This window comes from Anguilla rostrata, chromosome 2, assembly GCF_018555375.3.
Source record: "Anguilla rostrata isolate EN2019 chromosome 2, ASM1855537v3, whole genome shotgun sequence".
In the NCBI taxonomy this organism is placed as follows: domain Eukaryota; kingdom Metazoa; phylum Chordata; class Actinopteri; order Anguilliformes; family Anguillidae; genus Anguilla; species Anguilla rostrata.
In genome coordinates, this window is record NC_057934.1 from 37,129,299 (window position 1) to 37,365,189 (window position 235,891).

General features: G+C 42.1%; 4 protein-coding genes and 1 long non-coding RNA gene across 15 annotated transcripts in view; 3 read left to right on the forward strand and 2 right to left on the reverse strand.

The window, feature by feature from the left end:
* The window catches only part of svild (supervillin d), a 68,060-nt gene extending 27,157 nt beyond the window's left edge, over positions 1 to 40,903 (forward strand). For 4 of the 7 annotated variants that reach the window (XM_064321943.1, XM_064321942.1, XM_064321944.1 and 1 more), the window contains 26 exons: positions 934 to 995; positions 4,485 to 4,594; positions 11,285 to 11,456; positions 14,305 to 14,888; positions 15,191 to 15,326; positions 23,661 to 23,808; positions 24,395 to 24,484; positions 24,611 to 24,697; positions 24,781 to 24,961; positions 25,717 to 25,889; positions 27,384 to 27,539; positions 28,981 to 29,117; positions 29,574 to 29,721; positions 32,890 to 33,035; positions 33,537 to 33,712; positions 34,964 to 35,102; positions 35,481 to 35,781; positions 36,011 to 36,165; positions 36,442 to 36,544; positions 37,080 to 37,287; positions 38,014 to 38,147; positions 38,280 to 38,435; positions 38,827 to 38,970; positions 39,268 to 39,380; positions 39,598 to 39,753; positions 40,172 to 40,903. In XM_064321943.1, the coding sequence (XP_064178013.1) occupies positions 934 to 995; positions 4,485 to 4,594; positions 11,285 to 11,456; positions 14,305 to 14,888; positions 15,191 to 15,326; positions 23,661 to 23,808; positions 24,395 to 24,484; positions 24,611 to 24,697; positions 24,781 to 24,961; positions 25,717 to 25,889; positions 27,384 to 27,539; positions 28,981 to 29,117; positions 29,574 to 29,721; positions 32,890 to 33,035; positions 33,537 to 33,712; positions 34,964 to 35,102; positions 35,481 to 35,781; positions 36,011 to 36,165; positions 36,442 to 36,544; positions 37,080 to 37,287; positions 38,014 to 38,147; positions 38,280 to 38,435; positions 38,827 to 38,970; positions 39,268 to 39,380; positions 39,598 to 39,753; positions 40,172 to 40,258 (4,202 nt within the window). In that variant the 3' untranslated portion in view covers positions 40,259 to 40,903. The remainder of the gene's footprint in view (positions 1 to 933; positions 996 to 4,484; positions 4,595 to 11,284; positions 11,457 to 14,304; positions 14,889 to 15,190; positions 15,327 to 23,660; positions 23,809 to 24,394; positions 24,485 to 24,610; positions 24,698 to 24,780; positions 24,962 to 25,716; positions 25,890 to 27,383; positions 27,540 to 28,980; positions 29,118 to 29,573; positions 29,722 to 32,889; positions 33,036 to 33,536; positions 33,713 to 34,963; positions 35,103 to 35,480; positions 35,782 to 36,010; positions 36,166 to 36,441; positions 36,545 to 37,079; positions 37,288 to 38,013; positions 38,148 to 38,279; positions 38,436 to 38,826; positions 38,971 to 39,267; positions 39,381 to 39,597; positions 39,754 to 40,171) is intronic. The other 3 variants (XM_064321947.1, XM_064321948.1, XM_064321945.1) reach the window with 2 other exon arrangements.
* A 182-nt stretch (positions 40,904 to 41,085) lies between these two features.
* On the reverse strand, positions 41,086 to 50,482 carry tmem98 (transmembrane protein 98). Of its 2 annotated transcripts, XM_064321953.1 has the most exons (10): positions 50,171 to 50,482; positions 49,382 to 49,443; positions 47,662 to 47,774; positions 46,590 to 46,808; positions 45,097 to 45,228; positions 44,710 to 44,743; positions 44,488 to 44,603; positions 44,321 to 44,380; positions 43,728 to 43,822; positions 42,995 to 43,190 (listed from the first exon to the last, which is right to left on the reverse strand). In XM_064321953.1, the coding sequence occupies exons 4-10, from the start codon at positions 46,718 to 46,720 to the stop codon at positions 43,147 to 43,149; spliced, it is 612 nt and encodes a 203-aa protein (XP_064178023.1). In that variant the 5' UTR covers positions 46,721 to 46,808; positions 47,662 to 47,774; positions 49,382 to 49,443; positions 50,171 to 50,482; the 3' UTR covers positions 42,995 to 43,146. The 2 variants fall into 2 exon arrangements, with proteins under 2 accessions (XP_064178022.1, XP_064178023.1); XM_064321952.1 differs by lacking the exon at positions 43,728 to 43,822 and having other exon boundaries at positions 41,086 to 43,190; positions 50,171 to 50,463.
* An 8,246-nt stretch (positions 50,483 to 58,728) lies between these two features.
* On the forward strand, positions 58,729 to 189,890 carry LOC135247944 (uncharacterized). Of its 3 annotated transcripts, XR_010328332.1 has the most exons (6): positions 58,729 to 58,864; positions 84,485 to 84,632; positions 116,709 to 116,819; positions 174,953 to 175,158; positions 182,520 to 182,563; positions 188,709 to 189,890. It is a non-coding gene; the product is annotated as an uncharacterized LOC135247944 (long non-coding RNA). The 3 variants fall into 3 exon arrangements; XR_010328334.1 differs by lacking the exons at positions 84,485 to 84,632; positions 174,953 to 175,158 and having other exon boundaries at positions 58,731 to 58,864; XR_010328333.1 differs by lacking the exons at positions 84,485 to 84,632; positions 174,953 to 175,158; positions 188,709 to 189,890 and adding an exon at positions 185,635 to 185,904 and having other exon boundaries at positions 58,731 to 58,864.
* LOC135247943 (G protein-activated inward rectifier potassium channel 1-like) lies at positions 165,007 to 201,095 on the reverse strand. The gene is made up of 3 exons (XM_064321954.1): positions 199,997 to 201,095; positions 174,928 to 175,144; positions 165,007 to 166,495 (listed from the first exon to the last, which is right to left on the reverse strand). Exons 1-3 carry the CDS (start codon positions 200,660 to 200,662, stop codon positions 165,834 to 165,836), a joined length of 1,545 nt encoding a protein of 514 aa, XP_064178024.1. The 5' UTR covers positions 200,663 to 201,095; the 3' UTR covers positions 165,007 to 165,833.
* Positions 201,096 to 209,829: 8,734 nt separating this feature from the next.
* znf281b (zinc finger protein 281b) lies at positions 209,830 to 222,654 on the forward strand. 2 transcript variants are annotated; one of them, XM_064321957.1, is made up of 7 exons: positions 209,830 to 210,072; positions 213,864 to 214,275; positions 215,855 to 215,968; positions 216,129 to 216,252; positions 217,890 to 217,973; positions 218,222 to 218,340; positions 218,507 to 222,654. In XM_064321957.1, the coding sequence occupies exons 2-7, from the start codon at positions 213,910 to 213,912 to the stop codon at positions 220,097 to 220,099; spliced, it is 2,400 nt and encodes a 799-aa protein (XP_064178027.1). In that variant the 5' UTR covers positions 209,830 to 210,072; positions 213,864 to 213,909; the 3' UTR covers positions 220,100 to 222,654. The 2 variants fall into 2 exon arrangements, with proteins under 2 accessions (XP_064178027.1, XP_064178026.1); XM_064321956.1 differs by having other exon boundaries at positions 216,129 to 216,251; positions 217,880 to 217,973.
* Positions 222,655 to 235,891: the final 13,237 nt, after the last annotated feature.

Here is a 235,891-nt window from a genome sequence, read left to right on the forward strand (position 1 = left end):
GGATTTTAGCCCCTGCGTGAGGGGTTGTATGAGGCACTCTGATGACAGAATGACTTACTGTTAGCCTTACAGGAAATTCCCGCAAAACTCATATAAGCCCCAATATGTCATCGTGCTAAATTGTGAGCCTCTGAAACACCTCGAGATTACATTCAGACGCCTCAGATCTCCCAGGAGGATGGTTACCGGGAAAAGTGGGGGTTTTGGACATTTTTTGCTCCACAGCACGTGAAAACATTGAGCTGGCTCAGCATTATTTTGACTGTATGGATACAGGGGGCTCTCTCCCCTGTACAAATATATGCGAGCCTTACAAAAAAACTAAGCAGTGAGCCTTAACAAAAAAATGTCATCATTTTCAGACCTGCGCATACATAAATGTTGTTTGTTATGGTTTTGCATGGGGTTACAGTGGTCTGTTTCTCCGTTGTGGCCCTAACCTATTTAGGTTTGTGTGGAAGGCTGAGGTTGTTAAAAGGCAGCCAGTGCTCTTAATGGAAAGGATTAGACAAGGATCTGTTTGCTTCAGAATTACTGGCTTTACTGTCTGAAAGTCTCATTCTTGTAGTTTCATCACCCTGCTCTGTGCATTTTCCTCCCTGTCCTGGCTTGAGAATGTACTGATTGTAATTTCAGCTGCTCGAAAGTGCGCATTTTATTGAGTGGAAAGTCTGACATTCAGTAAAGTAAACTCGGCGAAAGGAGAAAATGGAATATGTCATCTCAACAGTGTGGCTGTAGATGGGTGTGACCTACATTTTGATGGACGTACTGCTAAGAAACCAGCTGCACTTGGCTTGCGCTGTTTCCAGATGGCATTAGAAACCCTCAAAGGACCGTTTTAGCCGTCTTTGACATGCCTTCCCGTGTTTGTGTGTGCTTAAGGCTTTGCTGCGTCTGTTTGTGTATGTGATGTGGTCGGGTGTTTTGCAGCCGATGTCAAGACGGGTGACAGAGCCATGTTCGGCACTGCAGCCAAGACGTCTCTGCTTGAAGTAAGTAAATGCTGCTGGCCCTGGGGTCACGAAACAGGATCCCGAGCTCCTGCTTCGGACCTGTTCTCTGTCCTGCGCCTGCACAGTCCACCTCTTCCCCTTGCACAGTCAACCTCCTGCCCTTGCACAGTCAACCTCCTCCCCTTGCACAGTCACTCCCCTGCGTCACTCTACCCTGCACAGTCCACCTCTTCCCTGCACTCACCTCCTCCCTTGCAGTCACCTCCCCTTGCACAGTCCACTTCCTGCGCCTGCACAGTCCACCTCTACCCCTTGCACAGTCCACCTCTTCCCCTTGCACAGTCCACCTCCTCCCCTTGCATAGTCCACCTCTCCCTTGCTAGTCCACCTCTCCTGTCATCCCTCCTCAGTCCACCTCTACCCCTTGCACAGTCCACCTCTTCCCCTTGCACAGTCCACCTCCTCCCCTTGCATAGTCCACCTCCTCCCCTTGAACAGTCCACCTCCTCCCCTTGCACAGTCTACCTCCTGCCCTTCCCTACACTCACAGAAAAAAAGGTATGAAAAAGTGTTTTAAAATGTACAAATGCTTGTCACTGGACTGGTACCCTATAGGTACATAAAATTGTACCCCTAGCCAACAATACGTAATTCATTTGCGTCTTTTCCTGCCTGTAAAAGGTACTTATTAGGACCCAAATGGGACATTACTGTACTTTCATTTCAGGGGACGTTTTGGAAATTTGTTCACTTACTGAACAAAAATGTCTCTCCACTGTACCTTTATTTCTGAGAGTGTAAAGGTTGAGATCCAAAATGTGCAACACCTATGCTTGGCTGATTTCAAACCAGGACATACCCTTTTCTGAAAGTGCTTGTGAAAGACCTTCTCCCAACACAACATTGTTTATACAGGTTGCAGTTTTTGTGTCTTGTACTTTGACATTTTTTTGGAGCGTCGGCTTGTTTTTCTGTTTTTCTTTTATCAAGCTAAAGCTTTATCGCCCGCTAATTTTGTTTTCATATCCCTGCGGTTACCTGAGAAAGTATAGAGACCGACAAGCTGAAGCAGGCTACGAGATTAGGAATGAATCGGTCTTTGGGAGAAATCCAGCCCAAAAATCCCTATGGGACTATGAAGTCATTACTTTGTCTGCACTTCTGTCAGCTGCAGTATTGTTCTATGGATACAGAAAAAATGTCCCGTGTGGTTTAATGTATTCTTCTGCTAGATTAAGTTTTTCTACTGCCCCCATGTCAGGCGCAAGGGCACGAATGAGATGCTGGGTGAAGCGCGTACAAATTAAATTTAAGTCTTTGGTACCTTTCCAGAATCTGGCGTGAGCGAAAGACTGCGACGAGTGTGTGTGTGTGTGTATGTGTGTGTGTGTGTGTGTGTGTGTGAGAAGAGTGTGCATGTGTGCATGTGTGCGTGTGTGAGAGAGAGTGTGTGTGGTGTGCGTGTGTGTGTGTGTGTGTGTGCGTGTGTGTGTGTGTGTGTGCGTGTGTGTGTGCATGTGTGTGCGTGGTGTGTGTGTGTGTGTGGTGTGCGGGTGTATGGTGTGCGTGTGTGTATGCACATGCGTGTGTGTCTGTGTGTGCGCATGTGTGTGTGTGTGTGTGTGTGCGTGTGCGTGTGCATGTGTGTGTGTGTACCTGAATGCTGGGAACCCCGTATTCCTAATTCCCCTGGGCCCTCTCCCCCCGAGCTCCGCGAGCCTATCGATCTGACGCGAATTACGCTGACGAGGTGTCGGGCCGGGAGACGAACGAGGGCCCTCACGGCCTCGTCCTGGACGGCGGCCAGGCACTCCTGGCGCGGGAGCGCCGCCGTTAATCCTGCCAGAGCGGTCCCCAGAAATGAAGTTTTGCTCTCCCGATACGAGAGCCGGACGGGCTTTGAGGCTTACCGGCAACATTGGGCTCTAGCAGCAACGGCTCCCTGGGTGTCCTCTAGTCTGGCCCGAAAGCCCCCCGAAGGTATGATGTCATTACTGCAGGAAATGAGGTGGGCGGAGCATGGGGGATCCCGTTTCGCACACTCTTTATGACCCTTCTGACGAGCGCCGTGGGGATGTCATCACACAGTGCGAACGGTTTGTCATAATTAATCTCACGCAGGCAGACGTCTCCAACATTTTAGAGCTCGTATTACAATACTTGTACATGTGCTGAACATTCATACCTGCTGTGAGTAATGGGTAATTTGTTAAACATTGAAGATGAATTGTCAGGATTGTAGAGAGTGATGAGAATTTCTCCCTTTCACTCTTGCATTAACCGTTTAAAGTGTTAGGTTTTTGGAACGTTTTTTCAATATTCTAAGTCAGTGTTCTAGAACTCTGTCGCTTTCAATTACCAGTAGTGGTTGTTACATCAGCATTAGAATGTTGCGGTAAGAACATTCTAATAACATATTTGTAATCTTGCTCCTTAAAGAGTTAATATGCTTGTTTACGTGTTGCTCTCTTGAAGTACATATAAGGTCAGTTCTGTTTAGTCACGCTTTGTCTGTACATAAGCATCTGTACATAGCTCCCAGGTTGCTTCTGGCTGGCAGGCAGAGTTACAGAGGTCCCGGCAGATTGTGTCTTGAGTGAACTGCGGATGAGGCGTCGTTGCCCCCTCCGCCCTCGCGCTAAGCCGTCCTCCCCATCCCACAGCAGAGCGGCGTGACGAACTCGGTGCACCGGCGATTCATGGAAACGATTTGCACTTGTTGATTTCCACTGCGCGGGTCTGCACACTTTGTACGCTGCGTTTTACGAGGCTCGGAGAGCGTGGAAACTCTCTGGCCTCGTTAGCGTAGCACGGGGCTCCCCCACGTGTGCCTGTGAAGAGCGCTCCGGTGCTGGGCAGGCCTGGGAGCCGGAGAGAGGGCCTCCTGGCACGCCCGCGTTTCCTGCGCTGGGGGTTGGCGGCCGGGGATCGCCGTGAAACGCTGTTGCGCGCTCCTAATTAGAGTCACCTGCGAGGCGGGCTGTAGCCGTACGCTTCCATCTGGAGTCTGGTTACAGTCCGCGGGGCCCACGGGAGGAGGGTCCCCTGTGCGCCTCCGTTCTGGAGGGCCGCTCGCTTTCCCGGGGCTGGTGATTTATTTAGGGCCTTTTGGAGCGTTGGTCCCCCGGCTCTTATCCCAGTCATTTCTGTTGCCACCCATGGTAACGGAGTTAGCTGGCCTCCTGCGGAGAGAGGAAAAAAAAATCTGACCCACAATGCCTTGCTCTCTCCCTCATCTGGGCCAAAGCAGATCCTCTGTTCCCTCCAGTGCCCTTTCAGGAGAGGAAACGGTGCTTTCCCAAACACTGGGTCCCTCTCCTCCTAGTTATTCACGGACGTAACCTTGATGCCCTCTAATGCCCTCTGGAGCAGTGGAAACATGCCTCTTCTAGTTGTCCGCACTGCCCGGTGCCAAACTGGTATGGGGCGGGTCGGGAGAAACAGAACTGGTGTGACTCGGGAGAATTACTGTGTTGTGGGAAAAAAAGGCTAAAAATACACCCCCTCTTTTGTTTCGTACGTCCCCAGGAGCCGGAGAAGACTTCCGCCGCTGCCTGCGAACCCCGGCCCCGGCGTTCCAGCGAGCACCGAGCTCCTGCGCAGCCCGACTCCGACGAGGAAATGGCGGCCGCTGCGAGGTTGGTGGGGCTCCAGGGGTCAGACGCCACATGGGCAGCGGCTCTGAGAAGAAAGGCCGAACTCAGGAAAACGTTTAAATGCGCCCACATACTTTCACTCATCCTGTATAGAACTGTTGGCTAGATTTTTGGGTATAGAAGACTTAAGAATTAGACCTCTGTTCTATTGGAATGTTCTCCCTGAACTAGCCAGCTAACTTGCTAGTAATCACATTACTTCCCAATAGAACAACGTCGCTAGCGTTAACTTGGCTTACATACAGCGAACAATTGAAATCATGATAATCTGGTTGAAAGTTGAAACCAAAAAAAGTAGCTGAACTAGTGGCTAGTTATGTAGTTAGCTGAACATAAAACAAATTTTGTTGAGGGTACAATGACGGAATCCGTATATTGTTTGCTTTGAGTCTGTCAGTTGGAAAGTTCAAGTCGTCAGCTGTAACAGTAAACACTGTTGTGTTGGTTGGTAAACATCTTGTGTTGGTTTTGTGAACTCTCTGTGACATCTGCCTTCAAAGTGTGTCCCAAATTCATTGCCTTTTGAGGTTCCTTTACCGTTGGGATGCCGCCTTCAGATGGAGCTGCCTTCTAAGGGTGCAGGCAGGGAGGCAGCTGCCTTCATATTGGGACGCAGCCACATTCACTGTTAGTGATTTCTTGCATATTGAGCGGTTCCATTCCTGCCTGGCTGTTAGCAGGGGGGCCAGTAGACTGCGGGAGTTTTAAATGGGGTGTGAGTTCTGCTGCTGGCGGAGGCTCCGGCTATCAGCTCATACTGCGGTGTGAGTCAGGGGAGCGGCTCGTCTGTCAGATAAGCATCTGACAGGCCGGTGGGCTGACTGCGTGGGCCGCCTAATCCCAGCAGGACTCCCCTCTGACCCGCCTGGCATCCGCTCACCCAGACCACCCCCAGGCCCCGCGGGCCTCGGATCACCCCCCTCCCCTCCCCCCTCCCCCCTCCCGTCCCGGGGGGCGATCAGGGGATTAACCGGCCGACTCGCCGGCTTTGATCAGCGCTCCGCTCCCTCTCCGGGCCGACGGACGCCTCCGACCGAGATTCCCGCTCGTCGGCCTGGCGAGGGAGCGGACGGACGTCTGTCGGTTTTCGGAGCGCGCGCATTTTTGAGCCCCGGCCCGCGGGACGCTCCCGGATTCTCCCGTTTTTGGCGTCAGTGGCCGCAGTAAATCACACAGGCCGCGCCGCAGATGCGCGCTGTAGCGGCCGCGCTGTGATGTGAGAACGCAGCCGCGCGCCGAGCCAAGCGGCGTAGACGGCTCCAGATAAGACCGAGCGCTAGCAGCCCCCGTATCCCCCCCCCCACCCCCCACCCCCGCCCAGCAGCTCTGCTCTCAGCACCGTGCTGTTCTGACGGCTGCGGAATTTCCCTTCCTTCTGGCTTCTCCACGCCGCGCGTTCTGGATCTAATTACGCCGGCGGCCAAACGTTAGCGCTTATTTTCCCTGCGCGTTGCAGATGGAACGGACAAACACAGCCGCTGGATCAGTCGCTGACAGTATCGGGGCGCACCACGGGGCCTTTGAGTGATGGAGCCTCAGCTGTCAGGCAGCCATGTTCATTCTCTCTCTCTCTCTCTCTCTGTCTCTCAGAGGATTGTGGGTAGGAAGCAGGTAGGGAGTGTGAGTGTGCTGTGTGGTTTGGAATAGTGGTGGAGTTTTGTTTTTTGTTTTTTCTTGTTTTAGTGTGTCTTTTTAGTGTTTGTAGGAACTGAAAAGTTTGTTTAGGAAGCCCCCTTTTCCCCCGATTTGAGCTGTTTCTAGCTCGTTTCGGGTGAAAATGGGGTTGCTTAGTAGGAGTCAGGGTTTTAAGTGTTTCCCAAACAATTCTGCGTCGGTAGAAGACTGTCTGCTTGCGATAGGAGAAAAGGTGGGCCATGGGAATATAAAAACCGCGTCCAGGATGAATAAAGCGGTTGTCGTATTTCTTACAACTGAGACCCTCGTACACCAAGTGGTTACAGAGGGTTTATCAATAAATGGTAGTTTTGTGGAGGCGTTGCCGTTGTCTTCGCCGGTAACGAAAGTGATCTTATCAAATGTTCCGCCATATGTTGAAGATCAAGTGCTTTTAAATGCCTTGTCAAGGTATGGTAAAGTTATGAGCGCAATTAAACCCATCCCGTTAGGATGTAAAAACGAAAAAGTCAAACACGTAATGTCTTTTAGGAGACAGGTGTTTCTGATTTTAAATAAACCTGGTTCCGCTATAGATGTCGCGTGGAATCTATCAATTGACGGGATAAATCACGTTGTGTTTGCTAGCACTGAGTCAATGAAGTGTTTTCAGTGCGGTTCCTATGGGCATGTAAGACGTGCGTGCCCGCAGAGGGAAGCAGCAGGTACTAGGGAGCAGGAAGCAAGGCAGGGAGGAGATGAGCGGGCCGGCCCTGAGCCTGAACCGGGCCCGTCCACTGCTGGGACAGGGGAACGGGCTGGGAATGATCCACAAGGAGCTGAGGCTCAACAGGGGACTGTGGGGAAGGGTGAAGGGGAAGCTAGCGGGACTGGCGACCCGGAACGAGGTGACGTATCAGGGCCAGGAGCGGAGGTTCCGCTGGAAACCCCGGTTTCCGAGGGGTGTGATGCTCCGCTGTTAAATGAACAGAGCATGTTTAGGGTGGAAAGCGGCGAGGCTGGTGGTGGGCCTGTTGGTGGACTCGATCAACGGAGATCGAGAGAAGATTGTATTCTTTAATAAATTGGAGGAAGTGGTGGCGGATTGTGACTCAACTAGAATGGTTATAGTGGGGGGAGATTTTAATTGTACAGAGAATTTTGCCATTGATAGGAATCATGGGGAGCCCCACTCACGCTCAGCAACCACATTGACTAGAGTTGTACAGGCTCAGGAATTGGTTGATATATGGAGAGCACAGCATCTAGTGGCACGCCAGTACACCTGGAGAAAAATTAATCAAAATCAGGTCTCAATGGCTAGGATCGACAGGTGGTACTGTACAAAATCTTTTAGTAATCAAATACTCAGAAGCTGGATAACTCCAGTTATGTTTTCAGACCATTTTTGTATTTCTTTATTTTTGGGGGGCACAAGTGGTGTTCCTGGGAAATCATACTGGCATTTTAACATAAAATTGCTAGATGATTGTAAGTTTTTGGAAAATTTTAATTTTTTTTTGGGAAGCATGGCAGTCAGAGAAACCACGTTATAAGAGTTTGAGGCAATGGTGGGAGTTAGGAAAGGTGCACATTAAATTGTTTTGTCAGGCATATACACAAAATAGCACTGGGGATTTGAAAAAACGGGTGGGTGAGCTGGAGAGAGAGATTTTGAGTATGGAGAGTGTTCTAAGCCTGGGGAATAATGCCCAGACAGTGGATGGTTTGAGAGAGAAGAGAGACATTTTGGGCAAAATTATGGAGGAGCAGGCTAAGGGAGCCATGGTTCGTGCCCGGATCATTCAATACAAGGACATGGATGGTCCTACAAAGTTTTTTTTTTTTTTTCAATTTGGAGAGGAAGTCATTGGGCAGCAGGAGAATGCTCTGTTTGAGGCTGGCTGACGGGAAGGAGGTGCATGACCAACGTGAGATGCTGGAGGCGGCTTTTAATTTCTATAGCCACCTGTTTACTCCGGAACTCAGTGGGCAGAGTGAGGCTGCCAGGCTTCACAGGGATCTCCCGGTGTTGCCCGAAGAGCAGGCTTCTCTCCTGGAAGCTCCATTGACATTGGAGGAGCTTACTCGGGCTGTAGGGCAGATGTCTCTGGGGGAAAAACTCCTGGACTGGATGGCTTGCCTGCGGAATTTTTTAAAAGATTGTGGTCGGTGATTGGGCCTGATTTTTTTGAGGTGGTGAGAGAGTCTGTAAGGGACCATGAGCTGCCTCAGAGTTGCAGGAGAGCAGTAATTACACTCTTGCCAAAGAAAGGGGACTTAAAAGACCTAAAGAACTGGCGTCCGGTAGCATTGTTATGCACCGATTATAAGATTTTATCCAGAGCCATTGCAAATAGGCTCAGTGAGAGTTTATCTTACATAGTACACAAGGATCAGTCCTACTCTGTACCGGGCAGGATGATCTGCGATAACATTTTTTTAATCAGAGATGTGTTGTCTCTATGTGAGGCTCTCAACATCAATCTGGGGGCACTCTCCATTGATCAAGAGAAAGCATTTGACCGAGTGCATCATGGGTACCTGTTCCAGACCTTGGCTGCTTTTGGCTTTGGACCTTCTTTTATGGATCTAATAAAGGTCATGTATAATAAAATAACAAGCCTGGTGAAGGTGAACAATGCTCTTAGCAATCCCATAACAATTTTGCGAGGAATTCGCCAGGGCTGTCCACTGTCAGGGATGCTTTATACCCTAGCAATCGAGCCCTTGCTGTGCGTGGTAAGACGAAAAATTACCGGCATGGTTTTCACTGCTGTTCAGCCTGCACACAGGGTACAGGTGTCCGCTTACGCTGATGACATCACAATGTTTATAAAAGACCAACAGGATGTGGATGCCATTGGTGAAAGTTTAGAGGTATTTCAAAAAGCCTCTAATGCAAAGGTGAACTGGGGGAAATGTGAAGCATTCCTGGCAGGGCGGTGGGAGGGTGTCACCCCCCTACTGCTACCCCAGCCCCTTCAGTGGGGCAGGGAAGGCTTGAAGGTTCTGGGTGTCTTCCTAGGGAGTAAGCAGAACATGCTGAAAAACTGGGAGGGGATGCTGGACAGGATCAAGGCACGGCTGACAAAGTGGAGATGGTTACTACCACAGATGTCATTCAGGGGGAGGGTGTTCGTGATCAACAACCTGGTGGCCTCCATGCTGTGGCATAGGCTTTCCTGCCTGGATCCTCCCCCAGGACTATTGAAAGAGTTTCAGTCAGTGTTGCTGTCCTTTTTTGGGGCGGGAACCACTGGCTGCGCCCAGCAATACTGTATTTGCCTGTGGAGGAGGGGGGCAGGGTCTGGTCGACGTCTGCAGCAGAGTGGCGGCTTTAGGCTACAGGCGGCCAAGAGACTGCTGTATACTGCTGAGCTGAGCTGGGGGCCAGGAGCCTTCTTTTTCCTGAGGAAGGTGGGGGGTTTGGGCTGTGATTGGCAGCTTTTCAGAATGGACATTTCCAGGCTCCGCACAGAGGGGCTCCCTGGTTTTTACTGCAGCATGCTCAAGGCTTGGGGGCTGCTGAAGGTAGAGGGGCGGGAGGAAGCAGTCACAATGGACTCGGTGCTCCAGGAGTGTCTGTTTTTTAATCCCCTCTTTCCTGAAGCGGCGTTACAGTCTGGACTGTCCCTCCACACCTTTGCTAGAGGTGGGGTAATAAGACTCATCCATCTTCTGGACATTCAGAACAGGCGCTGGAAAACTGCTGTGGAGTTGGCAAGGGATCTGGGTGTCCACTCTGTTAGGAGATGTGACAGGTTGATGGGCGGCCTGGCCAGTTGTATTCATCCTCACGTGCGGGAGGTGGTGGAGGAGGCACTGGCTAGAGGCGGATTGACTGGCTCAGAAGTTTTGTGTCCTGAACTTTGGATACAACCTTCAGTCCAGCCCACTCAAGGACCTTTCCTGGGGGGGAGGGCCTGGGGGGTGGTCTGTGTCCGGGAGGCGCCGAGGAAGCTGCTGTATCAGTGGTGTGTGAAAGTGACACACGCAGCTTCTCTCGCGTCTCTGCCTGCCTCGAAGTGGGCGGAAAGGTTCGCTGTTGCGGGCGAATTGAGTCCTGCATGGAGGACTCTGTACAAGCCTCCTTTGCAGAAGAGGTCAGGGGATCTGCAGTGGCGGATACTCCACAGGACAGTTTCCACAGGCCGTTTCCTGAACCGAGTTGATCCGGGTATCAGCCAGAATTGTATATTCTGTGGTCAGGAGGAGACTGTAGAACATTTATTTCTAGACTGTCCCAGACTGGTAACACTGTTTCAGTTTTTAAAGAATTTACTGCACTCACTGGGGGTTGAATTTGGGGAGTGTCTGTTTATCTACAGTATGACTTACTCAAAGACTATGAGGGGAAAAATACAGATAGTCAATTTTGTGTTGGGCCAGGCCAAATTGGCCATATGGGTGACCCGGAAGCACCAGCTAAGGGGAGCAGGCCCAACAGAGGTGTTAATGTGGTTGCGGTTTCTGCTCCGAGCAAGGATACGGCTGGAGTTTGAGTTTTATCTGCTGATGAATGATTTGCCTGTTTTTAAGGATAAGTGGTGTTTTCAGCAGGTCCTGTGTGCAGTAGTGGGCAATACACTAGAATTGAAGGTGTGAATAGGAGACATGGGGATAGTGGTGTTAGTTTTAAGTGTTTTCTGTGTGTGGGACTGGAGTTGGTTTTTTTTTTTTTATGTTTGGTGGGGGTTTTGTTTTTGGGGCTGAAAAATGATTAAGACTGTGTGATTAATAATAAACGGGGTTTTAAAAGTCAAAGTCTCTCTGTCTCTCTCTGTCTCTCTGTCTCTCTGTCTCTGTCTCTGTCTCTCTCTCTGTCTCTGTGTCTCTCTCTCTCTCTGTGTCTCTCTCTCTCTCTCTGTTTCTCTCTCTCTCTCTCTCTCTCTCTGTCTCTCTGTCTCTGTCTCTGTCTCTCTGTCTCTCTGTCTCTGTCTCTCTGTCTCTGTCTTTCTGTCTCTGTCTCTGTCTCTGTCTCTCTGTCTCTCTCTCTCTGTCTCTCTGTCTCTGTGTCTCTCTCTCTCTGTCGCTCCCTTTCCCCCGGATGTGCAGTTCCCCCAAGGCGGCGCAGTCGGACGAGGCCGGGGCAGAGCAGGAGGCGGGGGAGGGCGAGGTGCAGGCTGTAATGGAGGAGAGGCAGAAGGGAGGAAGCTGCAGCCCACAGCCTGTCACTACAGAGGAGGAGGACGAGGAGGAGAAGGAGGAGGAGGAGGAGGAGGAAATGGTGAGACCAGGAGCAGGGCAGGATGAGCTCCATAACACTTTCTCTCAGGAGCTGACCTCACCTTCCTCTGCTTGCATGTGAACACTGTGTCATGTGCATCCTGTGGGAATGTTTTTGTGTGGGGAAATTGTCATTTGTGTGTTTGTGTGAGATCATATGTGTGCTTGATGAAGCTGACCTTATGCTCCTTTGTGTGTCCGTGTGTGTGTGCATGCGTGCATGTGTGTGTACTCGCTTGTGCCTCTGCTTGTGCTTGTGCATGTTTGTGTGTGTGTGTGCGTGTGTGCACATTCATGCGTATAAATGCTGTATGAAACAGTGTAGCCTCAGCTGCTCCCTTCTGTCACTTTGACGGCCAGGCCACACATTAGCCGCGTTTCCACCGCAGGAACTATACCCCGGAACTAGGAACCTTTTGAGGAACTCAGTGCGTTTCCACCGCAGGAACTAGGGTCTAAATTTAGTTCTGGGGGCTTTGTTTTACCCCCCAAAACGTTCCTGCTCGTGGGGTAGTACTTTCCGAAAGTACAGGAACCTTTTGGGTGGAGCTTGCAGCGCTGAACATTTCTGATTGGTCAAGTACTCGTAGCATTTGTGTTGTATTTATTTTCCGCCATTACCCGCCATGTTTGAAAATATGCAGCGGCAAACCAATTTATTTTCATAATAACTTCAAATCAAACTTGTATGTTATGCGGCGCAGTAGCCTACTTTTGGTTATAGCCTGTCAACGTCTTGGAATTATAACGTGTGCTCTTCTGTTCTTTTCTTGCTTTAGTATTCGTTTTATAAAATGCTAAGCATTCGTGCTGGGACAGCATATTACGTAGGCTACCAAAACATTCAAACGGATTAATTCGGTTGCTGAATATTTTCTTCCGGATTTTCTTTGTTAGCCCGTTGTAATTGACTCAAAACGTTTGATACAGTTATGTGAGGTATGCGGTAGTTCTGCATAATTAACATTGGTGATACAGTACAAGCAAACTGGAAATCACCTTCCGCACTTTTTATCCGGGTAAAATAACAGGTTAATTCTAGTAATCTTCCCTTTAGCTTTTTCAGACTGCCGTAATTTTACTCAATTTTACTGCCATTTTTCAATTCCACGAAAAGACCAGGAAGACTATGGACTCATTTATGGTGCATGGTTCACATCTGGAGGGCACACTTCGCTGCTCGGCTAGCAGTAACTTCGAAGGAAAGCAAACGGTGGCTGTACCACTACTAATTTACATTTTCACGCAAGTCTGAGTTTTCGTTCTATTCTTGTCATTTTGCGATTAGCCTATATGGAATTGACGACGAGAAAGTAATAAAACAGCAAATTGTTTACAACGTGTGCATGTTTTCTGCTGTTAATGAATGTGTTTGAGAGGATATATGAAAATCAATAAATACAGAAGTAACCATATATAGTCATTGTTGGTAACCCGTTGTATATAAGTGGAATAAACCCCTCTGGGCTGTCCCGGTTATTAGAAAATAATGTAGGCTACTTCGGTGGTAGAAAGAAATCAGAAGAAATCATATGACAGATGGACCGACGACAACGTCAGTGGGCTAATTTGCCTAATCTTCGCGGTACTTTAGACCCCGGTGGAAACGCAGACAACCATTGGCTGAAGGAACCTTTTAGTTCCTGGTAAAGTAGTTCCTGGGACTGAAAGTTCCGGGTAATTTTGGTGGAAACGCGGCTATTCACAATCACAGCCCCCTGTAATCTCACTGCATCTCAAAACAGCGGAGGCGCATCCCCCCCCCCCTCCCCACATGCCCTACCCCTGCTGCAGACGGTGCGCTGTCCCCATTAGAGCGTGTTCCTGGTTGGCTGACTCTACCCAACCCCCCACCCCACTCTGGCAGCCAGCATGGCGGGGGTCACGACTGGAGTTCACCCTGTCTCTCATCCTCTACTGAATGGCAGCCGCAGATACACCCCTTATACGCACCAAGGCTTCTGTTTTGTGATCTGTTATTTTTATTGAGGCATCTGCAAAAAAGATAAGACTTTTTACTGCCTTTAGTGGTGACATCCACCCCCCCTCCCCATTCCACCCCACCCTAGACAGATCACATTACATAGTAAAACATATTACAGTTGCATATCAGGAATTCAGATCATTCTAGTCAGATGCAGCTGATTTGCAGGCCTGTGGTTTCCTGTCTTTAGCCCCATGAATCTGGACAGTAGACATCTTTACGCAGATAACTTCAAGGAAGGAGAGAATCCAGTGGCAGTCAGAGTGTTCAGGGAGTGTCTCCTATTGTACATCAAGAACCCCAGATAGTTGCCCAACATTTATACTCTTTTACATGCACATTTTATTGGAAACAATCTTTTTTTTTTGTTTTCTGAATGAAGCAATTATATGAGCATACACACCAAGTAGGTGACATGCATGGCTGATATAAATTAATCATTCAAAAACGCATGTGAGTTTGCAGCATGTGACAGATTAAGTGTAAATACTGAACACAGAAACCCTGGGGCCATATTTTGTGACACATAAATAGTCTAGTGTCTATTGATGTCACAGAAATACTTTATAATCCCCTGCAGATCCCTGTGTTCCCCATAGATACATGCTCTCTTATTGCCAGTCATTCCATTGAGTTTTGTCATGGTGGTTTTAGAGGAAGAACACTGTAATGCTGGTGGCAAGTACAGGTCGAGCCAAATGCAGGGAACTGGGTGGAGTCGCTGTGCTAGAGTCTAAATTGGCAGGAAAATGAACTGCTAAGAAAGTAAGCAGCGAAGTTAAACTTGTGTTAAAGTTAAACTTTGTTGTGATGTCATAATTGAATGGACATTATCGTCATCCTTTCCTTACTCTTCTCCCTTTAGGTCCAAAGTGGCCTTACCCCAATGTCCCCTCTGCAGTGGGGTGACCCCTTCTCTATGTCTGACTGCCTGCAGGCCGAGGTGGACGAGGGCCACCCGGAGCCCCGGGCCCCCAGGGCCGCCGTGCAGAGGCAGGACTCTGAGCCGCGCGAGATCAGGGGCATCCTGAAGAAGAGCCGCTCCACCAGCGTGGAGACAGACCCGGGCGAGGTCCCTGAGCACCACTCGCCCACAGACGAGCAGGCTGGCAACGGCCACCGGGGGACGCTGCTGACTGAGACTCACGATCAGGAGGAGGAGGAGGATGAGGAGGAGGTGCAGGAGGAAGAAGTGGAGGAGGAGGAGGTGGACAGCGACGAGGATGCCCCTGGGGCACGTGGGGAGACCCCAGAGGGGTCGGAGGGCGAGGGGAGCACCCATTCCTCTTCTCTGTGGAGTCCGAGGGGTAGGAACAGCTCCTCCAGCTCCAGAGAAGAATTCTCCGGGAAGCTGTCATCCGAGGACCTGCCCCAGACCTTCTCTCTGTCTGAAGAGGGAGAGGACCTTGACAGTCTCGATGGCAGCATGAGCTCCTCCCTGAAAGAGAGGTATGGCCTGCCATTTATCCCTCAGTGATTACATTTTTATAATTCCCGATAATGTTTATTTCTGATACTTTCTAGATTAGTCAAGACCCATATTCCTGGTAGTACTTTTTGACCATGTCCATTGTTGCAGTGCCTTTGTTTTCTGAACATCCAACCCTTTGATGCATTTGATCTTAGAAGTTGAGCTTTCTGCTTGAGACGGTTGTAGGATCATTATGTATTATTGGGGCGGGGACTGGCCGTGCGTGGGCGGATCTGGGTGTTTGCTCCTCCCTCTTAGCCCCGCCCTCTCTCCCCGGCAGGCTGGCGGAAATGCTGGTCACTGATGAAGACTGGAGGAGCAAACTGAAGAAGACCAAGCCCAGCGAGGTGATCCACTCGTCATTGGCTGATCGCTGCAACCTGCTACAGGACGCTGAGAATTCCTGGAGGAAGAAGGTACTGTCGGCCCCTGCTGAAGCCATAGGGCCCCCACAGTTACACAGGACAAGATGTACTTTCACACAGTCACAAGCGGTCAGTCATGTCTCAGTGCTGTGCCGTTCACAGAAGGGGACTACACAAATGGGGGAGGGTTCAGAGGGAGTAGTGGGGTGCCACTGTATGGAAGGACAAGTCTATGGATGGTAGTAGCAATGGTGGTACTACCTGAAAGGGTGCTCGGTTGCCAGGAAGGGGGATTTTGGACCCAGTAGTGTCGTGTCTCTGGGTTTAACTTCTCTCCACTGCCGCTCACTGGTGTGCTCATAAAAATACAAAAGATACTGTTTCCTGAATCTCTCCTGACCGGGCTAGGGCTGTCACTGCCCTTCACTGTCCAGGCCAGTGTGCCTCTCTGTCTCCGTTTTGCATTGGCTTCATGGGAAGGTGAGTGTGAAGGGATAGAATGCTTTCTACATGGAGAGAAGAGGTTACAAGTCTGCTTTCTGAGATACTATACAGTGATGCAATACCACAAATGCGCAATTGGTTGTTAATGTCGCAATACTGATCGTTATGTCGGAATGTGTTTAGGGAAGTATTAATTTCTCTGTGCTGACTGACTCAAAAGGACAGGGCTTTTGACTGAAACATCATATGTCTGAAATAATTCCATCACTAGTCTTTTCTAGGCCTGTGATGTAAATACATAAAAATGAACAGACAGAAGCCTTATTGCATTGTCTGTGGAGCAGATCTCCCCCTTAACGAAAAACCTCCAAGATCCAATTTGTGACCCTAATCCAAGCTAATTTTGAGTGAATCAGTCACTGTTGGTGAAAATTGAGTCAGTGACCCAAAGAGGGTGGATCAATAGCCTGATTTTTGATTGGTTGGACAGTGGACGTGTTATGCAGATGCACACTGGGGGAGGGGACTCAAAGCTGTGGGCGCTGGTCACAGTTGATGGGACATAGAGCAAAGTACAACTAGAGCTGTTCTTCCCCTGCCTTAGAGGAGAAACCACGCCCTCCTGTTGTGACAGCATCGTAGTTTTCTTTCACTCTCCTCCCCCAAGTTGGACCTGCAGCTACACCGCCCTCTGCCTCACCAACCCTTTTCACTTGAACCATGTTTGAGGGTCTAGTCATTGTGACTGCAATAAAAACACACATACTTCACAATTCTTTCACACATCTTGTATTACTGCACGTGTCCGTTCCTTGCGATTGTTTTCTCTGAGGGCTTAGTCTTTGCACTGTGGGTAATGTTGTCCTTCAGTTTCCCTGAGAAACGTTCCCTGTTTGATAGGTATCTGTTCTGGGTTTGGAGTACCAACGGAAAACAAGGGGTTGAGTCATGCGCAAATGGGAGAGCAGTCTCTTCCCCTCCCCCCAGACCCTTAGCCCACTTGGCCGACCATTGCAAGCCCAACCTGCCTCCCCTGGGAACGCGTGTTTTTCCAGGGGAGCCCGAAAAGAAGAATATGGCCTCGGCGCAGGGGAGGGGAATTCTGGGATATGCACTCTGGGTTGAGGGGGGTCCCTCTGAATACAATCCGAAGCGAGGGGGAAACAGGCACCCTTCTTACGGTCACATGGAGCTGAGCGGGAGCAGATGTGTTCTCTCTTTCTTCTCATGAGAAAAGCGGGCCTGTGTGTGTGTGTGTGTGTGTGTGTGTTTTCTTTTCTTTTTTGAGGGGGGAGGCAGGGGGTGGGTTGGTTGCTTGTTGCGGTAACCTTCTCTTTCTGCAGATGTTTGCTGTTAGTGGCTGTTTTATTGTATGATTTCAGTTTGAAATTTAATTTTGATGTAAGAGACCATTGAGATCATTTGCTTTACATGTGTAAGACATTTAAGCATCCTCAATTATCTTAAATCTTCTGGACTTTATTTTGGGGGCAGGGCCACCAAGAGTTTGATTTGATATTCTCACTTCACCATGTTAAGTTCAGCAGTTGTTCATATCAAATTATGTCATTTGGCAGCACAGTTGAGAAGACTATTATACATTTGTTTTCGAATGAACTGGTTGCCTGGATTAAAAAGAAGTTACCCTTTATCTCATCCTGAAATTTAAGGAATGTACTATAGTTTGGAACTAGAGATTGTGAAATTAAATAAGAGCTGGGAATTATAGAAATAACGAAGGGTAATGGAATTAAGTAATAATCCACTGATTCGTAATACAGTCAGAATTAGTACAGTGAGAATTTACCCATAGCTACTTGTAAATATGTTATCTGTTTGCTCTTGGCCTCCCCGAAATGTGTAACCACAAGATATTTAAAGCATGATGTTACACATGGATTAGATTATTCAGATTTCTGGTTCCATACGCTTTATTTAATTCAGTCAGTCGAATAAGAACTCGAAACACTCCCCATCCAACATTTATATTCTTACAGGGAAAACAAATTAATTCTGTTCTCCAGTCTTTGGACAAACCTGTCACGTCAGTTCCCCTCAGTTGACACTGATCAAATTGGAATTGTTTAACAAAATTTGTTGTATCTTGGCTTGCCTGGGGGAGAGGGGTCTACCAGATGGAGCAGACTTGCAGAAAAATTGGAGAATGAGCTATAACTACTGAATCCAAAAGAGTTGGTCCATTTCTTTGAAAAGGCCTGTAGATCTACTCATAATTTGATAAGTAAACAGTTCCAAGTAATGATGACCCTCATGATTATGCTCCGAAGTATATATAGATACGGAAGGCAGCGCTTTTGGGACAAAACAAGACTACAGTGACCCTTCTGCATTGGGATTTGTCTCCTGATGTGTTGATGTTAGCCTTTTCAAAAGTAATTACATCAACATTGTGTTATTAATGGCAGCAAGCAATGCATTAGAATTCAATGGAAAAATCTATTCCAAAAATCATCTGGAAGGGAGTCAGTGATGTGTGCAGTTGGATCACATTTAACAGAAAAGCGAGTAGCGGGTCTAGGGGTGGCTCGTTCAGTTAAGGCACTACGCTGTGGTCTATGGATGAGCCCCACGGATCGAATCCGGACAGTGTCAGTGGCAACTGTGACCGGTAGCTGATAGGTCAACACGCAACTGGTGACTGAATCGTCCAGTGTAGGGAGGGTTCAATCGCTGCGTGCTCCATCGCTCTCTGGCAACCGCCACCGGTCAATCGGGCGCCCCTGGACTGCACGCCAAAGCCGCGTGTGAAAAGTCTTCCTCCAACTCGGCTCTGTGCGAGCTTGGCCGTGGGCTGCGGTGTGAGAAGAAGCAGGACAGTGACACCTGCTTCTGGAAGAGAACCACGGATGTCTATATGCTTTCGAATCGGCGGTGGATATCGCGCATATACACACCTACTAATAGTCAGCTGGATATTCCGAATTAGAGTGTGAATTGGTCAAGTTCAGCCCCATGGTGGGTGCCAAAATTTAAAAGGAAGAAAGTAAAAAGCCATTTGTCGAGACTTCCATGGCTCTCTTGAGATTTTGAGGTTAAATGCTGGTGACAGCCGGTCCCAAGGGTAGGACTGCTGGTGCACCGCACGTGTCTTTCCTTCTCAATTCCCCCCCTCTCCTTTCCTTTTTCATTTCTTATCTTGTATTTTCTTAAAAATATATATTTCTTTATTATTCTGCAGAGATAAGCACTCCTTCTTCAGTCCGTTATGTAGGGTAACGGGTAGGAGAGGCTGCTGAGAGGGCATTTCCGTAGGCATGAATGATGATTCTTAAAAACATAAATCTGCAAACATTCAGGTTTCAGTTTTTAATATGAAGCACATGTCGTCTGAGTAGAGATGACAGCTTAATTAAAAACATGAAGATCGACGACCTGCTCCCTTTCACGTTTTAGCTCCTAAACGAACAGGCAGCTCTATCTGGGAGGCGCACTGTGCTAAATTGGCCGTTCCCCTGTCCTCCCGTTCTGGAGAGCGCGACCGCCTCACGATGCCTTTGTATGGGCGTCTCAGCCCGATACGCCGACCCGCCGGGACCCAGTACAGTGCCTTCTGCGAAACGGCAACAAATCACCGCGCGATGCGGAAGAGCCAAGATGTCTGAAACTAATCTGCCTCCGCTCCCTCCGTTGTCGTAAATTATGAGTCACTCTTCGCTTTCCGCCGGCCTCCCTTCAGACCCAGTTTAGGCCTGAAGGAGCCTCTGACGTCTGTCCAGCCCGTCTAAGTTTCGCGGAGTGCGAGACGCCTTTGGAGAGGTAGCGGTACGGTAATAATGACCTCAGGAGTTATTCCTCCGTCTTCTCTAGGGCCGAGTTCGTGGTGGGTTGTGTGTTTGTAGTTCCAGTTGTGGGTTCATGACTGCCCTAATGGTGTAATTATGTACTCTTGAGATGACATGGTTGGAGAGAAAGGACGTTTGCAGGGTAGGGGCGGGGGAGGGTGTTTTCCCTAGTGTGCCTGTGTCTGTAACCTTTTGGGGGACCTTCTTTCCTTTCTCCTCTCTTTTTCCAGGTTGTTGTTTGTCTATTTTCCCCCTTCTTCCTGCATATACTGTTCCTCACTCGTCGGTCTTCCTGCCCCCCCTGGCCTCTCCCTCTGTGGGTTGTGCTTGAAATTTCCCATGATGCCCCTGTACACACCTTGTGCTGGGTAAGCCAGTGGACTGCATGGCAAGCTTATCATGCTGTTACTGCACACACTGTCAAAACGAACCAGTATAAAGTTACTGAATACACATGCTGAAAAACAATACTGTTTCTTCCTGCCATTGTGAATGTTGCTATTTTTACCAATTTGTCCACTGTTTTGTTGGGATTTTTTTTTAACCTTATTTAGCCTCACTACATTTCTACATCTCTCATCTACCACATCTGTTTTTTTTGTTGTTGAGATTTTGGATCCCTGTGGATAAAATGCCTTTCTGTTACTTTCTGTCACCCCTCCCGTCTATTCTCTATAAATTCTCCCACCCCTTTCCTCTTAAAGCACTCCCAGTGCGGTGTTCCTGACCCGAACATATAAACTAGCCAGTGCTCGTCAGTCGGCTACGCAGCTGTTGCATTGCAGGTGTGTGCTGGGTGCACAGCATGACGCACATCCCACCCTTGCCCCCTCACGTCTACCCCTCTCTGACCTCCTTCTCTGCCCCCCCCCCTCCTTCCCCCCTTCCTCCTTGCCACCCTGTGTCTGCTCCAGGAGCCTGTCTTCTCCTCCGTCTTTCTGTCGTCTAGCCACGCGAGCCGGTGTGCGGTTTGTCGCAGTTATATTCGGTGAGTTTGCTCGCGTCCCTGTGTGTGCTTTTCTGGCAAACCGACAAAACAGCGCGCGTGTATACGATACCGATTTTGTGTTGAATTTTGATGTCTTACGTCTTTGGTGTCTGTACGATTTAATGTCAGAGGAAACCCCAGCGTGTCACCCAGCACGGTCGGTTCCTGCAGTCCTGGTCTCAGTCCTCGCCTCAGAAAGGCTCTCCTGAAGTATGCGGTGTCATCCTGTCCCTTTAATTCTCTAGACTACAACATCCTGCGCGGGTTCAAGGCTGCGAACTCTCTCCTCTAGTGTCTCTCGACTGAGCTATTTCCTGTCGCTGACGGGCCCCAGTTCTGGATCACAATAGCGCCAGTGTGTTGCAGCTGAGTTTATCTTCTCCCCCCTCCTGTCGCCCCGCCCCTCTCCCGAGGCTGCGATTGAAACCGCCGCCAGAGGCCCCGGCGACGCCGATCATTATGCGCTCTCGAGAGAAACGCCGCAGGCAGGCAGCGCGCGGAATTTACGAGCGTTCTGCTTTTCCTGCGCGGCGCTAGCACCTGCGACGGCCTCGTATTCCAGATGCTGCGGGGCGCCTGGCTGGCCGCGCGCCAGCTCCCCGCCGCCCTCGCCCTCCCGGGCGACAGCGGGAATGTCACCCACCCCCCCTATCGCCCGTTCCCTGCGGGTCCTGGCCTGCCCTTCGCTACCGGTGTTTCATTTAATCAACCGGCAAGCTAACAATAGCGAGCGCCGCGGCGCGTTTTGTTGCTTTTGTGCGGCTGCCTGTGAACCGCTGCGCCTGCCTCGGAGAGATCTGCGACAGTTCGTTTGTTTGCTTTTTCCGTGACGTTATGTGCTTTTCTCTGGTTTTGTGTTAAAGAGAGATATGTGAGGTTTTAAAAATGTGTAATGGCGGTATATTGTCTGGATACTGTGGGGTTCTTTTTGGGCTTCATTCAGAAACAAATGTGCCCGGCTCGACTGAAGATAAGGAACTCCGGAGACAGGATCTCTTTTTGTGTGCTTTTCTTTTTTCTATTTATCAGTGAAAAAGAGGTGTTTCCCCTCTGGGCAAAAGAGATGGTTGAATTGCTTTGTCTGGCTCTTGCCTCCTGAAAACCACAGAGGCCCCTGCGGCAAGTTTACAAGTGGAAAAGGGCTCACCGTGAAAGAATGACGCGGCGACGTGCCTGTCTGTTTGCAAGAAGAAAAAAAAAACTAGTCGGAAATGTCTTTGTGATGCACGGTCTATAGTGTATCATCCTTAATTACTCCAAAATGTCCCCCTAGTATTCGGGCTGGCGGCCGTCCAACGCACACGCTCGGTAGCTGGCTTTAACGGCGCGCTTTGGCGGTAAGAGGAGGAGCCCAGTAAAACCGGAGAGCGTCGTGAACTTGACGGGTTTCACGATCGCACGGGGGGGGGCTTTTTTTTTACTGACGCTCCGATGACGGCCAAGCCCATAAACAAGCGGGAACGTTCCACACGCGCTCACTTAGCGGCGGATAAACACCCACGGGGTGCTGTTTTTCTGGCTGAAGCGCTCCTTTCTCCCGGAATCCGCAGAGTTGGGGCCTGTGGAACTAGGCACCCTTGTGCTGCCGAGCAACAAAAAAAAAAAAAAAAGAGTATTATGTCAGCGGGTGGAGCTGTTAAGGGTCGAGGGCAGGGGTCAGGGCACTGAAAGGAGGGGAGTGAGGGTGAGAGTGGCTGGGTAGAGGGGGGGTTGTGGGAGGAGAGGGGGGGGGGTCTGAGAAGGCGGAGAGGCGAAAGGCACACAGAGCTGTTGCCGCCGCTCGACCGGCGACGTGGGCGACCGCGCCGGGCGGTGGGGGGGTTAATCCTGCCGCGTCTCGGCTGCGTACGACGTCGTACCCCTCTGCCGAAGTGTAGCCCCGCGACCGTACCGCCGTCGCCTCGCGGACCGCTGTTTCCTCGCGTTTTTCCCGTTGTTTCGATGAGCGGCGGTACGCGGCTGGGTGACGAACACCAGGCTTCCCCTCTGTCATCTCTGGCATGAGGATGTGAGATAATGACCTTGTGCGGATGCGGGGACATGCCCTGCGTGGGCTACACTGCATGCAAAACAAAGGCCGTCCACCCGTCATCCAGGGCTACGCGGTGAACGCGCTAATCAAAACAGCGGTCAGCCGTGATGCGACACCAAAGAATGTCTGTGTTCGGTGTTTCCTGCTTCCTGTCCCCTGCCCCGCCCCACTTCCCCTCTTTCTGATCCTGACCATTCTTTCCTATGTGGCCACGGCAGGGGTCATGTGTGCTTTGTAATGTACCGTAACACACACCCACATGCGCACACACACATGCACACGCACACGCACACACACACACACACACGCACGCACACGCACACACACACACACACACACACACAACATAAATAGGATGTGACACGTATATGCAGTGTTCAGTGATATGTACTTTATGTGTCAGTGTGTATACAGACCTACACAAACAGACACACACCCACACGTGTGTCCAGTGTAACTCATCGGCTGGGGCAAGCCCTCCCAGAACATTTTTGCACTGTTGGCTGAGCGTTTTACTCTTCAGATTTATTTGTGGTTGGCAAACATTGGAGTTTTAAACAGGTCTCCGTTTCAAAGTCACAAAGTGAAGCCCTCAGATTTATGTGTGGGCGTTTTTCTATTAACTGCCCGGTTTCAGCTTTTTAGCTCTTTGTTTATATTAGTTTTTCCTTTTTTATACTTTTATCTGAATGCTTTCTCGCTAATGCACTTTAATTGACCGTAAACATGTTTTTGTTAAACTGTGCGCTGCTTTGAAAATGGCTGTCTCTGGATTTTTATTATTTGAACCATGTGGCCATAAAAATAGAGCTTTAGGCTGTTAAGCATTCCTCTTATGAGGGGAAATTAATTGAAAGCTGGACTGACCACTGAGTCCTTTTCTACAGTAAACACTGAAACCCGTGGGAGCGCCGCTCCTGTAGTGGAGGCTTCTAACGGGAGACTCTCTCTCTCTCTCTCACTCTCTCACTCTCTCTCTTTCTCTCTCTCTTTCTCTCTCTCTCTCTCCCTCTCTCTCTCTATCTCTCTTTTTCTCTCTCTCTCTCTTTCTCTCTCTCTCTCTCTCTTTTTTTCTCTCTTCTCCATCTCCCTCTCTCCCCTCCTGTGCGGCCGCGCAGAAGTCCGCGGCGGGGGTGGAGACCAAGGTGTCGCTGGCCGACCGCATGCGCGTCCTGCAGGAGAAGGAGGAGCAGTGGAAGAGCCGGGGGAAGGGCGCCGCCAACGACTCCACCCAGTTCACCGTCGCCGGACGCATGGCCAAGAGAGGTCAGCACGCCGCGCCCCCCCCCCCCCCCAGCCTCTCCCTGGGGGTCGGACCCAGAATGTTTCGCTGCCCTCGCCGCTGGTGACAAGTGCTTTCCGCGGGTTTGAAAAATGTGAGGGGGACAGTGTCCGTTGTACGCGCCAGACAGACAGACGGACTCTGGAGGCGGTTGCTTTTCGTCTCCGTATAAAAGTTAGTCAGTCAATGTTGTCCGGGTGCTGCGTGCACACTGCAAAGAACAAAAAATATGTAAACAATTATTGATATTAATCTCAGCAAGTAATTTAACCTTATATTTAGACTTGGAAACATATTTCTGTTACATTCTGCTAAATAAGGGAAAATATCGCAGATGACGTGGGACAGTTTGACTCATTTCAAGATTTGCCTTTGGGGTAAGAAAATGTCACGTGTCAAACAAACAGTAACTTAAAACAAGCTGAGACTTAAGACTTGAGGGGAAAAAAAATAGTGTAGGCGCCACGTGTTTCCATTGAGTGCCGTTTTACATATTCTGAAATGAAGTTAATGAAGTTAGGAGGGAAAGAGGGTCACGGGTTGATTGTAGTGCTTCCCTCTCTCCCTCAGGCCTAGTGTCTGCGGTGCCCGGCAAAGACGATCCCCCCACCGTCCACAGCAAGAAGTCCTCCACGGGAACCCCAGTCAAGCCACTGGAAGGTGAACCAAACCCAGCCCGCCCCAAGCAAGACCCGTGCTGCAATGCTTATGATTTTACCCCTGGCTTTATGTGCTCTGCTCTTTGGTGGTCATGTCTTTGGGTGCCCTGTGCTCTGGCTCTAACAGAGATCTCCACCCGCTCCGACGTGGACGTCGTTGGGGACAAGAGGCTGGACAAGCTGGAGTCCTTCCTGGACAAGCTGCACAACAAAGGTGAGCAAGCCCCGAAATACCATTAAAAGCACAGCTCTGGAGGCGTCTTCGAGCGTCTGAGCTGAACTCTGTGGGCGTTCCAGGCATGGGGCCCCGGGAGACCTCCATCAAGGTGACGGCGGAGACGGTGAAGGAGGTGATGACGCTGGACGACGAGGAGACGTTCGGCCGCTTCTACAAGGCCGTGTCCCCCACGGCCCTCGGCCCCGTCGCGTCCTTCGACTCTGTGGCGGACTTCAGCGTCATCCAGTCCAACACGCCCAAGTACGGCACGCCCGCTCCCGCCGGCTCGCTTTGTGGCCAGGGGCTACCCTCTCACCCTTTATATTCTAGCATTGACAGTCAGCGCACAGACTACAATTTCAGAACAGGCAATGTCAGACTAGAAGACACTTGGTGTGACATTTTTCGTGAAGTGGAAGTGAAGCTTTTCTTAAACCCACGTGCGCTGGATATTGTCTGTGTGTGCCTCTTGCGTGCTTGTGGTCTTTCCATGTCTGTATAGACATTGTTTTTATCTTATGACCTCTGTCTACGTGGGTCCTATATGCTCATTTGTGTCCCTGTGGTTTTCTGTCTTAATCCAAGCCACTGTTCTGCTTTGTGTGCCTTTCATCTGTGTCTACATCTGGCTGTCAGTCACTCTCCATGTGTCTGTTTGCTCAGTTTCTGTGCGCGTATGTCTGCACATGTGTGTGTGTGAGAGAGAGGGAGAGAGAGTGGGTAATGTTTCCTACTTTGTGTGTGTGCGTTTCTGCACTTGTGTGTCTAAGTGGTATGTTCCTACTTTGTGTGTGTGAGTGTCTGTTTGCTGCTTTGGTGTCTAAGTGTGTGTATAGACCCTCACCTCTTCTGGTGTTTGTGTGTGTGTGTGTGTGTGCGCCTGTGCGTGTGCGTGTGTGTGAGAGAGAGAGAGTGGGTAACGTCTCCTGCTTTGTGTGTATCTGTTTGCTGCTTTAGTGTGTCTGAGTGTGTCTATAGAGCCTCACTTCTTCTGGTGTGTGTGTGTGTGTGTCCAGGCTAACGTCCACAGTGGCCGAGCACAAGCGGGCGATGCGTCCGCCTCGGAAGACCCGCGCCTCCCAGAACCCCCTGCGGGCACTGGCGGCGCGTGACGACATCAGGCAGGAGTACACCGAGCAGAGGCTCAACGTCGCCACCGTGGAGACCAAGAGAATACAAGTAGAGAGAAGTCAGTCATGTGACCTGGTTGTTTTTAAAATGGCCTCATTCACTCATCTGATTTCCATTATCATTTACATGCTGTGTGCTTCCTTTTATTGACGACAGCATATTTACTGCAGTATATTCATTCTGTGCCCTCATCAGAACTCTAAAAGAAAATTCACAGTTGGTTGGTCCATGATGAGCTCTAATTAACTTTAGTTTGATAGAAACTTGCAGGATTAAAATTAAAAGTTCTAAATATGAAGTGCCACAAAATTAAATATAGTGCCACTGGCAGTGGTGTGGGGAAAACATCATTGACTTTCCTGGAACAATCTGAAAACCCAGTAGAAAGTCACCTCTTGGATCTGTAAACATTGGCTGTGTATAGAGTAGGACAGACCTGGGTATATTTTGGGGTAAATAAATCCTAACCAATCATCCAGGTGCTTTATGGGAACTAACACAGCTCATATAGTGGGCCTGAAACTCACCTGGTCTGGCGTCTGAAGGCACTGTGTAGGCTGTCTGAGAAAGAGCAGACCCACAGCGGCACACTGGGTGCACCTGGATGGGCTGCAGTTTGTCTCAAACACGTATCCTGTGTGGATGGGCTGCGAGTGCACTGTGTCCTTACCACAAGGAAGCAGAAATGAAATGCTTCGACACTGAAAGGGGGATGTGGCAGAGACTGACAGAGAACGGCCATGTCGCGTTCGCTTGTTTTCTCAGGAAAGGAGAAAAAGACTCACATGGTTCCCAGTCATCTGAGTCATATTTTCTGACCACTGACCCCCCCACACACACCACACACATACATACCGTCTGCAGAGAATTCAACACACTGTCTGAAATATAGAACTTCATGAATACAGTCATCCCCTGATGTGAATTTGCTTTGAAAATGTTTTGCATGCTTGGATTGTGTTACAGTGAATACTTTAAGCATCTGGGGTCAGAAGTTTTCCTGTCCAAAAAAAAAAGTTAAAAATTAACCCCAGTTTGGTTGGATTTGCCAGGGTTGCAAAAATAGTTTCCTAAAGATTAATCTTTAAATATGCATGATTTTCTTCTGGATTGTCAATTTAATTCTACTTAAAGTTGAAAGGACATTGTGAATTATAGGGATAATGTACTCTGAAGGACGGTGCAGCTGCAGTCAGGTCTTTTTTTACATTTAAAAAAAACTTTTTTTAAAACAGTTTTATCAGCACGGACACCTTTCTGCAGTCCAGCTTTCGTCAGGGTGCATGAAAAGGGATGAGGACAAACCACCTGCAATTTTAAAAAGACAGTTTAGTGCTCTTCATAGATTGGGAAAACGTTCAAAGGTTTTGTTTCTTTATTAACCTGTTTTTTTGTGTTCATTTTATTTTATTTTTGTTTTATCTCATGGATACTTACACAAGACCTGTTTCGATGTAGATTTTGACAGTCATTATGGGAAGGGTACCAGCTTTAGCTGCGGTCAGTGGTGTGGTCCATAGCTCAGGGACGGCCTGGTCTGATCTCTTTCCAGTGGCCAAGCATTCCAACCTGGCGGACGCTGCCCTGGCTGGGCTGGCCAGCAAGGAGAACTTCCGCAACGTGCACCTGCGCAACGTCAAGTCCACCGAGGTGGTGACCAACAACAGCGCCCTGCCTTTCAAGAAGCTCATGCTCATCCTCATTAAAGGTCAGAGCCTCAGGCTGCCCGGCTGGGGATGGAATGGGTAGGGTTGGAGAGGGGTTGGTGTGGATGAGTGGAGATGGAATGGGCAGGGTTGGGGTGGGTGTGGATGAGCGGAGATGGACTGGGCAGGGTTGGGGATGGGTTGGTGTGGATGAGTGGAGATTGAATGGGTAGGGTTGGGAGTGTTGAGTGTAGATGAGTGGAGATGGAATGGGTAGGGTTGGGGATGGGTTGGTGTGGATGAGTGGAGATGGAATGGGTAGAGTTGGGGATGGGTTGGTGTGGATGAGTGGAGATGGAATGGGTAGGGTTGGGGAGGGGTGGGTGTGGATGAGTGGAGATAGAATGGGCAGGGTTGGGGTGGGTTGGGTGTGGATGAATGGGGATGGAATGGGTAGGGTTGGGGATGGGTTGGTGTGGATGAGTGGAGATAGAATGGGCAGGGTTGGGGTGGGTGTGGATGAGTGGAGATTGAATGGGTAGGGTTGGGAGTGTTGAGTGTAGATGAGTGGAGATGGAATGGGTAGGGTTGGGGATGGGTTGGTGTGGATGAGTGGAGATGGAATGGGTAGGGTTGGGGTGGGTGTGGATGAGCGGAGATGGACTGGGCAGGGTTGGGGTGGGTGTGGATGAGCGGAGATAGAATAGGCAGGGTTGGGGTGGGTGTGGATGAGCGGAGATGGACTGGGCAGGGTTGGGGATGGGTTGGTGTGGATGAGTGGAGATTGAATGGGTAGGGTTGGGAGTGTTGAGTGTAGATGAGTGGAGATGGAATGGGTAGGGTTGGGGATGGGTTGGTGTGGATGAGTGGAGATGGAATGGGTAGGGTTGGGGTGGGTGTGGATGAGCGGAGATGGACTGGGCAGGGTTGGGGTGGGTGTGGATGAGCGGAGATAGAATAGGCAGGGTTGGGGTGGGTGTGGATGAGCGGAGATGGACTGGGCAGGGTTGGGGATGGGTTGGTGTGGATGAGTGGAGATTGAATGGGTAGGGTTGGGAGTGTTGAGTGTAGATGAGTGGAGATGGAATGGGTAGGGTTGGGGATGGGTTGGTGTGGATGAGTGGAGATGGAATGGGTAGAGTTGGGGATGGGTTGGTGTGGATGAGTGGAGATGGAATGGGTAGGGTTGCGGATGGGTTGGTGTGGATGAGTGGAGATTGAATGGGTAGGGTTGGGAGTGTTGAGTATAGATGAGTGGAGATTGAATGGGTAGGGTTGGGGAGGGGTTGGTGCGGATAAGTGGAGGTGGAGTGGGTAGGGTTGGGGATGGGTTGGTGTGGATGAGTGGAGATGGGTAAGGGTAGGTCAGCATGGGCGGGGGTGGGGTCAGGATGGCACGGGGTTGGGTGGTGGATAGTGTGGGTTCAGCATTTTACAATATAAACCCCAGAGCTCTGTTGCTGACTGTGACTTCACTGGGGGGGATCTGCTTCCTGTCCGCAGGGCGGAGGCACATCCAGGTGCGTCTGGTGGAGCCGACGGCCCGATCGCTGAACAGCGGGGACTGCTTCCTCCTGATCACGCCCAAGCACTGCTACATGTGGACCGGGGAGTTTGCCAACGTTATTGAGAAAGCCAAGGTAGCTTGCACATCACAGTGCGGCCTGTGCAGGCAGGAACAAAGAGTCTATACATCCAGCTCGGGCAATTCTATTTTCCACACACTGTAATGGTGCCAGAATCTGATTTGGCACAGCACCCATTTCACATTTAGCTGAAGGGCAGGGGAGCACTATCCTTGCTGATTGATGGCTTGCAGTTCTGTGCATGTTGTGTCAAATGCTCCTACATTAATGTGCTTAACATGGTGTTGCTGGTACTTTTTCATGCTCAGAACCGTCATGCTATTAGAGACATATTGCACATACACTGGATTCTCTGATATAATGTTTTGTCATATGACTTGTCAAATGTGTGTCATGTAAAGGTCATTGAGTTGACCCTCTCTAGGCAGTGTCTGGCATTGGAGGACTTGGGCGTGGCAGCAGTAGTAATTTGTCAATAACATGCGTTGTCTGTGCTATTGTGTCGTACAGGCCTCGGAGATGGCTACCTATGTGCAGACCAAGCGCGACCTGGGCTGCAAAGCACCACAGGTGACCATCCTAGAGGAGGGAATCAACACGGACAACCACAGAGCCAATGAGTTCTGGAAACTTCTGGGTGGAAAGACCGAGTATAAAGGTAGAGGCTCAAACAGAGAGAGAGGATCACACAAACTCACACAGGCACACAGTTACACACAGAGGCAGGTTAACACATGCACACATGCTTAGAGTAGTCCATGGTGACCAAAGGTGATTTCTACTGCTTTTTGTGGGTCTTTGATAGCTGTATTATCCAATGCGAGATGTTTGAAGTTATTTTTGTGCCAAATTTCTGGGCGAGTGAGAGGTCATTTTAAGCATACTGTACATGACCTTGATTTTGTAGAGAAATGTATATGTATCATGCAAAGAATCATAAATTTTGAGGAAACGAAAATAAAATTTGTACTCACTGAAAGTTTATTTGCATGTCTGCTAATCCACATTATGTGCAGAACATGACCTTAGTGTGACTCATTCTTATCTTCCCATTTCTCTTGTTTTTGACCATGTACAGAAATGGGAAGATAAGAACACCATGATCTTAACTCTTAAACAAATAGAGAATCATAACTGACCGGACGCTGTGGTGTATTATTTTCAAGTTTCGATTCTGACATCTCTTTGGCCGGTCACTGCGGGCCGTGAACAGGTGTTGTTTTTGTTCACAACACTCTTCCTGCAGTTGGCGCGTGTGGTGCAGATCCTGTCCACCGTGCTTCTGTTCTTTCTGAAGCCACACTGGGATTGTGGCAGCAGGTCCTCAGTGATGGTCTTAATGAGTCTGTGGAACATGATTCTTGCCAGGGCTTTCCCAGCAACTGAGTGGAGTAATGTGCCACAACTGTTGCTGCAGATGGATCGATGGAATCAGGTCCCTGAGGTTTGTTAGTCTTTAGTGATCTAATATCGCTGCAGACTTCTGAGAAGGCAGATGGGAGGGAGGATCCATCGGCATTCGTAAAGGGGCAGAGAGACCATAGCATTTATTTTTGCGTGCTTTGGAAATCCAGCGCTCATTTTGTAGACGTCACAGAGCACACTGCACCTTCCTCCTTCGGTCTTGCAATTACCGTCTGAGGGCCTCTGCAGACCGAGTGTTGAGTCATTGGGTTTTGCTTTATGTGTCTTTGCTTTATTTTTTTTTGCTTTGTGCATCCCGTTGAGAAGATTGGCGATGTGTCTGGAGTTCTCATCAGACCAGTCCTGATGATTCTTCCTGCTGTGGCCGGTTGATTGAGCTGCTGCTTCATAAAGTGATGCGCTGAGGGCGGATCGCCTGTCACTGATCGCCTGTCACTGATCGTCCCCCCTGTGCCCAGGAGAGACTCTATGTTCTCTAGCTGTTCTGCTAGAGAAGAGCTTGAGGTGTTCCGTGCCTCTGTGTCCTGGAGCCGGACACTGTCCGGCCTTTTCTTGAGCGAACCCCCCATTTTGAGCTTGGTCGCGATCACTTGAAGATCTGTTCTGCGTTCTGCCCCTCTCATGGCTCGTGTAATGAGGAATTGTCTGACATCAGAGCCCCTCACAATGATGTCATCTAAAAGGTGCCAGTGCTTTGATCGTGGGTGCATTCGAGAGGTTTTGTACTTATTCTTTATTTGGAATATAGCGTTGGTGATTGTGAGACTGTGTTCAGTTCAATAGCTTATTAGCCTCAACCCATATGGCTGATGTCGTGATGTGTGATTATTCCTTTCCAGACCACACTTTTTCCTTACTCTTGCGTTGAAGTCCCCCAACAGCAAGATGTTATGAGACTTCAGGACTTTGTGGAGGGCCTCTCCCAGCCCCTCGTAGAAGCAGTCTTTCACTGTATCTTCAGATGGATGGGTGGGTGCATACTGCGTAAGCAATGAAGAGAGTGGCATAGTGCAGTTGGGTGTTTCTGTGAGATTTGGCAGGAGGTAGTTTTTTATGGCAAAGCCCACACCATGCAGGTGTCATTCTGGGAGTGTCCCTTCCTAGGTAAGGTGCAGCCCTCTCCTTCCTTCCAGAGTGAGCCTTCACTCAGGAGTCTGGTCTCACTTTGGGCAGGAATATCAAGTTTATATCACTTGAGCTCTGCCGCGATAAATGCAGTCCTTCGTCCGGACCTGTCGGTGCCGTGGCTGGAAGGCATTGGAAGGCGTAAGGGTAGTTATTTATCTTTTGTTCTCAACTGCTGGGCAGAATGCCCTAATAGGTGCAGTAGCAGTAGAGGGCCATGTTTAGGTCACCCTTTCTAGAACTCAGGGGGAGAGCAGTGTGGATCCTTAATAAGGCTGCTTGGACACACGGGGGTCTGCTGGGAGCAGTTTCCATTCAAATCCCAGCTGCTGATGACCAGAACCGCTGTATTCACTACGGTACAGGGGCCCAGGCTAGGAGCTTCCTGATCATTTGGTCCTGCATCCGTCACTAAGCACCCCATCGTCAGTGGACTTTCATGGTGCAGGAATGTGGGTGGAGCCCCTCTGAGCCAGCAGGAGATGCCTGCGTGTTGACTTTACTTTGAGTGGTGAAGGGGATGCGTTGCTCCCACACCACTTCACTGTAGGGAGTGTACTCTGCTGGCAAGGAGGAACTGGTCAACCAGCACCTCCTCACAGCTGCTGGAGTCTGTGGGAGGACCGCCTTTGATGCTCCTGCCAGCACTTGCATTTCTCTCAGGGTGTGCTCCCCTAGCCTTTGTCTTCCTAGACCTACCCACAAGGTTGCGGGAGAGTGGTTGGCTGATGCCAGGGCGTGTCCACAATGTGTGGGCCTGCACATCATACCTCTGGAGACCTCTGCAGCTCTGAGATACCCTGCCAAGTTAGCCTGGTGCCATGAGGGCTCCCAGTTATTATGTGTGGCTGCGGAGAGGCCTGGCGGGAGTCTTGGTGAAGGAGAGGCTGTGCAGTGGCAAGGGAAGGCTTACACACAAGGCTGCTATCCAGTTCTAGCTAGCTAGCTTGGGCTAGCCAGCAGCAACCAGCTGAAAGCCAGACGGTTGCAAGCGGGTGGGGAGTTGGCATACATATTCTGTCTAACCACACTTTCCTGTGGTAGAGTGCATCACAACACCCTGTGGGCTCACATACACACACACACACACACACACACACACTGGCTGGACACTTGCTATAGCACACATCAGTATGCACAGTGGTTTGTTGTCAGTACTAGCTCAATAGATTGCAGCAGTTTCAGAAATGCTTAGAGATTGACACAGATATCCACACAGAGAGCCGTGAGCTCTGTCTGACACAATGTAATGATCAGTGTTAATGTGTTTGTGCAGGAGCGGGGGATCCAGAAGAGGACGAGCTGTTTGAGAGCGGGGTGGTGGAGTCTAACTGCGTGTACCGCCTCGTGGAGGACCGGCTGGTTCCCCACGATGAGGCCTGGGCCTCCATCCCCAGTGTCTGCATGCTCAACTCCAAGGAGGTCAGTGTGGGGTGCGCAGCCTTCTCACTGCTGCCTCTCTCTCCTTTTGCAGTCAGGCAGTGCATGAGCACACAATGTAGCTTGCTTACTTTATGTTCTGTGTGTGTGTGCGTGTGCGTGTGCGTGTGCGTGTGCGTGTGCGTGTGCGTGTGCGTGTGCGTGTGCGTGTGCGTGTGTGTGTGCAGGTCTCTGCCCTGAGTTGTGTTAAACAGCACACAAAGCCAACTTTAGTGTATGGATCTAACCAGACAATAGACGAAGCTGAAACTGATTGATTGTTATGCTTGCAAAAGCTGCGTTTATAGTTTTTTGTAACATTTTCTCCCAGACTGAAACTTGTGTATTTGCATCAATTGTGTATTGTCAATGTTTCACGGCTCTGTCTAATAAAGTTTATTCAAAATGGCTTACAACTAAAACGTGTCTAAGTGTTACGCGACATTATACTGTCCTGCGAGTCGCTGCCTGGCGTTAACCGGGCCCTTCGTCCGTGTGCCCCAGGTGCTGCTGTTTGACTTCGGGAGCGAGGTGTACGTGTGGCACGGCAAAGACGTGCCCCTCGGCGACCGGAAGGTGGCGGCGCAGCTGGGGAAGCAGCTCTGGAGCGGGTCCTACGACTACAGCAGCTGCAGCGTCAACCCGCTCGACCCCTCCGCCAGCAACCCGGAGATACAGCCGTGAGTCCGGCCCCTCAAACTGCGTGGAGCTTCGCATTTATCTGCACTGTGCACTCAGAAGCTCACGTAATGTCTGAAGGTGATATATGTATCTGTTCTGGACAAAGAGCTTCACGGTGTACAGATCTCGTATATGTGTACACGGAGCGTACGGAGCCTCGTATAGATTTATATGCGGTGTCACATAATGTACAGAGCCTCATAAAAAATCTTCACGGAAACACACAGAGCCTCGCATAAATCCACACAGAGCTCATATAGGTCCACACTCCTCGGATTTACGTGATAAGATTAATGTTGAATGTGGAGGAAGGCGCAGCTCTATGCTAATTTGGCTGAACTCACAATGATTATGACTGAAGTTCTAGCTCAAGAATTTAAAAATAATGAATTTCACTGGCAGGACATTAGGCAGTAAACAAGTTGCTGAAATATTTTTAGAATGTTATCAATTTGCAAATGAGTTCTGTTTTCACCAAGTACGGCTCTTGTCTGTTTGGAAAGCGGCATGAATGTTTTGTCAGATTGACAAGAAACCAAACCAAAAAAGTTGCATGTTTTGATGGGAAAGCATTTGAAGTAAATACAGGCTAATTGCTGCATGCTGTCAGAGGTAGCTAGCCTGGTAAACAGCTGCATTTAATTTTTCTGGTTTAATTCTGTATTCAATTTCACAGGCCATATTCATAAGAAAAGATAAAAGAGCACACTATAACTTTTTCACAATAACATGTTGCTTGGTGTCTTACAAACTCAAATCATCCCACAGTTATGCTTAAATTGAATAATTTTCATGTTAATCTCATTACTTCATTCAACCAAAATATAAGTTTATTAATGGTAAGTTGTCTTCTGCGATTAATATCAGGAGAGGGAAAAAATTTTTATCACAAATTCTCACATGATCCTCGATTTTTTGTTATTTTGAACTTTTTATAATTGGATTATCTGTCTTTCACAATTTAGTCCTTTTAGTTAACTGTGGGAAAATAGAGGAATTTTTCCTGTGGAGATCCCCTCTTGCAGTATGTAGCCATGCTAAGGGTCAAGACTTGTAGTGACTGGTGCAATAGTGCCACCCACTGGAGACATGAAATACAGTCCGTACAAATTAGTGCTAGTGAAATTGTGGTTGTCTCTATGGAGGAAATCCGCCGTTAGCATGGTAGCGTTAGCACTTCCGTTGAACTTTAGGTAAATAGCACTGCCCCCCCGTGTGAGAATACTGAGCGGAGGCGAATGCTCCCGCAGGCAGGGGGAGGGGCGCCCCAGCTGGGCGCTGTTCGGCCGGCTGTCGGAGCACAACGAGACGGCCCTCTTCAGGGAGAAGTTCCTGGACTGGGCCGAGAGGAGCAGCTCCAAGGAGGAGGGCGCCGTGGAGGAGGTGAAGGTGAGCGGGGAGAGCAGGGGAGAGGGGCGCTCCAGTATCGGTCTCCCTCATCAGATTCACTATGTGATAACGGGCAGTGTTTTATGGGGGAGTCGTGGAGTTCAGTTTTGTGTCCAGGGACCAGGAATGGTTTCGTTTCATAGTGTGATTGATATGGGAAGAGCTGAGCTGACTGATGTTTCATATGAAACGTGGACAAAAAAAACACGAGTGTTGATTTTGAGTTACTATCACATAATTCCCACTTGCACTGCAGTCAGTAGATTCATACATTGGAAACTCACATAAAAGTCGCCTTGTGCTTAATGTTTCTATGCTAACAGCGGGGTGAATCCGCGTATGTTTGGCGTCTCTAACTACGTCTCCTCTCCTTCCCAGAGTCCCGTCCACGCCGCCCCTCACAGAGTCCCCGAGTCGGAGCTGCGCCCCTGTGACGTGAAGGCGCTGCTGGCGGGAGGGGGCGTGGCCGTGCGCACGGTGCTGGAGGGCGTGGACGTGCAGCGGGGTCGCGGCCTGGTGCGCAGCGAGGACGGCCGGCAGGCCCAGCTGGCCACCGTGGCCGTGGACGTCTGGCACATCCGCGAGTTCGACGACTACGAGATCCCCAAGGAGAGCTGCGGACAGATGCACGAGGGCGACACGTACGTCATCCGCTGGAAGTACTCCGTCTCCAACGTGGGTGAGCAGAGCGCCTGGCTCCGAGGTCTCGGATTGGGGTGATGAAATTGCTGTAAGCCCTGCTGGGGATAGGTCACAATCATGTTGAAAAATCACAGAGGTGAGGCTGCTAATGTCTGCCTTTGCTGCTGTGATGGGAGCTCTGTCTGTCTTTATGCAAGTGTGATTTATTTGTTCCTTGTGTGTGTGTGTGTGTGTTTAATGATGTGTGTGTATGTGTGTGTGTGCAGTTGGGAAGAGGCAGCGCCCAGGCGAGCTGAGCACTGCAGGCCCGGGGCGCGAGCGTAGCGCCTGCTTCTTCTGGCAGGGCCGCCACTCCAGCGTCAGCGGGAAGGGCACCTCGGCGCTCATGACCGTGGAGCTGGGCAACCACAGGGGGGCGCAGGTGAGCTTATACTCTCATCTCTCCCATCTGTCCACATTGAAGCTACTCGGCATAATACGAAGTTGTAATAGTGTCTACTGCAATATACAGCCCTTTCTAAAGACTGTTTTATCATGCTTTCATTCTTTTATGGTTCTTTGGCTGCTGTCTATGAGACATTGAGGCTTGCTGCAGGAATGAAGCAGTCAGTCATTCTTTCTGTTTCTCTCTCCCACCTTCTCTCCCTCCATCTGTCCCTCCTCCTTCCCTCCATCTCTGTATCCTTCCTCCCTCAAGGTTTTGGTGGCTCAGGGGAAGGAGCCTCCCTGCTTCCTGCAGCTCTTCCAGGGAGGTCTGGTCATCCACAAGGGCAGCCGGGAGGACAGCTCCACCAACACAGGTACCGTGCACTGCCGCGTGCGAGCGACACAGCGCCCCCTACTGACAGCAATGCGGCTGTTAATCCTCATTACCCCTCTGCTTCTACATTGAACATATGAGTGACATCTATCCATGTTCCCGAGGCTGTCATGCTCAGAGGTGGAAAGTCCAGGGGTCAGAAAGTCCTGCCATGTGTTTCTTCCGCCCATGAACTCAGTCAGCTGAGCTCACCCAATTGGTTCTACATCCTGGCTGAAGAATTGTGCCAATTAGCAAATCCAGGTGATTGGAACAAAATACCGGGGAGGATTTTTACCTTCTGAAGCTGGATTTTCCGCCTCTGATCCAGCTGGTCCTTCATGGATCCACCCGAGCCAATGGCACTTTTACACAGCATGGGTGGAATTCCCAGATACGCGTGTTCCTTGGGGTTTGCCAGACATAGAAAGTCGTTGAACCCTTCCCCGTGCGGCGCGGCGGTTATCGTAGTTATGGGTGCTGTGTGTGTCGCGCCCGCGGCGGCCCTCGGTGATGGGCGTCCGTGTCTGCGGCAGGGGGCTGGCGCCTGTTCTGCGTGCGCGGCGAGGCGACGGAGGAGGGCTCCCTCGTGGAGGTGGACTGCCGCTGCTCCAGCCTCCGCTCCCGCGCCTCCCTGGTCCTGCTCCACGCCCAGCAGGGGGCGCTCTTCCTGTGGCACGGCTGTAAGTCCCACGTCCGGGCGCGCGAGGTGGGCCAGAAGACGGCGGAGCGGCTCACGCAGACGTAAGCGTCCGCCTCCCTTTCCGGCACCTTCCTTTGTTTTAATCTCAGAGCAGATGGAATGTGACTTGAGACGTTTTTCCACACGTTCATGAACCAAATGGTGCTTAATTTTGCTGGTGCTTAATATGGTGCTTTTATTGCTAGTTTTTTTTTGTATTTTCTCCTGTTTCTCTAAGGGGTTGTCATTAGGTCTGTGTTTTTGAAATGCGAAAAGTCAATTCCCCTAAAACAGCAAAACAAAGACGTGTTGAAACTTAAAAGCGTCTTTGAAGCGTCTCGTGGACAGTACGCAGCCCATCTTATTTGCTACAAAGGGGGGAATACGTGTTTGATGGGGTAGAACTGGCCAGGACAATTTCTTTTTCATGTAAGGAAAGAAGTGGCATTGAAATGCCAGCTGGGACTTTTCTTGTATAGATTACAAAATCATTTCGAAGTTCCGCTTGCTGTCCGAATGAAAGATTTTGAGCGCATGTATAATTCACTTTGGTTAATGGATTGAGAACCCTGCCTACATTTTCTGATTAGAAATACATTTTTTTGTCTGTGTGTCTATGCCTGTTTGTGTTTCTGTGTGTGTGTGTGCGTTTGTGCATCCCTGTGTGTTTGTCCGTTGCATATGCATGTGCATGCGTGTGTGTGTGCGTTCATGTGTGCTTGCATGTTTGTGTGTGTGTGTGTATGTGTGTGTGCGTGTGTGTGTGTGTATTTGGGTGTGTGTGGCAGGTGTCCTCCTGAGCTGGGCCTGAGCAGTAACAGCAGTGTGGAGGTGCAGGAGGTGGAGGAAGGCACAGAGCCGGCGGAGTTCTGGAACGCGCTGGGGCAGCAGGACAGGAAGGCCTACGACTGCATGCTCAAAGGTGCCGAACACACACCTGAGAGCCCCCGACTCAACATGTTAGCCCAGGCAGTCACAGTGTGCTCTTTCATCAGAGTTAAATGCAATGGGTGAATGTAATCACTTTTTCTCATGGTCTTCCTGTTGCTCTCAGACCCAGGCAAGTACAACTTCACCCCCCGGCTCTTCCACCTGAGCGCCTCCTCGGGGGTCTTTGAGGGGGAGGAGCAGCTGAGCCCCGCCCGCATCACAGGCTCCGTCATGGCCCTGCCCTTCCTGCAGGAGAACCTGTACTCTGTGCCGCAGCCAGGTGGGGCTAACATCTGTGTGCCACTGCTCACTCAGATAAGCAGGAGTAATCAGACCCACTCACGCGATCACTGATGAGCAATTGATCCACTCGCACAGTCCCTGAGGAATAATGAATCCTGCACAAGGTCACAGTAGAGTCATCAGACCCACTCACACAATCACTGAGGAGTTATTAGACCCATTCACACGATCACCAAGGACTTATAAGACCCACTCACACAGTCACTGATAAGTAATCAAACCTACACATGGTCACAGGACTGTGATCAGACTCATTGGCACGATCGATCGGTCAAGCTGCCGTGAGATAAGCGGCTTCTCCTGTTTTGCTAGCCTAGCCGTGTGACTTAGCAGACATAAATGGACCGCGCTCGTCTTTCCCGCTCTAGCCCTCTTCCTTCTGGACAACCGCTTGGAGGTGTACCTGTGGCAGGGCCGGCAGCCCGACGACGCCGAGTGCACCGGCTCTGCCAAGATCCGCTGGGACATGGAGAGGAAGTGCGCCATGGAGACCGCGCTCCAGTACTGTAGAGGTGTGGATGGGAGGCGGGAGGTGGTGTTGGGAGGTGGGGGTACTGAGATGCAGGTCTGCTGAGGGGGCTCTTGTATCTTGTATATGATCATTGAATCCTGCCTATATGGGTGAATTTTCAAATGTGACAGATTGCTTCAGGTGAGAAGTGCCTAGGCTGTGTTCTGTACGTTCCTCAGAGAAAATAGCCTCGGTCTCGGAATTTTTGGAATTTCCCTGTTAAGAGATGATTGCGTGAAACATTGGGTACTGGAAGACTGGTTGAGGGTGTCCTGAGAATGTAACATTTGTGTTTCAGAAAAGAACCATAAGCGCCCCCCACAGGCCTACCTGATCCTTGCAGGTGCTGAGCCCCTCACTTTTACCAACATCTTTCCCTACTGGGAGAGAGACCCCAACATAAAGCTGCAGGTAGGATAATGCTTCTGGTGTGCCGGGCAGATTTATAGTTTTCGAATGGTGTCACACCCTTCGTTGCGTGTGTTTGTGTGTGTGTGGGGGGCAGGGGTGTGATTGCGTGTGTTAATGCGTGCGTGCGAGTCACACGTGTGTTAGCGTGCAGTGTGTTTGCACGCCACTGTAAATGTGGTAAACGCTCTGCACCCTCCCCTTCTGCACGTGCGCTCAGGGGGAGGCAGCGCGGAACAAGGTGACGCTGGTGAAGGACGCTCTCTCCAGGCTCAGTAAGACCCAGTACACCGCGGAGGAGCTGCTGGCCAAGCCGCTGCCAGAGGGGGTGGATCCCCTGCGCCTCGAGATCTACCTGTCTGACCAGGACTTCCAGGTACGGCAGGCTCTTCTGCTCTTTGTGCTGCTGCTAAGTCCTCTCATAGATCAAAGCTCCCTCCCACCATACACACACACACACACACATATATATATATATATATATACACATATGCACACATATATACACACACATACATATAAAAATGTAATTATGTATATATTGTATATTGCAACATTTCCTGTATCTCGATAAACATGAAATATATATTCCTTGTATATTCCTAATCCAATGCATTAAGCTTCTGAAATGTTACTTTGTGTTTTCTGAAATGAAGCTACTGTTATTTTTTTCTCAGTATTTGTGTCTGAAAATGTAAATTTTACATATAAACCACTACTGTACCTTTCTCTGGATAAGAGGGCCTGCCAGGTGATTGTAATGTAATGTAAGCCCGTGTCTCTGAATGTTTCAGAGAGTGTTGGAGATGAAGAGAGAGGAGTTCAACTCCCTTCCTAATTGGAAACAAATCAACCTGAAGAAAAGTAAAGGACTGTTTTAAAAGCCTGAGGAAAAAACAAATTCTTCTACGCTATTTCTGTAAACCAAAATAACTAGTTATCAAATGCTCTGCACTTTTTGTATTATTTTTAAGAAAAGCGTATTTTCTTGTAAATCGACCGTTCAAATGTACATACCTCCCGGATGTATCTTTTTAAGGGGTTACAGTTTTTTTCCATCTTTTCAAAGGTGGAAATTTTAAGAGACTTGTTGCATGCTAAATCGTATTTCTGACAGGTTTAAAGGTAGATTTGGGTGGACAGCACTGCCTGTATATACCTTCAAAATGTATTAAAACTTCAAATATGTATCAAACTATATACATGCCTGAAATATAAATATGTATTATAAATATATTTTTTCTTATCCTCGGGGATGGGCTTTATAGAAAACTAGATAACGGAGGGAGTCGATGCCAAAACACAAGCTGTGCTTAGAGTGCAAGTGCAAATGATGCTAGTGCATGTTTCCGGTAGGAACGTATCTAGGGTCACGACCCCTGGTCTTCGTCTGCCTCAGTACCCATTAACCGTGCCGCATAAGAGTGATGAACTGCCTTTGAACCCAATGATGTATAAACACATGCAGAACACTATGGTGGAAAACAAATTGTAGTTTGTTTTTAAATAAAATGTAATGTTTTTTTAACAAAGTTTGTACTGTTGGTTTGCAGGTGCATAGATTCATTTGAAATGTCTTCCTCGTATTCGCAATCTGAACACCAAACACTGTTTTCAGACTAAGGTCCTCCAAATGGTATTATTACAATAGAGGTAAATTTACGTCACATGCAAATTTGACAAATTTGACTGCGCAAAAGAAAAGGCACAATTTTTATGAGAAACTTTACTCTTTTTGTCTGTGAAAAGCTATTCAGTGAGAAGTTCATGGGGAAGAAAAAGAACAAAAGAACAAAACATTGGTAACAACAGATAACAGTGTCAAACTGAGGAGTGTTTACAAATGAAAGGCTGGCAGTAGTTTCCTAATATTAAACACAGGAACAAATAAGTGCACTATTTTTTTCTTCTTGTTTCAATTTTGTTCTCAGTTCTGCGTTTTTCAGGTTGAATCACAGCAGGGGAGAAAAACACAGGGATTGTGCTGCAGATGCAGTGCTAAGGCCCCTAATAAGCAGGAACACATTACTAGTTCAGGCTATTACAGAGTGTTTTAGAATACAGGTAAGACCTTAATGCAGGTCAGTCTTACAGTCTTCAAGAGACACCCTGTGAAAGAAGCTAACAACATGTGGGTCAGTGCACAAACACTGGCCCTTTACTCCCGTTCAGTATAGAGAATACAGAAAGAGAAAGAGATGTTTTTTTCTTTATGAAACGTGCAGGCCATAACTCTGCCCCACTTGCATAACTCTGCTCCTGCAGCCAATCAGGCCCCAGCACTCTCAGCCAATCAGCCCCGCAGCACTCTCAGCTGGCGTGGCCCCAGCGCTCTCAGCTAGCCCAGCTTGGCCTGAATTTGAGTGCCTTACCGACAGGTCCAATCCGTAGTTCCAGAGGTTTTAGCTGAGGGGAGATTAGTGGGGTATAAAGCGACCCTGTGACAGTGTTCCCAGTGTACCCTGGCTGCTAATTACCTGCAGATTAGCGGCTGCCTCGGAGCGCTGGGGCTCGGTGGAGGAGGGCTGGACTGTGAGAACCGCATTTCCAGAGCTGCCATTATGGGGCGTGCACTGGGACCGCCCACCTGTGTTCTCTGTGCCAAGCAGGCGTGCAGCGAATAGCGAATAAAGCATAGCGGGCCATAGTGCGTCTGGTTATTGTAATTCAACCCTTAAACTGAATTTGGGAGCAAGGCCACTTTCTCTTTTGGGTGCTCCATTTATTTATTTTCATTATATTATATTATAATACGTTTTATTGTTTGCCCCTTTGCCTTAAAATGCTCGGGACCTTAAATCTTTACATGGGTACTGTTTGCATACACTAGTGTCCCAGGACAGTAAGGTCATAGAGTAATAACATTCATGACAGGATTGTGGATTGGATTCTGTCAACATTTTACCCATCTCCTCATACTCCATGTTGGCCTTGTTTTCCTTTTAAAATCAAAATGGGAGACAAGCCGAACATGTTTGTACATTAGGTTGTAAAAAGGACAGACGTCAGCAGTGTACAATAACAGACCAATCCCATGCCTTCAGCGTGCAGGGAAAATGACGTCATTGCCTACAAGTGCTACACAGGTTGCTCCAGAGGTACGAAATACAAGCACAGAGCATTGGATCAAATATCTGGCTGTCATGGCAGAGTTTAGCATGGAAAGCTTCAGGTGCAAGCAGGAGTGGCTGTGAATCATTACTGTCAGTAATCACACCTCTGCCATACCACATACCAAACCGACGAACTCTCGAGTGCTTTTTCACCATTCAGGTAGCAGAAACATGAGGTATAATAATGTTTGCCACTAATCTACAAAAACTAAAAAGTTTATTTCTTGTGCTCTTGGTGCCATAAACATCTTAACAAATAGACATATAGTCACACGTTTAAAGACTAACATTTAAGACATACAAGCTCATTCCTGTTGAGTGTCATGTTCTGTGTAATGTTGGCACGTGAGGTTGAGAGAATACAAGTAAGTTCAGAGTAATGTGTATTGGATTGCGAATAAGCATTTGTGTGTGTTTGTGTAGAAAATATGCAAAGGTGTGGCAGTTTTTAGACAAATTACCAGCCTTTAGCCCCGTGCTGTCAGAGCAAAGCTAGATGGTCGACTGTTCCTGACGGAAAGTATCCGTCCCCAGCAGGTTTCGCTCGGGTTCAGAAGCCATTGCTGCCTCTCGAAGTACAACCATGTGATCCTCTGCTGCGTTCAGCGATTGGTCGATCCAGTCCATGCTGCCAGACATGTGACAGGCATTGCGTGTCACCAGCACCAGGTGGCTGACCGACAACAGGAGTGCGGTGGCTCTGTAGGGACAAAAATAAGCTGCAGTCTTGTGGAATTGTGCTTAGACTTGTGGACTCTTACCACTGGGTCACTGGAGTGAAATTCCACAAACAATGGTTCTGTATCGATACCTCCTCCCACAATAATCAATAGTTCAAATAGACTTATGTCTTGTAATAAAGGACATCCTAACACCATTCCAAATTGTAGAAACTATTTCTTATATCTGGGTTTTATTTGCTTTCACATAAATCTCTGATTACAGAGGCTGTAATGTATAGGAGTTATGAATCCTGTTATCAGTTATAATAATCTCCAATACAATAACTCAGTTCCCCAAGTTATTAATCTACCACCTTCCCTGTAAATGTGACATGGTTGGCAGATTTGTGGATACTGTGGGCAGCAGTGACCATCAGAAGTGGTACTGCTTCATACAGTGAAAAAGAAAGTACTGCCTCTTTCTATGGTTCTACAAAACCAAAGTGGAGCTATTTGGCTGGAATGCACAATGCCATGTTTGGCTAAGCAAATCACCACAGGAATCTCATGCTGACCATCAAGCATGGAGGTGGAGGGGCGATGATTTGGGGCTGTTGTGCAGCCACAGGACCTGGACGCCTCACAACCATTGTGGTTCTCAAACTCGGTCCTAAGCACACAAGTAAATCTACAAATGAATGGCTGAAAAAGAACAGAACTAAGGTTCTGGAATGGCCAAAGTCAAGAGTCCAGACCTCAACCCCCTGAGATATGGTGGGACCTTAACAGAGCTGTACATAACCAAATGCCCTCAAAAAAACTCTGAGCTGAAGTAGTTTTTTAAGGACTAGGCCATAATTACTCAGATTCAATGCAAGAGACTGATACATTGTACAGAAAATGTTTAGAAAATTATTACTTCAGGTTATTGCTACTAAAGGGGGTTCTACAAGCTAATGAACTGATGGATGCACTTACTTTTTCATGAAAAGCTTCTAAATGTTGCCTTATTTTTTGACTGAATGAATAATAAAGTAAAAATCTCTTGTACGTCACACAAAGTATGGTTTTAACACATTATTTATGACAGATAAAATGCTACTGCTATTGATTATATCAGAATTTAAGAGATCAGCCTCTTGTTTTTGGTGAAACATTAATGCTGTACCTGGCATCCAGAAGTTTGGGGTCCAGAGGCGGGTACATGGATCTCACAACATCATCCACCCTGCCAAGACACATGACATTGCGAGAAGGGAAACCATGCTCACGCCATGTTCAAATTTTCAGATTGTCTTTGAAACAATACATTTCCAGTACAGTTCATGGACGTACCTGGGGCTGATGCGTTTGGCCACAGTGATGATGTCACTGAGGCTGGCGGGGGTTTTGACCTTTGCTCCTGAGCCCATTGTCATGGCTACAAGCTTCTCGGTGAGAGTATGGCAGATCTGCAGGGGAGATATCAGGGCACAAAATCTCATCAGACATTCAACTGGGTTTCATTAAAGTTCTTCAATTTGAAAATACCATCAGAAATTTTGGTAAAAGCCCTACCTTCAAGATTGAGATACAATGAGACACCAAACCACTGTTGGAAGGAAATAACAAAATCATTTCTGCAAGAGTTCCCACACGTGAACATAGATCAGAAATTATGTGAGTGGAATTGAAATGTAAGTGATTTATGTATATGCTACGAGCAGGAACCTAAATAGATGACTGGGATCTGATATTAAGAGACCAGAGGGGTGACATTTTTGATAACAGAATAATGGACTCCTCAAAGCTAACACGTCTGGGATATGAATTATCTTGCTGGGATGAGAGAGTTGCCCAGTACTGCTAACATCAGGAATAACATCAGCAGCTGAGCAGCTGTTGTCAAAGACAATGGAGGCGATAACAGGTTTGGCTTCGTAGGCCGACGGTCGTGGGACATACGAGGCGTCCTCAATCCAGTCCTCGTTCTCCAGGATGGCGTCGATGTGCGGGTTGGTGATGACCACATCGTCCAGTTCCAGCTCTGAGGGCTCACTCTGGGTTTCCATGGCACTGATCAGGTCCATCGTAGGCCTGTGGAGAGGGGGGGTAGAGTGGGGCGTGACCATTCCATCCTAAAGTCCACCTCCCTGACTGTCTTCACTTCTCAATAGGACCCAGGATCAAATCTCACCATTTTCTAATAATCAAGATCACAGGCAGGTGTGCCGGTACAATAGTGTGAAAAAGCAGCACTTGTAAAAGTCAGTCTTATGATTGATTAATCCATCAGCATACATCCCATTCCTTGTACCTACACTGTCAATCTTAGCCCAAAACTGAACCAGGCCTTGCCTCCAACCAAGAGCTTGCCTCACTTGGGAGAAGCTCACCAGGTGCCTATGCCCTATGGTGTTTCTCAGGTCCCCTATAGCTGCATGTTTAGCCAAGGGCACAGTATTAAACTGTAGAAGGATGAGATGCCTTACATCCATAGGCTAATGACCACACTGAAAACAAACATGCCAGATTATCTCAGAATCCCAGCAGTAAGGCTCAGAGGCTTCTTACTGATCTTCAGCACTGTCCACTGCAGTTTAAACAACATCCTTAGCAGGGCCATGGACAAACAGTAATGGTGCCCTCTAATGTGCCTAATACCACAGTCTGCCATGCAGTACTGGAGAGCAATGCTTCGCTAAATAGGATCACTTTAATCAAAAGCTGTTTTAAACCCATTACTGCTGTTGTACCTGGCAAACAAATGGGAACAACTGGAGATTTGGATTGTTTGTTCAGAGAAAGCTTGGTGTGTCCTGACTATGCTACAGATGGCCTCTTACGATGAATGCAGAACATTTTGTTCTGCACATATATATTGAAATGAAGGAAGGTGAATATTCTCTTTTGACAGTATTTGCATTATCATGTTTCCTTGCTTTTTAGACACCCTTATTAAGAGCTTGCATTAATTGCAGACTGGGTTTCACTCTCACAGATGAGAGAAAAATAAATGGCTATGCCACCTGCCACTTAAATACCACTGATAATACTATCAGAGGATAAATGAGAGGGAAATGAAGCTCAGAATTGCACTCGCACACACAGGTGCAACACAAAGGGAGGCCTTTATCAGTCAGTGAGCCACAGCCAGGCACAGAGAAGGGAGGAGGCAACATTTGTGTAGGTATATTGTGAATTTCATGCATGTTTCCCTGGGTCAGAACATCTGCTAAAAGACAATGAATAAGTATTCATCCTTCAGTGCTTAGCATTCACCCTTTGGTGTTAAGCATTCATCCTTCAGTGTTAAGTATTCATCCTTCAGTGTTCAGGTCCCCATGCCACGGCACAGGGGATCAACCCTTCCAGTTGCTCTGCCCGCCTTCATGTCGTCCCCCTCCCTTTGCTCTCTGGAGACACCCCCCACCATGCCCCCCCCCCCGGGTACTGACTTGGAGTCGAAGTGGTGCAGCAGGTCAGCTGGGCGGCAATAGCGGTGGCGACAGACGACCACCAGGGCAACGAAAGACGCCAAGAAAATGGTGGCCAGCACTCCAATAGCCACTATCACTACCGTCTCCATGCCGACAGCTTCTCCCGCTCCAGCCAACACTCAGCAAGGGAGGGCTAGGATAAGCAACTGATTCAGTGTGCTATGTATCAATTCTCATCTATAAAAAAACAAACAAAAAACAATTCTATTAAATCTGATTTCACCTACATGGAGCTAGTTTTTTTAAACTATTGCTACAATGAAGCTGCAGATTCATTTATATTTTTATGGCAAGAACTGGATGATGTTCAGTAAATAGGATGAGCCAATGAACACTGAATTAATGTAGCATTTATTTTAAAAATCCCATTGTCTCATTTTTTCATGTTGCATGTCAAGGGTCTTAATTTTGAGAAACCTGCCAAAGTATTTCTTTCTTCACACACAATGTACCTTCTTGGTCTGCATGTCCTAGGTAGTGCATATTGGCCAAGTGGGTGCATGTTGTGTGTGAAAAGAAAAGCAATACATCAGTTTTTGAGCCATACTCAAACAAAGGGTAAAATGTTTGAGCTCACTTAGTGGCACAGACAGATTAAAGATTGTAATGTATACAGTCTTGATATTAGTGAGTGTAAATATATGCATTTTAAATGTCTGTCTTTACCATTTTAAATGCCTGTCTCAAAGCTGTCTACAGGACAAGTACAACTCTACATTTCATATGTCACTGGCAATAAAAGATTATGTCCAAGATGGTACACCAATGAAGTTCGAAACAAGATTGTCTACAGTGATATGTATACCACAACACTGTACAAGAGTACACTTCTGTACAAAACCCTGACTAGTAATAACCCTATGAGGATGTTTTGTAACAGTAAAAGGTGACGCATACTATATAGCCTACAGACTTGGTAGCTGTCCATTTGACTTCAATAAAGAGAAACGAAAACAGTACCATCAACTCAGAAAGATGGTCTAGAAAAAAAAAAACTATTCAGGGAATCGAGACGCCAGTTATATCTTACCCTTTCATTGTCCGTAGGATCCGAATAGTGGTGAAATCTGACTGTATGACTCAAGTTGTGCGGTTTCCTCGCTGATCGCCTCCTTGCAAAGCTACAGGCAAAAACAAACAGGCCTGCACCCACCGGACGAAGTTACTCATTAACCGAGCCCAGGCCACCCTGTCATGTGTCACAATGCACCCGAAAGGCTTCACAGAGAAAACAGCCTGACAAGTCACCAAGTAGGATAAAGACATACTCTCTTCTTTCAGTAGACTGTGTACAGCTGAACACAAAAATAAGAAGTGTTTGATGACAAGCACAGGCGATTCAGCCCACCTAGGCTTGTCATTTTGCACGCTGTCTAGGGAGAATCTAGCACTGTGTCAGACATGGCCTTGGACATCCAAAGGGTCTCTGTTTCTATGACATGACCTAGCAAGTTACTCTATGCATTGTCAAAGGATGAATACTACAAGGATGCAAATGCATACCGTGCTATACTATACTGATTGTACTGGTAATTAATTCATGCAATTGAGCCTTTGAGTTGAGGAAGACACAAGTAAACCACATAGCTGTATTTGACAATCACCCCACTGACTCAAATTCTATCTTGATATGTATGATACAGCCCTCTAATGTCTAACACACTAAGTGGTGCAAAAATCACAATGCAGACAGAATTTCTTTGAAGAAAGTAAGGCTGTTTCCACAAAATTAAACTCAAATATATAAAAATATTACGGAACCATTTCTGTACATGAATTGTGAGAGAAATATTTTAGAAAAAATTGAAACACTTAAAATGGCAGGGAGGCACTCTAATTTCCCGAAGACCAAAAAGAAAACACACACTGCTAAATTGCAGCTCATAGCCTAACAACATTATTATTTCACTAATTATAGTAAACAAAATAAATTGTGTCAATTATGAAAAAACAAATCTAATTATTGTTCTCAAAAAAAAAAGTTTATCAATGCACAGCCAGAAAGCATTCATACAGTACGAGATGAAACAAACTGTGAAGTAACAGGGCAACAGCCAAACCTTTTCCCAGATATCTTAAACTTGTGACCTCAAGGACTCCTTTACATATGAATTACCTCATTATTTACGGGTATGATTTATCTGGTATTTGCATTAAAATTCTGTCAAGGGAACCATGTACCAGGAACTTGCCCCCATCAATATAGATCAAGTTTTGAAATTGTACTGGTGCACAGTCACCATGAGCAGGAGCCATCTGGAAAGCCAGTTTGGAATGTTTTAAGACTTTAATAGGATTATTAATCTAGGCACTGGTTTCTCTGAAACCAGACCTTATATCAAATGGGGTTCCTTCTGTCCTGAAAGACGTGAGGCCATATAAGTAAGAGTTAAGGCTGTTCTGACTGATAAGCAGTTATGTACAATATGGTCTCACTCTGTATTACCATGTGACAGCTACCGTACTGAAAACAGTCATTTGCTTTGTTGCTGTAGATTTTTCCCCTTCTGTGATGTACAATCCCCTTCTGCGACAGGCCAAGTTTCCAGGAACAAAACTGCTTTTTGAAACTTCAATAAAAAATACTAAACTACAATTTGGCTGTTTTTCCAATGAGATTTTTAAACTGAAGCCTTAAGCAAAACCATAACATTTCAATCAAGACGCCTTCACAATTTGGCACTGGTTCTGCACTGGGTGGCCTAAACACATGCGTCCAGTCTACAGGTAACAGAGGTTCAGGTTTTTACCTTGTTCTTGACTTGAACAGAAGCAGAAGTCAGATTACACAATCATCAGATACAGTCCAATCCTGGTAAAAAAAGAAAAAGAAATGAAGCATCGACTCATTGTTCAATTAAAATATGCATATATTCATAAATGAAAAATAAAATAACCAACCCTGAATTCAACGCGTTAATATCAAAACCACTACGTCATATTATACAAGTGAACAACTGATTCCCAGAGCTAACGAAGCCAACAAATCAATTGACTGTGCTGAGCTGAGCTAATTGTGAATTCGACACCCCTGAAATTATTCTATTGCAGAAAACAAAAAGCAGGCACGGGGGAAGGACGTTTTTTCTCCTGATTCGTTAAATCAAATAATATTAAACGATGAGTGCTAATAACACATCCTAAACAAACAAACCAATCGCCACAATCAGGACAACACATTGACTGGGTGAAAAGGGTGAAAAAAATGCATTAGCCAAAGCATGCCTCTAGCCCTGCAACAGTAACTATACCAAGAACTTTGTGTGGATATCCTAACTTTGAGTAAATTGCCTACTGTATAAATGAGCACTTAGCCAGTGTTAGTCAGAAACTACTTCTAACGTAGTGATACCTCCACTCAAAGAATATAAATTAAACCATGTATATGCATTGTATCTTTTGTGCTACGCCTTAAAACGTTTCAGCTGAAAAAATATGCTACTGTATGTATAATAGAATGCTAAATGAAGCCTATTATTCAGGAAATACACACAATCAATCGAAATTAATTGTTTATAGGAGGAGGATGATTGACTCACCCACTCATTTTCTCCATTTATTTGTGTTTTCCTTTTGTCGAAAAAAACTTATTCCGTGTACAGGAAGACAGTTCAGGGAACCCATGCAGAGACGGCACGGAGTTATTACGGCAGTGAGCGCGCATTGGCCATTACGTGAACTCCAGTTGTTGGCCCCTGTCTGCCTGCGTTTAAGAGAATTGGGTTTTTGAGGCATCAGGTTTCCAAGCGGCGCTTCGCGGCTTATAACCAGATGTACCGAGGTCGCTTTAACCTACTCGCCCTGAACGAGCAGTGGGTGTTTATTCTACGGGAACGAGCGCTGAAGAATTTCTTCTTTTTTGCCCACCGAATTCTGTAATCCAATCCAGTGACATAGTCAAGGCCAGTGTAATTGGCAAAATAATTCATTATTTTATACATATTGCTCATCTCCTAAACTTTTTCTTTTATAATAGCCCCTAATACGGGTACATCTTGTTCTGCTCCGCTGCGAGAGGGAATAAAATGTTGCAGGATAATCGCCACTTCATAAAAAAAAAAAAAGTATGTGTACGTTTAGGTCCCGACCATAGTACCTTTTAGAAAAAATAAATATTAGAAGCTGAAATATTATTTAAATAAGGGTCACATGAACCACGCGTCAAAATATGACCCATCACTGTTGTTTTCAAAAATAAAAAGCAAGAAGCATGTTACAGTACAATAAAACATTATCAGATAAAGAGTGTAATCATCATATAACATCTCCAGATGATTAATTAAAGGATTAATTTCAAATTATTAATTCAAGTCGGCACAAAGAACATCGTTTTTTCATGTTTGTCACGCAATAGTAGCCTGCAAAGCAGCATTCTAATGGAAGCGATGGTGCTGAGAAAAATCCACTAAGGTATGCTAATAAGGTTTATGAACAACTCCGATCAGTTCGAGATGAAAGACTGATACTGAGTCCTACGCCGTAGCGTAGGCTATAGGTGCTGATGAACGACTTTTTCCGGAGGTCGACATAGCCTACATTTTGATATTTACATATAGGAATAATTTCTATAGCCTTCCCTTTTATATATGAACATCATATATGAACGTCTCTCGGAAACATTTAGCCCAAGCCTCATTTATAGTCTTCTCCTTTTACACAACAACTGTTTTGTTTCTGAAGGTAGCGGCAGGACTGTTTTCCATTATTTACAGTTACAAAGTGAAAACACAACGCATGCAGTGTGAGAACATGAAAAGCAAAAGCCTATTTGACCGCTAGGTGGCAGTTTCTGTACACTGTATTTTAACACTCGCGATGCCTGTAATAAGGTGTGGGATTTTTGAAATGTCATGACATAACACTTTTGAACTTGAGTTTGAATCTCAGTATTAAACTATAGATTACCCATGGTGTGCTCACATGTTGAGCCTGTTTGAAGTGGAGTTGTGGCTTACATATATTAATATATAGTGTCGTTTGGGAAAAAAAGGCTATATGTAGTGGTGCAGAATAACCACAGTAGCGAGACTGTGAATCGGCAAAAATACAAGCCAGGCAAATTTCTGACGCTCTTTGACGCGCAGCGAAGTTCCCCCGACGGTAAGCTCCCATGGCGTTTGACTGAGGAAATCCATCACGATGACGAATGTTATACATTTTTACAGATGGAACCTCAGCTCGCGTCCGCTTCAGCTGATTGAACGCAGAGACAACCATGCCCTTACTTCCTTAGAATGTAACAAAAACAAATTGACACAGCGAAATGTTTTGATAATGATGCGAGTCCTACCAGCGTGTTGTAGTAAGATTGCAAGGAAATCTGCAGGCAGTCCTTTTCATACCATTTCAGTTGTGGGCAGAAATTTGAGATGCTGCGAAGTGGTGCAAAGCAACAATTCATCACAACACTGCATGGTATTTTACATGTGGCTAGAAATATTTGTTTTGTATGCCATCAGAAAAATAAACACAGTCATTGGTTTTCAATGGCTATTCAATGCTCCTACCTAAACATTTTCAGAATGTGACAGTTTTTTAATATGTTTGAGCTGGTTATACAGAAGGTAATTATTTAATATCTAACGTGAATTTGTGTCACACTAAAATTCTACAGAGTAGAACTGTACATGGATTATGGTGCCTGTTATATTTATTTTGGCAGCCTTCAAATTTGTTTCCTTATTGGCCCATTTCTCTGCTCACATTTAGGCTCTGCAAAGACATGCACTGTAAGTAATTATGTACACTCTGTCCATTATTGAGTTAGTAGTGAAGACCCGCTGCCCTCTGAGGTCATGCGACCTAACTTCATTTGTGGACAGAAGCAGTTTAGAGCTTTACAGATGGTCCTCCCCTCCGTCTGGACATGAAGCTGCTCAGATGGCTGGGGACTCATGGGTCCATGGTGATCCCAGTATCAAGGGTTCTCTGCCACCTTCCTTCCATAGACATGCTCCTTTCCTTACAGTATCAAGGGTCCTGGGCAACCTTGGGCGTTCCGCTCAGCCCCAGGGGCATGACTTCATGGAGGTCACCTGGTGCCCTCGATCCTTTCTTGTTCAAATGACTATGCCTCTCTCGATGTCTAGTGGGCTGCTCCAGTAGGAAGTGCAAGCTGTTCCCTGGTTGGGTCTGAGGCAGCCTGTGGCACTTTGGCAGCCATGTTTTAACACTGGGATCACCGTGTAGGCGTTCATCCTGCACCGAACAAGCAAGCTCACGTTTTCTTTTCTGAAGTGACGCAGGCAGAGGGCTGAGGTCCTTTATAGCTGCCAGTGTTTTAGTGAGCAAGTCTCTGAGCATCAAGCTTCCTCTTTTCGCACATGGGTCCTCCTAACCCTCTAGGCCATTCAAGTTCTAACCTTCATCTTGTAATTAGCTCAATGAATTAGTTGCACACCCACACACACACACACACACACACAAGCACACACAGCCTGGAATTGTATTAATAATCTCAAGAAAACATAACTAAGCAGATGAATCAGTTTACTTTCCTCAAATGAATGAAAATATTAAAATCTTTAATACTACAAAAAATGCACTGAGAAAATGCAACACAGAAAAACTGTGTATCTTAAAAATTTATATACATGTGTCAAAAACATTCAATTCACACGTGTATTTAGACCCTTATGGCAGCTTGGAACAATTTCTGTGATCCCGAGGGGAGTTTAAGCCGAAATGTAATCAAGCCATTATGAGCATTAAAGTTAAGACAGAGACCCATCTGAAGAAGACCATGAAAACTATTGCTCCACATTGGCTGCACAACTCTTTGGCAGATTCCCAAGACAAAAACCAGTGACAGTTGGGACCATATTTCTTTCATGAGACAAAACAGAAATTTAGAAAAATATGCGATTATTTGTCACGTCTATGCAGTGACTTTGTGGACTTTGTTAGCTCTGTATTACAAAGTAAGTGTGTGCATGCTTTTGTGTGTATTGTACAGACCTGTATATAGACATACTGATGGTTGGGGTGAGAATACATTTCACCATAATATATTTTTGAAAAATATGCAGTTATTTATCAAGTAATTAATGTTGCCTTGTGAGATATATTTACAATGTTTGGAACAAAGACTTTTTTTGCCTCCACGACGGCACAGGCGTGGCCGGAGGCATTATTTTTTCGGGTTGTCCGTCCCTCCGTCCGTCCGTCCTTCCATCTGTCCGTCCCAATTCTCATGAACGCGATCTCAGGAACACCTTAAGGGAATTTTTTTCAAATTTGGCACAAACGTCCACTTGGAATCAAGGATGAACTGATTAAATTTGTGGTCAAAGGTCAAAGGTCAAAGTCAATGTGACCTCACGTCCATCCCATTCTCTCGTGAATGTGATCTCAGGAACGCCTTGAGGGAATTTCTTCAAATTTGGCACAAATGTCCACTTGGACTCAAGGATGAACTGATTAGATTTTGGTGGTCACTGTAACCTCACAAAACACGTTTTTGGCCATAACTCAAGAATTCATACGCTATTTATGACAAAGTTTCACACAAATGTCTAATCGAAAAAAATGATGAAGCGATGACATTTTATATCCAAACTGGCTACTGGTTGGCGGAGGCATACAACCGCGAGGCAGTGTCAGGACTGGTGAGGGAATGGACCCAAATGCAGAGTAAAAACCCAAGAACTCCAAAAGGAAAGTTCACACAAAGACTTTAATAGCAAAAACTCAGGAACAAATGCAGGGAACCGAAAAATGCCTCGCAGGGCAAATCCCAAAACTCAAAAGTTCTTCAAAAAACAGGCAAACAGAAAATCCAGAAATCCAAAAAGAAGCCAAACAGAGGCAGGGCAGAAACAGGCGGACAAAAACAGGCACGGGGAAACACGGGTAAACTCTCAGGCAAAAAAACACAGAGGCAGGCACACAGGCAGACATTCAGTGAGAACCACACAAGGAAACACAAGCAGAAACACAAGGAACCAGCATCCGAGTCAGGGAAGAAAAGAACTTAAATAGACAAGACACTAACGAGACACAGGAGGGCACAATGCACAATCAGACCACAGAGAGGGAAGGGAAAATGAGATAAACCAAAAAACAATAATAGAATAATTGAAAACAATAATACAATTAAACAAGGAAAAGGAACAGAACTACAAACTGAAGTGCCGCCATCTGGCGGCCCAAAAAAGGAAACGCAGACAAACACAGAACCATGACAGGCGGTATTTCTAGTCTTGAAAATTCTCTGTACTCCACAATTTTATATTTGTAATCAAACAATTCACATGTGGTTGAAGTGCAGATATTCAGCTTTTATTAAAGGGTATTTTTATATTTTACCATGTAGAAATTACAATACATTTTATACAGGGCATCATAATGTTTGGGGCGACTTTCAAACGACGACTGAAGACCCACCTCTTCAGGCTGCACTCTCCCATCCCTCCTTCCCCCCCTGTAAATGACTAAACTTAGGTTAACTAGCAGCTGTTAATAGGTGACTTAGTTGATGCGCCATCTAACGATACTTGTATTTTATTTATTTTTATTTATTCTTATTTTTTCCATAGATGCTTGTTGCCGTTCTCGTTGTATGTTAATCAGTTACCACAGGGCCCAAGTTGAACTATGCGTTTGTTCCTGTACTTGACCGGTACTCTTTCTAGGGGTTTCGTCATACTTGTTCCTGGTTATGGTTATACACTTTGTTGTACGTCGCTCTGGATAAGAGCGTCTGCCAAATGCCTGTAATGTAATGTAATGTAATGTAATGGGGCATGTTAATCTTATGTAAATGAAAGTAGTCATTTTTAGTACGTTATATCATATCCTTCGCATGCAATGATTACCAATTTACAACTTTAAAAAAATTGTATGCAACTGTGAATTGGGAAAATGTGGGTGCTATTAGTTTTTGCCTTACAAAATCTTTCTGATTTTTTTTAACCAAAAAGTAAAGTTGATCCTTTTGATTTACATATTCAACAACATTATATAATTGGTTTCACATTTAAACATTGTTAGAAAGTTTCCGCATACGTTCAGATTTTTTAGTGCATTACTTTGTAATTTTAAGTTAGGTAAAATCAGTTAGTAATTGTCTGCTCCAACCTCTAGTGAGAAGAGCATTTTGGGGTGAGATCTGTTATAAAGGAGATAAGGGGTTGTCAGCAGAATCTCTCTTTAGCTCCCAAGTGAAAGGTGGTTTTCTAGCAGCAATTGCTATGGCTCTATTTAGTTTGAATCATTGTGGCAGTTTTGTGGCTGTTCTTCCCATTTCAGGCTTGCGACTGAGTTGTTCGGTTGGGCTAGCACAGTTTAAGATTTGCCTTTTTTTGTCTTGTTGTATTTGTCTGCTGTTGGATAGCTGTGCTTGTTTTCAGTTGTATCAGTCAGTTTAATATATGTGATAATTATTCACTATGAAGTAAGTACACATATATATATTTTACATGGAGTAAGGCAGATATTGATATAAATACCCTCAAATTAAAGCAGACAGTCTGCTCTTTAACATTACATTTATTTTTGTAAAACCTTTCATTTCAAAGCCAGTGTGCTGGAGTACAGAGCCTAAACACCAAAATTCTGTCACCATCCTAATACTTACAGACTGCATTGTACCTGTTTGGAAACAGTAACTGCCCTGAGGTTCCGTCACACATACAGTCAGCGCCACCCCAGTATATGTGAATGGACACTTTTAAGCCCTAAGACCAGTGGACCCCATGGAAACACCTGAAGGCAATGAGGAAGTGTTGTCAAGGATGACAGATGGACAAGTTTCTTGGGTGACAGCATGTTGCCACACTGAAGCACAGTAATGATTCATGTCTCTCCAGCTTGGGCAAGAACAAGAGAAAAATGCCTTTTCCTTCCGCCTTTACCTATGTTGTTAACAGCTAATTTCATACCACACACACCTGGTACCCATTTAGTTATTAAAATTGTGTCTCTCCGGGTTGACCTTTGGAGAGACCTACTATTAACTGTGGCAATGCAATTTGCTATTACTGGTTGGATCAGAATTGAACGCAGGGTTCTAAAACCAGTTGTTATCAGCAGACTGCTCACAGCTTCACACATAGAAACTTTTATTACAACAGAGCTGCGTTCTTCCAGACTCACAGAAATTGAGATGGTAAATGAATTTGAAATTTCTGCCGTTCATTCTCTATGGGATTTTAAAAATCAATAATGTTAAATGTCTCCAAAACTATTTGGAATTTTGGAAAGTTGTATTCAAGCACACCAACCAGGGCCACGTGAAACAGTTGAAAGTTTGTTTTGTGTGTCTAGCTCGAAAGCTGTCCGAGGAGATATTTTCTTTTGTTTTGTTATTTTATTCAAATCTTTTGTTATTCTTTCATTTTTAAAAGCTTGGTGGTGGCATTCAGCAGTAAATTGGTACACTTTATCAACGCCTCTTCTCTTAACTGCAGCGATTCAACACATTCAAACTAGCAACAACTCAGTCATTTTTACAAATACAATTACACTAATAATAAGTTCACTGTCAAATAACAATAGTGTGTTGCTTCATTATCACACTAATTAACAAAATGGGCCCAGCTTTGTGTGCAATGTCCAGAAACACACCGATGCCTGATTTATTCACCTCACCGCGAAGAAAGAAAAATTGTGTGTTTTTCAGGGTGGCTGTTTTTTTCCCGGCTTCATAAACAGAGACAGATGGGATGGAGGCAAGCTAAGCATGTGGTGTGGAAGCTTGCCCTTCTTTCAGTTTGTTGATCCTTTGCATTGATGTCGGGGAGTCCTTCACTACAGTTTTTACTGCCATGAAGTTTTTTTGCAATTTCTGTCTGAACCGTGGCCATGCCTGAGCTGTGCTTTGGAGGTGAAGACTGCGTGTGGCTGGGTGATTTCCCAGACAGATGGCTGAGCTAGAGATGTAGCCCTGGAACTGGGTCTCCTAAGATTTATTTTCAATGGCGTGTATTGAATCGCCATTCCCTCATTGGGATCATTGTTTTTTGGGATTTTTTGGGTGGCAGATCCCCCCCCAGAACTCAAAATAGCACATGGGATTGGTGGAAAATGTGGGTGTGTGATTAAAGTAAACAAACACAATAATGTGATATTTAAGCAAGTGATCGAGCCCTCTGAGAGGATTATCACATAATGAGAGAGAGAAAGCCACTCAGGGAGTTTGGTTAATTAGGATGAAGTCCACAGATAACGGCCATCTTTACAGATTTGCTGTTCCCTGCAGTAGCATATACCTCTATGCGGAGTTGTGTGTGAAAAGCAGTTGGATCTCTAGCCTTCTAGTTGGACCGACTACAGTTTGAGTGTTCAGTTTTTTTGGCTTACTTGGTATTAAGTCATTTCTAAAAATGTTAGTCTGATATATGAATTACATTTCCTTAGTGAGACTAAGCCCTTGCAAATATTTAACTGTTTTCACAATATTTTTCTCAATATCTAAAGCCATCCAACATTTGCAAATACATATTTACAAATTACCGGCATAGTGGTGCAGTGTGCGTTTGAGTTTTCTTCAGTTTACTCCCACAGTCCAAAGACACGCAGGTTAGGCTAATTGCCCATGGGTAAGGAGTGTGTAAGTGAACGGTGTGTGTGGCCTGCAAATGGTGATCTGTCTGTCTGCGCTTTCCTGCCTCTTGCCCTATGCATCTTGGGATAGGCTCCAACTCTCCGGGTGGCCCTGACCAGGAACAAGTCAGTTGATGGATAAATCCATTCCAATCGGTCATCCTGAATTATTCACACAAGTGTCGGGTGACCATGGGATAAATTGGATAATGACAAGCTGCGCGGTTATTTTAATGCACAATGTGTGGGGTGCTCTTTGTAAAAATGTGTACATAGGCTACTGGCTACGTTTACACCGCCTGGTAAACTGACTCAATTTATTTATTTTTGTTGCTAAAATGGCACAGATCGGATACGTAGGCTATTATGAACGTGTTAACTGGAAAAAAACACATTGAATCGGATATTTTCAGATCCGTTTTTTCCGGTTATTGTAATTCAGAGGCCATTCAAAACCGTAAATGTTAAAAGAAGTGAAATACTTATTACCGGCAAACATTCTTTCTCTTCGTTAGCTATTGCGATACCGACTGACGTCAGTAGATGGCAGTAGCCGCCAATCAATGTGAGATTCGCAGGCACCGGAAGTATTGCTTAGTAGCGTTGCTCGAAAATACTAGCAAGATAATCAAGTTAAGAGCGTGTGTCTACGTATGCCGTTCAATGAAACGTTTATGTTTTACTTGCAGGTAAGACATCATTTTGAATAGTTTTGAATAACGTTGTATATGTACAAACTCCTGTTGACTGTTTTATATGCGTATTCACGAACATGTTGTGAAATGTTAGACTAACTAAACGGGTTAGCAACATAGCTAGCTTGTGTTCTAGCCTCAGGCTATATTGTTGTTTAGTTACCTAAGCTATGGTGGGTTTGTGACTAACTACATGTTATAGTGCTTATTTGTGTCTTGTAAAAACGGTGCTTAATTATTTCTAATTACATAATTAATTTATGTTAGGGAAAAAGATAGTGATACGACATAACGTGGAGTATAGTAGGCTAAGACAGTGTTTATCTCAGTGCTTATTTGTTTCGTCCCTTCTGTCGCGAATACTGTTTGTCTATAATTTATCTCTTCTTAATTTTCACATAATTTTACCAATCTTAATTGCATTATCTGGGAAGTGCTGATACAAGAACATACCCACATGTGGCAGTATTGCTTTTTTATCTATTGTTTTGTTTTCCCCCTGTATATTTGTATTATTTTACTTTTATTCACAATTTTTCCACTTAATGCATTTCTGGGAGTGCTGTAAAGAAACACCCACATGCTATTGAGACGACAGTAACACAGAAGGGTAAATTTAATAAATTGTTTTATTCAGTTATTTCTGGGGGTGATAGTGAAGGTGGGCTGAATTGTAAACAAATAGCAGGTTTCAGAGCTGTGTCTGGTCACAACCAAATAGCTCCTCTGTACATTTTATGAGCATGGAGCAAGCAGGCAGTCCTCACACTGGATTCTGAGCAAGCCAGATTCACCTTGATTGTCATCTATTACAACATATTAGGATGTACTCAGTGTTCAGTGAACATCAGTCAGCAAAACCTTGGAAAATGCTGTGCTAGCTGTGCTTTTTATTGTAAAACACTTAAAGCATACATCTGCCCCATCCAAAGGAGAATCCTTTAAGTGATTTGATTGATCTGGTTCATTACGTTTCTCTTATAAAAACATGGATATCAAGTGCATTTTAGGTGGTGCAGATATTTGTTTCAATAGTGATAATATTATGATATACAGTCAGCAAAACAGGGAATTAGGGCAAAATATGGCAGTGCATTGTTGAGTAGGAGTGCATACATGCATACACAGACACACACACACACACACAGAGGAAAATTTAGAGTTGTGTCAGGAACGCTGTTTACTGTGGGAGGAAACCCAGAGGTACGTGGACAGAATGTGCACACAACACCGCAAGACCCAGATTCTCACCCAGGCCCGCTTTGCTGTGGAAGGACACCGCTGTGCGTGCACTTCACTGTCAATAAACACATCAAGATCGCAGGACAGATTTCAACTGATTTTCACACTGCAATAAATGAGCTCACATCATAAACATGCCTTCCGGGGAGCAATTCCTTGCAGGATAAATTAGCATGATCAACCATTAAAACAGCTCAGTGATGTGTGCAATTCTTTTCACCTCCTACAGTGACCCTGTGGCCTTAAATTGTTTGATTTTACAGATTAAGAGTATAGGCCTAATGTTCAATTTACAGTTAATAGGAAGATGTGGAATGTTTGTGAAAGTAGGCTCATCAAATTAAAATAAGACTGGGAAATGAAGTACCGTAATTAGGCTTGTTAGAAAAACATCTTTTCAGACCAGCAGATCGTAATTGCTGTTTCACTGTTCACTGTTAGGGGAGCTGGTCTCTCTCTAGTTGCTTTGAGTTCTTTGTGTAGTTGAGGTGGGGTTTCATGATGGTTTCTTTTGCTAGATGCCACAAGATATTTGTTTACTGCCTCTTGGTCTTCCTGGTATTCTCTTGTTAACATTACTGCCCATCAGCTGGAACCTTCTGAGTGTGTACTGAACACTGCATCTGAAAATGTCATGCTTCTTTGCAATGTCTTGCTGGGAATAGCCTTGCCCCAATATGTTTACGTGGCCCCGCACATCTAAGCCTGACTCTTTCTTTGCCATATTTTTTGCTACTTTAGTATCTTTACTGACATGACAGGCCAATGGTATTAGACTAACTGCGGTTTAAAAAACGTAATGTAGATAATATTTCAGTCAATTTAACTACCCCTCCACCTCCCTCCCAGCCCCCACCTCCCACTTTGAAAAATGATTGGATAGACTTCCAATAATTTACGTGTACTTAAAGCCAAGGGAGGCTATTTTGAGGAAAGTTTAAGATTATTTATCAACTTTTTATGTTATTGTAGGTAGAAAGCAATGTAGCCTACTTTGCTTTGTTATTTAGTAAATACACATAAATTAACTGAATTATTTTTTATAAAACCAGAGGTGGCCTAATACTTTTGGCCTGCACTGTGTATATTTTGCATAAATGTTGTACTGGCTTGCAAAATTTGGGGAGAACATCAGCAGCTCTCGCGCTTTCACGCAAACACACGTGTTACATAAACCAAGCAATACACAATGGAAATATTTTCACAAATTCTTGCTGTTGTGTCTCCCAGCAGATACTTTGGCAGCTAATTTGAAACATTTAGTGAAACACAGTATATAAGGGTCGAAATATAATATTTTAGTTTTTACCACACGTGAATGTGCCTAAAGAGTGCTCACCTGTGATTGGTGTGGGTCAAGAACTTATATAATGCATTGACCTAATGCATTATTGCATTATGAGATGAGATGAGACCATTGAGGTTTGTCTGCAAAAAGATAAACCCCCAGTCCTGCAGACTGACTGTTTGCTATGAACAAAAAAAACTATTGTTCTTGTGTTGCTTGGTAACTTATCAATTTGCTCCCGTGTCCTTTATTTAATGCGTGCTTCGCTGAACTGTACAAAAGGTGATGGATACCGGAGAACCCGGCTCAAGGAGGTAATAACAGTTTAACTAAAGACACTGATGGGTTGTGGTCAGCTCCATTTTCTGGTGGGTGTTCACAGTGTCAAAATTCATTATCAGCAGCCCTCCCCTTCCCAGTGGAATTACACAGACAGGGGCTCAACATTGACATGATTGGCTGCTTTTGCCCCAGTTGCCCTCCCTGCTTTTGTTTGAGGGAGAAATAAAGTGTTTCAAGCGGCGCCGTTCGCCAAAACAATCATGGGTTGTCGATACCCAGACAGACTCAAGGTCAAAGTTCGCTTGAATGGTGCACGACACTCCATGGCGAGTAATGAGTTTTCCATGCCTTGTATTTCTGCGAACGTAGAAACATGAGTGTTTACTGAACGGCGGCTTGCTAAATGATTAGAATCTCAAGGACGTGGCTGTAGGCTTCCTGCTCAAGTTCCTCAAACAAGTCCACTTCAATCAATAGCAACCGTCCTCCTATCCATCGGTTATGGAAAAAGAGGCAGAACAGCATGTTGTGTAAGGCAGTGCAGCTGGAGGGGATTCAAATAGCGCAGAAGTGGTGAAAATTATAATGAGGCATGGCCGACATGTTGTTGGGAAGTGGTCAGAGTTTTATTCTGTTATATCTCTGACTCTCCGGCAGTTGCAGTGAGAGTTAAAGATTAGCGTCACAGTCAGACCTGGGTCAAATAGGTATTTGGTTTGGATTCAAATACTTTTCTGTGCTCTATTGATCTTGCCTGGTGTAATTGAGACTACTAATATCACCAGAAGGTTTGCACTTTTTGAGAGTATTTTATTGGTTCCAATACACCAGACAAGGTCAGTAAAGCGTCAAAGTATTTGATCAAAACATAGTTTTCCAGTCGTCGTGTCACATCTCTGGTTTCAGAGAACTGAACAATGTAAAGACAAATACTTCAATAACCTTCCGCTTTGTCTTACGCGAAACGAAGTGTATTTCGTAATGGGCTGATTTAAGGATGTCAGTGTCTGGCTTCCCTAAATGAATCAGTCTGCCAGTCTGCAGCAGGTCTAATGGTCCTGCTTTCAGAAGCCCAGCCAGAAACAGTCTATTGTACTGTTAATCTGGACTTCTTACTTGGGTTAGTTCATGATCACTCACTCCCAGGTCCTACTTTATAATGAATTTCAACTTATCATAACTCTTGTAGACCTGCCAACCTGCATGTATTTTGTGTACCAAGCACGGTATTCTTGGTCAAAATACACAGGCACGAAATACCAGCTGAAACTACGCAAAAAACAAAAAAAAAAAAACAACAAAAAAAAATTATTGTAATTTAATTACGGAAAACAATCAATTAATACAAAACAATACCGTACATTTATGATGAGTGGAACCCGGCATGGTCTTCTGCTGCTGTGGTTCTTCTGCTTTAAGGTTTGATGCGGTGAACATTCAGAAATGACCTTCTGCTCACCACTGTTATAAACACCTGTTATTTGCGCGCCTGTTATTTGAGCTTGAACAAGGCGGCCCATTCTCAGACATCTCTCATTAGCAAGGTGTTCTCACCCACTGAATCTGCCACTCACCGGATCATGGCACAGTCGAAATTTCTTAGATCACACATCTTGCCCGTTCGTTTGGTTGAACAACAACTAAGCTTCTTCACCATGTCTGCATGCTTTATATATTGAGCTGCAGCCACATGATTCACTGTTTGGAGGAGCAGGCTATTTGCATTAATGAGCAAGTGTACCTAATCAAGTGGCCACAGAGTGTACCCACAGTACAGTATATAGCTACAGATACAAAATGAAGTGTTAGTTATTGGATAATGTGTATATGCTGCACTGTATTCATCTTTGAGTCCCTCCTGCAGGGATGCATCAGTCTTTAATATTTGTCATTGCTGTCTATTTTAGTATTTTAGTTAACCTTTCTTCAGTGGCTGGATGACTTCTAGTGAACCCAGCCAGAGTGTGTATCCCAGCTGGGTGTGTAAGTGCAAGAGTTCTCTGAAGATGATTTGCTGCAACCATATTGGGGTACTTCATAAAGGCTGTTGTTATGAGGTCCTTGTAGGCTACATCATTGTCGCCCCTTCTCCATGGCAATACTTGTCCACATCTGGACTCCACAGGATGAGGTTGATGAGGATCCCTTGATGTGTCATCAGAATCACTCTTGATGGAGTACCAGGTGTTGGAACACATCTAGTGTCCCTAATCTCCAAATGTGAAACCCTTTCCCTGACCTCCATGAGTACCAACTCTCTCATTTTCTCTAGATGGCATTCTGTAAACATACTGTATATCAACCACCTGGGTTGCATTAACTAATCAGCCCAGGTGCTTAAAGGTGTGCTGCTCTCCACAGTTCCAGAGCAGAGACTGGGAGAACACCCTGAGAGAGCGAGTTTTGATTTTCATTTTTGTTTCATTTCAGTTTTGTTTGTCCCAGAACGACAAAGCAGTTAAACCTGCCACTGAAGAGTAGGAGGAGCTGGTCTCCTGAAAAGTGGTGAACGGTGAGCCGAAAGGCTGCTGCTCAGTTTTGCTTTCTTTTGTCTTTATTATTTTAGTTTGTTGTTTTAGTTAATTGTTTTTGTCCGGAACCTGTGATGGGGTAAGGGTGAGGATGTTCATTTATTTCATTTTATGTTTGTGTGGGTGCGCTCTCTCTCTCTCTCCATGCGGCAACCAACGGTGTTTCCTGGAACTTCCGCTTAACTATATAACTAGAGATTCTCAAACAAGCAGCGGTGAAAACATAAGGCAGATCAATACGCAGCACAGAATACAACTCCCCCCCCCCCACACACAACTGCACACTTCATATGGCAGTGCTAATTAACTGATTAATGCCAGGTGTGCTCAATTATCACTGGGCCAAAACATCCCTTCCCCTGGCAGTGGCTGCATCCCACACTTTGGTGAACATTAAAAAAAATAAAAGCTGTTATATTTTTGGGCACTGTATTAAATGATTGTATTTGAGATTTATTTGAAATAGAATTAAAAAAATATTTGAAGTATTTGAAAATACTTTAAATATTTCATATTTGTTATTATTTGTCCCCTGTGTTCCCATGACATTTATCAAACAACTAATCATACGTCGTTTGTATTTTTTTCCCCTGCTTTGGCATTGCCTAATTCTGACTGTTACTCTCTGTTTAGGGATGCACCAAAATTTTTGCCCGCATATAATAAATCAGCCAATACTATGAATACGATGATTCTTCTCAACAGTAGCTCTTCATAGTTTTGCCACAGTTTACTCCTATAAAGCAGTGCTTTCGTCATGGCCCAAAAGCATCTGTTACGCCAAGAGCCTCAAACAAACCAAGAAGTGAAGATGACACTCTCTTGGAGGCTGTAAGCAGCCATTTCGATGACAACTGAGTCCCTGTGCAGCATTACAACAGTAATTGATGCATGTTATAAAGACAAGCACTTTGATGTGGAGAAAAAATGGCTTAATGCAATGTTATCTGGGCACAATTGAATTTATTGGAAACACTGACTGGAGACTAAGTACAGTATGCAGCACACAGCACATGCAGCAAAAAAATGTCTTGAACTACAGAGGTGAGGCATATACACTTTATCTCTCTGATATGTTGGATGAGATTTCTGAAAAGAACAATCCAAATGCAAGTGAACCGTAGCTTGCAAAATCCCCTATCCCCAGAAGTGAGAGTCCTCTTGGATCTATCTGACCTGGTACATATTTCAATTTACGTATTATGGTAAACTCCTCGACATGTATTTTGTTTTAGCTTGATTTGGCTCCTGATCTCAGATCTCTCGGGGGGAAAAAATCCACCAGAGTTTCTGGCTGTTCACCAGATGAAAGGTGTCTTCTCCACAGACAACTGATGAAAGATAAAAATCGGTGTCAGTGGTCTTGTTGAGAAATAAGGATTGTACGTGTTTTGTGGTAATCTCCCATAATGGATTCGTCGAGATGAAGCTGTGGAACATGAAGTGGAGTTTAGAAGAGAGCCAGCTCTGTTATCGGTGGAAGTGGAAACATCCTGAATTTCCAGAAGTTTCTGCAGCTCAGCTCTCAGCTGACGAAGACCCAAATGAATGGTTGACGGTCTTCAAAAGAACTAAGCCATCTACAGAGAACTTGGCCTCCATTGAAACAGCAATGGAAAAAGAATTTCAGTCATCACAGAAATTGGATCAGCACCCAGTCACCTGCAGTTGTTGTCATTTTCCAGCAGTACCTCGGTTTCGCTGACATGCCATGCCTGGTAAGATTGTGTCAAGCTATGAGACGGATAATATGACACTTTAGTAATCAGTCTCTCAACTGGCTGCCAGTGGTTTTAGTGGAAATTTTAATTGGTCAGTTGCTAGTGTTGCATTTATCTGAGACGGTAAATTACAGCTGTTAATGACTTGACCCAATTTTAAGTTACTGTCCTCGTTCCACCAACTCTAATCAACTTGTTTTTTTTGTTCATTTCACTACTTCTAAGTGAATTTCATCCCAAGTCAGTGTTCTGGGTGTCGATCAGCTTTTTCAAAAGTGTATCTTTTTTTGTTTTATGTGATTTTTCAGCTAGATGGCAAGTCTGGAAGGCCTTAGTTCAAACTGCCATCTGTTATACATATCCTTCAATGTAACAAACTCCTCTCCATCATGGTTATTATGCTTCATTTGTACAATAGTCTGTACAATACAATAGTCTCTAAATTTTGGTGTATGATGTGAAGGGAAGCATAATCCCCATAAACAACTAGCACAGAACGTCTGCAATTTTCAGACCAGGCCATATCAAAGACTCTGACATACAAACGTCACATTCAGGAGACAGTGTTGCTGGAAGCATGGAGAGCCACTTAATACCAAAACATGTCTACACAATGCATATCCAGTTATGACCAGATGCAGACAATGGAGATCTGGTCTGGTGGATGAAACGTTATTTGTCGATGTTACAGACGTTACAGAGATCATTTATCTTTCTCACTGTGACTGTAGCTGGTCAGATGTCCCAAAACACGCACATTAATGTGTAAGAATTTGACATGGTTTGCGCCATTTTAAACACATCCTTTCTATAAATGTTTCCCTAGCTCCTTTCTGATGTAAACTGAAAGCAATGTGATGAGCAAATGATTTTTTTTTTCTGAGACGCAATAGGGGGAACTTTAATTTAACCACGGCGCTCATGATCCATTTAGTTTCTCGGAGCAACCCCAGGGGAGGTTTGCTTGGAAAATGGTACTCTTCCCATGTCTCTCCACGCATTGAAAACCATCCATCCTCACTCCCATGTTAGTGAAGCCATTCGGCTGTGTTATTTGCTCAATTGAGGAAGCAGCAGAAATGTCTTTCCTTCACTTCGTGCCGGACACGGCTATTCATCATGTTTCCACCCCCTCCCCCGGACTCTCCTCTCCCCATCCCCCCCAGGGGTGATTCCATCTGCAGTGCATGCACAGCTGACAAACAGGTTGCCTCAAACGGCACATGCAGCGAGCTAGCTGCAAATGAGATCCCCATGCGCAGGCACTCCCGTGTTCCATAAGGGTCGATGATGAGAGAGCAACAGACCTCCCTCTCCTCTCTTTTCAGTCGCGGTAATCAAGTTCAGCATCAGGCAACTCTCCCCCTTGTGCCCCAGGGCATCGGTTCCAATTTGTGCTGGGATTACTGTAATATACCTCAAAGCATTTCCCAGAGACCAAACACACCTGACCCCTGGGTCAGCCTGACAAGCCCCTGTTTCCCACCTTAATGCATAACTAATGACATCTCTTTTCATTTGCATCTGCCTCTCTCTCGGCTGTGGTGGGCGTGATGAAAGCTCTGCAGTGATGCACTGGAGTGCTTAGCGATTTTCATGTCTTGGTAGTCATTTGACTTTTTGCCCTGGAGTGAAGTCGGTGTCAATGCTAAAACATTGGTTTGAAGACGCGGGTGACTCGGTGCTGAAAACATTTTTAAATTGAATCACTGGAGTAACAACTGCAGTTTACTGTGCCCTGGTGCCTACCACTATGACATAAGGTATTCGGTAACGACTCTTGCCTGGTTGAGGATAACTCCAGTGGGATGGCCCTTTGTGGTTGACTGCTGTCTGTAACCGGAGTTTGGACCGGAATCACTCTCTTGCTTTCTTAGTCCACTTCCTCTTCACTTGGTGTTTAGGCCAAGTAGTCCACCATAGTGCCACACATGTTTTATACTTAAAATACCCTATGTTTTATTCACACTATGATTCTTAATGAAGGTTTTGGTTGGTAAAATGAATTTCTAGTGCTAAATTGCAGTTCAGAACTTCCATTGCCATAGCTTTGTCCCTGGACACGGCACTTCCCAAATTTTCGGAAGGCGCATTAAACTGGAACATTTCAGGTTTAGTGAGATGGAAGTTTCAGCGTTAGCAACATGGCAATGTGTATGTGCTTTGTCTGTGTTATAGCCTTTCCTTGCATTGGCTGCTCTCCACACCATTACAGACAGCACACCAATCCAACGTTTAATGTCAGAGGGTAAAAACATGTCTAGAAGACTGAAAAGGAAATGCACACAGAAAGAATATTATTGCCAAGATGGTGTGTCAGCTCTAGTTTTGTTTTCCAAAAATAATTTTCTTTGATGTATTATTCATGGTTCTGCATTAAACTAATACTACAGACTCTACCTCACAGAAAGCAGCAGATTCTCTGGAACCTATTTTCTTTAGTGCTCATTGTATTACATGAATGGTGACTTTATTTTATATGAATTTCTGAACAAATGAAATTAACAAATTCAATAATTAGTACTACCTTTGGTTATGGAAGCTAGATCAGTCAAGAATTAATTGAGATAAGATTATCTTTGGAAGAATCATGAACGCACAATTATTTGAAACTTTATTCTTGGGTTTCTCAAAGGACCATATCGATCTCGAAATTTGACCTCCCATGATCACTGGTTCAAGAGAATTTTCAGCAACCATTGCAGAATTGAACCTCGTAAAGTCCTGCCTGTTCTTCACTCCCTCCCTCAGCTCGCTCACACCGATGTGATTGTCAGACTGGACGTTTACAAGGACATGAATATCAATGCAGCTGGCAAATTGAAATCACGGCGAATGAGAAACATGGAAAGGTATAAGGTGTAAATATTTGTGACACCGTACGTGTGCAATTACCTCTGAAATACCGAGGTTCATGTATTTTAGATGAGACAAGATATTAACGCAGGAGCGCTTCTCTGCAGCCTATCTACACTTCTCAGACTGAGGTATTTACCTGTGTGATCGAAACGCTGAAATACCGAAGGTTTTTTTGGTGATGGAGGGAATAGACATGCTCAATTAGCATTGCCTTGCTCTTTTTGTTTCCACTTTGTCCATGTAAATAAAAATGTTGTGACAGGCATTCCGGCTGGTGTCCTGTGAGCTGTTCATGCCTCGCAGTGCTGTTGACATCTACCACATGGCTTATCGATCCTTCCCTCTCTGTGACTGATGCTGTACTTAAGAATTCATTAGGCGAAGGAGCAAGGGGACTACTGAGGCTGGTGGCCCTTGGTTGTATTAGTCCTTATTTACAAACCCAGGAGCTGTTTTTCATTGTAAGAAAGATGGCCACTACAAGATGGTGCTGTTTACAATCCCTCAGTGTCCTAATGTGCACACGCACGCACATGCACACTAGCTCATGCACAAAGTTAGAAACACATGCTTTTACAAATGCACATGGGCATACGCATCCCATAGCAAGAAACAGCTCTAAGGTTTACAGCTTTTGGCAGAGCGCACCGCTCTTGTGAATAGTCTAGCACCAGCTCTAGTACATACACAGCATTCTCATTGCCCCTGCACTGGAAAAGCACCACTGTCATGCTTTTCAAACATGAGTGATAAGTAGATCTCAAACTTCCAGTGTGGAATTATTCCGCCCATTCCTCTCACAGCTATTCATTCTCAAAATGCTTTAGTCCTTGATTAAGCCTACAAGCAAACATGATGAGCGGAAGTGTTTCAGTCCCTTTGATGATGGTGGACTTGATGGATTAAAACAAGATGGTCTTGGTTCCTATTGCAGTGTGAGCACTGTTTGGAAGAGCAGTCACTGGCATTTGCTGAATTGTTTTTTGTCGGCAAATCCCCTCCATTGTTTCATGTGCAGATCTAAGAGGGCTAGAAAGCAAAAGGAAGTGGAGAAAGCCATTGGCCCTGAATGTCAGGGTTGCAATCATAGCCCAGGAGAATTTGGTGATACATGTGCTGTAAATGGTGTGTGGATGGCTCATGACTGGGGCGAGATACGAAAATAATTTCCATTGCAATCCTTTGAGGTGAACCATTCTCTGTGGTTAGTACACACACGTGCGCACACGCACACAAGCACATGCGCACGCAAACACACACACACACATCTAACATCACTTACTGTTATTTAGCATTTTTGAAAACTAATTCATAATCTATCATCCATATTGTACATGGTTTTATTATGTAACCTCCACTTTTGAAACACAGGTGCCTATATTTGCCATGCCAATAAAACACTTTCAAATTTGAAATTTGAATTTGACAGAGATTTAACCATCCTTCATTACCACACTCAACTAATGACATTATATAAATAAAAACAAATAAACAATAAAACGAAAAACCTAAATCACATAGAAAAAACACATCTATCACAGGAAACTTCAGGCTCTCCATTTTTTTTGTAATACCAAAACTCCACCATCACTCTATCCCTAATCGTACCCTTAAATACAACAACCACAATCCTATCCATCCCCTGCACCAATCATACTTTTCCGACTTGTATAAAGTACCGTTTTTGAGAGAGACACACAGAGAAAATGCTATGAATCTTCGCCCTTCTGACGAGCTCTTGAAAGACTAGAACTATAAACACAGTGAGAGCACTTGTGCAGAAAAGGAATTTCACGTGCCATCTGTGTGCTTCCCCTATAATCAGCTCGCCTGGGAACCACCTGCGCCTCCCAAGAGCTTAACAGAAAGACATGGATTCTTAAAAGGCTTTTTTCTCTCTGCCTCCTTCCCTCTCCCCTTTTCTCATGCCGAATTGTATGTAAAACTACTTGTAAAATTGCACGGCATATGCTGGTTGTATCCAACCACAGGAGTTTATTTTTTTTTAATACATACATAAAATAAATGACAAAATGATATTAAAGCGAATAAAATAAACTGTCAAAAAAATGCAGGACTTGTCTTTTCGTTGATTTCATGGTTTTCTTCAGTTTTCCCAACTTGTAATGATTTGTTAAATGACATAGAAAGACTGAAGCCGGAATGCACTGTGAGGCCCAGCCACATTAGTGAAGGAGTGTACATTTCCTCACCTTCCTCTAAATGACAAGAAGATTGAAATGGTTCCCTGCATCAACAAGGCACGCTGGCTTCACACCAGCGCTTTTAATTAAGGAAGCCATACTTTCGGAGATGAATCTGCTGTTACGCACTCAATAATAAAATATGCATTACGGAATTGCTTCTCCTCACAGCACAAGGTGCTCTGTCTATATCTCAATATTAAACTGATAATTCAAAAGGAACTTCAGAGCTCCCTGTTTTTCTGTAGTGTTATTTGGATGACTCCAATGTTTCAAAGCATACAGTTCCATCTATTCCATTTCTCCCGTGTTCTCACTTCCATAAGAAGAAGGAACTCTTTTTTACACCAGGGCAAAGAGATGGATGACTAAAATCAGATAATACCAGGTCTATAGGTCTGGGGTATGACCAGTGCATGTCAATAACTGAAACAATTTAGGAAACAATGCGTAGCATTGCTTTGGCATACAGCTTTTTAAATTTGTGTGAGGTAAGATAGCCAATGTTGTTTCTTGTAACTTGGTGTAATTTTGATATCAATACTTGTAATGACAGGCCTAGATTGCACCAGTTTGAATGAATAACTTATGGACAGTGCTTCGTATGTGTGATTAACTCCGCATTTTTGTACGTTGAAAACGTGTTTTTCATCAGATTAAATTAGGATTTAAATTGGCTAAATTCAATGTACAACTCTGTGTTAAGAAAAATGCTAATAATGCTGTGGTACAGACTGTTTTTGGAATATCCTAAAATTTCCCTATCTGCTTTAGCTCATGCTAAAGGAACAAACTGCATATTTCTCACAAAATTATGGAAATATGAATGAATAAAATAATAGGACTGTCAACAACATCCTGGATAAGGTGAAAATCAATGATGAAAAAAATGGCAAGCTACTCCTTTAATAGAAGTCAGAATATCTATTTACAAATGAGCGTAATTATCTATGCCACATTTTTCAAAAAGGCACCACAAAGGAACACAGGTAACCGTGCATAGTACTACATTGAAACGAATTGTAAAAAAAGCAATGGGATTGGCCAATATTAATTAATTTTTACCTGGCCATTTAAAAAACAAACAAACAAAAAAATATTAATATAAATATATAAATATAAATTCAAATGGTGATTTTTTCCTGGACAGCATCATCGAATCCTTTAGCTTTGTGGTAAGTGAGGAATGTAGACTTTGTGGAGACTTAATTTATCTCAGTTGCATGCACATTCCCACAGTGCTCCGACTGGATTATTAAAAGGAGCCCCATTGGAATTCTCATCAGAGTTTGTAAATGAGTTTTTTCCCCTTCTGAATTATTCATTTGGTAATTTTTGAATTCAGTGTGTCTAAGTGCTCTAAAAATCCACAAATACCCATTTTGCTATTATGGGATAAAATATTTTTCTACTTCTCATTTACTGAAGCTTTTCTCAAGAGGGCAGACTTGTGATATGGGGTCAAAGTAAAGTACTTATGTAATGATGGACCAGTGTCATTTTCACAATAGGAACAATTATGTAAGCTCTGATTTTGTGGACATGTTTATGATACCTTATAATTAATTTGACTATTCCTTTTACAGTCCTAATCATTTTAGGATTAGACCAAGCGGCCAAAACCAGATTTCGTTTTTGAAGCTCATTTCCTGGTCTTGTTGTTCCTGGTTGCTCACTAGCGCCACTACGGTTGGCTCCAGTATAAGTGTTTTCATATCCGGTTTCCATGTAAGTCTACGGTACAAATGCGGTCAAAATACAAAGTCAATAATTTTTTCTCATGAGTACAAATAGTCACAATATGTGTATTTTATTCGTCTTATGACTGTCCATGGGTCGATTTCATGATTTATTGTGTCATTTGAGCACTGTTATAATATTTGTTGTGGACCAATGAGGTACAGTTTGCGTCACTTCCTGATTACTGCAGATGACTAAGCTACAGTAGGGGCTACAGTCTATGGTCACTGGGGTGGGATGTGGCGCCTCTTGGCCTTGACATTGTGGCTCCGACCATGGTCCACCTGTGCGAAGTCAGAAAATGCAGGCATCCCATTTCGTAGTGATTTCATTATGGCATGTGCTATTTACAGCTGCAGTAGACGACCATAAAATAATCATCCTCTGAAGTTTTTCGGTAGGAGAGTCATTTTTACTATTTCCTTCTTTAGCCTACTTAACCAAATAATTTGTTGGCCGAAAGCGTAATCAGCTTGCTATATTTGGTAGTCCAGTAGCCTATGCTAAAACTTCTCAACTTCGGCTACCAAGCTATTTGACTAGCTAGCTAACCCTAACCGGCAAATATTCAATCTGTCAAACGTGTTTGACGGCTTGTCAGTCGTGTACATTCCGTAAATGTCTACCTGGGCCATGCTTCACGCATGTGGCAAAGCTACTATAATCCCGATTTTGGGATAAACATTGCAAAATTTTCAGTTTCACGAAGCGAATGAAGAGTCTTAAGGTTTATTTGCTGAATAACATACAACACGCGATGAAATCACACACACAATTTAACGAAATTAACAATCTTTGTAAGACTGGCATTTAGAAAGGAACATGTTTTTAACATTTAAGAGACCGACAAGAGCATTTAAGACAGTGGTTCTCAGAATCGGTCCTGGGGGCTCCTTGCGTATATTGGCTTTTCTCCATTGGTTTTGATGATTTACAAGAAAAAATATAGCCTAATAATAATTAGAAATTCAATGTACATTATTTTTGTCTTCATGCACCAGGTGGAAAACTTGCTGTACAAATTGCGTTGTCATATTTACACGCCTGCAGATCAGTTATTAAAATACTTGGTAGATTTGTTAATCACCGCTGACAGTGTTAATTTTTATTCGGTAGAAAGTGACTTGCGAACGATCGGTCAGCTAGCGTCACCCAGCAAGTGAACACCACAAACGGCGATGGAGTAGCTAGTACTAGTAGCAGTTACTGGCTCATTAACTTGACTATGGCGAAAACCTACGACGATAACTTGCTCGGTTAACAGCAGGTCTACCAGACAGTTATATGAAAATTAGCCTAGTCAAATCACCAGTAGCCTACACATCTCTGATTGATTGACCATCAATGTAGTCGATGTTCTTCCCCTGTGGTTCATATTACTAACGGAGCTAACCACGGATAGCCTACCTAGCACACTGGCAAGCTGATATGCTAGCTAAGCATATTCGTTTTGCTGAGAAACATAAATTGAAGATAACTGAACATAATTGTATTATTAATGTCATACATATAACGTGATTACATGACACAGTACAGTCACGGATGAAAATTAAACTCCGTAAACATTTGATAATATATTTTAAAACATAACGGTAGACAGTCAGCTAGCCTCAAGTTCGTTCTGCAATCGTTCGTTCAGGTTGATGAGCTTTTCCGCACCGGACTGTCAATCACATTGTAAAAATCACAAGACCGTCCAGAGACTGTAAAAAATATGGACAAAGCCACTGTGACGTCACCCATTGCCTCTCCGTGGGTCTCTAAAACACGTTTTGAAGCTCAATGGCGGGCGCGGCCATGTTCTCGATTTGGAGCCAAAACCATAGAGTTAAGCGGTCTTGTGATTTTTACAATTTGATTGACAGTCCGGTGCGGAAAAGCCCATCAACCTGAACGAGGCTAGCTGACTGTCTGCCGTTATGTTTTAAAATATATTATCAGATGTTTACGAAGTTTAATTTCCATCCGTGACTGTACTGTGTCATGTAATCACGTTATATGTATGACATTAAAAATACAATTAGGCTATGTTCAGTTATCTTCAATTTATGTTTCTTAGCAAAACGAATATGCTTAGCTAGCATATCAGCTTGCCAGTGAGCTAGGTAGGCTATCTGTGGTTAGCTCACGCATTAGCAATATGAACCACAGGGGAAGAACATCGACTGCACTGATGGTCAATCAATCAGAGATGTGTAGACTACTGGTGATTTGACTAGGCTAATTTTCATATAACTGTCTGGTAGACCTGCTGTTAACCAACAAGCAAGTTATCGTCGTAGGTTTTCGCCACAGTCAGTTAATGAGCCATTAACTGCTACTACTCCATTGCCGTTTGTGGTGTTTACTTGCTGGGTGACGCTAGCTGACCGATCGTTCGCAAGTCACTTTTTACCGAATAAAAATTAACACTGTCAGCGGTGATTAACAAATCTATCAAGTATTTTAATAACTGATCTACAGGCGTGTAAATATGACAACGCACTTTGAAGAGCAAGTTTTCCACCTGTTGCATAAAGACAAAAATAATGTACATTGAATTTCTAATTATTATTATTTTCTTGCTAGCTTCTAGCTTTGTCACATTCGTGCAGCATAGCCCAGGTAGACATTTACGGAATGTACACGACTGACAAGCCGTCAAATACGTTTGACAGATGGAATATTTGCCGGTTAGGGTTAGCTAGCTAGTCAAATGGCTTGGTAGCCAAAGTTGCGAACTGTTTTAGCATAGGCTACTGGACTACCACATATAGCAAATAAGCGTTAGCTGATTACGCTTTCTGCCAACTAATTATTTGGTTAAGTGGGCTAAAGGAAATAGTAAAAATGACTCGGCTACCGCAAAACTTCAGAGGAGGATTATTTTATGGTCGTCTAGTGCAGCTGTAAATAGCACACGCTATAATGAAACCACTACAAAATGGGATGCCTGCATTTTCTGACTTCGCACAGGTGGACCGTGGTCGGATCCGCAATGTCAAGGCCAAGAGACGCCACCTCCCACCCCGGTGACCACAGATTGTAGCCCCTACTGTAGCTCAGTCATCCGCAGTAATCCGGAAGTGACGCAAGCTGTACCTCATTGGTCCAGAACAAATATTGGCACTGTGCCCAAATGACGCAATAAATCATGAAATCGACCCATGGACAGTCATAAGACGAATAAAATACACCTATTATGACTATTTGTTCTTGTGAGAAAAAATTATTGACTTTGTATTTTGATCGCATTTGTACCGTAGACTTACATGGAAACCGGATATGAAAACACCTATACTGGAGCCATCCGTAGTGGCGCTAGTGAGCAACCAGGAACTACAACACCAGGAAATGAGCTTCAAAAACGAAGTCTGGTTTTGGCCACTTGCTCTGGACTGGACTCAAAAAAAAAAAAAACCTGGACTGGAGTTTTAAAAAAAAACTGGACTGGACTAAAAAAAAACCTGGACTGGAATTTTAAATAAAACTGGAATGGACTCAAAAAAAAAAAAACCTGGACTGGATTTTTGAAAAAAAACTGGAATGGACTCGAAAAAAAAAACCTGGACTGGATTTTTTTAAAAAACTGGACTGGACTCAAAAAAAAAAAACCTGGACTGGATTTTTGAAAAAAACTGGATTGGACTCAAAAAAAAAAAACCTGGACTGGATTGTTGAAAAAAACTGGATTGGACTCAAAAAAAAAAAACCTGGACTGGATTTTTGAAAAAACTGGACTGGACTCGAAAAAAAAAAAACCTGGACTGGATTTTTGAAAAAAACTGGACTGGATTCCAAAAAAAAAAACCTGGACTGGATTTTTGAAAAAAACTGGACTGGACTCCAAAAAAAAAACCTGGACTGGATTTTTGAAAAAAACTGGACTGGACTCCAAAAAAAAAAAACCTGGACTGGATTTTTGAAAAAAACTGGACTGGACTCCAAAAAAAAAAAACCTGGACTGGATTTAAAAAAAAACTGGACTGGACCAAGCGGCCAAAACCAGACTTCGTTTTTGAAGCTCATTTCCTGGTCTTGTTGTTCCTGGTTGCTCACTAGCGCCACTACGGTTGATTCCAGTATAGGTGTTTTCATATCCGGTTTCCATGTAAGTCTACGGTACAAATGCGGTCAAAATACAAAGTCAATAATTTTTTCTCATGAGTACAAATAGTCACAATATGTGTATTTTATTCGTCTTATGACTGTCCATGGGTCGATTTCATGATTTATTGTGTCATTTGAGCACTGTTATAATATTTGTTGTGGACCAATGAGGTACAGTTTGCGTCACTTCCTGATTACTGCGGATGACTAAGCTACAGTAGGGGCTACAGTCTATGGTCACTGGGGTGGGATGTGGCGCCTCTTGGCCTTGACATTGTGGCTCCGACCATGGTCCACCTGTGCGAAGTCAGAAAATGCAGGCATCCCATTTCGTAGTGATTTCATTATGCCATGGAATGAGATACAGTATGTTTTTAAATTTACACATGATAAACAGTGATCCATCATTCCTTTGAGTGGTTGTGGACATGCAAAAAAAAAATTAATTAGGCAGTTGCTGAGAAAAAGGCAAAATGATGCATATAATTGCATTCATACAAGTATAAATGACAGCATATAAAATTCTGCCTTAGGCCACCGACTGATAATACTAATAGCCACAAAGCTAATTAGAATATCGAAATATATGGAGCCGAAAAAGCAATAACTAACTGGACAGAATCTAGTATACGGATGGACACCAGTACTGTGTGTGCGTGTGTGCGTGCTTGTGTGTGCGCAAGCGTGCGTGTACATGTGTATGTGTGTTATTGCTTCAAAGGGAATTTTGCGCAAAAATGTGGGCATAAACGTAAAATGAGAAATTCAGCATTTGACATTGGCGTACTACAGTGAAAATACTGGAAAATCCTCCTTGAAGGCCCCAAAAACCAACTGCAAATTCAACAAATACAAACTATTTATTGCAGCCATCTACAATACCTTACAGTACCCAGCCTGGCTTGAGGATGCTGAGTTAAGGTGTGGAAGGGAAGGGGGGGGATTCAGGATCATTTACCGGACCAGCCGTTTTAAGAGCTGAAAATGTACTTAATTAAAGTGACCTTATGTTCTTGAAAGCTGGGTTATGTGCTGTAATATTAAATCAAAAGATTCATGGTTTTAGCCTAATCTTTCTAATGAGACCAAACATGAATATGTTAGGAGGTGATTCAGCTCAGTTATTGAATACCTCAACAAGATGGAAATTTACTCCTGCTTTTAACAACAATGGCTGCAGGTAGCCTAATCATTAAGTCCAGCTAGTAGTGCAATTTCTTCCTTTGGGGAAAGTACAGTATTATCCATGTGAGATGTTGTGCCGTACTGACCTCCACATGAAGCTGGAGCTGCTCCCAAAAATGTCAATTCCAAACTGGCAGGCCTCAACAACTATTTCTACACAGCCATTTTTTAAGACTTTAAATTGATGACTTCAATTGAATGTCATGGATTGGCATTCAAACTTAAAATGGATAAAAGAAAACATGACCTGTATAACGATCTGTAGCCAGGCTGGACCCTGAGAAATGGCATCGCCTTCTAGTGTCTCTTCACAGACAATTCATCTATCCAGGAGGGACACCTCCTGTGTATCCTTTGATGTTTATGGAGGGCAGAGGGACAGTGAGAACAGGCAGCATTCTTACTAGGTAGCAATATAATATTGAATGGAGCCTGAACAAGTTTTCCATATTCAACTTCCTCTACAACTTCAATCACGATGAAAAGGTTTCGCAATCCTGTGAGATAATTCCAGTCTCACAATGTCAGTCACAGTGGCATGTTTTAGCAGTAGATCAGATAAAAGCCCCTTTTAATAAAGTGGCTTTCTTGGTTGGGAAAGCGAGAAAGAGAGCAGCCCTGCAGCTGCTGGGAATACTATAGCGGAGGACCCTGACACTCTGGGTCCGATAATGAGAATAAAGTGCTGTGTGGAGTGACGCATTGATCTAATTGGCAATTGTCGCTAAAAGGAGGGCTTGGCTCCCATACTTTGGACCATTCCTTTACCGCAAGCAAGCTGACTTTAGCGCTGTCCAACCCTCAGGGAACGCAGCAGTTAAACCAAGGATAGGACCTGGGGGTAAATTGTCCCTCTGCCGGTGATGAATTGCTCTGTCAGCTATAATGTGTCCCTCAGCCTCAAGGTGTCCTTTTTGAGAACATCTTAAACAAACCATTAACCTTCAACCTCAGATGGGACACATGGCAAAGACATCACAGTGTTGAACCCATAGGTCAGCCCTACGCGTGGAGTCTTATCTCCAGCCTTATAAGTCTGTCTGCACACACTTCCCTACATCTACATGTCTATCAAAGTGCAGCCCCGAGCTCATTTGTCTGTCCCCAGGAATGGACGAGATGAGGATGGATTGACACACATTGGCATCTCTCAGAAGACCAGGGGAGCTTATGTATTCAGACCTCAAACATCCTGATGTAAAACCAGACACACTTTGGTGTGGGCTTAACATGCAGGGGATATGGTGCTCTTTAAATCTTAACATATGTGATAACGATGAGAGATCCAATTATGTTTTCAAGCACAGCATAATGTAATGTGCAAACTTATATTGGGTGATTTTCTGGGCCTGAGAGTTTTAGAGGTGCCTTAAGCTGACCATTGGATTCATATCCAATCAGTGCCTTCAGTTATCCACTTAGTATCTGAAAGGGCATGGAGAATAGAGGTGCCTTTTCACTGGGCTCTATGGCTATAATAGTAGACTGAGTAGATAAAACAGACGTGCAGTAAATTGCATTGGTTGAAGTGTAGGCTAATGAATTGCCTCCATACATTACATAACTAGGAATTTCACCGGAAGACAGAAGTGCCTCCTCATTGGGTTGTTTCTCAGTAGCATGGACTGATGTTTATCATGAGTCTCACGTCATCTCTATAGAGATCAAAGAGGGGCTGAAATTCATTTGGACAACGCCCACTGGAGCCGAGTGAACAGTTAGCCTGTTCCTGTGGGTGTGGGCAGAAGTGCTACTCCAAAAATCCACACTTCATCCCCAAACAATCCACGAGAGGCCATTACTGTAATGGAGTTGGTGAACCATGATTGTGTAGCCAGATTCGGCGTGTTATGAAAGCTCACATGCGCTGATGCGTGTGGGTAGTAAATGCCCCAAAAGGATGAGTGATGAAGTCAAATGTCTTCTCAGCACATACGACAATTGGTAGGGGGATTTCAAAATCTAATTTGAGTTTTTGAAGAACTTATGACATACTGTGATTCAAATGACTTTTTGAGTGGATGCAGTTAATTATAAAACTTTATTATCTGGCAGGAAATTACTTCACCGTTTTCATATTCTTAAAATACAGAAAATAGATGATGCAGTCTGAAAATAATATTTTCCGCCCAATTTCAATCCCTGTTCAGTTGCTCCTGGGCCTAGAAGGAATGGGGGTGTGACAAAGTGCTGCCTTTGTTGAGATAATATCAAACTTTAAAATTGAATTGTTATCTTTGTCCATAGTTTAAGGAAAACATGTCCCGTCCTCGAAAGATATTACACTGCACACAGTTTCAGTGGGCATATACTACACCATATGGCCAGTATCTGCCTGCTGGGACACAGTGAGGTGCTTAAACACTGTCAGAACTACGCTATGCTGCGGTCTGTTCCCCGATTCCAAGAACTGAGACTGACCTTAATGGGGAGGGGGAGGATTAGAAGGCCCTCATGCACAGATACACGCAGCAGCATGCATTTGCGGTATGCGTCAGTGCCTGTGAGCGCGTGCCCCAGACTGCGGATAATGAACTCGGGGACCTTCCTTCAGCGCAGTGTTGATAGGTGGTTATACCGTATGAGTGGGACGAGAGGGCGAGCTTCCTGGTGGATGGTCAGTGCGTGAGAGAGTGCTTATCCGGCACTTTCTGTCCTGACATTGCTGCACTCGGTGCAGCACAATGTGGTCTCCTCGGCTCTAACAGTTGGCTCTCTCCGTTGCGTTCGTAATTAAATCTTTTATGGCATCGTTCCACACCCCCGGTGCTCTGCCTACACACACACACACACACACACACATGCGCACATAAAAAAAAGAACAACTTCCGATCGTTCATGTGTAGGCAGCTCCGGGGAGAACAGCTGTTCTGTGTGTAGAAGGATTATTTTTCATACCGAAGGGGTGGCACTTAAGAAAGATAGAAGATATTGCGTATTGCGGCTCTCATTGAGGCATGAAAGCACACAGGCGAAGGGTATGAGGGGGTGTAGTGCCCTTATTCCCAGATTTCATATAGTCCCGATAGATTAGAAAAGTATAAAATGTACTTAGGATAAAACCTCAGTTTTGTCTACATCCCATGGAAAGCTGTATGAAAAAAATAGCTCTCCCCTGCTGAAGTGCTGATGGCTATTCTTCCAAACACAAGGTGGCTGCAGTGTGGAATACAATGTTCTCCGATGCATTTACAGTATGATTTACGCACTGGAGGTTCACAGCAGTGCTTCTGACACAACCAGCCAGTGGACGGGCCTGGTCCGTAAAGGCTTCTTTTGCGGTGCATCAGTGAGCTCAGTGGCTTGAGGAAGGTGGGAAATAGGCTAATCTGCACCCGACTGTTTGAAATGATAAACAGTCAGCCTCACAGTCTCAAACAGAAGACTTAAAAAAAAAAAAAAATCCCAGTAGAATATGTTCTAGTTTACATTAGAAAATATGCACGTTATTATTTTTTAAATCTTGGAAGCACTGTATGTTTGGGGAAAAACGCATTTTAAACAAGGTGCGTCTTGGACACAGTATAACGATCAATTCCTTGGTTATACCCCATACTTGGACAGTGGCTTAATAAATTATAATTAAACCGTCTATAGGGTTTATATATAGGTCTTTTGACATTATTTCTTTAAGATTATAATGATTATAAAAAAAGGCAATAATGCCCTTATAAACATATTGCAATATGTCTGATTTTCACATGCGATGAAGCCTTTGGGCCTGGGTAATGCCAGATAATCAGAGATGCAGCTTAAATTAGTCGGACACAGTCTGTGAACCTTCAGCTTTTTAAAATATTCTGTAACAGTGCATTGGGCACTCTGCTTAACAACAGATCAAATGACATTTCAGCAGTACACTTGCAGCTTTGTAATGGTTTAAATAATTATCACTCAAAAATAAAAATTAGGAGAGAGGCTAATATGTTGGGATTAGGTTAGGATATAATAGCCTGTTCAAACAGTTTAAGCAGTATCATAATACTTCTAGATCATTTTGACTGGCTACTAAAATGTAATCTATCTAATGAATTGAGCACCTGGGCCCATTGGGGAAACTTAGGCGGTACTGGCAAAGCACACAGCTATTTACGACTGTAACTATGTTCCAGCCTCATGTACACCTCAATGAACACCTGGTTTTCATTGCATTTTAATCAAATGACTGCTGAAACAGCAGAAGCAGGAAACTGAGATCATTTCACACATTTTGGAGTATCGTTTTGTGCTTTGATATGGCAGCAGCCAAGATAAATTCATAGACTTTATCATCAAAGTTCAATCCCCACATTTTTTTACACTACTGATAAGGAAACGTACACAAATAATTTCCACAAAACCCGACTCACTAACTATAATACTTTTTTATGGCTGATAGAGGGGATCCAATATGATTTGTCCTCATGGGTACATTTTCAAGCTTTCTGTATCGGGAAACAAATTGACATCATTGTTTTCCCTTACGCCGGTTTCATTCACTTATACTTTCTTATTATTGTTCCCTTTTCTGGCATCCATTTGCTGGCCCGCAGTGAATGATCTTTGGACGGCGCTGCAATACAGAAACGAGAAATGAATTATGGAAATAGAAGGGAAGGAAAGGTTACCTGAGGTTGAAGATAATTGAATGTCGCTTTTGCTCTTGAGGCAAGGGCGCTCCAGCTCCGGCAGAGCTAATTTCATTGATGGCTCCCCGGTTTATACCAAGGTGATTTTGTTGGCTGAAAAAAAGGGGGTGCAGTGGAGCTCCTTTGGGGGGAGGTCTGTTGACACGCCGCTGGAGAAATAATCCCCGCGCGATGGCGGAATAGCGATTTAAACGCCGAGAGAAGTGGCGGAATTAGGTTGGGCCCTCGGTTCACTCTCTCGAACCGCGACGTCTCGGTGGTGGTTTTACAGCTGTTAGATTTAACGCCTTGTTTCCGTAATTGCCTGGAGACTGATCCGGCACATTTTAGGATCAGCGGTAGGACTTCATAAAGCGAATGAATCAAAATATTGTGGATATTTCCCCTCTGAACTGCGTTTGGCACGCGCAGTTCATCGCGGTCTGTGCTGCTTCCGAAGCCAGAAATGACTGCGTGCTGAGTGCAGCTGGGCCTCGTGCCCAGCTGACCTACGCTAGATGGACAACGTGCCGTTAATCAATGTGTGCTGGTAATTGTCATGAATTGTTGTAATTGTGACACATACTGTATGCTTGGTCTAAAGGTGCTGTATGTTGTAGGTTTCTCTTATTAATGATGTCATAGTGGAGTGCAGGAGAGGAAATGATCTTTTGCTTATTATAGGAATTAGGCTGTTAAAAGCTTATCTGCACCTTGACAAGCCTGGGCATGCTTCTTCCATCTCATTAAAATGATATATGTGCAGGGATGTACAGTAGTGGATCATATTTGTAGATGGTCCTCAGTCTGTCTGTGTACAGTGTGTGGCCACCACACTAGTGCATGTAGGTTTTCAGTTTCTGCCCTAAGCTTCAATATGGTGACTGGGAGCAAGTGGTTCATTTTGTGCAAATGAAAATTTGTTTTTATAGAGAGAATAACACAATGGATCGATTGTTGTTAGTCATTTAGCATAAATTATGAAACAATGTTCTTTGGGTCACAAATTTCTGGAAGCACTGTTCAGTGTTCTTCCAAACACATAAAGATGTTAAGATATCAGATCATAAGAAAATTGACTGTTGCTGCTTCAAGATGCCTTTCTATCATTGTAATATAAAATAAATGTTGGTATTGATTAATTTCATTGGTTTAATCTAATTCAATAAATGCCAACTCCACTTCTAAAATATATCGACACAAATGCTAATATTTGGATTGAACTGCTACAGCTCCTGCAGTTTTAAAAATGATTTCATGCAGGCAACTTCCTGCAAGCCATTTCATTAATGATGAATATGTACATGGACCCATACAAGTGAGGCTGATTTAGATATGCATGATATCATACCATTTGTACAGGCAACAAAAGACCACATAGATAATTTGGTTGCTTACATTTCCCTATTACAATAGCTACTGTTGTTTCAAAGCTATTTTAATTTTTTATGGAGATGAATCTACATGCTGAGGTTTCTTTTTCATTCCTATAAACTTAAATTGGCTCAAAAACTGTGCATTCTATTGTATGATATAGGAAGGAACTTAACTATACATCAGCATTACATTAAATCCATGATAATTGACTCGTGTGGCCTGCTTTGTGTTAGTGCTTTATAGAATGATGAAAGAAACTTTTATTCGAAGTGGGAAAAAGTGTATGAGGCATGACCAAATATTCAAGCCTGAATTGACAGAATGGACAAGTCATTTGTGCTTTCTGCATCTAAATCAGTCTCTCTGGTGAGATCAACAGGGGAAAGAGCGGGGGGACTATGCGGAGTGCTGTCAGCCCCTTGAAATCTTTGGCTCATCTCTCTGTGTCCATGGGTTACAGTCTGTACAGCAATGCTATTATTTTTTTAGGTTGGAGCTCATCCCTTGCGGTGCATGTGGGAGTGGATCGTGTTCCTCGGCAACTTTCCTGCGGTTTTGAGCCTCACTCATTTGTAGCCTGTGGAGCCCCAAGGAGAACCCACATGTATTACCTTGTGAGGGCAACAGTATGCCTGGGGTGAGAATAAGGTGGTGTGAATGAGAAATTTTGAGTCCAGGTGCAATTTTGTCTGCTCCCTAATAAGTGTCACCCTTTTGTTTCATCACCGAATACCCCCACGCAGCATCTACACGGAGGTCATTTGTTTGTTTCCTGCTATATCTGTGAAATTATTAAAGGTCATAGATGCACTGTAGCAGATGCCAGAATTTGATCCAGTACAGCAGCAGCAGCAGCAGCAACCGATGCATTTGAGGAAACATTATTGTAATTGCGTTTCTTATATTCAGTGAATCTTTTGTAAGACACTGCGAAGGCTAAAATTAATTACAGCACAAAAGCATCTGTGGGCTAAAACATACCATTTAGCTGAATTATATGTTCTAACTGTCGGAGTAATTTATTGAGCTGCGAATCCTCTTCAGTATGGTAATTATAAAATCATCTGCCATAGAAGGGTTCTTTGTGTCTCAGCAAAAACAAAAGATTGAGATGGAAAAAGAAAGAATGTCTAAGAAGAAGTGAGAGGCAGGATCTGCAAGTTTAGAGTAAATGAGTCAGCAGAGGAATGATTTAAATGGTAAAAACCCAGATAATGAAAACGTGTGTGCTGTGCATATGTAGAGTCTACCTTCACTCACCAGGACCTTTGAGAACCTTTGAACTTGAACATGGATCATGCATTACCCATTTCAGAATTTGGCTCAAGCCAGTGGATGTTTAGTATGTTGTTGGAGTGGGTTTCAGGAACGTCATCCATATCCATTTCAATGCTGTACAGGGTTTTAGGTGAATAGTCTCCTCTTCAATTCAGGGCCTCGCTTCACTAGAGTGATTTGCGAGGATTTTCACGCGCAGATTGCCGTATCTAGTTAAAACGCGTTTCACAAAAATGCATCGCTTGTAAATTACAAATAAAAGTAGAATGACTACGGCCCTCTTGTGTTAGTGATTGGCATACCGAGTCTTTTTTGTAGAGCCGGTGTCATTACCAGGATGGTGGAACTGCACAGAAGGTGTCACTTTGTTTCCAGTTCAGATGTCATTTGTACATATAAACCGCTTTATTGGATACAAGGCTAAGAATGCAAACTATGTGCTTATTCACGTAGGATCTGAACTTGATGTTATTACCCATTCTTTGTGTGCTGGCTAAGCTGCGTAGTAAGCAAAAGCAGGTGAACTGTATGGTAAGCCTAGAGCAGGGGTGGCCAACCCTGGTCCTGGGGAGCCGCAGGGTCTGCTGGTTTTTGTTTTCACCTTAAATGCAACAACCACTTAGGCCAAAGGAACCAGGTGAAGTGAGTTTGCTGTGTAATCAACTGCTTTAATAGATCAATTTAGTGCTGAGTAAAAACAAACCCAACAGACCCTCCGGCTCTCCAGGACCTGGGTTGGCCACCCCTGGCCTAGAGCATAGATGAAGCTGGCTGTGCAACACTGGAGTCATAACTAAGGCTTAATCAGAAACTGCAATTGCTGTGACAACAGACATTATGTATAGCCTAAGATTGCAATAGCTACTCCATTTCCATTTCAATAGCTACTCACCTGGCTATCAAGCTAGTTAGCAAGGAAGCTACTCGCCTAGCTATTGAGCTAGTTAACAAGGAAATTACTCACATAGCTCTATAAAGCTAGTTTGCAAAAATGAGACAGGACTTCAGTGCAAATCTTGGGTTGATCTATTTCCGGTTCAGGTATCATTTATGCGTATTGACCACTTTATTGGACAGCTTTGTTAGCTACCTTCATATGTAATAATGATACAGCAAGGCTACTAAGCACAGTTCTGTGCTACCATATTTCTAGCTGCTAACTTGCCAGATGATAAAGCCAGCTACAGAGAATTGTTAGCGACCTTTGTAGCTAAGAATGCTACATACGAGGCTACCAAGAAAACGTACCAGTGAATTGTACATATGCACGCACAAAACAATGTGCAAAGTACACAATCACATCATAGCCTTGTATCCAAGAAGGGGTCAATACGTCCAAATGACATCTAAACCGGAAACAAGGTGATGCCGTCTGTGCTCGTCCACCATCGTGGTAATTACACCAGATGTTTTGGCTCCGTTCACTAAAAAGCCGTTTGTGCTCATGTGGCTCTTCGTTCACTTGCAGTTCTAGGTTTAAAAACAATATGGTTAGATTTTCAATTACGTCCTATAAGTGTCGGACACATGCGACAGCACCTGATCCGTCTGGACACAATCAACCACCCCATCCTCAAAAAATGAAATTTTATTCTTCCTTGCCTTTCGAATCTCACATCAAACATATGTCTGCGAAATGAGAATTAAGTAAAATATATTTAATTTTCTGAACCCAACAGTTTTAACCAACAGCACCCTCATTTAATGGCCGGCACTCTGAATGCCGAACACAAGTGCATCAGCAGTTAAAACACCTAATTTATCCAACATGTAAAATATATTTATTTGATTTAATTTGGTCATTATTACCAAAGACACACACACACACACATACAGATCCACAATCCTGCACAGACACACACATTCACACCTCAGATGGCTATCCCCCCCAGTTCCTGCTCTGTCTTATCTGCAGGCTATGCTGGCAAAGGGCTTCGAAGAACGGCCAAATGGTGAATTACATGTCCGATACGTATCTACAAAACATCACTCTTTCACCTTAAAAATACTGCCGAGCTCAGGCTGTCAGATGCTGAGAAGCTTGTCCATGCCTTTGTCTCCTCGAGGCTGGACTACTGCGATGCGCTCTGTTCGTTGGGATTCCTGTTAAGAGCCTCCACAGGCTCCAGTACATTCAGCACAGTACCACCATGATCCTAATGAGAGTGCAGAAACACCAGCACAGCACTCCCATTCTGGTTTCCCCTATACTGACTCCTACCGAATCAAATACAAAACCCTTCTCCTCACCTTTAATTGCCTCCATGACAGTATATCTCAAAGAACCGCTTACACCACAACATTCCTCTCGCCATCTCTGGTCCAGCAACAGCCTGCGGCTTAGTACCCCCATGACTACGCTTTCCTCAGTGGGGGATCTGGCTTTCTGTTGAGCTGCCCCCATTCTGTGGAATGGTCTCCTGGCCCATCTGAAGGCTCCTCAGACTCATAGCAAGTACAAATCTAAATGGAAAAAGCATTGTAAAAACTTCCATTTTATTTTAAGTGTTTTATTATAATAGTTTATTTTCTACTTTCAAGTTTGTTTGTTTTATCCTTTTAATCCTCTTTATCTTTACTATTTATTGCATTTGTGTAGCACTTAAAGTAGATTGTCCACACAAGGAAAAGCACGTAATAATAATAATAATAATAATAATAATAATAATAATAATTATTATTATTATTCACCCGATCAGAATCCAATTAAACATGCGTTTCATAAGGTGAAGTGAAAACCTCAGTCAACCTAGCCCCTGAAACAAGCAAGAGCTAAAGATGGCTATAATACAGGCCTGTCAGAGCATCAGACCTCAAGCAGTCATTGCATGCAAACCATACGTGACAAAGTAAAATGACTAGGCCTACTTTCATTTACATAACATTAATATGTCCCAAAAATTATGGTGCCCTGAAATGAGGGGCTATGTATAAAAAGTGCTGTAATTTCTTCATGTTGAAATCAAAGTGTATAAAAATACCCTTACATAAAAGACGATCTAAAACAAATCTAAAATTGTGGAGTACAGAGCCAAATCAAGAGAAAACATGTCTTTGTCCCTAACAATATGGAGGTCACTGTATATGTTTATAATACATGCACAAAGTGACCAGCATAGTGACTGGCACATTTTACCATGCATACTAACTCACTTAGGCTATTTTCAGTGTCAAACATTTATTGACATAAACAACATTACTTTTTCACGGTAATTTTTAGAGCCCGACCGATATATCGACCAGGCCGATATATCGGCCATTATTTGACTTTTTTGACGACATCGGGATCGGCAGTTATGCCGCCGATATTTTAATAAGTATAATAAACAAAAAAACAATTATTTATCTGTGCTTGTCTGTTCGAACGTTGTAGTTGCTATTTACTAGAATTATCCAGTAGAGGGAGCTCTAATACAAGTGTGAACTGCAGCAGCTGACGCGCTACTTCTCTAATAAGACGTTTGTCACTCGTGCCACATCCAGTATTCTCCACTGCAAGACTTGTCTGCACAGATTCGATTGCCGCAATAAAGGTATGTATATTTAGTGAAAGTTTTTAATTAAATGCGTTTATACGACCACTATGTTTATCAATCCTCATTATCAAGCGAGCGAGCTAGCTAACATATTTGGTTCACTTTAGCAAGCTAGCTGGCTAGCAAGCCTTTATGAAGTGGCAGTGAGCACATAAGCAGCGTAGGATCTACATTTCCAGAGGACATCGCTGTATTCTCAAATAAACCAGCCAAAATAAAATGGCGATTGAATGCATCACACATTTGTTTTTTTATCTGAGATAATGATATTAGCTACTATATGATGCTGTGTCAATAGCCAACGCGTTATTGCAAGCGAGTGTGTCATCTAGTCACGCGTCATCGTAGCAAGCTAACCAGACAGTAAACACGCCGATAAAACACTTCTAACATGGATCATTTTAAGCCATGTTATCTAGCTTTGTCGTGATAACATGAGAGAAGGATTGTTGTTGGAGAAGTAAATCAACCAACAGTTAGCGCGGGTAACCTGCACGAAAGCGCATTGTAGTTTTTTTCACGTATTTCACCCAGTCAATTTAATTTCATCTAAAGTTATACTTGATTCACTCTTTGGCTCCGCTAGATAATGTCTTACTCTTTGAGATCATGTAGTAGAAATAAAATAAGAAAATATAATTCATTTAACTTACTGAGAATATATAATAAGAAATAATGAGGCTGTGTCAATAGCTAATCCGTTATTGCGAGCAAGTGTGTCATCTAGTCACGCGTCAGAGCGCATTGTAGTTATTTTCACCACCGAATTCTTACGGGCAGGGAAGCTCGCTAGGTAGCCTTACTCTTTGAGATCACGTAGTAGGAATAAAATAAGAAAATATAATGAATGTACTGAGAATAAATACTAAGAAATAATAACAAATTAATAATAAAAACAACAATAATAATATTTATAAAAATACTCAAAATTAATGTTTGAAACTGGAAACCTGACTTTTTAAAATTATTTTTTATAAATGACTGGAAAAGAAAGGAGTAAAAGCAAGGTGTGGAGTTATTTTGATTTCACACACTTAAAGATGGTGTTAATATATATATTTAATTTAATATCATCTTTTACATTTTTTTTATCTAAAAAGTATTTGTTTGCTTATAAGTTAAATGTTCTTAAATATAGAAACTTTAATAAAATATAAGTTTTTCAAATAGATTTGAAAATGTTGCACTTTTTGACAAAAATTGGTCGAAACATCGGTAATCGGTGGGCTAGGACTCCAAAATCGGGATCGGCATCGGACCCAAAAATCTGGCATCGGTCGGGCTTTAGTAATTTTGTTACCTATTCTCCATTTGAATCAGGCGTTTTTAATAGTACTGAATGCTTTCTGATGAGCTACTGGAACACTGTATGTAACACAATTATGAGTTGTGTTCATCTGCTGTCATCTGTAGTGTTAATTTGCCACTGGCAGCAGGTGTGGGAGAAAGTTACACAAGCTCTCATCAGGTAGAGCCACCCACGCACAATGACGGTGTTATTTCTCTGGGGGAGAAGTCAATTCATACATCTATCCTTGCCCCAGTTCGGCCACTCTAACGTGCGTGTGCCGGGGTTTCGCTGCTCATTCCAGTATTCATGCTAAGTGGCTGAGGCTACGGCCCATTTGCTCCGTTTGGCTGCAGTTTGACTCTGCAGAAGCGGAGGGGTCAGGGGTGTGTTGCACCAGCCAGAGGTTCTGCTTGGGGCCACAGTGAGCGCCGGGGGGTTTCCCCTCGACTCGGGGAGCCTGGGAAGGGGGATGGGGGGGGTGTGGGGGCAAACGGTAGATGGGATTTCCATGTTCGCTCCCCGGCCCCCACAGTCGGCCGCTCCCTGAATAATTCAAGGCCTGAAGCCGCAGGAACAATTTACCTCGGAGGGAAAGGGCAAACGCAAGGCGCTGTTAATCTTTCATCCCGAGGAATAAAACATGAGGGCGCAAGATATGGTTTGCAACAGACGGCGCTTGGCAACAGGCAGACGTATCTTTATGTTTAATTCAACCCGCTCAGGAGGCCATGATTGCATTATGGCGGACCCAGGTGCTCTGAACACGTTAGGCGTGTTCCGAGTCAAATCGTGTATGCGTTTCAAAGCCCTTCTGCAGCGCCGGTCCATTTATCCAAAAGGCCTGTTTGGCTTTACCGTACACCAGGGTGACGATGTCATGGAAAATGAGAAGCATGTGACTGCGCAGTGCCCCTCCATAATGTACCATCAATAACAGCGGAACGACGGATTAGATTCGCTTAAAGAGCTGACGTGTAGGGGGAAAAACATCCTGTGGTGTTCGAGGCTGTGTGTTTCTGTGCTGGGGGGTATGAGTCAAGACTGGTTTGCTGGGGAGGTTTGTCTTCCTTTCACAGAGAGCACCGTGTCTTCCCCTGCTGAGGTGTAGATGTGTAATGTGAGGGTAGAGAGGAAAATGTCATTGTCGGAGCCCATTACTGTGATGGACAAATCAAAATGCACAGCGCTGAAATGAAAGCTAGTGCCATGAACAGACCAAGAATACCAATCCACGTGCTTGTCTCTATTATGAAATATGTCTACTTCCAAGCATTTATGAATTATATATGATTGACACTATAATAATAATTGACATCCATAGATCTTACTAAAGTTAACACTTTGCACACATTTGATGAAATGTCAGTGTGCTAACTTGCCTCATCAGAATGCCGCATGAGCATGAAGGTTATCGACAGAGCATTGTCATAACTCTTTTTTTCCCTTCTCTGAAAAGACCTAAGCTTTTGAAGAAAGGCCTGTCGAAAATATTAAATGGACACATTCCAAGCCATCACAATTCATGATTGATTCATGATTCTTGACTCTTTCTGTGCTGCGTTTTCAGTGAAGGAATGACCTGCCATTCATGAGTAGCCTAACTGAGAAATGGATGGTTAAGACTGCTCAAGGTTGATCCATCCAACCAACCCCAAAGAACTACAGCTAAGGATTCAGTTCAGGGAAGAGCACTACTGTTTTCGTCAACACTGAACTGACTGAAATATCTGGATGAAAGGTCCCACTCTCTCCCCACTGTTCTAGCAGCGACAGACTGTGTCCTCATTCCTGGTGCATCCTGGCCTCTGTTAATGTATCAGTGTCACAAACGACAGATTGTCCCATTTCCTCCCCCTAAAGAGAGGCCATTCTGGTAGGACTGCTGCTGAGGGATTCCGGCTCACACAGGACACGGGGCAGAGAGAGGGAGGGGTTGGAGGCACCATTAGCTCATGTACACTGGGGTATTTTTACTCGTTTGCGTGCTTGAAAGTACAGCAGAGGTAGTAGTTACAGTGAAGGCAGCCACCATTTTAGATACTGAACTAGGACACTGTTGACAAGGCCTATTTATGGAAGCTTGTACAACAGACATTTCTCTTGTGTCCTAGCATCATTCCAGGCTTGTCTCCTGTTTTCTTGACATCAAAAGAAAATGCTGTCATGCCAAGCCTGTTCCAGAGCTGTATTTATAATGATGCTAATATTTAGCACTGCTCACTGAGTTGGACACTTGAAAAGGGGAAGGGAGTGGAGATTTGGAGTGGATTTAAGAAACTTGTGTAGTCACAGCTGTGTGATATACCATGACCAAGAGAACAGATGTGGAATCATTCCCAAATACGCTGTCCAAGTGACTTACAGGCCATCAGTAAATATAACATACAGTTGGTGAGATCAAGAAGATGAATATTATTAAGAAATGGATGGACATTTAGCTACTTTCAAACTGGAGAGAAGTGTGCTGTGTCACTGAGGGATTTCCCTTACAAAAAAAGTACATAAACGTTTACATACATTTTAAGTATATTTATATTTTCTTTATTAAACTAAATTGGCAGGTTTTAATGGAACAATAAATATGCCATTTATGAACTACTTCTAAACCTTGTATCCTAAATTTGTATACTTTAGGTACAGTATACTTTAAACTGTGATCTATGTTTACTTCTGGTAAGCAGAGTTTAAGTGCACTTCAAGTATACTACCTGGGATTTAGTTCAGAAAAATGTATACTTGAAGCATACTTTAACAAACTTTTTTGTAAGGGTTGTGACCATGGAAAAAAGTATCCACCTTTATTGATACACGGTAATTAAATTTTTCACTGTCAATGGCTGTTATGTATTGCCTTTGAAAAGCATGGGTGGTGCATAATTAGGGGTCATCAAAGTTACAGATCATGAAGTACGCATGCAGTTGCGACTGTGTGACCACACAAAAGCCATGGCAGTCTACATTAGAATGTAGCAAATAAGCAAATGGAAGTATTTTATAAACTGGTCGGTGTTACATTTGGCCGTACTAATCAACATACATACAGAGTTTATTTTCTGATTCAATATTGTAGGGATTCAAAGCTGGTGCTGCAGAGCTGGTCTTACAGTACATCATGAATTAACTGGAAGTAAGGAATATGGACTGGAATCCATGCCCCCCCCTTGTGGGTGCACAGGTGCAGTCAGCTGTGAGGTAGGTGGAATTGTGAGCCACCCGCACCTTGATTTGAGGTGTCTTCATGGATGTCCTATGCCAGTTCTTGGGGGGTGCTTCACCCGTTAGTTCCAGCCTGGAAACGCCCATGTTTAAAAGCTTTATCAGATGTTTACACACTGAAGTTCACTGTACACCGACATGGCCTACACGGACTGTGCTGTATGCTGTTCATGACTTGGCGTGTGTAATCCTCAGTATAAGCACACATTAATGGCATGCCTTGTTGCTGGTCTCACTGCACCATTAACAAGGCATATAATAGTCTGAATTGGTTTTTCTTTTAATTTTAATTAATTGGTGTATGATAATCCGATGTTAGTGACAGATTTAGGTAATATTAGCTAATATTTATTTATTACAAAGCTAAATTGAATGTGCTAAAATACTTGGGCTTTGTGTGCATTAGAACTAAGAGGCAGACACAGGGGATTCTCCAGGCCTGTTTGATCCTGTCTCAGATACAGTAGGTCTGGAGTAAGCATGGTCGTCCATCTGGGGTGCAAATGACTTTGTATCTCCCTTTGTAGGAAAGCTGAGAAAATGGATGGGTAAAGCTGTTAATGATGAACAAATGTGGATGGCTGGCAATCTTGCATGTGTTGGCTTGCCACCGCAGTTTCTACTTTACTAATTGGATTGAAGGACATCTGGGGCCAAGATTTTATTTCCTTACTTTTGCTTTTTTTCGGTTGAAGCCAGGGAATAGCTGTTTTTGGCAAATTCCCACAGTTTGTTTATACAGTTTGCTCCCAGAACACACCCATGTGTGCCCGCTTATGCTGTGACTCATCAAAGAAAGATCTACTGTCTGGATACAGGTGAACCCTGAAATTAGTGAAATTGCACGTACATGCACTCACAGACAGACAGACAGATGCACACACACACACACACACACACACACACACACACACATAGGCACGCACCTACACATGCACACTTACACACATACATACACTCCCACACACACACACGCACGCATGCTCACACACACACACACACACACACACAAAATGAAACACTCCTGAACTGAGACTCAGTGATCACCCCGTTACCTTAAATATGCTCAGCTTCCCTGCAAAATCATTTTTATTTAAACAGGGTCTGCACATTTGGCATTGGATGCGCTTGCCTGATGAAGAGCGTGTTTGCGGGGACCTGCCGAAGAACACGTCGTCTGCGGGAGGAGGGCCGTTTGTCAGGGGCTGTGTGAAGCCGCATGAGAGCGAGGTGTTGTTTTTTGCCACGTCGCACGGAGACAGATTGGATTAATGATCCTCCCAGTGTGTCATCGTGTGGACTGGCGGTTTGGGGGGCAGGAGGGAAGCACTCATTCACACTCATCAGGAGATGCAGTGTCTGAGGAGTCTGGCACGATTAGGTATAACCTTGGGAAATGTCAATGCGGAAATTGTGATCTATAATTGTAAGTCAATGAGTTAAATCTCAACCCGGCCGTGTCTCCTCACTCACTGCTTGTGTGTATGGAAGACAGGCCGCTCTAACGCGCGATTTTACACGTGCTGCTATGTGGAGCATTTTGGAATATTATCCATAAGGCATATCATGTGCTATAAAGACTATGCCAAGTACAACAAATCTGTGTAACCAAAGATATGAGTGCTACCTTGTATGAGGGTGTTTCTCAAAGTGCATGAAAATCTCTTTTCTTAAGAAAGCACCCCCATAAATCTGTAACTGGCCAAAGACATGAATGTAGAGACTGTAATGCTGCCTCATTTGGAGGGGAGGAAGAAAGAAAAACATTGTCCAAGAAAAACAATGAACATTATAGAATAAACTAATTGTTTAACCCGTGTTCAGCAGTTGTCTACGATCATGAAATACACTTTTTTGTACGTCGCTTTGGATAAAAGCGTCTGCCAAATGAATGTAATGTAATGTAATGTAATTGGAAGGTGTGAATAAACAGAGAAACTGGTGAAGAATGAAGAATACCATAAACCATACTTAATCCTCCTAAACAAACTGCGTGCCAACAATTCATTTTAGAGCCAAAGTTGTACTAGATATACTGGAATTACATAAAACGGGTCCCCTACCTTTTTTGCCAAAGGACCATTAAACAAGGATGTACTTACCCTCCTGGGCTGGAGGGAACAATGAGTGCGAATAGGGTATAGATGGGCTGGAGGGAACCCCCCCTGAAAATTGGGTATAGATGGGCTGGAGGGAACCCCCCCCTGCAAATAGGATATAGATGATGGATGGATGGAAACTACACTGACAGCAAACGTATATCAGCATCATGTTAGTGGAAATCTTGGAATCTGTCTCAAAAGTGCTCATGTTGCAATGCAGGCTTTTGCGCTGCCATGTCCATTGGAAAATTTGTGCCAGAGTTCACCTCTGTTTGGGAGATGCACACACCAGAAAATGATCCAATTCACCCTTGGCTAACTGCCTACTGACCTGTAGCAGCTTCACTTTGAACCCTTTCACATAGCTATGGAAATTACAGATAGGCTTCTCTTTGCCCAGCAGTTTAATATTGAGATCATTTATGCTGCATTAGATCAGATAAAGAAGCAAGCTTTCGTAGCCACTGGCTATTAGGAAGTACTTTAATAGGCTTGCCTTTTTCAGTCATGAATGGATTAGATTTATGTGTGCAGGTCGAAAAAGCTGTTGAGCACTCTAGTGCGTTCAGAAAGTCAGAAAGTTATACAGTGCCCCAGTTTCTTGCAAATAACTTTGCAATTGTTTGTGGTTGAGTGTGCAGGCACAGATTAAATTTACCATTGACACTTCCAGTCATTACATCCTTGAAGAATTCTATGTAGCTCTTGATTCTACAACAGCCCCCTGCGGGCCATAGGTTGGGGACTCCTGACATAAAGTATTTATAATCAGGAATATGGAGCAATGTTTGTGCAGGTGAGCCCATAGGGATCACCTTTGGAGCCCTTTATGAATTTTCTGTCTTTGACAAACACAAAATGCTTGCTTTTTTCAACATGCCCAATGTATTTTTAATAAGCAGGATCCACTGCCCATACACAACTCCCAAGATTCCCTCGACAAAGAGCATCTTTGCATTCTGTTTCTTGCTTTATTTCCATGCCCCAGAGCAAGCTGCAGCTCTTTCAGGCCTGAAGGGACCGACGAGGAGGAAGCTAGATCTTTATATATTCATGCGGTTACGTGCGTGTAGATCTGGAGCTAAGATAATGCAGAGTGACGCGTGGGGTCCTCTTCCAGGGCATGCCCGTTTCTCACTCGCTTTCAACACTCATTACCTGTTGGGGCGGGCTCGCTTAGTACCTCTCCGGCCTTGACTAACCCTGAAATGCGTTGCTGAGCTCTGACAGTCGAAGCACCTTCGGGTGCATGTCCTCACGCTCCTATCCTCTGAGCTTGGCTTCCCCCCCCCAATATCTGCAGAGCAGTCAAGCAGAACTGACCGGACTGGAGCAGTTTGTGAACGTGGCGGGGGTGTCAGCCAGTGAGGGCTCTTCGTGCCCATGTGGGCAGGCTGCTTCCCCCATTTGATCCAGGCCTAAATTGGGCAGACAGACCCCGGCAGTTGGCGCTAGTTCTCTGTTTGATCTCATTGCTCAGTGGTGCGCTTCTTCACAGCTGGTGAGGCAGGCTGGGCTGCCCGGGGGTGGTTTGGGCTGCTCCTGGTTAATGATGGGCTTGTTTAGACAGGCAAACCAACAAGCGAAGATTAATAAAATAGGGATTTACAGGAAGAGGGTGAGAAAAGCTGCAGAACAGGAGTGAGCCTCAGACCTCAAGTAATTACATTTGCCCAAACCAATTTTCTGAAAAATACCAATCCAGATGCTTAGATAAATTGCTTTATTAAAGTAAGGGATTGCATACTTTTTATATTATTCTGGATGATATTATTCATATTAACCCCAAAGCTTGTACAGTGGAGCTTTGTCTACAAAAATTGCATGTGTATGCTACCTGAATATTCTTCAAAGAATTACATGTAATCTTGTTTTCGGCTGGAACTATTCCCCATGCTCATGCTACCTGCGCTCAAGGAAACTGTGGCATGGCTTTCTGAGGTCCTTGGGAGTGAACAGCTTGTGCTGCTTGAGAACTGAGAAGGGCAGAAACATTTCCACAATATAAAACTAATTTTATGTGTATAATTGCATATAACCCTTATAAAATGAACCTGCTCAATGTACAGTATAGTGTCTGGAAACATAACATCTCTGTCCAACGGAGTAGCTTGAATTGAATTTTCTTGCATAAGACCTCAAACACCCAAACTTCCGTAATTTCTTGAATCTGCCTGCAGTAAAAAAACTCTTCTGCTGTAAATTGAGGTGTTTCATGCTTCAAAGTTTAGAATTATACCTGATCTGAGTGTCTGAGGGTGGGGCCTAAATGTGATGTCCATGCCTTTTATAGCTAGAATCAGACCCCACTCTGAAGGCTAGCTTGTGAATTGACTTAATTACAGATGAGTAGTGAGTGACATTTTTGCCTTGTAGGACTGCATAATTTCCAGTGGCTGGAGGAAATGCATTATTCCTCTGTGTGTGATCTTTTACAGACTTAAAAATCTGAGCACGTCTCCAGTTGTGTTGCCACAAACACTACAGAGATCCTTCAGTCAAATGACTCCGTTTGATCCTTACTGCCACCTACACAGGGAAGCCTACAATCAAAGCTTCTGGCTCATCCAATCACAGAACCCAGCATAAGGACTACATATTTACATATTCAAGAAAAGGGGAATGCTAGAAGAAAGAGAAAAATACTCAAACAGAGTCCCTTTCTTTTTGTGGTTTCGATGCATTTACAGGCGATGTTAAATGATTTAATGCAAATGAAGGGATTTTAATTCAATGCAAATGGCAGTGTTTATGATTGAAGGCAAATGCAAGCTTTTCACTGCCAAAACCTTGGAAAGCGCCTGTAGGGGAAAGCGCACGTCGTTTCGCATTCGCAAATTAACCGCGCTCGCTCGCCATTCCTCCTCTCCTCGCAGGGTTTAAAATGCACGTTCTCCTTCTCGAGTCACCTTCTGTTTGAAGGCAGATGCCAGCTTGCGAGTTCCTGCTTCTCTCCCCCCCCCCCCCGAGGTCGAACGAAACAAACGCTGTGACACGTCGGCTTCGTCCTCGGCCGCCGTGTCAAAGAGCTCGACGAGCGGGCGAGGAAAGGAGACTCTAGCATATTACCGAGGGCTCTTCTCCACGCGAACGCCGCCTTCTCGTCTTATCGATCGCTGGCATTTTTAAAAAGATCATTCGACACGAGCAAATGGAGCAGTCACTCACAGTGCTGATTAGGACGTCTCTCGGTACAGGGAGATACAGTACGCGCCTGCCATTCATTTCACCGTTCGATTGCTGTAAGGTCAGAACCGCAACGAGGGTTGACGTTGATGTCGACTTGTCTTTAGAAATTACTCCAAAATATTTCACTGATGAACCTTCCAAACTCAGTTGTGCAGTTGAACACCCATCCACCCCCACTCTTTCACACAAAAAAATTAAAATTAAAATTGAAATTATAATTTTTTGCTACAGCTACTGGAGGACATTGACAGTTGGCTGGTGTGAAATATGATGTAACCTTTGGGAATAAGAACCCTTTGAACGGCCTTCCTTGGGGACGCACGCGCAGGAAAACTAGGATTACTCAATCATTGCACTGGCATGTAATCTCTTTGAGCTCTCTGTCTACTTGCTGCACTGCAGTGTCTCTTGACAGATTAAAGAGGTGGTAAAGAAAGGGGGATGTGGGGGAGCTTACCTTGCATTTGGAAAACTACCTGGCATCAACAGAGTCTTCTGCACTCATTGTTCTGTTGTTCTGATTCATAATAATTATCCCAAAAATTGTGGTCTTTGGGGGCAGGTGAGGAAATTACCTTTGCAATTGGCAGTGAAAAGAAGAATTGTCCAGGATATATTCTAGCCCCAAAAAAGTAGTACAGTAAACAGAGAAGTTAATTTGGCAGTAATTTTCTTGCTGTCTGGTTGGCTTTCTAGTTACACTTGCCAGTGTAATATTGCTAACTGTGAAACATATGCTGTAGCTAGTGAGCAATCTATGGTTTTATACACTGCCATTTTGTGTTGTCAGCATCCCGGACTTGTGCCTTGCGTTTCCTCTTTTCTCAACTTCCTCATACATGAGGAAGCACTTCTTCCAGATTGACAAGTGGAGCATCCAGTAAACATCGGGCTGGTTCGGGTGAACAGAGGTCCTATCCAGTGATATCTTCTCTCAAAAAACTTAATTTGAGTCACCTTCATTTCACCTTGTTTTTCAATTTTCGTTTCGTATAGTTTTATCGTCCGTACTGATCACACCTGATGATCATTCAAAAGCCCTTTTGCTCAAGCCCATTTGAAGTCCAGCTGCAGTAGCGTTGTTACAGAACAGCAGTGCCGCCTTTGCCTGCCGTTTCTTGATGGTGGTGGGGGAAAACTGCTAGGCTGAGTGCTAATGAGGTAAGCACAGGAGTCGGCCTCAGCCAGGTGTTTTATGCATTCCCTTTACAGAGTAAATTGGTGCGTTGAGTTTGAATTAATGAGAATTGCTCGTAGCTATGGCAGTTCCAGGGAGCACGCTGCGAAGGATCAATAGTCACCTGTCAAGTCCTATTGCACGTGAAAGGGAAAATTCAATATTTGAAGTAATTACTTAATATAATCCGATGGGCTGATGGAGTATGGTGGATTTCCCTGCTCTTTGGAGACTGCAGTTTTGATGTCTCTATCACAACGTCAGAAAGAAGTCCGCGATCTGGATTTGCTTTTTCCACAGACATCCAGAGAACTGATCTGAAATAAAGGAATGTGTAGTTGGCTGGACATGGCCGGTGAAAGAAATGGCTGACGTAGGACATAACTAAAAAGTCACCTTTGCTTTTCTCTGATGTGTGTGGATGTCAGCGCCTGCCACTCTCGCTCCATGCGTTAATTAAGCCAGGGTGATGGACAGAGGGTGGGAGCAAAGCTCTGTTCCAGAACGTTCCTGTCAGAAAAAAAACGTCATGGAGCAACAGAAATTAGGTTTTTATCCATCGATCGTTTCATATTGTTTTAAAAGGATTATCTCTAAGACGCAGGACGACTTATGAATATCATCCTGTGTTTATTCTGGAAATGTCGCAAAGATGTAAGGTTTTCCTTTTCATTTTCTCTTGCGATTTTAATTACAGTGAGCAGACCGCGTAAACATTGGTTTCACCCTTCCTTCAAGCAAAGCAGCTTTCATATGTAGGGAGACCACTGGAATTCGCTGAGCTGTCAATGGGATTTTTAGTGTGAGCGCTCAGTCAGGAAATAGGCCATCTGCAACGGTTTGCAGTCTCAGATGTTTACTGGGAGTCTGAAACTGTTTGCTGCTGTTTGGAACCTCCTACTGAAACAGTCAGGATTGATGCTGTCCATGACTAATGGTAATTGGCCACCTTTGCACATCACCACACATGTTTGAAGACAGCATCAATTATTTTTTCACGGAATTGCAAGATGCATCCGTTGGAGATTGAACCAATTAAAATGTGTTGGCAACTAAGTATGAGTTGGAGTGCGAGGATTTTCCCGTTCGTTTGTTCTCCTCCAAGCATGAGCACGTGGCGTGAAGCGCAACGTCAATGTATTTTCACGCCACCGAGGGTTAGGGCACCGCTCCTAAAGCCTTTGTGAGTTTTAATGATGGGAAAACAAATTCGGTGTGTGCTGTTGCTTATTTTCGCCCCGGAAAAACACCGTTCGTTTAAATAGCCGCCTTGGTCGACAGCTTGGAGGCTGGTAAGTCTTGCTTCATCGCCCCTTTGCAGATATGTGACAGCACCGAAATTAAAATCCGGCACAAAGTCCTTTACTGAGCCGGGGCTTGCTTCAGCAGCTTACTCGCGGTGCTTTCGTTCCTTGAACTTGGAGGAGACTTCAGAGCCCGAGTCAGATGCTTTGTAGATGTGAGATTCGGGGATGCGCTCAGGAGGATTGACAGGGCACGTGCTTTGGTGGCGAGGGAGAGTCGGCCTCCCTTCTTACCCCACGTCTGAGCGGAGTGGCTGGCAGCTTCCCTGATTGTAAAGTTCACACCAACGTGTGGGATGCATGTAGTGGTTTTAATAAGGGGGGAGAATATAGGCTACACTACATTTTTGTGGGTATGAATGAAGGCTGTTGCGGCTTGATTTCGAGGCACTAATGTGTGTAATAATGATGGTAGTTCAATTTTCAAATCTTGTCTGGGAGTCACAGTGACATATCATTTCAGATGAAATGGGAAAACAACAACAAATGTACACTCAGACCAAATGCACACACACACACACACAAGCCACAAACAACCACACACGCATTGACATATTTGCAAGCATACACTCACAGACTCGCATTACACATGCACAGACATATGCGCGCAGATGTCGATACATATAAAGATGCGAATTATAAATGCTAATTATCTGACAACTTGTAGGACCTGTTATTAGTAACACCTTTTCTTGTTATTTACAATTACAACACAGGTTTTGATGCACTTACCCATAAGCCTCAGAGGCTGGGAAAGTTGTATTGCACAGAATTCATGATTTGTTTGTTCTTGTAGACCAGAGGCTAGTCAGGGAAATGGCTTTGCTTCTGAATCTGCCAAACCAGCATGCCGTAATTAGCAGTCTCCCCCCAGACCACTAATAAGTAATGCGCTGTGTGGGCAGGGGGACTGTTTGTGAAAGAGGAATTGAATTGAAGTGGTTATTATTTAGAACTCTGTTTACCCAAATGGTATAATTAACTAAGAAATGTGATGATATCGTTGATATAAAAGGTATGATTTTACAAAATGAGTAAATAGCTATTGTCCTTGTCAGTTACATATACTAATTGCAAAATGGATTTAATAGGCACTACAGTATGCTAAATCCAGACCTTTTTATCCATGATCAACTTTCATGAATATGAAAAGCACTTTACTGCAGACTGAATATACTTGTGATACTGCACACGTCCATAGGGCCTACTGTTTTAATATACTGACTGCAATACCTCACTCCTGTATTGGGCAAACTCATGTGCGGAATCATTACAATTCCCGTCCTCTGCGTTAAAATGGTACACCCCTGTCTAGAATGCAGATTGCTGAAATTGGTGCAGTTCTAAAGCATTAATAAGATGACTGTATGTCATATGCTCTCGCTAATAATTCCTGGCATTATTACAATAGCTGCTTGTTGCCTTTGGATCTTTTTACTTATTTTAAATCTTTAAGTATCTTCTGTGTGCGCGTGAATATTGATTGCAAGGTGAAAATGTTGCACTTTAGTTGCGCAGACGGGAATTTCATGGCGGAGCTTGTAATTTCCCCCTTCAGAGTTCAGCTCGATGATTTTTTGTTTTGTTGTGTTGTCATGATTGAGGCCTTATGAGGACACTGTATGAGATGATAAGAATATAAAAATTGCCGGTAATTAACTTTTAGCACAGACGAGGCAGTGTGTACTGTACCGAGACAGTTTGGCTTCAGGAACTTGGCTCCAAACCAACGATTGATGCATTTTCAAGACCAGAACTTTTTAAAATATACATTCATTATAATATGAGACACAGGAGAAATAAGGTGTGATCACAAAACTTTCAAATAGGGAAGCACTGACAGAAATATAAGGGCCCATTCCAATTCCAATATTTAAACATATTGGTTTTAAATGCACAAGTGTTAAGGATTATCCATGCAGAAATTACTAGATATGGTAGACTTAATTTAACTATTTATTGCGTAAAACCTTGTAAAACCTTGATCAGATGGTAAGAGGCAGGTTTTCCATTAGTGAATGAGAGTTCTGTGTATTTAACTCATCCAGTGACAGTGGCCTAATGGTCATGCTTTGCTTTAGCCACCAGTGTGTAATGCCTTTCTGTTACAGAATCTTGCTGATAATATTGTCCGTGCTAACTCCTGAATAGGGATGCAAAAGGTCCGAAAATGTGTCTGTTAAATACCCAGAAACATTCCAATGGGATGTTGATCTTGGGAATTTCAGTATAACATGTTAAGTTAAAATAGTAAACAATATTTTGGGGAAAATAGAAATAAAAAGGTAATTCCAAATATTGTGGCATGTTTTGGTTAAAATATCCTAATTTAATGGAAATTCAGGTGAATTACATACCTGAACTTTGCATTCTTCCATCTCATGTGAAGTGCACTCTTGCATGTCATGCTGACAAAGATAATTATCAGCCTCCCATTGAATGGGAATTCAGTCGAAATGCAACCCTCTGCATAGACAATGCATTCTCCCATCAGAGGGAATACATTATTCAACATTCCTGTTTTTTTTTTTTTTGTTCAGTGATGGAATCCCACGTAAAAAATTTACTCATTACGCCTAAATAAAGTTCAACTCAACTTCAAGTTCAAGTGAATTGTAGATTTTAAATTAAATTTTGTCTGCTTATGATGAGGTAGGTAAAAGGTTTATGGTTCTATATGCTTATGACATGGTAAATGCAGCCTGTACAAATAACCAATATTCCATATTTACAGTATTGGCCAAAAATAATGCATGTTTTACAAAAGAAACGCTCTTGAATCCACCACATACAGTCATGCATAGTTAACATTGTTGTTCTGTCCTTTAATGGAGAGTCAACTTTAAAATGACTGCCCCATCAATTATTCAGTTGTATAATGTGGACTTAGATGCATGTAGCATTTCATTTAAATACATTGGGGAGATATTGTATGTTAGTGTGCCAAATACATGGACAAAAATAAAAGCATTAAATGTCTATCTATATACGTGGACATAAACTTTGAATATTTGCCTCACATAAACAGCAGTAGAAGATAAAAACAATGCTACGATAATAATATAACTAATAATAGAACCACATTTAAACAAACAAAAAAAATGAATGGCTGATATTGTAGCTAAGCACTGAAGTAATATCTAAATTGCATGCAAAACCAATTACCGAATAACATGATTAACTGCAGGAACAAGTATGAGATAAGCTTGCTTCTTTCCAAGGATGCACGCAAACAACACCATCACAGGGAACACAGGTAAGTGTTAAGGCAAGCTGGGCCAAACGTAAACTGCGATGAAAATGTCACTGATAAACTTTTCTCACTCGCATGCACGTGCCCTACACGCATAGTTTGGAAGATGCAGTATTGCCGTTGATGACAGCTTTTTCAACGACCATAGAAACCATATGGAACCATAGAACAATGTGCTCCACAGAAAGACCGGCATCCTCAAGTGGAGTTCTGGGCCGGTGTCATTCACTTCAACCGGGAGTTCAGGGAGGATGAACAGCCTGACCACTGGTCTAGTGTCAAACTTGTCTTTGTTCGAAGCTGTGCAGAGTTCCACCCGAGATAGAATGTTGCTTCTCAGGTGTGACCCTAGATCTGGCTATCAGGAATGCCAGGCGAACGTTGTCATGACAATTTTCTGAATGTTGGTCGGCTGCTGATCCGTACATTCGCTCTGATGCTTCGCAAAATACATGAACATCTCTAATTACATTTAGCTGGTCAATATTGGCAGGAACATGGCAGTGAGGCAGGGTTATACATGACAAGTCTGGCAGCTGTCTTTCGCCGGCACTCCAAGCTTGGAGCAGGCCATCTGGAAGCAACGGGTCATCCCACTCCCTCTGTTTATCCCAGAGCTACTGGACAAGCGCTTTGGCATGAGTCGTGAAAAGGAGAATAAACGATACTATCCCAATACACGTTGCACATGGTTGCTGGGCTACTCTACTGACCGGTGTTTGTAGCCAATCATGTTGGTGGGACAGTGCCAGCTCAACCCTAAGGTGGGCTCTTTGACATCTGTTCAATCTTGAGCAAGCCAGATTTCAGGATTGTCAGAGCAGGCTTCTTGTGGGAGGTGGCTGACGACGCATGGAACATTAATGGCCCACTTGCTGATTTCAAAGCCACTGGAGGCCAGGAGGATCCATGGCTTGTCAAACTTATCTTCTTTGCTTTTTCCAGGGATAGAATGCTTAGGAGGCAGTCGTCAACGTAGAAACTCCTTTCGACGAAGGAGCGGACATCTTTACCATGTTTGCTGTGGTCAGCAATATGCTTTTGCAGAGCAAACGTCGCACACCAGGTGGAGCAGGTTGAACCAAAGGGCAGCACTTGCCACTCATAGGTGTCTGTAGGTTCATCTCGCTTCAGGTCACGTCACACAGAGCAGAGAAGAGGCTTGTCCTCAGATAGAAGACACATCTGATGAAACATACCCTTCATGCAATCTTCATGCCACAGGAGAACCCTAACAGTCTTGAGGACATGGCTATAATCTACAGGTCTGTCCACGTAGAGGGTATCAACTACTGAGCTCAACATGCAGATTCCTTCCTTTGCTGCCTTGGTGTGGACCTCATGTCGGATCTGAAGATGTCTATCCCGGCAGATGCTGCATAGCTTCATCTTTGTGCACTCAGCTATCTGGTGTGCTCTGTTGCACTTCCAGCACCTCTTGCTCAACTGGATCCAGTTACAAATTTGTTCTGGGGTGAATGTCTTAAAAGTTAGGATATTGAGTAAGGAAGTGTTCTGCACTGTCATGGTATGGGCAAAATGGGTTTAGCCTGACCTACTCCCCGAAGCTGGGATGTCTGGAGTAGGCAATACCTTTCTCTGGGACTGGCGTTTCTTTGGTGCCATGGAGGATAGGATAGTGGCGGGTTGAGCTGGCGCTCCTTGCTCCTTATGGCAATCTTGCTTCTGCCCGCTCAACTGGCAGACACACAGCACCATCCACGGAGTGCTCAGTCCCGAAGCCCACAATCTTTGGAGTTCTAGGTTTAGACTTCTGCAGCAGCTCTTGTCGGTTGACTTCATTGTCAGGTTCCCTTTGTCTAATATTACATTTTATCTAAATATCTGAAACCATTTAGAATGACAAATATGCAATAATAGAAGAAAACAGAAAGGGGGCAAATACTTTTTCACAACACTATCATTTATTTTCTGCTTCAAGGAGAAAACTTTAAGATGTAAAAAAAAAAAAAAAAGAGGCTTGAAAGCAGAAGAAACTGAGGCTGACGAGACTGAAAAGAAATGAAAACAAATTCAGCAAAACAATCAGATTTTTTTTGTCCACTAAATTAAAAATAACAAAAATGCAATCATAAGAAGGAAAGCATCTTATGTTAATGGATGCCTCCAGTAATGAAGTGGTAGTTATTTTCCAAACTTCCACACATAACTTGATGTAACATCAACAAAATTTTATCATCATGTTAAATTCAATGTGCAATAATTTTTATTGCACATTTTATTGTCAATCTGGGGCATTTCAGATCATAAGACATTCTTCATTGGTTGAAGCTGTATAGAAGGAGGCTATGAAAAAGCTAATAAACTAGTTTAATAGGGGAGGCACTATTAAGTAATGACTTAACCTGGAGGCCAAGATGCTTCCCTTCACCCCTTCTGATCTGCAAATGAATGTACATTTCTATCTCTTTGCTTAACCAAACTTTATTTTTATTTAAATTGTCCAATTACCACCCTCATTCGGAATGGGCAATTAACTATTTACAGCTGTGTTCATACTGCGATGAGCAGTGTTAATTCAGGTGAGTGCAGACATCTAAACACAGCTCAGCCCACAGCCAGGCTCACGTAGAGAGCTGAGTCAGAGCCAGACATCTCATATGCAGCTTTGGCCAGCTGTCCACTGGTGACTGATCAGCCAGCAGGGGTTGCTAGAGAGCAAGGAAATACAGGTCCTCTCACCGACTGAACCCTGATCCCTGGACAGCGAACATTCCAATGGCACATTGGCCTGTGCGGCTAGCGGGCATAGTCAGCACTGGCACTGTCTGGATTAGGTCCACGCACCGAATAATGGTGCCTTAACCAAATTAGCTGTGCAACAAACTCCAGTCTTTATATTTGACTAGCTAGTTTAATAGCCCAGGCTCTAATCTGCCCAATAACCTGGATTGGACAGGTTCACCATTACCTCTGTATTACCATGTACTTTTTAAATATTGACACTGGGCTGGCCAGTTGAGGGCAGCCTCCCCTCTATGTCCAGGTTCCTCCTGAGATTTCTTCTCACTGGGGAGTTTTTTTTTGCCACTATGTGAGTGTTCTTTTTTTTTTCAGGTCACTTGCTGCGTATTGTGGGTTCAGGCACTGTCTTGCGTAATTTTCCCCATGTCCTGTTTTTCTAAAAGGCATCCATGTGACAGTGTCTCAGTCAAAAATGATATGTAACCAAGCTTTTATTAAGCTGAAAGTATTTATTAATATATTTAAATTTAGGAACACAGATTAGTCTCAAAATAACTGTAGTACTTTAATAGGGGTAGGGCCTAAAATAAGTCAATAGTTATTTGTACATATGTCCTATATAATGTGCTCAAGTAATATGTTGAATACTTTTAAACTTTAATTTCATGATGAAGAATTTCAACAGCATTTTCATTTCTTAAACAACACTCAAGAGATGTCAAATACAGACAAGTATTCAATTAACAGCTCATCAAACCTATTTAATTAAGAGCTCAGCTGGAACTGAAACCTGCTCAAGGTTACTGCAGATCATTTAGTGGGAAAGACTGTTATTTTCGGAGTTTGAAAATCCTTTGCTTCTTTATGACGATTTGTACTGTAGATTGATAAACTGGTTGCCTGCTTAATCACTGCATAGAAAAGCTTGTCCTAACCTTAGCCCTTTGTCATCACATTTATGCTTTTATCATATCCTAGCCAATTTTGCAAACAAGTAATAATCAATACAATTTGCATTCATTTTGTATTATTATTACTCCAGAATGGCCCGAAATGACAAGGAGACAAGTGGAAAATAATATTTCCGCTGTTGAAAAGTCTACCTTGTTTAACCTGAGTGTCTGGCAATATTCTTGCATTATCTCTTGTGAGGAAACCTTTTTCAGTGATTGAGATTCGGCAGTCCGGGGCTGCGCACGCTGAAGGTCAGTTTTTTGTATGCCAACTTAATTAACTCCTCTGTATGTCCTACGGACACTTCACGTTATTTTCTTTTGTCGACTCAGCATCTCGTTTCTTGGGGCCACCATTTTTCATTCCGGGCACTTCATACCATAGGAAGACACTTAAGCTGAATGAGTCATTAGCAGTAATTGGCTTAATCATCAAAGCACTTTTGTGCTGTTTGTCAAAAGGTCACAGGAAAAAAAGGAAGAGGAACTATAGTGGAGTATTGATTTAAGATGGGGGGATGGAATTCAGTGCAGCAGAATCACTGAACTGTATCTCTGCTGTAAAATTGGACTGAGCTTTATTCGGCCTATGCCATTATCTCTGTTCTGTGCAGTGGATATTAATATTAGAAGAAAAATCATGATTGTACCACAAAGGGAAATTAGAGACCGTCACTCCATTTCGGTTGCGTGCTGTCTGTACACAAATTGGGCCTGGTTCCTTCCTGTGGACATGTAATTTGTAACACTGGATTAGAGTCTGGCACAATGTGAATGAAATTTAATTAAAGAGAGAAAATGACTACTACTGTGTCAATTCAGTTTCTAAAGCCTATTCATTGTCAGTTGGCATCTGTGTTTCCTTTGATCTTCCTGAGTAGTGTATAAGCTCAGTCTGACAGATTAGTTATTCTTTGTATCGAGATAATACAATACATTGTATAAAAATTCCCAGGAATAGGGAAGAAATAAAAAATGTACTGCTTTCTGCAGAGGCCCATTGAGGTAACAAAGAATATATATTACATTATGTTCATGAACTTTGGTAACATTGTTAATATAAATTGCAGTATCTGATGATACAACTCCCTCCTTAGACATAAACTTAGGACTGCTCATGAACATCATGTTCGATAATGCTGTGGAACATTACTTGACTGTTTTGCAGGCTTACAATCTATAAAAGGCATTTAAAAGAATGAGAGATGCCAGCTTTTGGACACACACCGTGCGATGAATGTAATTTTTAAAAACAATGCATGGTTTTTTGATTAAAGCAACGGGAAACCTGATCTTAAATCTTGTTCATGTTCTACTGGAGGTGTGTGCTCTATCAACTATGTGACACAGTGAACATGAGGGAAAAAAACAGATCAGGCGTGAAAACGACAGCCCCGTCTCTGATCAGGGCCCGGGTCACAAGAGCGTGTGGGCAGGGCCGTCTGGCAGAGATGCCAAACCCTGCGCAAAGCTAGCAGAGCGAGGCTGTGCTGCGCTGCTGATAGGTAAAACACAACGATAGAATTCTATGGTTACTACCATTTTGCTTAGTTTACAAGCATGATTATTAGGATCTAGGATTTATAAAGCATCCCACGTTGAACAAGTGCATTTAGCATCCACAATTACACCATGTGAAAACCCCAGTGTCAAATGCACCCATGGACCCACAATTTGATGTATCACATAGGGTCACGCATAGGAAAAAAGGACGATTCCACAAATCCATCTAATGTCATTACACAGTCTACAAGTATGGTAGATCTGGGCCTATCTGATCAACTAATAAACGTCATGTATGAACATTTCTAGATGTATTAAAGGTAGACCCTGGGATGTGACGTTGAAGCAAAATGAGAAGTGCGATGCCAGAGCTTGTTCAAAAATTAGAGGCTGCACTGGCAGGAAACACTGCCTGGAATACAGAGGTGCCATTTTGCAATAGATTTGCATTGGGTTATGCTTCTTTCTTATGTTTTATGTTGTGCTTATTGTGTGCAAGACAAATTTTCTAATAGGTTTCACTAATTTATTTGGCACTTATTGAGAAAATTATACTATAGCTTGCTAGCTAGTACATCCATCCATTATTTACACCCACTTATCCCTGTTCAGGGTTGTGGGAGGTGCTGGAGCCTATCCCAGCGTGCATTGGGCGAGTGGAGGAATACACCCTGGACAGGTCACCAATCTATCAATTTGGAGTTGCCAATTAGCCTACGTTGTACTGAGGGAGGAAACAGGGCGAACATGCTAACTTAGAAACGTCCAGCCTGGGATCCGAACAATGCCGCCCTAGCTTGGTAGTTCAAAATAGAAATGAAAATGATGAGGTATTATAGCTGGCTAGCTAAATCTAATAGATAATTTTTTTCCTGCTAAAATCATGCTATCATAAAACATTCACCAGAAAATAAAATAGCTACCTCTTCAGTTGACAACATTGTGCTGATATCTTCCCTGAATAATGTCTGTATCATCCATGAGCTACTACATCATGCCTAAAACTAGCTATATTTTATTTTGTTTTGTCTATACATAATTTGCTACCACCTGCCTTGCTGCCAAGTTTATTTAATTCTGGTAATGTGTGTGGATACTCAAGATATTATAACAAAGGAGGGGAGTAAAGATTCACACTTGAATAGTGATGCTTTGTCAGACAGAATTCTGTGAAACGGGTGTCACTTTCATTCAGTTGCTCACTACACAATCTTTGCTCTGTTTGCATGTGTCTGACATCAAATCCCTGGGTGTACCTTTAACGGAAAAAAAAAAAAAAATCCTGCCTGGAATGAGGCCCTCATGGGTGCGAGGCCCTGTGTGACTGCACCATCAACCCCCCCCCCTAGTGGTGGGCATGCATGTGGCCATTAGTGCTCTAACTTTACTGGATTGAATTAAAGCTAGCAAGCAACAAAATAATTGCTAACCAAGAAATAAGTGGTTCGCAGACATGCGAAGCAAACTGAAAAGCAGAATCATCTTTGCAGTGCCATTAGCATGAGCTAACTGGCTAGTTAACTGCTCCAGCGGCTGCACCACAGAATCTATTATGAAACTAAAATGATCTCCAGCTGCACTCGGTAGCTGAATTTGCAAGTGCATAAGCTGGTGACGTGTGATTGGCTGTAGCGTGAGGGGGCGGGAAAGCCTTCCATACTGCAGCCTCAGAGTCGATGGTCTCGGCAAAAAAGGCACACAAGCTCAGCAAGAGGTTAAGCCTTCTTGTCAGTCAGTTGTCACATTTCCCCTCCCCAGTAATCTACAAGTAATCTATATTAATTGCCATTAATTAAACACAGATGATGATTGACAGCAGTGTGCCCACAATGTCACATGCTGGTTTCTTGAACTGCAGTCATGCTGGAAATAATTTTTATTATTATTGGGCTGCAAAGATTTTTCCCAATACACATAATGTACACGTGTACACATAAAAAATGGAAATTAGACGAGCTGCAAAAAAATTAATTAGGACTAATAATAACAATGATGTGTTTTGCAGCAGTGTAGGCTTCCCCAAAAATGAAAGGCTGAAACAAATTAATTAAAATGAAATAAAAAGACAGGGTTTAAACTGTGATTAGATTTGACCATGATCAGTTGTTTAATAGTCTCCTTCATCTTTAATTGGCAGTTCTTTGTGCAAACTTGTCTAGAGGGAGAGATTCATCTTTCTGCATCAACGGAGTTGGCTGGAATAGCCAAGTGCTATTTTCTGTGCAGTATTTGGAATGATTTTTTTTGCCTCTGTCCCAGAACTCTCGGAATGTCAATGCAGTCCCTGTTTTTCTGTGCAGAAACTAGTTCAGAATTACATTACTCCTCAAATCCTGAAATCCAGTGTCAGTGTTTTCTAGTTTTATAGTCATGCCTGAATTTTACTATATAATACTGTGTAGCACCAATTTCTGCTTTGGCAATTCTTGAAAATCTTATTAGACAAGATCCTTTTTGTCAAAATTGCTAGCCTAAATACAACCTGTGATTGTCACAACGTGAGCATTACTTGTTAATTAAATTGCGTTTTGCATGAAGTCTTTGCGGATTTCACTGTATGCTTTTAACATGTAACTGCATTAATTGTGACAAAAGCAGTTATATTGTTGAAGTCAACCTCAAAATTCAGGAGGCGTTGTATGATGCTCCCCACGGCTGCGACGTGACTTAGCATCAAGGCACACAGTGCACAAAGAACAGGCTGTATTTTTAGAACGACTTATATTTTTTTAATTTGGCGTCTCCGGTCCCACCCGAGTTTGGAATGCCAGATTTATGAACTACGTACGAGCGCGCTCATGCGGGGCCCCTGTGGGGCCCCCTGCTTCCGGCCCGGGAGGGTGAAGGGGCCGAGGAGACCCATTCATACGCGTGCAGCAGGGGCAGAGGAGACCCATTCATACGCGTGCGCAGGCAGCGGGCCACGGGCAGCGAACAATGCTATCCCCGCCGACTGTATCGCTGAGCGACGCAAAGCTAAATTATGCATCGTTCCTGTCGGCCGCAGTCAGCACCGGCATGGGTCAGATCCAAGACTGAACCGAGACCGCGGTGCTCACTTGTGTACCGCAAGTGCCTCTCACCGCTTTTACCGACCGAGCTAAACAACGGCCTGCAAATTGGAAGCGAGCGATTTTCTGCACCGATTAAATAAAATGTGCAGTGCATTGTTTTCTGTGCCTTCTGTTGACTTGTCTATGACTGTATTTTCTTTATTGGAGTCAGAAGCCTTTAGCATTTCTGCCATGTCTAGTTAGAAATTCCTAATTCAGGATGTCTGGTGTAATGTTTGCACTAAACAATGCATCCCTCACATCTTGGATAACATCTGTTTACTGCTCAATTCTGTTTTTTTATTGTTTTTTTTTTTTGTTTTTTTACTGACAGAGCACTCCACTTTGTTCATGACTATGATTAATGTTATTTGTACATAAAAATGCCAGTCTATGATTGAAACCAATGCCTGCAAGAACCACACAGAGATTTAGATGCTTATGCACGATGGAATAATTCTGGGTCACATGCCGTATGTTCACATGTCACATGCTGCTCAACCCTGTTTCTAGAGATCTACCATTCTGTAGGTCTTCATTTCAACCCTAATTTGGCACACCTGACTCTACTAATTATCAGCTCAATAAGATCTCTAGCTGTTGAATGAGGTGTGCTTTGTTAATGTTGGAGTGAAAACATAGATTAACTGGTGTCCCTCGTTACAGGATGTGAGATCTGACAGATTTCCGAAGTAGTGTGGGGTTTTGTTGTTTGCCTGATTGTTTTTTTTTTTTTTTTTTTTGAACGTGTCAGCTTCAGTAATGGCAAAGGCCCTCTGATGGGGTCTAAATAGTGTTGCTGTAAGCTGAGTCCTGTGACAATTTTCAACCTGTAGGGAAGAACATTCTGATCTGAACAGTCCTCTGAGGATTTTAGCCAGTGATGATCATGATAATGGTAATGATTTCATGATTTATACATGATTTCCCCTAAATCTGGTTTTAAATGTAAATATGCAATTAACTCACAGTTTATTGCTGGCAGAGTAGCACATTTTGTTTGTTCGTTGTTTTTAATGACTTCTCATGTACCACTGAATACATTTAAAAAAACCATATTTGAAAAAAAAAAAAACACTCAAATTTTGGCACACATGGATATATTTGGAATATCTTATCTTAGTGCGTACAAACACCAAGAAAATATAAATTGGAACATTTGTATTGTTCAATTTGATCATACAGTAAGTTCCATAAGGCTTTGGGACAAAGACATATTTTTCTTTATTTGGCTCAATACCCAACGATTTTATATTTGAAATGAAACGATTCTCATGTGATTAAAGTGCAAATTATCAGCTTTTATTTAATGGTATTTTTTATACACTTTGGTTTCATTGTGTAGAAATTACAGCACTTTTTATAGATTGCCCCCATTCCAGGGCACCTTAATATTTGGGATATATTAATGTTGTGTAAATGAAAGTACTCATATTTAGTACTTTGTGGCATGTCCTTTGCGTGCAATGACTGCTTGAGGTCTGTGACCCACGGACATCACCAGGTGCTGAGTATGTTCTCTGGTGGTTCTCTGCCAGGCCTGTACTGCAGTCATTTTCAGCTCCTGCTTGTTTCGGGGATAGTTACTTTAAGTTTTCTCATCAGCATATGAAACATATGTTCAGTTAGATTCAGACTGGGTGACTAACTTGGCCAGTCAAGAATCTTAATCTGCTGCTTTATCAGTATGTCTTGCTTTAGGCTGAAGCGCTATCCAACGAGTTTGGAGGCATTTGGTTGAACTTGAGCAGATAAGATGCTTCTGGAAACTTTCTGCTGCTGCTATCAGCTGTTACTGTACGTCATCAGTGAAGACAAGTGAGTCAGTACCTGTGGCAGCCATACATGCCGAAACCATAACATCCCCATCACCATGTTTCACAGATGAGGGGGGTGCTTTGGAGTGTGGGCAGTTCCTTTTGGCCTTCGCACTTCATTCTTGTTATCACTCTGATACAAGTGAACCTTGGTCTTGTCTGTCCACAAGACCTTCTTCCATAACTCTCCAGGCTCTCTTAGGTACTTCCTAGCAAACTGTAACCTGGCCATCCTGTTTTTGTGGCTGAGTAGTGGTTTGTATCTTGCAGTGTATCCTTTGTAGTTCTGTCCATGAAATTTTCTGCAGATAGTACTCAGTGCCTCCTGAAGAGTGTTTCTGATCTGTCAGACAGGTGTTTGGGGGTTTTTCTTCATTAAGGTGAGAATTCTTGGGTCATCAACTGTAGAGGTCTTCCTTGGCCTACTCGGCCGTTTTGGGATTACGGAGTTCAACCGTGCTCTCTTTCTTCATAATGATGTTCCAAACAGTTGATATTGGTAAGCCTAAGGTTTGGTTTTTGTCAATGGCAGTTTTTTCTTCTTCTTATTTCTCAATCTCATAATAGCTTTCTTGACTTTCATTGGAATAGCACTGGTCTTTGCATTGAAGGCAGCCAAAAGCCAAGAATCAAGACAAGTTTAGATACTGGAAGCTCTCTTATACCTGCACTAAGGAAACATTGAACATACCTGACTAATCAGAAACGACTGTTTGTCCCCATAGTCTCACTATGGTGCCCTGAAATGGGGGGACTGTGGAAAAAAGTGCTGTAATTTCTACATGGTGGAACCAAAATGTATGTTGGTAATGTATGTACCATTTAATAAGTACAGAGCTAAATCACAAAACAAAAGTATTTGTCCCAAACATTATGGAATAATATTAATTTTGCTCATATAATTTGAAATAAGTGTTTGTTACAAAACTTACATTACACTCTGTACTGTGTGTACCATTCAGGGATTTAAAAAAACATTGCCATGATGCAGGTAGGCCAATTTACACACCTTTCGTTAACACTGACAACGTGCCATCAAAAAGCACTCTACAGACAGCAAACACAAGATTGTGTCAAAATGTAATTAGAACTTTTTCAAACTTGAGAACGTTCATACCTTGGTTTGTGCGAATTCACAAATACATAATGGTGAAGTGTCAAGGCTTTGATGATCTTTGATGTAAAAGCTGGTAAAAAAAAGTGAAGATTTTGTACTTTATTTAATATTCACTTTGAAAAGAAGCCTGTGTTATCATAGCGATGGCTTGTACACTGTCCTTTCTGTTCTTGAAAAACCTGGTGGAACTGGACACAACATGGTAGATTTATATATCTTTTGTATATCTGTCCTTTGTTGGCGCAGGGTGATCTGTATTGTGTGGGAGCCGTATCCCTGATGAAGATAAAATACAACTCATATGGTGATAGGATTTTCAATTTCATTGTGTCCGGGATCACTGTCTGTGACCTGGCTCCTCCATTTCATTCGTTAATTGGCAGCCCACTGTCATGGCAAAGACGTCTAACAGATTACCAAGTGTCTTGTTGTGACCCCAGTCCTCTCTGGACAGTGTCACAGCGTCTCTCCCTGCCCTCATGCATATGTAATTAATTGTGGCTGCTACAGCCAGCCAGTCAGTGTCACGTTTGAGAGCCGAATTGAACAGCAGTGCCTGCAGAAACAGTATGACATATCACCGATGAACTAATTTTTATGTTTATTTCAAGCCTGAAGATAAGGGCAGAGTCAGTCACCTTTATTGGGTCCTTGAGATATGGCAAGTCTCTTCAGAAGCCACCCATACAATGGACCCAAGGATAATGCATGGCTGTGTAATTAATAAAGCTGCTGTTGGTCTCTGGTCATGTTGACGAGGCAATTCTGCGGAACAACATACGCGGTTTACGTAATGGTGAATTCCGAGCCCTCCCTTGGCTGCAAGTGGCAACACTTGAACACAAAAAGCAAAATGCTCATCAGGAAAGCAGCCTCCCAATTTAGATTGCCGCCTTGCAAACGCATAACCTTCTTACCCTTCAGAGCATAACAGTATGATACATCAGCGCTGAAGAGCAGTTGAGTTGTTAGGGGCTAATGATGGCACAGTGAGGATTCTCACGTGGGTGCAATAAACACAGTTTGGAGACTACAGTAAATGGGCCGCATAAGCAATCTGTTTTGTCATCTGCATTAAAAGCCATTATTCATCTTTTTGAGTGCAAATTGCATTTAATTATGCTAAAATGTTTTTGTTGAGGACAACATAACTGCGTGTGGCTTAAATAACATTTTTCTTTTCCATTTTTTAATCGGTGTTTCCCTGTCTTCTCCCAGTTTGGAATCGCTAGTCTCAAGCACATCTGAAATCATCACTGCACCACCCACACAAGGATCACCAAGAGCTTCAAGGGCTGGCACTCCTCTGATGCTCTTGCTTGTGATAAGGTAACTCTTTTCCACATTCCAGGATTCACAGCACAACAAGAGAGGTGATGCTGATTGATGAAGAAGTGTATTCCTCATTGACTGACACAGTTGGTAGCCTTAGTGCACTGGGTACATACAGTAGTAAGGAGGACCTAATGCTGTAGTTACCCTAGTTAAAAAACCAAACTGTTTGCCTCTGCACTGTGTATTCTGTCAACAATGGCTAATTACATAGCTGAGGCTTGAACTTCTGAATTTTGAAATGTATTATTATATACGTAGCTTTGACATGAGTATAGGTATAATAGCATTGGGCAAATCATACAGTGGATCTTCTGTGGAACACAATGTGTACAATGGTCGGAAACCCACTGTTCAGAGAAGCTATGTAATGTTTGTGTGGTTCAAGATTAAATTAAAAGGATTAGAGGTTGGACAACACAATAGTGGGTGTTTCAGTGCATGCAGTTGTAAAACACTAGCACTAATTAAGGACAGTGGTGAATTAACTAGAGCCCTATATCTGCAATGCCGATTCTTATAAAACATTTTTGTTTGAATATTCACAGCAATAAAGCAAGTGGTCTGTTGCATCTATGACTAAACAGTGGATACCTGCAAAGCGATATTTATTTGAAAGAACATGGCAACATTCCCAGTAAATTATGAAGGATAAAAAATAAAGTTTAAGGTAGGATCCTTGCAACGTTACCACAGGTTCTGTCTTGTTCGAGTTTCCCCCCTGTGACTGATCTGTGACACGCTTCAGGAACAAACTTGAAGGGTAATTTTGCTTAAATGACTTAATTTATTTGTGTCTGCGTCTGCTTTGTTTCCCACCAAGTCTTTGTCTTTAGAGAATTGAATGTGGCCCAACAGTTACATAAAGTCTTCACAGAGCCGCAGTGTGATGTTTATTCTATTTATTTATTTATTTAAGCACATTCATTAATTAGTGTGTTCTGGATAATGTAGTCACACTTGTGTTCCTGTCTGCTGTTCTTCTTCCAAGTTCCTCCGAGTGTAGACGATGAATTCTACTCTGAAGTTTCAGAGCATTTGCCTCATGTGATCTTCTGAAAATTAGTTTTCTCCAAAGTTTTCTTCCTTATGAAAGGAAAGATATGCTAGTCATATCCATCAAACATGCATTACAGTAGCATTCAAATCCCAAATTAATTAAGACAAATAAATACATATTGAAGCAAGTAAGCTAACAATGCCTAATAAAACTAGCACGTAATGCATTTAATATAGAATTTTGTCCCTTTTGTCTTGTGAAATGATTAAAAAAGAAGGACAACTTCCACACGTTTTCACATTTATTGAACCTTTTTTAAGCTGCTGTTTTGCCTTCAGCACTTTTGTGAGCGTAGGGTAATCCTCCCTATCTTGTGGAATGATAAAACACACATGCCAGCATCTTGTGATTGTGCTCTACAGGGTTACTCTAAAAGTATCGAACAAACAAATAAGAAAAGCATGACAAGAAAGGAAAGCTTGAGGTAACATTTATCATTCTGAAGGTTGAAAAGGTAGTTTATTTACATTCCCTGTCATCCAATGTGCTTAATCCCTTGAAGCGAAATCTCATCTAACAAAAAAGAAAGTATAAGAAATTGTTAGAAATTTATTTGGACACATAGCAGTTAAAAAAGCATGTTAGACATGTAGGGCATTTAAAGCCATATTTAATAATACCAAGGCTGTGTCCAGTGTACCCATCCAACCACTTGGAAACCATAGCATTTAGAACATTTGCTAAAAAATACAATGTGTTTAATGTTTTAAATATTTGAATTGCGACTACATTTTGATGTGTAGTGATTTTCTTATTGCAGCCACCCACTCTGATAGTTACTCTTCTGAAAGGCTATAGAGATGTCAGAGACAGCCAAAGGGAAGGCCTTGAGCAGATGCAGAATAATTGGTCTGAAGTTCTGGAGTCTTTGTTCATGCAGTTCAACTACTTTTTTTGAGACTCACAATTGTACTTTGTCCGCAATATGTCAAGCATGTGACACTAAGTACTTTTACTTAAAGAAAATTGCTTAAGGGCAATTTCTGGGAACCATACCACCACAGGTAGTTAGCATATGACAAGATATTTTTCATTGTCTGCAAAGAGTGCACCATGAAAATACAATAAACTGTTGTTTTGGGAGATAATTCCATCTTTTTCAGTATTATTGCTTTTAATCCTGCTAGTCTTGCATCATTTATTACTACCCAAGGGATTGGCAGTTTGTAGAAGACCATGCATGACTTACTCCGCACATCTGAAATATTTTTCAGCTTCTGTTGTCCATTCTATTAACTTTCTCTTCAGTTTTCTATGTATTAAGATATTGCTAATACATTGTGAATTTAGTGAAAAAATAAATGTTGAATGTGTCCAAGTCCTTTATAAAAGTGCTCATGGATAAATCCATATGGGGTATGTTTCACTTGAGTAAAAATAATTTTTATCTTCTGAAAATCACGCATGTCTTTTGATTCCTATGAGATTCCTACAGCATTTGATGCATTATTTTTCATCATTAGTTGTACATACTGTACAACTATCCTTCATAATGGAAGTAGATTGTTTATGCATTGGTATGCACATGGTGGTATTAGTACTATGTATTTAGTGCTCATGTTTTGTCCAATGAACAGTTCCTCATTAAATTGTCTATTATGATAGCATTTTGCTCCTTATGTTTATGTGTCTTTCCCTTATTGTCAATTAGACAATTCACTAATGACCAGTGTGCTTTTCTATAAAAATTTTATGATTGGATACTGTCTATATTTGAAGTATGGATGTTGGCCAAAAACGTGATATATAATTCACAAACAATGAAAGCATCCAATTCCCTATGAACCCTAACAGCTTTGTTAGTTTCTGTTATAACCCTAAAACGTGATGGAGTTCCTTAAATGACATCACTGTAGAGGAACAAGGTGAAGATAAACTGGCCTCAACCCATCACACCCCAGTTCCTCATAGTTGCAAATAAGATTGCTAGGTATTTAACAACACTTTATGATTGTATGATTTTGTAATGCTTTTTCAGTTAATCTTAGTAAATCATATTTATAATATAATACACATAGTGTTGCTAGTCCAGATGCGTATTTGTGGCATTTTTTTTGTGTGAAGAAGTTGATAAAGTATGTACCTATGGGCAATTCAGAGTCCCCATTACATTACATTACATTTATTTGGCAGATGCTTTTATCCAAAGCGATGTACAATAAGTGCATACCATCTCCAATTAGCCTACCGGCATGTCTTAGGACTGCGGGAGGAAACTGGAGTACCGGTTTGTTGGTTGAACAAATACAGATTCAAATACAAATAGTGGCATCTCCCTCCACCCCTACTATACAATATATTCTTCCAAACTGGTTCACCTCAATTACATAGGGCGCCAAATGTCAAGTAAAGCTAATCATGTTTTTTGTGGGGTTTTTTTCTTCCGATTTAGCATAAATATGGCATTTTTTTCTAAATCCAAGCTAAATATGCATTTTTTTCCTCAGATTTAACAGGCATGCTACATAGATCTTTGGTTCCAAATTAAATATTTAACTTATAGTTTAAATCTCAGTTTGTAAACTAAATATTTAGCTAAATCTGAGTCTTTCACTTAAATCTTTTGAAAGATATACTAATTAGCCCTGCCCCTCAATGACTACCATCCTATGGAGGGAGGCGGAGGAGAAATGGCTGGCTTCAGTGATAGGGTACTTTGTGAAACTTAACGTTACAAGGACTATATTAATTCCCTTTTTGGCACAGACTATTTAGATACACACAGGAGGATGTGTGTTATAATTATCCACTCATGGTTACATTTCCCATTTTCTCTGCACTCATTCGAAGTTTGAACTGCCACTCTACAATTTGGAGATGGTTTTGCTGCATGGTTCTGATTTTGAGGTTGATATAAATACCTCATATCAGGTATTCTCCATGACTGGCATATCATCCTGAGTTATGTTCTAAATTAATGGCACATTTGGAGCCATCTACAAAAACTTCTTTCTTTAAACCAGGGGTTTTCTGATCCAGGATCCTCTAACAAGCCTCAAAGGCGATCAGGGGACCTCTATCATAAGTAAAAAAAAAAGGGTTGTATTTAAAAATACACAAGTTGTACATTTTGACATATTTTCCCAATTCTCTATATTGTCATTGCATACAATACCTTCCAAGGCCCCCTGTTGAAAACTTGGTGCTTGGAAAATCTGGAGTTAACCTTTATACACATAAACACAGTAAACTGCCCCCAAAGCACAATTTTTAAATCAGTATCAGTTTTTGTGGTGTGAATTCTGAGTTAAAGACACACCTTTACAGCATCTATGACAATAAAAGTCTCTAAAGTTGCTAGTCATTCACAACACTAACAGACTATACTTAAATGGCAAGTTTATCAGTGGGTTCTCCTTTTCCATGAATTAAGGAGAATCGCTTGTCAGCTGTTATTGCTGGGATTGGAAAACCGTCATTAAACACTAAAGGAGGAATCCACGAAAGTGTTGCAGTGCTTTTGTGGCCATTGAACCAATCTCAAGTACCATAAGGGAAATTACATACTGTTCGCGAAGCGTCTGCAGCGAGTGGAAAGAACATGCAACTGCACTACCGGAGAAATAGCAGCACTGGGCCTCATCCTGACTTGAGTGCTTTTTTACATACACCCAGCTAAGCAGGACTTAGCTAAGTGGTTGCAAATAGGTTTTCATTCTGTAAATTGCTTAAATGACACGCCCACTGAGAAAGTTTTAAAAAGATGTAAGCCTTGCAGTATATTTTCATATTTATATAATTTTAATCTATTCCCTTGACTCATGGATTCAATATATAAGGTACAAATGAGGGGATAAAGAGGACTTCCATATCCTGTACATCTTTCCAATATAAACAAATATGAATTCACCTTTTGCTGTAATTCTTAATGATCAATCAACATATAATGTTTGAATGACCATAATGCTATTCTCCTGAATCCCAAATAAATGCAGGACCATATAAAGACCTATTCCTAAGACTGTTTAAGTAAATCTTTTCACATAAATAAAGATGGTATTACTATGTGAGGGAAAAGGAAGTGTCTTCCTCAGAGGCCGCAAGTACTATACGTGATCTGTGTTTGTTGTTCCTCAACCATAAATTGGAAATGAAATCCCTATGGCTACTCAGGTGTATTCTATTTAGTGCACATAATATAGGTTAGATCTGTTTGCCGATGTAATAATATGATTTGTGTGGTGTTTATTTGAATACCTGAATACACAAATGAAACACCTGTTAGACAACGAAGGGGGCTGACGACTCTCAAAGAAGAGTGTCAGTGGACCTGGGAGAGGGGAGAAGGAGAGGAGACTGCACAGGAGATTTAAATGTGAAAAATGGACAATATGAACTTAAAATAAGTATATTAAATATCATATATTTTCAGTGGTATTATAGTATACTTACAAAAAGTGTATTTTGGTTTAAATTGTACTTTTGTGTACTTCATATATGTATACTAAATTGCATGTACTTACTGCGGTATTTTAGTGTATTTATAAAAAGTATATTTAATTTTCATACCTGGATAGCAAAAAGATAACACTTTTTACAGTCGTTAAAAAAACAGATGCAATGGGGCCTCTAGTGGCGCAGTCTGTAGAGCGCTAACCACAAGCTCAATGCGAGCCGTGATGTCGGCGGTTCAAATCCAACCGCTGAACTTTGTCTCACGTCTCTCCCTCTCTCTCCTCCTAATTATTCCTGTCTCTCTACACTGTTTTATCAAATAAAGGAAAAACCCAAAAAACATATTTAAAAAAAACAGATGCAATTACCGTTGCCACAAATGGTCACCAGCCGTGATAAATCAGCTGTAGCAGGTCATATGTGTGAATTTCCATTCTCTCCTCCCATGTTTTGCGGTCTACCCTAAAACGTGCTAAAATACATATGCATTAACCCAAACACGCAAATTTTATGGATGGAGCATTTCTCTCGTTTCACCAGTGCGAACTTCCCATGTGGCACCGGAAAAACACTATTTGTCTCATGTCTTGTGTCTAGCACTGCAGTGGGTAGCACTGTCACATCAGCACAGCATGAAGGTCACATGTTCAAATCCTAGCAGTGAGTGCCCTGCAATGTGTTGGCGACCTGTCCAGGGTGTATTCCTGCCTATCGCCCCTTGCATACTGGGATAAGTTCTAGGCCCCCTCCCCCATCCCAATTCCAACAGGGATTAAGCAGGTTAGATAATTATTGGATGGATGGATTGATTTATTTTATGCTTAATATAGAATTTGTGATATGATAGCATTGTATTTCAAGCAAACTTGTAACATATAGCATAGATTGGGATATTGCTACACTGTAAATATACTTCTATACCACCATCAAATAACCTTGAATGCAATTTAAAGTATATTTTGGACACATAGTGAAAAACTAAAATTGTATTTTAGTTTACACTGAAAGTGTATTTCCAAAACCTACACATCACCCTTTCAATTAGTATAATAATCTAGTTCATTAAGTACACTACTTTTGTACAGAAGTTTAAGTACACTTGAATACAGCCAATTTAACACAAATTTAATGTTTGCTAAATATAAAAATATAAGTTGAATGTGAGATCGATAAAATCTTTGGAAAAATGTATGGTAAATGTATTTCATGTCACATACTGCTCCCCATACTCATGTTTTCAGTTTTCCTGAAGTGTTCCCTGTGTTTTCTTAAATTAAGGATTTCCCATTTTCTAAGGAAATGCATGTTTCTGTTCTATCTCCAGAATTTATTATGCAGTTCACATCTGTACCATATGGCGTTTCCCATTATCTATGTTCTCTCTCTTTTTGTGACAGTTTTATATTTGTTAATTGTTTATACTTGCATGGGCACTGCATAGTAAAATGAGCTGAAGTATCACATGCCCTGCTGGAGTTTTTTCTCATTTTAGATTCAGATTTGACTCCAGCCAATTCATAAATCTGAGCAAGGGTTGGAAGCTAATCTAGTTTTTTTTTTTTTTTTAAAGTTAATGCTTTTTCCTGTATTTATTTTACTCAGATACCTTTTCTCAGTCATATGACCTCATAGCGTATTTGATTCAAGTATACCCTGACTCCCTGGAAGTAGCAAATTCTCTCAGTAAAATTGACATATTCATTAGTAGATTTGTCTTGTGTCTTGGTTCCTTATCTATGGTGGCCCAGAGGTGCACTCCATGTTTCTGAAAATAAATCTTTGTTTCTAATTAAAAATCCTCTTTTCTAAAAAGAAATCCTGGTTTCTAAAAAGAGGTCCATATTTCTAAATATAAATCCTTGTTTCTAAAAGAAACATTTGCTTCTAAAATGAAATGATTGTTTCTAAAAAGCCTGTCTCATGTTCTAAGAACAGAAAGCTAAATTCTAGATAGCTTATGTGCAAAGCATACTGCAACCACAATGACGTATGCTCGAATGTGTTTGAAAGTGTTATTTGTACAGCAAGGCTAATGAGAAGCTGGTCCATTAACTGGCATAACAAGCAGGAAATTGTCAAACAAGCTGAAGTTTTCTAACGGACATGTTAACGAAAATCCAGCTAACGATTAAATGCAATACTTGTTCTCCAGGAGCCACATCTTGATTACATGTGCCTTACATTAGCCTACACAATCATCTGGTTTGCTTTTTGTCATCTCCAATAAACAGCAACTTTTCACTTCCTGTTCATAATTACTCTGTATATAAAGAATAAGTAAAATGAATGAAAAAGTGATAGTAAATGGTAATAAAAATAAACTGTAAACTTTCAATATTGAAATTATTTAATAAACCTGGATTTTCTTTTGCAACTGCATCGCTCTCTCTGCATGATTCATTGTGAACTACATGTATTAATAATTATATTCACTTTAAATTCTGTTTACTGGGGATGTTCTTGTCTGTGTCAGAGCACCGAGTCTACGTGTGCACATGCTCATCTGTTCTGATTCTGCCCATATGCTGTTTTCCTGTTTCGCCGGTTGCCAGGAGACAGTACCAGACAAGGACTGAGTATTATCCTGTTACACTCGCAATTTCCTGTAGCCCAGCTCATCACAGGCGGCTGTTCTTGCTGCAACAAAATAAACAGAGATAAGATTCTAGCAAAGGAAGAACCAGGCTCCAGATATCCAGATTAGAGGCCTGCTTGCTTTGAAAATACACATAGAACAATTTGCAATGATACATAAGGGACTAATATATTGTGGTGCTATATTTTGCTAAGTTTATTTAAACTTTATTCAAATTTGTAAACCGAAAGTTATTGTTGGGTACTTTTTCTACACTATGCACATCAATGTAATACAAATTTCAAAACCATAAGCCACAGCTCACTCTCTTCCAGGGCAGCATCACACAAATTCACAAATTAAAGTTCTGTTTAAATGGTAAATTCAATGAATGGGATTTGAATGTTTTTTATTTTTTAATCTGGATGTTTTTCCATTTTTTTTTTTTTTAGTCTGGATGTTCTGTGCTTGAAGTGTGGAACGTAGATGTAACTCGTGAAAAACAGGTATGTTTTTCACAGTCAGTGATAATGATGAGCAAGCTCTCGCCCACGGCTGCTTCTTCATAATTAAAAATAAGCAGATGGCACAATTCACTTTGATTGGCCGACCACATGGCAGTGATGAGGAGGTACCGTATACATGTATATTTTCAGGAAATCCTATGCATTTTCCCATTCAAAAGTCTGTCGCGTCGAAACTCTCGCCGTATTACAGAGATCTACATATGCAGTGCGCGTTGTTAACGCCACAGAGGGATCCGTGCAACAACAGCCCAAATTATATTCCAAAAAAATAATTGTCACACAAGAGATCATCATGAACCCAGTCTAATTTCACACAGGACAGAACAGCTTGTTAACCTCCCCACTGTGACGGGACTGTCAGATCCCTTGGCAATTTACTCTGTCATTAATCAATTAAAGCTAATTTAGCAGAGCTCAGTCTTACTCCGGCAGTCCTAACATTTACAATGCAGTCATAGACACGACCTCTGCGCTAATTTGCATCCACCGTGATCGTGGATGGGAATACATTTTTCCAGGGCCATGCGGGTAGGCACGCTCACAGGTCTAGGAGCATTAAGCTGATAGGAATCAACGGGAATGCGTCCATATTGCATAGACCCACATAGCACAATTGTTTCAAAGCTTGATATCACAATGGAATAGCCTAGCTGATGATGTATTCTTTTTTAACGTTTCCTTCCAGCAGGTAAATCTGTTCCACAGTCACAGGTATGCTTGGCCCAGTAACTGGTCTGAAATATTCCTCTTGGGAAGACAAAGTTATTTTGTATGGTGTAATCCAGCTGTATCTGTTCAGCATCTTGAGCTGTCATGCTCAAAACACAGGCTGAGAAGTATTTCTTCAATAGCCGACTCCCAGCATTGGCACGTTTTGACCAGTGGCAACTGATTTTTAAGGTCCATGCATACACATATAATTTCTGTCCAAACCCAAGACACTGCAGTAGTAGTATTATGCTATAGGTCATTGGCTGAGTTGGCTTAAATGACTGCCTCCTCCTGGAGCCCCCACATATACAGGATAAGATCATGAATTATAAAATGGCAAATACCCACTGTTCATTAGTAAGGCGTTTACCCTTAAGTTGGGTAGACTTTATTCACATCAGTTCACCAGGCAGAGCTGGTCATAACCTGTGACCGTTGGGTGCCTCTTTATGTCATGCTGCCCACTGCGGTGACGGCAGGGACCATGGGGGCGGGGGCGGGGGGTTATGCTTCTGAAGTTAATTATTCCGAATGAAGATCGATTACAGCGCTTTTCCCGCCGATGCGGCTCCATCAGCTCCGCGGCTCGCTCGCTCTGTAGTGACACGACAGCCTGTTCAAAAAAACAACATCGCTTCCTAATTGAATATTCAAATGAATCCCTCAACCACAGAGGCGTCGCCGGTTTTATTCTACTTAATGGCATTCCGCGCGCACGACATCCATCTCTGCCAGGGCGTCCAAATTTCTCGCAGGCATTGATCACTTGCTAACAGGCAGTCCGCGCAAGTTTCAGCGTTCCCTTCCCCCCCCTCGAGTACGGCGTATCCGATTTTAAATAACGTGGGCGTCGGGCACGGAACAAAGGGGCTTGCATGGAAAAGCAGGTCATTAAGCAGGAACCACGCTTGCAGGAATAATCAGGCTGCTGCAGCGAATTGAATGTACCGTTCCATATTCCGCGCGGCTCCTCGCTCCATATGCACGTTCTCCTCTTAATGTCTCCCGCTGTGAGTCAGGTGGAGGAGAGACTCACAGAAAGGAGAATCTTCGGCATTTTAAAAGCCTCTTTGTGGGCCACACTTTAAAAGAACGCTAGCCGACTAGTTGGAATTCATAGACTGGGACATTTACAGGAGTAAGTGGATTTAATTACACCAAGTGGACTCATTATCTTAACGGGTATTCAGTTTTGTGCGCTTTCTTCAGTCGGCTGATAGAAAATGACCTCTCAGTTGTGTTCTATGGTGCTTCCCGCTTTTTTTTTTAAACATTTCTCAGCAATCAGCTCTTAAACATCCAGCCTTGGGAAGCTATTCCTCTGCCCGGCGGACCTGGTGGCAAGGGTCATTATGGTGTGTGTTAATGAACCTGAATGGGTACTTCAGCATGCCTGCAAGCAACAAAAACATTGTTTATTTGTAATTGGCCGTTCAGCCGCTGGGATTGTCAATAGGAGAACTCTGATGTTCTGACATCCAGTCGGTGTCTCAAGAATGAAGATATGAAGAAAACGTATGAATCAAATCCTTTCAGTCCGTATTGTTTCGCAAGGTCTACCAATTTCAATATTCCACCATTTCAATCGTAAATTGTGAGGACAGCATTTGAGGTTACATGTGTTATAAATGATTATTGACATTTTAAAAATACAATGTTGGTGTTTAGCCCAAGCAAACAAGGTCATCACTAAAGTTTAATTAAACAACATGAATAATTGAGTTCACAATCAAATTTGAAACTTAATTTACTACAGAATTTGAAAGGACTGAGCATCCTAAATAATTTCTTGAAGGGCTATGCACGTCAATGCACATAGTGCATGTTAAGTTTTCAAAACTTGAATAAAGTTTTAAAAGCATACTTGAGCATGGGAACTATGGCTGTACTGCATATGCATGTGTGTATTACACTTCAAATATGGTACTTTATTCATTGTGAATAGGCTGCATACTGTATTATCAATTGCTTCTATACCGCTACTCTACAACTAGCTAGCATGTGTCTTAAACATATTTACATGTTGTTCTGATACACTTTCACTTGAGTTTCAGCCGGTTATAATAGTTTCTTCTGTACTAATGGATTGCTTCCCATGCAGCAGTTGGCTCCACTGGTCATTTATCCTGCATCCATCCATCCATCCATCCATCCATTATCTGTACCCGTTTATCCTGGGCAGGGGGGTGCTGGAGCCTATCCCAGCATGCATCTCTCCTGTGTCCAACATTTAATTTCCTGCTACTGCAGAAATAATGTATTTCCCCCATGTTAGAGCTTCAACAAAATTCTCTCTGTCAACGACCTCAGCACTTTGAATAGTGATGTTGTAAAACTGATGGATGACTTATTTGTGAGAGAGTGATTTTATCTGTTATGTCTGAAAAGTGCAGCTTTATGTATGTCTTAAAAGCAAAACCAAAGGTTGATGTGTACAAATAAATGTTAGCAATTACTATGATCAGGGTACACAAAGTCCCTTACAAATTATTGTTAGGGCACAGTCAGTGTTGAGCTCTGTTAAAATGAAAATTGAGCAAAAATGTCAAATTCAGTCTTACTGTAAGCTCAAGGAAAAGTAATGAAAAGGAATCCAGATGCATATTTTCACAGTAGCAGATCAATTTAAACACACAGCCATATTATCATTAGATTGAGCTACTGCACTAAATTGTTTATAGACTTAATGACAACATTCTTTCCTATTTTTCAAAAAGGTATGGGGAACTGGGATTTCTGTATAATTACTTCAATTTAAAATGACTAATTTTCCATTCAGAAAAGAGTATGAAATAGCCAATGCGATAATTTAAGTAGAACTGCCTTCTTGAAAATTTGTTCGTATTAAGCCATTACTAAATAAAAATGAACAATAATTCATAAATATTTTGCTTACCATTAGTAATGATTCATTGATATGAATAAAAGCACATATATATGAATATATATTACGTAAAAATGAAAAATATGTTTTCTTCCCAAAGTCTCATAAGATAAGGCCCGCTATTGGGAGTCCAGCATTACAAGCCCGTTCCTGACTGTCTGGTCAGGTATTCTCATATTATGATGCCCTGGAGTCAGTCAGCCTAGCTGGCTTTCCATGGTCATCCTGGGGCTGGTCGTTTGTTTTTGCGAATGGTTGTGTACATTACCAGTGGACTGGCCTAATACTATTAGTGTACATGTGAAACGTACTGAAAGGCCACGTATCTGCCATCGGAATATAGTATTTTAGTGAGCAAGCTTTCTCCTTCTGCCATCTTTTTCACCTCAAAACCTTTTTTTTATTTTTTTTATTCAGTTTGGACATAAATAAATAACTGTATTCATAAGTATGAATAATAATATGAATATTTATAATAAATAGGCCTATTAAATATTTTGCTTACCATTAATAAACATATTTCTAAATCATTTGTCATTGAAAAACAGTAATCAAACCGCATACATAAAGACTAATTTAGACTTTGTCGCACGACCCATTTCGACAAGCGTCTTTCTGAAATTTATGAAAGATAATTTATATTGCATTTCACTGGAAGCTGTCTTTCTATATCGAGTTCATTATTCAGTCCTGGCCTCAGGAGATGTTTTCAAGTCTTCACTTCATTTAGACAAGGCAGAACCTTCAGACATGGGCTGACCATGAACTGAAGTCCATTAACATTCTTTGCTATTCAACCAATTGAAAAAAAAAGACTTGATTTAAAACTCATAGAAGACATAATCCATGGGGAAGGACCATCTTTGTTACGTTTCATGTGTTATGTGTGCTATGTCTTTGGAGATCATCTCTATTAATCTAGTCAGTGTGATTATCCCTGTGTTCTGGGAATTGGTTTTTATATAACTTCCAATGGCCTTGGTCACCTGATAACCATGCTGAAACCTCCAGACATCTCTCAACAGAATTGACTTTGAACCGTACACTTGTTTCAGGCACAGACATTGATAAGGGAGATCATTTTCCCAGCCGTGTGGGCTATTGCTCTATACGGACGATCACAGGTGCCTGCTAAAATTCCAGAAAGTCTGATACAATCGCTGTGTCCTGAAAATAACACTAGCCAATCAATGTCCCTTCATCTCAGTCAGTGCATCTATCAAGATGTAGATTTCATCTAAGTCAATTGGCCAATTAGAGGTCCTGGAGTGGAAGTGCTTTTTTCTTTGTGTGTTTAAATTCAAAGTTGTGAGCTCACATCTGAGCTGGACATACTGCTGGCTTTAACATTACTGCATGTCCTGTTATGTTCATGCCATCATTGCCACTTTATATTCTAAGGAATTGCCAGAAAGTAAAAGCTATCACTTATGCCTTGAAGGATGCAGAAGTACAGAGCATAGACTTGTGGCTCAAATGTATCAGCATATTCATTTCTCAGGAACCAAGCTGGGCTGGCTTTCTGCTTTCTCCCAGTGCTGACGGAAATGTATAGTCCTGACAATGTACTGGCTGTTTTGTGCATGAGGCAGACTATGCATCTGAGATGGTCAATACACGACCCATATTGATAGTTATATAAACTGTAACAATAACTGCCTTTTACAGAACCTGGACCATATTCCAGGGGACCATAATGTTCTGAGAAAATGCCCTGGGAGGCTGTGAATACAACCCACAGCAGGAATAAGGAAATAAAGGAATAACCTGAGAGGTAAAAATCAAAACATGTTTTAAAAGCTGAAGTGTTTTGTTTAGTGACATTAGGCAGACAATAATGCTCAAGGTGACTATAGCACAGACAGAAGGTTACAGTGATCATTATCTTTAACATGTTTCTCCCTAAGGAGACAGCAGAGCATATGACACAATTATCTATAGTAAATGAAAGCCAGAGGTATAGAATAATTACACTTACTCAGATAGATAACAAAAACACAACAGATACTCACCTGATATGAGGATGAGTAGATCATTGATTTTAAAGTAAATATTTCCTTTAAATATTTCTTTTTTTATTTTCATTTGTACCATAACTTGTACTCAAATACTTTTAAATGACAACTTATTTACTCTTATTTGCATAATTTCATGAACCATTACTTTTACTTTTACTTAAGGCATCTCTGAAGTAGCGATACTTTTACTTGAGTATTCCACCCCTGATTAAAGAGTAATTTAAGATGGAAAGGTCTCACATGCATGGAACTCAGTCATACGTGATGTCAGTACAGTAAGTGTTGCTCAACATGATGTCACAGGTGTAAAGAGCCTGCTAAAGGAGCTGCACCCCCATACCCACCCCTCCATTGTAACCTGAACACCCATCGCTACAGGAAATTCGCTCCTCTCCCCACCCCGATCATCATTCCCCTCTTCCAAATCATCCCCCTATCTACCCTTTATTCCGCTATTCAAAATAAATCCTCTCTCTACCTCCCTTTCCACATGTTAATTCTACTAACAAAAGATAACCTATTGCCCGGGTGCTATGACTCAACCATTACACTTCTCATTAATTGGTACCTGGTGATTTATGAATCTAGGCCTTTTCTTCATTAGCACTCAGTGTAAGTCGCTCAAGATAAGAGGGTCTGCTATACGCCTAAAATGTAAATGTAAAAGAGAAGATGAAATAATCTCAAATGGAGGACCAAATGTAGGCTTCCATATATGCACGACTTATAACACATCAAGAAAAGTATGTGTAGGTACACATGAAGTCTGGTTAAAGGCTGGTTTACTGAAGTGAGAAAGTTACATTAAAGGCAATAATTTGAAATAAGATTTTATACAGAGATCACCAAATACGATAGTACCGTTGTGAAGAATAAAGGCTGAGACCCACAGCGGATTCCTGGGTGGATCATCTGGTTCTTCTTGTCTCGGGACTTTCAGCAAATTGGAGTTGCACTAAGGTTTATGCTGACCACTAAACCACTTTAAATGTTAACTAAAATTAAAACAACACTGATGTGGCCCACATATGGCTAACCAATTATTCAACCAGCACAGATGGTTAGATTTCACTTAATTCGGCAACATTTCCCATATTCCCTGCTGGTATGTTTTTTTTCTAGGTCCAAATGGACTGCACAATGCGTCCATCAAGGCTGCAGTTTGATTTCATTTTATCTCACAGCAAACACACTTTGGCTTTTCATTTGCGATTGCTTATTCACAGAGACTATTGCTTGGCACTATCTGTGTATCTGTCTCCATTTCTCCCTCTCTCTCTCTTTCTCTCTCAGCTCTATTCCTGTGGAAATGAAATTATATGAATATTAACAGTTCAGCAAAGATTTTACCATGAATTTTCCCATTACAAACTCATTTTTAACATTTTTTACAGAAATATTGAATAGATTATTGCCTGTTTATTGGTTAAATAGGTCCCACTCCAGCCCTAATATTAGAAGAATATTGATTAAGATTAGCTCAAATACCATTTTCCAACACATTATTTACTCCACAAGTCACATTTGTCCCCATGGGTTGTGATAGACATAAACCTCATCACAGGAAGCAAGACTGTTCTTCAGGTTCTAACGGATTTGGTACACAATGGGCAGTTGTGATTTGTCATACCCACAACCTAAACACTTACTGACATGCACATCACTGCAGAAGCACATATCGCTTCATCTGGGCCTGCCCGTATGTACATGTGAATAATAACAAATGTAATTATTTATATAATTTGCTTACCAGGCACTATAGTGCCAAGCCTAATCAGCTGTCAGAGTTCCTATGATGAAATTAAACTCATTTGCCAATGTGTAAAGGAAAACAGACCAGGAACAGAACGCAAAGAACAAAATCAAGATTTATTTGAATATGTGGTGCAGAATGTACTGAAATGTATGCTTGTTGTGTATGCTAAACGAACCCCTTTTTCATATCTATGAAAAGCATTCAAATCCAGAGCAATTACAGTACTTTGCAACAACTTTTATTTTCTTTATAAACTTTGTTTTTCTTTTCCTTTCAGTCTGGTTTTTTCAAAAGGGATCAAAAGCAAGTTTTGGAGAATATTATGAATATGAGAGATTTTACAGTTAGCATGTTTGTCTGAATAGCATGATGCCATTTTGTTCTTTGGGTCTCGGGTGCCTTATTCACCCTATAAGCATATGCAATCACGAGCTCTTCTGTAAAGCAGTTCTCATGGGAGGTCTGGACTGCAGTGACCTGGTGCTATGGCTACTACACTCTACACTGCATGAGCTATTAATAGCAGCGTGTTCCCTGTTCAACGAGCAGGACAGTACAGTACATCTAAACCACCTTCACGCTTCCGTTTTTACTTTTATTTTTTTCCGTGACGAGACGTTATTGATTGGCGTTCGGTGGATTGCTCCTCCCCCTAGCCCCATCATGTTGCCTTGCGGCTTGAGAGCAATTTGTTATCGTAGACCAGAGATTGCACAATCTGGAAGGACCGGAACGATACTTAGGGAGCTGCCGGCTGTGGTTTGATATTCAGGCCTCTGTGGCACCAGTAGTCTGACTGCCTGGAGAGTGCACTCTTACAATTACTCTTGGTCAGCATTCGGAAAATGCTGAAAGCGTTTACTAAAGACAGCCTAGTTTCATGCCTATTGCATCACTATGGTCCCATGTCAGCGTATTGATGGAGAGCGTAATGCTTGGTTACATTTGCATCATTTGCCGCACATACTGTAAAATGCATCAAATGTTACTTGGTGGAAAATTGGACCGTAAAGATTTGCTTTGATACAGAACTGACATTTTCAAAGTTTAATGACCAGCCATATTAACAACCTATTCTTGTGTCCTTCACATCGACCTGATCAATGTGACTCTGGGATGAAAACAGATTGCAGAGATATGGAAGTTTGGTTTGATGGAATATAAAAGCAAAAAGTGATTATATAATGACATACAAGTGAAGAAACCCATGTAAAACCATGGAGCAGTTGGAAATGTACTTGATCAGTAAAGTACTTGCTCATATCAAACTATTTGTGGTGGGATATTTAAACAATACGAAGGGCCCACCCCTCTTTTCCATGCCAAATTTGGGAGACACAGCTAATGCACTCCTGCAGATGATTTCCACAGAGCGATTCCTCTTCTATCTTTGTCATGTCAACATCTCCCCCACTTTGCCTCCTTTTCACATTCTGCGATGCTTGCAAAGAGGCCACTCCACACCAAACACGTGTCCTCTGAAGAGCTGGTGTGTGTGTGTGTGTGTGTGTGTGTGTGTGTGTTGGGAGGCACTCATGCTCTCATTTTAGCTTCCCACACACTTAAAATGCTCCGCAGTGAACAGCGTGGCTATCTGAGCCATGTGACTGCAGTCAGCACACACCAGAAACCACATACTTTTGAAGGCTGCAACACTCCCAAGACCAGTTTAGCTATGAGTAGCTAACTACAGATTTCAGGAAACAAGCTTTCCCCCCCCTCCGCTACGCAGACAAGGGAAATACGTCTCAGCTGGTTAATGTGAGGAGGCTCAGATACCTGTAGCCTGTCCTCATTTCAGGAGCACTTTGTGCCTTCTATGTTGCGCTAAATTTGTTTCCTGTTTTTGTGCTAAGTGTTAGCAGTGCCGTGAGCCCAGCGACAACCTAGCCACCGATGTGGCAGGCCCAATTTTATTCTGTGGCTCTCGGGTTGCTGCTGCTAACATCGCATTTCATCCTCCCATCTGTCCGGGCATTTAAAGTAATCCTCTTTTGATTCCGTATTTGTAAACAACGATATCTCCTTTTTGTGTTTGTGGACCGAATGCCGGATGTTCAGTGAGTTCCCCTGGGGTGTTTTAAGGAGGGAAAATCTGCCAAATTGCCTCAAGGGTGTTCCACTTGACTAATGCTTAAAAGACATAAATGATTTCTCGCCGTTTCCGACCGCCTGCATTCCCATCTCACCCGCGCTGAAACGGAGGGGCTTACGACCGCGCCGAGGGCCGGAACGTGACGCATCGATCCCGGCGCTGCTTAAGGAAGCCGAGCCCGCGAAGCAGGAGGTGGCTTAAAATATGGAAAGATATGTGAGCTCATGCGCGCCCATTAGGCCTCGGCATGGCGTTCTCTCCCCGGGAACAGTTTGGACCTTTCGGGTGTTTGCTACTCACAGAGCAGGAGGGACGGAATGGGTGGGTCAGAGCATGAAATCAGCACGCGCGTGACCTCAGCAAAGGGACCGGGAACCTGCAGCTCTATTGGCCGTGGTTATCTGTAGCAAAAATGGCACTGAGCGACTCTGGATGGACTTGGAGCTTACCTGAGTACATTACGTTACAGACATTTAGCAGACGCTCTTATCCAGAGCGACTTGCACAACTTTGAGTAGAGGATTAATACACTGTCACTGCCGTATCAGAGAGGTAATAAAAGATGGTGTCAAATGTTTTAACTCTTCAGTGCATGTCACAATTGTTTTAACAGCCAATCCCAGTCACTGTAAAGTTTATGCAAAATGGTGAAGTGAAATGCAGTCTCAATTAATTTAGTCAGACATGGCAATGCTTTGTGAAGTGATATGCCACAGTTCATGTGATTACAGACATGCATAACTTAGACCTTAATTTACAAGCGTAAGCAAGTAACTATTTTAAAACTAAAAAGTAAGCAAAGTTAAAGTGAATTTTTGTGTAGATTAAAGTGACTTCTTGAAATGTGACTCTTCGTGTACAATATAGTTTCTATTTCATTTTCATTACTAGTTGACACCGCCCAAAACAAAGGTTTCCTTACATTTAGCTACTTCTAATAATGAAATAAATTCAATCATCATTTGTACCTTGACTTCACGTACTTCATTTTTTACACATGTAGTTTAGCAAGTTCATTTTTGGGAATAAAAACCCAAACCTTCCATTAACTGTGTTAACACAGACTGTTAATTGAATGCAGGCCGGTGTTTTTTTCCCCCTCATGGCATGAATGTTCTTGACTAACACATTTCTATAATAATTTATTTGTACACTCATATTTAATGTAAATGTGTTTTTGAGATTTGGGAAGGCCTGACAGAGGCAGCAGTGAAGTGGGAGACGCAGAGCTGGATGGGAGGCTCCGACAGCTTTTTTGCTGGACCCAGCTGATCCACGCCAGATGGCTGCCACACCATGAAATCGCTGCCCTGACCTTTAATTCAGTAGCCGCTGGCCGGCTAAGCTTTGTTCCTCGTCGTCTTTCAACGTTACGCCCCTTTTCTTGACGGGAGCTTGTCCCCCCCGGTCTCAGGTTACCCGCGCGCGTGGTAATGGATGCGAAAACGAAACGCGCTCACGTGTTCTCGGTTCCTGAGTGCCGTTGGGATGATTCCCTCCAGATTCCCGCGTCGAGCGGTAAACTTTTAATTGCCACCTCCAGGTGAAGACGCAGTAAATAAATCTGAAGAATCTGTTGGCGTTATTCTCAAAGCAGGGACCCTATGCCCTGTGCTTTTCCCATTATCTCAGTTCTGTCGGAGATCACATGGTCTAAGAACTACGATAGCCAAAGCATTCCTGCATTTGTTTTTTGAGCTACCTATTCACACTTGAACCAGTAGTTGCAGGAAAATTTCAAGGGTCAACAACAAGATTAGAATGTGATAAAAAGGAAGGAAGGTTTCAGTTCTAGAATGTTCCCCACCTCATTGCCCAATACTGATTCCTCTGGTTGATTGGACACTTGCAGTCTGACTGGACCTGCTGAAAAAGCTGTGTAATCCTCTAGTACAGCAAATCACAGCACTTATGATTCAGGCTATGTTCTGTAACAAAGCCATGTTCTACACTTGGTGAAATTACCTAACATGCCTGCAAATTAGGTTTATCTTCTGAGAGTCACATTTCATAGAACAGTTCCTGGCATAAAGCAAGACTGAGCATGATAATTATGGGAAGTACAATTGAAAAGAGAAGCTGAGACATTTTCATCCAAGAGAAAAATGCATTCTGTGTTTTTATTTTATTTTTGCTCTTCACCAAATTATCTGTAGTAAGTATAATTCTTTGCTTTGTTTTATGACGATGTTGATACTCTTTTCTCAGTGTTAAACATGTGCCGAACCCAGTATCTGTTGCTCATACGCATCATATTCACTGAAGAGAAAATTTTGTACTTCAGCAAACTGTGATACACACTATGTATTATGTGAGAAATGTGCCGTTATATATCAATAATAATAATATTCAGCATTGTTTTGACTGTGCGTTCTTCTCAGACATTCTTGGGTGGCCATTGACACTGTTGTTTTGGAAGCTAGATGAACAGTTCCGGCTCAGTGGTACACATGAACCAGAACAGTTGCCTTGCCACACAGCCTTCATTTGAAACCCCAGGCTTCATTTTTATCATGCTTTTAAGCACTTACTATGCCTCATAGGTAAGGTAAATATGAAATATAAGGTAAAGAAAATATGAATGGCTGAAAAGAAACAAAATTTAACTTCTAGAGTAGCCTAGTCAAAGCTCTGGCTTGAACCCAATAGAGATGCTGTGGCAGGACCTGACATAAGCAGTTGATGCTCGAAAACCAGGAAATGTGTCTGAATTAAAGCAGTTCTGCAAAGAAAAGTGGGCTAAAATTCTTTCACAGTGATGTGAATGACTGATATAAAATTATAGGAAATGTATGGTTGCAGTTATTGCTGCTTATGGTGGTGCTACAAGTTATTAATTTTAAGGGGGCAATAGTTTTTTCACATGGGTGTTTTTTACGTTTTCTCAAATAAATGAAATAATTTTTCAAATGTGTTTTGTGTTCAGGTTCCCTGTGTCTAATACTGCTTTTTGCCTAAAGATCTGAAACTATTCAGTGTGACAAATATGCAATAATAGAGGAAAGGGGGAAATACTTTTTCATGGGTTCAATAGACTTATCACTAGTGCCCAGCTGTTTCTTATTGATTAATCAGGCAATATAATCATGCAAGTTAAACCCACTCTAGTATATCATGAGCTATCAGTTCATAACATTATTCAAGTTAACACATTAATACATTTATTTAAAACAATGTACATGCATCAAATCAAGTGTTTAACTGGATGCTTTGCAAAAGTATTGTTGTATATCTGAGACCCAGAGCTCTCATCCCTGTCTTATTTAAATTTGACTTTCACCATACATGCAGTAAATATTCTGTGAATTAATATTAACGCAGCCATGGAAGAGTCCCTCCCCATTTAAAGAAAATGTAGTCCTTTGTTTGTATTAAATTCAACATACAAATTACTGTAGTATGCTACAGCAATAATTATCCAAAAACTAGATTAACTGCATTAGTAGTAAGAACTGTACTCAGACTCTCTAAGATTAATTCCCCTTAAACCAGTGGTCTCTAGGCACTTGATGTAAACATTCAGTTACACCAAAAAGTACTGGAGTTCGGCTTTGCGAAAGTTAGGATAATGTAATAAGCCTCAAAACAAATATAGATATTGTAGTGCGTGGGGTATATTTTTGGCCATGTCTCTCTCAGGCAAGGATCTGTGCCTCTTTAATGGGATTTGGCTATTTTTACCCTTCAATACTCTGCTGCTATAATGATGGCTGATGGCTGGTCAGACATATTTGGGGGGGGGGGGAGGGGAGTTAGGAATGTGGCTGAAGGATGAAATGATGCATTTTCTCCTCCTGTCTTTGTTCCTCTCGCTGTCTCCCTCCTTTGACAGACCATCATTCTTATTACACTCCTTTAGACTGGGTATAAAGCCAGGCTGAAGAATTGCAGTCTGCAAGCAGTCATAATTTGGAAAGATCATTCAAAGCTCCAGCGTAATGAAATAGCATATCCTTTGTGTTCAGCGTATGTGATGGGGGTACTTTCATTCATAACATCACATTTTAAATCTTCTATTTGAGTCTTCTCAGTCCAGGTACATCTCTCTTGTTTCAGTTCTCAGCATTATACTTGCCCTCAAAGGGTGAATTCAGGTCAGAGAAGGCAGAAATGAAAGATGCTCTACGAGTACCCCTTATCCCACGGTTTCACAGGGCACGCACAAACAAGTGGAGACAAGCACGCACGCACATAAGCTGCCCAAAATGCCAAAATGCTAATGCCAACATTTACCAGCCGTTATGAGGCAGCCGCTGTTCAAACAAACCCGGGGTGAACCATTGAGCTGACAAGCGGATTTTTAAATTCAAACCGCAACTGACAAAGGCGCACTGAATTTCAAATTTCAAAGTTATCACAGAGTCCAAACAATAATAACGGAAATAGGCAGCTGAGAAAACACTGTTTTAAAAAGAAGTCGGAGAGTGTACCAAGCTGAGGACACATAGTTCAAAGTGAAGCCAATGTACGACTCATTTCATTGGCGAACACGCTCTATCTCTTTGTATGATCTATTTTATCAGAGCATCATTCTTAGATTTAGATTTATTCACATTTTTTAAATGAACTCTTAATGCACTATTACTGCGTTTCCCCCATTAACTTCAAATGTGTTTTGACTCATGAGGTTTATGATATTATGGGCCAACCCCAGGCATTAGGGCTTGCTTCACTCAGGGAACAAGATGGCTGCAGCACACTATATCCTGTATGCTTTGACACAACAAAGCCCCCGAATGCCCTGTATGCTTTCACGCTCATTTGATGCTTCATTCTCATGATGAGCAGTAGCGCTGCGCCCTAGTGTTTGAAGGTCATTGCTGCCCCCCCTCCTCTCCATATTGTAAATATTGTTAGCCACACTACATCAGCACTGTAGGGAAATGCTTTTTTGGAAAGGATTTCTGTCAAATGATTTATGACTGGTCGTTAATGCCCACATGCAGTAAATAGATGGAAGAACTGGTTCCCTTTCAACTTATGAAAATGAGAAAAAGCAGTCTGCTCAAATGGTGAAGGAACATTGGGATGCCATCCAGGCAAGTTATGCCTTGGCAGAGCGGCATACCCCATATCTATACAGCACAGAGAGTTTGCCACTATTCAGGGTTTCCTACAGAAATATCTACAATGACCAAAAACTTCTCAGCCCATTAAAACATTAACTTCTATACCTTCTGACTTCGTGTAAACAGACAGAATTCAAAAACTGCACATGTCCGCACAAAAAAAGCCCCAGACTTTTTAGGGGATTTAGAATTTTTTCCTTCTTCTTCTTTTTCCTGCCGCTTACATCATCACAAATGTTCCAGCAAAATTTAGTACTGAAAGTACTGACATCAAGATTAGGCCGCGTTACAAGAAACAATATTGGCTATCTCAGCTCACACAATGTAAACATGCCTTATTCCAAAGCAATTCTGCTAACCAATGTTTCCTAAATTATTTCAAGTAACTTGGCCCTGTGTTTTTTCGCTCTTTTACTGAGCTGCCCTCTTGGCTAGGTCTCCCTTGTAAAAGAGGTTCTGTCTCAATGGGACTCTCCTGGTAAAATAAAAGTTGAATAAAATAAAAAATTTGCTGGTTTGAGATCAAAATACCGGTGTGGAAAAGTTTGTAGAAATCAACCTCAAGTTAGCCATCCATCCATAAATGTGATTCATAGAATTCCAGGTGAATAATGCAAGTGCAACTTATGAAAAATACACTTGGTTCCTAGTAGGCCAAAGCAAGGACCAAGGAAACAAACAGAAGGTCACATGTAGAACGGGGCTGCCATTTGCATTCGTGATTTATGTACATTTTCTCAGAATGTCAGAAGTGAGCATTCCTGAGGGCAATCTCCTGACACATTTTAAGCAAAATTGAGAAAAGAATCCAAGTAATATGTTTGATTTAATAGAAGCTTCATGAGCGGCAGAATTCAATTTCATCGCACCCTCCAACTGGGCGGCCCCTTTGAGCGTCTCCGGAAATTGATTCTGCTCAGCTCCGGTACTGCGGTTGAAAGTTTGTAGGAGGTGATAGTTTCTCTTTGTTTAAATTGCTTCTCACTTCAAGGCTGGCTGATTCAAAGTGGGAAAAAGTAAAAAAAAAAAAAAAAAAAAGAAGAGAACAGGAATAGAAAATTGACATGAGGGCATGCTGAAGGTGGGTATCACAATTTAATGGCTTTATTCGACACGGCTGGTAGGATAAATCCACTCAGGCTTTTAGAGTTCAAGGCCAGTTCTACTGTACAGAGGGATGCGGTTTCTTCTCTTGATTAAGGATAAAAGCCTGTCTATCTGTCTATCTCCTTGACCGTTTGTGTATTTGCTACCAGTGATAATCATCTCGGATCCACAGAGATAATATGTGCAGAGTGAAACTTTGTATGAGAAAGCTTTAGCCTGAAATGAAGTATAGTATATTGCCTACATTAATAGACACTAAAAAAAAAAAAAATCTTCTATATAAAAACTCACATACTTATAAAAGTTGCATTAGTAATGAATACTCTTCACATGTTTATAACAAACTATATTCCTAGAAATCTGCCTGAATATCAAGTTAGTAATTAAAATCATTGCAAGTTACAAATAAACTTTTGCAATATGTTTCATAGAAACTAAAAAAAGCCATAATTCCAATACAGTGCTATCCATGTTTTCCTGCATTAATTGAAGTTGACCCCATGCTCCTTCATCTTCCCTCTCCTTCCTAATTTTGCTGCCTCATGAATCACCCAATTCCCTAAGTCTTAAGTGTGAATGAATATACCAGACTCCTTTGAGCATGTTCAAATCCTTCTTCTGATGTTTATTTGGTGCTTCACATTACAACCTCACAAGTACAGTAGTTACATTTTAAATGTGATACTGAGATGAAAATTGTACATAATATGAGAAGTGATAGGAAATTCAGTGACGGCACACTAAGACCGCTGCCCCCTCCTTCTACGGACAGCTGGCCCCGTGGCCAGACATTAGCGAAATGCCTTCCGAAATGTCACCTCCTTGACAGATGTGTCGGTGCTCATCTCAGTGCCAAAGACTGCGCTCTGATCTGGCAGAGAGCAGCTGTGGACTCTCTGCTGTGCTGATTGCATGCGTCCCCCGGGGATATCAGGGGTGGCCTGTCTTTCACTCCGTGCATATGTGAACCGGACAGATGAGACCATACTGTACATTTTCTTTAGTAAGCTCCCTCGTTACTTGTTTTTGATGGTTTAAGATATGATATGATATTATGTCAAATGTTACTGATTCATCTTAATCTACAAAAATATATGTTTGATTACTTGTGTCTTACAGAAATTAAAAAAATCTAATTTATTATTGGTTATTTGTCAGACTGAATACATAGAATGCATGTTGCAGGTTGAAAAAAAAAATGCTTTCTTGGAGACCATTCCAACAGCAATGGCAAATCAAAACAATGTTCCAACCAGTAGGTGGGAAGCAGAGTCATAGATTTCTTTAAGCACTTTCCTTCAGGAATAAAAATATATATATATGCTGACGCACGCTATTTAACGTGCCATATGTTTTCCTCCAGGCCTTCTCTGGCTGTGCTTTTGCTAAACTCCAACCTGGAAATATGCAGGCCCATATTTTTGCTCTGGCATTTGCAAGTTGCCATTTCTTTGTGTCTGCCGCATAATAGGCCCCCGGATCTGGAGCCGGAGCCTCCCCAGATGCTCGTTGAGTCATGCTCGGCTCAAACGAGCGGGCCCGCGAGCTGGAACCCGCCCATGAAAGCCAGCCCACAGAGGGACACAAACAGGCCCTCTCTTTCCTGTTGCTCATCTTCAGCCTCCTCCAGAGCGCGGGGACCTTGCACCGGGCAGCACCACGTCATGTCATCAGGACCGAACAACACAGCTGGGCGCTATAGAGGCCAACGCAGAATTTATGGATTACATGCTTCATATAAAACACAATAAACATGAAGGAGGAGAGCAGAAGAGAATAAGTCCATGAGCAGACTGTGACTCATCTGAAGACCAGAGGTCAGAATAACAAGAACATTAACCCTTACTAACAATGTGTGAGAATTCACAGAGGGTCAACAATCCACATTAAGTTTTCCCCAAAACTGCTGAGATAAGACATTTTCACTCCTGATGGCTCATTTCTGGGATAGAATGTTGGGCACCCTTTCATCTTTTGGCATAAGCACTTTACGCAGTGACATTACTGACCAGAGGCATCCAAAATCTTGAGCCTTACAATGGCCTGCATCAACTCCCCTGGACACAATACTTGTCTCACGTGTTTCAAGAAAGTTCTCCTGTGCCAGCTGCTCAACATGTGATCAGTGGTGCTGACTCTTAAAGCCGTTGACGTGGAAATGACTTATCATGCATGATCCGAGAATGGTCCGAGAAGTTTCTGCTGCACTCAGTTACTCACATGAGAAGGTTCTCTCTCACGTGTTCCTGCAGAGTCCTGCTGCATCAGAAACTCAGGGCCTGATCAGGAGTGCCAGGTCCTGCAAGCTATGCTAAGAAAGATTATTTACTTGCGTGTTCCTGAGAATTTATTAGTGCTCTGACCACTGTATTTTTTAAAGCTTTGTTTACGAGGCTTGTGTCATTCAAGCTATTTGTAGCCACAAGTGCTTTAAAGAAAACATAAAAGACGCAAAGATGATGTAGTAATATACAGTACCAAGACTACAAAAAACCGTCAAATATAAAAGGAGGATACTTAAAAAATAAAAACAAGCTCACAAATAAATGAAGAACAAAAGTATAAAAGCAACCTAAATACAATAAAAGCGAATATGAAAAGACATGTTTTCAATTGACTTTTAAAACTAGCTACTTTTGAGTTTTCAATGAGCTGACAAGTCGCAACATCAGTTCAGGACTGATCCTCATTATAGTAATTCCCTTGCCCTTGTTATGCCCTTTCCTTTAATTTGTTATTGCCAGAAATGTGACTGATTACACCCACTAACCAGTACTAACATGTGCTAATATAAATCATATTAATCACCTGCCGGTCATCTAAAGATCTTATGAATAACCACATTAAATTTTTTCCCCTCTTTCTTTTATTTTATATAAATACGCTTTTTAGCTTTTCTCCTCATTGTGAAACAGTAGAAAGCAGAGACACATTGTCTCCACGACACAAGATATCATTTTTTGCTCTGTTTTAAGAATGACAAAAATCTAACCTTCATTTATGTACTCTATGAAGACTATACTCTTTGAAGCAAAACAAAATGCCCACCACCTTCCCCACTCTAAAATTCCATTCCCCTTTCAAAAACACTTTTTTGTCCTTCGGAAATGTCGACTGTTCGGCAGTGTCACCCGGCAAGGACTCCAGTTATCTGCGCTGGAGACAGCGGAGGTGCTGACAAAACAATGCAGGCCAGCATACGCGATAATACACTTGTGCTCAGGAACCAGTGGTGCACCGCGATGAACCCTGACATAGCTTAGCTATCTCACAGATGCTTCAGAAGAGGGGGGAAGAAGACCGTGACTGTCGCTAAGTACCCTGTCATACAGTGGTCACTGGTTTCAGTTGACGCATTCATTTCAGACTCTCATCATAGGATAAAGTGGTGTCAATCTACAGTGGTGTGGAGGTTTGTGGAGTTTAAAAGCTTGACACTGATCAGGGAGGGTGGCAGTCTGTGGTACCCACAGAGCATGCTCAAACACACACCAGCCCACATTCACCTCCTCTCTCCCTCACTCCCTCACATGGGTGTATGTGTGAGTAGCTCTCAAACACATACACAGACACATGCATATTGATTCACGCAAATATCAGGAGACACATAATAACAGGTGCACATGTAAACTAACACGCGCACCAAAAACCAACACCTTTATCATTTGCTCAGCACCACTGGAGAGAAGTCCCCGAGTGGTTTAGGAGTGAGATTAAACAAGTTTTAGATTTATCTGTCCGCCTTTCTCAACACTCAAGAAGCTACTGAGAATGTCAGTACACATCGGTTCTGATTCTAAATATAGGACAACAAACAGGATTCCCTATAACCCCTGGTGTTTATCTATACATCTTCATAGCATCCTCTCTGCAATTAAGTCATTGGTGAGTGAAGGTTCTGACCGTTTGTTGCGTAGTCACAACAAATGGTCCTTGTAAATGGGTGATCATCTAGCATCTGTTTGCTCATAAGCACAAGGCACTGCAGCATAAAGACATGCTTTATTTTCTCAGACCCATAGAAAATCTGTATAAAATAGTCTTCAGAATCTTCCATTTTTGACTGACAGTTGTAAAATATTCAGTTGTGTCTCAAGCTCTGTAAATGGAAACTATTCTGTTCCTACCTGTATCCGTAGTCAGAAATAATAGGACAAAACGATAGACATTTTAACACTCCCTGAAGGCCCATGGGGCGATGGTAAAATTGCAGCTGTATTACCTGGGTAGGAAACCTCACTGGGATAGTGTCATGACTGACTGAATCTACAGGGAGAGGGAAGTGTACATTTAATAGAAGGAAGGATTTGAAAGACAGATACTGTAGGCCCCTTGCTAGAACTTGTTTTGAATGTTGGATGAAACAGAATGCAACAATCCTCAGTCTACTTCAAGAATGCATAACTATAGCCCAATTCAATCTACATTAGTTTCTTCAGGGTAACAGTCTAGTAAAACGTTTTCAGCACTCCTCTGTAATTTCAATCATCAATTCGGACGAACTTAAATTCACAGTAGGAGCGTGTTTCTCTTTCCATAAACCTGGATAAGCGTCACACACGGCCACGTGATTACACTTGATGTTCGTAAAAAAATCTGGGCGTCTACAACACACATGTCAAAGGGAAATAAAATGTTTGATAAAGAACGCTTGTTTTACATTGACTATCAACACCGACCAGGCGTGTATATATGTGCAATATTTTCAATTTTGAAGTTGTGTCCATGAAGTATGTTCTGCTGTGTTGTTAATCAGAACCAAAATCACTGATGCCTCAGCTTGTTGTGTCACATTGGCCTACATGAAATTGCACTGCTATCAAAAAAAAGTCTAACTTCACCACGGGTGGCAAAGACACACACGCACGCACGCACACACACGCACACACACACACACACGCACGCACACACACACACACTCAGGAATTTTTTCCTTTTTACAGCCTCATTTATGCTTCATGCCCCTTTCACAGCTTACAAATCAAATGTCCTCCAGACGAACCTGTAGTATTTACAAACTGTAAGCTTTGAAGTGCCTTGTTTTTTATGATCAGGTCTTTTGTCATTTCTCCCTCTGCACAGAAACACATGCTCGGTATTAATATTCCATGTCATTGGACTCATAATGTTCTTCCATGCATTAGATCCATTCATTGTACTCTTTTCCAAAATGGATAACAAGCAAGTCCGTTTAATGCCTGGAAGCGGCGGAAGAAAAATTTTAGTTGTTCAGCTGATTACACATGGTTGATAGGGCATTGCTAGGTGGTTGCTAGGGTGTATGAGTTGATTGCATATACATCACTCGATGGTTGCTAGGGCATTACTTGGCGATTACCAGGGTATTGCTTGGAAATTACAGGTGGTTGCTAGGTGAGTGCTAGGATGTTACCAGGTGGTTATAATAATGATTACAAGGTGGTTGGTTGGTGGTTAATAGGTAATTACAAGTGGTTGCTAGGGTGTTCCCAGGTGGTTGCTAGAGCATTGCTGGCTGGTTGGTTGGGTGTCACTACGTGGTTGCTAGGGTGTACGGGATGTTGGTTTAGGTGTCACTAGATGGTTGCTAGGGCATCACTTGGTAATTGCTAGGGTGCTGCTAGGTAATTACAGGTGGTGTTCTCCCTGTGTTTGCGTGGGTTTCCTCTGGGTACTCTGGTTTCCTCACACAGTCCAAAGACATGCAGGTTAGGCTCATTGGAGACTCTGAATTGCCCATAGTATGTGTGTGTGAGTGTATGTGTGCCCTGTGATAGATTGGTGACCTGTCCAGGGTGTATTCATGCCTCTCGCCCAATGCTCCAGCACCCTCCATGACCCTGCCCAGGAGTAAGCACGTATAGATGATGGATGGAACAAGGGGCTGAGGGAACATAGGAATGACCCTCTCTCACTAGCTAGCTATTGATTTATCTATTTACCTATCTTTAACTAGCTCTCACTGGCTAGCTAGCTATACTGCCCTGCACACAAACTTCACAAATTAGCCTGCATTAATGTTAACTCAGCATTGTTTGGCTAATAGTAACTGAGATTTAACAACATTATGCTATTTCAATCGATTGCATTTAACTCTAATGTGAAGACGATTGTTAATGCCTGTATTTCATTTTCAGATTGCATGTTAGATGGCAATGTACAGATGTGAATTGGTGTGTGAAAAAAATAAAGCATGGTTTTCAGATGTGGGCATGTCAAATTTATAGGAAATAAGTTGGTGATGTCATCATGGCTTTGTCCACTTTGTCCACTGTCCACTCTCCGGTCTATTGGTTGTATGAACAACTTATTAATCAATGCTAACACATATGCATTCTACTTTCTACTTTCTTTCTGGATGGGATTAGTATTAGAGAAAGTATTTCATCATATGTTTGCTAGATAGTCCTTTATAATTGTCTATATTTCAAAGGATTTACTTGTCTCATTTGCAGTCAGTGATTAATGGTTACTTTTTTTGTTTCTGTAGTTGTTTATGTGTTCTCGTTGAATCCAGTCAGCATTTGTTAATTGGAGGTTTTGCACAGATTTTCAGCAACTGTCAGTCGAGTTGTACACAAAATTAACAGGTGGAATAGGTATGCATTATAAATCTGTTGCTCACTACCTACTTCTGTGAGTGACCCATACATGCTTCATTTATTCTCAAGCTCAACAGGGCATTCTGTGCTGCTCTTACGCATTTCTGTCAGAAAGATGCAGTAACTATGTAATACAGCTGCATTGTGCTTTAGCGTTTTATGTCTTCCACCAGTACAACGGTCTTAAAGCTGTCGAAGAGAAGATGTAAACGTCTCCTCAGAAGTGAGACGTATTCAATTCATAAACCTTTCATTATGGGCATTCTGGGCAAACCATAAACAGGGCTTTGTGCATTTTGAGTTGAATTTAGCTGAAAAGGCTTTAAGTAAACAAAGGTTTAATTAGGAAATTTGCTAATTTAAAAAATTTGGGGTATTTTCGGGTGAAATTGTGTGCCATACCCTCTAACATCTCAGCATTTCCATTGACACAAACACACAACTATCCAGTTATCTGAGCTCCTCTCCTCCTCTTTAAAGGTGAGGCACCCTGTAAAAGGGCAAATATGTGCTCTGACAGACAGATGGAGATAAAAGGTGAAATCCATACCAGACTGTCACCTCTACTGTGCCTGTCTCACACTGGCTCCGCCCACTCCAGACACAGCATCTGTGTTATTCTACCCTCCTGAAAATCACCCACGAATCTGCATCGCTTTATTCTTCAGCGCGCATGCTGCCGCACCACTACCCGAGACATCTTTCTCTACACGCATTTAAGTGGATAAAGTGAGGGCGTGCGTGCAGACGATCGGATCAATGGCGGCGAACGAAGGGCAAAGACGCACGTTCATATTTAGCATTCAGAGGCCGCCCCGTGGCTCCTGGAACCGCGTATTTAAACCGATTCATCAGAGTGAGGAGCGGCATTTCTAGTCGCTTCCAGGCCTAATTGCCATTTTCAGCTTCTGCCCTGCGAACCCCCCCCGTATTAACGCGAGGAAATCTCTCCTCTTCACTCCGAATCCCACGCGGCCGGCTCTCATACGCAGTCTCGTGGCCACGCTGACCTTAGACATCACTCCTAATCATCCTTCGGCCGCTGCGATCCGCGGGGACGCTTTCTGATTTTGTCGGCCCGCGCCTCGCTTTTCTCCCCGTCGCCCCGTTTTTTTTTTTTTTGTGGGTTTTTTTTTTTGACGGCCAGGTCTTCACCCCTATCTCTGGGCGCTCGAGCCCGGGGGGCCTCAACAGAACGATAACTGGTGTGAATGTGATTTTAAAAAACCTCGACAGGATTCAGCCGGCGAGCGGCGGGGGGCGGGGGCGGCGGGTGGCTGGAGGCCGAGCTGAACGCGGGAGCGCGAGGCCGCGCGCGCGAAGTCTTGCCGGCGCTACGGCTCGAAAAACATGCCGGCTTCCCGCCGGCCCGCGATTTCTACCCCGATCATTCTCCCCCTTCCTCATGAAATTCTAAACGTGAGCCGACCGTGTTGAATGCGCTGACAGCAATTTGCCTCTGATCCTCTCCTGGGGCCTGCTCGGCGGCAATTCGTGTAGACTGCGAAAGTGTCCCCCGCTGCACCCCGGTCTTGTACGGCATGTGTCTGCATTGTCGAAATGAAGTCTTTCTGACAAGTGTGGCACTCCGCGACGCTCAGACATGACAGGCACATAAAGATGCATTAGAGTGGCGACAGTGGTTCCAGGTCTTTTTTGTTTGTTCGAGTTTCCCCTTTCTTTGCTCCAGCGAGTGAGACTTCTGCTTTTTCTGTGTAGCCGTGAGCCTGTTCACTGTGATATTGACTTATCTGATCCAGTCGCTGTGGACCGATGTGTTTTGTCAGCAGTCTTTATACCCAACTGGATACGCTACTTTCTCAAACAGTCTTTAATCACAAGCGGTTGCCTAATCCGGTGTGCTAAATGGCAAACTGTTTGGTGTTAAATCACTGAGCTAACAGAGATAATTCAACACTGGCAGGCCAAATAAGAGATAAAAACCCAGTGATAGAATGTAATCCATCTGAGCTGATTTAATACCGACTGGTGGTTTGTGTAACCCAACCTCCATAAACTGCTTCCTTAGTCTCACATCCCAGCCTACATTAATGGGCAGGCTTACGTCTTCCTGGTGCTATCCCGTGCCTTATCAATGGACGTGACAGTGGTTTGTTGTCTAATTGCAGCTTTTCTCACAGCTCTGAGACAATTAGAGATATTCATTTTGGCAATTTGTCAAATTTGCTAGAGACAAATTATGTTTGGACAAGCATGAGGTAAGTCCTTCAAGAAACCGTTTTGAGGATTGTGAAATGGATTTAAACGCCAAGTAGTAAGAGAATTAGGCCTGTCTCTGTTCATTTTAATGTTGGGAGAGCAGTGGTTGGCAGCGTGGTTGTTAAAGAGCTGTTGTGGAAGACGGAAATAGTCGTTAGATCATTATCTTAATTTTAATGCAAGAAATATTTGCAGACAGGAGGCTGAGCTCTGCACAACAATAAACACATTCATCAGTAATCACCATTAGGCCTTCTTCTCAGTGTAATTTATTCATCCATCTAACTGTTCCATTTATTTATAGCAGGCAATGTGTTTTTCGCATGTTTTTTGCTGTGACATTAGTAACTACGTTTCAGTTAGATCCTACATAAAATGAAATGCTCTTTTCTAATGAAAGCAAATGGTTCTGACATCAATGGGCTAGAATAGGAACAGATTGTTATTTTCTGAGAGTTCCAGGACTTTGAAAGCATATCTAAAAAGCCTGATTTGGATAGCATTGCAAGGTCAGAGGCATCCATAAAAAGCACATTACGTGTACAACAAAACAAAACCGTATATATCTTGGTTGAGATTCAGTTGGACCAAAACAGGCTCTTTTTATACAAACCAGTTATTTTAAAACTGTGAATACTGTAGCATATGTCAGTATATTGTAAAATATGACATAACAAATATTGCACACACTCATTGCGCACACTCATTTTTTAAACCATTGGCTGCGTTAGACATCAACAGTACCCTCATGAAAAAGGAAAAATGAAATACAAATAAACATTTTTAATGAAACCCATTACGTGCATTATATCTTGTTCATATATGTATTTTCTCCTTTTAAATGAACAGTAAATCTACCGTAGAACTTGCGATAATGTTGTGTGCCTGTTTTATTTAATATAGAAACGTGTATCTGCATTAACTGTAGCATGGTAGTGGCTACATGTTGCCTGTGTTTACATGGCGCTGCTATAGTTTCAGTTTAAAAGAGCTGCAGCAAGTGAAGGAAGGTATGTGAACTGATAATGCAGTACATTTTAAATTAGTTGTTCCTGTTTGAATTGTGAAATGCAGCTCTGCTAAGGTGGTAAAAAAAAAAACATTTCTGGCCTGGTTGAGAAATTGAGAGATTGATGCTTATGGTGTCTTTGTGTATGTTTTTAATTAAATGTTTTGTATTAAATCTTCCCAAACAACAGCAAACAATATTTTGACCTGCAAAGATATAGCTGCCATATGAAATTATACAGTATATGGGTCACCAGATTTTGTGGTTTTTTTTCAGTCTTGTTGTCTTTCTCTAAGAGCACGTCTGAGGGTTAATATTAGTACTCTAACCCAACACTCTAACCCAATTCCAATACAACTACATGACTGAACAATGGCTTATAGCTTTGACTATCAGGATTAGCGTATAAGGAATTTGAATCCATTTGAAATTCCCAAGTCAATGTCCAGCTGTATATATAGATAGCATGTCAAATTGTCCTTCACATGTTAATGTGCTTATCTAGTGAGCAGACCACTTCTAAATTGACTACAAAACAAATCTGATTCATTTTCAAAGACGGTTTGACTATCATCCTACAATAGAATGTTCTTGCCACATTGAATACATGTACATATCACAATGATTAATGTTGGTGTAATGTTTTTTTTTTAACTGTGCTACCACATGTCCTACCCCATGGCCATATATATTCCTTTTACACTGACGATACGTAACAAGATCTCAGTAAAATCTGGTGTCTTGAGTAAAGTTACAACCCTTCTGATTATTATAACCATATAGATATCCCAGAACCTTTAACAACTGCTATCAGATAAAACAGAAATCTTCTGTTCTAACCCTGATTTTGTATGGTTGCTCTCTAGACTGGGTGATCTAGATCCAATTGAAATGTGAAACAAAAACTGTGTCTCAAGGACTATTGTTCAGCATTTGGCTAAATATATTTTTGTTATCGTAGTTTGGTATTTGAGAAACATTAAGGTTATCCTGGCTTGCAACTTTCAGCTGAGAAACTACAGAAATCAGGCAGTTTTTGTCTTTCAGTGATGCTGTCCCTGGGTCATACAGCAAAGGGAGGTGCCTATTACCTGACACAGTGGAGGCATTGCTTGTTTGGAATAAATTTATTTAAATGAAACAAGACAAAACTTAAGTAAATAAGTTACTGTAAGTAAGAAATTGTTTTATTTTTTCATAGTGGATATAAGATGTCTGACATTATTTATGGAGGCAGGCTCTGGAAACTGTGGTACAGGCTGTTTTCGTGTACAGAATCCAAGGCTATGTATTGACAGCACACTATCCTCTTCCAACCCAAATGCTCTGAGCTGATGGTGGGGTGATAGTACGGCTAGTCTAATTAGCGGGCCTAATTGGTCAAATCATTTTAGAAATGTTCCCGCCTTAAAATATGTAAGAAGTTTATCATTGCTACACCGCTTATCCTTCAGAACATCCATTAAAACTAACAGGATTTTGTACCTGGAAGATCTCAAAGTCTCTGTACCCTGAGGCATTGCTTTGGTTATTGTGCAGCACCTGCACATGACAGGCCAAATTCTGGATGATGCATGTTGAAAGCGTGAAATAGTAGTGTATGAGCTGTACAGCATAAACCATCACGAAGAGGAGCTCTGCACACTGGTCCATTATCGAAGCCACTTGTGAAAATGGAAGCTCACAATGAACTTTCCATGTTGGGGCAGGTGTTCAAACAGAGGGTCAGATTGCTGTACGGATCCCAGGGGGTTTGGAGGGTTATAACACTGTGCATGCTGCAGATTAAAGCCACTGTGTCTCGCAGGTCATTTTTTCAGAGCAGGTTTTGCATATCAAAAGGCAAGCAAGAGCTTACAATGCACCAGGGGCTTCTCTGAATCAAGATCGCATTGAAGAGCAGTGTTTACAAAGCAGCAACGATAAAGGAGCTGGGAGAGCCTCACTATTGTAATTGAAATTCATGGTTTGGAGAGATTTATAGCACCTTCACTAAAAAGGACAGAACCACTAAATTTATCTCCATTTTCATCCTCAGCTAAGTTGTTTTAGTGACTAAACGCCTTTATGGATACCCTTGTCTGGAAAGACGCAACCATTTATTTGCAGCTGCTTATTCCACTGGATTGGCTTATGACAACATTCCTTGAAAATTCCACACTTGGGATTTGAACCCTTCACCCCATGGGCCCATTCTGTCAGTAAAAACCTTGTAGTATCTCTAGTGGACGCATTGAAGAAACAGGCTGCAAAAAGAAAACCCAAAGCTTACTTCTGCAGACTATGACCAACATGGAAAAGCTGTCATCTCTGTGGGACATATTATGAGGGCCAAAAATATAACCTGTTAAGGAGGAGGAACTTAGAATCTGCTGGGCCAATGCTATACACTGTACATTGACCTGCAACTGTACAGCTGAAGGACAGGTTTTCCCTAGTAGAATCACACATGTAAAATGAACTGTCAGCCATCTGTTTGTGAGTCTTGGTCAAAGCTGAGCTGGATAGGGGTGCAGACCATGATCCAGGACTTCATCAGTGTCCTCATGGAATGAATAAGTAATCAGTGTTGGGTGGTTTTATGACAGGGTCGAGGGTCAGGCCATAACAGGATGTATGATAGTCCGTGACAGAATGTATGATAAGGAAAATGAGTGGGGAATGGGTAAGGGAAATGTACCACAAACCGACCAGTAACTCTGCTCCCTATCTCCCAATCCAAATCTAATTGAAAGCTGGCTAGTCTTCAAAGGGTGCTAGACACAGGGCGGCTTTAAACGCTGAGCTTTGGACAGCTGACATTAGAAACATTGGTGTAATTAATCTGTTAGATTTTGCTGTGTGTGTGTGTGTGTGTGTGTGTGTGTACAAGTGATCCAAAAAGTAATCTTCAGAAAGGTAATTATAAGATTGTGCATAATTGACAAAGTATCCTGGTCTGATTAGTTACTTAATTTTTGTAATCTGATTATGCAATCCATTTCCATGTAATTGGTTACTACGCAACGTTGTTTGCAGTGCAGTAACTAATATAATTACAGTATGCATAAATGGTCACTGCAACTACATGCTTGTCATCAGTGCAAAAAATTTTGGCCTTGTTCTTTTTAAAATCCAGGCATGCGTATAGCGCATGCCCATGAGTAGTGAATACAAAGGCCCCTTATCTTATAACACATCAGATTTTTCAGTTGTTGCTCTCGTCTTGTGGTCATCCTCATTCGCAAAGCTTTATGAGGAAGTTACGAATACCTGTGCAGTGCATTTTGGGAAATTACCGTCCAATGGCAGAATCAACCTGCAATTTTCACTTTTGTTGTGATTTTAGCCACACATTAGTGCAACTGTTTCCATCAATCAGCCTCACTCACTCAAACAGAAAAACAACCCGAGTATTTTTAATTGTGGAATGGGGAAACATCATTGCTTTTTTCTGTATCATGCCTTTGTTTATGTTAATGATGAGGAATGTCAAGTGTGGTGTGATTTATCTTAATATGAAGGTGGGGAAGAATTCTTTGGAGGATGAGAAATTTGAATTCATGAATAATTCCAAACACTGACGTGGTTTGATAAATGTATTATTAAATTGCAATGAAATGACCTGGATCTTTCTTGTTCACGCATGGAATGGAGAAAGGGATTTAAATTCTCCTGCCCCTTCTGACTGCTTTTACACGAGACTAATTTGATGTAGTCCCTCTATTGGAATCCAAAATATCTTACATTAGGCAAAGTAAGGTTCCATACCACAGGTCATGTGTCATGTGTTTATGCAGGGAATAACAAGTAAGATAATTTTGGTGTTGCGTGAAACAAAGCCATCCCAATGGGAAGTTATTAAGTAAAGACAGGGTATTAATTTCTGAGATGCATAACCCATTTAGCCACAGTGGCTAATTCTGTATTCAATAGTGGCAGGGCTGTAATTTTCGTTTTGAAACTCTTCCACAGAGAACCCAATTAAGCTGCCAAAGACGGAAAAGGTAATAAGGCAGTGCTCTCTCTTAATGGAGCGGCTGTCTCTAATGAGGTCGGCCACGTGCTCCCTCTCTGTACTGTACGTCTTCTCCTCAGGAGGTCCCGCGCAGGACCGCCCCCGTCACCGGGCACGGTAATCACCATTACGGCTCGCTCTGTTTCAGCGGCTTAATGCGGCTGACAGCTTCCTCCCGATGGTCTCCAGCGCAGCATGCATCATGGTTTGGGGCATATTGATTGCTGTGAAGAAGAGCTGTTTTTTTTTTTTTCTTTTTTTTTTTTTGCAGCTGTCAAACCATTCCGCGCACAACTTGAAGTCGTTGATTTGAGTGACAGGTGGAGCTAATGCTTTCTCCCACAGCTAAACAATTTTAACGCTGTTACAGTAAATTATATGCGAGGTGAAATTGTGAGGATTGTAATTTGCTCCAAATGGCAGTACCTGCTGAGTAAAATGATATAGAGAACACTTGTGCTCGAGTGTAATTTGCGACAATATGTTTAGCACTATGATATTATCTGAGGAAATCTTTGATTGTTGGACTGGTCTGCATTTTGGACTATAAACACATGGTGGGGTAACAGCCCCCGCCTCACCCCTCCCCCCCACCCCATCCGCTCTTTTCATGGCCGGAATTTAAATGAAAAGGGCAACGCGGGAGACCAGAATTGATACAGTACCAAACTGCATTGGAGTTTGAAGTGTTTCTATATCATTGCCGGAAGCAATTTTGCATGAAATGGCCCATCGTGCGCATTACCGGCCATGCGGAACGCGCTCTTAATTCTCGCTATAACACAGGGCAGGCTCTGCGAAGCCAGGAGTGGAGTAAACCATGGAAACTAGTCAGCCGTGGAGGGAAGTTACTCACACTTGCTGTACAGTCCTTGACAACAGGACTTTTAAAAATCTGCATACCTCTGAGAGATAACGCAGAGCAGACTTCCTTTTGAGAGGTCCTTTTTGCGTCCTGTTGTGACAGTATGCTAAGGGAGGATCCATATGGAAATACAGCATGTCTCCTTGGAACACATCTCACGTAATTATCCGCCGTTGTGTTTGTATGTTTGCGAAATCAGATTTCCTTAGATGGGCAGTGAGGCTGGCTCTCTGTCTTGGAATGTGTCCTTCATGCTGCCTTGGCATCCATTCGAATAAATGCCTTATGGCTTCTTTCATGGCTGTACATTTAATTGTATTCTGCCATGTTCTTGCAAGGTCAGTGAGAAGATTTTTTTTGCTCTCGTTAGTTTCAAAGGATGCCCATACATATGTGCTCATAATGCTTAATCACTTGCGCAAAAAAGGATACAGGGATTAATTATATGTAAATATGTAGTCAATAATCCAAAAATATTTTTCCTTTGTGATTTCAAGGCACAGACCAACAGGCCTAAAATACCTAATTCTATATGGTAGATACTCGAAACATTACATCCACCATTAATTAACATTTTTGTTTGAATAAATATGTATCGTCTATACAGGTTAAAATCCTTTGTCAGGTTTTACATTAATAAATAATAAACATTGAATAAAATAAACCTATTCAATTCTTGAAAAAGATAACTCTTTTATGAGGTGATAATGAAGTCTATTTTATTATTTCAGTCTTTGTCACTTGTGGTGGCATCACTGGGAGGTACAGAACAGCGACATGGGGCAATTCTATAAATCCGGATTTGTGGTTAGCATAATGCAACACTAACAACGAAGTAAAAATACAAAACAAAAAACAAAGGAATGCTCATTAGCTCGATTTCTTTCTCTCATGCCGTCTCTGTCTCTCTGGTTCTCTGGTGTGGGAACTTCCTGGTCTCAGACACTTTTAAACCCATGGGCTGAATAGTTAATAAGCCCACCAATGATATGGCCCCAGATTGACCCAATTCCCTAGACTTAGCCCTTTAAAAGGTATTTATTTCTGAAATGCAATGATTCATTCATATTTACATTTATTTAAAAATGGTAGCAGTAGGATTCGTTCCCAGATGAAATTGATCTTATTTTCTAATTTAATATGACATGGATCCAGTAAGTCCATCCCATACCATTAAAAATATGGAACAGGTTATAGAATTACACAAAGAAGTGGTGACTGTGATATTGAGGACACTTAAACACTCATAGATCACAATGTTATGGAGTGATCTATCGTAACTCTTGAAATGAACTCTTGAAGAGAGCCAGAAAAATAGGCGTTTCGATTATTTTTCATTTTGTATCTTTTTGCTCTGTAACAGGTAAAGCTGGAGACACATTTTAGGACAGTGTGCCAGTGTTTTGCTGATGGCACTGCACTCACAATATTGTAACATCTGAATTCATGCAAATGTAGCTGAGTCTGGACTCATAGGACAACTAAGACTTCAGAGAGTGGAGTATTGATCCCTTGATGTCTGTTGGCCTGCCTTACTCCCACATGCCTGAAGGGTCCTGGCTGTATTATTGTTGTGTCTGCAGCACAAACTTTTAGTGCTGAACCTTTGCCCTCATTAATTAAGCAAGCATACATGTTACCTTTACTCAAAGCACAAAAAAAAATAATTTTTAATAATTTTTTTGCTGCCTTCTGTGAATATCTGTAGCTTAGGCTAGTGTTTTTTTTTTTGGTTGTGTTCAGTTTTCCGAGCTTGTGCTTTCAATATGAAAGATAGCAAATGCAGTGGATATAGATATTAGATTTATGCATGAGCCTTTGATGCAGTTCATCATTCTGTAAATGAATCTAATGAACATCTGAATAAATCGATTGACTTTAATTATTCATTTGGTCTGTAGTCAATTTTCCACCCAGAGAATACTAATTTACACAAAATGTTTTACACAGTGTTCTTCCATCTCTATAATTGTTTTCATCTGAAACTAGAAATCATAGTATGGTTTCAGGAGCACTGAATGTCTGAATTGAGCAAGCCAGCCTCCTGGCCACTAGGGGGCTTGCTCAAAGGATTTAAAAGAGTTAATGCACCTGCCAGAGGGGGTAACACTGGAAACAAATCTTATTGAAGAGAAAACAGTGATGGATCCATATGTTGGATTGCTAAAATAGGCCTTTAAAATGTTGAATTTGACATTTGATTTATGCATGAGCCTTTGGTGCAGTTCACCATTCTGTAAATGAATCTAATGAACTTATGAATGAATCGATTGACTTTAATTATTAATTTGGTCTATAGTCAATTTACCATCCAGAGAATACTCATTTACACAGAATGTTTTACACAGTGTTATTCCATCTCTGTGATTGCTCTCATATCAAGCTAAAAATCAGAATTCAACATAGTTTTCTTTCAATTTTGAAGACAGTGGATTTCAGACTTTATGGGGTTTTCATACAACTCTCTGAATTCTCTGACAAGTTCAACTGAGGAAGTGAGGATTTCAGACCAAGGATAAACAACTTTACTTCTTCGGGAAAACAAGCCATAGGGCATGAGGTGATGTGCACTTCCCATCTTCCAATGCAGTGTTCCATTTATATCCCTCTGTCTCCGGCAATGCAGAAACACCTTGCAAATAATCTGCCCTAAAACCACCATTCAGTCTGTCATAAAATGATTTCGACCAATCGTTTCATTCATATGGTTAACGCACCACACTGAGATGTGTCCGACGGCCTCAGATAAAATCTTCTCTCATACGTCTTTAAACACAGCCATCGTTTTTTTTTTTTGTCAACTCCTCTTGATTGATTGAAGTGAGCACATATGTGCTGTAATTGGTTGGAGTAATGTGGGCGTTAATGAAAATATGTCTTAAAATCTGATTGGCTAGACTTGAATTTGCACATCTTGCTATGAGGATTGGTTCAAAAATCCACAAATGAATGCAACCGATTCCACGGGCGATGCATAAATGTACATCGAGTCATTTCCCAGGAGACAAGAGATTTGTTTGCGAGTGCAAAAACATACTTGTGAACCAATTATTTAGTTCCATTTATTTGTGAACTAGCTACATTTATTTGTGAACGAGTTCCATTTACTTGCGTACCAATTACATTTATTTGTGAATCAGTTACATTTTCCTTTTCAGGAGAGACTTGTTTGTGAGTGCTAAAATGTGTTTGTGAACCAATTATTTTGTTTGTAAGTTTGTGAATCTCATTTGATTTGATTTATTTATTTATTTATAAGACAATAATGTTCTGGAGCAGAACTGTGGATGTCTACACTCTCTCGAATCAACAGGGAGGTTGCAAGCTGTGGTTTCATATAATTGGACATTTAAAATTAGGGTGGGAATTGGACATGTTCAGCCCCACATTGGGTGCCATATTTATTGAAAAGAAATAATGAAATAAAATATAATATAACTAAAAATTACCCAGCAAGCCATAGACACATAACTGCATCAGACAGAGACATTGATTTTGTCCTGTTAAGTTGTTTTGCAACAGTTTAAAAGGAGACGCCAAATTCAAGGACAAAATCAATGGCTCCGTCGGATGCCTTTTTATTTATTTATTTATTTTTTACAGCTGAGCACGCCAAGAAATTGCTGGCCGTACTGTAGTAGAGAATCAATCAAGATGTTGATAAAGAAGGGTCTAAAATATGTTATTTTTATGGCATGGTTTGTCCTTGTTTTTTTACTTTGCATGAAAAATAATCCTTTTCCTCCTCTCTGGCAGAAACATTGATCTCTGGAGAAATATAACATGCAAAGCTCAAGTGAGCCATTTCCAATCGAACAATCATCAGTGTTTTTAGGAATACATTAACCGTTGTAACTCATTGCTCATAACTAGTCATCTTACATAAAATCCAATTGAGGTACATGGTTGTAGTATATGTTCAAAGTCACCTAATGGGTTTGCACTTTCTGAGAGTATTTCATTGGTTCCAATACACAAACAAGAGCAGTAAAGCATAGAAAAGTATTTGAATCCAAAACAAATACGTATTTGACCCAGGTCTGACTGTCATGCAAGGGGCTTGGTTCCACAGGCAGATTGTTCTGAGCCCATAGTTATGGTTTGTTATGTTTTCAATGAGGGAAGCTACAACTTGCTGTCAAAATGCATTCTCAAACCAATGTCATGCATTCATACAGTCATACAGTAACTATTATGATGTTATAAATGTATTATCTGGCTTAGATTTCAACACCTTTTCCTGTCTTGGATTTGAACATAATTGTTATACCCCGTTCTGTGTGAAGCATAGGTATTAGTCTTACATTCTCATTTCGTGCAGCCAATAAGCATGACTCTTGCCTGTGAGCTGAAAACATTTGTTTTCAGCGAGGAAGGGAACATTTATCCCCTTCAATCAGAGAATGTGATCATCGCTGGCGACATAATCTTACCAGCATTCCACTAACTGCGGCGTTTTTCGCTCGTCAGACGCATTTTAAAGTTCTGACGTGGGCACGCGGCATCTCTTGAGTAGAACAGGAATTATTCATATGTAACATTTATCTAGTGTTGCCTTAGACGGAGCGCTGCAATCAATGTGGGGTGAGGTAAGGCTGCTTCCCGCTCTTTAGGGGGAGTGGTGTTCGCACAGAATACAAAACGGGGGGCAGAGAACAGGATGCGTACTCCACTCAGCTTTCCATCTCAGTGAAGAATAGAATGAGAATAAACTGCAGTGGTGTTGCTAATGCAGCTGTAAGCCCTCATTCCTTTAGCGGTGGTCGCATTAACGCACGATTCAGCATTTTTGACAACTCCTGTTTCTTAAGGTCTTTTTTTTAAGAATACAGCGGGCGATGACACAGACTTGAACCATGACCAAATACTTACCGGTTATCAATTGTCTGTCAGTGTCTGACATTTGTGTCATTTATTGATCATAATGAAATGCAGAATTTGAAATGTCCCACGTTCCAAAGATGCAGTGGTCCATGAGCAAGCGTGACCACTGTTTAGTGGTGCCAGGGTGGGAAATAATTTGCCAAGTGACTCCATTTCTAAATGGGTTTTTTATTTTGTCGAATGTTGAGTGGGGTACCTGACAATGCCGAAAGACAAAGAGAAACTGTCCAGAACAGACAGTATTTTTCTGAGCAGAAAATATGCACAATTTAGTAATAATCTTAACTGTCGTCAGACATGGCACAACATGGCCTCTTCACTAATGAATGCTGGTTAGCATTGGTACTGTATTACGAGGCCATATAACTAGCTGTTCTTGTTCTCGGGAGTGGGGGGGAGAGGAATCCCTGGAAATTCAGAGAACCCTCGAGAAAATGCTTGAACTCTTTCCTTTGTGCGGCCACAATTATGAGTAATGAACTTCAGCTCCCAGCAAGTAAAGAGCTATGAACGTCTTCATGATTCACTTTGGCAGTTAGACAACATAATTAAGAAGTAACCCTAATAGCCTGAAGGGAAATCTTGGGGGTTGTCATGGAGACTGTGACATGAAAAGCGCAACACTCCGCTCCTATGAGGTTGGCCACATGAAGAATCTATGTTCACGCATCAGTCTCCAGCTGCTGATGTAGGTAAAGGCTAAGTATCCATAATCAAGGGGGTCATTCCTAAATAGACAATATTATGTTAATGTCCAGTTGTGCATTGAATTTTGAAAGCTTGAAATATTTTTCACCAGTTAGCAACATCCTTTCTTTTTTTGAACACTGGTCATTATGGAATTATGCTTTCAAATTATTTTGCCTTAAAATATTAAGACAATCAATACATTTAATTGTGTTGTGATAATTATGATATTATTCAAACATCTATGTACTATACTGTAGCTAGCCTTCTAACGTTTGTACAAATTAATACATTGTCAAGAATAATCTCTCATTCTCACTGCATGTATTTTTCAGTTGTTCCATTTCAGTCAGGAAAACTCAAGTATTTAAATATTTTAATGAATATGCAAAACAATTATTTATGTTTGTGCTGGATGGATTTGATTTAGCAACTTCCTGTGCATGCACCAGCATACACTAACCTATCAAACTGAGGGCAGGATACACCTCCCCCTAACAGAGTTTGAATTTGTACCTGATTAAATGGTTGTATATATTAAGTGCATACAATACTCACATCCATTCTCTTTCTTTAAGAAATGCTCATGAGACATTGGTCTGCTCCCATTTTCTGTCTGGAGATGAGTGCAAGAATGTTTTCATTCAGAATGTCATTACAGCGGTATGTACCTGTATTTCCACTCTGAGGAAATACCTACACAAATAAAATGAATTATTATTATTATTATTACGCAGCTGAGCAATACACGAGTAAGTCCAACAATATATTGATACAATTGAAGCTGTGTGAATTAAGAGTCCTTGTGTTCTGTGTTCTGGCTGTGTGGAATACCTGCTGAAAGCAAAAGGAAAGAATACTAGAGGAGCTCTGACTCTGTTTACGCTTGGTTTTAAAATGCGTCATGGGCGATTGGATCGTAAGTGGACAGCGCTAAATACAAGTGTAAACGACCACCAAGACGCATTGTGATCCGATCACTCGAACCACTTGCTGAGGTGGTCTGGGACGCATTTGACCACATATCTTTTGTAGTGTAAACGCTAATGCGTCATAATGCGTCCCCGACAAGGACGTAACAGGAAAATACGTCAGCAACGCAGGACGTGGTGGTTGTTTTGCAAGTGGCAAATGACTTTGTCCTGCCAATCTCGACAGTTGGAATAGCCCGTGCATGTATATTAGTTCTTTAAACATTTTTGTTTTCTTAGCTAGCCCGTGTGAAATCAGGCGCTTGTCTGTCAACCTTCTAGCAGAAGTGACGTAGGCAGTAACAAAATCTGTACACAAGTGGTCGGCTGGACACCTTGGAGACGCATGATAGACACAGGTGGGAACGGCAATGTGTCTCGGCTATCCACTTGTGTTCGGTTCACCGAAACGCATTTTAAAACCAAGTGTTAACAGGGTCTATGATGCAAGTCTGTGTGTGTGTGTGTGTGTGTGTGTGTGTGTTCGTGTGTGTGTGCGTGTGCATGTATGTGTATGTGTGTGTGTGCAAAGGCATATGTGCCTCATGCATGTTGCCTATCATGTACACACACAAATACATGCATATCTGTGACACCCACTAAAATACATACATGTAGACATACACACGCTTACATTCATAAATGCAAACCTGACTACACGCATGTCGACATATACACAAACCCAGGACACACATACACACATTCAGGATTACAGGTATTGGACCTTACAGAACAATATGTTGTGAATAAGGGACAGTGAAAGGCTGGAGGAAAGGCAGCCTCCTTGATATTTGTGTTTCCCTTCATATGGATTGCCGTACAACTCAGCAAAGCTGTGAGAATCTCTGACAAGGAAAATAAAGAGGAGCACATCTATGGAGGGAAACTGTCTACTGTCTTTGGTCATGAGATCCCAGATTCAGAACTGAGGTAATTATTTTCATGCACAGTTGTCATAACGTAAGACTTTGTAATTTAGAGGCACAATGACATGACACATTATACCTTCACTGTGGGCATTTCTTATTCATGTCATTAAGATCGATTAATTGTCGCTTGTGAGGCGGGATTAACTGCGGGGACTTGACTGCACTGGGAATAAAAGGAGGCCATTGCTATCCAGGCAGACGTCAGACTTCATGTGGGCACTCTGTGAGACTAATGAAAAGACAGAACGTTCAGTCAGTCTGTGAACTGTGGACATGCAAGAAATCTAATTATGCTATCAATGTTCCACAGTTGTCCCTCACACTGGAACGATGCGATTACAGCCCAATCAGTGGGCCTCATGCAAACAATGTCCTCATTTTTCCGTGGTGAGTCAATAGCTGTTGCGCTACCTCCATCAGGACAGGACGTCTGTATTTTTCAATTCCTTCCTTCAATTTTTGAATTCCTTTGAGATTATCGCCCGAATTGTTATGGGATGCTACAGAACCGTCATTTCTAAAAATCTGTAAATTACATTGCAGTTATTTACTTTTTATTACAAATTCCTCCCCCAACCTCCCACCCAGAGCCACAAGTGCTCTGCAGTTATTTCCCTTCCGTCTCTATTGCATTGAGGTGTTCATCAGTGCTGCTTGCAATGTAAGTTCCTGGCCCTGACATGGCTCTCCACTGTGAAGGTTTCACCCACTTTCATTTTGCTCAGACACCAAATTTCCAGCTTGTTATTCATGTTGCTTTGTCGTCATTCTCCTTACTCTTGATTGAGAATAGGTACAGCTGTTCTAATGGATCACAGTCTCACTTTAACAATTCTTTTCAGTAGAGATATTGGCAAAGTTTATTAAAAGAATAATTCTTACTGCACTCTTTGAAATCTTTTCAACCTCCCATGTCACATGAAGCAATGTCGATGTATTCACAATTTCACTATCAAACTATCCTGCAAGACTGCAAATTGTGTTATTTTAGCCAGAGGTACTTCTGCTCAAACTTCACAACAGTGAGAGATTTGAAAGATGTGAAAGAATGCAGTATGAATGAAGCTGTTTTATATGTCTTCGTGCTTTTTATTTTACAGTTTTACAGGATTTTTGAAGCCAGTGAAGAACATGAGCCCCGCGATATAGCAGGATCAAGGAAGGGACTGATACTATGTAGAAAAATACATTAAAATGACTGTGCTACTATGTTTTAACATCACAACATTTCCATGATTTAAAAATCCTTCCTCTGGGATGCCATCGTATAAAAGAATATGTAAAATGATAAAGTTTCATATTTTCAAGAACTCTATCAATACATCACCATAATATTGTATTTTGAACAGGTTTAGATGTTAGAAAATCCAGAGTGGGCTAGTGTATTGAGGGAGTCCTGCTCCTGAAATAAATTCAAGTACCTAGAAGCAGATCCAAACAGGTGGGGTGGAGGGTGAGTGCAATTCTGTAAGCAGCAGCAAGCAAAGCATGCAAAGAGCAGCGAGGGAGAGGTCTGAATGTTGGCTTTGAAATGGCGCGTCATTAGTGATGTGTGTGTGTGTGTGTGTGATTGGCTGAGTATGAGAACATGTAGTGATGTGTGTGTGTGTGTGATTGGCTGAGTATGAGAACGTAGTCGTGTGTGTGTGTGTGTGATTGGCTGAGTATGAGAACATGTAGTCGCGTGTGTGTGTGTGTGTGTGTGTGTGATTGGCTTAGTATGAGAACATGTAGTCGTGTGTGTGTGATTGGCTGAGTATGAGAACTTGTAGTTGCTAAGGCTGACCAAGCGCGATGCTCATAAATGACACTACTGTTAGTTTAGTCTGACCCGGGCAAATACGTAGTTTGCAAATATTATTTTATTATTTTCAGGAGCACAAGTTAAATATTCAAATACTTGTTTTCATTTTTAAAATATTAGTACTTCAGGTTGCAATTCAGTCATCAACCAGCCCATACAGGCATCTCATTTCATATGCAAATTAAATTAACAAGGAAATATTGAGAGCATTGATTGTCTGTTTAAGGAGGCATGGATTCATATATCTACAAAACGTTGCTGGAGAAAGCTGACTCGGAGAGTGCCCAAAAAGACTAATGCATTACAAAGCCTGAGCTCTATCCAGTCAATAGAAAAACAAATGGCACAAATAAATAAACTGAAGATTAAAGCATGTAAAGAGCTAAAAATGCACCGTTTATGATAATTATCATTATTATTATTATTTCAAAAGAATAGCAGTGGTGAATGTATTGAAAACCAGGAATTGAGATGTAGCATTGTGGTAGGGCAGGAGAGATGGAGATCGGGTGAAGTCTGTGTTTCTCACATGCACACAGTGATGAGAGGACAGAGGAGTCACAGGTGGGGCTTCCAAAAAATGGCTGGATCAGATCAGTCACAGGGACGGGCGTCGGTCCCCTCTGAAGTTTCAGTGGTCTCCTCTGAGTGTAAGATGCAGGGAATCGGTGCGAATACGCCATTGCTCTAAAGCGAAGGAGAAAAGCAGAAGAAATCACAGTAGTCCCCGTTAAAATAGTGTCGCAAAGTCGCTCTGTCCTTCCTCAGTTTGTTGGTTCCCTTCAGACAAACCGGTTTGTCTTTCAGGCATCTGTACAGGTGTAGAGTTCGGTCGGGCATTCCTGAGGCCGCGCTAGTGTCTGCGGTTCAGCGGTCAGCGTTCATTCTCCGCAGTTTGGCCGGCAGGTTGTCCTCGGGCCTTCCTCCCGCCTGAGGGGCGTGGCTGGAGGCGGGAGCAGGGGCGGGGGCGGGGGCGGGAGCTGGGGCGGGGACCGGGGCAGGCGCCGCTTTGTGCTTCTGCAGGTCCCCGGTGGACTGGGTCAGGGGCTCGGAGCTGAGCTTGAGGGCCCGGAGCTGCAGCCGCTCCTCGACGTCGCCGGGGCCTGGGACGGAGCCCACGCGCTGCAGCTTGAGCGGCAGGTCGCCCGTGCTGGAGGCCCTGCCGGCGGGCTGCGGGCCCGTCCTCAGCACCCTGCGCTGGAGGTCCTCCTTCCCGGAGCTCATCCGCTGCAGCTTGCTGGGCAGCCTCCCCGCCTGCTCCTCGATGGTGTCGATGCAGTCCACCGAGAAGACCCGGTCCCGCCGCCCGCGCGCCTCCCCCAGCGTGGGCGTGGCCGCCGGGGAGGGCAGGGAGGACTTCTCCTCGTACTCCTTGACGCTGTACAAGGGCGTCGGCACCTCGAAGGTGTTGTGGAACTGGGAGTAGTCCACACGGAAGAAGCCCTCTTCCAGGGACATGACGGGCAGGAAGCGGTGGCCCCACAGCACCTCGTCCTCAGTGTAGGAGGTCCGAGCCTGGCACGTCATTCCTGAGAGGGGGGAGAGGGGCAGGGGGGTAGAGGCAGTTAGGAAAATATCCAATGAGAAAACCAATAAACTACAGCCATATGTTTTAGTACCAGCACACACAGGTTTTCTGTGTGCCGAAAAAATCCAACTGACATGTTTTTCCAATGACGTCAATGAATTGTCATAGGATATAGACCTGTGTTTCTAAACCCTGGTCATGGGCTATGTTGGTTTTTGTTCCACCCATAATTCCAAGGTCTGTACTGTAATGAGCTGCTAAATGCTCTTAATTATATACTTATACAGAAAAACAATTTATGCTTTTAGTCACATCAGCCAGGTATACCCCAAAAATAAATGTCCAGTATTCACATTCCAATTTCAATCATTCAGACCAACTTATGTTTATATTTTCCATGCTGTATGTACCAAATAATGCCATTTGCAAATGGTTCTATTTTTAATTGATTCAATTACAAACTGACTGGTGAAATCAGTTGGGTCCTATTTGCTGAGAGTGTCAAACTGAAACCATGTTAAAATGAATGGAGTTTACTGACATAAAATGGCAGCAAGCCAAGCCTGCATTGAGTTAAAATAGGTTTAACCGCACAATTATGGTAGAGCTTAAGCACATTTTAAACAACCTTAATTGATCAAGAGATTGGCTTTGACAAAAACCAGCATTCACGAATTTGAGAATCACTGGTGTAATTCCAGCCCACGAAAAGCTGCTCTGCGGTTCATCAAAAAAAGAAAACGTACGGCAGCGTAAACACTCCAGAACTCGATGGACATCCATGTGCTGACATACACATCTGCCTTGTCTGTGCACATGGGCCCTCCAGAAGAAAACAAACTCACAACTGAGTGACTTTCAATCAGCTTACAGCTCAGGCCTCCTAAAGGAACCTGACGCTGGTGCACGGGGCTGAACTCATTCAACCAAGAATGATTTATTTGACGTAATGCGCGGTACTCTGGGCTATAGTCAGCACTGGCACAGGCAGGAATCTGGACTGTGGGCAACCCTCAGCCAAAGCATTATTCAAGCTTCTCTGTTGTTCTTTTTATGACAACACCTGAATGCACAAATAAAGCATGTCCAATCTCTGTTCTTTCATTGAAATGAAAAAGTATTTAATATTATCCAGCTTATCCCTTATTTGTAATGGTGGCCTGTGTTTTCGATGCAAGCAGCTATAGTGTCTTGCTTGTGTCTTCTGCTTGTGGAAAACACTATGTATGTAATGCACTTCCCAGGACATAATGCAATTTATAGCTACAACACTAGCCTGAAAGCTATCCAGGGAAAGATTTATCTACCTATTCGGTGGTAAATCTAAGATGGCACCCAACCACACAACATCCAATCTAACAGGGAACTTGATATGCACCGTCTAATGTCTTCAGCATCGGTTGTCTGCTCGTGTGATTATCTGGTCTGTCTTTCCTGTCTCCTGTAATGGGTTTTTTTTCCCCCCCCACCTTGCTAGACTTCGGCTTGCTCTCAAATTGATGTGGGGGGAAAACGGAAAGGGCTATCGAGATTCGCCCGCGATCGGTTTCCATCCGGTCGACCTCAAAAACAAGCAAGCAGGCTGGCGGTACACTGACTTCCCTTCCCGAGCTAATTAAGCATCCTATCGACTGCGCTTGGCGCCTCTCCAGGTGCGCGTCGGCACGGGATAATTCTCTCTGCCGGGTTTTTTGTGTGTGTGTGTGTGTGGCGCCAGCTCTCTGCTCTGCTGTTGATTGTGAGAACTGCTGACACCTCTTCTTCTCGAAGATCTCTACGGTCGATTTGCGACCCGCCCACTCGTGGCGAGTGCGGTGCCACCTGTGGAGCTTGGCGCGCGTGTTCATGTCCATCGTGCTGTCTGCCTGCTCTTTGTCCCAGATACTTTGATTGGGTCATTCCGGAAAAGCCTGAATATTTTTGTCTCACAGGCTGATTAACATCCAGTGTGAAAAGATAATCCCAGTTTACCGCTATCGAGATATTCAAACATCTTTCAATATTTTAATCAAATTTGAATGGCGTAATTTTTCCAGCCAATGCATTTTAAAATGTTTCACATTAAGCATTTTCCAGTACTGGTAGTATTGAATGCACTACTGCTGGCCATCACAGTGTAATCGGGGTCCCAGAATTCAATTCAATTTAATTTTGTTTATATAGCTTTTTTACAGAGACACTGTCACTAAGACACCTTACAGAAACAGGAAACAAAAAAAAAATCAACATGCCAATGTTCAGACTGTTGTAGGCATTTAGGATAGGGCATTTTGTTATATAATGTGTACGTCCCTTAATTCTGTTGACCGAGGAATCCCATTCGTATTTTCTGTTCTATTAGGTCAGTGGTTCTCAAACTCAAGTCTGGGCCCTGTTTCATGGAGCAGGATTACTGAGTTAGCTGGATAACGAGTAAAACTGGAACCCTCCCAAACCTGCACCATGGACGTAAAAAAAACAAAGTGCAGTAAAAAGAATTGTTCCGGGTTTTACTCAGTGCAGTTATCCAGCTAATTCAGTAATCCTGCTCTGTGAAATAACCCCCTGGAGCCCTGTGTATGCTGGTTTTTGTTCCAACCACAGTTGCAAAACCAGCATTTTAACAAGCTGTTCATTTCCCTTAATTATACGCTTTTCATGTTTAGAGGGATTATTTACCCGCATTTTGTCAGAAATAGCTATGGATGATATGAAGAGTAAAAACCCATATTCACACTGTGCTTATTATACAACATTGCAAACAATTGCATAAAAACCAGTAAAAAAAAATATTTTAACTGATCAATTAAAGGCTACTGAGGTGAATAAATAAGCCCCTTATTGGTGAAAGTATGGATACCTGGCCACCAAAACTAACCATTTGGTAGATAATGAAGAATTCTAAGTGAAACCAAATGATAATGAGCGAAACCTGGTTTGTGTTAATAAGTTTAAGAAAAATTATTAAAGGACTTAAAGACAAGTGTTCAACAAGTGAGCAAAAGATTGATTGCAACAAAAAACAGCTGTAACAGTACAACTGTAACAGTACTTCTTTCATTGATGTCATTGATGGAGTTTTCAAAATTCACCAGATTCAATGCACTTTAATGTCACATGAAAATGCAATAAATCACAGGTGGAGTTTGCATTGCCCTGATGAAACTTTTTTTTCCAATGGCCCACGAAAAATGTGAAAAAAACAAAAAGACTTTAAAAATGAATAAAGCCAGAAGCCAAAAAAAGACTCATTATTTCATGCGCATAATCAAAAGGCCTGATGGTGGGTGTTATCTGCAGCGCTGAGAAAAACAGTTCCCTTTTTGGTGTGGGAGGCCAGAGAACTGGAGCCAGAGGGCAGAGGGCATGGATTTCGCCACACCTCTGTGAATCCAGGACAGAGGTTAAACGATGAGAACATTTCACACTGTTATATAGCCTTCCACTAAATTCTCACTTTCTCTTTTTAAGCACAGCTGTTATTTCAACTCGGATACTACACCAATTCACTGTCTTTCCTTTTGCTCTACAAATTTCTTTTTTTATCAGTATTTTTTTTCCCCAGAAGGGTTGTGCCCTTGGCCAAAATACATAACAGATTTTGCAGCGAGTCAACAAGATCGAGGTTCCTCCGTGGTTTGAGCTCAATCATGGATTCCATTTGACTCGGCCTCCCTGCCGTTCCTTGCAAAATGATTTCCTTGACCTTTCTACCGGTGTCTCTGGGCTTGGAAATCAATAAGCACTTAAGACTCCGCAAAACAGATGTTATCCGCCTGCATGCTCCTCCACAGCTAAGCGCTTTACAGGATGGCCGTCCGCTAGCTGACGTCGTGGGTGGGCGCCATTGTGGAGGTGTAAAAATGCCTCTCTGGGCTGCTCGGCCTGCCCTTAGGAGTCAGGCATGCTTTGGGGTCCCTCTTGCAGGCGTACCTTTGTCATGTGACTTCCTACAGAACTAGTTCGTGTGGACACCCTGATTGAGAGGGGCACAGTGGAATGCTATAGGTGTTGAGGAGGAGGGGCCTGTTACTGACCTGAATACAGATTCCAAATTTCAGAGGTCCACTACACCTGATGGCTTGATCTAGTAGGTGTGTCAGTTGCGGGGCTGGTGGGGGGGGGAGGGTCGGAGTCTGAGAAAAGAACTCTTCTTGAGCAGCCACTCCAGGCTGATGATTGGTGCGGTTCAAGTACTGCCTTTTCATAATGGGATTGACCCAAACGTTGTCATCTGCAGAACTTTTGCCATTCTCCCTCCGTTTAATCCCCAGCATGCGTGTTCTGGGTCACCCCTGGAGTCTTCACGAGTGGCTTATGGGCTCTTCACAGGACAAGCAAAGGACATAATTGCAGCCCATGGATAATGCATGAACGTGAGAGGCGACTTCTAATTATTTGCCATTCATAAGGTGCTCGCCGACAGCCCGGCTTGCAACACATACAGCAGTTAAACACTCAGTGGGTGAAAAAGTCGATTTATTGTATTATTCTGGCTAAAACTGGACTTTTAAAAATCAGGTAAACATTGTAGTCCGACTGAAATCGTACTAATTCGAATTTTTCTAAGTCGGACTAACATACCTAGATAATGCAGTTGGGAGTCGATTTATTACGGCTTATATACGCTTCAATAGGCCAAAAATTGGCCTAGGCGTTCTGTGCATGTTCCGTAATTTACATAGCAACTACTGTGGCCAAGCGTAATCGATAACGTTTCAGAAAATATATAACTTTAAAAGATTTCATTCAATCTTCTACTGGGATTTTTGCCGTTTATTAAGGGTGTGACAGAAATTTTCGGTGCCGCTGACTATAATCAAATGTTTTTCACAATGTTTTTTGAGCAAGTAGCCTACCATTCAAAGTACATTTTTATGGGATAGTGCTGTCCGATTGTGCTAGCTACTTCACATTAACCTTGTACGGCGATCAATATAGGCTAACAGCACAGTACCACGTATTTATTGTCACCTATATCACCACTGTAATGAACTAAAAAAAGGCGACAAACGACCTTTTCTGTGAGAAATGCATTGTCGAGCTCACGTGCATACACTGCTGGCGACATAAAGCTCTGTTGTGCCCTCCCTAGTATCATGGCGAAAAAAACACATTTCTGGACGAACAAGGAGACCAACTTCATGGTATCGCAACTAAAGGAGTTAAATATACTAAAATACATGGATGGAAGAAAAACGCAGAATGGCGAACTATTCAAAAAAGTTGCGACAAAATTGGAGGAAGCAGGATTTATAAGAAGCTTTCGTCAGACACACCTCGGTCAATAAATCGATTTTTTCCGAGTCATATATATTGGGACAACGACAATAATCCAATTAAATCTCATCTTTGGCCAAATCGAGCTAGTAATATAGATCGATTTCAACTGTGCATGTAAACGCACTGCCTGACTCTGGTCCCAGTGCATAAACGGCCCAAGCCCAGGTCTTTGAGTGGAAACTATGAGAGGAAACCAGAGTACCCGGAAGAAACCCGGAAGTTCTTCCCGGGAGAACATGCAAACTGCACACAAACCCCTGCCGGGATTCTAACCCGGGACCTTCTTAGTGCTATCCACCGCACCGCCGTTTGTGCCTATAAAAGTAAAATAACAGTGTGAATGGTGTTCTTTATAAACTGTCTCCACGTACATAAGCATGGTTCCTCTCCTCAGCCTCTCCCCTGCCTCCACGGCTATCAGCCGCTCATCCCCCCCGTAATAACATTATCACCGCTGCACAGGCGGCCTGCCTCCCGGCCTAAACTCACACTGCTGCACGGGCTCCCCTCACAGAACAACACGGGGGAGTAGGGCACAGATTGCAGGAGGGAGAAGGAGCATCAGTCTACTTTAACGCATGGCCACGGGTGACATCGTGTCTACAGTGAAGATCTTTCTCATTCGTATTACTGTAGCAACAGCGTGTCCCCTTTCAGGAAGAGGAAACAAAACACCGTGTTTGGCAACCCTGTGCTTCTGAGATTTTTATATACAGCCAATGCTGTCAATTATGTCTTAAATAACAAATGCTTTCTTAACTATCAAGAGACATTCATGTGCAGTAATCCAGTTACATTCCATGACATATCTTCTGTCTCCAATAATTTAAGAACAGCAGGAGAATGAGAAAGATGAGTGCAAGATAACTTAATCTGCTAGTTACGCCAACGTAATATCACAAACAGGGGCAGTATTTTAAATGCAAATTAAAATTATGTTTGCAAACGTGTAATTTGCATTTGAAGGAAATCTGAAACTGGGGAGCTTTTGATTAATGCTCGGTCACCTACTCTTCGCCACACTGACCCAACATGCAAACCTTTAAAAATATACTGAACCCTCAAATACAAGCAGTTAAATTGCACAGGCCACATTTATGGGTCTCCAATCAAGAATATTGAACTGTGTAAAGGATGAATTAGAATTGGACCTAATACAGCTTAATTTTATTAGGTACAATTTTTGTTCTGTTAAGTGGTTATATTACGTGCAGTGTGCCCTAGCGGAAGTTCTCGCTGCTCATGCCATCACTCGGGGATTAAAAGCTGATTCTTTGTCTATTTTGATAGACAAAGATAGAAAAATGAATGTTTCTGAAATTTTTACACCTCCCTGATTTCATAAAAACAACCAGTAGTTGTATACAGCCTCTTAAGGCTAATTTATGCTTTGGAGACAAAGTGTCGTGCGACATGTCGCGGGACAAAAATGCAAATTCGACAGTTTTGACGTCAAGCCGGCACTTTTAGAGGGTCGGCGACGGGTGTCGCGTACCTGCTGATTTTTGTAAGGTTGCAGACGCCGTCTTAAGTGTCGCGCAGCTGTGATTGGATGGCTGAAACGAAGGCAAAAAGGTTGCCTTGGTGATGCTGTCATGAAATTTTTCCCGATCATGAAAACTGCCTGAAAGAAATTTTAGGATAGCGCTTCTGATATTGCTTGTGTCTAAAGTGCTGTGATGGAACAGCGATAGATTTACCCACTAGCCACATCTGTCCAAAATGTAAAAGTCAGGCAGTTTTCACGGTTGGGAAAAATTTTTATGACAACGTTAGTGGCGCTGCCATTTTTGCGCGCAATGTGAACAAACCTCTGCTGGGCTTGGCGTCTGGTTGCTATAGTAACAACGCGCACTGTCGCTGAACTATAAATGCAAAACGTCGTGCTACAAAGTTCTACCGGCCGACACTTTGTCGCCGAAGCATAAATGAGCCTTTAAAGTGATATTCGTCAGCTTCCTTGAAGAGAACTTTCCGCTGAAACATTGGGCTTCGGGAGTTGTTACATTTCCTGATTTATTTTGACTAAATCCATGAGTTTAAAGCAAAAGTCATTTATCTTTGGCACTATTACACATGGTACCTTTTTATTAGAAGCAGACTACCTATTATTTGCTATTTCTACTTAGGTTTTTTTAATGTTGGTATTTTCCAGTCATAATGTATTAGTGGTCTGATTGCACATGATTGGGCTAATTGTGCTGATTTATGCAGTTCATGGAGTTGTTGTTAATAGTCGGATATTAAACTGAATACCAAAAGCTTTTCAAACTGCTTTGAAAGCGCGATATGGGGTTTGTGACATTTAATTCCTCTTTTCTGGCTGTGTATTCAGAGGCAGTTCTGTGCTGTCCCTGGTGGCACATCGAGCTAAAGCCCTGGTCACAAGTGCAGTTCCTTTTGGATTAAAATCCCAACCTGATTATCTTGAATTTGGGCACACATCCCAGAATATCCATAGCATCAAGGGGGGGAGGGGGGAGGGGGTTGTCTCCCATTTATTTTGTGGACTGTAGAGTGAAAAGACACTGCATCTGACTACACAGCTATACATGCTTCAGGAGACACAGAGAAGGTTTCTGCAACAAACCAACAAAAACAATTATGCTCACACAATAACCGTGATTATATCCACTGTAATAACCATAATAACCACGATAACCATGATTAACATCATTGTAATAACTATAATAACCACAATAACCATGATTATAGTTATTGCAATGACCACAATAATCATGATAACCACGATTATGGTCATTGTAATAACTATAATAAGTACAATAACCATGATTATGGTCATTGTAATAACCATAACAACCACGATAACCATGATTATGCTTATTGTAATAACCATAATAACCAAATAACCATGATTATGGTCACTGTACTCACTACCTAAACAACTGCAGTAGTGGAAGTAACGTTGCTCGGGTCCAATGAGTTTAAAAAAAAAGAAAGAAAAAAAAAGCTGTGCTCAGTGTGTTACCCAAAAATGTGAAAAGTCTGTATTTGTCTGCCTTTTTCTGCGAGTTGCAGAGAGGCTGTGGGAGGCCTCACCACCACACTCAGGCCTCCAGCTGACTAACGGCAGCCTCTAGGCATTTCTGAGGCACAGCGGTGAACAGGAGGATTATGTAAAATAAAAAAACATGAACATGCTCCCCGTACCTGTGGTCTCGACTATGCCCTCCAGGATGACGACGATCTCAAACTGCTCGTTCGTGAGGGAGCGCTGGGACAGGTCAAAGAAGGGGCTCTTGGGATTGATCTCGTGGCAGATGGTGAGGGGAGACACCAGGAAAAGCTGGTCCGCCCCGGTCCCAAAGCCCACGTCCAGCTCGCACTGGTCCAGGGGCAGGAACTCTCCTTCTGGGGTCTGCCGCGACTGGAAACAACAAGGCAGGTCACTTCAGCCTCCACACTGTGAGGATAAGCCTAGACATGTCTGTGTGAACAAGGTCAACATGTATTCCCCATCTTTATAAACACGAGTTCTCTTCTAACTTACAGAATCCACTAGAATGTGACTCTAGTTTCACTCTCAGAAATAAAGGTACACAAGGGTACAAATTCTGTATAAGTACAAAACTGCACCTCTAAAGGTACTAGTGACAAGCGATTGTACCTTTCTAGGTACTGAATGGTACCTTTTTTTTCTGGTAAAGGTACAGTTCTGTACCTTGAAGGGGTACTGCCACAGTGACAAGCGATTGTACCTTTCTAGGTACTGAATGGTACCTTTTTTTTCTGAGAGTGTTTAAGTTTAGGAACAAAGGGTTGAACTGTGCAGCTGCACCTAAACACAGACTTTATCACTGAAAATTTACAGAAACACACAAGGGCCAGATCGCAGAGTGAGCGTTATCAAGATCAAGAGCTTATCTAATCAAACGGTTCCCTTGTGGAATTACTGAACGTGCTCAAATGGAATCAGAGATCAAATGAAATGAAAATGTCATTTTGAACATTGTACTTTCATCACAAATTGGATGAGGGAAAAACACCCATCATCTCTGTATCCTTGTCTGATAGAAATGGGTAAGTATCAAAAAAGGTGCTGCTTTCAAATAATTCTGCTTGAAGGATACTGTGCGAGCAAGCGGAAGTGTGTTCAATGACACTTCAGGCTGTGGGTGTAAATGTGGGAGAGAGAACATTTCAAAACTTCAGAGTGCAATCTCATTTGAATATTTATAAAACACCTACTTCCTGAACAACTACTACAACTACCGAAATGTCCTTAGTCATCTGCTTCTGACCCGTCTGGTATCTCAATGGACGTGCGTGGGCCTTACAACCTTAAACCCAACACGTGGTGTGACATCACAAACTTATGGCTTGACCTAGCAACCGGGTTTTATGGAAATATTAATGAAAAATATAATTGGGCAAAATATATTTCTTAGCAGCTGTAATTTATGCTTACTTATATTAATGGCTTATAATGGGATGTAAAAACCTTTTTGTGGGCTTCAATGTGATGGTGTTTATATAGTATATGACCATCATGGCTGCCTGTAGCATATTTATGGTAATCTAGAAATGCTCCTCAAAGATGCTGATTCATAATAATACATTTTTTAAAAACACAATTATTTTGGAAGATAAATGTATGGACAGCTTTAAAACAGAACCTTTTTACTTGACTGAAATGTATGAAATGAAATGAGTCTGTGATCATATAATCCTATAATCTAGTTTGTGCAGGCTCTTGAATGGCTGAGTAGGTGAAGTGGTTCGCCAGTAGTTCATACCAGGAATTTGTCTTCTGAATAGGACACAGGTTTCCTTGGTTTACCCTGCATTACTGTCCGCATGCTCAGCTATAACAATTTTTTTTTTAAATATGACAATTCACCAAAAGCTTTTGGTAGTTAACCTTGATGCACCATATTAAGCAAAACTATTTTGTCCTGTGTTATTTTAAGACACTCTGCTTTATGGATGCCGCTTTATGTAGAGCTATTACAACAAACTACACACCTTTCCAACCTCTTAAACTATTATTTCAAATGAAAAAGATGACAAAGACTATCTGTGGTTTTATTCATATTTTCAATCACAACCCTATATGGGTGACATCTGTGCTCTGGTGGGCATGCAGCAGTGGTGGCGTGGTCTCACTGACTGAGAGACCCTCCCCAAATTCCCAGCAAGATCACAGATGGCACAGACGCTCATAAGCGCCTTTCTGGTAGCATTCGCAGAAAGAAGGGTGCCACATTTCACAGGACAGGCACTGTGGTGACACCTCCTTCGCTGCAGTGCACAACCTCCATCATTTTGGCAAAGGATACGATCTGTACTGTACGATCCATGCTGCAATATCAGGTTTGCTTTCTGTCCAGCAATAAAAAAAAAATCTATAATTCTATCAAAAAAAAAGCTGGCTAAGCATAATTCTTGAAGACTGCCCTTGCTACGGGGCAACATCTTCTAAATGCTCATCTCCTGTGATGTTCACCTGGTGCAAGAGAATTTAACTGCTCAGACAAATACGCTGAATGTTGATTTCAATGTCGATGGAGTCAAATGGATCTCTGCTTCCCTGCTTTATTGGGCTCCAGGGGATTGGGGATCTAGTGGAGACGCCCTACAGAGCTTAAGGGCTCTATTTTCCTGAATCGATGCCGATTGGCGCATGGGCACAATCTTTGGTGCGGCGCATGGGTGCACTGTGTGCGGCTAGGGAATGTTGATATTTTTGTGACCAGAGGCCAGGAGCGCACAGCTAAAAGCACTCGGAGCAGGTGGAAAATGGGCTGGATTATGCTCAAGGTATTATCGGTGGGTGTGTTGCATCTGGATTAACTCATAACCAATCAAATGACCTCTTCTCATTTCCTTTAAGAGTACACATTGTGCCGGTCTACGACTGCAATGAAAGACAAGGATAAGGGCAAACTAATCAGATGTTTCTCACAAGACTTTCTTTTGCAGGAGGTGGGCTCGCACTTTTTTTCCAAATTTGACTGAACAAATCTCATAAATTAGAGAAATTTGTTCAAATTTGTTTTCTTCCATCACATTTTATAATTTCCCTGCTTGGATTTATATCAAAGTCAAACTGTAAATCATCCGACTCAGACACACACACACCCCACAAAACTCACAAATTAAAACATAATATTGGAACATTGCCCTGAATATTAGGTAAATTATGTCAAAGCATCTAAAATCTAAATCCTTGACATTTGTCCACAGCCACAATTTCCTGTCTTTAGCGTTCTTCAATGGGGGAATTTGATTCTATTTTCAATAATGAGAATGATATTTATGTAATTGGATTTGCAAAACTATAAGCCTTTTGGAAAACAAACCTCAAAGGGTAATTTACAAAAGCCAGTGCTGAAAGTGATTAAAGATGTTGCCATAAAGAAACACAAATGATGTTTCCATTTGAACAAAAGAGGCTTGATCCAGGTCTTGTTATCCTGAGATTGCTGAATGAGGGTAAAAGACCTATGGACAGTGGATCACTGAGGGTTGGTAGAGTGATTGGAGGAGGGGTTATTTCTCCAGATGTGGAGCTATTCTTGCTGTGCTCAAGGGAGGGCAGCCAGCTGTCTGCCCTGCAGAAGATTCCTCCCCAGATTTCAGCAGAGATTCTTCTGATGAAGCAGAAGGCTAATTAAAGTGGTGGTTGGTGATGTGTACCACTGGAAATGGAAGTGCTGATTACCTTCATGAATGTGTCTCTGCCTAGTTTTAAGTGAATGCACTGCAAATGAACCACTTCACACAAGCCCCCTAGTGGCTAGGATGTCCTGAAATTGCTCAACTCAGACATTAAGTGCTCGTGAAACCAAAGTATGAGTATAAACTCTGTGTTCTGGCTTTATTAGTGGATGATACACAACAACTATGCCAAATTCTAAGTGCTGCCATTATCACGTAGGTCATTTGACAAGCACCCTCTTCCTGCAGTCTCATCTGCAACTATACCCTCCAAGCATGACGCAGGAGTCAGGACTATAGTGTCTATCTGGGAGTTCATAAAAATATTCTTTCACCTCCAAAAAGTAGTATTCTGTCATAGCAACAAGACACAACCAACAATAGCACGAAGGTATGCCAGTAGTGGTGAAAACGCTGCTCACTGAATAGCGAAATAAATGAAATTCTTGTATATGTAACCTACGTAGAAACAGGGTTGGAGGGTTATAGGAGAAAGTTGGTGAAAGTTGGAGCCACGGAGGGTTGGAAGAAGGACGGAGAACGTTGGGTGAGACTTAACGGCGAGTGAATACGCAGCTGAATTTCTACAATCCCGAGGACACTGTGCTCGAACTGTGTAGAGAATCTACGGGTGTTATTGACTCAGGCGTTTCTCAAAGGATCGTCTCCAATGCTGAAATCTCCAGATTCTTCCTCGCAGATGCTCTGCAGAACTGAGGGAAGTCGTGAGTGAGTACGCTGACCACAGGTGCTCCAACGCCACGGAGAAGTGCGCCAACGGGTTTATTTTAATGGCCACTTGTGTACATTTGTGTATTTCTTTTATTTTTGTGAATGCATTCAGATGTATGTGTATTAGGGAGTATTTTGTTCATTGGTAACGAAGGCAACGTGGAGTAAAACAATTTCTTTTAAACTTTCTTATTGTTCATCTAATTTGTGGGTTTTGTGATTTATATTTGGGGGCTTGAGTATGTTGTTTTAATAATACCAAAGTTAATTACATGGTAACATTACTGTAGGGTAGCTCATAGCAAATTCACCATCTACATTGCTAGCCCAGGACTCTAGACATGAGTCATAATCAGAGTTGGGATGTCGCTGTCTCGTTTCCATCCGGGGAAGAATTAAATTTTTAAAATTTAAATACTAGTTAAGAATTTGTTCTTTACCTCTGCTGGTACAGAGTCCCGCGAGGCAGGCGTTACATATAATTATACCATATCGTTCTACCAATATCCCCTGCTAAATATGGAATAAATACACAATCAGACCCTTGGTTTCACACATAGAATATGCCCCTATCAAGATTCAGTGGTCATTTATGGTCTTGGACAATCTGTTTGTGAAATAACTCATTTCCAATACCTGTATAACTTCTGAGATAGCTGTGCGTAAAACCACACATGCTGTTTAAGCCATTGAGCTCCACTTCATTCTGGTTTGACTGACAATTCTGTTATCCAACAGAGGACAGTATATGCTTTCCAACCATGTGTGACTTGTCTAAAAGGATGTCTGGACCAGAGTAACAATTGAAGTCGGAGCACAGTGGCAAGTTTAGTTGCATTGTCACAGCTTTACGCATTCAGTTAATGCAGGAAAATTCATGCATCCAGTGAGGTATAACTGTTGTTTTCCAAGATTAATATTGTTAATCTTGAGAACTTCTCAGCATAGCTAAGGCATATCCTCGCCCAGCTGATACTGGTATGGGAGAGCAAGGGAGGCTACGCTCAGCCTCTGATTCTCTCAAAGGGAATAGTTGTACGAACATGGCAAAGATGTCCTCCTCAATATTTAAGGATTACTGTTTGAAATATTTTATTTATGTGTGTTATTTTTTTCCAGACCACCTTTGCCTTACCCATATTTTTTATATTGTTATATTTGCATTGGTCATAATTGACAACTGTTAGCCTTTGCTAATAATGCTAAGAGCTAATGACTAATTGTTATTGTAGTGGCTCATTGTAACCAGCTTTATCAGAATTCCTACCACTCACTATGAAATTGAGTGTCTTTCAAGAGGTTAGCGCGGTTCTCTAATGATGACATTTCACATACTGCAGCATAAGTGTTTGTAGGTGGCTCAGTAATGCCTTATGTTTGATGCACCAACTTGCCGTAAAGCTAGAACATTGCCAGAATTTTCCTGATGGAATATTATCTTTTAATTGTACATAGGGTAGACTGTGGGGTATTAGTGTCTCCATGGGCATGGAAAGTACTTATTCAAATTTACTGTGTGCTGAAATGTGCTAGATGAATGTCAAATTTCCCATTGACTGATCATAAATAGCAACATTTTTGAAACACCCTACAGAGAAATGTCAACCTGAGGCATGCAACTGTAGAGTACAAAAAGATGTGGTGTTTTATTGAAGTACAGGAGTGTATGAGTACATATGTATTTATCCAGAACTTGCGTAGTTTGTCCTGCTTTACATTTTTGCAAACTAAAGCTAAGAAGAACAACTTCATTGTTGCATTTTCACCTAGATTTCTTTGTATTTGTGGCACTTTTTAAGTTAGCATTGTAAATGGTACAATAATCTTAATTTAAGCCATTTTTCAAGTCTCTGTCACGCTCATATCTGGAGTTATAAAGCCTTAAATAGAACAAGCTTTTTTACAAGCATTTGGGGGTATAAATATTCACAAAAGAAAGCTGAGATAGTGTTTGTACAGGAACCCTTTTTGGTAAATCTTGTGGAAGATACCCTGTCTAAAGGCTATAAAATGTCCTGTTATTTATACTGGCTAATAATGCTGCATTCACATGGTAGCAGTATGCACTTTATGGCATACTGAATATCATACCAATATTCAATGAGACCAAGTGTCTATCCCAGCATGCATTGGGAGAGAGGCAAACAACAGATTGATGATTGGACAAATCATCAATCTGTTGCACAGCACTCACAGCCAAGATGAAAACCTTCACCTTCTTACTGAGAGATGACAGTGCTTCCTTCTGCAGTACTGTGCCACATGCTTCCAATATGTCACTATCATGCTTAATTTTCTGGTATTTTCTGGTATATTCTGCTCAAATGAATGCCTTAAAGAAAATACATATACGTACACTAAAGTAAACTTAAACGAAAGCATACATTTTATAAGTACACTAAAATGCCACTCATAATATAAGTACACTGAAGTACAACTTAATGACATACATTTGGAAGTGTACTTTTTAAAAGTAGCCTACATTTTAAGCATACTTTAAATGAAGTACAAAAAACCAGAGGTGGACATTCCAGGGATCAGAAAGTAAAACTCCTGCCATGTATTTCATCCACCCCTGAACTCAACCAGCTGATTTAGCTCTACCTCCTGGCTGAAGAATGGTGCTCATTAGCAAATCCAGGTGACTGGAACAAAATCCTGGGATGAACTTTTACTTTCTGAACCTGGATTTTCCACCTCTGAAAAAAAAACTATAAGTACACTATATTGTATATTATATATAATATTTTTAATACATTAAGTATTCAGTTTTTTCACTTGGGTGCCTCCTTTCCTTTTCCATAATTGTACAGTACCAAGCTCCTTTCCATTAAACTATTAAAACACTATCCTGTGAAATCACCATAGCAATGTTTACATGATGTTTGCCATCTTTTTACTGCTTCGGATAACTTTTTTTTACCATCAGAATGTGAGCACCGAATACGGGTTTTCCATCAAGCCACCAGTGAGAGGCCCATACTAAATGTCCTTAATTGTTTTCCTCAAAGACAAGAGGAAACTGACAGCCAACCCTGCACAATCTCTGTGTGTGATTGTGATATTTATCTGTAATACTCCCAACATAAATACCTTCCCACACCTGTATAGCTGCCTCTGTGTGCCAAGCTGCCAGGCTATATATTATTGGGCCTGGACAGACTGAGAGACAATGATATTAATTTACTGTAGGCAGAAGTATAAAGTAAATGTGCACATGCAGCACTCAATGTACCACTTTGCTGAGCCCCAACTAGCCAAGAGTGATTCTTGGGATTCTTACCATTTTTTTTTACAATATATGGTGTGCCAGGGTGCACAAGACTGACTGTTCTTTCTTTTATTTGCAGTTTGAGTCAACACAGGAAGAACAAGATGAACCATCTGCAAGACGGTGAGGTTTATCCTTTATCCTTTTTTCACCATTTAATTTTTTTCATTTTTTGTTTTCTAATTGTGCCACTTGAGTCAGTACTGTGTCCCAACACCCACATAAAGAGCACTGTGGTGTTTAGGATTCCACAATCAAAATCCATACTTCTTAGATTGCTCTAGATATGCCCCTTGTAATTCAATACGCACAGTTTAAGCACCTCGCTCAAGGCCACAATGGCAGGTACACCTGGTATTCAAAACCACAGCCTCCTTATAATAAGGCAGGCTTTCTAGCTGTTATGCTATACAACTGCGCAAGTACAAGGAATTAAAGGCTTGCAAGAAGATATGTGTCATTTTAGTGGCCACCTACATGATCCAAATTAACTGGGAAACCATGGTCACTGTGCACGTTCTACAAGCGGAAATTACACTCACGTTAATTTGTTCTCAGAACATTTCTTTCTTGGATTTATTCAACAACTATAGCAAATCCAAATTCAAAAATTGTGTAGACATAAATGCAGAGAAAATAAATTAATGTAGGAGAAATATCAATCTGATATTTGATAATGAGAATAGCTCACACCATGTCACTGGGAAATGTAACTATGTTAGTAGCGACACTACTGCCCAACACATAACAGTGGCATGAACTAAAATGAGGTATTAGCTATAGTAAAATACTCAAAAACACAAAGTGAAAACAAGTACCTAACAGAAACACAATATGAGTTAGTACACTTTATCTAAATACAGCTTCACAAGATGTAGCCTAATCCCTGCTGTGAAAATGCACACACTGACACTGATATGGTCCTAAGTTGTAAGTGTTTTTCACAAGCACTGGACCATGTCCACCCTTGAATAAGCTAGATTACACAAGGTCACATTCTGGCATTTTGGAACATTAAGAAAAAAAAATGGACGAGATTTAAATTGTTTTTAACGATATTGCATCCTCAGCCACACAAAAAAACTGTCTCACAAAATAATGGATATCAGTTAAACTGGTGGACATCACATTATCACATCTGAAAAAAAGAAAAGAAAAGAAAACAAAAAAAAAATTCTTAATCAAACTCATGTAATGTCACAACAACCTAATGTTGCTGAAAAATATTTAAAAAGACAACCTTTAACTATGACAGTCTTTCATGCAGAACCAACACTCTTTGAATCCATTTGGCACGCCTTGGCTATAACATTTAAGAAGCAGTATGTAAAATGTAGGCTAGCTGTATCTATTGTTAAAGTTGAAATAAATTGAATACCCTATGGGCAATATACAGTTTTGAGAAAATGGCTGTAAAAGATGCTGTCATAAGCTCATTTTATGCTTTGTGTACTTGACGATGGTGTTATATTATCATCTAAATTAAGTATTTATAATGATTATTTACCTTTAGTTGTTCATTTTATGAAACTATAGAAGTTATAGAAGCAAATATCAAAAAATATCAAAATTGGTATATGGAACCAAAATCATCATTTTTTACAATGGTGCCTTCCCTTAAACTGTTTTAGAATGCTTGATTTTGTAGCGCATTGATTTTAGAACTGTTAAAAGGCCGAGGTGTCCCTTTACTGAGAAATAACTTGTTGCAAGGTAAAAAAATAAAAATAAAAAGAATGTAAAAAACCTGGACTGGATGAAAAAAAACTGGACTGGAGTTTAAAAAAAAAACCGGACTGGAAGAAAAAAAACCTGGACTGGATTTAAAAAAAAAACTGGACTGGAGGAAAAAAACCTGGACTGGTATTAAAAAAAAAAAACTGGACTGGAAGAAAAAAAAAAACCTGGACTGGAATTTTAAAAAACTGGACTGGAAGAAAAAAAAAACCTGGACTGGAATTAAAAAAAACTGGACTGGAAGAAAAAAAAACCTGACTGGAATTTAAAAAAAAAACTGGACTGGAAGAAAATAAAACCTGGACTGGAATTAAAAAAAAAACTGGACTGGAAGAAAAAAACCTGGACTGGAATTTTAAAAAAAACTGGACTGGAAGAAAAAAAACCTGAACTGGAAAAAAAAAACCTGGACTGGAAGAAAAAAATCTGGACTGGAAGAAAAAAATGACTGAATAAAAAACTGGACTGGAAGAAAAAAATTCTGGACTGGAAGGAAAAAAAAAACCTGGATTGGAAGAAAAAAATCCTGGACTGGAAGGAAAAAAAAACCTGTACTGGAAAAAAAAACTGGACTGGATGAAAAAAATAAGGGTCATGGTGGGGATTTTTAAAAATTTATTTTTAGCTACTTTTGTGTTCCCTTTTGCATTACCTCGCAACATTTGACATTCACAACAATTACACACAGGCTGCCTTTCCAACTCTAAAGCAGTTTAAACAGCAACATTATTCTTTCGCTTTTGAATTGTTGTTACATCCCCTCCCCTTTTCAATGTCCAGTTTCACAGCTGATGGCAATGTTGAATCACATTTCTAGTTACTGTTGCTAGCTTTATTTACGCATCCCGCAAATCGGAATCGTCCCTTATTCGGACAATAGAATAGGCGTTGCGCATTTAACTCATGGCTACGGGACGCATTTTCATCCGTATTTTTGTTAATGATTGCGGTTATAGTAACTGCTGTTTTTAAGACAATTCAGTAGTCAGCTAGCTAGCTAGCCGGGACAACAAGCATGCTGTAAGACCATTCTGACCTAAAAACAAAGAATTTTAATAGGCTAGGTAACAAGTGAGGCCGAAGCTATTGTAGCGAGACAGAGCTCCACCAGGAAGCTGACTCGTAGGCAGTTCGAAACTAAATTAAACTTTATTGAGGAACAAAACAGAAAGTAAGACAAACCTCAAATTCGGACTTCACCATAGTGCCCAGCAGAGAAGTCTCCCTGTACAGCACCGCTGGTTCGCTTAGGGTAACACATATAAAACTAAACTAAAAGCAACAAACACAATTCAGCTATCGGGTAGAAGAAATATCTGTTTCCATCGCATTATTCATGCTTTCTCGAATACAGTATTCGGATTCGGATACATCCCCAACAGTGAGGCCTTGTAATTATTGTTGAGATTTTTAAAGGGAGTTCTCACACTATCTTTTGCATGTATTGTGTATTACAGACGAGTCACGAGTGACATGAAGCTCTTCACTCCAGTGGAGGGCGAGACTGGGAAACCGTAAACTGGAAAAAAGATGAGATTTAGAATGAACTTAGTATGACTTCAGTTTCGTCACTGTCATGTCTGAGGAAATGAAAGGTTATCCAAATTCTGATATCACGTAAACAGCTAAAAAGAAAAGTTGGAGGAACCGCAGATGCTGATTTGTAATTTATGTAGAGCTGATTGCCATCAGAATAACAGTGAAAATATAAAAAATATTTTTTATTTATTTGTTTGCTAATCGTGCCTCTCAGATCAATATTGTGTCATCCGCACCCACATAAAGAGCACTGTGGTAAATAGTTTGGGTAATTGTATATTGGAGTGTATATCTTGAATACTGTAGCCTATTTTGAAAGTGAACTTGATTTTTCCTCATAATTCTAGAATTATTTTATTTAGAATTTAGAATTAAATTAATACTTCAAGTGCCTGCAATTCTTTAAGGAATGCACACACAACCTTATGGTACTATCAGCCTGACCAGGTTGACACTAATGAGAGCGAGACGTATGACCAACTAGGAAGGTACATTGCTAATAAACCACTTCTCAGTCACCCCTTCTGATGAATCATGCTGTGTAGGTGGGGCTCCAATTCAAGCACTGATTCATGCCAACTGAACTGTTGACTTACAACACTGACTAAAACTTGCTAGAACAAAACAGATTTCACGAAACCAGTCCCACGAACTGTAACTTCCATTTTCAGATGTGCTAGGGATAAGAGTGTCCAATGTGATGACTATGATGATTTGATGATGAGGCCAGTTGTTTGTTGTGACTGATAATTCTGGTGGAGAAAACAACAGAAATAAAACAAGAGAGAAAGCAAAACAAAAAAAACCCAACCATTCACACCATGTGAAGCATGAGCCTTTTCCCATCTCTACAATTGTTGATAACATATGTCTCAAATGTTTTAATTGTGTGAGGAATGTTGGGAAATAGTGTTTGAAGTGGGCTGGAACAGACCAGTGCGCCGTACTGGGAACTCTGTGTTTTGCTTGGTATGAGTACTGCTCACTCTCATGCACCCGCTGGTCAATGATAGCCACTTCCCCCACCCTGGATTCCCCCCAGGACCAGCAATCGCACCCTCCAACCCCTTCACATTGTTGTCCCTTCTCATGTGGTCAGTCTAGTTCCTGCAATAATTTTTTTTCCACTTTAAGCACTGGTAATAGATGCCCGTTTACAGCAATAGTTACTTCATGGCCGTGGATTCCAGAGCCAGGGTTGGACAAAAATTTGAATCTAGTCCAGATAAAGACAATACACTCACCGGTTACACATCTTAAAAAAAAAAAAGAAAATAAATAAATAAATTAAAAAAATATATATATCTTTTTGCAACCAGTTCTCTGTTTTCATGGTAGCTGCCCTGGCCATTATCATCACACACCATGAAAACTGAATCTCCAGTTTAAATGTTTCAAAGTTGTCCCTAACGAATATACAATGAGCTGCATAATGTTTGGGACAAAGGCATGTTTTTTTTTATTTGGCTCTGTACACCACAATTTTTGATTCGTACTAAAACAATGCACATATGGATAAGTGGAGATGCTCAGCTTTTGTTACAGGGTATATTTTACCTTTTGGTCACACCGTGATGAAATGACACTTTTTATACATAATCCCCCATTTCAGATGTAATCATCTGGCGTAGTGGAAATGTTATCTGAAGTAATCTAACCAGTCATGTGAGAGCAGCCCCAAACTAAGCCCTGGCATGTTCGGAAACAGAAGTACCCTGACTGTAAATTCCCCAGGCGTACATGCACCTTGGGTCTACAACTTGGTTCTTTTTGTCAGCATTGCTTCTACAGTAACCCTTTCCCAACTGCGTTTGGAATTATGCAGAGATGAAGATGGCTTTCTTTCCCAGCAGAAGCTTTATGTTTCACTTATCTGTACTCTGCAATTGTCTTATATGTACAGTATAACATATCTTTTCAATGCATAATAATAATTATAATATAATAATAGATTTTTATTTATATAGCGCTTTTACCCAACCCAAAGACACTTTACTATATATATATACACATTTAGAACAACACAAGAAAAACAGAAAATACATAAACAACAGTAAGACAATACAACAGTAAAATACAATGAGGGGTGCAAAATGGCAGGAAAAGAAACTGGGTGTGGGTGTGTGGAAGAGTGTGTGTGTGTGTGGGGGGGGGGTAGTCTAGGAGAAATGAGGGGGATTAATGATAAGCAATATTGAATAGATGGGTTTTGAGATGGGAAGTGAAGAGGGGGAGTGAGTCAGAGTCTCGGATGGATGGGGGAAGTGAGTTCCATAGCCTGGGTGCAATATGGGAAGGCCCTGTCACCAAAACTGCGGAGGTTGGATGGAGGGGGTGGCAAGGAGGTTTGCAGTGGAGGACCTGAGGGAACGGGGAGGCTGGTAGGGATGGGGGAGTTCAGAGAGGTAGCGTGGGGCAAGACTGTGTAGGGCTTTGGAAGTTAACATGATGATTTTGTAGTTGATCCATTGTTTTATTGGGAGCCAGTGAAGGTTTAATGCTACATTACATTTGGCAGACACTTTTATCCAAAGCGACATACAATAAGTGCATACCGCAGGTCAGTGGAACAAATACAAACAGGTCAGATAAAGTACAATTCCCATAAAGTAGCAGCTATCCATAGTCATAAACATCAAGTCTAGTTCACACAGTCTGAAGCTTTGACTAAGTCAGTAAAGCTATGGCTTTTAAGTCGTAAGCTAGAAGTGAGCCCTGATTACAAGAGATATGATGAAAGATCAAGGGGCAACATGAAAGTGCTAGAAGATCAAGATGAAAGAGACAAGTGTTATATTAAAGTGCTACTTCACTGGGGGTAGCCCTGCAGTGGAATGCAGTGTTAAAGTTAGTCAAGGCAGAGTCTGAAGCAGTGACTTCAATTTCCTTTGCTTTTAATTTACTTTTCTCTGTACCAGTCTTTTTTGTGAAACATATTTGCTTCTATGTATGTAAATATATATTGTCTTTGCATGTGATTGTTCTTCCCCAGGGCTCAGTTTTACTCTCACCCCACCAGATGAGGAGAGTCATGAGGATACTCAACAACAACGCATTTCAATTTCTTTTCATCCTGCTGTCCTGCGGAGAGTCTCTGGCCAGTGATTTTCACCTGTCAATCACTTTCTCTCTCTCACCAAAGTGTGGGCAGTTAACCACATTATATGGGTTGTGCTGTGTGATGCACAGCATGTTCACTTAGGATCCTGTTCAGACTTGGCAGAGTTGCAGAAGCACTAGCTTTTTTGCTAAATGAAAGTAACACGTATTCTCAGGAGGCATTCAAAATTGCTTTGCACAAATGCTTATCTTCCATATTGGGTGGTGCTTCTTTGTGCTTACTGGAAAACATGAATGTATTCAGGGAAAGCACATGGCCGAGAACGGGTAGACAAAACTACCGCCAGTGGAATTCCACTTACAGTAAACTACATTTCTAGGATCTCCAGCTCCTCTAAGCACAGAGGAAACTTCAATAATGAAAACGTACAGCATTAAAGTAGTCATGAGATCAATAGATGGCCTCACTGCTCATTTCCTGTAAAATATCACCGTCAGTTGCCACTGTAAAGCTGAACAGTATTCGAAAAAAAAAACAAAAAAACTCTGCATTAACGGTAAATAAGTATTGTATGCGGGAATCCATATTAGGGATTGTCTTCGACGGGCCCATTTGGAATATTGGCATATCAAACAAAAAGCGTACTCTGTGTGTGTTTAAAATACTCCATCTATGTAATGGATTTAAAGTTAATCTTTTGTTTCTATTTGGCCAATGTGATGAGACTGCAGTCTGCCTCCTCCAGAGGAAAGCCTTTTTATGTTGAAATGAGGGGCAAATTGATATTTTAAATAATAAAGCTGCACGCCTCCTCAGAGAATGTGTTTATCTCCCTCCAATTTAAACCACATTGCTTATTTAGCATTCTACAGGAAATGAGACATTTAATTGAACTCATTTGTAGTTGCGCAACATTACCTGGTGGAGCACATCAGATATTCTGCCTTTATGAATAGAATGCACATTGGGAATAAAAAGTACAGAAATCAGATTTTGAATGCACTTATCTATGTCTAACATGGACCAAACCTTCAAAATTTGCCCCATGCATGTATGTAGCTCCTCTTGACTTGTGTGCCATTTAAGCACCAAACTATAAATTCTCTTAACCTGCTGAGTTTCATTTTGAAAGTGAGTTGACTTTGAGCGCGTACTATTTTTGCTTTAGGTGCACAGTCAGTGAAACATGCTTAAAGCAAAAGGGTATGATATATATATATGCCGTGGCTTGAATTGCAATGAGAGCATACTATTCGTCTGTTTGATGCAGCCAAGAGCAGCACTGACTCGAATCTGCGGAAGATCCTTGTACAAGATTCTATTTCCCATTTATTATGGGTGTACCTGTCAAAGCCAGAGCTATGGCAATGCCTGAAGCTTTCAGCTTATACAGCAATAAAATGAATTGGCCTGTCAGATGCTGATATCTGCAAAAAATAAATAAATATATGAATTCTCTTAAAAAAGAGTAGATTGATAGCTTTCTGAAGATACTTTATTTTCATAGTGCTGTAGGTCTGCTTGACCTTTTCGGTGGACTTTAAGGGATTTAAGAGTTTGGTAAATAATGAGCACATCATTTACATGTTAACTGCTCAGAATCCTTTAAATCCACACATTTCAATATCAGTTAAATGTCATTTAAATAGTTTAACACCAGACCTCAACCTCAACTGTCACCAAGCTGTACTTTACCTTCTCAGTCAGAACAGGTTGCATATCGCCTTGGATTTGACATGTTTTGCATCTATTTCACAACATTTTTTGCAGCAGAATTGTTCTGTATTGCCCCGAGCAATTTAGTTCTCTATTTTACTTCAAAGCCAGGAGAATTTATGAATGTGTAACACAACTTGTCATGCTCTGGCTGCATTGTCTTCATTGGTACATCACATGTTGCTGTAAGCAGGGTTTATTTAACGTGTTCACATCTGGAAATAAAGTAATCATAATTGAGTAATCATCTCTCAGGTATGGTGACTAGCCCCAGGCTTATAACTGACTAAATGAAAGATTATCAAAGTATAAAGTCTTAAGTTCTATTACAGAAGTCCAATGACACCGAACAATTATAAACAGTATCGCATTTAATTACACAACCTTGCTTGTTCATTTTAATGTTTATCCAAAATAATTAAATGTCTTTTCTATATTTAATACAAAGAATGTTTTACATATGGACAATTCAGAGAGACCAGCCTGTATATGAAAACCAAACTTGTGAGCAAATATTTGCAGACATTTGAGCGTCCATTAATATAGATTAAAGATTCAGTATACAACTGAAGAATCCCCACAGAATCATTTTGTTTCCATTGACAACATTCTGACCTTTAGAAAATATAGGTGTTCAATTATCGTCATTTTTGGGTGCTGCCAGATTTTTACACCCTTTAGCGATTTTTAAGTTGAGCATGAGGCATAAGAAAAATGACTGGACCCAATGTGCACATCATTCACTCTCAAACTCCCATTTGCTGCCTCCCTTTAAGAAATGGTTCTCAGATGGCGTTTGTGACTTGCTGTCATCTCTAAATCACTGTCTGCCTTTATGACCCATGAGACCGGCGCAAACTGCTGCCTTGCCTGAACACAATCCCACCTGCAGTATGGAAATCAAAGGAATAAACGTGCTCACTCCAGCGTGTTAACTGATAATAGGGCGCTGAATCCCACAAACTATAAATGAAAGGGAGGAACGGACAGCGCTCACTAAATATTATGAACTATTGTTTTATTGCATCGATGTATTAAGGCACAGCATGCACGAAAGTCCAGCCTAAGCCTTCCTCAGTGTGCTGAATGTGCCAAAAAATAAACGAGTATGGATCCAGATCTCATTTAGCAGCTGGTAACATCAGGCAGAGGAACGCTGACACAAGACTGGGTTGGAGTCTTAGTGTGAAGGAACGAATGGGGGGGGGGGGGTGGGGGGCATGGGATAATCAAGCGCCATAGGTCCTAGCAGATAAACCAAAAGGACAGAGCAATCGTTGGCACATTGAATTGCATTAACATCAGGTCCTCAGTGCTGTCCCTTAAGTGTGCGCTTTCTCTCTGCATTTGACTCTTCCTCAAAAAGCACATTTTGAGGAAGACTGGGTGGTCTATGAGCTTCCTGTTATTATGCATGGACAGGCCGGCAGCCCTGCATGTGTGATGTAGTGCCTTAGAAAAGAGGGTCAAGTCCAAAAGATAGTACTTTTTCATTCAAGAGGAAAACAGGAAGTACAGCAATGAGTTCACTTAAAATTCTAAGGTATAGTACATGATATAGAAAGCTTAGGATGGCAGTTAAATCTAAAATAGATTTGGAGACCAAACACCCATAGTTCATTTTCATCCTTTTCATGGGGCGACATAGCTCAGGAGGTAAGACCGATTGTCTGGCAGTCGGAGGGTTGCCGGTTCAAACCCTGCCCTGGGCATGTCGAAGTGTCCTTGAGCAAGACACCTAACCCCTAACCCCTAACTGCTCTGGCGAATGAGAGGCATCAATTATAAATCGCTTTGGATAAAAGCGCTGTATAAATGCAGTCCATTTACCATCATTCATTTCTCTTTTTTCCAAATGATTCACTTTGTTTTCTTACAATATCTTGTGTATCTCTCCTTAGCCACTCAATGTGGCTTCATCACTAGGACAGACACTAGTAGATAGTAATTAACATGCCAAGAAGATTACTGAGTCAGGACACGTTTACTAGAAGAAAGGTGCCTGTGCATTTTGGGAATGTCTTTCCAAATGCATTTTAGTAAAGGTCACCCATAATAGTTAGAATCTAAATTCCCAGTGTGTGTATCCTTGTGTGACCCTTCAATAAATCATTGTCACAGCATTCCTTTCTGGCAGTCAGTGCATTCAATGCGGAACACCTCTGTGATTGAAGCATATTTTTTATATCCTCCACCTCCAGCTGTTCTTTGAAGTTGTCCTTCCTCTGGATTTTAACAGAAACCTGGCAATGACAGTCAAACGTGCACTCTGGTAGGTATGCGGAGGTACTGTGGCAAGTCCCTGTCAAATAGGTAATTAAGGCTCAGTTCCAAAAACATAGAAATTAATCAAAGGAAAATACTAGACAGACTGGATTAATTGAAATAATTTACTCCAACCCTCAGCAATACTGTCAGTTCAGATTGTCGGTCTATGTGCCAGGTCCAGCGCAATGCAAAAGATAAGCATTGCTATCTAGTGTGTTCTGAGGACAGTTATGAAACAATGTCTGTGCATCTTACTATCAGTGTGACTAATATGCTTTATTTCTATCTTCATCTGTCCTGGATTACTGAATAAGTCTGTGCTATATGGCTGTATGTTTTTAGCCCCAGAGTGCTGTCATTGCTCTCTGTGCTAGTCAAATGACCTTGTTAGATGTGGGCAATGACTCCTTGAAAGGCTCCCTCAAGAATAGCTGAGCAAATTTAAATACCTCCATGTGTCAGAGCTACTGCAGAAGTGGTGCAGAGGGGCAATTAGGGTTGGGTATTTTGAAAAGGTTCCAAATCTCCCGGAACCAGGAATTTCTTTAGAAACGTGAGTCTCAAATTCACTTCTAATTCTGAAAGCGTATTCCTCTAACGTCCACATCCCTAGTTATGTTGTGCATCATCAAAGCTTGGAGCTTTGAGTTTACAGAATAGCTGACCGGAGTAAATGGTCTAAAGTGCGGTAATGGTCTCTTGCTTCACCAGAGAAAGTAGCAATACAGATACAGCAAAATGTAATCACTGTGGTAAATTCATTATGTGCAATGGAGGAAGAACTTCCAGCATGTCAAAACATTTACTGCAGCATGGAGGTAACCTCCAGTGTTATAGCATTTTCGATATCCCCAGTCCCAGTCATAACACCCCGATTCGATAAGCTGAAACGGAATCAGAGTAGGAATCTATAAAATCCAAAGTATACCCAACCCTTGGGATAACTGCCTGCCCTGCGCCTCTCCCCCATAGGGCCACTTGCGATCGCAAAACAGGGGGAATTGTGACAGCAGGTAGCATTAAACTACAATCATTCCTTACTCACCCAGGTCCCAGTCCAGAAGTCTAAGTCTATGCATTTGCAATAGAATATCACAATAAGTCATTACTGTAAAGCTGAACATTATTTGAAAAGAATAAAATAATTTCTACATTAATGACAAATAAGTCTTGTATACCAGAATCCATATTAGGGATTTTTTTCAATTTTAAACAGTTAGCTATTAAACTTGAATCAGCCCCTCACTGTTTTGAAAATGCTCTTCTAACAAATTGACTTACAGCCTATATTTCATTCCTATTTTACCAACATGAAGAGGGTACATTCTCCCCGTGGTAGGCTTCTGTGTTGAAATAAGGGGGAAATTGATCACTTAATAATAATGAAGCTCTAACCCACCTCAGAAAAGGTTTACATTTTGAATGCAAAACCGGGTAAAATAGGATATAAATCATCAAGGGATGAGCTGTAACCCACTTCAATTCATAGCGGCTGCAAACAGCCACCTTGCAGAATCCCATAATGCTGCTGCAGGCCGTGACAATTCCCAATGTAATCACAGCAAGTCCATGGTCTGTACCATGGAAACACATTAACCCATGCACACTCGCTGTTTCATTCCATAAAAACCATTTGGAAAAAATTACGAGACCATTTGGAGATATTACGTATTCAGTGGTCACACAGTGACAGTTTATTTTTGCCTTAGAAGAGACAGGTGATTTTCTGTGAGCCTGATCAATCATTCAATGATGTCAAGTGTGAATTGTGTGAATGAATGTGAATTCCTCCAGGGAATTTGGAGGAACTAGCCTAGTGAGTGAATCATTCGGAAAATGAAAAAAGGGAACCATAAATCTAATAATATTTTTATTGTTTGTGACAGCTAGATAGCTAACTAACTATATCTTTCGTGAAAGGTAGTAATGTTAGAAAGCAATAAAATGTTTTTAGGTGCTTCTGACCGTTAGGTTACTATTGGGAGATTACTTGTAGCTAGCAAGTTGGCTGAAATGGCATCTTTCCAAAAATGAGCTCATTGCAAAGCTATGAGACACTGGGGGGTTATTTCCACTTTAATGTGAAATAACGACTCCTCTGGCTGACTGGACGCCAGCCATCTGCCTGTGATAGCTGTGCATGACTGTGCCACTCAACCGCTAGACTGCAGAGTGGCAGCCAGTTGCATAATCTTCCGAAGGCTTGGATGCCAGTACACAGCTCTCAGATTGCTGAATGATGTCACGTCATTAAAAAAGCAATGCGCGACACATGCAGAATAGATCACATTCTAAAGATCTGAAGCAGATTCAAATAGCTTTAACAAAGGTTCAGGCTAAATGCTAATTGTGAACCCACTGCTTGTGTACAGCCGCTGTGCTGTGCTGTGCTGCGCTGTGCTGCGGACACACAGGGGTTAAAAGAATTATCACTTTTACCCCCCTCATCTTCTACCACCAGATCAATGTCTGGCAGGACATCTCCTCTAACCCTGCTCCAGTCCTCACTTATAATTGCATCTCTCCTCTTATTAGAAAAAGGAGGAAGAACAGAAATCAATCATAGTGTCAGTGCTCATCGCGCCCTCTGAACAGCAGAAAACTGAGAAGGATGGGAACATATGGGTAGTGCACGCAGTTTTTAGAAAGGTCCTGCCAGTAGCCAAGCAATAGTGATTTTTAAAATTTGTTTGTTTTTATTTTTAAACAAGTAGCTGATAATTCCCCTGATTGTTTCAGCCACTGATACATGCCCTCCATCACCCGATGAGTGAAATTTTGGCAAAGGTATTCCAGGAAGTGTTTCTGTAAACAGTTCTCTGTGATCACAAAATGGTGTGGTCTCCTGGAAGGTGCCCCTCAAACTAAAAGCAGTCCTTGATGCAGTGGCGTGTGCCGCGATGCTCCGGGACGTGAAAACTGCAGTGCAGCTCCGCAGGGCAGACTGCAGAGCGGAAGAAAAGAGCGGGAGCTTCTTTGGACGACAAGTTAGCAGTCCACGGTGATGTATGTCAGGCTTATAATGGGCTGTGATGTTTATACTGTTTGTGGATTTTAGGTTTATTAGGTTTAAGAGGAACAGTGCCCATTGTTATACACATGCCAGATTTAGTGAAAGGACTCATTTTCAACTGTAGTCCCTGGGCAAGCAGCTTTGTAACTTTGGATGTCCAAACTGAAGGAAAAGTAAAAATAGAAGATAAAAGTACTTTTAAAAGCAATTGATTGCATACCTTTGTTTCAGTAATATTTCTATTTTAGTATTTCAATGTTTTTTAAAATAAAGCACAACACTCCCACCTCTTTGTGATTGGACTCATGCCTTCTCATAAGAAAATTGGAGCTCTGATGTTTGTTCACTGTTTTCTATGGTCACATTCAGCCTTAAATAGCTGCAATAAATATCTGCCATGCCAAAGTCTTGTGCTTTGTGCACTTGCCCTCTCAAACAGATCTATCCCAAATTAAATCACTGCTCAGTGAGGGGAGACAGAGTGTGTGATAAATTGAACAGATAGACGCTCCTGGTAATCATGCAAGATGGGAATTGTTCCTACCACTGCCAATGTTCACAGTTTCATTAAACAAAAGGTAACGATTGACTCCACATCACTTTTTTCTCCTCTGTGCCAGGAAGTGTCTGACAGGACACTGGCTACAATCCACCCACTACAACACCACCTATATGCACAGAAAGCGGGCAGCACCACACATCACAATACTCAAAATGCAGCATCAAAGATAATTTTCCAGTGCTTATCAGCAGGCAATCGGGGGCACAGTCAAGTGAAAACCCGAATCTGCGAATGAGCACTGTAGAATACTTTGCTGTCAAAAGCAGTTCACACTGAGATGGATATACTGTGTAGGGAAACACAGCTACCTCAGTCAGCTTCAATGGTCTAAAGATTCAGTCTGATTGATAAATTAACTGTACGTCCAGTGAGAGAATATAAAACAAAGAGGAAAGGTTTGCACATTTGCTAACATTTGCAAACAATCATATTTTCTACCAGCCAGAGAAAACTTGTCAATTCTGTTTCATGCTTCCTTTACAGGCAAGGCTCCAGCTCACTAACATTGTCTAGAAAAAGGAAATTCTTTATAGCTGAACAATTGCACCTTTTTTGAGTACTGTTTATTTATTTATTTATTTATGTAATTTTATTTTTGGTTCAGGCAGAGTGGGTCAACTGAAGTGTAATTAGCTGGAGTTGAAACCTCAGGGTTAAACCGCTAGACCACATAACTGCATTGCATTAAACCTGAGGTTTAAACTCCAGCTAGACACACCACAATTGACCCAGTGTGTTGTTCCTTTTCAGACACAGATATGAAGCCCCATAATGCTCAATGAATTTAAGTAGCAGCATGCAACTCCCGATCCTGATATTGTCCCTTAAACCACATTACAGCAATTTCTCTGGAGAGAGTTTGTGTGGGAGTAAGGCAATAAAAAAACTCCAGTCATCATTTTCACCCTTAATAAGCTCCGGACTTGTGAAATGGAGTAGAATAGCATGAGCCAGAGAATGACTACAGCAGAGGAAAGAATCAATAGCTCCACCATTGTGTCGTTTGTGGTACTGCAGAGAGCACAGAATGCACCAACACTATGACACAGGGCTGTTCTATGCCATTTCTCATAGGTCTGTTCAAGGTCTTCTGGAAAAAAAAAAACTGAGAGACAATAAGCTAGAACAATGTAAAATTGTAAGTGTAAAGATATTACCAACCTACCAAGCTGAAAATAAACTAGTGAATCAGGGTTCTTGAGTTCTAGCCATCAATCACCTTGGCTCCGACTACAGCAATTCTACCTGCTCCCTTCATTATTGTGCTGATTTTTTTGCACTGTGAAGCTCACATATAAAACTGACCGAATGCCATTATTCATTTGACGTGTGCATCAGTAAATCTCACCCATGCTAACAATATGCTTTGTAGCACCATTCTTATTTGTTTAGTCAGAAATTAGTTAGACCTATGACTGAGTGTTAACAAGGTGAAAACTGAGTCTGCGTGCATGTAGCATTTTGGGGGCAAATGTCTTTTAAAGAGTGGCTTAAAGAGTTTTTGCTTATGTCATTGATGGAAATGACAAATCATTCCACTGTTGTGGTGTTTGGCAGTAGTTTTTGCATAAGGCCAGTGAGCTCACAGTGTAGTGTAATGAATACATCCCAGACACACAGGAATGCTACATGCATCATTAATTTGACTCATATTCTTCTTCAACGTACTGTATTAATGGTGATGTACATAATAAACAAATGCCAAAGTAGAACTTGTGTAATTAATGAGCTCTTATTTTCATTTCTACTGAACATTTTCAGCTATTGTAAAACCAGCTCTGGGTTGACCTTGAAAGCAGCACAGTGTTAATCCTTTTTAAAATTCACCCACATTAACAATATTTATAACCCTGTTTTTCCATGGTGGTGGGGTCACATGTTGTGGTGTTACAATAGGTACACATATCCCTCTCCATGGCATTTTACCAAGGTATTTAAACAGCACAGACAAACATCAGGGTGCTGTTTTAAAAAGAACCTGCAAGTGCAATAAGTGGCAGAAACAGCAGTCATGTGTGTCTGTTGGATAGATACAAAAACAAAACAGGAGAATAGGCTCAATTTGTTTTTTGTGTTCCTGTGATGATTTAAATGAGTTTTTCACCATTGCACATCAGTTTGAACAGATTCTATGCTATCCCTTTGGGGACACAGTGATGCACACCATCTTTTTCAAAAAAGGGGTTAGTTTTACTTGTTTTACTCCACATTACCTCGAAACAATACAATAGCTCCATCAAGGCAGCTCATAAAGGGACTCATTTAAATGGGAGGCTTCTATGTCACTGGCTCTTGAGTTCCGAGTGCACTGTCCTTGTTGCTACCATTCACAGATCTTTAACAAGTACAGTAATGCTACTCCCTAGTTTTAGGACTACTGCAGAAGTCTTAAAGTCTTATTAAACTGTTATTTTATTATATAGGCGTCTACGTTAGAACAATAAGGTTCTGTGTCTTCCATCGAGACCAAAAGCAGCGCCTAGAAACTCTCTTTCCCAAAACATTCTTACACAGTATCCTGCTAAAATTAGCTTATAACCAGCGCTATTTAATAAAGCTAGCTATTGTACACACTGCTATACATTACGATGATTGCAGTTTATACTATATTATATATTATTTATCATAAACATGTGTCATGCTATATTGTTACACTGAAAAAAAGAGTGTCTAATGAAAGTGCTCAACTAGATTATATTTGCAATTATTAATGCAATTATTTAATGTCCAAGCTGTGAACTTGCAAACACAACTATATTAGGTACATTTAAAGCAAGCAAATCACGTGGAAAGATTGTGCATAATTCAATTGAGTAAATCCAATTGATTTTTTTTCCAGTGTATTGATCTGATCACTTGATGGCAGCTCTGACTATATTTATAATCCATACTGCCATTACTATTCCAACATAGGCGGGTAAAATTGCTACAGTGGTAAGTAAGTATTTGATAAATGGCAGCCTTGGATTTACTTAATCTGTGTATATGTTCAAAAGTAAAAAAAGCACCTATGGTTTTGCATAGATAGTGAGCCTCAACTGCCTTAATACTTCATTTATCATGCGCATACTGTTCTGTGGAAGAAAATCAGAGGAAACTTGTAAAAACTGGCACTTTCTGTTTAAGAAATAGTTTTATTCATTGAATGTGTAACAATGATAATAATTTACTACTACTATTACTATTACTACTACTACTACTAATAATAATAATAATCGTTATTATTCTCATTATTATTGTTATTATTATTATAATTATTATTATTATTAGTAGTAGTAGTAATAGTATTATTATTATTATTATTGTCATAATAGTGACCATCATAATCTGCTAACAATTAATGCTACCACAATCAATTTACAATTGTATTTGAATTGGAATCTGCATTTTTATTTACTTTCATACATGGAGACTGGTGCAAAAGGATGAAATACAGATAAGAGTGAGTGGGTGTGTAGGGGTGGGTTCGATCACTAAACTTAAATTTAAACTTGCATAAAACGTAGTTTTCTCCACCGTACTTCACCCCTGTTGCATTTCCCTTAGTTCAAGGGCTGTCGATCCATTGCTTTACGTCGCGCAGACTGCGCAACGTAAAGCATCACACATAGACCTACCGAAGTTGCAGATGCGGCAGTTAGCATACTTAATTCGTCTTACCTTAATAAGTTTGCATCTGATTTGTGCGGACACCATATGGCTGTTTCTCAGGTTTCCCACCCTAAACATGAGGCACAGCTTGCCGTCGCGCTGCGAGATGACTGCATCCTGACTAAACATGAGGGTCTCCGCGCGCTTCTTGGGTTGGGACATCTTGATGAACATGCAGCCAATGAGGAACGCGTCTACGATGGAACCCAACAGAGACTGAAAGAGGAATAGAATGATGCCTTCGGGGCACTTCTCCGTGATGTAGCGGTATCCGTATCCGATGGTGGCTTCTGTCTCAATGAAGAAGAGAAAAGCAGAAGGGAAGTTGTAGACATTGGCAACGCACGGAGTGTAAGACTGGTCGTGACCATGGTTTAGGTCTCCTCTGATGTAGGCGATGATCCACCACATGGAAGCCATGACCAGCCACGCGATTGTGTATGTCAGTATGAAAATTAGTAAGTTCCATCGCCACTTCAGGTCTACCAATGTGGTGAACAAGTCTGAGATATACCTGCTGGTCTCCCCACCAAGGTTGCCATGCTGAACATTACAGCGACCGTTCTTCTCCACAAACCGCTGGCGCTTCTTTTTGACAGGCGCCGTGTAAGAGGTGCCCCTATTTGTATTCACCACCTGGTAATCTTCACCAAATTTCCTCCTTAGCGCGGACATAGCTAGTCTACAACAATTTTGAGAAAGATACAAGGCGTTCCAGATTAATCTGCCGATTAATTTATCGGACAATAGTTTACTTGCTGTCGTTATCCATGAGGTGCGTCCTTTTAGGATAAATGATGAATTTATAGTGATAATGCAGAACAATCCATTGGCATCTATTCAGTGTAAATATGAGTTGTGCGTCGAAAATAAGAAGACCCCTTTATTGCCTCTTCTCTCCTTCGTCAACTTTTATTCCACACACTCTGGCGCTCTGGGCATTTGATGACAGTGTGTGGCTTTCTGGAAAAAAAATAAATGTAATATATATTTAAATGAAATGAAAAATGGCTGTTGTCCTGTCTCTGCTCTTTTGTATATACAAAATTCTACGAAGAGATGGGACTCACAGTGTAAAGAAACATGCCATCAGAGTGAATGCAGCGCTCTGTGCGAGTCCACGCGAAACGGTGCACTTGCATCCCGGGCTACTATCAGATGTAAAGGGGAGGGGATTCGCTCGTGTTCCTCCAACCCAATCAGGAAGAAGCGAAGTCAGTGAAGGGATGGAACAACAGGAGCACTTTCTTCCTCTCCGCGAGCCGTACAACGGCGTCATGGAGGGAAATTTCCCCGTGATATGCTCTGGTATTGTTTTAAACTCCGATTTCTTTTGTATGTTCAAAGCATATGCCGTTTAATTGATTCTATTCGCTTGCTGATGTATTATAATTTGTTGTACGAAATGTTCGTTTGTTATTGTGATGTGCTGCAGCAGACGATAAGACACGGTTTTTTGTAGCCTATTATTCAGTTCTTTGAAGGATTTAGGGCCACCTGCCGAGTAGTAAATGCACCTACACCTTGAGTTTGCGTAAATTTCTTTTTTTTTTCCACATGTCGAAAATAAATGGTTGGTTAAAAGTGACAGAACTATGCCAGGAAACCAACCTATGCAAAAAAGCTTGATATGTCGTTTTATAGACGCCAGCTTTAATTTCTGGAGTTTTGTAAAATATTTCAACAATTAACTCTGGACATTTTACTGTGTATGCACAATAAATGGGAAAATTATATTCTTTTACTATACAGTTGCTCAGAGAAACGCAGGTACAATGAGGCAGATAATTCAGGAGGCTAAGCAAATTTCAAAGGCCACACTTGGAAATCTAAATAAAAAAATAAAAAATTAGGTTGCATCTTGAGAGCACAAAGTCTCCATATTTTCCATTAGACGTTGAAAACAGGTGTGAATATTTGTTGCACTTATTTTTGGGAAATAAATAACTGGGTTATTTTTGTTGATTGCATTTGATCATTATTAAAATAGAATACTTACCACATGCATGAGAATTAGAATGGGACTCGCTGTATTTATTTTATACTTACATATGTTTCAAGGGTGTGCATTTTGAACAGCACTGCACACACACACACACACATGCATTACATACACACCCACATGCACAAGCACCCATGCGTGCGCAGGCGCGAGCACACGCGCACACACACACATGCAGTGTGTATGTATTATGTTTTCCATTAAATCCCCGAAGAATGGTCTGTTGTTAAGGCACATAATTTACTCTAATTTTTTTATACCCCATTTTTAAAAAACTGTTATATTATTGATGTATAATTTATTTCATAATTAGCCAGACAACTGGAGGATTATGCATGCATGTCTTTTGGAAAGAAGGTGTTCTCTGCTTGGCGTATCTGTATTTTCCAGAAAACACAAAGGTATACAAAGTTTTTTTTTTTTTTTTGAGGTTGCAGCCCCCTGAAATAACATGACTCATTCAAGGTATGTTTAGGAGCGTTGTTGAGTAATAAGGAGTGTTCATTTTTTCATTGGTGTAGTTCACTTTAAAATATGAACATAATTAATTAATTACATTTCTTTAAGAAATTCCTTTTCACAGTGATAACTGTTCATGGTATACTTTTGCATATTTGAGTAGTCACTAATAAAAAAGAATTGATTAATGAATTTAAAAAACAATTTTTATGGTGCACTTTCCCTTTAATGTGCACTCAAAACGACACTCAGCACAGTCAAACATTGGGGCAACAATGTATCATTTGTGACGCAAATTAAAGAACAGGATTTTATAGTTTTCAGGAATGCCTGTGGGTTTTCCATGTGACAGACCACTCCCCAAGCTGGTGGAGAAAAGGGGGTGGAGTGAATAATGATTGGCTCAGGCAGCAAGGGAAAAAAATGGTTTGCATCTCAAAACATGGGTTTTTTTGTGTGTGAGAGCAAACAACTTGATATTGTAATGTGCTTCTGAACCATTTTTTTTTCTGGCTGAACTCTCACAGGTTATTCTGCACATTCACAGAGGCAATCAGCAGAACAGCTGCTGTCACTAATGTGGCTGACATGAGCTGGTTATGTGGATGCCCGCCACAGCTTGGGTATGCAGCCAGCCTGAGGATCTGAAGAGGCTCCTTTCCAGGGCTCACTCAAGCACCCGTCTGTGTAAAAGTGACATTCTGTCAGGGCCAATGACTGTGGTGAGAGACTAACCTAACCTCAATTTTTGGTCTGTCAAAGATTGAGTAATCTAGAAACAAAGTGAAGCAGAACTGTCAACTTGTCAAACAGGGGAAGTTCCTATTTTATATACCTTCAGTTGGCCATCTTCAGACACAGACTGCTTTGACAAAAACTCACTTCTTCCGTCACCTCGGTACCTCTGTTCCTACTCTCTCTTTAACTTGTAGCTTGCTGTAACACCTAATTAGGTGTAAGTTCTTTGTCTGTTTTCATAGCCTGTTTTCTTTGCTGTTTGTATAATGTGGTTTCAGGTTTGTGTAACTTGGCTTCATTTTCAGTAGGGCAGTTGACAGGTTGTCAATTGGGTCTGCAATTCTTGGACTTGCTGTCTCTCTTGGGAATATGCTTTCACCCTCTGGGAAATTACTGCACTTTGACCTCTGATCTTTACACTTGGGTTGCATTGTAAGTGACTCTGGAGAAGAGATCTGTGAAATGCCAGTATTTGAATGGGGATAACCCTGAACTTGTCTTTGCATGAGCAATATAAATCAATATTTTGTTATAATCTATTTTTCTGATTTAGATTACTTTGACAGCAATGGTACCACATTAGCCACAACTACGCAAAACAGAAAGAGATGTTAATGAGGAATGCTTACTCAAATTTGCATACTTGCTAATCATGAAAATCAGGTTCAGCGATAATCAGTCTAAAGGGACCAGTCCTCTCTCCCCTAGACTATGTGTAGCTTACTGGCTGTCACTCCACAATGTAAGCATGCTGTTTCGTTTTATCAGAGCCTGCTTATGAGCACCATGTAGTTGCATTGATTACTGAAAGAGAAAGTATATGCTTACTTAGGCACTATGAACTGCTGTGCTGTTCCTGTGATTATTTGTCTATCAATTGATCTAATAAGGACAAAAATTTATATGGGACTATTAACATTTGCTTACATGGCCTGGGTAAAATGTTGGACAGTGTTGGATTCTCTTTTCCTATTGGTCTATATATGGTGTTTCACAATTTATTATATCCCTCCCCTCTATGAAGTAGAGTGGTAAGGCCACAATATCTCTCATGTTGGTTACTAACGTCAATGTTACCTGAGTAAAATAGGGGAAAAGCCCAGAAAGAAGCTAAATACTGTAAATGTATAAATACAGAAGCTGATCCTGCTCCAGGAACAGTTTACACTCAAGACAGGCCTTTTTACACCCCCCCCCCCCAAAAAAAAAAAATTAAATATAAATAAATAAATATTAATAATAATGTCCATTATTTAAAAAAACATAAAATCAAAAAGCAGGGTAAAAAATGACTGCTTAAAGTATTTTTATTCAACCTTTATGCAATTCTTTTCTGTTGAAATAGGGTATGATAATTGTATTGAACGCATCACTGGAGAGTAATATTCTGACGGTTGACATGATTTAGCTTTAATGTTTCAAGGGACCACAACTCTACATGCTTATTGGAGTGTGTTCTTCTGTAAACAGTTCAAAGGTCAGAACTCACAGTATTTGCCATGCTGGATACAGTCTTTACTGTTTGAGCATATTGCACATCTGCTCACAGTTATTGTGATCAAACTGGTATTTTTGGATTACTGTATTATTGCCTCATCATTTATCTGAGGTCCCCACCCTGGGGGGACTGTAGTTTTTTTCTGGACAATGGAACTACAATGTGGCTCACTGGACACAGAACATTGTTACAGATGTTACTTAGAGCCAACTCACTGACACTGCCTGCACTGCCAATTAAAAAAAAAAAAAAATGACAAATGCTAATCAGAGTGATGCTTGTATTATGAGCTAATGGACGAGTGGGAAGGCTCAATGGATCAGGCTTTGGTGAATGCTGCCTTTTTTGTATGAAAAATGAATGACACCTGCCTCTCCTAAAATAAAATGTACCCCATGAGCCATGGCTCTTCCTGTGTCCTGGGACAGCTCAATTTTTTGGGAACAGGGTTCGACCTAGGGTTGAAAAGCCCAGTTCAGTTTCATGTAGGTTCTGAGAATGCCTTGAGTGACTTTTGTTAAACTGGTCCCTAATGATCTTGGTGAGCAGCTGTCAAAGCCTGCTTCCCAGACAAGGGAAATCAAACCAGTTGCCTGACCTCATTTTGTATGGCTTCCAAAAGTCAATAAGCAGTGCAAAAAAAGTGTTTAAAAAACCAATTTTATACAGTTCTGTGATGGAAAAAGGAGGAGTTCTGAGAGCAGTACTGCTGAACAAACTGCTGAATTATAGATGCGTTTGGAGGGTTGCATTTTATTGACAGTTCATCTACCACTCTTCGGGTTGCCAGTGGTCCTGGTTTAAATTCCTGATGTGTCGGCCTGGGCCGGACATTATCTAATATTTATTTCTATTTCAGCTTGTCAACCTATGAAAGACAGGAAAACACTAGGACAGACCTCTTTGGAATTTCTACCTACAATAACACAAAAAGATGAATCTTACTCAAAAATAATCTTAGACACGACCTTCCTCAAAACTCTTTTGGCTTTAATTACAATTAAAAAATTTATTGGAAGTCTATTCAATCATTTACAGATGGGAGTTTGGAGGGAGGTGGAGGGGTTTGACTGAAATCTTATCTACCTTAGTTTTTTTAAAACCATGGATAGCCTAGTACCATTGGCCTGTAGTCTAAGTAAAATAGGCACTGAAGCTGCAAGTAATATAGCAAAGAAGAAGGCATTAGGCTTAGATGTGCGGGGACAAATAAAGATATTGTGGCAAGGTTATTTCCCACGAGAAACTGCGGTCACTTAAGATTTCCAGGAGCAGTGTTCAGTGCTAACTCTGAAGGGTCCAGATGATGGGCAGTAGGAGAAGACCGTGAAGATCAAAAGCCAGTAGACAAATAACTTGTGGTGTCTAGCTAAAGAAACCATTATAAAATTGTACCACAACTGCAGGATTAACTCAATGCAACTGGAGAGAAACCAAATCTCCTGACTACTGTGACACAGCAACTATTATCTGCTGGTATAAAAGGACACGCATCTGCCTTATCCCAATATTTTTGTTCCAGTGTTGATGGTGCTTGACCCACTGGAGTTTTCTTCTTGTTAACAGCACATAGCAAGGGCTTTTTCGCTGATACACATCCAAACATCAAATGCAGATTCTTCCATACAGGTGTACTGCATGATACAATGAATCAATCAACATCCTATGATGCTCTGTGGCATGTATAAAAATGCTGAACAGGCCCAGTTGATCTCGATTTTGGATCAAGATGGAGAGAGGAAAAGATCTAAGTGACTTTTAAAGATATTTCATTATTGGGGCATGGATGGCAGGAGCTTCAGTCACAAGGACTGCTCAGCTGGCTAGTGTTTCAACAGGAACAGTGACTAAAGTGACATTTGCATTTAGATCGGAAAGACATCAGTAAATAGGGTTGGAAATTGTGGTTGAAAGCACACATTTGATGACCGTGATGCTTGTGCATTAGTGTAATATGTGAGGAGAAACAGAAGAACTCTTCCTCAGGTGACTGAGAATGTCAGTGCAGGACGTGATCATATTGTGTCAGCAAGAACAGTCCATCGACAACTACATAGAGAGGGATATTATAGTAGGGTTGGAGTGCATAAACCCCTTATTAGAAAGATGAATGCACATTTGAGAGTTCAGTGGTGCAAAAACCATAGGCACTGGTCTACAGAGATGTTGCTTAGGTGTAGGACGAAGCCCCATGGCTGCTGTCAGCAGTTACATCATCAGTGAAGACCAGTGAGCCAGTACCTGTGGCAGCCATATATGTCCAAACCATAGCACCCCCACAACCATTTTTCATGGATGAGGTAAAAAAAATGTTGACTTTAGATCGTGGGCAGTTCTTCTTGGCCTCCACACATTGCTCTTGCCAACACTCTGATACTAGTTCATCTTGGTCTCATTTGTCCACAATTGTTCATTGTCCAGTAACCTGGCCATCCTGTTTTTGCAGCTAACTAGCATTTTGCATTGTAACCACTGTACTTCTGTTTGTACTGTCTTCGGTGGACAGTAGTCACTGACACATCCACACCTGCCTCCTGCAGAGTGCTTCTGATCTCTTGGACAGGTGTTCGGGGGATTTTCTTCACTATTGAAGGAAAAATAACCATTGTCTTTGGTCATCAACTGTAAATGTCTTGTTTGGCCAACCATGCCCTTTGCAATGGCTGAGCTCAACAGTGCTCCAAACATTTGATTTTGGTAAGCACAAGGTTTGGCCTCTGACTGTTTTCTTCTTACCTCTCAGCCTCCCAATGGCTTCCTTAACTTTCATTGGCACAAGTCTGATCCTTGTCTTAAAAAACCCCAATAACAGACAAATACAATCAAAAGCCTAGAATCAAGACTAGATACTGAAAGCTGTATTATACCTGCACTAAGGAAGCAATTGAACACTCCTGACTAATCAGAAGCACCTGTGAAGCCATTTGTCCCAAACAATGTGGTGCCCTGAAATGGGGGAATATATATAAAAAGTGCTGTAATTTCTACATGGGGTAAAAAAAATGTGAAAAAAATGCAGTTTGATAAAAGCACAGAAAACTACCCTTTAATAAAGCTGAGAATCTGAAAAATCTTCTCTTTAACCACATGTGAATTGATTACAAATCTAAAATTGTGAAGTACAGAGCCAAATCAAAAAAAATATCTCTTTGTCTCAAACAGCATAATATATAGAGCTCTGTATGTGCATGTAGTTGTACCAAACAAATAACTGAAACATTTTTCATGACTGAAATTACAAACACTATTTTGCTAATGTGCCATATAGCCTCTGCCTCCTCCCAACTAGAAAAGTATTTGCTCTGGGATACACACATTTGGTACAGTCATTCTGTGCAGAAAAAAGTTATTTGAATTTCATGATTTTTAAAAATACTTTTTCTTCATTTTCTCCCCAGTCTGGAATTCCCAAATATTGCAATTTCCAAACCGATGCAGGAGTGTGTAGACAAGCAAAAACTCTCTTCCAGGGCATCTGATGTCAACAGCTGCTTCTGTTCACACCACAGCCCACAAACCAAGTTTGCATAGACACGAGTTTAAGGGAAATACATCATGTGCAGGTTTAGCAAGCAGACCAGTGGAGGTTTCTACAAACAGATGAGATGGCAATTCTGGCCATATGAACACTCCCTAACAATGGGTTACACTACCTCCAGTTATGCATCACCCTGCAAGGCTACTGGGCACAGTTTACACTGGCAAAGCTAGGATTCAATCTTGGACTGTGGGGCCTGTCTGTGAACTAGGACAGAATGAACTACCAGTTCCCTTATGACTGCTTAAACATTCAAAATTCCAGGAAAAGGACAAATGGCAGTGTATGTTTTAATACAGATATTAGAAGACATCAAAAGTCCCTGTCGAGTGAGTTCACTGACCTTGCTTGTATTAATTTTGCAGTTTTCAATTCAATTAACCCCTTTGCTGAATAAATTGGGTCATCATGCAGTCAATTGGCACAGCTGATTAAAATTGGAAGGGTCAAGCTTATTGAATTTTATGAAAGCTGCTGTTCATTTTACTGAATGATGTATGCTTAACTCTTGAAAAATATTCCAGCTCAACAAGTTTGTTTGTAACATTCATTCTACAGTTGCTTTAAATATTCAATTTCGCAACCGCCCCGCAAATTCACGTCATCACTAGATTGTATTGCCCCAAGCTGGGAAGATATTCACTTGAGAATCTGTACTAATTAGCATGAAACTATTCCTGGAATTAATTCTTTATCAAATTTGACATACTTTAGCAGTGTAAAATGAGAACTTTGTCAACAATTTCTTTTTAAGAAATGAAGTATCCCCTTTGGAATTTAATTATTTATTAAACTGCAAAAGGGATGTGACCATATTCTGCAGGAACCTCTACAGGAAAAACAAAAACAAAAAAAAAACAAAAAAAAAACAAAAAAAAAAAACAGTTTCAGAGTAAAACTGCTTTAAACACATACACATTTAGTCATTTTCCCATGTTAATTTATATATAAACAGTACTTTCTGAGTTATATTAACACGCTTATTCCATAACTACCTTGATACGTTATAGTAAAATTAAATATGCAATATGCAACTGTACTGAAGTTTGGATTTATATTATAAAAAAGTAATTACAGCTATCTGTGACAAACACTGTTGTAGGCTGAAACACTGTTGTCGCCATGTTTTTGGAGCATGTTCATTTTTTTTTCAAAAAAAAAAAAAGTAAAACAGCAACAGCAATAAAAAGTGTTTCGATGTTTGTTTGCATAACCTTACCTAAAAATTGTATTTTAGTTAATAGTGATATTGAATTTTGCACACCAATAGGGTTATAGATAGATAAATCAGAATGAGAGTGTAAGTACAGTTCATAACACTTGTAACGTGCATAGTTTACTGCATTCTACTACACATCTGAATATTATTGTTGTTTCAAAGTGATGACCCACCACACAGGCAACGATTGTTTGCTGGTCACATTCACCAATGTAGCCTGCTATATACAACCAGTGAAAATGCATCTAAATATGTTGCCTGAAAGGAAGTAAATATATTGGTAAAATAGCGTGCAACAGAAGAAATTAACATTTTAGGTCAAATGGGTGGGCTCGTTGAAATTACGTTTTGGAACTCGAGAAATTTTCATTTGTCCTTGTCGGGAAAGGAGGTTCCCACAGCCATCTGTCCCCGACTGCAGTTCATTGTCGGCCACTGCTCCCCTGGCCTAGATCATAGCACTCGTCTGTCTCCTCTCAGGACCCGTCCGCCGAACCCATAATTCCCCGCGCCGAGACAAGATGGAGGAGAATAGCAGCTGCAGGAGAACAATGTTTGGGCTATAAAGACTCAACGGAAAGAGTAAGAGGAAAAAATATAAAGAGAGCTAGCTAGCAGCGGTCATGTTCTGGTAAGTGCGATAGAAAACCGAGTTTTGTTTGTACGAAAATGCGTAAAATTGTCGACTTGGGTAGAGAGGATCGACAAAGAGGTTCACATCAGTTAAGCTAGCAGGCTAGGTAGCTAGCTCGCGAGATATGCATTCAGAGCCGAGCATCATTGTTTCGGTTGTGTTGCATGCATGGGCCGTTTATTATGGGGTTACTGTTTAAGCGAAGATGTATCATCGCAGTGAACAATCTCCAAATCTTATGTGCATATGTCGAGATTACCTACGATTAAAACCACAATTTAGAATAAGGTTACCTATTTGGCTCGCGATTTTGTTACGGAAGCTTGTTAGCTAGCTATTATTTTACTTTTCCATGTACCCCTCAAATTATGAAAGTGATCGAAAAAATATGTGCGCCCTCTACTCGATGTTGTGGCTTATTTTACCAAGCGGAATCGCTAGGCCCTTTGTAATAATGAACTTAAATGTAGCGAGCAAGGTTTTTTGACTATTCCTTCAATAAAATAATATATCCAACGATAGATGGCCAGTACTTATGAATGCATTAGACTAATATGCCCTGTATAGTATTGCTTCAGTCTTTTTTTTCTTTGTATTTTTCTTTGTATTTAGCTTGAGCCGGCTAGCTAGTGCTAACGTTCTTGATACTTTGTTCATATTCTAGCTAGCAAATGCTATCTAGCTAATTACTCCCGTCTTCAACATATATTCCACGCTTTAGCGTGCTAACCGGCAAAGCCAAGGCCCTGGTGCAAATATTTTGAACGCTCAAGACGGTGATGTTATTTCCAAATTGTGCTAACCAGTTAGCTAACGTTCACACTTCATATCAATCTGTTACACAATTGTAACTACCTAATTGTGACGTTATACAGACATTATTTGAAGTTGGCTAGTTTATAAGCTATATTATTAGATAATATAACGATTAATTTTCCTTTTAATTAGCTTAAATACGAAACCAGTGGTTGCCAGACAATCGACTTAGCAGCTAGCAAATCGTGAGACGGGTTTGATTGATCAGCAGGGATTAGTGACATGTGGCGGAAAATACTAACCAAAATGGGTAGATTAGGTTTATTAACTAAATTAAACGTAAATAGTTTTCCCCCATTATACATTCTAAACACAGTGATAGTTGTGTCAGATATTTTGGTAGTAACGTAGGCTAACGTTTAGATCAACCATCGTTTTCATGCCCTTTTTTTTAGTACGTGACCCGTGAAGATCAGCAACTATCTGGCTAACGCTGGTCGTATACCATCGATACTTCTACTATGTTTACGAGTTCTATTATACTGTAATTTACAGCTGTACTATATATAAGAGCGAGACTTATTACTTTCACACATTTTGGAAACACTGCATTTATAAACAGATTTTGAGGATTAATGCAGTGCTGTGCAACGATTTCTCTTTGGCATAATAAATGTAATGAACAAATATCTACATAAAGAAAAGTGTAGATCACAAAAGTGAAGAAATAATTGGCATTTGTGTTAAACAAGTAGGCTAGTAGTCATTACACATTCTGTGATATCCATTAGTTCATTCTTATATTTGAGCAGTCTAATGTGTCTTCTATTGGAAATTTTTAAATGAGCTGGAACATTTATTTCTTTTTCCAGTAATTTCTACATAAAATGTTTAAAATTACTGATGGACACACAATGTTGTTACCACTCGTGGTCAATAAGATAACTGTTAAGGATGCATTTCTACGGACAAAAGTGGCTCATAGAAACAACAGCAAAAGAAAGGGCACAGATATGTTTTACGTGTACTAAACTTATTTAAGCACAGTGTTTCCATTATTTGAGTCAGAACTGTATATATACACAAGTACAGATTTTATAGTCAATGGTGTCTTTTTTCATTGATCGCACAAAAATGAGGTTGCAGTTGTGTCCTTTGAGCCTTTGTAGACCACTTGAAATTGATGCAAGTTAATTCTTTGTGATTCATATTGCATATTAAAAATAAACTAATGTGGGCTGTATTTTAAACTAAATCGTCACATTATTGCAATAATGTGTATTTTAATGCCAAATCGTCACATTATTGCAATAATTTATTGCATCGAACCTGAGCAATTTTTATGATTTTAGCTGTTTAACCTGAGCTGTCCATGTCACATTTATTCCTTTGCAAGCACGCTAGCAATTTCCTACTATTGACTTGCTCTTTATCAAGTTTGAAATCAAAGATTTATCTCATCATATTTATCTCATATGAATTGCAAGCTGTTTAGACAACAGTGTAAAATGTATCAATTCTGTCAATACTCCTTCACAAATCTTTGTAATTTCAAGGTACAGCCTATTATATGACATTAAGTATGACTAGGCTGTATTACCACTGTCTTTTTTTAAACCTGTTCCACTGGCTGTTTGAAGGTTGCTTGGCTGAAAGTGCAGTGATGTCAGGGCACAGCCTGTAATGTCATATGATCCATAGTTTCTGTAACAGTGCACACTAATGGATTGTGCTGTGGTTCGGGTAAAGTAAAATTCCAGAGCTCTCAGATCACTCTGGCTAGGAATAGGTGTTTGACAAGAATTGTAAATATTTAGTACTTGGTTGGAGATAATTTGAGATGAAAACTATTCTCAGGGTTAAAATAGCCAGTCTATGGTTTCACTTTTTTCTCGTTTTAATTTGTGGCTTTGTCTTGAGGAATATTTGAAGGGTGTTTGTCAAAATTAGAGATGTTATTGGCCTCCTGCCTATGTAGATGCATTGGGACCCAATATTCTGTGTTATGAGTTTTCTAGTCTATCTTAAGTAGCCTTTGATATTTAGTGTCCTGGTGTTATGGAGCAAGCACGTCCATTTTTAGCTTTTGATTTCAGTGCCTTGTGATAACCGTATCACTGCCTTTCTATATATACGTAATGTCAGCATTAAAATCTGCTTGTATTGGCACCTTTAGCCAAAGTATTACTGTGCTTTTCATCGATAACTAATATAAACTGTTTTGCCATTTTAAATAAGTTGCAAAAGATATTACCCAGGGTTACCTAAAAACAAATGGATAATATATAAAGTTTTTCTGTTAAATGCACATACATAATGGGACTTAAGTCATAGGACCTGTTCATATATAAAATCTATGAATGTGTAAACATTTAGAAGTCACATAAGTGTATGACATTATATGACATTAAAACAAACAATATTTGTGAATCTGTTCCCTGCCTGCTTTAAACCTATGTCTGCTAACAAAAACATAGGTTCATGGAGAGGGGGAAAAAAAGGCTTTCTTAAGTAGGTCAGCCATGCATAGAATTAAGGGGAACACTTCCTGCCTAGTATGTGGGTGCCAAATATCCAAATGGTAAACTAACTTTTCAGCCCGAGTTGCATTTCTGTCCATTGAATATAGCTTTTTTTTTTCTCCATAACTCACAGACAAGGTCAAATTCTGGGTGCACCTGTAAACACATACGTGGATATACAGGACTAATTTTAGCATGCAATGTTTATGCCAAACGACATCTATTCAGATTGTGACCCCCCCCCCCCCCCCCTCACGATGGACTGCAGTGATGGCTGTCTTCCAGTATAGTGCTATCCCTCTGCCCTACCGTAGAACCTCACTATATCATGTTTCTGGATTGGACACACTGTTAAATAAAGCCTTAACGTGTGGACGAAAGGGAACCGGAAGACCACGTCTCCGTTCCCTAAGATGGCCGCCGCCTCCCCCTACCTCCCTTTGCAGCAGTTCTCACGTTTGTCGCTCTGTTTCTCCTGCTGACTGACGCCTGCCGTCTTTCCTCCGCCAGGACGTTTCCCGTTGGCCCCAGTTAGTTTTCCTGCCCGAAGATCACCATGAGTATTATTCAAGATAAGCTAGGCAACGAGTTCCTGCGCAACGGCGGCATGGAGCCCAACTTCGCGCCGGGCATGATCATGTTCAGCCACCTGCCGCCCGTCACCAGCTTCACGCGCATCGCCGCCCAGTCCGTCATGCAGGACCTGCCCCTGCCGCACGAGGTGGTCCTCAAGAAGGAGCGCGACTCGCCCGACCACGCCGGCAACTTCGTCCACGCCATGGGCATCAAGCAGGAGAAGGTGACGGAGCACGACTACCGCATGCCCCTGTACGGGGGCGGGCCGGGCAAGAGCACGGATCTGCTGGAGATGTCGCTCGGCAACCACCAGAGCCTCCTGGTGCACGACCTCAGCCTGAGCAATGTAAGGCCCCCTGGGTGGGATGGATAAGGGGTGGTTTGTCCAAAACGGCCTTTTTAGTCCGATCTCGAATGATGCCTGTTATGTTCCTGATCACAGCTAGACAACTGGATGGCCAGAGTTTAAGAGCTTAGAACAGGATAGTTCTCCGTAAGCATTAACTGTGTTTGATACAGGAAAATTGATAAACATTCACTTGTTGCAGTTCAGAGCTTGCCTCTTTCTCTCGTTTTGATAGTTGTATTTTCTTTCAGTTTTCCTACCTCCTGTGGTTGTGTAATTGGTTTTTAGCATCTTCCTGTTTTAATTACCTGTGTGCAAAACATGCATGTCCTGAGAACACTTAAAATCTTCTCTACTTTTAATTATTGTTACACCTCTGTCTCATTCCCCATTTGATGTTTGTACATTTTGTTAGGTGTAAGTCTTGTTGGGTAACATTGTGTTTCATGTCAGGTCCCCCTTGCAAAAGAGATTTTAGTCTCAATGGGCTTTTCCTGGTTAAATGATGGTTAAATTTAAAAAAATGAAAGAAAATCAGACTACGGTGCGCTCAGGGTATCTCTAAGAGGGCTGGAGCTATCAGAAGTGCGTTACTGGCTTGACTTTCAGTACTAGTTAGCATAGTGAGAACCGCAGCATAAATTTGATGTGCCAGGGGAGTGTAAATCTCTCTCTCATTTCCTCTAATAAAATAATGTCATTTTGCTTTCGTCAGCCCGAAGAGAGCCCGGTTAGATTTAGCACTCACTAATTTATCAAAGCACTTGACATCTTGAGATGACATCTTGACAACGGATGCTTGGTTGCCAACTTTCATGTCTTTACCCAAAAATAGCCAGAACACAATTGGGGGACCTTGGATGTTGTATAAAAGCATTAAAATGATCCTTCACCCTTTTTTCATATGTGCTTTTAAATGGCTTATGTAACAGGACATTTTTTTAAATGGCTCATTTTTATAATTGAGCTGAAGTGCTTGTGATGAGAGATTGGCCATTTTTAGTCCTCCTCCTGATGAAATCCAGATGATTTTTGGGTGACCACTGGGGGGTGGGAGGACTCACTTGCCTTTTGTAGCAAAAGGCTTGAATTCGTCTTGGACTAAAGTATTGCCAGCTTACATTTAGTGAAAACGCCATTTGAGCCATTGGTGTTTCCATACAGGATATATTGTATATCGTCTAGATTAAAAAATGTTTTGTTCCCCCAACAATAAATTGCATATATTCATGCTTGTAAAATAAAAAAAGGCTTTACCAAGCTGCACTGTAGTTGAGTGGCCTGAGAGAGCAGAAGTTTCGTGTTGCACGCCGAGTGAATGTAGTCCCATTTTCACCTGTGTGAGCTTAGGCAAGGTGTCCAAGTCTGGCACTTCGTTGTTTACCTCCCTCCATGTCAGCATGACCTCTGAAGGAAGATGAAGTGGACCATAAATTCTTTTTTTATTGCCCTGCATCAAAGCAGTCTCCCTCAGCCATCAATTAATTTGAGGGGAACAAGGGCCTGCTTAGCTCTCCCTGTCGCCTCCTCCATTTTCAGCCTGCTAACTTTCTCCTCTCCCCTTGCCCCCCCCCCGCAGCTTTCCGGCAGGTTGGTGAAAGAGCCGAAGGAGACCTCGGGGCGACGAGGGCGGAGATCGAATGGTGACGGACAGGAGGGGAAGCCCAGAAGGAAGCGTGGGGAGTCCTCAAAGGTCTTCTTTTGTTCTTCAACAAAAATACATTTAGCAGTTTGTTTTTGCAGTGTCCCTGCCAACTGTCAAAGGTCTGTTATAGTTTGCTTATAGAGAGTAATTAAGGATGATTAAGGTAATTGCAGACCCTAACGTTGACCCTCTTGCGTGGTCGTTGCAGTCCCTGATGCTGGACGGCGACGCAGGGAACCTTTCTCCCAGCTCCAAGCCGCACATCTGCGAGCACTGCAACGCAGCCTTCCGCAGCTCCTACCACCTGCGCAGACACGTGCTCATCCACACAGGTGAGAAGCTTTCAGGGACACACCCCCACCTTCTGTCCCTGCTAGCGCTTATTGTATACTTGTATACTTGTATTGTGTACTTGTATACACCTGCGTTTTGTTGTCCATTTGAAAGTAGCATTCCTGTCTCGGAATACTATACCCGATACCAAGTTACTGTGGGTAAAAACAGCAGTGATAGTATCTGTTCTGTTCTGCCCGTGAGAACCTGCAAAATGGGTGAAGATTGGCCAGATTCGGCAGCTGCGCAAAGAAAAAAAATCTGATAATCGTCCATATTTTTGTCGCCCAGCCCATGGGAGTATGTTTTCGTTTAATTTGGAATGATCATATGGGGATGGGGTGGTTAGAAGTTATGAACATAATGCTACGCTATTTACTTGTTTATACGGTCTATGGAAGGAGCAAAACGTAAGAGATTTTTTTTTAGGAATTTAGGAACCCCATCCGGACGTCTATTTTCAGTCCTAAAAAGAAGAAATGACTAGGAGGAGAAAGAGGACATCTGGTCATCCTTTTTAATCCCAAACCTAGATGCCTGGATTTTTGCTTGAATATTTTGTATTCTTAATGTTACTGTCCAGTTTTTCCTAAAAATCTTCCAGTTGTTCCTAATAAAAATAGTGAAATTGATGGATTATTACTGCATTTCGATTGATCCCTTTTTCCCTACAGGTACAACATATTTCAGTTTACTTCGTGTAATTTGTATTGGACAACCAAACGTTGTCATGCCGTCAGTAATATGAAAAATATCATGATGTATATGCCCATATTGCCCAGCCCTATGAGAGTTAATCTTATAAGTCATTAATTAGGAAACCTGTTGTGGAGTTGACATCAGCTCTACAGGTATAGCAGGGTGTTATTGCAACTAAGTGGAGAATTAGCGAGTGGAATGAAGACCTGCTTACTACACTGATTTATCCTCAAGCAGGTCTGTGACTGCATAGGTCGATACGGAGCTCAGATGCCTGATCATGTCATGTATGTATGTCATATCGTTCCAAAGGCCTGTGCTCAGTGAATCTGTGTGTTAATTCCCATCTGTCATATAAAAGATGACATCCAAAGCCAGTATGTTGCACGTCGGTACGTTATGCACAAATGTGAAAGAAACGTATGTGTCCAGCTCCAGAAATGTTGGTGCCCTCCTTGCCCACTTAAATAATGTACACTGAAAATTGTGTACATTATTTAGTGCCTGTGTTGGATGCACAGAAGCCTAATGAGATGAAGGGTGAGGGAACTTTACAAGCTTAGGCAGAGCTGAGAGAACGCCTCTGTCCCTGAGCTTGTCCCTGAAATGTGTTGGTTTCTAGCTTTTCCCTTGATTTTGTAAATAAGAAGAGTGCTGTCCTTAAGTTTGGGCTACAGCCTCTGGTGTAATGTTTCTTTGTGGTTCTGGTTTAACTGTACAAGTAATAATTCAGCTCTGCTGTTACATTTGTTGTTTTTACAGACCCTAGTCTCAAGATTTGAATATATGAAGAAATCGTAAAAACCAGTCAGAAATTGAATACTCACAAAGTTTCAGATACTTGTTTAAATGCCAAGTCCTAAGAAGTTTTCTTTTGTCCATACCACTGCAGTGCAATTAATGTGAGGAATGGCTCTTTGTATTTTTGATGGCACAGGTGAGAGGCCTTTCAGGTGCAGTCAGTGTAACATGAGCTTCATCCAGAAGTACCTTCTGCAACGGCATGAGAAGATCCACAGCGGTGAGTTATGGGATTGATGGAACCTCAGAATAGGGCAACACCCTGCATTAGGTGTTTTTTTTGCTCTCGTTTTGAATTTATACGTGTATTTTTTTATGGAACATTTCTCTGTGTAGCATCCAGTCTCTGCCTTTTTCTGAAATTTCTCTGAAATCTCTCACACATTCATATTCATATATTCATATCTCCTTCCATATTGAGTTGCATAGTTAAATGTGCCTGTGCTTGATCTTGCTGTTGTGCCACAGGGGAGAAGCCCTTCAGCTGTGACCAGTGTAACATGCGGTTCATTCAGAAGTACCATATGGAGAGGCACAAGAGGACCCACAGTGGAGAAAAGCCATACAAATGTGACACCTGCCAACAGGTGAGTCCGTGGGCAGAACTGCCTCCTCTCGCCTCATTAGTCCGTAATGACGCTTAATTGTCTGCAGTTATTTTCTCAGTGTGAAATGGCTGTTAGAGTGCCTCTTTTAGAGTGACTCCAGATGACGACCTGGTTTCATGCCTCATCCCCTGCTTGCTCCCTGCAGTATTTTTCCAGGACAGACCGATTACTGAAGCACAAAAGAACCTGTGGAGAAGCCATAAAGAAAGGACTGGATCCGGGGATGTTGGACCAGGGCGGAGAGATGGGACAGGGCAGCTACGCAATCACTCAGGGAAACGCGAATGCTTCCGGGCGCAAGAGGGGCAAGTCCAAAAACGCGGGCGAGGGCGGCGAGCGCAAGAAGAAGAAGGCCGCGGAGGCGACGATGGCGGGTGGCCTGAGCCTGCAGGACTACGCGGTGGACATGCCTTCCGCCTCGTCCAACAGCGGCCTCCCCTGCCCCGGCATGCACGTCCAGCAGGGCCGCGCCCCCAAGCTCGTGTTCAAGAAGGCCGGCCGCAAGGGCGACAAGGGCGCCCTCTCCCTCGGCGACGGCCCCGGCGGCCTCCACGGGCAGAAGATGCTGCAGCAGAAGGCCAGTTCCCTGGACCTGGTTGGAGGACCGGGCATGGACAACATGGGGCTGCTGCAGGGCCCCGGGGCCAAGCAGGGTCCCACCAGCAGCAACTACGACGACGCCATGCAGTTCCTGAAGAAGCGGCGGTACCTGCACGCGGTCAACAGCGGCGGCGACTACGGGGCCCCCGCGGTGCACATGCCCCCGCAGCAGACGGTCATCCAGGGCGTGATGGACAGCGAGGCGTCCCTCGGCCTGCTGGACTCCTCGCCCCTGGGGGTGGAGATCAAGCACGACAAGTCGGGCATCCCCGACGAGGTGCTGCAGAGCCTGCTGGACCACTACTCCCAGAAGCCCGACGGCTCGCACGACGTGCCCTTCGACCTCGCCGACCAGCACGTGGACCTCCACCCGCCCTCCGGAACGCCCGAGCTGGGCCCGGACGAGGACTCGCCCAGCTCCTCGGGCGACAAGGCGGTCATCATGAACGAGTACTCCAAGTTCCTCCTGCAGGCGCTGGAGCGCACCAGTCACAGCAGCGCCTTCCCGCTGGGCCCCAGCGGGCCCTTCCCCAGCCTCGTCTCCAGCAGCTCCCACCCCGGCGGCTCGCTCTTCTCCGACAAGCAGATCTACACTACGTCCCCCCTGGAGTGCGGCTTCAGCCAATCCGTTACCTCAGCCCTGCCCAACTCCTTGCCAAAGTCCCACTTCGGGATGCTGGTGGGCTCCTCCCAGCCCGGATTCCACCTGAGCAGCCTGGAGCCCACCCACCAGCAGCTGACGCCCTCTCAGGAGCTCACCGACCAGATCGAGAAGCAGCACTCCCCCGCCTACCAGATGGCGCCCCAGGAGTTGGCCGGCCAGAAGGACCGTCAGCCCAAAAGCAGCGGCGCCTCCAGCTACCAGCTGTCCCCGCAGGACCTGGCCCAGCTGGACCCCTCCAAGGTCGTGGACATCCGCTCTCCCTACCAGATCGAGAACTTCGCCCAGGCCTTCGGGTCCCAGTTCAAGTCGGGCGGTCGAGTTCCCCTGGCGTACAGCACTGACTCTAGTGGAGAGGTTGACCACAGAATAAGGACTCCAGTGTCAGAATTCTCAGGGTATACAAGTTTGTTAGCTGATGTCAGTGAGCCAGTTAGTACAGGATCCAAGACCCCGACAAGCCAAAGTTACAGGTGAGGTAAGAGGTTGCGGACCTGGTTGGAAGTTTTTTCCCCTACCCCCCCCCCCCCCTTGTCTTCGTTGTTTCCTCATGTATTATTATTCTTATGTTTTTTTAAAGCAAGGTTAACTTTTAATTATTACACTGCCGTTTAATGTTTATACAATACCCTACCAAGAGAAGTCTTCACAGACTTTTTCAAATGCAATTTTTTTTAGTTTAAAAAAAAAAAAATCTGTATTTAGTCGGTTTTATTTGTATTAGGGTAGTATTAGGTCTGATCGAAAAGTCATTTTAAGTGAAAATAGAGGGTAGCTAAGGACTGGCTTGATTATTTTTCAATGAACCTTCATGTTTTAGCAATCAGCATTAAAATTGTAAGATATTAATAACGTTAATTAATAATGAAGATAATGGCAGGGAATAGCCCAGATTTAAAATAGCAAAAAATAGATATTGTCTGTTACAAGAATTGAAAGTATTACTCAGGAAAAAAAGTGTAATATGGAGAATTTTATTATGAGATGCGGCAAGCACTCATTTTAGAGGTGTAAGTTTGCAATTACAAAGAAGATGCTTTGATTATTCCTTTACAAATGAGTGCAACAAATTATGAATCTGCTGCCTGTTGGGTTACACTGATAACACTTTCCATTTAGCTATATAGAGATTATGGTACTTTTCTGTCAATGTGAAACACTCACATTTCTTACAAGGGCCATAGATATTTATAAGTGTATGTAAGACATTGAATTGTTCTGGGGGACTGCAAGGTGAGAGAGGAGGGGGGGCAGGAACGTGGGGGTCCTTTTGTCTTTGAAGAGTCGAGCAACGGCGTGGCTGCCAGGTCGGTTAGAGACGCATGCAATGGTGTGGTTTGCGGAGATACGATCCCCCCCCCCCCCCCACACTTCCCGGGTGCACTCAGACCACTGGCGCACACGCACGTGCACGGACGCAGTCGCCCAGCCATCGGTAGGCCCCCTTCGGTGGAAAATGTTACATTTCAGCAGCAGCTTAGGGGTGACCGGTCAGTTACACACACACACACACACACAGCAGGGTAGAAACCCCGCCCAGTGGGTGGAGAGTAAGGCACCGCTCACTGATGGCTGAATTTTTATTTTCTCCTCCCTCTTTTTCGTTTCCTTAATGAATCCGGTGAGCACTTTTTTGCCATGTATGTTAAATATACAACCCAGTCAGATTGTGGACAGCTCAGAATAGAAAAGTGATGCGATTTTTAAAGCGAGCCATTGTTTTAAGGTGATGTTTTGGCCAGCGGCTGTGTGGGGTGGGAGGTGTCGGGTGGGAGGTCGGGGCGTGGGGGGGTGGGGGCATGGGCTTTATCAAAGGGGGGGGGGGGGGGGTGTTATCTTTCATGGTTTGGGATGGCTAAGGTCAAGGGGTTTGCTGGAGCACTGCTGCTGTTATCACGTGGATGTTATCAGACATGCAGAAGAACTTAGAATAGAGGATGAGGACCTCTATTAAGTATTAAACCAGCTCTAACAGGAAGACGAGACATTAAAAATTCAGACTCCTAAATGACACACCGGTGCCAGCTTTTGTAATTCACATCCTACCTCCGAGCAGGCCAACCGATAGTTTACTCCCCAACGTATGCAAAAAGTGTACATTTCCTTTTTTTAAGTTGCTGTTATCAAGAGACAAGATGAATATAGGCCACTTAATGTGAAGAACTGGACCTAAACAACTGGACCTATTTATGCTTCAGAGAGGAAAGAGAGGTGAGCATGAGTATTATTTGTCTGCAGTCCTGTAGCAAGTCAAAATAAACAGTGATTGCTTTGTCTTCCAGTGCTATTGGTTCAGTGTCCCTGAAATACAGCAGCAAATTTTTTAAATGAATTTTTCCTTTGCTCCCTGTGTAAATTTGTTCCCTCCATCCCCTTTGTATGAGACTGCAAAGCTGTAAGATGATGAGGAACAATGACTGACCACTCAAACCATGCGCTACGTTTTTTAAATAAAGAATAATAATTAGGATTGACCTTTATATACCTCATATCACTGTTTAAGCATAACCAGGGACACGTGTTCATGTATGTAGCGGAATTACTGTAGTATGTATTAAACATATTGTATAACCATATTACATCTTTTTATGTAAACAGTGTTTACAATAATGGAAAGAGATGAATTTGTTAAACTTTTTTTTTTTTTTTAGCTCTGTAAAGCATTTATGCCAAGCAGTGTTGCAGTCTGTAATTATCACATAGAATTTCCTTGTTCATGTTTTTTTGTTACTTGCCATAATGTGTTTTAATATGATCTAGACAGTTATTGTTTACAAAATTGTACAAAAAACACTAAAAATGTGTATTTTTGATCTTTTTTTCTCTCTCAAATATGCATGATATGAAAGGGTTTGTACAACTTTTTTTTTTGATGATTACCACAACACCAAATTTGTAGCAGATATTTTGTTTCTCTTATTTTTGTCATTTGCTTATTTTGTTCTAGTTCTTGTGACATGATTTGCAGGGCTGTACCTGTTAAATGAGTTTATAAATGATTAGAAAAGAAAACAATAAAAAATCTGTTATCAGCTCTTTTCCCATGCAGACTTGATTTTGAGAGTTGTTGAGGAAGGACAAGTCATTCATGGAGAAGGTGCACTCAGCTCTTGGAGGCTCATATATGAAATCGCCTTTGTGTTAATGTTTGGAGCGAAAGCTTATCAGAAGGTACGACTGAATGTCCTGCTTTCGAACTTAAATCTGAGGGATACAGGTGAAGAGAGGCCTCGATTCTTGAGGAAAATGTTCCAAGCAGTTGCTCTCTAGCCAAGTAAGTGGGAATTCTCATTTCAGTCCCTGAAGTGTGGCAATAAACTCAATTAAATTTTATTTGTATAGGCTAGCGCTTTTTACAGAGAAATGTCAAAAAGACCGTTTACAGAGTAGCGAAGCAGGAGACAAGAGCAAAATGCGCAAACGCCTTCTTCGCGTGACTGTCCCTGTCCTCAGAGTACTCAGTCTGCCAGGTAACACGGTAGTGTCTATAAAATGACCTCAAAGGCAATGTAAGATGCACATTAGAGACCCCAAAACAATTATGCTTTTATCCATAGCTTGTTATGGTAGGGGGTGCCAATGAACAGGTTATGCGAGAAGAGAAATTGCTATTTTATATAACAGCTTTCGTATATAGTGGTATGCAATGCATTACCCCAGCTGCTCCTTAATGGGAGACAAAATGGGCTCCTTTTGGTCCTCTATAGCTCCCCCTTGTGGTTAGTGGTGACTGGTGAACTCTCCTCCCAACAGCTGTTTTCTGCCAACCGTTGTTTTATTGGGGATTGTGTGTGCTCTTTAGAAAGTATTGAATTGGCTGTCAGGTTATTTTACACCAGAATACCATTTACATGTCATTGCCATTCAGCTTCATTATGTTGTGCATACTAGCCATTTCTATACCTTCAGAAACTTTTCTTTCCCAGTAATATAAAATACTTGAATAGTTACTGTGGCAGGCATGGTAGAAGCTAAGCGTGACCCCAAACTTGATTTCAAGCCAGAGCTATTCGTGAACGTGCATCAGATATGGACAGGTCCCTTATCGGTAACCATAGAGGTGCTGTGTTTAGAGGAATGAGAAACCCAGGAACGCAAAACCTATCTTGGGCACCCAGTGATCTTTAGCTTGTTGATAAACCACAGTTTGCTTTCCTCATTTGCTCACCTTAACTGCACCAAATGCAAATGTTTGCCAGTTTCACAAGCCGGGCCAGTTTACGTAAGAAGGGTATAACGCTGACACCTCACCTGAAGAAATAAGGGTCAAGAATCTATATCCCTGTTAATTACAGCATGTTACATAAGCTCCAAGGTCTTGTCACAGGTTCACAGTCTACAGCTAGTAAAACAAGTTAGTTTTTAGTACAATCAGTATGAGTGGCATTTTTTTGATTTACGCTTTCTCTTAAAAGATAAATTTGGCAACATGTTAAATATGACATGAAATGCATGTAGCAGTTACGTGTAGTACTTCTAAGTGCCTGACAGCATTCTGAACCATGCCCTGTTAATCTATTCCCTGCCAGTAAAGTGGATGAGGAACATGTGCTGTACTGCCAGATCTTTTTTTAATGAATTTTTTTACCAATGTGATGCCCTGCTGAAAATTCTGTTTTCTATGGATAGCTGTCTGATCACTTAGACACCATTTTACATGGAAAATTGCCTATGAGGCTATGCACATACAGCATCATTCTTAATTCCTTATAAACCCGAAAAGCAAGGCCTGCTTTTACAGGAAGCAGTCATCCATTCAAAGGGTTATTGGAGTGCCATCTCTATATTTGTCCTCACTTGATTTTCAGCTGTTTTATAAGACCTGTAGTGTTTCTGCAGTAATCCCCACCGGCAGCTTTGCACCAAGACTAGACACCTTCCTTCTTCAGGCATTAGATGGCAGTGGTGCTTCAAAGCAGAAGTGTACTTCTTAAGCCTTAGCACCCAAAGGCATTTTTATGACCCAGTTAAATAAAAAAACCAAGTTTGGCACGAATGTGTGGGGTATGAATTGAAGTATTTTCATACTTGTTGAATGAAACTGTGTACTGTTTTACAGTAAGTATGAATGTACATTTAAGTGGCAATGTTTGCTTCAAATGAATATCAGCATTTAGGTTTTGGAACTCCTTTGTTTTGTTTACATTATTATTATCTAATACGCTGGTATGCTTGTTATTGCTGGTCATGTTGGCCACACCGCCAATACAGAAAACTTGAAATCAAGCTGAAATGGAATAATGACGCTTATGTGAAAGTGAAGGAATGCATTAACAGTGGCAGTGTGATATAGTGGTTAGAGAACTAGCCTTGTAACCTGAAGGTTTGTCTTGTTAAATCTCTGGTGGGGCTACCTTGTTGTTCTACCCTTGTCTAAAGTGCTTGAATTGATACAGTGAACTGGTGTATAAATGTGTAATGTAGGTATTCTGTTTAGATCCAATAATGTTTATAATGCATGTACATGATGCATGTGCTGATTTCAACAGATGGATTTTTCTGTTCATCAGAAACAATTTACTCTGACTACCTAGGCTTTTTACTGGTCCCAGTTACAATGGTCTGTACACTCTGATTTTGCATACATAGTGGTGTGTGTAACATGTAATGCTCAGCCGACACATTGGGCAAGCACCTACTCCTGTTTTTATTTTAATTTTTAATTTTTATATACTAATTTTTCCTGGTGACTAAAATAATGCAAATTCCCTCATTCAGTCTTGTGGTCTTGAAAAAATGGAAAATCCCTGTTCTGGATAAGTATGGCAAAATTATTCAAATATAAGACGATATAGTGATATAATATCAGTTTTTTTTCTAATAAAGGTTTTTCTGGTTAGGTTACAGAGAAAGTCAAACCCTTCAATTGACCCCCAGATACTGAAGTGCCATTTCTCAGTTCTTCAGGTGGCAGGCAGCCTGAAAATGAAAGCAGTTACGGATTTTATCACAGAGATACTTTTCGTACAGTAGACCTGCACCTATTTGTGTGTGTGTGTGTGTGTGTGTGTGTTTGAGCATGGCTGAAACAACAAGTACAGTATCAGCTTTTATGCGCGGGCTTGTCTGAAATTGGGATAACAGCATATTGTTTTATTTTTCCCTCCTCAAAATACAAAACCATGTCAAATAAGCAACAGTGCACCTGAACAAACAATGGAACCCAACTTGCATTTATTCAGTCACTTACAGGTTGAAAGCTTCATGTGTCATCTGTGCTATAAGGACTTATGCCTGTAACCTCTTCCTGTACCCATTAACACCATCTCGATTTCCTTCCTTGTAAAGCTGTTAAACAATTCCCAGAAAGTGTTGTGCGTTTGTCTGAAATAGGTTCAAAAGTTGTGTGCTGAGTCATTGGGCCTCATTCACGCAAACGTATACGATCGCATTGAATCGTAAACTGTGTGAAAGGAACATTTTGACATTCATCTTTTTTTTTTCTTATTTGTATTTCTTCCTGGCTGTTTCTTTTTGCTAGTCCCATGAACAGGGTTGTGCATAAAATTTACAGCCAACATTCATCATCTCATACACCTGGGATATGCACAAAACCAAACGTCTGCAAATGTGTCATGAATCTAATGTTGTTTTTTTCATAGGAACATTTTTAAGAACAAAAGGAAGAATAAAAGAAGTTTTGAGAATGAGGCCTATTATGAGCTCATGATGGTGAATGAATGGTTCTAGGAACTGTTGTGAAATAATATATATTTTATTGGCTATAACGATACGCCAATAATATCCCCATAGCAGGAGTGAGATGAGTGACAACTGCGGAAAGGCTAAATAAATACTTCCCTCTGCATTTCAACCGATTAATATTCAGCTGGTTGAAGTAAATGGCCGTTCTTTTACGGTCCTGTAACATCCTTGAGAGAGGATGAAAGGTGCTTTATTACTGCGCATTGTTGTTACTGAGTTTGTGTATATTAATGATGTAGACCCCTATGATTTGTTACGAAGGTGTTTGGGTATTACCTGTGAAATTAAAACCTTAACCAATAGGTGGCCTATTGAAAATCTTACAATGCATACGAATTTCACATTTTAATTGAGGAGGAAAAACATTCACGCATCATATTTGTTCTCCATTATTTTAATCTGTATTCTTTTCAGCTGCATTTAATTGTCACCCATTGAGCCAGCCACTGAAGCGGGAGTTATACAGATACACTGTGAGTAAATCATCTGGTTTAGCAGGCTCATAGTGCCCGCTAGATAAATGAACGAACCGCGCGAAACAAAAAGATGACTTCTATTCCACAAAAGATGGAGCAACATTAGCACAGAGAAGATATAATCTTTCTTTAATTTTAATGCCCCTGCTGTTGAAGAGTGTGTTTGCACAGGCTCCTGGAGAGGAGGAGGGGGTACCCTGCCGAGATCGAGGCGTTCCAGTGCTGTCAGGTTACCGAAACGCCGCAAGGTTTTGTGGAACCCGGCTTGGTTGGATGATGCACATTATCAACCGTGGCTTTACAAAACCATTCTGGGTAAGTACTTGATATGATGTATTTAACAGACCTGGGTCAAATACAAATACATATTTGTATTTGAAAATGTAGTTAAATACATATTTGAAGTATTTCTAAATACATTTACACATGAAATACTTTGTATTTGATTTTGTAAAATTATTTTCATGGAAAACCAAATACTTTCCCAAATTTAAAAAATACATTCCTTTATATAAATACTTTCCTGGGAAACCAAAAACTCAAATAGTATTTAGAGGCTTTTAAAAAATACATTAAAACACAAAAACAATTTTAAAAATATTTTGAAATGTTGCTGTGATAGGCAACAGTGACAATGACTGAGCCAGCAACAATGTAGGCTTTATACTGAATGGGGGTATCTCAGAGTTCTTTCTACAATCTTTGTGAGTGGCCCTCCATGTGATGTCAGCAAGTTATAATACTGAGGGCACTCCAGGGGAACTACTAGAGGCTATGGGTTGAATATGGATTATGGGCTATGGTAACCTACACTGGCAATTTTAAACAACCCATGCACTGCCTCTAACAGACAGTAACCTAAATGCCAGTACATGTCTTTGCATGGGGGATGGAAAACTCAGACTTCTTGATAAGCTACTTGCCGGTTTATTTGTACCCATGCAATCTGTTTAAAGTTCGTGGCCTTTTACTGTATTTTACTGCAGTCACTGAGAACAAATTTGCCTCCTGCACCACTTTCTCACATCACCTGACTGGTGGGGGCCAACAACCATGAAATCTGAATGAAAATGATACTACATTAATTGATACACCTAAAAATGATTCTTGTTTTCTTTGAGGGTAACAAATATTATTTCAAAATTGATATTTCATCATGATCTGGTTTCCAAACAGATTTCACAGGTCTCTGAACTGAGTCCAGTATGGGCTGTGGGATAATGAAGTGGCACTTCTCTGTCTGTTGGAAGATTGGTATTGCAGCAATACTGGCCGCACCTTTTGAATCCCAGCCAGTGTGCCGATTTCATTGTCGTCATATTCTTGAGTGAGTCAGATATTCCACATCAACCACGCCCTGTGAACTTTGGATTAAACGGGAAACCATATCACACAAGAGTCCGGTAACCATAACTCCCAACTTCCTTCAATGCGTCCAGCTTTGATTCAGGTTATATAACTTTGGTGTTGATTAACCAGTCAAAAATCATTATTCACTGAAGAAAACATACCCTATGTGCCCTTCGGTGAACACCCATCTGTTTTGAGAGACTCTTAACAGGGATGTGTTCTCTGTGTCTAGTTTAGGGATGGGTACGAGTATTGGATTGATCGATTACTCGTCAGATTCAAGCCTACTCAGTCTTTTTTATTTTCTCATAAAGGCTATGTGTATAACTGTTTGTTGAAACTTTGCTCCATTTATAAATGTATCATACTGTATACATCTAAGATAATACAATAAAGCAAATATATATTTTGAAACACATTTTTTTATTGCAGTTATGCTTTTTGAAGCTGAGCATTACGCAGTTTTAATGTCCTGCGCGGAGGGAAATTGCCAGAGGCGAATTTACTACTTCTGTCAATTGTAATGAAAACAAATGTTTCAAAATATGCAATTGCAAAGGAACCGTTAGCCGGCTTGAAAATTCTAGCAAATATCCCATACCCTATAGGCTACCACTTTGCAAAGAACGCCTCTTTCTAGTAGTCTACCTCAACTGGGTTACCTAATATTAAAATTCAGGTTTTAAGTCAAAATGGTTTCACAGCGTATTTTTATATATCTTACATCTCTGTTGCAAGTATAACATTGTAAGTGTTAGCTTGCTTGCGCTTTCAAATTTTCACTTAATTCAGCCAATCAAACTCAGTATTCAGCCAAGCCATTGTGTATTGGTTTTGTGGGTGTGCAACATTTGTGAATTTAAAAAGTATTGTGTCATATCTGACTCTGTTTATTGACACAATAAACGAAACATTAAGACTTCATTGTGATGGAAAACATGGGTACTAATGTGCATTGTTAGTCTCGTGCTAGAAGTGGTGTTTTGCCGAGTGAGCTATTCAGTGGCCCGACTGACATCTCAGTTTATAATTCAGTAATCGCTTAATCAGGCACGTGAGAGGAATGGCCAAGCAATGTTTAAGCTAATTTACTCACCAAATCAGAGTCAATACAATACATTAGACAATACAACAGTAAATTAAAATTTCACCAATAACACAGTAATGCGAGCTTCGTGTCGATTTGTTGGATTATTTCATACATTGGTGGTTTAGTGTCCTGTCAGTAGTTGTGAATCTGTTGTGCCAGTGTTCAATATGTATTCATCAGCTTCTCAGGTTTATTGTAGGCTTTGTGAATTTTGCCTTCGCACCACTCAAACCACTGAACGAGGCCATTTCATCCAACCATTAATGTCCTGCTACAATGTCCTAAGCTCCTTCAGTGCTGTACTGCTGATCCCTATCTGGTCCCTATCTGGTTTTGTATGTCTCTATAGAAAGCAGCCATCCCAAATAATTGCTTCTCTCAGTGTTCTGTATACCCAGTTTCCCTGTTTGAATAATGTTTTACCACATTTACCACATGCCTGTTCAAAAATACACGCCATTTGGGGGTGAACTTTTTAAAGAGGAAGTTTTGGACTGAGACAAATCATTAATGAAATCACACCACCTCTGACTGTTCTCTCTATGCCATTATGCTTTTTCATGATTGTACCCTCTCAACTGTGCCAGTCTCTGACTTGCTTTTTTGAGTTTGTGTTTACTGCAAGGGTGTCCAGTCTTATCTGAAAAGGTCCGGTGTGGGTGCAGGATTTTGCTGGAGCCCAGTACTTCAACACCTGACTCAACTAATTAAAAAATCGTGGTCTTCAATCAAGAGATTAATAAGTAGAATCAGGTGTCTTAGTATTCAGCTACAACAAAGGCCTGCACCCACACCGGCCCTTTCCGGATAAGATTGGACACTCCTGGTTTACTGTAATCTTTGTCCGTTCGTCTAAGCATAAGTTGCACACAGGTTCTCTGAAGATAAAAACAGAACACCCATTCATATACCTTATCTCTTCGCTAGTGTGTAGGGTGTGATGGTGAGTTTCCTCTTTAGAACAGGAACTAGCTAACGCTGTAAGACACACAGAGACATTGTATGGTGTATATAGTGATTTATTTCATCTGGTCATATGTTAGGTTTATGAGAAAATACATTTTTTAGGATACTTACCATTTAAGCCCTCAAAGATCAAGGACAGTGGTACATAAGCATGAGAGGCACAAGAAGTTCTGAGGAAAAATATCTGAACATATACTATCTTCACACATTTCACACTCAGTCCCATCTTCTTAATATGTGTCTTTAGTTTAAATGCATTATTAAATGAATTGGGATGTATCAGGTCCCACGATGACTGATCCTGACTCTTTTGTGAGAACAATGGGGCAAATGAGGTCTTGTAAAGCATGAGTAATGACTGTTTAACTTCAAAAAAATATTTAGATTTCTTTGCATTAAATTGCATTTCGTAATGTGATGGGTGAATCAGTACTCTACATGGGCTAGTTTATACTGTAATGGCATTCTGGGGTTTGGTTAATGGCCCAGTCAGGCTTTAAACAATATCAACAATGTTCTTACTAACACTTCAGTGTATTCTTCGCCTCTGCATTTCCCAAAGTGTCTATTATATACTTAATATGACCCCGTCTAGGCCTCTGTCACATTCACCACAACATTTCTCCATTCTCCTCACAATATATGAAAACGCTAGAGGGATGTTTTTATTATTGCCTATCTTCCTAATGGCTGGCCGTCAGTTGGCTACTCTGTTGTTTGTAATAGGAAGTTAGAAATTGGGTGAAACAGAGCCCTAGTAGTGTCACACAAAGCACTGAACTGTTCCAGGTCAGTAAGGCTTTGCATATAAATGAGCTGAGCTCAGGGCAAGGTACCATCATTTGAAAAGAAATTGGTTCGCTCTCAAGAAATGGCTACAAAGCTTCAAAAAAATATAATTATTTATTTTTTTATTTTTTCAATGCAGAATCATTCACCAGGGCAAGGTACCACAGTTTTTGTTTTGTTTTTGTGCATACACCACACACATTGACAGTGAAGCTATTTTTAAAACCAACTTACAATATTATAAGCATGATCAAAAGTAGTAGCTTAACTGGCATCCAGACTTTGAGACAAGTCTGAGCACCCTCTGAGTAAACGTTTGTTATATGACGCCTACCTACATTTTTCCCTTGTCCTAAAGATAAGAGGTTTGCTATTTTCGGTGCAACTCCAATACACCCTTTTTAACAATGGGTTTGGCACAACAAAATGAGTGCCCAATGATGTAGTATTTTTAGTAACTTTGATTGGATACAGTGCAGTCCCTAAGTGGACAGTGACACAATCTTTGTTCTTTTGGTATTTGGTACAGCACATTGGATTTGCAATGAAACAGTATGAGGTTAAAGTGTAGATTGTCTGATTTAATTTGAGGGTATTTACATCTATATTGGGTTATCAGTGTGAGAATTATAGCCCTTTCAATACATAGTCCCCCCATTTTAGGGGACCAAAAGTAATTGGACTAATTAATATATTCAAGTCATCATACTTAGTACTTGGTTGCAAATCCTTTACATTTGATGATGGCCTTACGTCTGCAACCCGTAGACATCACCAGATGCTGGCTATCTTCCCTGGTGGTACTCTGTCAGTCCTGTACTGTAAACATCTTCAGTTCCTGTTTGTTATGGGGCTTTTTGCCTTCAGTCTTGTCTTCATCGAGTGAAACGAAATGCTCAGGTCTGATGATTGACTTGGCCAGCCAGGAACATTCCACTTTTTGGCCCTGAAAAACTCCTTGGTTGCTTTAGCTCCATCTATGGAGTGGAGTGTACTGGAGTGTTGTTGATCTGTTTGATGGTTGAAAATGCGTTCTTCACAATTGAAGGTAATCTTTGGTCATCCATGATGGTGGTCTTATGTGGGCTACCAGGTCATTGCTTCTTAACAATGTTCTAAACAGTTGATTTGGACACATCCAATGTTTGGGCTATATCTCTAATTAATTTGAATTTTCAACCTCATCATGGCCTGCTTTACGGGCATTGACACTTTTTTGGTCCACATATTGAGAGACAACAGCCTCCAAATGCAAAATCCACAACTATAATTAACTCTAGATCTTTAGTTATCTTTTGTTGTACATGGTGCAATGACACACAGCTGGCCAAGAAATACCTGAGCATCCAATTGTTCAATTACTTTCGGTCCCCTAAATTAGGAACAATACTGTACTGTGGGGACTGTGTGTAAAAAGGGCTGCAATTCCCACACAGATTACCCGATATGGATGTAAATACCCTCAAATTAAAGCTGACATATTCACTATTTCATTTCAAATCCAAAGTGCTGGAGTACAGAGCCAAAACTGCAAAAATTGTATCACAGGCCAAATACTTATGGACTGTGCTGTATGTACGTAACTATAACCAAAGGCTTTACAATTTCCATGGGTTGCAAATTTCCAGCCATGGTTGGATTTTATGGAAAACCAATGGGATATGTGGAGGAGTAGTGGAGTGGATTCAATTTATTTATGGAGTGGATACCCATACACATCTGGTTTGTTTTAGTTGGTGGGCTCATAGGTACCGCAGTCCTAGCTATAGCTCCCATCTTAGAACCCTACCAAGGGACCAGAGTCTGTGTATGATTATATTTCTCCTATAGTTCCTTCCCCTAGAATACATAACCTTTTAAGGTTTGTTTCTCATACAGCCTGCCACTCTTAAATTTCCTCTTCTACAGTATATGATTCTTTGAATACTGTGGGACAATGCAGTACCCATACACCACCCATATATTTAGTATCCTTCCAAATTCAGGACCCCTTACATTAGACTCCAACCTGGACTATAAAAAGAATGAACAATATTCACTTTTCAGGGAATAGTCATAAACAGACACATGATCACAAACATATTATTAGAAGTAATATCCAGCAACCATTTTAAATAATGAGCCAGTTACCTTGCATGTGACAAATTGTAAGGTGTTGCCTCTGCACAGATGCTGTCAGAACATTGTGTTTCTTTCTTGTTTTGCCCTCCCCCATCTCCCTTCCTTGTTTGCCATTCACATTTCCCCAAGTAGGACACGCATAACTCCCAGTATTTCCAGTCCTGTTTTATTCACCCACATTCTTCCTACTGATGCAGAAGCGAGACTGCTGAGATTATGAATGCAGTCATAATTCTCAGTGTTCCTTGCAGGAAGGATTCACTTGAGTACACTGGGGTAGCGTGGTTAGGGTTATGGTCTTTATGACTGCAAGGCACAATTGCTACATGTGAATTCATCTAAGGATTCATTCATCCATTCTGCAGTGCCAAGTATATACAAACATGGCAATCTCTCTCCCTAAACCATGAGCCTTCCTATAAATTCAGTTTCTGTCAGGATGGCATGGGAGTTGGCTTTCCTCATTTCATTTAGATTCTCTCATGACTGCTCCTGCACAAACATGCGGTCCCTTCATATTATTTTAATCTCCTGTGTAACTGTTTTATTGACTGGGAGCCCTGCAGTTGTAATGAATGGGATCAGGGCAACAAGTGAGGCATGTAGTTCAGATCTTTTGCTAGAGAGTGGAGGTTTTGTTGAATTTATGCACAGTTCCAGTTCCTTTAGTGCAGATCCATACCCATCGACCTGCCTGTACTTTCTTTATTTATTTTTTAAAACTTTTTCTGATTGGGTGTCCATTCTCAGTTTAGGGTGTCACCTACAACAAAGCATTGTGGAAAAAAATTGTTTGCTCCCTCACTTTTCCCGCTAGTTTAGAAAACATAGACATGTCTCTCATAAGCCTAGGTGGGTATGCATGTACAGCTACAGCCACACCTTTGGTAAATGGTACAGTATCACATTCATTGTGTCTTAATTAATTTCATTTTCTTCAGCCTTGTCCCAAGTTTTGTTTGCTCTCTTCTGAATGCAAACGGAACACGGAAATGTAGATGTTTTCTCTTACAGTCTACACAAATGCCTTCAGATGTATTCTCTGTTATGTCCTGCATGAGTAAACATGTGAATGTCAAGAACAATCAATCAGAGTGTCTTCTTGTCACTCTGAAGCAGTTCATTTGGAGGCTTGTATCATGTTTGTGTATCCGTTAACACTCACAAGGTGTGACATCCATTGAATAGAAATGCAACTGATGTTGTCCTGGATTTGTTCAGTGACAAGGACCCAGCAAGTCTTTGTTCTGAAATCCTTACGGGAAGTGATTTATGTTTCTCTCTCTTTTTTGATCTAAAGAAATGAACTAAGGTGCCGCTACAAAAGTGGTCAAAAAAAAAAAAAAAACACATTAACAGACCTTTTGGCCTCAGGTTTCCCATGTTTGTATGTCCTCCGTAATTTGATAAACTCTGCAATTATAAATTTGAATTTAATCTCCACATTACAAGAATACAGTTTCAGTTATTACCATGGATGACCAGGCAATATTTGTGCTGCAGTTCAATTATAGCTTGTCATCTGGGCTTTGTGTGAAACGGAATGTTGTGGAAATTATGTTGAAATATAATATATTATCAATATATTGTAACACATCACAGTACATAAGAAAACATACAAATTGTTGCTGATTTCAGATATTAAGATGTGTTTTAATTTTTTTTTTTAAATATAAGTGAAATTTCTATGAAAAACTATTTATTGTTGTATTTTCAAAAAAAAAAAGTCAAGTTACAGTATATTGCTGCATATTCCCTGACACGGCATCCTTGTATTGTATGTTCGTCAATCTGGAATAGACCCTCATGCGTTGATATATGATATATGCGTTGATATTTCATTGTTTTTTCAGACACTGAAATAGTTTCTGTTTGTTAGCTGTGTTCAGGTTAAGCATGGACTTTGTCATCTTTAATGATTGTTGAATTATTTAATTGTTTTGTTTACAGCAGAGGTGCCCAGTCCTGTTCATGAATGACTAGTGTGGATAGAAAATTTCCTTTTAGCCAGACCCTGAAACACCTGATTAAACTACTCATTGGCCTCAGTCAAGGGTACCCAATATTACGAAAGAATATTGATTATGTTTATACGGAAACAACTGCACAATAAAGTCACAAAACGCATTCAGCACGTCGACATACTTGGTAAATAAGCCACCATGTCAATTATGGAACACTGATAACATAGGTCATAGATCACATTGTGCATAATGGTAATGAAAAGCACCTATTTCCTGAAGTCTTGATGATGCATTGTGGTCAACGCTGCTTTGTAACACAGCACCAAAAGCATTTTGCTGCTAGTAAACTCTTTAAAGTTTTTTTTTTTACTGTTTTATTAAATTGAACTCATTTCATGTACATCATTTAATGAGAGGAGAATAAAAAGAACACCATAATACTGAGCACAGTCAAACAAAAGCTTTGGGGTTACATTCTAATGAAATTTCAGATATTTCACTCTCAAAATAAAATGAAACTGCATAACCAGTTGAATTGTTTTATTCCCGTCCTTCTCTTTCTCACCAGCTACCTGCGTATGCTTATTTATACCAGTTTATTTATTTTGACTGTTTAGAATGTGCTTAGCTGAATACCATTGTATACTAATATTTATAAACAATCTAATGAAAAAATGCATTTTATAAAAGCTGTAAGTTTCACCATAAAATCCCCACAAAAGCTCAATCATTGCATCTTATGCCTTCCTTTGTTATTGGAAAATATTGTGGTTCTGTGTGTTAAATTTTCATTAATTGGTGCTGGTAT

Coding starts and splice junctions, on each gene's coding strand:
- LOC135247943 (XM_064321954.1), bottom strand. CDS start 200,662: ATGTCCGCGCTAAGGAGGAAATTTGGTGAAGATTACCAGGTGGTGAAT. Junction 175,145..199,996: donor TCAGATGCAAACTTATTAAG/GTAAGACGAATT, acceptor TGTTGTTTCCAG/TCGCGGCAGACCCCAGAAGG. Junction 166,496..174,927: donor GGGCATAGTCGAGACCACAG/GTACGGGGAGCA, acceptor CCCCCCTCTCAG/GAATGACGTGCCAGGCTCGG.
- znf281b (XM_064321956.1), top strand. CDS start 213,910: ATGAGTATTATTCAAGATAAGCTAGGCAACGAGTTCCTGCGCAACGGC. Junction 214,276..215,854: donor ACGACCTCAGCCTGAGCAAT/GTAAGGCCCCCT, acceptor CCCCCCCCGCAG/CTTTCCGGCAGGTTGGTGAA. Junction 215,969..216,128: donor AGCGTGGGGAGTCCTCAAAG/GTCTTCTTTTGT, acceptor TGGTCGTTGCAG/TCCCTGATGCTGGACGGCGA.
- tmem98 (XM_064321952.1), bottom strand. CDS start 46,720: ATGGAGACGGTAGTGATAGTGGCTATTGGAGTGCTGGCCACCATTTTC. Junction 44,381..44,487: donor GCCAAACGCATCAGCCCCAG/GTACGTCCATGA, acceptor GTGTCTTGGCAG/GGTGGATGATGTTGTGAGAT. Junction 43,191..44,320: donor CCCAAACTTCTGGATGCCAG/GTACAGCATTAA, acceptor TTGTCCCTACAG/AGCCACCGCACTCCTGTTGT.